Below are 245,211 nucleotides of genomic sequence, written 5' to 3'. Positions count from 1 at the left end.
CTCAATGGAAGTGTCCAACAGGCACCTAAGAAATTTTTGCTTGATTCAAATGAATTAATTTTCATGAATGTATGAAGCGATTGATTGGTTGGTTACATTCCGTTCATTTAAACTGCAGATCTGATCTCTGCCACTCCTCTGCTTTATGCCCTCAGTTACTCTCCATGGCACTTAAGGTAAGGCTCCAGATAATTTATATGGCCTGTAACACCCAGAGAGGTCTACCTGCCTCCTTCCGGGACCATTTTTTTTGCCACTTTCTCTTTTTCTCTGTAGGCTTCTGAGCATTCTGCAGATACACAAGGCTCATCCCTACTTTAGGGCCTGTGTACCTACAGCACCCTTTTAGGAATTCTCCATTCCTCCAAGCAAACCCCTCCCTCACTTTTTACTTATGTCCTACTCATCTTCCAGGTTTCAGCACAGATGTTATTTCTTCAGGAAAATGTCTCCTGACCCTCTTTTTAACCACAAAACCTAGCCCCTCTTCTATTCTCCCTCATAGCATCTTTTACTTTTCTGCATAGCACTTACCAAAATTGTAATAAAATGATAATTTGTTGATTTAAAGTCCATCTTCCAAAGCAGTCAGAAACCTCCAGGAGGGCAGACACTTATATCTCTATTGATCAGTGTTACGTATATGGTAGAAGGTCAATGCATGTATTTGAAGAGATGTAGGTGCTTCAAAGTCTTTTTATGTATGTTCTGTCTCTCGAGTTGGGACTAGATATTTCTAATTAGACTAAATGTTTTTGATTGTCTCCTCTCATAGTGCCTGTACTGGCACTTATCACAGTGAGTGCTGACCCGATGCTATTAGAGAAAGAAGGATAAAACAGAAAGGAGACCTCTGAGGTGGCTGGTTGGAACTAAGACGAAACACTTTCTCGCAGATAGATTTTTGGGCAGCAGGAGGCCGTTTCTAGGCCCCAGGCCAGCGTGTTGAGCAATGCTTGCATTTCTCTGAGAGCTCTGCCAAGAAGCAGAAAACTGATGAGGGACCTGTAAATGCTGCTCATATTCTGGGTGACTCAGAGTTTACAGTATTCTGGGGAATATAGTGTGGATCAGAGGGGCAGGACAGCCATGTGGGTGCTTGGGTAGGAAGTGTGGTGAGAAGCCACTGGAGACCACAGCAGGATGGCTTCTCTTGCTAAGTACTGCCCAGGCCCTTCAGGTAATGCTAAATTAGAGACTCTAGGGAGAGCCACTGATGCCCCTTCATTGCTTCCTAAGGCTCCCCAACCTGCTGTTAGAAGGTTGTTTCATAGTTGGCATGGCTTGTTTTACCCTTGAAAATCATGAAGCCAAAAGTCCTGTTCTTTTGCTTTCTTTTGCACTTAAAAACAATTTATTTTTGGTTTCAAAAGCAATACATGAATACATTTATCTTCTAAAACATTAAAACTATAGATCTTACTCCCTTTGAATATTATCGCCAATCTTGGTACTTTATCCCTATCTTTAGAGATAATTTCTGATGTGAGTTTGACATGTAGCTCTATAATGTATTCAAAAAATCTTTTGCCAACTTCATGTGCGATTGTCTTAGATTGGGCTGCCATAGCACAATACTATATATTACATGGCCTATAAACAATAGCACTTTAGTTCTCACAGTTCTAGAGGCTGGGAAGTCCCAGATCAAGGCACAGGCAGATCTCATATCTGGTGAAGGCCAACCTCCTAATTCAGAAATGGTCTTCTTTGTGCTATGTCCTCACAGGGTAGAAGGGGCAAGGGAGCTCTCTGGGGTCTCTTTGATAAGGGCATTAATTCTATTTTCAAGGGCTTTGCCCTCAGGACCTAATCACCTCCTGAAGCCCCACCTCCAAATGCATTGGGGATTAAGTTTCAACATATGAATTTAGAGCGGACACAGACACTACCCATAGCAGTGATGACAGGAAATAATGGCATTTGAACTTTTTATTTTGAAATAATTTTGATTTTGAAATTACTTTGAAATAGATTTACAGAAGCGTTGCAAAGATAGTACACAAAGTTTCAGTATACCCGTTACTTAGCCTCTCTTAATGTTAACAGCTTACATAACCCTGGTTCGATGATTAAAAGTAAGAAATTAACATTGGCAAAATACTATCAACTAAACTATATACTTTATTAGAGCTTCACCAGCTTTTCCACTAATGCCTTTTTGCTGTTCCAGGATCCCATCCAGGATAGCCACATTGCATTTAGTTGTCTTGTTTCCTTAGTCTTCTCTAATTTGTGATAGTTCTCTGTCTCTCCATGGTTTTCATGGACTTGACACTTCTGAAGAGTCCAGGTCAGGTATTTTGTAGAATATCCCTCAATTTGATGAGTTTTGAAGACTGGATTATGTATTTTGGGGAAGAATTTTTTAAAATAGTAATTATATATGTATATAATTATATACACTTATATATGTGTATCAATTATATATGTATATGTACATATATATCTTATGCTGCAACTTGCTGTTTTTATTCGATAATATGATTTTTGAGATATATGTGTATTAAGATATAAATCAAGGTCACTTCTTTTAAATTCTCTACACAATTCTATGATACGACTATTCTACATTTCATTTAGCCATTCCCCTATTGGTGGGCAATTAGGTTGATTCCAAATTTTCTTTATTAGCAATATTGTAGGGATTATCCTTGTATATACCTCCATATGCACCTAGAGTTATGGTCAATAACTAGAAGTGGCATTGCCGAGACATGAATTTAATAGATGTCCAGTTGCCCTCTAAAGTGGCTGTGCCAATTTACATTCTCCTGATATTATGAAGCTTGAAATTTGTTGCTAATATCAGTTTTAATTTCCATTTTCCTGGTTACTACTGACATTGGGCATCTTTTTGTGTGTTTATTTAGCAATTTTTATTTCCTTCCTGTGAACTGTCTCTTTATATTCTTTGCACATTTATCTAGTGTTTTTTTTTCCTTATTGATTTGTTAAAAGTCCTTTATATGTCCCAGATACAAATCCTCTGTTTTATATATTACGAATGTTTTCTACTAGTCTGTTATCTCTTAACTTTGTTTTCTATTTTTTTGAGTTATTCAATTTCTCTGATATTTTAAATTATTTTTTCTGATTGTTTTGAAACAAAGTTCTTGATTATAAAAGTAATATAAACGACATAGGAAATCTAGGAAATTATTTGTCTAAATAAAAAAAGAAATCACCCTGTCTTGTCACTGAAAGAAAACCACCGTAAACATACTCAGTTTTGAAATTTTTAGTCTATTTTTTGTGTGTGTACATATTTTTTGCTCAGTTGAGATCATATTGTGTCCTTCTGTGTATATGTGTGTGTGTGTGTGTATACATATATGTATACACACACACACACATATATAATTTTCTCAGTGCCATGGTCTTTAGACACAAACCCTGGACTTTTTCCAAATGCACTTGGGTGGTGGTGGTTTTGGACTAACTTCCAACTCCTATTCCTTTTTTCCACATATCCTGAAACATCTAGTTGGTGAGAGGCCCAAGGTCTGTCCTCAGCTGACCTGACCTGAAGTTGGCTCAAAAACACAAGAGAGGGTAGAAATGCTCCAGCAGAGCACATATTAAAAAATTTTGGAGGTTTTAGTTGACTGCAGGCTCAGTGCGTCAATAGTGCAGGTGCCAAGGACTTTATTGCATGAATGCATGGCAATAAGTCCTACAAAGAAGCAGCTACAGTCCTGCTTTGCTCTGAGAGTGCCTCAGTTTGGTTCAGTCTTGGTTGACATACTCAGACCAACTAGGTGCTGGGGAGTATTAGGACAAAGACCTTTAAAACCAGGGCAAAGGAGGAACAATGGAAGGAATGGGAGATCATGGCCTGGAATAAGACCTTAGGCAGAAGTCTTTAAGTATCTGAAAAGTAGAAGGTCAGGAGAGATTAGATCTGTTTGTTCTCTGAGACTCCAAGGGATAGGACTTGGGCCAGAGGGTGGAAGTTTCAGAAACACTTTTCAAACTGGTCAGAACTGCTGAGACCAAGGAATGCCTTTGCTCTGTAAATAATCTATTATTGAGGAGTTTTCTTGCAGATGCAGGTTGGTAGTGGGTGTGTGAGTGGATAGGGCAGTTGATTAATAACTAAAATTTTTTCAGTGCTATGTTCCAGGACAGTGCTGAAGACCTTCCCTCTATCATCTTTAAAGAATTTTTTTAAAAATATTAGTTTCAGGAGTACAACACAGTGATTAGACATTTATATAACTTATGATCAGCCTGGCAAGTCTCGTTTACAATATTATTGACTATATTCTCTATGGTATACTTTATATCTCCGTGATTGTTTTTATAACTGGCAATTGTACTTCTTAAACCCTTCCCCTTTTTCACCCATCCTTCCAACCCCTCTTTCATCTGGCAACCATCAAAATGTTCTCTATTTCTATGAGTTTGTTTCTGATTTCCTTGTTGGTTTATTTTGTTTAGATTCCACAGATAAGTGAAATCACATGGTATTTGTCTCTCTCTGACTTATTTCACTTAGCATAATACCTTGTAGGTCCATTCATGTTGTTGCAAATGGCAAGATTGCATTCTTTTTCATGGACGAGTAATATTCCATTATATATATGTACCACATCATCTTTCTCCATTTGTCTATTGATGAACACTTAGGTTGCTTATATGTGTTGGTTATTGTAAATAATGTTGCATATGTCTTCTTGAGTTAGTGTTCTGGGTTTCTTTGGATAAACACCCAGAAATGGAATTGCTGGGTTATATGGTAGTTCTAGTTTTAATTTTTTGAGGAACCTGCATACTGTTTCCCATAGTGGCTGCCCCAATTTATAGTCCCACTAACAGTGCATGAGGGTTTCCTCTTCTCCAGGTATCACCAGCACCTGTTGTTTGTTGATTTATTGAGGCTAGCCATTCTGACAGGTGCAAGGTGGTACCTCATTATGGTTTTAATTTGCATTTCCCGATGATTAGTGATGTTGCACCTAGCTGGTCAACCAACCTATGACAAAGGAGGTAAGAATATACAATGGGGTAAAGGCAGTCTCTTTAATAAATGGTGCTGGAAAAACTGGGGAAACAGACAGATACAAAAGAATGAAACTGGACCACTTTCTTACACCACATACAAGAATACACTCAAAATGGATTAAAGTCTTAAATGTAAGCCCTGAAATCTTAAAACTCCTAAAAGATAACATAGGCAATAAATTCTTCGATGTTGCTCTTAGTAATACTTTTTTGGGATATGCCTCCTCGGTCAAAGAAAACAAAGGAAAAACTAAACAATTGGGACTACAGCAAACTAAAGAGTTTTGCACAGCAGAGGAAATGATCAACAAAACGAAAGACAACCTACTGAATGAAAGAAGATATTCGCCAATGACACATCTGATAAGGAGTTAATAATAAAAAAAAATAAGGAACTCGTACAACTTACCAAACAAACAAAAACCCCAGATATCTGATTAAAAAGTGAGCAGAGGACCTGAACAGACATTTCTCCAAAGAGGACATACACATGGCAATAGACATGTGAAAAACGGCTCAACTTCCCTTTATTATCTTTCATTCTGTCAGTACCTTACGATGTAGGTACTAGTGTTATCTATTCCTGTATTACAGATGAGGGAACTAGGTATAGCGAGGTTTGATAATCCGCCCAATGTCAAACAATTTGTAAATGCCAAAACTGGGATTCCAACCCGTCTGACATACTCCAAAGCTGGTACTTTTGGTCGTCAACGGGATTCAAGCGTGATATAGGGGTCTGGACCTGAGGGGCCTAGAGGTCCATTCGTCTAGAGGATTCTGTCACTGGGAGAAAGGATGCCCCATTCCCACCCCCTACTCACGCCCACCCCCCCCAAAGGAATGCTTTGGAGTGTAGGTAGAGAAGCGAGGCGAGGTAGTACGGGGCCCTTCTTAGGGCCGGGGCAGAAGGCCCAGGGATGTAAACCTAAAGAACACGTAAGGGCTGTCTACGTGCGTCATTCCAGAGCTGGGCAACAACCGACATTCTGCTGTTTGAACATCCCCAGACACTTGCGAGGGACCGAGGCGCAGGCCAGCATCGTTGCTTCCCTCGGGTAGCGTGGCTAGGGAGCGTCGCGCGGCCGGGTTCTGCGGCGAAGCCAGGGGACGGAACAGCGCTCCGGTCCCTGGCCGGGCGCGAGCTGGGGGCGGGGCCTGGGCGGCGGGGACAAGGAGGGCGCGCGCGGAAGCGGCTGCGGCAGTTGCGCGCTGGGATTGCTGCCGTGCGGCGGGTCGGTGAGTGCGGCGGGACCCGCGGGCGGGAGGGGAAGGAGCGGGTGAGCGAGCAAGGGAGGGAGAAGGGTGCGCGACGGAGCGCGCGACCCGGGGCTGGGGCCGTCGCAAGCCCTCGCCGCGTCTCCGTCCCGGCCGCTGCGCCCCTCAGGCCCCTCTCCGTCCGAGCGCTCGCCTGAGTACCCGGGAACTCCACACCGCATCTCCGCACGCCCCCTGCCCCGGGTCGCCCCTGGCTCAGCGCAGCCCCTCTGCGCCGCGGCGACGCCTCCGGCCCCACGTCACGCTTGCGCCATTGTTTCCCCGCTGTCGGCTCGCTGGGACTTGCCTTAGCCTCGGAGCGCGGCCCTTCGCCTGCTCAGCCAGCCTCGCCGCGTCACCCTGCTCTTCTTTCTCACTGGTGGCAGCCTCCATCCCGCCTCAGGGAGACACCCCTTTCCTAAGTTCTGCCTGTTTTTTTCCGGCCGACGCCAGGCGTCCTCCCGTCCGCACTGGAGGCCAGCCCTTCTGCCCCTCTTCACGGGGCTTCCTACCCGCTGCGCGTTCCGGGTCGACTCCGGGGAGGTAGCGGTCGCTGTGGTAGGATGCAAGGTTGACGGCCTTTGAGCAAGAATCACCAGAAGTTCCCAACTTGATAGACCGCATGCCGGTTTTGTCGTTTGCAGCACTTCCTGGAAAGCTTACATCGAATTGCAAGCCGCAATAAAAAATATGCTTATTTCTTAATGGCTCCAAAGTCAGCTGTTCAGTGGCGGTCAGTCCCCTTACTTTTCTTGGGGACCCCTGAAGCCGGCGAGCCGAGAGTGAGATTCAGATCTGAGTCCTGAACCTTTAGTTGCAAGCACAATTTGGATGTTTGACTCCAGTAGGCGTCAAGCTTTTAAAGGCAGTAGGTAGAGCTGGTGTCAGATTTATTGTTTTCCCATGCTTTCGGCTTTAGGGCCGTCAGGTTCGAGGGTTGTACAGTAAAGTACAGTACTCTGCAATGCCGTGGCACCATCTTAGGGTTGTGTGTGTGTGCGCGCGCGCGCGCGCCTGTCCTTGTGCGGATAGGTTCATGAGGAATATATACCGTTCATTTTACCTTTTAAGGCAGCGGATGCAAACTCTGTTGTGAAAGAGTATTATAAGTGTCATTTACTATGGCAACTTAATGTTGTTGAGGTCTTTTAAATACTTAACATGACCTTCAACAGTGGTTAGAATTTATCTTAAATGAAGATATCCAGGCCTGAAGAGGTTAAGTTCAGGAAGACACGATAATTAAAATCAAAACTCCACTTGGTGGCTTGAAGGTAGCACACATAGACTACTTTTGAAATGCATTTCTATTGCAATATAAGCCAGTACATTTCAGCATAATAGGTTGCTGTATTTCATTAATTCAGAATTTAGATTTTAGAATTTAATAATCAACTAATTTGTAAAGTGAGAGGACTGAAGGAGATATTCTGCAAGGTTCCATTCTGTTTAAAGATTTGATTCCATTATATGGAAATTTGCAATCAGTTACAAGTTCCCAAAAGTTTATAATTGTAGGAAGATTTATGTAGATACTACTAATCTAGAGTGTCTGCAGATTTTACTATCTAGTGACATCAGTTGTATATGCCTAAAGAAAGCCAAGTTACATTGGAACATTATGAGGAATGTTCATTCATCTGTCTCTAGGGTATTTCTGCTGTTATATGGGAGAAGAAAACACATGAAATGTACTACTTAATTTTAATGTCTTTGTTGCTTAACTCTTATTAAACTGAATTTGATGAAATAGTTAAAACCAACTTTCTCATATTATTTGGTTATGCTCTTTTCCAGTTCTTATCTAAACATAGTTTTTATGTAGTTATACTTGCTGTGTACATATTGTTATTAATTTTGCACTTTACCCATATTTCTGGGATGTCCATGTATCTAGAGAATTCATCTTTTCATTTGTAGCAGCTCTGTAACATGCTTTTAAACCTAGTTGTCAACAAAGTACAGCATACAGGATTTCAGTAAATTTTTGTTGAATGAATGTAATATTTTGAGCTGTCTAGACAACATCTATGAACACAAATGTTAAATTCACAGGGCATATGTTCAGTGACATGTGAATAGTAAAGGCAGGCAATACTTTGAGCCAGGAGACAGCATCACATGTTTTAAGTCCCTGGATTTTGGAGTTTGGGTTTGAGACCTCACTTGTCACCTGTATCCATTCAACCTTGGAGAATTTAACCTTAGAGAGCCTCACTCAGTTTCACCATGAAAAAGGGAAGACGAACAAATTTCACAGGATTGTGTGATTAAATGTAATAATTCCATTGAAGCAATACCGAGACACATTAAATTCTCTATGTTAGCTATTACTATTTTTTGGTTCAGAGTGGAGGGATTACTGTAGGTTGGTGGGATTAGGGAAGACATAGAAAGTGATACTTGAGAATAAATAGAAGATGCAAAAGTGGATATATTGAGGGTTTAATGGTAAATGGTTTGGTAGAACAATAGTACAAGATATAGCTGGAGAGAAATTCTAATAAGCTGTAAGATAGGCTACATGGATTTCTTGCAGGTAGAACAAAATGAAGGAAGTAAGATAACTTTTTTTAAATGAGGAGTTAGTGGTTTGTTTTGTTATTTAGGTTCAGACCTGAAAAAGTTATTTGCTTTAAGGAAGTTGATACAGCAAATTATTACGGAGTGCTAAGGTTCTTGTTATGTGACATTGTAAATCTGATATAACTTTTTACTATTTGGAATTTGTTCTTTGAGTGATTATCAGAGTTTGCAGTGGCTGCTTTTTTTTCTTCTTCTTTTTTTTTAATGGAAAACAACTTTAGTAACAAACCAATAAAAATAGCAAAATTACCAGCAGAGCAGCAAAACTACCCCCTTTTTAGGTGGAATATAGAATCAGAAATATTAAATTGACTTAGTGTCAAACTATTTGTTCCTACCTTTTGTGTGTCTCTCTTGGTTGGGAAGCATTATCAAGACTGAAATGAAAAAGTCTGCTATGTCAGGGTCTGCTTGAAAAGAGAAGACTGAAATCTGGTGCCTGAAGTTTACTGGCTTAAAAAAAATATATATATATATATATATACATATATATATATAATCTCAATAAGTTCGTGGGTATTAGTATGTTTCTATTTTAAGTGTCCAGTGGAATATGTTTTAATGAGGTCTCTAATGTTTTAATTCAGATTTGTTTTAAAATATGAAATATTTCAAACATAGAAAAATGTAATGATCATATAATTATAGACCATCATATTTAGTTTGTGTGGTTCCCCCTCTTTTCTAACTGTGTGGTCTCTCTTTTCAATATATATTTTTTAAAGGGATAAAATTACAGATACAGTTGAGGCCTGTATGAATCTCTGCTCTCCTCTTCCCCACTGTTGCCCTCTCCTTAGATGCAAACACTATCATGAATTCGGTAATAATTATTCCCATAATATTTTTATACATTTACTGATAAGTATATGTCCATAAAAGTGCATATACTCTTTTTTAATGTACATGTGGTTCTGCAATTTGCTTTTTTGTTCAACATTGTTTTTTTTGACATATATCCATGTTGATGGATGGATCTTTAGGTCATTTATCTTGATTGCTCTATAGTATTCCATTATATGCATAAATCAGTTTATGGATATTTAGATGTTTCTGACTTTTTTGCTATTATTACCAGTACTGTAATAAACATTCTTGGAAGTGTTGTCTTGTTTACATGTTTGAGACAGAATTCTAAGCCTAGGGAATTCTTAGGTGTATGGTATGAGGATTTTCGACTTTATTAGATAATGCCAAATTATTTTCCAAAATACTGAATAAAAAATTCCCGTTAGCATGTTGTGAGAGTTCCCATTTTCCTATATCTTTATAAGCACTGATACTGTCAGACTTAACATTTTAAATAAAATTAAATTTCATTTTCATTTGCTTTTCCTTGATTATAAGTGAGGGTGAACTTCTTTACATCTTTTTATTATAAGGCTTCCTTTTCTGCAAATGGTTATTTATATCCTCCTTTCTCCTGATGGCTTCTTCGCTTTTCCATCATTGGTTTGTAGCTCTCTGTACTAATTCTCTCTTAGTTATGGTGTTGCAAATATCTTACTGTATGGTTTCTCTTTTAGTTGTACAGAAGTTTTACATTTTTATTTCAACTTTTTACTTGAAAGTTTTTAATTCTACAGAAAACTGCAATAATAGTTCCACGAGTACATGTATAGCTTTGACCTGAACTCACTGGTTGTTAACATTTGACATATTTACTTGATCTTTCATATGTATATATTTTTTCCGTAACCATATAGAAATAATTGCAGGCATCATGACACTTCACATCTCAGAAGATCTACTTGACTATCCTAAGAACAAGGATGTCCTTCAAAACTTTGATACAATTATTACATTTAACACAGATGCAGCATTATTAGTTAATATCCAGTATGTATTAAAACTATCTCAGTGGTCCCAATAATGACTTTATAGCTATTCTCCCAATAATGACTTTATAGCTATTATTAGTTAATATCCAGTATGTATTAAAACTATCTCAGTGGTCCCAATAATGACTTTATAGCTATATAGGGTCTGGTCACAGATCATGAACTGCACTTAGTTGCCATGTCCCTTTAGTTACTTTTTTTTTTTCCTTTAGTTACTCTCAATCCCCAACAGGTCCTTAGCTTTTTGTTAGTTTACATAAAATTGATATATTTGAAGAGTCCAGGCCAGTTTTGCAGAATGTCCCTCAGTTTGAATATGATCATTTTCTCATGTTTATATTCAGATTAAATGTTTCCGTAGGAATAAGCTTTAGATTTTAATGGTGTCAAGTTGTCCATCTTTTATGGTTTGTGTTGTCTTTTATCCAAGAAAACCTTCACTACCTTGATGTCATAAGGCTGTTCATTTCTGTTTTCTTCTAAAAGTTATATGATTTTGCTTTTTATATTTAGGTTTATAGGTGCTGTTACTGTTTTGGCTTAGTCTACCTTTAAGGTGGTGTTTAGTTAACTTTTGTCTTACATATTCTTTTTCTGTTGTTGTATTTGTCATAAAATTACTTTCTAACTTCTTAAGGACAGGACATCTTTCCGTTAGGCTTTAAATTTGAGCCAGAATATTATAGAAAATGAAAATCTGGAATTATCTGTTTCAGTCTGAATGCTTTACACCATTTTCTTTTTCTTTTTTTAAACGCCTAGAGAGCTTGGTCTTCCTAGGTAGTCTCTCATCCAAGTACTAACCAGGCCTGACCCTGTTTAGCTTCTGAGATCAGCCGGGATCAGGCATGGTCAGGGCAGCATGGCCGTAGACTCATTATTCTATAGTATTTTGTCTAAAGTAATTTGTAAAGATGAGTATTACATGTATTAGAATCCAGTTAAACATTTGTGTATCTCTAGTATATGTTTTAGAGCTGTTAAGAAACCAGCTACGAGTGTATAGGTTGAAACAGCTCAAACATTCTATATCAAAATTGTAAGAATTTTAAGACACATCTATAAGAATTTAACTGGTATCACACTGTAAATAAGACTACGATGTAATTCGAAGAGTAAACATTACCACCTTTAACAAATCAGAAATCAGTAAATACCATATTTTTAGCCTTGAGTTATTTATTTCTACAGTAGGTTTGATGAGATAATTTTATGTGGAACTACGAACCTTCAGGAAAAAAGAAACAAACCTATAGATAGTAGATTAGATTTAGGATACTAAGTTTGACATGAAAAAATTTATGAATTGTACCTCATGGGTACTCTAAAATTTTGACTCTGAAAGTAAAAAACTATTATAATGTTCCTCCAAACATAAAGTACTACAGTGTGCAGAGTCTGTAGATATTAAACACCATAGGCTCTAGCATTATAAATAATCATTTATTAAGGTCTGTGTGTCAGCCACTGATCTTAGCACCTGAATCTGTTTTGGAGTGGAAGAAACTGAAGTGATTGTATAATTTGTTCAGTCATAGAGCTCATGAATGCTCGAGCCAGGTTTTGAACCAACATATTGTGGCTCCAGAATCTGCACATTTCACCATAGTATAATTCTATGACCTTGGTCAAATTATTTAACTTCCCTATGCTGTTTGCTTCATTGTATAATGGAGATAATAGTACCTAATTTTTACTGTTGTGAGAAGTCAATTAGATAAAATATGTATAGAGTTTAGAATAAAACATTTAAAAAAGTGACCACTAAATAAATGTTAGCTATTATGTTAGCCTCATTAAGGCATTGAACTCATGCATGTCTCTGACTTTTTACCAAATATGTGGACTAAACCATAACTGAGTTTATATACAAACAGGTGGAAATACTATGATGATTACTTCTTCCTGATTTTTCTCTTTTTATTTTGTAAGAGGAAAGATAACAGCTAGAACAAAGAGCAGGAGCTCTTTGGTAAGAGAAGGAGTTCTTTTGGAAATAAAGCAGAATTTACCTGCTTTTTAAAATAATAGTTAAGAATCATTACTAAAGACTCAAAGTATTATATATTTGCTGAACATAAAAACTTTGTTACCTTTATGTTTTTGAAAGACCTTAATTATAGCAATATTTTGAAGAAATAGGTGGCTCAAGCCGAACCTTTAAAATGTTTTTTTTACATGCCCTCATTTCTCTGTGTCAACAACTCTGTTACTGAAGATCGAGTATCACCCAAAAGCAACATTAACATGCTGATACAGAACAAATGTATAGCATTCTGTGTGGTATGGCAGAGGTAATGGAATGCCAGGAATAGCAGCAGTAGAAAGTTCTGAAGAATACGACAAAGTTCAAGTCTTTTTTTTTGTATATTTTTGAAACATTAGGAGCATAGAAATTAATTTATATTTTCAAGTTACAATTTCAGACTAGAGATTGGAGCGTGTTGTTGCTTGAAGAAGAAAAACAAATTGTAAGGCAACAGGTACTACATTTCTCTCTTGACAAGACCTCTTCTCAGGTTTGTTAATTTTCCATCAGGGAACAAGGAACTCTTTGTTCTAAGGCCTGATGTTGAAATGTTAACAAAATATTACATTAATAAAGCCAAGAATCTTATGCATGTCTCAACCCCAACGGTAAGATTACACAAAGATTCATTTAGAGAGTTAAAAGGAATTTGTGCAGTATCGTTGCATTTCCAGGCTTGTACAGAATTAGCTTCTGAAAGGCAAAGAGCTCAAATGTAGAGGTTTAAGAGTTATTTCTTCCTGTATGTATCAAGACTGTTGTTCAAGGAGCTTGGTGGGGATATAGCAGCAAACAAAGTAAGTTTTACCCTCATGGAGCTTATATTTTAGAGGAAGGAACTGACAGTAAACACAACTGCCAATACATTACGTCTGGAAGTGTTAATGTGCAAAAAAATGATAAGCAGGGTAAGAGGATAGCAATGATGTATGTGGGTAGATAAGTGCGATTTTATTAGTTAGAATTTGTTAGGCCAACTTGGGACAAATGATGTAAAGAATTCCGAATAAGAATAGTGAAATGAAAAATGAACAAAAACTGTTATGAACTATTTAAAAGTATTAAAACTATTTACTTGCTTACATGTCGAAGATTAGAGTTATCAAGGCCTATGTGTCAAACCTGCCTACTTAGTATGACGGACATACAGATGTTGGATAGAGCCTTAACTTTTTTTTATAAAATAAACTAGTTTCTATAAAATAAACTAGTATATAGAATTATTAAGATCACAATAAATTTCAGGTTGGTGAGAAAATTTGAAGAAACTGTTCAAAGTCATTCTTTTTATTTATATTTCAGACCAGTGTTCAGTGTTTTTAAAATAAGAATGGTTGATTATAAAACTTATAAATTTCAAGCTTTATATTTCAAACACAACAGAAATTCCAGTGAAGTTTAGTAAAACACTGAGTGTTCATATTTACTGTTAGCATTACCTCCTCTATATCGACACACTTATTCCATTGAAAAATGAATATTTGATTTAAACCGCCATGTTTATTGCATACTTTGCCTGAAAGACCTGTGCCACGTATTGTGTTTAAGTGCTGCTGACTTATTTTCAACTTAATTACTGACATGACCTGAAACGAACATTTAAAATGGCTTTGCTAACCGGGCTGCAGATGTTAAACTAACCGAGCTCCAGATTGCTTACTAGGCTGACCCTACAGTTTCAGTTACTCTTTGCTTCCTGTTTTCAGCAGTTGCCTGGAGCTGTTGGAGCAGCTGGTTTCCCTTTCTTTGGGGGGAGGGTGACATTAACGGTGAAGGGAACTGTGTTATGTTTTGCCTATAAAGTATTTTTAAAGTGGGAGAGGATACTATTTTAAACGTTTGCCTATAAAGTATTTTTAAAGTGGGAGAGGACACTATTTTAAATGCTTGAGAGTTCATTTCAGTTGTTACTCTTCAGATATATAACCACTTTGCAGGCTGGATATTTCGTACTGAAACAAAAAATTATCTAACTATCACTACTGTTTGAAAGGAATTAAAATTTGAGCCTTTTCTTCAGTATTAGTCACTCACTACTATATCTTGCAAAAAAAGATACTCTTAACTTGACACTGTAAAGTGGTGAGAAATAAAATGTTTACCCACTTGTTGGAACTCTCTTCTCTTCTCTTCTCTTCTCTTCTCTTCTCTTCTCTTCTCTTCTCTTCTCTTCTCTTCTCTTCTCTTCTCTTCTCTTTTTTTTCTTTTCTTTCTCTCTTTCTCTCTGTCTCTGTCTCTCTCTCTCTTTCTTTTTTTGGACAGATGATGAAGAATCATCTTTATTGTCACTGTGAAATATAGTTAAGCATTAGATAGACTGACTCTGGAAAGAGTTCCAAAGTCTGTCATAGCAACACCAAGATATGTTAGATAAGATCATAGGAAAACTGTCAAATGAGGAATTGTTTGAAGATAATGATTTAAGAAAATCTCACCTGTTTATCTTCATATAACTGTATAGACTTCATGACAGATTTTAGCCCATATTAGTGATAATATGGTTATTTAATTATTTATGTTTACATTTTTAGTTGAATAAAGTTTGTGGAACCTATGCTGAAACTCTACATAAGTTGTACTTTTAAAGTAAAATATATTTTGTTTAGTTTGTGGGTGACCCACGACAATGCTTTGAATTTTTCCTGAAAATAATCTGAAGAAAGTAATAAAATAAAATTATATGGGGGAAATTTTTTCTTAGTGCAATTACTACCTCTAATTTTTTAGTGAAAAAAGGCCTGACTTTTTAAAAACAGTTTTATGGAGGTATAATACATTCAATGATCTGCACATATTTAGAGTGTACAATAAATTTTGACATATGTATACATCTTGAAACATGACCATAATCAAGATAATGAACATCACCCCCAAAAGGTTCCCTGGGCCCCTTCCCTGCTTTACTTTTCTACCTCAGGCAACCACTAATCTGCTTTATGTCACAATTAGTTTGCATTTTCTAGAATTTTACGTAAATGGAATGATATAGTATGCTTTTTTTTTTCCTGCTTTCACTCAGCATACTTTTGAGATTTAGTTATATTGTATACCAGTAGTTCATTCCTTTTTATTGCACGATAGTATTTCATTATATGGATTTACCACAGTTTATCCATTAACCTGTTCAGACATGAGTTTTCAGTTTCTGACTATTAAAAATGAAGCTGCTATGAATATTTGTGTACAAACCTTTATGTAAATATATGCTTTAATTTCTCTTGGGTAATTACTTAGAAGTAGAGAGACTGAGACTCTAGTATCTAGATATTAAGTTTAACTTTTAAAGAAATGGCAAACTTTTTCAAAGTGCTTGTACCACCATTCTTATGTACTCACCAGCAACGTCTATTCGAGTCCTACTTGTTTGATATCCTCATCAAATTTGGCAGGGTTATCTTTTCAATTTTAAGCGTTCTAATGGGCATGTAGTAGAATCTCATTGTGCTTGTAATTTGCATTTCCCTAATGATAAATGATGTTGAGCATCATTCTGTATGCTTATTTGCCATCTATATCTTTTTCGATGAAGCATCTGTTGAAACTTTGCCTATATTTTAATCATTGGATTATTTATCTTATTGTACTTTGAGAGCTCTTAATAGTGTCTTGAAGGGCAAAAGTTTTAGATTTTCATGGAATATAATTTATCAATTTTTTTTTTTTTATTATTGAGCGTGCTTTTGGTGTTGGCACTAGGGAATTTTGACTAACTCTAAGCTCATAGATATTTTCTTTTTTTCTTCTAGAAGTTTTATAGTTTTAGGTTTTACATTTACGCTTTGAATTAATTTTTGTAAATGCTGAGATGCACTTGATACTACTGGCTAGAATAGACCCTCTAGTACAGTGTTGAGTAGAAGTGGTGAGAGTATACATCTCTTTTTCCTGATCTTAGTGGGGAAAACAGTCTTTCACCTTTAGTATATGTTAGCTGTAGATTTTTGGTAGATATGTGTCATGCTAAGGAAGTTTCCTTTTTTCCTACTTTGCCCAGAGGTCTTATCAGAAAAGCATGTTGTATTTTGTTTCATACTTTTTCTATATTTATTGACATGAACATACAGATTTTCTCTTTTAGTCTGTTACTATGGTACTTACCCTGACTGATTTTAGAATGTTAAATCGTCCACTTGGTCATGATGTATTGTTCTTTTATTTAATCTATTATTCGTTTGATATTTATTTCTATGTGGTCAGTAATAATGCCCCCAGTTTCATCCAATTCTAGTTATTTGCATGTTATCTCTTTATTTCCTAGTCATTTTAACAAGAGATTTTCAGCTTTATTCATTTCAAAGAATAAACTTTTGCTTTTATTGATTCTACTTCTCTCTTTTCCACTCTAATATTCATTATTACCTATCTTCTGCTGGGTTTGAGTTTAGTTTGCTCATATTTTTTTGCCGTTCTAGTTCTTCAAGGTGTAAAGTTAGGTCATTGATTTGAGTTTCTTCTTTTTCAATGAAGGCATTTACACCTATAAATTTTCTTGTCACTGCCTTCACTGCATCCTGTAAGTTTTGTTATATTGTATTGTTTTTTTCCCCATTTCTATTTTCTAGTTTTCTTTGTAATTTCTTCTTTGACCTGTTAAGAGTGTGTTGTTTCATTTACACACATTTGTAATTTTTATAGTTTTCCTTATATTACTGATTTCTAGTTTCATTCCATTGTGGTAGAAGAAGATACTATGTATAATTTCAGTTTTTAAAAAAACATTGGAGACTTGTGGTTGAACATACTGTCCATCCTAGATAATGTTCCATGTTTACTTGAGAAGAATGTTTATTATTGAGTGGAATGGTCTGTTTGTTAGGTCTAGTTAGCTTATAGGGAAGTTCAAGCCCTCTATGTTCTTTTTCTTTTTTAAGAGGTAGAGTAATAGGATTTATTGACGTGCAGAGTTACAGCTCTCTTTCGATAAGGGATACCCGAAAGTGTATCTACTTGGGGGATGCCCCCTGAGTAGAAAAAAGCTGCTTCTTTTATAGATCTCTGCTAGCTACTCCTACTCTGACAAGATGTGGTATGATGGGGCATGCCTCTCTCTGGTTGGTTTAAAGATCTCAATATACCTTTTTCTGATTGGTTGGCACATCTCCATTCCATGCTCCAGGACGCAGGTCGAAGCCCTCTATATTCTTATTAATATTCAATCTTTGATGTTATATTCATTATTGGAGGCGAGGTATTGAAATCTCCAAAATTTGTAGAGCTATGTCAATATTTGCTTCATTCATTTTGGGGCTTTGTTATCGGGTGCGTATATGTTTGCAATTTCTATATCTTCTTGGCAAATTGACCCTTTTGTCAAAATATAATGTATTCTCTTGTTTCTTGTAACAGTTTTTGACTTGAAAGTCGATTTGTCTGATAGTAGTATAGCCACTTCAGTTCTATGTGGTTGTTATTTGCGTAGAATGTATTTTCTTATCCTTCCAATTTCAATTTTAGTTTGTGTCTTTGGATCTATAGGGAGTCTCTTAGAGATGGCATATAGTTGGAGTATATTTTTTTAATCTTTCTGTCAACCTCTGCCTTTTGATGGAAGAGTTTAAACCATTTACATTTAAAGTAATTACTTATAAGAAAGGAGTTATTTTTGCCATTTTGCTATTTGTTTTCTATGTGCCATTTTTTTGTCCCTCATTTCTAACATTAGTGTCACCTTTTGTGTTTAGTCGATGTTTTTAATGAAATATTTTGATTCCCTACTCATCTGTAAATTTTAATAATGTATTTTCATTTTGATTTAGTTCAAAATAATTTCTAATTTCTTCCTTGATTTATTATTCTTTGACCAGTTGGTTATGTAGAAGTGTGTTATTTTATTTTCAGATATTTGGTGATTTTCCAGCTATCTTTCAGTTATTTATTTATAATTTAATTTCATTGTGGTTCGTGGACATATTTTGTTAGACTTGATTTTTTAAAAAATTTGTTGAGACTTTTTTTGTGTTCCAGAATATGATTTTATTTTTTTATTATTGATTTATTTTTTTTTAGGTGAGGCAACCCTCGGTCGACCTCACGGATTGCAAGGACCTTGTCAGCTTACAATCCCTTACTTTTTATTTTTTATGCCTGCAGCACCTGGCCTTCCTAGGTGGTCCCCCATCCAAGTACTAACCAGGCCCAACCCTGCTTAGCTTCCGAGATCAGACGGGATCGGGCTTGTTCAGGGTGGCATGGCTGTAGACAGAATATGATTTATTTCAGTAAATGTTCCATTTGAAAAGATTGTGTATTCTGCAGTTGTTGGGTGGGCTGTTTTATAAATGTCAATTACATCAAGTTGGTTAAGTCTTTTTTTATCCTTAACTGATATCTTCTCTACTTGTTCTGTCAGTTTGAGAGACTATTGAAATCTCCAGCTGTAATTACACATCTGTCACTTTTTCCTTGGAGTCCTGTTTTTGCTGCATGTATTTTTAAGCTCTGTTATTAGATGTGCATAAACACTTATGATCATTATGCCCTCTGGATAAATTGACCTGTTTGTTATTAAGCAATGGGCCTTTTATCCTTGGTTATATTCTTTTATCTGAAGTATACTTTGTCTAGTACTAATATAACCATTCCAGCTTCTTTTTTGATTGAAGTGTTTAAATATTTTAAATTTAATGTGATTTTTTAAAAAATATGATTGAGTAAAATTCTATCACATGGCTCTTTTTTTCTTTTTGTCCTATATGTTCTTTGTTTCCTTTTTCTCTTTTTATCTTATTTTGGGTTGATTATATTTTCCATTTTATCTCTTTGCCTTATTAGCGATAACGCTTTTATGTTATTTTGGTGATTGCTTTAGGGTGTGTGGTATGTATCTTTATCGTATCAAAGTCTGCTTTCAGGTGATATTATATTAAATCATGTATACTAATAAGGATCTTATAACACGATACTTCTGTTTTGCCCTTACTCACTTTTGGGCTATTGTTGTTGTCATACATTTTACTTCTACGTATTTTGTAAATCTCACAGTATATGGTTATTACTTTTGTTTCAAAAAGTTATCTTTTTTAAGATTTAATAGAAGGGAAAAAATCTTTTATATTTACCTGTTCCTTTGTGTACATTGATTTCCATCTGGTATGAAGGATTGCTTGAAGGATTTCCTTTTAAATTTTAGTCTACGGGTAATGAAGTCTTTCAGCTTTTCATGTGTCTGAAAAAGCCTTTTTTTCATCTTTATTCCTGAAAGATAAAGAATTTTAGGTTGATACTTTTTTCTTTTCATATTTTAAAGATGTTTCTTCACTTTCCTCTAGCTTCGCTGCTTCAGATGAGAAATCTTTTTTTTTTTCCTTCTCTGTCTAATGTTTTTTTCTCTCTAGCTTTTTTTTTTTAAGTTGGAAATTCATGAATTTTTCTTGAGTATTTGACTACTTGCTTCTTTGGTAAGAGTTTTTCTTACCCTATCTGACTTTGAAAAAATTAAATTTATTGGGATAACATTGGTTAATAACATTATATAAATTTCAGGTGTTTATAATGTGACATCTGCACTCTCCATTTGTGTGTGTAGCTGCTTTTTGATATTTTTATCATTCTTTTTAAGGACTTTGACTTTGATGTGTCTTGTAATTTTCTTGTTTCTTGTGCTCAGGGTTTGCTGAGTTTTCTTGTATCTGTGGATTTATAGTTTTCATTAAGTTCGGAAAAATTTCACTATTTCTTTAAAAAAATTTTTCTGTCTTCTCTCTCCTTTGTGGCCTTCAATTACGTGTATATTAAGCTCCTCGAAACCATTACATAGCTCACCAATGCTCTGTTATTGTTTTTTTAGTCTTTTTTCTGTTTTAGTTTGGATAGTTTCTGTTCATTGATCTTTAATGTTTAATCTGCCATTGATCTTATCCAGGGTATTTCTCTCTTCATATTGTGGTTATCATTTCTAAATGTTTGGTCTCTTCTTATCTTTCATGTTTGTACTTATTATTTTCAATCTTCCCGTTTTTTGAACATGTGAAATTTGTTTAATTATAAATTATGTATTAAATGATGTTATTTGAATTACTTTTATTTGAATTAATTTTATTCAGTTTAACATCTTTGAGTACTAATGCTGTCATCTGTGTCACAGGTTTGTTTCTCCTCATTAAGGATATTTTCCTGTTTCCTTGAATGCTGTTACTTTTTGATTAGATGCCAGATATTATAAATTTTACTTTTTGGGTGCTGGATATTTTTGTATTCCTATGAATATTCTTGAGCTTTGGTTTTTGACATGATAAAATTACTTGGAAGCAGTTTGATCCTTTAAGGTTTTGCTTTTAACCATTGGTAGGCAGGACCTGAGCAGTGTTTAGGTAATTTTGCCCTATGACAGTCACAAAAACCTTCCCACTACTTTACTTTGTAAATGATGAGGTTTTTTTATACTGGCTAATTGGGACAGGAACTATTTCCAGCCTGCGTGACCTTCAGAGATTATTCCCTTTAAACGTTTTGGCTGGTTCTTTTTTAGGCTTCAGATGGTTTCCTCACCCACATGTGTGCTAATCAATATGCAAGTCAATATGCAAATAAGATTAGGGGGTACACCCTGTCCAGATCTCCTTAATTTTTAAAAATAAGAGGTAGAGTTTTAGGATACTGTTTGAGATTTTTAAAAATTTGAATGTTTACAGAATGAAAAGACAGCTACTGAATGGGAGAAGATATTTGCTTATACATCTGATAAGGGGTTAATATCCAAAATTTATAGAGAACTTATACAACTCAACACCAAAAAACAAACAAACAAACAAACAATCCAATTAAAAACTGGGTAGAGGATCTGAATAGGCATTTCGCTAGAGAGGACAAAGAGATGGCCAGTGGACATATGAAAGGATGTTCAGTGTCATTAATCATCAGAGAAATGCAAATTAAAACCACAATGAGATATCACCTCACACCTGTCAGAATGGGTATCTTCAGTAAATCAACAAACAAGTGTTGGCGAGGATTTGGGGAAAAGGGAATGCCCATGCACTGTTGGTGGGATTACAAATTGGTACAGCCGCTGTGAAAAATAGTTTGGAGGTTCCTCAAAAAAATTAAAAATAGAACTGCCTAATGACCCAGCAATTGCACTTCTGGGTATTCATCCAGAGAAAACCAAAACACTACTTTGAAGGGACATGTGCATCCATATGTTCAAATAATGTTGTAGCATTATTTACAACAATGTCCGGACGCAACTTGGGTGTCCATCAGTAGATGAATGGATAAAGAAGAGGTGGTACACTTATACAATGGAATATTACTCAGCGATAAAAATAATAAAGACTAACCATCTTTAACAACATGGATAGACCTAGAGGGTATTGTGCTGAGTGGAGTAAGTCAGACAGAGACAAATGTCATGTGATTTCACTTATATGTGGAATCTATAGAACAGGATAAATTAAGGAACAAAACAGAATGAAGCTCATAGAGCATTTTGACAGTTGCTGGATTGGGGTGGAGTTGGGGATGAGTGAAGAGGGGAGGGGATTAAGAGGTGCAAAATGGTAGTTATAAATTAGTCATGAGGATGTATTGTGTACCATGGGGAATATAGTAGTATTGTAATATGTATAATGTCAGATGGGTACTGGATTTGTCAGGGCAATCACTTCATAAGTTATTTAAATGTCTAATCACTGTGTTGTACACCTGAAAATAATATAATGTTGTATGTCACCTAATTGAAAAATAAAATACTTTTTAAAATTGATACATCTTTTAAAAAAATTAACTGAAAATAATGTATTTCCACAAATCTGTGGTCTCAGTTCCTTTTCTAGAATTTAGAATTAAAGTTGGGTATTTTTGACTGTTTTGCTTAGTTATTTAGAAGTGATACATGTTATCTTTATAGAATTTATATGAAATTACTTTTATAAATTTGTCTAGTTTAGAAATGTCAGTAAATTTTTCAGTAAATTTACCATGTTCAGTATATTTAAATAGATAATTATATCAGGCAATTTGCAAGCTTAGAGTATTTCTGAGTTTTTTAAAGAATAAGATATCAGCATAGAGAAACCAATATTAAGCTACTAAATTACAGTACTGATTTTCTTTTCTAGAATTCAGCATACAATTAAAATGACAACCTCTTGGAGTGATCGGTTACAGAATGCAGCAGATATGCCTGCTAACATGGATAAGCATGCCCTGAAAAAGTATCGGCGAGAAGCCTATCATCGGTAAGTGTTTTGTGTTTTAATCCTCAAAACAGTTATATGAAGTGCGTGCATATTATCTTCATTTTGCAGATGATGAAATTAACGTACAGAGAAGTTAGCATAAATTACCTAGATTAGATAGGTAGTTTATGGTTCAAACCCAGTTCAAAGTCTAGACTTTTAACCACTAGTACATTACACTGCTGCTGACTTATTTAATGTTTCTCACTGCTGCTTATTAATAAAAGTCACTAAGGACACAGTTTTCAGCTGTTAGAAAATTGTCCCTTAGTAAGACTGAAATACTTAATTGGCATTTACTACAAACTGATTATAATTTTGAACTAGATTTTTTAAATTGTGTCAACTACTGCAGGTTAGATTAATTGTGAGTAACTCTGGGTGTTAGCAGCGTTTTTTTTTATATTAAAATTTTTTATATTAAAATTTTCTCTAAATCATCTTCCCCTTAAGTGTTTAAAATGTATTTTCAATTTTTTTTCCATTTTTAATAAATTCAATTTAATGGTTGCTTCTACTTAAATCTTAAGTAGCTGAGATACTTGGAAGTAGGTACTGCATTTAAGAATCATTTGTTTTTAGAAGTTAGAAGTTTATACTTTCTGTGAATTTATAGAATAGAAAGATCTGGGCCCTACTAGAACTATTTTTGCCTCCCATTCTGAAGAGAGCCAGGAATCAGTAGAAATGCTGGTGTATTGGTTATGCTAAGAAGTTGCATGGAAACTCCAGGAAGTCTGCAACAACTCATAATTACTCATCTGTTTTTAGGCTGCGGGAAAGAGGAAGTACTTTTAAAATCTTTCTAGAAAGATGTCTAAACTTGTTTATACAGATAAGTTAAAATAATTCTGACAAAAAAATTATTTTGATTCCATTCTTCTCTGTAGAAAGCTAGGTCCGAATTAGGTAAAATTTTAGTATTTCAGGAGAATTAATATCTTGAAGGAAATAGTTACTTGATAGTGAATGTTTTTAAAGTTAATTATTATATGAATAGTTGGTTTTTAAAATAGGCTGGTGACATTTCCCTGATGGCAAGTCTCTCACTATGTAGCTTTAAAAAAATTTACTATAAAATTAATATTTATATTATAAAAAAGTAATGTAAGGGTAAATATTATAAGTATTACTTGTACTACATAATAATCTTTTGAAAACTGTTAAGAGATAATTCTATAAAAAATAGACTTTCAAAATAAAAATCTTTATATTCAAATCAATCAATTCATAATATATACATACCTTTGTCACTTTTTGTGATAACTTTCTAGCCAACCTCTGTCACATTCTTAATGGGTTACAAATAGTGAACTCCAAACCTCCCAAAATGTGCTAATTTTTGTACTCTGAGTTTAAAACATGAGTACTGCCTTTTTCAAATTCCAAATAACCTTTTATTCTGCTTTTTCTTTTTGCTTGTTATATTTATTGGGAATACTCATAACTTCTATTTTCTTGATTTGATTTGGGGAAAGGGGTTTTATGTTTTTTTAGCATCCAAAACAATTTCAAGTTTTTGTTGAAAGGGTTGAGAAACAGATTCATGCAATGGAAACCGTTCCTTTTCGCTTCATCCAGCACATATTTATATTTCACATACTCCCCTGGAGCTCAGAAATGTGACCTAAATTAAACATGTGGGCTAACAAACAAATCTCTGTCTTGGCAAGGTAGAAACCCTAATCCATCCCACTGTAGGCAGTGTACCTTTTTACCTTGTTTTATGGCCTCCACAGTTTTTGATCACTTAGTGATGTAAATCTACCAGGGAAAGAAAAATAAGACATTTTTATCCTAGTGATATGCTTTACTGAACCAAAAAACTTAATTCATATTGAGTTTTTGTACATAATTTTAATAATCAACATCTATAGGAAATGCACACAATTATATTTATCTCTTTTAAAATGTAAAAGTCTTAAGAGTCATATACAGAATATATTTATGATACATTGGTTATAGGAAAGTTTGTGAAGATGACGAAATACAAGATTATAATGTCTCTGAAATCAGTTCTAAGCAATGGAAAAAGAAGTAAACCATTGGAGCCAGAGTCAGAAGAGCTGGGTTCAGATTTTGTGAAATTGTGATCTTGGGTTGTGGAGGGAGTCCAGTTTGCCTTTCTGGGTAATGGTTTCTTCATTTGTAAAGAGTTGGGATTAAATAGGTTTCTTCTAACTTTGAAAACTCTGTACTCAAATTTCTTTTTTTTTGCTTTGAACTTAATAATTATCAATTAATAATTGCTTACTGGTGAGCTTAGCTTATGTTCCACAACTGCACGTTAGAATCTTTGATCAACTGATCCACAGGTGAAAACAGGCTGAGCATTTACTGAACCATCTCCCAGTCAGTGGCCCAGCAGGTCATAATTTCAGCACTCATAACAATTCTCTGGTGTGTGTTTATTCAAAAGAAACAAAATATTTCATAACAAATTTAACAAATTCTATTAAGTAGAAACATCAGACTATGTAGCATTTCTAGATGTTTAGGCTGCTGTTACTCCTTAAACCCTGAAAAAGTAAAAACATTTCAGGGTCATCAAGGCATGAAGACTCAAAATCAGTAAGTGGTACTAATGATTCTCTGTAATGTATGAGACATGTTGGTAGATAAGCATGGGAATTAAAGTGTAAAACAGAGTGTTTATGTGTATCTGTATAAATAAAACAACATATGCAGTTGGGAGAGATTCATGTATAGAAAGGTATTTTATACTTTCTGTTCAATTATTTGCTTAGTCTTCATTCTGTAAAATGTACATTTGGTTATGATGTAACATTTATCCATGGAAACAAGGGTTAGAATTATGCAATGAAGAGAGATCATCTAGTAAACATCACACATCCTAATTGCATTTAGTATGTCATAGCCTGAGTGCACTACTGACTCATTTGGAATGATATTTCCTGGAAGATTTTAGGCTCTACACCCTACATTCTTCATATAATTGAGTGCAATTGGAAATAATAGAAACAATAGTAAAAGCATCTTCAAAGGTTTGAATTTTTTAGATCATTTAAAACTTTTATTGTGGTAAAGTATACAAAACATGTAATTTACCATCTTAACCATTTTTAAGTGTACAGTTCAGTGGTTTTAAATATATTCATATTGTTGTGCAGCCACATCACCACCATCCATAACCATACCTCTTTCATCTTATAAAATTGGAACTCTATATCTATTAAACAGTAACTCCCCAGTCTCCCCTCTCTCCAGCCCCTGCAGCCCCTGGCAAACAACCACCGTTATACTTTCTGTCGTTATGATTTTGATTATTCTAAGTACCTCATATAAGTACAGTCATACAATATTTGTCTTTTTGTGACTGGTTTATTTCACTGAACCTTATGTCATCAAGGTTGATCTATATTGTAGCATATTACAGTACTTTCTTTTAACATAAAAAATTGGATTCTTGAACTCTTAGAGATATTCACTTTTGTTAATTAAAAAATTTAAATAGAAACCTCTTAGAAGACATTTATTTTAGTTTTCTAGTTAAGTCAAGAGTATTCTGTTTCCAGAGCTATTATTAAAGACATTTATCAGAGTTGGTAATTTATCATTGACTAAATCAGGCAGTCTGTTGTGATCTTTTATCATAAATTGTACATTGTATATGATGTCTTAGAATTCACTTTTAGAAGAAGCTAAATATTTTTAGTTAAGTAAATAAACATCTAACTTCTAGTCTTTTTCTTGCTTAATATTAGTCTTCTAAATTTCAAAATGGAAATAATGGTCATGTGTCATTACTAAGAAACTAGCCTTTAGAATGTATGACTGTTGTTGTTTTTTTACTTCCTTATTATGGTTGTCGAGTATTCTAAGCTTGATAATGATCACCACGCCAAACCCTTCATTGAAGTGTATTTTGCTGTGTGGTCAGAAGATAGGCTGAGCTGCTCAGATGTTATAGTGGCTTGAAGGAGCAGGTTATGCAGTTATCTCTTAAACAGTTCTTTGTTTAACACCTAGCTTCTAATAGTGATCAGTATAGATTAGAATTTGTATCTACTAAATCTCAGAATGGAACAATTACATTTTTCATCGTACCTCCACGTCGACTGTGCCCAGGATGCCGAAGTGAGGTAGTTTCACCCTTTTAAAGTTTTGATGATTATATATAGTACAGAAGAATTTCTGTGAGTTGGCTTTCTTAATGAAAACAGCTTATGAATTCAGCAGTGGCGTTTATCATGTACTGAAATTTGATAAGTAATTGGGCTTGTGAAGTTTTGGTTAACCAATTTTTTGCCTTATTTAAAAAGATATAATCACTTTTTATTTAAAGTTCTTTATATATATATCTGAAATTATTTCTTAAATTGAAATTTAGGCTTCTAAAGCCACACCAGTCTTTATTTAAACCTGTTGAATAATAGTTTCTTCTCAAATACAAATAAATTTGTTATATATGTATAATGAATAAGAAGGAATTTGTGTACTTATATAAAATTATTTTGTAATACCTGTAGCTTGGCGCACTAGTAGAATTAGAAATGATGATTTTTTTAAACCTCAAATTAAGGGTAGGTATCAGATTCTGTGTAGAGACTGCCAGTTTGATAAATTTTAATTTATTTCTCTCTTAACCACTTACAGATATCACATGAATGTCATTCAGCCTTTTAGTTGTGTTATCGATCAAACTATTTAACCTGTCATTTTAGCATGGATTCAAATATTGAGATGGATAAGTTGTTAAAATTTCTATAGCCATTGTATAAATTGAAAATCATATGGAAAATACAGATTCTCAGGAATGCCAAGGAGCCATGTTCTCTAAATAATGCACAGATGGGATATTTTTTGTCAGAATAAGAAGAATCAGAAAGAGTATCAGAACTGTGTTAATTTTCTTTTTTAGTATGTCATTCTAATGCTTTGATTAGTGTTTCACATTTCTAGGGAATGACAGATGAGGATTCAAGGACTAGTAAGATTTTTAGGTTATTTCACACCAAAAATTTCATCTAAGGAATACTATTCAATAGTAAAAAGGAATGAACTATTAATACAGCCAGCTTTGATATATCTCAAGAAAATTATGTCGTGTTAATAAAGCCAATTTCAAAAGTTTATATACTATATGAGTCCATGTCTGTAACATTCTCGAAATGACAAAATTATGGAGATTGAGAACAGAGTGATGGTTTCCAGGAGTTAGGGGTTGGGGTGGGTAGAGGGAGGTAGATGTAGCTATAAAACAGAAGCATAAGGATGTCTTTTGATAAAACTGTTTTATATTTTGACACTAGTGGTGATTATGTGAATCTGTGCACAAACGAGTGCATGTAAAACTGGTGAAATCTGAAACAGGTTGGCGAATTGTGTCAATGTCAGTTTTCTGGTTGTGTTACTATACTATATTTACACAAGTCATTTCCGTTTGGGAAAACTGGGGGAAGCATACAGGGAATCTGTCTATGATTTCTTACTACTACATGTGAATATTACAGTTAACAAAAATTTAAAAAAATACTCTCTGACATACTTTTTCTACGTAATATGTATTCCGTGAGTTTTAGATACAAGTACTCTTTATGTGTGGTGATATACTACTTTATAGAATATAAATTTTCTAAGCTTTATTGTTCAAAAGAAGATACTTGCTCCTAAAACATTCTCAGTTTGTTTCTCTGCCACTATTCTCTGTATGCTTCTTTCAAAAACATATGTTAAAGTAAAATAAAAAGGAAAAGTGATGGCGGTGGTGGCAGTGGCAAGGAAGAGAAAGAGTCACAGATAGCAGATCTTTGATTTAATGAAATCCTGTAATAAACTCAGGTGGAGGAAATATTATTCATAGCTAGATAGCATATTTCACCTTCAAGGATTCTGGCTATGGCTTCTTTTATTCAATGTAATGTCAGAGAGATTCATCCATGTTTTTGTGTGCGTCACTATTTTGTTCTTTATGTGGCATCCCAATGTATCAGTATACCATAGTTTATTGCTTTTCTGTTGATGGATCTTTTTCCAGTTTTTAGTTATTAAGTATAAATCTATTATAGACTGAGAAAATATTTGTAAATCACACATCTGATTAAGGACTTGTATCCAGAATATATAAAATTCAACAATATGAAAACAACCCAATGAAGAAATGGACAAGAGACTAACATGTCACTAAGAGGATATATGGATGTCATAAAAGCACTTGGTCAGCATCATTAACTATTAGGAAATACAAATTAAAACAACAATGTATATGCCTATTACAATGGCTAAAATAAAAAATACCGACAATACCAAGTGTTACCAAGGTTGTGGAACAACTGGAATTCCTTACATTGCTGGTGAAAGACAAAATGGTACAGCCACTCTCCAAAACAATTTTGTAGTTTCTTATAGAGACACTTAATATGACTCAGAAATCTTACTCATAGATATTTACTATAGAGAAATGAAAATTTATGGTTGTACATGAATAATGTATATAGTTTCTTTCTTTAAAATTGTGTCAAACTAGGAATGACCCAGATATCATTCAAAGGTGGATACATAAACAAAAGACAGTATATCTATTCAGTGAACTATAACTCAGGAAAAAAGAACAAACTATTGATACACATAGCAACTTGGATGACTCTCAGAGACCTAATGCTGAGTCAAAGAAACCAGTCTCAAAAACTTACATGCTGTGCGATTCTATTTATATGACATTCACAGAGGCAAAACTGTAGTGACACACAACAAATCAGTGGGTTCTAGGAATTGCAGAGGAGGGGAAGTGTGACTATAAAGAGAGAGTAGGAGAGAGTTTTTTGGGGTAACGGAACTATATTGATTCCTGATTGTGGTGGTATTTCATCAATCTATAAAAATCCATGATCAGTAATACCCCCAAAGTTCAATTTTCTTGTATTTTAATTTAAAAAATAAGAATAATGGTGCTGTAAACATTCTGGAACGTCTCTTTTGGTGGATATTTATTCTTTTCTCTTGGTTTCTATCTAGAAATAAAATTGCTGGGCCATAGGATAAGCATATGTTTTATTTTCAGTGGATACTACAAAGTACTTTCCCCAAGTGGTTGCTCTGATTACAGTTCTACTACGATGTATGAGAGCAATGTTACCAGCACTATAATATTAATCATTTTATTATTCTAGTGGATATATAGTGGCATCTCATTTTGAATTTGTCTTTAATTTGTATTTTTCGATGAATAATTATGTTGAACACCTCTTTATATATTAACTAGACATATAGATATCCTCTTTTGTGACTTGCCAGTTCAAGCCATTTGCCGGTTGGGTTGTCTTTTTCTTACTGATTTGTTTTTTTCATATGTTTTTTTTTTTTTAAACCCAGCTTTTATTGAGGCATAATTCACTTAAAATAGTAGTATACAATTCAGTGGTTTTTTTGTATATTGATCAAGTTGTGTAACTATCACCATTATCTGATTCCAGAACATTTTCATCACCCCAAATAGAAACCTCATACCCATTAGTAGTCACTCCCCATTCTCTTCTCTCCCCAGCTTCTGGCAACCAGTAATTTACTTTCTGCCTTTATGGAATTGCCTGTTCTGGACATTTCATATAAATGGAATCATACAGTGTGTGGTTTTCTGTGTCTGGCTTCTTTCACACAGCCTAATGTTTTCAAGATTCATCTGTGTAGTGTCATGTAGTTGTGTAAGTATCAGATGCTTTTTCTGTGTCTATTGATATGATCATGTGGCTTTTGTCTTTTTAAATATTTGTATGTTGAACCAACCTTGCACTCTTGTGACAAATCCCACTTGGTTACGGTGTATAATTCTTTTAGTGGGCTGTTGGATTTGGTTTACTAGTATTTTGTGGAGGATTTTTGCATCTTTGTTCATAAAGGATATTGTTCTATATATTTCTTTCCTTGTGATGCCTTATTTGGCTTTGCTATCAAGATGTAATACTGGCTTCATGGAATGATCTGTTCCTGCTTCTTTTTTTTTTTTTGGAAGAATTTGAGAAGAATTTGTGTTAATTCTTTGAATATTTGATAGAGTTTACCAGTGAAGCTATCAGTTCTCAGCTTTTCTCTGTTGAAAGTTTTTTGATTACTGACTTAATCTCTATTATAGGTCTGTTAGAATTTTCTATTTCTGTGAGTCAATGTTGGTGATTTGTGTGTTTTTAGGTATTTGCTCCTTTTATCTAAGTTACCTAATAGATTGGCATACAATTGTTTATGGTATTTCCTTATATATTTTTTTCTAGAATGTTGGCTGTAATGTCTGTTTTCATTCCTGATTTTAGGAATTTATCTTCTCTTTTTTTTCATTATCAGTCTAGCTAAATGTTTGTCTGTTTTGTTTAAGCCAACTTTTGGTTTCATTGATTTTTTCTCTAGTGTTTTTGTATTTTATTTATCTCTGCTCCAATCTTTATTGTTTCCTTCCTTCTGCTTGCTTTGAGTTTAATTTGCTCTTTTCTAATTTCTTAAGATGGAAATTTAGGTCACTGATTTGAGATATGTCTTCTTTTTTTTAACATATGCATTTAAAGCTATAAATTTCCTTCTGAGTCCAGCTTTTGCTGCATCCCAAATTTTCAGTATGTTGTGTTTTTGTTTTCAATTACCTCTGAGTATTTTCTCATTTCCCTTGTGATTTCTCTTTGACCCATTGGTTATTGAAGAACGTGTTATCGAATTTACACATATTTGTGAATGACCCAAATTGCCTTTTGCTGTTGCTCATTTCATCGTGATGGAGACCAGATTTTGTGTGATTGAGTCCATTTAAATTTATTGAGGTTTGGCTTATGGGCCAACATATGGTCTGTCTTTTATTATCTTCAGTATGTATTTGACAAGAACGTGTATCCTGCTTATTTTGGGTGGTGTTTTAGAAATGTCTTTACCTTTATTCACGAAGGTTATTTTCATTGGATATATATTCTTAGACATATTTTAGAAATTAGGAGTTCATACTATTACTTCCAATTCCAGTTTATCCCGAGAAGGTTCTTTTCGTGCACTCCCATTCCATATTTGTATGTCTCTTGTTCTGCAGTGAGAACCCTGGCTTCCAGCAACATCAACATATTTACTCATTTGCTCAATCTAATAATACATCTAAAATAGTTTCAGAATTGATTTACTCATACCATAACAAACTTTAAAAATTCATGATTTGTTTGTAATACTTCTCTTGCCCTACTGTGCCAATGGCTAAAGGTATGTAGGCAAATACTGTTGTTTTTAGTTGCTTGGATTATTAGTTCATTCTTGCTATTTTTATAATCAGTGTGGTTAGGGTATTTGTATGTAGTGTCATTAGGTTCATCTGTTTGTTTTTACTTAAGTGGTTTTTTCCTTTCCATTCTTACTGATTTAATTGCATTTGTTATTTAGCATAATATATAATGTTACATAATAATGCGTACTGTTTGACATTATTATTATATATTATTATATGTAATAGTAATGTGTTTTCAAAAGTCAAAACCATGCAAAAAGCATATGTGAGACTCTCATGTTCCTCCCCGAATTTATAGGTAATAAACTTTAGATTTTTCTTTGCTTATTTTGTGTGAGGTTCATTAGAGTTCTTAATTCTCTGCTCATCTTTAATCGGTTTTGTAAATTCTCAGTTATTATCTTTCACATATTGTTCCCTCTCCTTTTTTCCTGAACTCGAATAAGCATATGCTAGACTTTAGCACTGTGTCCTCAATTCTCTTATCCTTTCTTTTGCATTTTCTATCTTTTTTCTCTCCTCGTTACATTCTGGGAGGTTTTTCCTGACCTACTTCCACTTCACTACTTCTGGCCTGAATCTGTTCATCACATTTTTAATTTTGTTTTTTATAATTTTTTAGTTTTGGAGTTCCATTGTGGAATCTTGTTTCAAATATACTATGATACTTTTTATAGTTCCCAATTATATATTAAACATCTAAATCTTAATTAGTGAGCTTTGGTTTAAGAATCAAAAGACATGAAGCACACTCTGGCTCTGTTTCCAACTATTTCCTTTTCAGAGTCTTTTAAAAGAGAACTTTATTGTTACTATGTACTTTCACTAGGAAGTTCAGCCATCTCTGAATGTGACTACCATAGATCTAAGAAGTGGGGATTAATATAATCATCAGTCCCAAATTTTATGTCTTAAAAAGTTTAAAATGGTTAGGTAATACATGAGTAAATTTTTATTGTACAATTTCAGGAATACAGAAATATAGAGTTAAATGTGAGTTCTCCTTCATTTGCCTTTTGATTCCCACTCCTCTTTACATAGGGAAACATCATTGGTAGTTGGAGATCATCCTTCTTAGTCCCTTTTCTTTTTTAGTCCCTTTTCAGTACATTTAAACACACACATGCACACATACTGAAGCACATTCACACTTTAATATGAACCTTCTTTAATATCAACTTTATATCTACATTCTTTCTTTCATTCCTGATGGTGCTAGTCCAGGCTCTGGTTGTCACTATCCTGGATTGCTACAGTAACCCCCACTAGGTCTCCGCCTTCAGCCTTCTCTTCAAATGTGTTTTAAAATCATGTTATCACTCTGCTTAAAACCTTCAGTCCCATCACATCAACTGTACTATAGGATAAATTTTAAGCCCCTTAACAAAGCATTTAAGGCCCTATAAGATCGATCTTTTCCTTTCTGCTTTCATCTTGAGCAGCTCCCTTTTTTTCTCTCTCTCTCTTCTGAGCAGCTCCCTTCTTCAAACTTTAGTCTGTCAACTCTGAACTACATCTGGTTTTTTTCTCCAATACATCATAATGTCTGTCACTGTGCTTTTTGTTCATAGTTCTTCTATTAAAATGTTCTCCCACTCTCTCTTTTCCTCTCAGCCTGATTAACACCTGCTAATCTTTTTTACCATGGCATTTAAGAACTTGGGCCCGCTGTTAGCATTTTGGATCATTCCATTTAATTTCAATAGAATCACAATATTTAAATTATGTAAAACTGTTATGTTGTCATCTATGAACTAGAATAATTTCTGCCTCATGGTTATTTGACGATTAAATGAGATAATGTATAAAGTGCGAGCACAGTGTCAGTTTAAAAAGAAATGACTTTGGTATCCTGTCTTTCAATACAACTCAGCCAAGAGAAGATATACCTCTGTTGTGTATATTTCTGATATCATAATTACATGCTACCTTTAAAACTGTGAATAGGTCTCTGTTATAAGACTTCGAACTCCTTAAACTTAAGGACTGCCATGTTTATTTTAGTATTACTGGTATTATGCACATAGCGATTCAGTAAATATTACTTGATATGAACGGAGTTTGAAAGAGCTATTCATTTTCAGACAATGCAGTATCTTTTGCAGAGTAAGCTCAAATGTTTACCCTCTGTTCGAGTGAGAACTTTTGTTTTCTTTTCCTTTTGCAAGTAGTAAAGTCTTAAAATAGTAATTACATTTATTTCTGCCACACTGAGCTGTGATGTCACAAGATGAAAATCCAGGGAAGCCATGGTAAATTGGCACTCTTAGGATTAAATCATTTTTCCATATTCAGTTTATATTCTTGTATTTATAGAATTTGGTTTGAGGAAAGTCAATGAAAATCCTTCGTATTCATGTACAATTTGAGAATTGGATTTTTAAAAAGTATTTCCCAAGATCTGTATTGGTGAGGTAATGCTCTACAGTCCAGTGCTTTCCCTATACCCCACCCTCTAAGTTACAGTAGTTCTTTCAGTGCTTACATGTGACAGACAACAACCATACCAGATGTTATCTATGTTCTATAGATAAAAAAATCTCAGGCTTAGGTTAAGTAATTTATTTAAGGTTCCAAAGCCAGAAGGTGGAGAAGCTGGGATTTAAATGTAGTTGTTCAATGCTCATTCTCTTTCTATTACATCATAATCCTTTCCTAAATAAACTGAAAATAATTTTAGTTTTGGTTTATAGTTTTTCATAGTACTTTTAGTTACTTGGTGACTAAACATTTTAATCATAGAAACTTTTATGGTAAGCTATTTAGGTAATTATTCAAAAGACAATTTTTTTTAATTTCAAGTTTTAATTCAAGTAGTATTTCTTTAAGGTATATATATTTTATTTTTCATTTGAATCACCACTAGGAGGATTTATTTACCATCTTAGTGTTCTTACACTTTCACACACTTGTTTATTTCTTCTCCTGTTGCATAATCCCTATGCATTGTATTGGTCAGGAGGCAGGAATGTTGCAGATGTTTTTCTTTCAAACCTCAACTTGCTCTGAAATTTGGAAATAACCTTTAGAATGTTCTGAATTTACCCTCCATATGCCAAAAATCTATAAATTTTTCACATGAGCTGAAATTTTCAGGCAATTGAGTAACATGTTTTTCTTAAAAGCAGTTAATGATCAGAAAAAAAAGACCTCAGTGTGGAAATACTTTAGGTTCCTCCTGTAATATGATCAGCACATTACTTTTTTCTCTTGTAGTTCATTTTCTAAGGGAGGAAATAACTAACCTGATAATTAAAACATAACATTATTTATCCTGTTTATTTTTTTTCCCAGAGTAAACTGAAAATGATTTGGACTGACTAAGGCCGCTCCATTCTGTGAAACTCACATTGTTTGCGTACTGTTGGCGGGCCTCATTAGGGGGTAAATTTGTTTTTTCTGTGTGTTTGCCAGTAACGATTCCTGTCTCTTACGGGAACTTGCCATTTGGATTGTCTCCTTCCTAAACTGGCAAGTCTTAAACAGTTCAGACCATAAGTTACTTCTCCTGCTCTCCATTTTTATTCTATTATTCTTAGGTTTTCAAGTATTTAAAACCTAAGATATTGCCTGGTTAGGGTTCGGCATTGTGCCCGAATTTGTTGGGCCTCTAAGGGCCTGAGTTCTCTGTGCGTTAACAAATGAGCTACAGTTCTCAAGAGATCAGTGAAGCTTGTTTGTTGATCCTGTATTCTCATCCAGAGGAAGTAGATCTTTGAGAATGTCTAAGGAAGGGTAAGTGAGTTTATTATTTTTTTCCCCTCGTTTTTCTCAGTGAAGAGCTGTTTCCAGTCATCTGAATGAATTGGAAGATTAATAAGCAGTGCTACCAGTCTAAGAGTGGAGTTAGAAAGAGATCGAAAGAAATTCAGCTGAAAGCTTACATTGTTAGTATTTCACATGTAATCTACTGTTAAAGTTACTATTGCATTTTTGAAAGACAACATTGAGGGTGGATAATCTCAACAGGAATTTAGTGAGTTATAAACACCCTGTTTACTCTGTGGTAAACTCATTTTGTTTTTTGGTAGAAAGTATTTATGAAGATTGCAAACAAACAGTAGTATCTTACCAAAGAGTTTTAGATAGAAATGAGTATAGTTTAAAAATTCAAAGGCATTTAAAAATAATTGTACCTTTAGAAAATGGTGTGAAACATTGAATGAAAACAACCTGTGATTTTGTTTTTTTTCTGGGCAGTATAGGCAAAAAATAATTTTGAGTAGAATCCTATTCCTCTTCACTTTGCACTGTAAAATAATTCTTTTAGGTTTTTCATTTTAATATTTTCTCATGCTTCAGTCTGAATTGTAATCGATTTTCTTTTTGTGACTACTGTAAGGTGACTCGGAAGTTAATGTGTGCATACTGTTGATTATCTTAATTCTAGCCTTCAGGCAAAACTAGACCTTAGGGAGACCTTCCCTTTGATTAAATAGGACATAGATCTCTCAAAAAATTTATTAAGAAGTACAGTAAAATTTTGATTTTGTAAAAGCTCTTAATTTTTTCATTTAATTCTTTGTCCTATTAGAAATTTTAAAGTAGTTTGAGTCTTGTGCTTATAATTATTTTAATCTAATTATGTATTGATTACAAACAAAATGAAATTGGCTGACTTTACTGCTATTTTAAACCTTATTATTGAATAAAGAGAACAAACCATGGTATAATTCAGTATTATTCTTAGACCACTCATGACATCACTAGAATTTTGAGGTTTCTTTAAATATGAAAATTACGAAAGGACTGCCTCTTTAGGTTTGTATGTTTTCTTTCCTTCCAGCACTGGTTATAAATCTTCAGTTGTTAAACAATTTTTCTGATAAAGATTATCACAGTTCTGTTATATTTGTTAGTCTTGTACACATGGTTGTTTATAAAACTAGTTTGTAGATTTAAGAACTGTATTTCTAGTTGCAGTCAAAATCTTGGGAAGTAATTTTTTTCCCTGTGGTAAAGCATATATAAGAATTGGTTAGTTAGAAAGAGAGTTATATAAACCAAAGGACATTTATAAGGGCTGAGATTTTTTTTTTAGGTTTATTTCTAGGGGCCCTTAGGGCAGTTCCTCCACAGTGAGCCAAGTGCATTTGAATTTCATGGATCACATAAATGAAATCAGTTACCTTTTATTCTCTTTTGCTATCTCAAGAAATAAATGAATACATTTTGTACTTTGGGATGAAAAGAATTCTTATATTCACAATTTTTGGATGTGTGATATTTCGATACATAGTAAAGTCTCTCATTTGGTATCTATGAAATATTTCCTAATAGTGATAGGAAAGGATTATTATTAGAGTTAAATCACCAAAAATTATATTTGAGCCTTATGTAAACCTTGATTATTGTAATTAAGACAGTGCCATATTAGTGTAAGGCTAGATTTATATAATCATGAAACCTAATAGGGAGCTCATAGACCTACGCATATATAGTGAATTTACTTTCAGCAGTGAGGCCAAGATAATTCAGTGGCAAGAGGTTAGTCTTTCAAACAAATATGCAGCAACCACTAAATATTCACATAGGAAAAAAAGAACCTCAGCCTTTACCTCAAACCATATAAAAAAAATAATGCAAAATGGATTATACCTAAACATAAAAGTTAAAAATAAAGTGTAGGTGAAAATCTTTGTGGCTTTGTGAACTAGATAAAGATTTTAGATAAAATACATGAAAACATGAAAGACAGTTGATGAATTGGGCTTTATCAGAAACAAAAAATACTCTACTTTTTGAAAGGCATCGTTAAGAAAACAGACTGGGAGAAAATACTCTCAGTGTATGTATATAGCCGATAAAAGACATACCCAGAATATAAAGAATTTTTGCAACACTCCAATAAGGCAAACAACCCGATTTAAAAATGGGCAAAAGATTTCAATAGATACTTTGCACAAAAGATATAGCCAATAAGCACTTGAAAAAATGCTCTACATTATTAGTTATTAGGGAAATGCAAATTAAAACCACAGTGAAATACCACCATACTCACTAGAATGACTAAATAATTAGAATGACTAAAATTAAAAACACAGTGTGGAGCAACTGGAACTCTCATGAGTTGCTGGTGAGAATGCAAAGTAGAAGACAGTTTTAACAGTGCCTTTTAAAGCTAAACATAAACTTACCAAATGACCAAGTAATTCCATTTTTAGGTATTTTTTGACCCAAGAGAAATGAAAGCATATGTACACACAGATTTGTGTATGACTGTTCATAGCAGCATTGTTTATAATAGTCAACACTAGAAACATCCCCAAATATCCATGAACTGAATGAATAAACAAATTTTGTGGTATATCCACACACTGAAATACTACTCAAGAGTTAAAGAACTAATTATGATACATATAACAGCACAAATGAATCTCAGAAGTATTGCTCTAAGAAAAAGAAGCCAGACACAAACTACATGATGCTTGATTCCATTTATAAGAAAACTATAGTGACAAAGCACATTTCAGTGGTAGCCTGGGGCCAGAAGTTGGGGAGAGTTTTGCAAAAGGACATTAAGAAATTTTTTGAGTTCATTGTGGTAGTTATATTAGTGTATATAATTGACAAAACTCACCAAACTTTACACTTAAAATGGGTGAATTTTAAGTAAACCATAACTCAATAAATTTGGTGGGGAAATGAGACTTGAAAACCACCTCAACTTGCTTATTTAAAATTTTATAAATAAAAAGGTTATTCACATTCAAGGGAATATATTTGGAGAAATACAGGTGCTTTAGGTGAATAATATAGAAAAAAATACGCCTTCCTTTCAGTGGCATCCTTGAACTCTAGTCCTCTGGAATTGTTTGAATGCCTTTTATTACTAGAGCTGCTGTCTTCGGGGTAAGAGGCCAAAATAAATTTTATCACTTGCTTTTATTTTAAATTCTAAATTTTGACTTCTCTTTTTCATTTTAGATATAGTAAGCAATTTGTGTTTGTGCTAACAATAGCATAGGTAATGATATTTTCTTGTTTTTATTCCACAGAATTCAACTTTGATATTTTGTTGCATTTTATAAATTATCCTCTATACATTGGTCTTTTTAAAAAAAAAACTAGGGAGGAGAAGTAAAAAAGACTTTAGAGGAAAATAGGAAAAAAGGGATTGGAAAAATGTGTGTTTAATTAGACTGAGGTTTTAGAATAGTAAATTTATTTTCAGAAGTACTGATATTCTGGTTTCTCCCTTAATTTGTATGTTTTTTAAAAAATTGTTAGTTCTCTCATTTATTCCCCACTATCCTGCTCTCATTATTGCAGTTTCTTCATTTGAGAATGAAGTGAATTTTAATGTCTTTTACTGAAACATTTTTGATGATTCTCCTTAAAGTTTGCTTTGAGACTTTGGTGGAAAAGATAGTATAAGCAATACTCTTAGTGTCTTATCACTTTTAAGATACACATTTTTCACATTTAAACATCTCTGAAATTGGGCTGCATCTAGCAGTATATGTCTTAAAATTAAGTTGAGTTCTAGAGAAGATTTTATTTCTTTCAGTCACCTAGGGCAATAGTAACCAATCTAGTATTATAAATTCAGGCCACAAGCCTACATGACTGACTTGTTCAGATTCTTAATATCAAGGCTGAAATGCACATATTTCCTCGTGTTCTTCTATGTTGCAGGTTTATTTCTCCTTTATTTTTGTATTATGAGTATAGCCCTTTGTTATCTTAGCTTTATGAATCTGACTTTTCCTGAGCCTTGTCCACTCCCCCGTTGACTCCTCCCCTTGTTTCTTAGGACAATATAATATGGGTGAGTTTTACAATTAATGGCATCTTAAATTTTAATCATCTTTACTTTTGTTCTGTGTATGCCTTCATACTCACTTTTTGCTGGAACTTTTTAATATCGAGTAATTGAGTATGAATGAATATTGTAATCAATGTTTTATTTTAGAAATGGTAATATTCTTGTTCAGACTTTTAAAGCACATGGTGCTGTTCTCCTGACACAATCTGATAAACAAAATGTATTCTTCCAGAGAATATTCCTCAGAGAAAATATTAAGACAAATTAGTAAAAAAGTATTGGCTGGGATTTATGAAAACAAAAACTAATGTTACTGCATTTATAATCCAGTCCAAAATTTCTTGTTGTGTCTATATATCCATGGTATTTGAATTTTCAATTTTTAGGAATTCATTTCATAAATTAGGAAGTTCTTACCTATATTTTTTAGATCACTAAGCATACTTTTTACTGAAGGATAGGAACACAAAGGCGAGTAAGGTCTTGCCATTCAGTTTTTAAAATAACAACTTAATTGAGATATAGTTCACATACCATTCAATTCACCTTTTTAAAGTGTGCATTTCAGTGGTTTTAGTATGTTCACAGAGTTGTGCAACCAACACCACTATCTAACTTTAGAACAAAGGAAGCCCTGTACTTATTAGCAAAAACTCCCCATTCCCACCTTTCCACAGCCTCTAGCAACAACTGTTTATTAATTTCTTAGTTTAAGTTTAATTTTACTTCAGTTAGATGTGGTGTCTGATTTTTATAAGGCCCTATGCTACATGTTGGGGAGGTAATAAAACCTCGCCTCAAAGTTGATAGAACAGCAAAGAATAAGCTACCTACCTGTATATTTATGTATGTAACAAAATATATTTAGTGCCAGAATAAAGGATTTTGCATATTTAGACCTCTCAAATAGATCACAACTTTATAGAATTTTAGTTGGTGGAATCTTTTTCATTAGATAGGATAGTATTCTGAGACCCAGAGGCATCACCGTCACATAGTTCTGTGGCACAGCCAGAAGAGTTTCTTGAACAAATCACTTGAGATTGCTGGGTCTTGAAAAATAAGATGGAGATAACCGAGGGAGGACATTTCAGGTATAAAAAACAGCATAAACAAAGCCTCAGCATATCTTTAGGAAATAGCAGGTAGTTCATTTTGATTATTAGAGGAAAAGGCGCATGTTGTGGAGAAATGTGAAATAAAACTGATTTTGGAAAATGGTGAAAGGCTTTGAAGACCTTGACTATACAAAAATGTGTAATTTATTAGTTTGGTAGGTGGTGAGGAATGTCTAATTGTTATTAAGTAGGAGAGCAACATGAATGGAGCTGTGCTTTAGGACAGTGCTTCTCAAACTCTATAAATGAAAGACCAGTTTAAAAATATATTCTGGTGTTTTAAATTGATACCCTTATAAAGTGTAATAAAAATTACTAGAAAAATGAAAACATTAAAATGTAAGTCTACATTTTTTTATTAGACATTTAGCAAACAAAAGTTTTCTGTCAAATTGTTATGAGTTTTTAAAGAGTTGCAGTTTCTGTATATATCACATCATGAGTTGGAAACAACTGCTCACAGACCAACATTGGTCTGTGGACCATACTTTGAGTAGCACTACTTTAGAGCAATTAATCTGGCATTAGTGTACAGGTGGAGCAATTGGAAGATAGTTGCTGAAGAGCTAATGAGGACCTGGACAAGTTGTTAGTAATGTGAATGAAATGAAAGATCTGGATTCCAGAGACATTTAGAAATTTAAATGAAGGCATATGAGGTGATTGTGGGTGATGACCTGGATTTGAGGGAGAGGACATAATCAAAAGTTATTAACTAGATTTTACGACTCAATTGGAAAATGAGAGAGTGTCAATAACAAATAGGACTAGTTTGGGGAGGAAGATACTAAAATTAGATTTTCAACAAAAATTTACATTATAGTATTTTTCTGTTAAGTTAAACATACACAGACGCAGAGAGAGACATCATTTGGTTCATAATCTCAATTTGCACTCTCAAAAAAGCACTTGTAACTTTTTCTTTTCTTTTTTGATTGTAACAAACTTTGAGTATATAATTACACAAACCCGTAACCAAAAGATTTTATACTTGTATCCCTAGTCTCATTTATTGTTGCAGTAACTGCTGTTGGGCGCTTGGCCAGGAAATTGTGACTCGGCAGGGGGAGGAGTTAGTGATGAAGTTCACCATTGCCAAAGAAATTCTATTCCAAATGGATTCGTGTGGAGCAACAGTGATATCCAATGACAAGTTAAATTAGACACAGAGGTGTTTTCTCCAACGCTGTCTCAGAAGATACATGCTGTTGAGGGGCCTAGTTCAGACTAAAAAAGTCTTTTTGAAGTTAGGTTAAAGTCACACAAAAAATATACCAGGGACTTGAAGAAGAATTTGTTATGTGACTTCAAGAACTAGTTGACTCAGATAGTTTCACACTTTCCAAAACAGCAACCAGTGACAGATGAGGTAATGCTACTTTGAATTATGAATTAAATCTCAAAACCATTGAGTTTGCTATTTACGAAATTTCAAATTTAGTAAATTGCATGTTCAGGCTCTTTAAGTGTGTGGATATTAGATTCCTGTTCTTAAAGCACATTATGTTAATAGTCTCATTTCTTATGGCTAATATCTATTTGGATAGAATTTCTTCAAATTTTATGCCTTAACTACAGTGGAATATGATAGTAAAAGCTGTCACATTTATCTTTGTGTTGAATTCTGTGCCCGGTTTTATAGTGTTCTGTGTCTGTCTCCTAAAGATTGTTTCTCTTGTTAATGCTTAAATCTGTATATTGCAAATGACTTAGTGTCTTTGTAGGAATTTCTGGCTGATAATTGCTTTTTAAGGTTGGATCCTCAGTTCAGTCATGCTTTCTAGGGTGGCGGCTTTGTATTTTATTTAAAGCAAGCTTTGGAAAGTTAATTTCACAAATATATTCAAGCTCTTAAAGACAGAGGTGGAGTATGTTTCACTGGTTAATAATTTAGAAAAGTGACACCAAAGTAAACTGGCATTGGCAAAGAAAGATACAGTCAAGGTCCTGGAACCAAGAGAAATTTTTGGATTCCCCAAGCAGATATCTTTTTGTTTAAAATGTGTGGTGGGGCAGTAAGCTGGTCTTTTAATTGATATGGTACCTTATACTTTCTTTTGTTATAACAGTGAAGAATAGGTACTAGTTTGAGGCCAAGAGATTAGTTTTCCTTGAAGACTATATCCTAGAGACATGGTATTTCTGGCTCAGGGCTGCCTCTCTGCTGAAGTCAGTGCATACTTTGAGCATTTGGATGTTTATTATCTTTGTAAATCTTAGCATATACTACATTATTACAGTTCTCTATACTGCAGCTGTTCCATTCTGTCATGTAGCTTTCCTTATGGACTTTAGATATATTTGCACAAGAATTAGATTGAATTCCCTATTGCCGCCTCCTCCCATGTTTTGTTGCATAAGCTAGGGAAAGAACAGGAGAGACAAGAATATATATATGGGGTTTTACTTTCTGTTTAATAATATAATTGAATTAGAAGGGGAGACAGGAGTGATTGTTTTACTGTTTTAAGTTGAGGAATTGCTTCTGTAGGTGAGGGTACTTACTTTGAAAGAAAAGGTTAAGGATATTTGATAAAAGATTTTCATAGGAAAATGACTTATTTTCTAATTTTAGGCATCTGGAAAGTCTTTCCTAGAACTACCTTATGAAAGGCATCTTTTAGAATATATGTCACAGAATGGTATCTGCTTTGTTGTAGACATTCACCCAATTTGTTGATTGAATAAAGTGAGTAGTCAAAGAGGAAAGAGTGTGACTTGATGGATATTTAGCAGTGATTATTTTGACCAAAAAAAAAAAAATAGATTTTCATGTTAATGATATATGTCATTCCCGGAGTCTGGATAATACATAAGATGCATTATGATGTTTATATCCTTTAAAAATATATGATAAGGAGTCCAGGCTTTATTTCTGTTCTGGCAAAAAAAGAAACAGGTAAACTATTTTGCTGGGTCTGTTAATAATTTCTTTCTACCCTTAGTAGTGATTGAGTTGATAATTAGCCAAATCTCCTTTCTCCCATGATTTTGGTGTGCCTGAAACTAGCTTGTATGGTTCTTCTATCGGAATCAAAGCTATTTTTTTTATTATGCAGTCCCACATATCTCTCTCCTGAATTGTATCGCAAGGAAAATAATCTTCCTAGTCTCTTCCTGCCTGAATTCCCACAGAATATTTTAGGCATGTCAGCTGTTTGGGCTCTGAGCAAGGATTTGATCCAGTTGGCCCCCTAGCTTGAATTGAAAGTGTGTTTGAAAAGTGTAAGCTTCTGTCGTAACATTTAGTTTCCAGAGTTAGAAACATTATTCTGTGTTTTTTACCCCCTTTTTTTTGGCCTTCAAAAGGATTTATGTAACTGCAAAAAGATGGTAATAAAATAGGTACTGTTATCAGTAAAAGCAGGGTGAAGTTTGATGAAGCACTGGAAGGGTCATGGCGATATATTTGGGCTTGTGGCACATTTAAAAAAAGGTTTGGGTAGGTGTCGTTTATCGTCTATTTCCTCGTGTTTTTTTTTTCAGCTAGCCTACTCTTTTCTTCCCCTTTCATCCATTATTAACCCAAGGCAAAGTAAATATTGATTTTCTAAAACACCAGTTTTTTTTTTTTAGGAAAAGAAAGTATAAATATTTTATGTAATGTCTCTCTTAGGAAGTAAGAGTTTTATAGAGCTGATCTGTGCATAGCACATGAGATAAGTAATGATTTTCATATTTTTAGGGAGATAAAAGTTCTGACTTCAAGGGCCTGCTGAGTTTAAGTCCTTGAGTAAAGTAGTTTTAAGTTAATATTTGGTTATTTGTCTGCATTTAAAATTGGTGCATACATTCTGAGATAATAGGAAAAATTTTCTATTAAAATTTAAAACAGTATTATATATGTTAGTGAAGAATTAAAAAAAAAAAAAAGTCAATCAATACCTACATCAGTGGTTTCCAAACTGAGTATTCTATCAGTTAAAATATGTAACATTCTTTCCTGTAAGTACTTATTCATAAATTATCTATGCTATGGTCTTTACTTATATATGGCAGAAAACATACACAAATTATACATTTTAAAAGGATGAAATAAACAGCAGCAGAAGATCGAATATTTTTTTTGCATTCGAGTGGAATATTCTGCATCTCCGGGTGCAGTCACACCTCTTTGGAGACTGTTGACCTAGATCATTAATGAGGAAGCCCAGCCCAGGCATCTTTCTTTTTAAGTTTCCTAGGTGATTTGAAGCAGTCATTTCTCACTGTTACTAATGAAATAAAGGCAAAGAAAAGGTTCAGTAATAAGGATAAATCATTCAGTAATTTTGGCCACAAAGTTGCAGATTAGATGGAAAGAGTGTTCTTACTTTCAAAGATGATTAAAATTTACTCCAAAACACTATCAGGATGATGCTCTACCATACTCTTTATTATATGTTTTGTTTCCCCTGTCTTCATAGTGATCTTTCTGAAATTTGAATCTGATTATTTCATTTCCTCAAAATCTGGTAATTGTTCTGCCTGCAGGATAAAGACCATACCCCCTAATGTGGCATGCAGAATCTTCATGATTTTGACCTATTAACCTTTTTAGCTTCATAGCTTTTAATGCCCGTCCCCCCCGCCCCAGCTCCTCTAGAAAACCTCCTTTTGCAAAGACAAACAGAAAAGCAAACCAAAGAAAACTCCTCGGCTTCAGCCACAATAACTGTTTTATTGTTTATTATAAATCCTGTGCTTGCTTGGTTATTCTGCCTGGATTGCCTTTTCTGCTTTGTTCTTCTAGAAAACTTCTGCTGATTGTTTAAGATTCACCTCAAACATCTCTTCTGGTTTCTAAACAATTGATGCTCTCTCATGCATGATACGTTATAGCATTTATTGAATTACTGTAATTATTTGCTTGTAAGTTCCTCTCCTACTAGGCTGAATTTCTCAAAGGAGGATATTCTGTGTTAGACTAGAATTCCATGAGAGTAGGTACTCTTTTGTTGCCTGCCATATCACAGTACCTGGTATTTAGTAGGCATTCAGTAAGTATTTGTCAAATGAATCTGTTTACATTTATGTATATAGTGTCTGGCGTATGGTAGGCTGAAATGAACCTTTGTTTATTAAATGGTGAATGAGTGAATGAGTTATAAATCTTAGAACTAAACTTATTTGGGGGGTGATATTTTGAAACAGAGAAATTTTGAAATTTTGAGTAAGTAGCATTGTTAATACCAAGACACAATAAGAAAATATACATATTTTCATATAATATCCGGTTTCCCTTTAAGGTATAAGATGACTTTTAATATTGGTATTTAAATGAGAAAATTTAGAAAGATAGTAAAATAATTCTATTAAACTTAATTATTTCTTTTGTTTCAGTGTTAATTGAAATACCATTTTTTACTCTTTTCTTTAGGGTGTTTGTGAATCGAAGTTTAGCCATGGAGAAAATTAAGTGTTTCGGGTTTGATATGGATTATACACTTGCTGGTGAGTAGCACTTTTTGCTTTGGATATAATACAGTGGGTCCACAGTAGGCAATTCAATCAACAGTTGTTGATTAATCATATTATCAAGCTGTTTCTATTGAAGTTTGTGAATATGGAAATTACCAGATCTGATGATTGGGCACTTTTGCCTTTTATTCTCTTAAGATGTTCTTCAAGGATGGAATTTTCTATCTCTTAGTCTACCATAAGGTAAACTTGTATTAGTTAAAAATTTTAATGTTACTCTTACGACAAATGGAAATGTATTTTTTATCGAAAGAGTTGCACACATGTTATGTAAAGACTTTAAAAACTAGGGCAAAACTAGGGCCGTTAGCTTTGTTTTTTTATCAAATACCTTAAACACCAGCACTATGCTGTTATTCCTTTTTATCTTTTAGATATATTTGAAGTAACCAGTATATCAATAGTTGCAACATCTTTTCAGAATTTATATAGTTTTTATTAAAATATTTGCAGTCTGGTACAAATATTAATGAAAATGTCATTTAAGAAGTAGGGATGAGAGACAGAGTTGAGCATGTGTGCATCTATATGTGTGCTTGCATGTGTGTACAGCAATGATAACAAAAGAATCAAATTTTCTCTAAAATATATTGTGTTTATATATACAAAAACTTTTAAATTGTATAAATTCACTTCAGGAAATTTATATAACAGTATTAGAAAACTGACTTTCGTCTCAAACAAATCTCAATTTGATGTTCAATTTAGGCTACAAATATCAAATTACAAATTACAAATAAGTGCTTATTATATGCCTATGAATAATATAAATGTACAAAAATGAGCAGATGCAGTTTATAGGTACTTGCCACATAGATGTGGCCACGATATTTACCAAACAAGTTATGTATTAAAAACATATACTGAATTGATTTGAATTTTTGTTCCATCCATACTCTTATTTGGCTTTTTATTGCCTTAAAGGTTTTTAGCGGTTTTTTGGGGCAGCACTTTGATTCTTTTATATTTTTCTAATTAAACACAGGCACTTTTGGGAGCACTTGTCAGAAAGCAGTGTAGATCTGTTGTCCAAATTGGGAGAAAATCCTACAGTCTCTCCTCTTTCTAAAATTCTAGCTCACAGGGAAAGGAATGGTAAGGTATCTGAAAGAGATATTATCTAGGCAGAAGTAGAAGTTAATGGGGTCAAAAAGTGACAGACTTTTTCCCCTTAGTTACTAGGACAATCTTATTATACTGAAATAGTTCAATAAGTATTGAAAACCTGTAATGTGCCTGGGGATTTTGTTACTGTGGTAGCTCTCCCCACAGAATAATGAAGAAATGAGTTCTATTGAAAAAGTCACTGAATTTTAGTTTCTAAACTTTAAAAATACCTTATGATTTCTTTCTTTTCTTTTTTTTTTTTTAACCTCACTTCATATTTAAATACTTACTCTTAGTCTGGACCCTAATATACTGATTATTAACAGTTTTTAAGTGCTTATTATATGCCAAGCCCCGGTCCAAGTGTTTTATATAGGTTTTCTCATTTACTACATGGATTATCTCATTTACATCACTTATTTAATATTTACAGACATCATGAGGAAGATGCTACTATTATTGTCTTCATTTTACAGATGACACTAAGACATTAAGGACTTTGTCCAAGGACATTTAACTTCAATATAGTTGAAATAATATTCAAACCTAAGCATACATGTATATAATAAGTTTAAATTATCATTTGAATAATGGCAATTTATAGTGAGGTATAATTTCAGAGTGATAAGCTCCCATCTTAAACAGTCAAACCAGGACTTAACCACTCAAAAGGGCAAAACCCTTTAATATAGGCCCCTCGTGGGACTATACAATATTTCAACAGTTCTATGTTGGGTGAAAACATTGTTACTCTTCTTGTGGTAGTGCCTCAGCTTGGTAAAGCTCACAGGAAAACAAATTTATTGACTTTATACTCTCACCTGTTTTTCAGAATGGCATTTATTTTTATCTGTGAATAATTTGACTATTTAAAAAACAAATGAACCATACCCTTGAAGTACAACTGAGGACTTTTTATCAGAATAATGTGCCATGAAGTAATACAGACAAGACTGAAAGAAGTGTTTTATGAAAGCCTTGAGTATTTGGGATAAGTGCTCCTGGAGTAAAAGTAGTAGCCTCACAGGGTAAATTCTTGGAAAGGGTCTGTGTTCTTTCTGAAGGCTTCTCTGAGACATTGTCTTCTCTGTGCAGTGCTTGGAACATCATTTTCTCAGAGCAACTTATATGCCACTTGCAGCTTTCGTTTACTTGCCCTGTCTCCCCATTGGCCTGTGAGTTCCTCAAGGGCAAAGGCTTTCTTTTTTCCATTTGTATCCTATATGTTGCCTAAAACCTGGCATATAGTAGGTGCCCAGTAAATATTTATTGAATAAACAGTTCGAGTGTGTGTTTTAATATTAGTTTAAGAATCAATCATGGTACTTTAGTTTACCCAGTATATACTAGGGCTATTTATCCAGGCGAGATATTTTTAAATATGAACTTAATAAGCTTTATTTAGGAATAAGTTATGTACAATAAAACATGTGCATTTTAAATATATAAATGGAGTTTGAGTAAACGTATACACCTCTGTAATTACCACCACAACTCAACATGTGGAATGTTTCCATCACTCCAAAAAGTACCCTCATTGCCTCTTTGATACCAGTTCTCTCTCCGTGTCCTCTATGCCCCAAGGCTTTTTGTCACTACAGATTGATTTTGCCTTTTCCAGAATTTCATATACATAGAACATACAGTATATACTCTTTTGTCTGGCTTTTTTTTTACTCAGCATAATGTTTTTGCAATTCATTTATGTTGTGTCTGTCAGTGAGTAGTTCATTTTTTTTTTCTTCTAACATTTTAAAACTTTTTACTTTGAAATAATTTTTAGACCTATAGAAGAGCTGCAAAAATAGCAAGAGTTTACTTTCTCCCCTAATGGTAACATCTTATATAACTATAGTTGGCCATAGTACAATTATAAGAGCTAAGAAATTAACATTAGTATAATATTTATTGAACTACAGACATTTTTCAGGTTTTACCAGTTTCCCAGTAAAATTCTTCATTCCAATTTAGAATCCAATTCAGAATCCCAGTTGCATTTAATTGTCATATTTCTTTAGGCTCTTCTATGACAGTTTCTAAGACTATCCTTATCTTTCTTTGACTTTTTGAAGAGTACTAGTTAGGTATTTGTAGACTTTTTCACAATTTGGGTTTATCTGATGTTTTTCATGAATAAATTGAAGTATTATGCATATTTGGGAAGACTACCACAGATGTGATGTGCCCTTCTCAGCATGATAACAAGATAAATAATTTCGATAGGTTGGATTATTAGTAATATTAACCAGTCAACATTATGGAATTACCCTGTTTCTCTTTAAAGTTTTCCTTTTTTTGGAGAGGAATCCAAGTTGTTTGGGTATACTGCAGTTTATTTGTTGATGGACATTGGGTTGTTTGCATTTGGGAGCTGATATGAATAAAACTAATATAAACATTTGCATACAAGTCTTTTTGTGAATATTTATTTTTATTTCTTCTGGATAAATACCTAAGGGTGAAATTGCTAGACTAGACATTTACCTTATAGGAAACACAATTTTTCAAAGAAGTAATATCATTTTAAATTCTCACCAGCAAGCATGAAAATTCTAGTTGCTCCACCTCACCAACATGTGATATTATGTCCTTTGAATTTTAGCCATTTTGTGAATGTGTAGTGCTATCTCACTGTGATTTTACTTTGTATTTCCCTGATAACTAGTCATATTGAAAATCTCCTTGTGCTTATTGGCTATTTATATTGCTTTTGTGAAGTGCGTATTCAAATGCCCATTTTAAAAATTGGCTTGCCTGTTTTCAGGTGTCGAGTTTATAGGAGTTACTTATATATTCTGGTTTTGCAAATTATTTACTATTTCCTTTCCAATCTGTATGTCTTTCTATCTTATTTAAAACTATTTTTGGAACGTGGTTCCGTAGTGTGGTGGTTAGCATGTCTGCTTTACATGCAGAGGGTCCTGGGTTTGCACCCCAATGGAGCCATGGTCCATGGTCTATGGCCATGCCACCCAGAACAAGCCGAATGATTGATCTCGGAAGCTAAGCAGGGTCCGGCCTGGTTAGTTCTTGGGTGGGAGACTACCTAGGAAGACCAGGTGCTGTAGGCATAAATAATAATAATAAATAATAAAAAAAAAATAAAATTTTTTTGGCTGTAGCACTGACTAAAATTGTAGTACTATGTTGAATAGAGGTGTTGAGAATGGACCTCTTTACCATATTCTTGATCTTAGGGAGAGAATGTTCAGTTTTTTACTATTAAGTATGCTGTTGTAGGTTTTTTGTGGATGCTTTTTATCAGGTTGAGGAAGTTCCCTTTTATTCTTAGTTTTCTAGGAGTTTTATTTTTAACATGAATGGGTGCTTAATTTCATCAAATGCTTTTTCTGCCTCTGTAGGGGTGATCATATATATGTTCTTTTCTTTTTTAGTCTGTTAAAGGGTGAATTACATACTTGATAAAATTACCTAGTAAAACTGTCTGAGCCAGGAGTTATTTTTGAGGGAAGGTTTTAAATTATACATTCAACTTTTGAACATATATTTAGGACTAGTCAGAGTTTCTGTTTCTTTTTGTATTAGTCTTGGTAATTTGTATCTGTTTCATCTAAGTTTTAAATTTTTTGGCATAAAGTTGATCATAATCTTTTATTATAGCATTTGTAGTAATGTTCTCTGTTTCATTCCTGATACTGCTAATCTGTCTTTTTAAAATTTTCCTTCATCAGTCTAGCTAGAAGTTTATCAATTTTATTACCCACCTCCAAAAGAGAACCTTTTGTTTTAGCGAACAAGTGAGAATGAAGGAGATTTAAATTTAAAGGTGATTTTAAAGTAATTATTTATAAGTATAAAGTTAGAACCTACTTTCATGGTAATTGCTGGCTGTAAAAAAGTAATTACTTACAAAATAAATATAATAAAGTACTGTCTAAGCCCTTTTATCTTTTATTTGGTTTATATTTTTTTATTAGGACCAAGGCAGTAATCATTTTTATTTCTAATCTGAATTTTGTGTTATTTTGAGGTAGTCTTTTAGAGAGAGAGAACTTATTTTGAAATAAATCCAGTGATATTAGATAAAAAATTTTGTCTTTATTTGTTTCTTTAACTGATCTAAGCTCTTTTTAAAAACTAAGCTATTTTTTATGGCATCACTAATTAAAATTTTTCCTCACATGTTTATACTGTTTTATTTTCTTTGGCCCAATATATATACCTTATATGTTACTCTCATTTCCTAAGAGCATTAATACATGATAATACTAAGACAGTACTATTATTCCCAAAAGATCAGTGTGTTTGGTAGAAGCGATTTTCTCATTAAGACTATAAAATTAACAGCGTTATTATATTTAAATCATTTCTGAGCAGTCCTTAATTTGGAAGGCTTATTATAACTTCTTGCTGATAAAAGACTGTTCTAGTATTGCACTGGTCTCTAAATGGGAAGGGAATTTAAGCAGTAAAGGGTCACCTGAACTAGTTAATGAAATAATTCTGTGTGTGCATATGTATGATACTTATGTACACTTGTGCTATTTAAATATTTTCTGAAAAATCAGTTTAAAAACATTTTGTTGTGATAAAAATTACTAAATTGGGGGAGAATAAGTTAGGGAGGATAGATGAAATAAGAATTTAAAATAGTGAAAATTGTTAAAACTTTGGTGATGGGTTTAAAGTAGCTTATTTAACATTCTATTTTTGTCTATGATTAAAAAATATCCTTAATAAAATTAAATTAAAAATCAAGTAGAGGAAGATGACAAAATACCAATGAAGTAATTTTTTTAAGGCATTTAAATTTAAAGGTCTTTTAGTCTTATAATTTCCATTTGAGATAGTCTTCATTTGGCTATTTGTACTGCTTTTTCTTAACTCAAGGATTTCTTATACTACTTCTCTCAGGAAAATGAGGTGGTATTTCGCATCCAAGCATGCTTTGAGGTGGTCTCTCTGTGTTAGGAAAGAGTTTAAAAAGAAACAATACTCCAGTGTGTTATATCATGAATAAAATTCTTTGTATTCATTAAGATAAATACCTTGAAGACTATTATTTTGGGATATATTTATATAATAAAATTCCACATATATATAAATAACTTTTAGGCAGCCCTTTTTTATATATGTGAGTCTACACTTAGTTTTCAAGCTTTGATTCCCATTAAGTCATTTCTGTATTCCATTTAGGGTTTTCACTAATTTTAAATTTATGTCTCTGAATTGCAGTAATATGTGATTTGTTCCTAGAGCATTAGGAAATTTAAAAGATTGTTTAATAAAACCCAGTTCTGTCTCTTCTATTACATGGTGAGTGAAAGAACCAATTACAAGTGTTTAGGATCCCTACATTCATTGCCAATCATAAAAGCATCCAAGTGTAAACCAATATTTTTTTGTGAATAAATGTCATGTGAAAATCATGACTACAGAATAAATACACAACTTTAACATAGATAATAAATACATTGAAATCGTTAAAGATTTGCTTACTTTGGTGCAGTCGTCAATTCAAATGGAGACTGCAGCCAAGAAGTCAAGAGAAGGAAGGCTAAGACTCAGAAGGAAGGGCAGCAATGGAAAAATTAGGAAAGATCCTCAAAAGCAAAGATGTGTCATTAGAGACAAAGGTTAAGTAAATCCACATATTACTGATTATAGACATACCTCATTTTATTGCGCTTTGCTTTATTGTGCTTCAGAGATGTTGAGTTTTTTACACATTAAAGCCAAGACCCTCTGCTAGCAAAAAGATTATGACTCATTTTATTGCAGCATTTGTTTTATTGTGGTGATCTGGAACCAAACCCGCAATATCTCCAAGATATGCCTGTACTGTGTACGGATGTGAAAGTTGGTGTGAGGAAAAAAGATTGATTCATTTGAAATACGGTGTTAGAAGAGAGCTATATGGATACCCCGGACCACCAGAAAGACAAACAAGTGAGTCCTAGAGCAAATTAAGCCTGAAACATTGCTAGAGGCAAAAATGACAAAACTGAAGCTGTCCTACTTTTGGTATATCATGAGAAGGCAGGTTCTTTAGAAAAGACAGTATTGCTGAGAAGAATAGAAGACAGCAGGGAAAGAGGAATATTAAATATGAGCTGGAGCGACTCCATAAAAGAAGCTATGGGCATGAGTCTACAGGAGCTGAGCAGAACTGTTGAGGACAGGACATTGTGGACATCACTAATTCATAGGGTGACCAGGAGCTGGAGCTGACTCAACAGCATGTAACACCATATTATTAGTGGCATCAGTAAAATTACTAAAATGAATAATTTCTTTTTAATATCATGGGTTGTTTTCAACACAGATAAATAAACTTCTTTTCAAAATAGTCCTAACATAATAGCTACCATTGTTTCATTACTTTTCTGCTTATACGTTCTTTGAATGTTTGCCTTATCATGGGGCTAATGGCCACTGAGAAAAGGGCAAATGATAATGGAATCAAACTCTATAGCAGAGATTTAGGTTAAACCTTATGGATAAAAACCTGTTGGACCATGGAACTCTAATAATCTGTTACCTGGCAGATGATGAGGTGATTAGGATTCTTTCAATGATTGGGAACATTTGTTTGGTTTGACAGTAATCCGGAGGAATCATATTCAGATAATTACAGTTGTTATGGCGTAATTGTTATGACATTGTGGTACGGGGATCAAACTACATAAAGGTTCCTTTATTTCCTGTTTATTATCCACCCCCTCGATTTTCCCTTGAAATACATAGAATAACATTATTAGTATATACTCTGTTGGTTATTTAAGAATTAATTTATTTCCACCTGGATTTCTAATTCATTTAGTACCTAAATTTTATTCTTTAGGATTTGTCGAGGAGGACAGTCAAAACATATTAGTTAGATGGGAGTACTTATGTGGAAATATTAGACCTAATACCTAAATATACACTGGAGCTTGCACACTGGTTGGCCCACGGACCTTACTCAGACTATGGACCTAACTCAGACCCTGGACCATAGTTTGGCTCAAATGAAGTCAGTACTTAAAAAATGGGAGAATGGAAGTAAAAACCTAGGCTGGCTGTTATCAAATAGTTGGCAACATTTGGCTCTTTTTCCCATAGGGAAGTCAGCTACAACCAAGCAATTGCTTCCCCCTGACCCTCACATAGGTGTTAGAACGTATTACCTCAATGCAAATCTCAGAAATTTTGTCTTGTAAACTTTATAGTAGTATCCTGAGATACTAGTTATAAAATGAATTGTATGTATAAGCCTAAATACATACAATCCCCATGGATACCCAAATCCAAAGATGCTCAAGACCTTTATTTAATGGTGTAGTGTCTGCATATAACCTATATTTATGTATAGGCTACAGCAGGATATGCCCGCACATCACTTCATTCTTGTGGATTTAGTGTAGTGCTTGGTGTGTGGCAAATTCAAGTTTTGCTGTTTGGACCTTTCTGGGATTTTTGTATTTTTTTCTGAATAATTCAGTCTGTGGTTTGTTGAATCTGCATATGCAAAACCCGTAGATATGGAGGGCCAACTATACCTGGTACACAGTAGACATCAAAGGTTTCTTATGTTACTCTAACTGTTATACAGGCAATTGAGTGCAATGATCTGCTCTTATTTTGGGTGAAATATTATGTATTAGCTATTTCAGTTTTTTAAATTTGGTTAAAGAGAATTTTAAGTTATCTCAATAATCTTAAGTTTTCCTTTCAAATTGAAAATAATACTCTAAATATAGATTCCTAAAAAGTGTACAGCAGAAGTCCCCAACCCCTGGACCAGACCAATAGCAGTTATGGCTTGTTAGGAACAGGGCCACACAGCAGAAGGTGAGCAGTAGACCAGCGAGTGAAGCTTTATCTGTATTTGCAGCTACTGCCAGCCCTAGCTAGCATCACCGCCTCAGCTCCACCTCATATCATTAGGTATTAGATTGTCATAGGAGCACTGGTCCCTGGTGCCAAAAAGGTTGGGGACCTCTGGTGCACAGGATCTCAGAGGGGAAAAAAATTTAGTTAGGTAATTTTTTTTTCATTTTATTTTAAAATAGACATTCTTCTAATATTCTTAGTAATTTTTTAAACAAGTAAATCTCTGAATTACCACTTAATTTTGCTTTTGTAATGAATTGAAATTGGCAGTCTTTCAAAATCTAGTTGTTCGCTTATTTACGTATCTAGCCATTTGGGAGTTAGTTGTAGTTTATGTTACTAAAAGTATTGCATGATATCTAGCTTTTTGTATTTTAAATAAAATAAAATTGAGACTTTTTAGAAATTTTCAGTATTTTTAGGTCATTTGTGATTTCTTGGATTAGAGATAAAATTTATGATTATGTCTGTTGTTTTAGGGTTTTCTAATAGTTTTGAAAAATGGAAAAAGCCCTCTGGTATCTGTTTATATGAGAATTGGAAAGATTTTTAAATTTTCTTAATGAAATATATTCTAATCTCAGAAAACCAACATTGCCTAGCCTAAATAACTAGAAATGTGATATTGATCACATTTATAGCATAAAAGCAAGCAACTATTCTTAGGTGGTTGGGTTGGATTTTTGTTTTTCATAGTGATTGATGGTAGTGGTTTCTCTTAGTTGTGATGTTTTTAGGGCTTTTAGACATTATATTTAGTTGTTTCTGCTCTTTAGTGCTATCTCCCTTTCACACACACAAAAAATCCAGAAGTTGGAGGAGTCTAACCATGTTTTCAAAAGCCTATATATGTCTAGGGAAAAAGACTCCCTATGAAGTTAAAATAATGTATATTTTTAAAGTGTCAATATCTTCAAGGATTCTTCATGTATATTTGAGTCAGTCATTTTACTAGACTGGGTAGTTTCTTTAACTATATGAAAGAATAATATGACTCTGCTTATTGAGGGCAAATATCCACTGACCAAATCAAAATAAAATTTTCCTTCTGTTCACATTTAGACATCTGGTTAGATTTTTAGCAGTATGAGGTTGGTTTTGTCGTAGTAAAATGACAAATCTGGGTGTTGGAAGAATGGAAAAGTAGTTAGGTACAGGTAGACTTAGTTTAAATGAGTGCTTAAAAGCAAGATGAGATGGCTCTGGTTTTTTGTAATCTTTATTTAGTCTGTTTTACTGTGAGTGAATTTTAAATACTTTTTACGAGCTGCGTTCAGTTTTAGTCATATAAACCTGAAATACGCTAGAGAAAATAAACTAAGACAAAATAAATTAAATTTTGTTTTTTCTTTTGACTTAACATTTCAGGATCAGACTTGGCTAGAATTCCAGGCCCAGGGTGCCAGAAAAGTACATAATGCACAATACTTAGTTAGGCTCAATACCCTTGTTTTGTTATGGCCAATTACATGAATTTTAGCGATGATCAGGGGCTTCTAAATAAGAGGGCAGTAACTCCTATGCATACGAATTTCCAAATGGTATCTTTCTGTTTCAGCCCATCACAACAGTTTGAAAACCAGATTTTGGTTTTTGTTTTGTTGCTTTTAAAAAGATTAATCAGCAGTGCGTAGTTCCTTTCTCTCTCTCTCTTTTTTTTTTCTTGTGGTTTTTCATCAGTCTTGTTATGGCTTCTGTATAGCCTTAGTTATAGGACTTCTGTTCAGCTAAATCTTAGGTGATTTCTCAATGATGGTTGTTCTGTAGTTGTAAGTTTGATGTGGTTGTGGGAGGAGGCAAGCACAGTGTTAAGCTACACCATCTCAACCAGAAGCCCTGCTTTGTGTGTTTGTTGTTTGTTGTTACTGTTTTTAATGGGAGAGCCAGTGTAATTCCTTTAAGACGGGAGTGACACACTCTGTGTCTGCCTCGTGTGAGTTCTCATTTTGGCAGCAGCACTCTGCAAGGCTAAAACCTCTGTAGAGGTGTGCCCTTTCTTTTTTTCTAAAATCTGTAAACTACTACCACAGTGTGTGACTTGGTGGCAAAGGTAAAAAGTGCATGAGAAACCACACTTCCCTGCAGAAAGTATTTGGCTCGTTCCAAAGGCACTGATTCCTCTAACTTAGGTTCTCTCTTGTATGAACAGCATCTCCTCAAAACAGAGCCCACAGCTTTCATCCCCACAACATGCAGTTGATATTTTTTGATATTTGTTTTTTCCTTGTAGATGGAATAAAGAATGTCTTTAAATGCTCTCAGTAGCTTCACCTTTCAAAGCTTTGGTTGTTCTCTTTATAGGCTAGTTACGTAACCTGAGAACACTGTGTGCTGCTCTAATGGCTAAAGCAGTCTTCTTTTTTGGATTCTGACCCTTAAAATAACTTTTTCCTTTGTCTTCGGATATTGGGTAAATTAGGATAGGCCTGAGGACTTTCTTGAGGAAGAAATAAGAAATGCATGTGTAAGGTTAGTTACTCTGAAGCTATTAGCTGTGTTTTTGGAAGGTCAGTTGTAAGAATTGAGCTCAAAACTATGCATCATTTACTTGCCAGCTTGTGAGGGAAGTTGAAATTAGAGTCTTTGCAGCTGTGGAGAGGCATGGTGCTCTATAGTCTGAGGTAATGTGTGGTTCCCTACATATTTCAAGGCTGGCTTTGAAGGGCCTGGTTGTTTAAAAGAGGAATTTTACTTTTATTTATTTGCTTATTTTTTAAGGAATAACATTCTTTATAGCGTCAGGAAATAGTCATTTTTGCCACCAGGTCAGAACAAATTGTTATTATTCCCAAAGGGCACTTGGAACAAAAATCTAAACTTGTGCTTTCTGCAGCTGCAATTCTGCTTCTCCAGCCCTAGTTGTACTGTGTAACTCTCTAGCAGATGATTTAATGACCTGGGAGTTCATGTTACTGAAATGATTATCCGGGAAGCTTATGAGAAAATGTCAATAGCTCGTAGTTCTTACTGATTAATATAGAGCTTAGTGAAATAGATAGTGTTGTCAAAGTGGAACTTGGACTCGGTTTGCTAAATCCATTCCCACCTGTGACTAGAGCAATTTATTTTGGACTAGTTGAAAGAAAATGAAGGGGTAGTAGTGGGTTTCAACACCCAAACTTAAGTTTTGATGGTCTATATAATCTAGAAATTCATTTTTAACAGTAGTAGTGTAGTATACCCTGCCACAAAGAGCTTTGGATGAGAATCAGGGAGACCTAAATTCTGATTTCGGCTGTTTGTAGTTGCTATATAACTTCAGGACAGCAAATGAGGAAACTACATTGTACATTTGGGAAGAACCCTAAACTCATTGAGAAAAAGGAAATTTAAAGTATTTATTTCTGTAGGCGGAAAGTCACCTCAGTTGAACACTTGAGGAGTTCTGCCCTGGAGTAAACACAATGTGGCAAGTGTATAATGGTTTTTTTATTTTTCTGCTCGTCTAGGGTTCGTCCTTGCAAAATGGGGATTTGAGATTTTTCCCCCTCTGTATTTTTTTTCACTAAAAATTCTGAATTGATTTGGGTTTCAATCCAAATTATCTCATAGATATGAGTTTTAATCACTCTGTAATTACCTGATTCTCTAACTAGGGAAAATTGGTCTTTTAGGGGTTAGCCTGGATGGAGGTGATTGAGGTTTGTTTTTTTTGTCTCCTATTCTCGAGGCATATCCAACAAATTATCCTTTTGAAAAATTAATAATTGAAGACATTTTATATGGGCCAAATCATATGAGAATCAATGGATTGTCCAAATTAGTTAGCTATAATGGAATTTTGTTTCATTAACACTCTTTTTTGAAATAAGTGGGGCTCTGTAGGATAAAGAAGTAATTTTTGTTTTATGGAAATTTTGTTAAAATTTTATTTCATTTGGCATGGAAGCATTGGGTGGGGTGAGAGATGATATTTTATATTTTCAAAATAATTCAAATTGCCATCAATGGGTACCAAGCTTTCCTGCTTTTATGATAATACACCCGTTCTTCTGTTAATGTATCCGAATTTGTGTAACACTCACTTTACCACAGTATATCATCTAGATTTAGGACTTTTTATATTTGAGGCTTCAAAAAAAATTTTGGGAGGAAGCGGTGGGGATGGAGATAGACTTGAGGGGAGGAAAAAAATGTAGCCAGTTTTAAAAATGTTACTGGAGTTATCATTAGTATTAAATTATTATTAACCAAAGTGACAAAAGAAACCACAGCATTTTTGGCATCGTTCTAATGAGATGAGATTCAAGCATCTCCTTAAGGACCTTAAAAATTATAGACTTTTAAAATACGACAAGTTTTATTAAAGTACTTTGGACACTCACCTTTATTTAAAATTTTAGTTTAATTTGAAAAATAGATAAGTACATTGACATGTTACCAGTTTTAACAGTGCAAAAGAAAATATGTGAAAGTCTTAGCTGTTCATCTCCCTTCTGTGGCAGCAACCAGTATTACTGGTTTCTTTTATGTATTTTCAGAAATATTCTAAAGTAACAGTCCCCAGCCTTTTTGTCACCAGGGACTGGTGCGCCTACAAGAATCTAATGTCTGATGGTCGGAGGTGGAGCTGAGGTGGTGATGCGAGCGCTAGGGAGTGGCTGCAAACACGAATGAAGCTGTGCTCACTTACCTGCTGCTCACTTCCTGCTGTGCCAGCCAGTTCTTAACAGGCCATGGATCACTACTGTAGGTCCATGGCTGAGCTGTTGGAGACCCCTGTTCTAAAGGATTGCTTTTGGAAGGGAAAGTTGAAACGTACTCATTAAAATATTAGCATTAACTCGGATTGGCAGACTAATTGCAATGAAAAAAATCATTTTGAGCATACACTATATGTGCGAGTCATAGATAGGAGAACTATAATAATGTAATAATATTAGTTGCATTATTATGAGACTATAAGAACAACGGACTTTTTTACCTCATTTGGCATTTAGCAAGATTGCAGATCTTTTTTTATTTTTATTATTTTTAATGTGGCTTAACGCACTCCTAGAGACTGATGGAAGGATTCTTACCTAATATTTCATTTGGAAGAAATGTAAAGGAGCAACTGTTTCTTTATGCTGAACTGCAATGATGATTCTAAAAAGTTTTCATTATAGAAAATTTCAGGCATATACAGTGGGAGAAAGAAACTCCTATATTCCAAAGTCCAATTTCACCTAGAAAAGTATGTTTCTTTGGCAGATAAGAATATGTATATGTTTTATACATGCCCTTGCACATCCCAATCCTTCCATAATCGTGTCTAATAAAATGAGTCATAATACTTTAATGTCTGACTCCCAGTTCATATCCAGATTTTCTCAGACATGTCTTTTTATGGTTGATTTTTGCAGTAATAATTTTTAAAATGCAATTTTGATGACTATAATGTTGTTAGAGCTAATAAGAAAATAAGTTAATCCTGACAAATAGAATTATGCTGATTGAAGGACTGTAAAGCAACTACTAAGCCAAATAAGAATTCCCAAAATACTGTTTTTCTTACTCTTTTAAAAAAAAATTCAGTAATTTTTTATTTTTAAATTGCGATTATACAATATCATTATACATATAGTATTATATTAGTTTTGGGTTTACAACTTGGCGATTTATACAACATTTATATAACTTACAAAGTGATCACCATGATAAATCTACCACCTGTCTGACACCATACATAGTTAATTCAATATTATTAACTATATTCCTTAAACAATACTTTATATCCCCGTAACTATTTTGTAACTGCCAATTTGTATTTATCAGTCCCTTCTCCTTTTTTACCCACCTGCAACTCTCAGACTGGTTTTTTTAAAAAGCTCATTTTGAAGGATTCCTACACTAGTTGTGCACATCCATGAAGCCTTCAACATGAATAAACCTTTCTACCTAGTTTTCTGTTTACGGTTACTCATAGTTAATTTCACAGCCATATGTATTAGTATTATGCTCTCCCTTTAGATTGTGAGCACGAAAGAAAGGATAAAGTGGAAAAAATATTTGGATTAGGGTTCTTAAGAATGGAGGAACCATTCTGAAATGTCTGATAATTTATTTGTTGCTGCTGCTCCTATTTCCAGAGACTAACAGTTGAGTTCTGAGTTTACTCAGGGCAGCACAAAACATGGAGTTTGAGGGAACAGAAGAAAAACGGCAGATTTAGGAGGAGGAAGGAAATAGGAGAGTAAAAATTCGTTCATTTGCCTTTCGTTTTAATTGACTGTTCTTTTCATGAGAACTTCCTCTTTGTGCAGTGTACAAGTCTCCGGAGTACGAGTCCCTTGGCTTTGAGCTTACTGTGGAGAGATTAGTTTCTATTGGCTATCCTCAGGAGCTGCTCAGCTTTGCTTATGATTCTACATTCCCTACCAGGTAATTTTTCAATATATATATTTTTATTAAGAACCCTTTCTCTGTTCCCACAATTGATAATAACAAATTCATCTTTAATCAAAACATAAAAATAAAAAGGTGTTTCATGGTTTTTCTTTTTCTTTGGGGGAAGAATTGGTATTGATTCTTAAATTACCAAGATTTTTCATGTACACCATATATCTTTTCTGTTTTTGAATTGAGCTTAGTTTATTGTTATTGAAGAAGATCCATATATGGAAGAGAAAAGGGATTATTAAAACTGGTGGGCAATAATCAATCACCAGTGCACCTACTTTTGGTTGTTGGAAAGCAGTTATATGTTTTGCTGATACACTTAATTTGGTAACTACCTTCTTGATAGTTTGGGTTTAAGGTTAAGAAAGATGATTTTTTTTTTTTGAAATGCCATTATATATGTTCCATATGAAACATCTGATAGAGGGAAATCTAAGCCAGCTCAGTTCTCAAGGAAATTTAGACTGTTTTAAAATGGAACCAGCTGTGTTAAGAGGAATTCTAGTTTATACCTTGTCTAATTAAGCTCTTATTCCTTACAGAAAATAGTTGTGATTGTTAATCTGAACAAAGTAAATATTTTTTAGTTGCTCTGGGATTAGTTTTTAAGATTTCATTTACTCATTTTAGCCTCTGGGGTTATATTGTTTTGGGACATACTTGAGTTGCCATAAAGTTTGAATAAGATAAAGTTGGTTCATGGTGGTTGAGTAATAATACTACATAAGATTATTGCCTGTATTACTTTGCTTATCGCCTTCGTCTTCATTTTTACATAGGGGACTTGTCTTTGATACACTATATGGAAATCTTTTGAAAGTTGATGCCTATGGAAACCTTTTGGTCTGTGCACATGGATTTAACTTTATAAGGGGGTGAGTACAAAGAAACCTTTAACCTCTTTATAGTGTTTTTATAGTCATACAACATGAGGATGACATTGTCTCCCTGAATGTCATAATACTATCCTGTTCATTTATCATAACTCTTTTACATAAGGATACTTAACAATTATTTATTGGGCAGTTAGGACCCAAACTGACTTATAAACATAGTTAGCAGTTTCATTTTGTTTAAATTAAGTGCCTTCTAATTATACAGCATCCAACAAAGCTAATCTTGAAACTTGCCCCCAAAAAACTCTGGTGGCTTTGACTTATTTGAAATTCTAAGATTTTTATTTTCTCCTTTTTAATACAGTTCTCAGGTAGCTGCACAGAAGAGGTATGTATATAAAAAAGTATGCTTTGAAACATTTAAAATTACAGCAGTATAAATGACTGAGATTTTTAATAATTAATACATGATTTCTTATATTCCAATGAATAGCTTCAAATATTTGATCATGTTAAAAATTTTTAAAACAGGGTTAAAAATGAATACAGCGTGATATTTAAAACAAGTAAGGATAAGCTTTATTTTCATAATCAGAATATTTCTGCTATTCTTATTAATTTGGGCTATTCACCCTAGTAAACAACAGATTAAATTTAGTGTTGACGGACCTGTTCACTGAGCACCAGCACTGGATTGGTTGCACAGGGTCAGCAGGGACTTACGGGCAGACACCGAGTTGTTGGAGCAAGCGTACCAGAGGCAAGGCTTTCTCCCTCCAGGCAGAGATGTTGGCAGTATCCACTGTTCCTCTGTTGAATCCTTCCCACTCCCAGTGTGTGGACTCAGTGCCACCATAGCTGAGAGAGGTCATCAAACTGAATTACATAGGTCACTCAGCTCAGAGGAGTCCCACCCAAGCCACATCCAGTTGTGTCCTCAGTAAGCCCAGTGCTCTGTGCTGAGCAGCGCCAAGACTCACACTAGTGGCAGCTGACTTCAGTTTTTGGCATGGTCTCTTGAGGCAACTATAAGTTTAGCATCTGCGAATTGCTTACTGAATCTTAACAGGTGGCCCCTGAGGGGCACAGGCTAGGGCTAAACTGGGTCTGCAGCTGAACCCCTCTCAGGACTGTGTCCCTGAACATCTATCACACAAAGCACTCATAGGACCATGAGACTTAAGAGCTTTGCTTAGTACATAGACACAGAAAAGCAGCCAAATGGGAAGACAAAGAAGCAGAAACCATATGAGAGAACAGAACAGAGATCCAGAAATAATGAGGTCAAACAATCTAATCAGATGCAGAGTTCAAAACACTGGTTATAAAGATGTTCAATGAACTTTTGGGGAAGTTTAGAGGAATTCAGTGAGAACTTTAACAAAGAAATAAAAAAACATAATAGAAATGGAAATTATAAAAGGGAACCAGTCAGAAATGAAGAACACATTACCTGAGATGAGAAGTATATTAAATGGAATAAACAAAGTGAATAAAGAAGAGGATCAAATGACCTATATAGAGGATGGCAAAGCCAAGGACACTCATTCAGAATGGCAAGAAAAAAGAAGCCAAGACTACAAAAATAATTTAAGGAGCCTATGGAACACTATTAAAGGTAAAAATATCCGTGTCATAGGGCTACTAGAAGGAAAACTAGATGTTGAAGAGCAATTTGAAGAAATAATGAAGGAAACTTCCCTAACTTGGTGAAGGAAATAGACAACCCCTGGAAGCTCAAAAAGTCCTCAAAAAGATGAACCCAAAGAGGCCCACAGCAAGACATATTATAATTAAAATGTCAAAGGTTAAATATAAAGAAAGACTCTTAAAAGCAGCAAGAGAAAAGCATTTAGTTACCTGCAAGGGAGTACCCATAGACTGGCAGCCAATTTCTCAAAAACTATTCAGGATAGAAGGGGTTGGCACAAAATATTCAATATGTTGAAAGCCCAGGATCTACAACCAAGAATACTTTATCTAGCAAAGCTGACATTTCGAGTCAAAGGACAGATAAAGAGCTTCTCAGACAAAAATAAGCTAAAGGAATTTATCAGCACCAAGCCAGTATTACAGGAAAAAACATGTATCAAAAACAAAGAATGATAATAACTACATTCCTGTCAACAAGTACCTCAAATGGAAAAGAATTAAGTGCTCCAACCAAAAGATAGAGTGGCTGAATGGATAAGAAAATAAGACCCCTACATATGTTGCCAACTAGAGATTTACTTTAGGTTAAAAGACAGATACACACTAAAAGGAAGGGGATGGAAAAGATATTGCCTTGTTGGACCTAGAGGGTATTGCACTGAATGAAATAAGTCAGAGAAAGACAAATACCACATGATTTCATGTACACGTGGAATCTAAAGAACAGAAAACAACAATGGATATAAACTCATAGAATATTTTAAGGGATACTAGATGAGAGGGGGGTCGGAGGTATGGGAGAAAAGGGCAAAGGGATTAAGAAGTACAAATGGATAGTACAAAATAGACATGTAGATATAAAGTGTAGCATAAGGAAAATAGTTAATAATGTTGAAATTAATATGTAAGGGGGAAGAGAGGTACCAGGTTTAGTGGGGTGATTACTTTGTGAGTTATACAGATCTCTAATCACTGCACTGTACAGCTCAAACTATTATACTATTGTATGCCAACTGTAATTGGAAAAAAAACTCATTGAATGGTACAATGTAAACACGAGCCAAAAAAAATCACAATACCACAATTTGACAACTTCTATAATTTTGGCTTTATAGTTACATTACATTACATCTTCTCTGTCATATTACTTAATTTACCAGTGACACTGTGTGAGTGTCAGAGCAACTCTTAAAACCAGAATATGTGTTAGTCTCTTATGTATCTCATCATATATTATTCATTCTCAATGGCAAAGTCGAAAAACTGCATAATCTGCATTGAAATTGTTACAGAGACAATGTTTTTTTGGTAAATATCTTTTGCGATGAGGCACAGGCTAATTGAAACCATACTAGACTTTCCTTTAAATCTGAGGTAACAGCAAAGCCCTACTTAGAATTGAAGAATCTGATGCAAGACTCTTTAGCTGGTGTTAGGCTCAAAGATTTCCAAGAATATATAGTGAGAAAAGTGTGGCGTACACACCCTATCTTGACATATCTGGGCAGGCCTTTCTTTCACTGTTATTTCTGCCTTTCTTTCACTGTTCCTCTCATGAGGGGTTTGTCAAGATCCATAAATATCGGGAGACAGGATTTAGAACATGAAGTGATTGCAAATACTAGCAACCTAAGCTATTTTACATATGGAATATTATCACTATAATTCAGACTCCCAGTGAAAATGAACTAACATTCTATTTATTAATGTCCGAAAAGGAATTTTTGTGAAATGCAAGGAGAGGTAGTCAGAAGAAAAGGAGGGGAAGCAGTTCTGTAAATTAGTAGTACAATTAGATTTACTAACTCAATATCCACAGATCTCTCTTCCCCCAAATAAGTCAGTAAACTTTCCAAATAACTCCTTTAGGAAACACATTAGAGTTTCAAAAATTAGTCATTTTCGAGTAAATGCAGAATCATTCAAATAGCGCAGAATCATTCAAACAGCACGTAGCACTGTACGGTCTGTGGAGTCAAAAGGAAAAGCCCATGGAGAAGGAGAGACGGTGGAGATGAGGGAGAGAGGTATTGAAGTATAGTGGTGGACAAGGCTGGAAGGGAAGTTAGGTTTCCATCAGGCAGCACCTTACATGCCTTGCCAATGAGTTGTGGCCTCTTTTTTGGGCAGTGACAAAGACTCGTAAAGTTTTAGAATACAATAATATTGAGATCAAATCTGTATTCTGTAGGTCGCAGAAAGTTAGCAGTAGTCCGTACTCTGTTTTCCACCCACTCCAAGTCTAGCATTCCTTCGTAATACATTACCTCCCCCTGAATGAATCTTTATTTAAAATATATACTAGCATAATTTGACACTCAACTTAAACAAAATAATTGTTAACTTTATTTGTAAGTCATTTTGGGTTCTAATTGCTTAGTAATTAACTGTTAACTATCCTTATGTAAAGGAATTACTCTTTAATGATGGAATAGGAAAGTATATCTAAGGGGGCAATGTCATCCTGCTAAACCTGATTGAGGAAAGCATATCATTACAATTCCCTTCTGCCCTAATTTTCATTACAGAAAATCTTGGAAGGCTAGAACATGAGATATTCTACAAAGTTATTCTTTATTAGAACTCTTATTTCGGATGGGTGACAAAGACAGGGAGCAATGGGATTTTGTATTTCTAACTAGAGTTTGTGCCATTTGTGGTTAAAAAACCCAAGCAAGAATTTATCCACATTACTCTTAAGTACGGACTTTAAATTTGGGGTTCTTTATTTGGATTAGTTGATCTCTAGAAATTTACCATGACAGTTGTGCATTTTTATATTTTAGTTCTCCTTTTTGGTTTCTCTGTACTATTTTTCTTAATATTACCCCCTTCCTCTTCTTGCAATATTTCATTTCACTCACCAAGGTTCGTGTGCATCTCGAACTTTGGTTTCACTGGCTTTATTTTAAACCCTAAATGTTATCCATCAATATAATCTCAGTCATCTTTCTCTGTATCTTAAGTGGTCTCATCTACTTTAATAGTCTTCATAATTTCACCTACTACCTATGCAGAGACGATTCCAGTTATCTCTCAGGTCTGAATCTCTGTTTTAAACTCTTGACCTTTGTTTCTAATTGGCTATAAAAATCTGTTTACCCGAGCTTAAGGTATCCAAAATAAAACTCTTATATCTACTCCAGTTTTCATATTTCTGTTAATGGTACTGCCAACTCAGAGACACCTCAGTGTGAGCTTCATTATCTTTGATTTTCATGTTGCTCATCTGCCACACCCAATCAGTTGCCTGATCTTTTTTATTTTACCTTGACAACCTCTCTCGAATATATTTTTCCCTTTAATTTCCTTTGCCACCACTCTAGGACAGGCCCCTACTGGTCTTATCTGGACTGCTGCAGTCATCATTTAACAGACCTCCCAGTCGTTTATCTCTGTGTCAGTTAGCTTTTGCTGCATAATAAATTACTTTAAAACTTAGTGGCTTGAACAATGACCATTTTATGTAGCTCAAAATTCTGAGAGTCAGCTGGGCAGTTCTGGGGTTACTTAGCTGATCTGGAGTTGCCTCACATGTCTGGCAGTTGGCAGCCTGTTGGCTAGGGTGCCTCATTTCTGCATGTAGCCTTTTATCCTCCAGCGAGTTATCTCATTCTCATTCACTTCGTATTCTCAGAGTTCCAAGTGCAGCAAGTGTAGGTAAGCCCCAATGCACAAGTGTTTTCCAAGTCTCGTATCTGGGTCCCATTTACTGCTGTTCAAGACTGTATTCAAGGATGGAGTCTCTTAATCAGAGGAATTGCAGTCACATTATAAAGAGATAGGAAGAATTTGTAGCCATTTTTGTAACATCATATTTTTCCACCTTATCCTAAAACTGCAACTAATATAAAAGTTTTACAATTCAGCTCTGATGGTTTTATCCCTCTGCTTAAAAACTGTCGGTGATACTCTTTTGTGAAGTATAAGAACAATAGCATGATCTGTCTCAATTTATCTTTCGAGGTTTTTTTTTTTCCCTTGTGCTCCCCTTTCTCTACTCAAATTGGACTAGTTTCTGAATTGGTCTACTTAGCCTTTAAGGACCAGCTCATATGCCACCAATTTCATGAATCCTTCCTAGGTTTTCCTCTCTTCACTCCCACATTCAGTTCTCTCTACCCCTTAAGTTGAAATGGTCTGCCCTTCCTCAGTTTTCTCATAGCTCTTTGCACCTTTATTGTAACAGTTGTGATTTTTCATCTTGTTATAATTGTCTATGTATGTAACTCACCTCCCTTATCAGACTGAGAACTTTTAGAACAGGAACCCAAGCTTGTTCATCTTCATTTGTAATATTTGGAATCCTGCTTTGTATGTAGCTACCAAAATATTTGGATGAATTTTTGAATGATAAATATTTCTGTTATTATAGTATTAACTTCTGAGTGTCAGTTAATTAAAATTTTTTTCTTTCAGACCAGAAACTAGAGAGCAATATCCAAATAAATTTATCCAACGAGATGACACTGAAAGATTTTACATTCTGAATACACTATTCAACCTACCAGGTAGACTCATTCTATGCTTATATTTACTGATCCTTTCTCTTCTTTCCATGATTTATCTTTGCTCAAGGGAGATAATGAAATAAGTTTAAATTATCTCACTTATAGCTTATGAATATCTATTCTTCATTTTTCAGAAACCTACCTGTTGGCCTGCCTAGTAGATTTTTTTACTAATTGTCCTAGATATACCAGGTATGTACATCCTATAATTTTTTTACCAATTGATTTTTAAAAAATTAATGTACAGGGTTTTAGAGAACTGGCCATTGTAGGTCTTTTCTGCTTTTCTGAAGTGAATTTAGTGCTAGTGAGAGATGCCACATTGCCAGCCTGAGAGATGGGACAGCACCAGCAGCTCCATGCAGGCTCTCACCTCCCACACGGCCCCTCTCCTTGCCAGTGTGCTGCAGCCGTGTTTGGAAGGGACCACTTCTGATTGGCTTCTCCTGGGAATGAAGACGGCCAGCAGAGGTGCTAATTGTGACAACTGAGTGGGAGGTTTGTGTGATGATTATCTGTCCAAGCAGAATTACACTAAAACCCCCCTACTCATTTCACAGCAGCTACCTAGGAGCCATTCAGGGATGGTAATTTAGTTTCATTCCCAGGCCCAGGAAGATTTGATTAAGGAATAAATACTGTTTATCCTCCCTGAAGTAAAATTTTGCTAACGTTTTGAACAACATCCTCTCCTTTTTGGGGGGAATTCATAACCACTGGTGAAAGTTCAGCCATATGTACCAGTTTGCTAACTTCTTATTCCCTGTAGGCCTTATCCACTCAAGGCACTAAATTTGGTGGAGCACTAAGTCACTAAGCTAAATAGAAAGCGGGCAGTACCTTTGTACCTAGAGACAACGTCAGAAAAGTTGGTGCAGAGAACCTAAATTATCAATTGTAGGGTTTAAAAGTTTCTTTGATGGGAACCTGTTTCTTAAAAGTGATGAATAAAGGAACTTGACATTTTTGAAACTGGCCTTTTAGCTTCCATTCAATATATTTTTCTATCACTTTGTATTTGTTCACAATTATTGTATTCCATTGAACACTATAGTCATCTCTGGTGGTCAAAATGGATTTTCACTAGGGAGTAATTATTTTCCTAATTAGCCAGCACCTTTATCCACGTAATAATGAAACCTTTGGGTCCCTGGGCAGTGTTTGATATTCATTTTATTTACCCCACTTTGGATTCCCTGTCATGTTCTTTTCATCTTTCTGTAGCTGTGAAACAGGATTTAAAGATGGGGACCTCTTCATGTCTTACCGGAGTATGTTCCAAGATGTAAGAGATGCTGTTGACTGGGTTCATTACAAGGTACCTAAGAGCTGCTTCTTCACCTGCTCACTCTCTGGCATGTATTTTATGATCTGATACATTAACTTTCTAAGTGCAAATAGAACAGAATATTTTCTCTTAAAAAAGTGGATTTTTCCCCTAGTGATAGCTGGCTATAATACTTTTATTCTTGTCTTTAGCTGTCCTGCTTTCAGAGGTGATGCTTGGCTTCTAGATCTTATTTCAGTTTGTAATTCCCAAGCATACTGAGAAGAGATTTTAGTGTTAATATACTACCGTATCCTTTGGGGATGATTATGATCATTTTGTTTTTTTCAAATACCTCACACTTAACTAATAACACTAATATTTACATTTATTATAAATTTACTGAGTAAAATATGAAATGCCTTTTGATTTCTAGTTTAAAGTAAAAACAGTTTATTTTAAATACATTTTGAAGGCAGAGTTGCAGCAAATCACATCTGTCACTATATCTTGGCCTTCTTCACTTTACCTATTTTTCCATTTTGATAAATACTTAAGAAATTCATTTGGATTATTAGTAGACCAATTGTCTTATAAACTGTTAAAAACTGATTTTGTTCTTTTTATTTCCCTTTTTCTTCCCCTAGGGCTCCCTTAAGGAAAAGACAGTTGAAAATCTTGAGAAGTATGTAGTCAAAGATGTAAGTAATAAAGGGAAAATAGATCTGCATGAGAGCTTGCTTTACCTGTTAGAGAAATGAATAACATGCCTATTTATCACAAAATGGACAAGGGAAGATTTTTTTTGTCTTGGCATAATATATGCCAAGTATAATCACCATGAATATTCAGCTAGAGCATAGATCTTAGTCTAGTTTTTCTTGTCTGTTGATAGTCAAGAAGACCTAGTATTCCATTTGTCCTTATAGCTCTAATTATAATAAGAGCAGCTAGAGTGGTTACTGCGTGCACATCAACATGCTAAGTGTTTACATATTATCCTATTTAATCTTCCATATAACCCTGAATTAGGTATTGTTACCTCTGCTTTATAGATGAAGAAGCTGAGGAATAAAGGGATTAAATAATTTTCCCAAGTTCATAGTAAGTTCATAAACTACCATGTTAGAATGTCTAAATGTACATAGTGTAACTGTTATTTAAATAGTCTTTAACATAACAGGAAATAATAAGCTATAAATATATCTTAAAAAGTCTATGGCCATGCCACCCTGAACAAGCCCGATCCCGTCTGATCTTGGAAGCTAAACAGGGTGGGGCCTGGTTAGTACTTGGATGTGAGACCAGCTAGGAAGACCAGGTGCTGTAGGCATAAAAAATAAAAAATACAGAATTATAAGCTGATAAGGTCCTTGCACTCTGTGAAGTCAACCAAGGGTTGCCTCACCTAAAAAAAAAAAAATTAAAATATCTTAAAAGACACTAGTGGAAAACCTAATAAAATTCAGAAAAATCTGTAGTTTAGCTAATAGTTTATGCTAATGTTAATTTCTTAGTTTTGATAATTGTACTGCGGTTATGGAAGCTGTTGATGTTAAGAGAAGCTGGAAGAAGAATATACAGGAACCTTCTGTACTATTTTTATAACTTTTCTATAGGTCTGAAATTATTTCAAAATAAAAAGTAAACACACACAGCCATAAGATGAGATACTTGTTCCTTTTCTTACAGAGTAAAAGTAGCATAGTGCAACATTTTCTCAAAGTACTTTGGTACAGATTTGTTATTTTCGGTCTTTGTACCTTATTTCCCCTCCATTTCCACCCCTACCCTGTTTCAAGAAAGAATACTGAAGGGGTCAGGAGAGGTCCAGGAGAGTTTGAATAAAGGAATCTATTTACTGTGAGAGAAGAAAAAGCTGTTTTTCTTTCTGGTAACTAGGAGTTAGAATTTTCTCATGTATCTGCAGGCAGGTCTGGGCATTGCTAGGTTGCATCTTGCACACATCGTTTTATTTCTCCAAGATATTTTTAAAAAGGAAAGTATATGCAATTAAGCTGTATCTCCCCCATGTAGAGGATTTTGCTGGTGATATTTAAAATCAGCTTCTCCTGATCTGTAACACACCTAATTCACATACTTTAAGAGATCACAAGGTAAATTAAACTTTCTTGAGGCAGACTTAATGAGGAAGGTAGATATATGTTTTTAATGAGCATATAATCATTTCTATGTATAATTTTATGTGAAATCTATATATGATATACACCATATATTTACATTTGTTAAATCATGCATAATGATAATGTGGTTTTTTAAATGCAAAATTCTGAAACCAACCAACCCTTAAAGAGCATCTCTTGTTATTTCAGTGGACAAAAGTCCAGTATATCAGTGGTCCACAACTTTTATGGCACCAGTGTCCGTTGCTCCTATGAGAATCTAATGCCTGATGATCTGAGGTGGAGCTGCGCTGGCTCGCCTACCACTCACCTCCTGTAGTGCAGCCCAGTTCCTGACAATTGGGGTTGGGGACCCCTGCAGTATTGACTACCTCACAGTGTAAATGAATATATGTTTGTGCTTTAGTATTTCACTCATCATTATATTAAATTTCAGGGAAAACTGCCGTTGCTTCTGAGCCGGATGAAGGAAGTAGGGAAAGTATTTCTTGCCACCAACAGTGACTATAAATATACAGATGTAAGTGCATAATATTCATATTTGTTTATTTATACAGGGGAATTATGTTGGACTAACGAACTGTGATGATAATGAGGAAGGTAGTTTTTTAAGGGTAGTTTCTGCCATTTCATTTCGAAAGCAGAATGAAAAGAGCAAAAATACATAAGGGCTACATCAAATCGTCCTAAATATTTCCTTTGACTATTTTCCCTGATTATAGTTGGCAACTTGAACACTTTAATTTGGGGTTTATTTATAACATTTGTGCTGATTATAAAATGGCTTCTGTGCCTCTTTGGCACATCATATATATAAACTTAAACCACACCTGTTATTGTACGTGCGTACATGCCCTCCCTGCTGTTGGGCGACAGAGAGCAATAGACAGTTCAAAGATGTTTGGACTCTTAGCCATCAACATTTACTACTGCTTAACTTACTTTTTTTTTTTTTTTTGCCATGATTACAAAGCATGTAGAAAAGCCGATTGAACTCCTTAGCTTCATCTTACTTTTGCTGACAGTTACAAGTTCATAGTAGTAGCAAGAAGTTCAGTGCTTCCCATCTTCTTTATGTAAAATCTTGATTTAGAAATCTGGTGATTTAGAGTAAGCAAGCTTACAAAGCCAGTGGTTCATTGGCTTACTTGGTCTGGGAACATCAGTAAGAAGGCCAAGGTATGTTATTTCCGTGTAAGTCATTAGTTTTCTCCATGCTTCTACGTCAGATGTCTTTTACTTCCAAATATGTGTTCCAGTCTACTAGTTGAAAATTGGATACAGATATATGAATGAATCTGTACAAAACTATCTCCTAGAAAAAGCCCATGTCCCATTGAGAATGTCAGAAGTTTTTGTATGTTTGTGGTTAATGATGAAGCATTAATTTCTGTCTTCCATATAAACTTTAGAGAAAATAAGAATGTGATGAATCTTATATTGAAAAAGACATGTCTTATAAAAAGCTTGTGAAGTTTTCTCTTTTGCAGAAGTAGTATACAGATCTTATGTTGGATTTTTTTTTTTTTCCAGAAAATTATGACTTACCTGTTCGATTTCCCACATGGCCCCAAGGTACTACGTGTAAATTAATAGACCATTGCTTTAGTAATAATAAATGCATTTAATCAGCCTGAATTATTGATGGTTAGGAATTGGTCAGGAACCATCCAGAAATCTTTATTAACATTATAAGTAATGCAGGAGCTGGTAAAATTTAAAGTTGCTAGCAATTGGAAAACTTGATACAGAGAAACAAAAGAGAGATTCATGTCATATTAAGTAGGATGGGATCAGAATAAGTTTATGCCCAAGAAGTTCTATTCAGACTTGTTAAGTTTGTGTGGCATTGAAAAGAATTTTCAGGTTGAAGAAGATATCCGATTAAAAGAAACAAAATATGTATATTCTTAATACTGTCTAGATTTTACCATTGGTTATTGATTAGTTATTGATGAATTTACCATTAGTTATTTTTTTACCATTAGTTATTATGCTAAGAGAACAGTTAACCTTGTTGATACTTAGCAGAAAAGTCTATATTTCTTCAGCATAGCTGCACTTAGATTTAAGGAACATTCAATGCAATTTAATCACATACTCTTGGGATTTGGACTCTAGGTTTCTTTGAATAATTGTCAGTAAATTCCTGCTTTGAGATCACCCAAAAGCACAGAATGCAGTGCTTTTCAGCTTGACCTTAAATGATTAATGCCATGGTTCCATTTCAGGATGGACATAATATTAATGGGCATAATTTTTACATTAACGCTGTGGTTAACCTGCAATATGAGGCAAAAGCCAGTGTGTACCTAGAGCCATCATTCTGAAGACATAACCAGTAAAATTTCCTTATAGTTCCATATTAGTTTATATACTTTTGTTCTGATGCTGATCTGCCTCTTTCTTAATTTCTCTTGAGTATTGATTTGTGTCTCTCCTTAGCCCCTTGAGGCTTTTTTTAGCCCATTTCACAGTGTGAACTCACGTTCATATATTAATTTGCTGTGAAATAAGTTAATAAGTAGTAGATTAAATGATGGAAGATATAGAGATATTGGAGTCATTATTTGTATTTTCACCATGCTTGCTTCCAAAAGGATGTGGCTTATAATAAGACAGAATATGTTTTTAATAAAATAGTGGACTCTTTTGATTATATCAGTATTTCTACATTCCTTGCATCTGAGTGCCTTAGGATTAGAAGTGACATTTCAGCTCTTGCTGTTTCTCCTTCACCAGCCAGGGAGCTCCCATCGACCATGGCAGTCCTACTTTGACCTGATCTTGGTGGATGCACGGAAACCGCTCTTTTTTGGAGAAGGCACAGTGCTGCGCCAGGTGGACACTGTAAGTCAACAGGACGATTTCTCTGTTAGCACATTGCCCTTCATGTTTCTCCTCTTCCTGTTCCTACTCTCCCTAAGGAAACAGGTATTTTTAACTACGTAGACATATCTTTTTTTGAAATTATTCTAAGAGTTTTGGTTTTAATTGATATAGCCAAATAATTTAAAAGAATATAATTCAAAAGTGCCATTCATGTGGTTGCCTAGTCAGGTAGCATTTTGGGTGGAGATTTCGATAGAATGATAAAGTACTACAAAGTCCATATTCTCTTTTCCTAGAAAACTGGCAAGCTGAAAATTGGTACCTACACAGGCCCCTTACAGCATGGTATTGTCTACTCAGGAGGTGAGTTGCACACGTCCCTTTATTTAGTGTAAGTCTTTGCTCAGACCTCACTGTGAAAGCTCTGATTCCCTCCCAGCATAGTGGCACATATATATACCTTTCAGGATTCTAAAGATAGCTCCTACTGAAGGTATATTTAAGTCACCTACTAATGCAATAGGAGTCAGAAGGAGTTTGAGAAGTTGCTAGTATATCCCATTGAATCTTTGATTTTTATGAAAGGATCCATTTCCCCATCCTTTTACCTATTTTGAAGCTTTTTCTGGGTGTCCTGGAATTGCTTGGGGTGATTCTCAAGGGGTCCTCAAGGAACCTCTGTGGACACATGGTTATTTTGGTGGAGCGAGAAACAGTTGAACAAAATCAATTTCATGGACAATCTGTGATGAGAAAATGCAGTGGTACTTGTGAGGGTTATATACACTAAAGCTGTGAGACATGTAGTTTTGTTGCTCTTGGATTTGGTCAAGAGCCCTGGTCAGCAGAGTGGAACTAAAAGCCTTGTCATAGAGGCAATAAAAAGAATGATGAAAAGACAGTTGTGAGTCTTTAAGACAATGACCCACAATTGAGCTCCTTTTCTAGATATGTTCCTCATATAAGAATAAAATTAATCATATTAATGGATATGGTACTTGGGACACCGGTTTTTAATATGGAGACATTTTCGTTTTCTCATTGTTCATTCCATTGTTTCAGGTTCATCTGATACAATCTGTGATCTGTTAGGAGCCAAGGGGAAGGACATTTTGTATATTGGAGATCACATTTTTGGGGATATTTTGAAATCAAAGAAACGGCAAGGGTGGCGAACTTTCTTGGTGATTCCTGAACTCGCACAGGAGCTGCACGTCTGGACTGATAAGAGTTGTAAGGAGCCATTACTCATATTTATAAGTCACTGACATAGCTAGTGTTTATCTAAATGGCCAGCTGTGAAGAATCAGTCCTCTTTGATGAACCATTATTTTGTATGCATGAGGTCAGAAGTATTCAAAAGACAGGTCTTGCTATTTGTATACCTCCTTCCCAGATAGCCAGCTATTTCACACAACTCCAGAATTTGAGGTAATGTGAGGTTATCTTGTTCAGCATTCTACTTGAATCCCTTCAAGGTTGAGTATAAAATGTTACTCTCCCAAGTTATATTACACTAGCAACTAACCCATGAACTCCACTTTCCTCTGTAGTCCCATATTTGTCCACCCAAGCTACTAGTTCCAGTCTTTCTGCTACCAACCCATATCTGTGATTATGGGGCATTGATGGCTCTGAGTGTTAATCACCTGGTATTTTTTATTTGCTCTTCTAAGAAGTAGAGAATGAAGCCAAATTACAGTCTTTGAAATGAGCTACACTATGTATACTGAAACGTGAGCTTGGATCTAGTTATGTAAAGATGTTTGACAATTTATCCAACCAGTCCTAGCTACTAGTATCACCCAGTGTGGTGAAAGGTAATGCCTGCATGCCCTTAGGCAAGTTACTGAGACACCTTGTACTTTAATTTCCTCAAATGTGAAAATGAGGATAATAATAATACCTACCTCATAGAGCTCATGAGACTTGACTGAGGTAATGTGTGTATACAGAAGGCAAAAGTAACAGTCCTTCTCAACCAAGGCTCCTCATCCAGACCCCAGAGAAGATGATCGAATGACTCTTCAGTTCTCCCAAAAATGGCAGATAAATTTTTTATATACAGTAGATACATTTGGGGAACCCAGGTTGAGAAAAGCTGGCACACACAGAAAGCATGTAGTAGATGCTAGCTGTTGCTATTGTTTATACTTATCAGTGGGATTTTAAGGCTAGCCTTTCACCACATTTTCAACTTTCCATCTGTGAAGTTCTAGACACCTAGGTGATTTGGCTGTATTTCCTGGACTTGTAACTCTAGACAAGTCACCTAATTCTGTTACTACTTGCTTTGCTAATACGACTTAGATAGGAATATGAATTGGTACTTGGTGAGCTCAGAATCAGCATCTGGTTGGAAGGAGAGTCGTAATCAGAAGGGCAGTTAGAGGAAACAGGTGTTCGTCTACTGCCAGATTGCAGACAGGGTACATACGTAAGTTTTCCTGAAGGGGCAGAGGAAGGAAGTAATTTTATATACTCACCTATGGCTTTACTTTTCAGTCATATCTGCAACTTTTTAATATAGTTTTTAGCAATAGTTAAAAACTGGATGCTTTTTATTTAAAACATTTTCCTTTTCCTTCCAAACCTTAACTAGCACTTTTTGAAGAGCTTCAGAGCTTGGATATTTTCTTGGCTGAACTCTACAAGTAAGTTTCTTTCCTAATTCTAAAATTTCTTCCCTAAAACCTATCTGCCTCTTTGGGAGTCACCTGGGTGTAAGGGATGTCTTTTCTAGACATTTTCGCTGGATTTTTTTTGTCTCCAGGCACCTTGACAGCAGCAGCAATGAGCGCCCAGACATTAGCTCCATCCAGAGACGTATTAAGGTATTCAAGTGGGATTTGGGAGAAAACTTGGAAAATGAAGTTTAAGTGATTTTCCTCTTTCTGATTTTATACAAGGACTGGCACATAGCCAGTGCGCAATAAATATTTTTTTGACTGAGCTGACAATCACTGTTGTTCTTTTAGAAAGTAACTCATGATATGGATATGTGCTATGGGATGATGGGAAGCCTGTTTCGCAGTGGCTCCCGGCAGACCCTCTTTGCCAGTCAGGTGATGCGTTATGCTGATCTCTATGCAGCATCTTTCATCAATCTGCTGTATTACCCATTCAGCTACCTCTTCAGAGCTGCCCATGTCTTGGTGAGTTAATACAACTATAGGCTGTTTACAGTTAAGATATTCTGAAGACCAAGATCTGCAACCAGCTTTGTGGGATGGGATAAGAGTTTGGATCATTCCTTTTTAACATGCGTGAAGCCCAAGGGCAAGTTGCACAAAAAGGAGTCTTTGAGAAAGTGTGATTAACATAGAATATTACAGGGTATAACTTTACTCTGAAATCTACTCTATTAAAAGTTGTTTAGATGGTGAAGACTTTACTCTTTTATTAGCACTAATTGAGAGAAGTGTGGTTTTTATATTCCATTTTGATGCTGCTTTATAGTTCAGCACTGGTTTTCTGTGAAGTAGGAAATAACTCTTTTTTTCCCATCTTATTCAGTTTCAGACCATAGTAAACAATCCGGGCACAGTTTTGAGGGTTGGAGAGAAAAGATAGGTAGCTTTAGGTAGTTCTGGGAAGACACTTCAGTATGTAACATGGCTTGGCCTCGGGTCGAGGATAGACATTCCTGTATATGGTCACCTAAAGGGTTGGGGAAATAGCTATTTTGCCCCCTCCACTTTCTGAACCTCTGACTTTATTCTAGATGCCTCATGAGTCAACAGTGGAACACACCCACGTAGATATCAATGAGATGGAGTCCCCCCTTGCCACCCGGAACCGTACTTCAGTGGATTTCAAAGATTCTGACTACAAGCGGCACCAACTGACACGGTCGATCAGTGAGATTAAACCCCCCAACCTCTTCCCACTGGCCCCCCAGGAAATTACACACTGCCATGATGAAGATGATGATGAAGAGGAGGAGGAGGAGGAAGAATAAGGAAAACCAAAAGTCTGAGTACCCATTAAACACTTTCCGGCAGGACTCACAGGAGCAGACCATGTCCCTGTCTGGGTTCTAGGGGTGTGGGGGGAACTCCATCAAAGGTACATCTGAAAAGTTTCTGAAGACTCTAAGATATTCTAATCATAGGGAGATACTTGTTTTAGTTTTGTGTGTCTGCATTCTCTACAGATGGTTCAAAATTGTAATGAAATCTCTATTGGAAGAAAGGGTAAAGCTGGGCTGAAGTGCATGCAGATGGCTCTGTCGTGGTTTGTGACACTGTTTCCATGTCTTGTTTCATTATCAGTATTGTTGAAGTGTCTCTGGAATAAGGAGGATGATGGGAAGAGGTGATCCAAAAATGCTGTTGTTACAAATTGTGCTCTTACTCCAAATTCCATCTTTTTCAGTGCATTACATAGTATTGTATATCATTGGAGAATTATATAGTTTCAATGATCAAATATAGTCTTCTGTTACAGTCTAAGTTCCTTTTACGAACTTTTAAGTGTCCTCAGTGACTCTGGAAAAGCTGTTGTCCATCAGTGGCTTTGCAGAAGTGTTCTCTACTTGTTGTAGGGCTGATCTGGAATGGACTACAGTGATTTCATTTTGAGGCAAAAGTCTTCATCTATTCTACACTTCTGTGATTGATACCAAAAATGTTTGTTTTCCAAAAAATCTATAGAAAGAATTTAGCTGAAAGAGGACAACGGAGCAAGCCCCCCAAAGAAAAAGGAGGAACCTCCTCCTCATGTTACAGAATAACTGAGTAAAATTCATTGGTGTGGGCTATGTGAATCACGCTGCCCAATTCCAGCCTTCTCTGTCCTCTGGGGTTCATTGCTGTATATCCAAGTAGAGGATGGTAAGCAGGCTCTGTAACCAGAACCTTACTAAAGCAGAGGGCACAATCAGTGTGAATAAATTCACTTCAGAATCTCAAGTGAAATCACTTCTTGTTGTTTTGAACAAGAATGGATCATTACTATATACTTTAGGGTATTATAACTGCCTCCCAACACAGTAAATGTTATTAAAACATTTTTAACAGTGGTGTAGACTCTTTAACCTTCATATAGTTCTTCCATTCATACTGTCACTGGTCAACATGGGAGGGCAGATTAGCCGCTCTAGAATTCAATAAAGTATAATATTTCTAATACTGACTTTGACCCTTTCCTGTAGCACAGCTCTGTAACTATCGGTCTTTAGGTGGGTTTACGGTTTGGCTTAGTGACATCAACTTGACTTTATCTTTTACTTTAGTATGATTAATTAATGGCTAAATTTATAGTACTCAAATAAACCTCAAAATTCTTGTGTGGAAAGTTTTTTGGTATAGGACTATGAGGTGAGAATTTTTTTTTTTTCTTTTAAAAGTCATTTTATAGGTAGAGAACATAGAAACTTAGCCAAGGCTGTATTACCTCACCATTTTTAATATCTATAGCTTTACATGAAGTCACAGAAAGAAACATTCTTACTATTAGAAATATGTGCTACTTTTAAAGTATCAGGTTAGAAATGCTATTTCAAATAGCAATTGGAAACTGTCCTGTTTTAAATTTTAGAGAATGGGGTTGTGGTCATGACTCCAGCTATTAGTTATTCAAGACAAAGATGTTACCCAGTTTGACATGGTCTTAAATTTTCTCAAAGCCAAAGAATTTCTAAGTGAATTATTACAACTACAGAGCTAACTTATAATAGTATATTTATATACTTTTCCTTTTAGGGCAAGGACCCACATGAGCACTTTGCTTTAATTTACCACACTTTTTGTATTCTGTTGTCCACATAAGATCTTCTCATCTAGTAGTTTTTTTGTTTGTTTGTCTTTTGTTTTTGGTCAGATGTCTCTCTGGCAGAGGGTCCAAAGACTAAGAAGTAAAAAACAAATAATTGCAGTAAGTAAGAATTCCATTACTGGTCACGGCTTTCTTCAGGACCACAGAAATATGTTTAAAAGAGCTAAGGTTCCATGAGAGTTTATAAGACCCAGAAGGGAATGTTACTTCTATGTATGTTATTCCTGTATGAAGAAGAGTATGTGGAGGGAAAGTGGTCCATGGGCAGGCACTCAGCACTGCAGCTGGGCTTGTTAAACATGCATGTGAATTTCTCTGAAACGGAACTTAAAATGGATGATGCCCCCACCTTTTTAAACCTGAGGCATTTTAGACTGAGAAGACAGATATCCCAATTCTTCAGAATTCCTTTCCTGAGGTTTTGGAAACCACCTAATATTCAGGCTTTGTCAAAGTACCAGGTACCTCTTTTTGTGTGCTGGACTGAACTCGCAGTCTTAGGGCATGTACGGGCTAAAAGGGACCCTGGCGCACACAAGCCAGCAGCGGCTCAGAGGCACAGCAGCAGTTCAGAGTCCCCTCTGCAAGAGCACTCGCCCTGTACATTCGTCTCTGCAAAGACGGTCAGTAAAACTCAGGTGGTGTCTTTCAGAAAAGTTGGTTAAAACCAAGAAAGTTGTGTTCTGTTGAGACCTTAGATTTTTCTTCTACCATAAGCAGAGCTCTGCTGAGACCTAAAATATAAAGTAAGCTTTCCCAACTGCCCTTTTTAAGATGCTTTTAGAAGTGGTTCTTAATAGAACTAGAATAACTTAGAGCTACAAATCCTGTAGTCATATTAGTATTGTTTTTAAGCAGCCACTTCGAAACCACTTGCAATGGCATGTCAAATTTAAAAGTACTTTGTCCATGTTTAGATATTTCTAAATCAGATTTATTTAAGAAATATTTTGTCAACAACTTTAAAGCCCTGTAATTTTTCCATGGCTGCCAAGTGCATTTAAAAATACTTTGCTTATTCACCACAAATAGCCCGAGACAAACAACTGCATATCTAAGTCTGCATTAAGGGTAGGAGCCTTGTCCACATTCCGTGTTATGGAAACTATTCAGCCCTTCTTTGATGGTGGGAAAAATGGTAACTATGATCTAGCTACTGCTATACAGTTAATGGCCCAATTCCTCACTTGGTCTAGTAGTCTCAGTACTTAGGTTTCTCATGACATTCTTTTTTGATGACTAGAACATAGAGCTCTTAAAAGTTTTTTCCTCAAATGGAACGATTTCAAATGACACACCACTTTAGGAGCCCCTGAGAATGAAAGCTGTATCGTAGAGCTTCCTTTCAAGCAGCCTGGAAAACAAAAGAAAATTAGTGCGCTACCACTAAGAAGCAGGAGGAGATGCGCGCACACAGCAGCCGGAAGCCAAGCCAGGAGTCACGGTAACCCCCTGCGGCTGGTCCTACACCTCCACTAACAACTAAGAGAAGCAGCGTTTCACACTGTTCTCACTGCTGGGCATGTAGGAATAGCAGAAAGCAACTCATAAAAAGAATGCATTCATTTACAGAATGAACAAGGCAGCTTTTCTCTTTAACCTGGCAGTCTCAAACATTTTTCTCTGTCCTCAGACACAATGTCTTCATTCCAAGGCCACGACAATCTGACTTGTTCCAACAAAGGTATGTAATTTCAAAAGTAAAATACATACAGTAATTTAAGTCCCTCTGAAGAGCTTTAACACAAAAAGTACTCCCAACTGAACATAGAATATTTCATCTCAAGCTTGTTGACTCCAGTACTGCAAGTCTAATCTATATTTTCCAGTTTAAAAACAAAATGACCAATGACCAGTTTTTGCTTTGGTCCCTTTGTTTCTTCCTACAAAATAAGATATCTTTGCTCCATTTTATTACTAAAAAAAAGGTGGATCAGACAGATTGTTTCATGAACCAAATCAGGTACAAATATGTCCCCAAATGCTTGCTCTCTCATTGAACTCTCCACAAAGCTATGTCTAGCCAGGGCTATAGACGAGGCCCGAAGAGCCTGAGCCAAGATAAACGTCACTGCGCACACACTGGAGCCCAGGCTGCCGAGTGCATGTTCTTCCCATGAAAGATGGCAACAGTCCTCCTCCCTGCTCTCACAAGTGCCCGAGAACCCAGGAAAGGGGATTTGCCAAGCAGACCTTCCCAGCACAGAAAAATGTTTATTAAATGTCCAGCCTTTTTTGAGAGAGAGGGTTCTTACCAGAGGTCATCTTTGACTTGTGGGGGGGGGGAGTTCTGAAGCAAGTAGCTTCATATTTGGACTCACTGCTATCAAGTCACTGATGTAGCAGGATCGTGGCAGGGAAGCTGGCTCAATCTAAAAATTCCTGTCTTGTCTTGGCCTCATGTTTGAGTGCTTCACAATCACTAATACCCTAGCAGGAAAGCACCTGTGACAACTCTGGCACCTGATCCTTCCTTGTATCCTTAGGCCGTGCAGTCATCCACCAGGAGAGATGGCATGCCACCAGAATGTGACAGATGTGAGGATCTTGGAGGGAAAATGATGGAAATTATACAAAGCAAAAGAGCTTATTAGCCATTGAATATAATTTTTTGGTTTTAATAAGGTATCTCTATCGAATGACCTTTAAAAAATATCAAATATGTTTTCAGAAATCAATGCCAGGCTATGAAAAAGGTCATACAGTTTGTACCACTTACTTTCTCTGCAAGATCCTCTGATCACCATCTGCGTCCTCAGAAACGCTGAGCTGAGAAGAGGCCCTGGGGAGCACAGTTTGTTATGTGAAATAGAAACCCTAGAGCCTTTTTCACAATAAAGCTTAGAAATGAACCGACACGGGCACTCCGTGGATGCAGACAGAAAGGCAAATCTCATCTCACAGTAGGTAAAATGGCCTCTATTTTCATTGTAGAATTTCTGATTTAAACCCAGGATTTATCTAGACAAAGCGGGAGAAACTAAGCAACATGGACAGCTGGGAGTGGATGTGCAGGAGAGAGCATTCCTTCCCGGGCCCTGCTCACACTGTCTGCACTGCTCCTGAGGAAAGCAAACAGGCTCCCAGGAAGGTAGCGCTTCACTGAAATACAGATCTCCCTCTACTCTCAAGAAATGAGAGTGATGATTGGGGAAAGGTGGGCTGGTGGTCAGCCAGTGTCTGTCTCTTCAGGCAGTTCTTCATTGAAATGTCTCCATCCACACACAGGACAATACTGCAAACATGATTAAATAAGACTGTGGAAAAATAAGGGACCAGTCTTTAATGAAGCTCAATTCTCAGAGTACAGTCCTCTTTGGAATATAGAAACTAAGAGTAAAGAAGAAACAGATTCCAAAAAGATGTGGAATGGATCACAGAAGGGCCATGAACTTTGACCTGAGTGAGGAGGGGGAAGAAGGAACAGAAGCCTTGAGAAAATGCTGATGGAAGAGGATGTGGACCACATGTGATGAGAGAGAAAGGCGCCCACTGAATCCTCAAGAACTCAGAAAATGACTTACCACACTCGGGCCCAGTGTTTCTAACTCGAGGGAGAACTGCCTGTGCGTGCTGGACCCTTTCTCCTTGCTAGGCTTCTAGGAGCAGAGGCACGGAGCCATCTTTGAGAGCCAATTGAGAGGCTTGGATGAGGCCTCTGGTCTTGTCTAGGAAAAAAAGGTTTAGACATTTGCCACACTGAACTGCATGTTCTTAGTAACTGAGCAGCAAATGTCCAGGGCAGTTGAGTGGCAGCATCTTTACCTAAAATGAAGTGATGAGGGACTATAATCCTTGCAAAGGAACACCACCCTGGAATTGGCTGTATCAGGCTGTAAGTCGGAGGCACAGTTCTAGCGCCCACTTTTAACACAGACTTTGTGGTACATGTGCAGAGGAAACGCCCTGCTGTGTTGCCATGCTGACAGCCGATGCCAGCTTCTCTCCAGTAAAGCCCTGCAGCTGGGCAAGGGAGCAAGGCTGGTGTTGCACAGATGAAGGGGAAAGAGGGAACACACATCCGCTAGAAGGGTGAACAGAAAATCATTTATCTAAATAGAATAGAAATGAACAAAAACCTTTTAAAACAATCACAAAATTTACAAATAAATTGGTACAAAATAAATAGGAGATTGTAAATCTACAACATCATTTCAATTATAAAATGCATTCATTATGACAATCAGCTCATGAAACCTATACAGTCACTTGTGCTTCGGGTTTACGTACACTGCTCTGAATACTGTGTTCAGGAAACTTCACTGCTGAAAAGCACGAATGTACACTATGATACAGTGAGTAAAGGCTAAGGAGGATGAAAATGGAACACAAAGCGGGGTCTTAATTGAGGGCCAAGGCAATGTCAGCATTGGGCCTCAAAACCAAGAAAAGGCATATTAGAAGCCCAGATGGGCAGGCAGCTTCCATGGTCCAGAGAGATGGATTCTGTAATCCAAGGTGGGAATTAAGGTGCCATTACTATTGTGGGGCCAAGGCCCCTGACCTAGCTTGGGGTGGGGGGGGGTGAGAGTGAGGAAGGAGGCTCTGGTCTCAGGGCCATGCTGCACCACTACACAGAGAATAGACCCAGTCACCAGGAGACCACATCCTAAAGAGTTTCACAGAGGTACTCGAGAGACCCTGCCACAAGGTAAGACACCTGCTTCAATCCTTGTCCCAACACCGGTCATCAGGAATAGAGGTGGTCCCAATAAAAGGGGCTGGGGACACGAGGGCCAACATAACAGCAGCAACCTGTTTAAGACCAAAAAAAAAAAAAAAAAAAAAAAAATTGCTGCCTTCTCCCTCGCTTTAAGGGACAACAGGACCCTGGGCTCCATGGACGAGGGGCTCCAGAACAGATTTCCGTTTAGTCACAGACAATATACTAACATTAGAGGCATATGTACATAATAAATAATATAAAATAAACCATATACATTCGTGGACTTAAAGGACTCCAGGAACAAGAAAGTCGATAGACTGATAACACTCTACCTTCACAACAGACTTCAGACACGGGAATCAATGAATCAGAAGCTAGGCTGGGGCTCTCTGGGGAGCGGGAGTTCTGAGGCCTTACTCTTCCCTACTCCTTTCTGCTGTGGGAGCCTGAGAACAGCTGTTTTGTTTATATCTAAGGGGCCCAGGCCTCCAGCAAAAAGATCAGGCTTCCAAGCTCTACCAGGTCCATTCGGTAGTTCTCTCCAGAGGAGTCTAGCTCCAGAAGAATCACTTCCCTTGTGAATCCATGTGGGTCAGATGTGGGCAAATGACAGAAGATACCCTGCCAAGTGATGCAAGACAGTACTCTCAGTCTTCCGATCTGTTCATGTTTTAATACCCCACCTGGGTATTAAAATTTGAAAGCATGTACCAACTCAAGTCTTCCTTATAGTACATGTTGGATCTGTGTGCACAGGAACTTTACAATACAAATTCCTAGGACTTTACTCTCCTACCACTAAAACCTTCATTTCCATGTTGCTTCAAGTACAGCCTGGTATTTCCTATCAAAAGATATTTAGAACAATTCTAGTGAGATGATGTCAGTGGCTCTAGCATATAAAGAGTGAATATTTACTTGGTTGAACTGAGCCAACCCAAAAGGTCTAAGAAACAAAGAAGGTCCCTAGCCCAAGATGGTGGGAAGGAAGCTGCTCTAAGCTCTACAGTTGTTCCGAACTGCCTTCTCCTCCCTCCTGTCCTTAGGGCTGAGCAGACAGGGCAGAAGGAGGCAACCAGCAAGGAAGGATTCACTGCAGACAGAACACCTATATGATCTAGAGTAGGAAGGCTCACTGTCACAGCCTTGAGGGACAGTGACATCAACAAGATTGGCCTGGCTGTATCACTCACCCTCAAGCAGAGACAAATGAACCCCAGCTTAGAATTCTCTTAACTCCTATTCTGTCAGCTCATTTGAATACAAAAGAAATACGAAAAGATAAAGATTTGCAAATGGCCCTGAGGTATCAAAATTCACTGAGTAGTCTGATCACTGATAAACTTATACCGGAAGTTTCTGAATCCCCAAATCATTTCCATAGTGAACTTACTACAACCCTCCTAATTCTGGGTTAATTTACAACTTACCCAGATACCCTTGCTGGACAGAAGCACCACTAGCCCAGAGCCCAGAATGGAATGAAACCTGACCCAGGTCTAGAGCATGTGTCCTCAGTAGGAAAGTGAGCACTGGTGACTCAAAAGTCTCCACACCCTACATGGCCAGTTCAGCCTTGGCGTTCTCAACCCCCTAAAAAACAAAACAAAACAAAAAACCTGCCTCTGGGACCAAAGCTGAGGGAAGTTGTTCCCACAGCCCCATGCCACCAGTGGGGTTGGGTCGCATGCCAGCCCTGGTGAGTCCTCTGCCTGGGATCACTCCTGGGGAACACTGGAGGAATCCTGGTCTCCCGACCCAGGAAAGGCGAAGACAGCTACTGACCCCTGGCCGGTTTTCATAAGATGACAGGGTTGGGTTTTGTTTTTGTTTCTGACCAGCCAAGACACAGGCTCGATCAGCCATGGCATACTCAGGTCTACTCCTCGACCCGAGAGAATCTGAGGGCAGAAGTTCAAGGTCCTGTTGCTTCATTTCCTAGGGAAAATGCAATACTACTTGTATCTACCACTCTTTTCCTATACTTGAAAAAGCTGGTCCTTTAGTCATATGTTTGTGGGGATAGCACAGGTAACTATATTCACAGTAAATGTTCCATATTAGTGTGGGGTTCTGCATTCAACATTTGCATAAAAAATTCCTTGAAATAACTTTAAAAAACGGTAAGATGCCCTACTCCCTTCCACTTGGGGAAGCTAACCAAGGCAGCATGGAGACTGAAGTGAGGTGAGGAAGGAGGGAAGAACAGAGTTAAATGGGTGATACCCTTTCGAAGTCACACTCAGTGAGAACCACAGCTTAAGCTAGTTGATTAACACCCAATATACACGTACAAATCTCAAGGACCTATTTTCCTAAGAGTTTACATGATTTTGGACTTGCCCGATGAATATAAAACAAGGGAAAGAACATCTAAGGCAGGAGGAAAAAAGCCACTTTCATTTACAAAGGGAAAGCAGATGGTCCTGCAGACCATCTGGATCCCAGGAATCCAATTCCAGGTGAGACCTCTGGGAAACCAGAGTGGCCGCTTAGGAGGAAGAGGAGGTTCCACAGCAGGGGTCGCTGTGCAGAGAGGCCTTGGGTCCGACAACAAGGGCTCTGGCAGAATTCAGGACCCCAAGACGTGCATCTGCTCCACGGCCCATCCCTCCACATTTGCAAAGCCAGCGGCTACAGGAGAGGACGATCGGTGCTAAGGACTAGCCACTGTATACCAAGATCTGGACTATTCGATGACTCCCACTTACTTTATAGACAAAAATGGCATAGACTTTCTAAGCCCAAATCATCCTCCTGCTGCCTGGAGAAGCAATGAGCTGGCATTTCTCCACCAGCCCGAAGTCAGTTTCCAGTAGTAAAGTGGGGCCTGGAAGAGAAATCTGGCTGCTCGGACACTGAGTGTTCTTTGAAGGGTCTTGAGCTTTCCCCAAAGCACATGTAACTAGAGCCAAACGTTAGCCTTCATTCCTTCAGGGATCAGACAGGAATTACTTCAAATCCCCCATTTTTATAAAACAGTGAATAATCAAAAAGGTAAAGAGTAGTTTATAGAAAATAAATACTAACTTGGGACACTAAGATTTTGTCGTCTGGGAGCCCCAACCGCAAAGCCACCCCTGCCCACTCCTTTATAGAGAAGACCTTTCAAAACGCCAGCACACTGAGCAGACAAGACAATACCGAGAAGCCATCTGTTTCTCCCTGAAGTCAAGGAGGCAGCAGCTGCAATCCTCTTTCCATTGCCCGGACTTTCACTGAGCTTTAGGATTCATAAAGGAACAGTGGGGATCTGAAAAAAATCTGACATATTAACTCTGATTCCCAGGGCTCCTTCAGTAGCGAGGCACCCCAAGACGGACTGTGTGGAGAAACAAACTGACCAGGAAAGGCTGACAGGCCAAGATCCCGAAGGCCAGAGGAACCACAGCTTGGCAGGCCAGGCTCCGCCAGGCCACAGAGAAGGCCAGTGCTGCCCTGGCTGAGTGTGGCGTGGTTGTTGGAGAGAAGCCCCTCCCTCCGCAGGGCCCAGGCGCGATTTCATTACAGGGAACTCTCATTTCTGCTCACCCTACAGATAACCCGAGTTTCTGATCACCCTGGGGTTTATGCCCAGCTGGATGCATCTTAAGAAACTTAGGTTTTAACTTGAATGGATCTGTTTATAAAAAGGAGCACTCATGGTGCAAAGTCCCACAAACATCAAGCTGCACAGTGAGGGCTCCATCCTCAGGTGGCAGGTTGGGTGCCAGCAGCAGGCCACTCAGCCCCCTTAGGGGGCACCCTCGTGACCCTCTACCATGAGGTAAAAGCCAGCACTTCCCTCAGTAAGGGGCATGGCACCTTCTGAGGATGACCCTCCAGGACTAACACCCTACAGGAAATACTCGCCAAGCATGCATGTGACACGCGAGCCACTAAGCTGCTCGTCAGAAGGCAAGCCCAGCATGTCGTTGCCAGTCCCCAAGCACAGGTCCCAAACCCGCAGAGCCAGCCTGTGCAGCACGTTGCTCCCTTGAGGAGGGAGAAGAAAACTGCTTGGCCCTGGGCTTCCCTTCACTCAGTGGGGCCCAGCAGAGAAAGCGCTGTCTCCTTGGCTAGTGTAGATGTGGCACAGACTGACAATTCTGCACAAGAACTGTGGTCAGTAGGAATTCATTTCAGTGTACAAATGTTGCCAACGAGATGCACAAATGCCTTGGGCTAACACTTAAAACACAGGTGAGATAGTTATGAATTCACTCAAGTAATACCTCCTGACATTAATTTCACTACATGTGACGAATTTGGTATTAAAACAAGACAGACGCACGCGAAATGGCCACAACACACATTTGGTTTCTCAATCCCTGTTTGGGGCCAAACTGACCCTGGCTGTACAGATAGCCTCTGGCGTGGGCTGCATCTGAGGCGGGAGGCACAGAGGTCCTTGGGCGGGGGACACAGCCACGGCCGGGCCCCATGGGCCCAGGGACGGAGGGGAAGAGGGACAGCTGGCTCTCTGGAAGGAGGGGCAGGGGCTGGCAGTCCCCAAAGTCCCCTCCTTCCAGCACATGGGTCTAGAAATGCCTCCTCGGCCCGGGCACAGAGCCCAGCCGGAAGGCCCAGCTCCTTTTCTGACAATCGCACGCGTCCCGGTGGGAAGGGGAGGCGCCTGAACCCCACACCACGTGTTTACTCCAAAGCCCCGTGGAAGATTTCCGTTTGGCATCTGTGTAGCAGCATCGTGGGTTAACCAGAGCGAGACGGGGAGGTGGGGCGCGGGGGCCGGCGGAGCTGCTGGGAGCGCTGGGGTGCAGTCGCCTTGCCTCTTGCCAATGACAAACCACGGGGTTAAAATTCATCAACATTCATTTTGGTGATAAAAATTCCTTAGAGTGGGAGCAAAAATCACATTCCAAGCAAATGTTAAACCTTTCTGAGGGAAAGGGACACAGTTAAACATTAATTTAAAACAACACTGAGCTCGGAGAGGCGACGGCAGGTCCCACGCGGGCTCCACTCGCGGTGCCACGCACATGGCGGGTCTGCATTAACTCGGGTTTCTTCATTCTCCCTTCAAGTTCGACAGCGACACCCGCTGAGGCACAGAGGAAAGGTGTCCCTCCCTGGGGAGGCCAAGGAAGGCCACTGGAGGGACAAGTCCATCCTATCAGGTCTCGTCGTGGGGTCACAGCAGAGTCCAGGCAGGACGGCTTGGAACTCTGCAAAAGACACTTTTTAAAAACATGATCTCGTGAAAAAAATAAATCCCAGTAATTTCCAACTTCTTGCAAATCAAGGGAAGAGGAGGGTGAATAATAATTAAAGGTACAGCTGAAAAAAAAATAACCATGATTCTATTTGGGCGGAAGTTCATCTCCAAAATCTCGAAGGCCACACCCTAGCTGTCGACGTCCCAGCTCTAGTCTCCATTCCTGTCCTCACTCTGCTGCTTCCAGGAAGGGGACAAAGTCTTTGGTCTCAGGATGTTGCGGGATGCAGCATGGCACACAAGCTCACACTAATGGGATTCACGGTCAGACGGAGGCTGGGCAGGGCGGCCTGGCCCGGGGCCCCGGGAGCAGGAGGGCTGAGGGCGGTGGGGCGCTGCGCCCTAGATGGCGCCTTCGCTGTGCAGGCTGTGATTGGCCTTGTTGTGTGTCACACAGTTCTGTTCATTGAGCAGGTTGGCCGTCTCGTCTGGCAACCCGTCGTGCAGCTCCGTAAGAGTCAATTCGATTTTAGTGTTTTCACTGTCTGAAGACTGAGGAGTTTTGTCCATCCGGGATGCCATCAAGGCATTTTGGTATTGCTGTCTCGAGATCTGGAGCCAGAAGATGGTACAGAAAACAAACCAAGACAATGCTTATTTTTAGGTTCTCTTGCCTGAACATTGTATGACAGATTAAGTTCCCCAAAAGGACCCTAGTAGTTTCTCTAAGAGAAAGTCATCCTTGCGTATAAATTGATCTACTTTCTAAAGTTCAAGTTGACTCTGGTGAATAAGTCAGTTTTTACAGACATAAGCCATTTCCAAATTTTGTCTCAAAATGTCAGAGACTAGAAAATGGAGATGGGCTTTCTCAGCTAAAGCTGGCTCTTTCTCCAAAAGACATCTTCATTTCAGACTAAGAACAGCACCCTGTCTCCGGCACAGAAGCGGAGGGTTCTTCCCGCCCCGTCCTGGCCAGTGCTCTGAGTCTCTGACCTCAGCCCTTTTGGGGCCAGCCAGAGTCACTAGAGTCTTGAGTGCATGAACATTTGTTGAAAAAAGTTTATCCTTTTTTTTTTAATGTTCTCCAGCTCCACATTCCCTGAAAAAGCCAGATCCGATTTGGCAGCTCTTTTGATAGAGCCAAAGAGATAAACGTTTTTCGCAAGCTGAGTCTTGGGCGCAGTAGCTGGAGGCAGGGCACCCACAAATTGACAAAAGAGAGCTCAGCAGAGGGGCTAGGGAGCTGGCCTCACACTGCCAGGTCTGGCCAAGCAGCTCGCTGCTCTTACCTTGACAAACTGGAGATCAGAGAGGGCGCGCACCGAGTAGTCTGGGATGTAGACTTGAAGGAATGAAGAATTGAGCTGATTATTGCTGCTCCCCAATGTCGGTGTGATTGCGTCAATCCGGTCGCTTCGACTGAGAGAGTCTGAGTGATTCAAGCCACATGGGCGAGGAGGTGACTTGTTTTCACCTGGCGAAGGGTTAAAAAAAAACAAAAACAAAAAACCAACCACCTTTCAAGTGAGGTAGATATAACCAATGAAGGCAGCTTTCTATTTTCCAAAGAATTAAAAAAGTGTCAGCTGCTCAGCCCCGTTCAGGGGCACAAACACAGTCCTCCCCGAGCCTCCGACGGCACAGACGCTGGGGCTGCACGCCTGTCGGGGGCGCCACTGGGTGCTGCGAAACGCAGGCGCCACGGGGACGCGCCACCCAAGCACAGAAGCTGCTTGATGTGAAACATGGGCTATGAAAAGGCGGCGCTTCATTTTTTTTGTCAGAAGCAAAAGCAGAGGGCTCTTGAGAATATTCATAAATCGGTACATGTTTTAAAGGGATCCAAATAGTTCTGTTTACTCATACCTCACCTCCCAGCCTAACCTATTATCTTCATCTCTGACTCCAATAAAAGCCCCACTAGGCAACCCAAGGGTGTCTCGGGATTTCAAGAACACTTAGGAGACACCAAACCCTTAAAAGGTGAAAGTGAAAGGAGGTCCAGGTGAATCTAAGAGATGCTGTTTTTAAGCTTCTAATATACATTTTCTTTAAAATGTTAACTAGGTGACCACACTGGACAGGTCCTGAATTGCATCATGCCGCAGGATTAGAGGGGACCAGCTGGCTCCTCTTTGCAATGCATCCCTGACAGACGCTCCCACAGAGGAGCTGGCAGGCAGCTGGTCCCACCCTGCAACTGTTGGAAAGTCTATCAACATCCCCACCAAAAGCTGCCTCCCCCACTCCAAATGACAGTTTCCCTCCGCCGTATGAAGCTCTGAGTAACTTTCACTCCTGCTACCTGAATCGGCTCTTTAAAGTTCAAAGATACTTATGTTCTCCCTGAGTCTCTTCTCCAAGCTGAACACCTCACCCAGTACGTTTTACTGCCCCTCGCCTCATCCCGACCACTGTCTGAGACTGATACCCAGAACATAAGAAGCACCAAGGAACATCGAGTGACGAGTTCACGTTCTGCTAACATTTTCATGCCATAACTTTCCCCACGATTTTCATGTCGTGAAACCAATTTTCCACTGTTAGGTCAAAATTAAACTCGGAGTACCAGTTCCTCTAGTTGCTTTCACTTAGCTTCTAAGAGAACAAGGCAAATTAATAATTCATCAGATGTTTCTCTGTTTAGCAGAATGGAGCTTTGATCAGATATTCCAACTTTCCTAAGCTTCAGAATTCCTCACCTGTAAAAGGCAGATAATAGTACCCACCTTATGAGGTCTGATGAGGATCAAAATGAGGTATATAGGGCTTAGCGAGCATCTAAACCCAACAAATACGCAATAAACGAGCCTGGTTAACACTTTTATGTTATTTCCTGTTAGCTCCCTCCCAGACCTCCCCACCATCCGCCTGCCCCGGCCTCATGATCAAGCCTTTCCATGCTTGCAATTACTTCACCCAGCCTGACAGACCCAACGGTTCTTTAAACAAAGGGTCCCATTATATCCCTGGGCTAATTCAGCCCCTAATCACATCACCATTTCTATAGATACCTTCAAAATGGTGTTATAAAAATGAAACATTTAAAGGGCACTTTGCTTATTGATCAGACCCTGTGCATTGGCAGAGAGATATCTGAGGCCTGACGCAGTATTTCTGAGTCTCCTGTTAGTTTCCTTTGAAGAGAAGTACAGGCTGATTTCTCTGCTTCCAACCTAGTACCTCGACTACAGTCAGCTGCCTTTCAACCCACTGCCTGTTTGTGAGATGGGCTCTCTCCTGAGCCAGGAACCCACTCCTGGGAGTCTCAGCCACAGCCCGGAGACGTGCCCGCTGTTCTCTAAGATTCCCTCTGCAGAGTGACAGGCACTCAGCACGATTAGCCTTTCATGACCATACAATGAGATGTATGAATATTCACTCAGGAAGAATAAAGACTTAATTTAAGTAGCCACTCCATGGTTCAGGTCATGTTTTGTTGCCAAATTTATGTGCCAAAATTTTAGACAATAATTATGAAAACAACTTTCAATTTTAATTCCTCTATGCCCTTGCAGAATTGTTTTCTTTCTGCTTTTTGTCTTGGCCTATTTAATTCATCTTACCTAGGAACCCTTTCTTTTTGCTAGTAAACTAGAAAGATACAATAAAAAAAATTCCTAGCCTTCTCCCTTGAAACCACAAGGCACCTTGTGGACTACACTGGAAATCGCTGGCTTAGCTCAACCTCCATCTATTATTGTAATGCCAGCATCCCGGGAGGGCTGGACCCGCAAAATGGATTTTTCTATTACGGGATCAGATGGGGCAGGCAGAGCTAAGAAATCTTTAAGTTTTACAGGAAATGTAAAATACAAACAACATTTCCATGAGCTTCATCCAAAAGTCACTCTACTTCAGCCTCTGTGACATTCTAAGTAGGTGGCACATGCCAGCAAATAATGTGGGGAAAAAAAAAACACAAACATATATACATACGCATAAGTACATATTTATGTGCATATATATGTATGTGTGCACATACATGTGTGTATGTATGTACAGCCTGCCAGCTGGCTTGATTCTAATAGCTTTATGAGTAATATTTTACCTCAAACACCCCAAACCTTTTCAAAGCAAAGATTTGAGGGAACACTGATTTCTAAGACAGGTATTGCCTCCTTTACCAAATATTAGCATTTTAGAGTTTTGCTGAAACTGGATTATGAAATGTAAATTTCATCAATCAGCTTAAAAAGTATAAGCTGTATGGAAGAAAATAAATATAGAAAAGTTGTACCACTAAATAGGAAAACCCAGCAGTTTTAATTAAAGAAAGATTAACCCATTGCCTTTGTTTTTAGCAGCTGGACATGTTAGCCGGGCACGACCAAGCTCTCCTGCCAGGCCATAACCAGCAGCTCATTAGGGACGTGCACAGCACTCATTTCAAAGCAAAGACAAGGAGACAGGAGGAGCGGGTCCACCTGGCCCATGGAGGGTGGCCCGTTCACATGGTGCTGGAAGGAGGACAAGGGAAAGCCTCGGGCAGGTGGGGTACTTTCCTGGTTTACCAAGAAAAGTCCACAGTCCTTCAGGCTTTTGACTGCATGTCTTCTGTAGAAGCATCCTCAGGTTTTGAGGCCCCCTGGGCCTTTGCAAGCTCTACACGCCATGACTTTGCTGAGGTCAGAGAAAGAAGCCAAAGCAGCTCCCTTCTGCTGCCCTGAAAATCCAAGGCCAGCAGTGTGGGTGGGGCAGGCAGGGAACACTGAGGGTCCAGGTCGGAATCGTTCTCCCTTTCCATGTGTCATCACTGTTCACGCTCCAAGACGCGCTTCCAGCCTCCTAAACTCTCTGCATCTGTTGTGAGCATATACTTTCCTGGATAGCTCACTATTAGGTCATAGAAATGTGGAGTTTCAGAGTTTAAAAAAAAAAATTGAAAATGACCCTGACCAAATAAAGGGAGCAGACCTGGCCAGCCAGGCTGTTGCGGGGTCAAGGGAGGCAATCAGAAGAATTATGAAAAGGAAACATGCAGAATTACCTGGAGAACCTGCTGCTAACAACTCTGTTCTGCTGACAACAAAGGTACGAGACAGGGACAAAGGAACTGAAAAATGGAGAAAAATAGGGTGAGACCAAATGAAAAGGCAAGAAAAGAGATCTCTGTAATCAGGGGATAGGACTGGATACCTGTTCTACCAATTGAACTACTAACATGAGCCATTAATTCCAGAAATGTAAAAGCCTGCATGATGTTATATAAACCAAAAAGAACACACACTGCTTTCCAGGAAGAGAAATACAGGGAGGCTGAAGTCAGGAGAAATCCTATTCACATGCTTCTTTACGATCTCAGAAAGCTCTTAAGCCATTAATACCCAATTGGGTTATGGCTCAAAACGTGCTCTTCTTAAGGACTTAAATCACAACCAGCTGCACAAAAGAGGAGCTCGATTACGCAGGTGGCCCAGGAGCACGGCCCAGGGCGCCTGTGCCCAGCACGCTTCTCCTCACTCACCACGGGCCCACAGCATCCCCATCTGTGGCAAGAAGTTAGTTATTCAATTCATTTACATTCTTAATTAGTCTAATTGTCATCCTGACCGAATGCTTTGAATTGCTTTGGAATACTAAGAAATTTCAAAGTATTAGAGGAAAGCAAATAGACAGTCATACACAGATTTCCTGGGAATGGCAGACCAGTCATCTTCTTTGCTGCTCACTCGGACGGGAGCTTGTAGCTCCGTCTGATTGAAAAGTCCAGTCAACACTGCCCTGACCTGGCAGGAGTCATATTTTCTGGGCAATTTTTTTTCTTTTAATTGAGGTATAACTGACGTATAACTGGATAGGTCTTGATAAGTGATTACTGTAGGATTTCTTGTAGGCAATCAACATTAATAAATAGAAATATTATCTTGCAATCACTGTACTAATTGCATCTCTCAATGAATATACAAAATCCCAAATCCTAAATGTAAAGTCAAGTAAAATACTGAATTTTGTAATAAGATGCTATTAATGAAATCCCCTTCCTGGCATTTTCAAGCTAGGAAAAGCAGCTCCACAAGCTTTCTATGTTAAAGGCCTGCTCTTCGACAACTTTCTGAATGGGACTTAACCTTATATGAATCCACAGTTCAGTGAAAATCAAGTTAATATTTGGGCTTCAAGAACCAGTAATCGATAAAAATGTACAACTCACTCTTCCAGCTTTCTTTTCAAAGCCACCTTATAAATGTGACTCTGCTGACCTGGGGTCATTTGAGGTTGGTGGCAAACAACAGTCACGACCTCAACACCGAACTGTCACACCGACATTTATTTCCTCTTGTGCTTTAGAGATGACAAAGCGCCGGGGAAGTGTCATCACATTGTACTCCTACAATCACACGAGGCAATCTCGTTACATCCTCTTAAGAATGAGGAAGCCAAAGGCCTTTCTCAAAGCCAGGCAACCCATATACGATGGAAGTGAGGCTGTAACCTGGGTCTTCGTGGCCTGGTTAAGAATCTCTGTCTCCTCACAAGCAGTAAAAACAGAAGGTCACCTTCAAGTTTACAGCAGACACCGACTAATTAAGAGGGGTTAGACAGGCCTGTGTTCACACTGGGTGTTAGTCAGCAGTTGAGAATGGGGACACTGGCCCCGCCTTTTACTCAAAAACCTGCCCTGGGATAGTGGAAAGATGCCCCTGGGGCCGGGGGTGTTTGGAAGTGTGGGAGAATTCTTGACGTCTCCCTGGCTTTCTAGGGGTAGACGCTGTGTAGCACAGTAAATGTGGACCGACATCACAAAAACAGACTTGTCTGGAGATGTCCACTCCCCTTTTGAGACTGGTTTTCAGAAGTGACAATGTTTTTTTAGGACAGGTTATTTTTAAGTTTTGAGGTTTGTAAAAGTTCTTTCCTAGGACAGCATGTCATTTGGTATTTTGGCCGCAAGGTGGCACTCCAGCACCTCTTCACCGGGATGCCCCTGTTTCAGCCTGGGTGAGGTAGCAAGGGCACTCACACCACCAAGCAAGCAATGCCAAGAGCGGCCATTCGAGTTCCATCCCAGAGGTGAGCCAGGTGTCTGTGTCCATGTTCCTACCAGGACACTGCCTGCTAGCATCTTGTGCTCAGAGTACTTAGTCAAGAGCCCATGGCACACCAACCCTCAGCTGGCTGCCTCTACTGGGCAGCTCTCTAGATAAAAAGAGCTGACTATAGGTAATCACTAGATATTAACAATCCCATTCATCATCAGGAAAATGCAAACTTAAACACCTCCGGAACAGTTAACGTTTAAAAGACTGAACAACATCAAGTGGTGGATACAGAGCAACTGGACCCTTCATCAGTACAGGTACGAGTGTGAACTGCTACGGCCACTGTGGAAAACTACTGGGCAGTGGCCCCTAGAGCTGAAGATGCCCTCGTACCTGGTGACCCCGCAAGTCCGCCCACACGTACGGCCCCAACAGAAACGCACACGTGTTCGCCAGAAGACAGGTACAAGAGCGCACGCAGCCGAACGGTCCGCCATAGCCCCAAGAAGGGAACCACCCCAGTGTCCAACAGCAACGAAAAGAACGCACCACTGCGCCTTCTCACGACGGGACGCCACACAGCAAAAGAAATAAAGCAGAAGCACACAAGACCAGAGAGATGAATGCGACAAGGACGACACTGGGTGAAGGCAGCCAGACTCAACATGACGCATCATGTGTAATTCCACGGACGTAAAATTCAAAAACAGGCAAAACCAGCCTACGCTCAGAAGTCAAGAAAGTGGTGCCTTCTGGGTGATAATGTCTCAAAGAGCGTGCTGCTGGGGGTGCCCAGGGGTTGCAGGTGTCTGTCTCTGATCTGGGCGCTGGTTAGCACAGGCACGTTCAGTTTGTGAAAATTCACAGAGGTAAAATACTTATGATTTCTGCAGGGGTTTTTTTTTTTTTTGTATATATGATGTACTTCAATAAAAAGTTGAATAAGTAAATAGCTAGAACCCTGGCAGGGACCGAGAGGAAAGATGACAGTGGAAGGGCCCTATTTCCTAAAACACGGCTCTGGCCTAGGAGGCGAAGGAAACTCACCTGGAGAGGCTGTAAGGGCCATTACACCATAGTAAGAAAAAGCACTGGCTTCGAACTTCATACCTTCTTTCCCAGCTTCTACTTCCACTTTCCCCTGTGAAAAGAACAGCGGAGCATTTTCAGTCCAACTATACGATTTTATATGAAAAACTCTAGGCAAGAACTGCTCCTTCTTCAGATTTTGTCTAAATTCCTTTCCCAACAATCCCAAGGAAGTAAAGCCTCAGATACTCTTTCCCAGTTAGAGGGTAGGGTTAATTCATCTTAAATATGGAAACTAGATTTGGCTAGAGATGCAGAGATGACAGTAAAAGTGTGGCATTTAATGTCTGTGAATCCACTTAATATCTTCCCAGCATCCTTAGTTCATGGATTCTTCAGGAGCCCTCCCAGGAATAAAAAGGTGATGCTCTGGCTCCATGAGTGGGACCACACTGAGAAGATGCTCAGTGACGGTTACCCAAGCTGTCTTGCAGGAGCCCAAGCTGGAGCAGAGTCAGGTTCAAGGGTCAACAAGGTTTGTGGCCATGGGACAGAGAGAACCAAACTGGCTCCCAGGGGTGGAACTCTTGTCTCACTAACACGGTCCCCTAACCAACTGAGCAGACATCGCCCAGAGCAATCCCTTGTCATCCAGACTCCCGAGTCACTGCAACACCATGGTACTTTCACCTTAAGAAAGTCTCCTTCCATCAGAACAAAACCTCTCCTAAAGGTTTCCCTTTCCTTCCTTTTCTCTAACTTGTCTACAACTTCTTCACTCTTATCAGTTCCTCTGGGACAGACTGGCCATGCCTTACTCACCCCTCTAGCCTTAGAGTCCACCATAATCCCTTTGTGGGAGATGCTCAATATGCATTTTCTGGGCTATTAAAATACCCTAATAAGTGAGCTGCATGTCTAGATTTCTGAGCCAAGGGTCAGAAGGACTCTTGTTCAGATTACCTCTAATTGCCTCTTCAGTCAAAGGAAACTTTATGATGCATCCTTTACAACAGGAAACAAAAAAATAAGCTACCATTTACTAAAGAGGAACTGTGCTAACAATTCACAGTGCTTTTATTAATTCATTTAATGCTCATGATTCTATGAAGCAGACACAATCATCCTCCTCTTATAGATCAGGATTGGGGGGTGGGGCTTAGAAAGATTTTCAAACTGAAGAACAAGCTCTTAACCGAAATGCTACACTAGGCCACCCACTAAAGCAAACTCTATTATCTTGATCACTTGCTATTATTCTATACTAAATTCCCAATTACGGAAGACCTTTCTCAAATCGCTTCTTCAGAAAACTATCTGTTGTCTCTCTTCAAGGTTTGCCTTCACTCAGTGGATCTTCTAGTTTTACCAATCCCCAACCAATCCTCTTGCTGTAAGAAAGAAACTGAAAACTTCACCCATAATATCAAATCTACCTGCAAATAGGTGCTGAAAACCTGACCACGCAGAGTCCTAGAGCAGATGCTGTGAGGAGACAGTCCTTGCCCTCCAAGAGGTTATGGTCCAGCAGGTTGGGGGGAACACATGAAAACCAACCATACAAAGCAGTAAAGTTCTACGTGAGGGAACAGACAATAAGAATATAAGGAATTCGGAGGAAAAAAATTACTTCCTGTTCTTATATAAAGACAAATTTATAAAGGAAGGAAACATCTAAGAAGGAGTAGGATTTGAGCCAAGAGAAGAGAATAGTGAAGAAAGGCCTGAGGTACAGGGCTGCACAGGAAAGATGGGCGAGGTGGGTTTGGACAGCGGTTTGCTGAGATTAGACTGTGGAGCTCCTTGAATGAAGGCTAATGAGGTCAGGTTCTGGAGCTCAGGAATACGGTTTCAGGAAGATAAAGCCTACACTTACGCTAGAGTGGTAACCACAGGATTGGAAAAAGATCGCTGTGGATAAGGAATCAACAAAGTTTGGTGAAACCATCAGGGAGCAAGATGTGCAAGGGAGAGAGCAGGAGTCAGTGACCACAATGGAAGTCTGCTGAGTGACTTGAAAAACGAGGGCCCCCCGAGCAGAGATGCAAAAGGTGGGTTGATCACTGGCAGGGCCAGAAGGAGAGGACAAATTCCCTTTAAGAACAAGGCCCATTGAAGAGGCCATCAAAAAAGCAAAACTGAAGAATAAAGGTCAGGAGAAAGCTCAGAACTGGGGACAGAGATCTGAGAGTAGATAAGACAAAGTGAAAAGAAGAAAGGACCAACTGTACGCAGCCCATGACCAAGAGTAGGAGGGAAAACAGAAACCAATGTGCGACCGAAGGAAAAACAGACCAAAGTGGAAGTGGACAGCCGTGTCACCAAAGCAATGAGGAGAGGGAAGGACCTCGGGAATGAAGGGATGGTCAGACCACTGAGGAGGGAGTCACTGGCGGCCTGCAGGGGCATTTCACTGAAGAAATCAGACAGGGGAGGGGAAGGCAGAGCAGGAAGGAGAAAGCACAGGCAGCAGGTCTGCAAGGAGTGAAAGAGTCAAGTGAGGAGGGAACCCTGGGGTCAAATGAAGGCTGTTTCGGACGAGGGAATCCAGTGGGCACGTGAAAGGAGTGAGAAAACAAAGTGTGGAGGGAGAAGAGCTGGTAATTAAGAGAGCAAAAGCCAAAGGCCGGCAGCAAAGAGTGGGAAGCAGAGCAGAGGCTGACCTCAGAGGAGGCAGGGTCCCCTAAGAGGAGGGGAAGAAGAGGATGGTAGGGGCACGATACGCAGAGATGGTGAACAATAAGAACAGGAGTGCCTGGTGGTATAAATCTTCTCAACTACGCATCCATTTCGTCCATGAGCCGATCCCTGAATTTGTATTAGACAGCATAATAGTATGTATAATGCTATTTGAAAATGTCTTGTCTGTAGTTGTAAACTCAAAAGTGACTACAGGACCATCTCATAACTTCAATTTCTATGCAGAAAATCAGGAGGAAAGATCAAATGCGATAATAGAGCCTCATGATGACTTCCATCTTTATGAAGCTCCAGTTGACCTGGATCATTTGTTGTACAAGGTAGAGGGCCTCTTGTGTCCTGTGTCCCTGCAAACTGTGTCGGTTCAAAATTCTTTTGTGATCAACTCTCAGAACCAGCAGGGCAACCCAACAGTCACTCCCCAAAAAAGACGGCGACTAACAACACCTGGTCTACCTCTCAGAAAGGACAGTTCCTGGGGCAGGATTCATGATTTCCATGCTCCGAACCTCTGCCTAGTAAATTCAAAGGCAGAGATTCCCTTGCTGTACACTGAAAACACTTGGGGTTTAAAACAAAGAAACAAACAAGCAAGCAAGCAAACTGATGTCTGGCTGCCTCTCCCAGGCATTCTGGTGTAACTAGTATGGGGTGCAACCTGGCGGTAGGGTTTTAATAAAGCTCTCCGGGTGGTGCTAGCACACAGCGAAGTTTGGGGTCCTGGCTTTAAGGCTCTGTTTGTGAACAACTGTTCACCTCTGGAACCTCTGTGTACCCTGGCCTCTCTAGAAGTGCCCCTCAAGTCAAGGGGCTGTGAGTCTGCTAATTCAATAAGGACAGCTGCACAAAGAGTCGAAGTTCTAGACCTTCGCCATTTCAGCCGATCCCTCTTCTGCATGAGACGGGCGCCCGGGCAGGGAACGATCAGCTTCCTTCCTTCTGGAGTCTACCTGGTCTAGAGGCAACAAGCCATAAGGCAGATAACACTGGGTTGCCGGTTCCTAGATCTGTGCATGCCAACAACTAGTAAAATGCACCTCCATCCTCAACACTGGAGACAGAACTAAATTTTTAGTTCATAAAATATTTTTTTTAAAAAACAGCTATCTGCTGTTACTATCATGTCATAAAAGATCAGACATTTTAACTCTGAAAATATAACTTCAGGATAACAGAGAAGTCTCTGTTCTGAATACATATAACTTTATGAAGAACTCACTCTTTTTCTCATTTTGCCTTAAACTAGTGAAAAGTTTGTCAAGTATCACCAATGAGGAACCACCAACCAGATTAACTTCACTTCACTTATAATATTGCAGATGAAAGGATCCCCGGGGTTTTATCAGTTCTAATATTCTATGATTCTATAATTCTAAAACCACCCTGCCCTATGTCACTCTCTATAGGAGTGAAACTTTACTAGCAGGCAAGTCTTAGAAACATCCAGTAAATGTCTTATTCATTTGTGTGTCAATGGCTCCAAAAGTGACCATTTCAAATAACCCTACCAGCACACACATTAGGTCGCCCATGACGAAATGGCTTGCCTGGCTCAAAATCAAGCAGGCACCTTCTTAGATAATGACTTTTTCCATATAAGGAAGGCACTATATCAATTTTACTTTTTGAAACATCCACAAGTTTACTTTACTCTAGCATATCACCAAAAAAAATCGGGACAGGGCACACTCCCGGAGGGAGCGAGGGCATCGTGCTGGTGAAGAGGAAGAGGAAGAAGGCCTCACTGTTCCCAGTAAAGCTGGCTTCCCGAGCAAAGTTATCATCACAGAACCCTGTCCTTCTTTGCAGGAAGATACTACATAACTCTTCTCAAAGTTTCTAAGCATCCACAAAGTACTAAACAGTTTTGTTCTGCATCTGGTCTCAGGGTGGTAGCCTATGCTTCTGAGTTGGCACAAACCAGGTCAAGTCATCAGTGGATGTCACGGGCTCATGGAGACTGAAGATGTCCACTGAGCATCTACTTGCTCTCCTGCTTGCTCTTGAGCTTTGTTTTTTTTTTTTTTTTTTAAATGACAACCACAAAGTAGGCAGCGCGGCTTGACACCGAAAAGGAAGAAACTAAAACACCAGGGACCCAAACACCAGACTATGTTCACCAGCACTTCCAGCAGCCCCAGCAAGAGAGGCTGCATAACCTAAAGGGGTCTGTTCAGGGGACGTGGGGGGGCTCTGGCACTCAAACATTCTCCAGCAATATTTTCCAATCTAGAGCCTGCAGATGTAGTCCTGGGACTTTGCAAGTTTGTTTCATAAATGTTTAAACTTTTTAAAAGATCTCTGATGGTCAAAACTTAATTTACACATATTTTGAACCACCTGGTTGACCGTCTTCTAATCAAGTGCTGCCACCAGATGTCAGTGCCAGTATTTGCCTTAATGTTTCCACCCACGTTGCCAAGAAGTTGCTACTTGAATCACAGAGTCTTGCTATTCCATCTTGTTAGAAATGCAGCATCTCAGACTCCATCCACTCGATGCCTGCTGAATAACAGTTTGCATTTCAACAAGATCCCAAGTGATTCCTAAGCACATTAAAGTGTGAGAGGCACTGAGCCGAAGAGAAGGAAACAGGAGGACTAAGCAAATAAATAATTCAGTCACGCCCAGTGGAGGCCAGATAATAGCAAAACATACTGTACAAACATTCAAAATAGCTCAAATTGAGCAAAGGAAGGGCTGGAGGATTCAGTCATCGCTGGGCACATGGAGACCCTGGTGTACTGAATGCGAACGAGCCTGCACTAGAGCTCCCTCCCCAGGACTGGGACCAGCGGTGCTTTCCCATCAGCCAAACAATGTCATTAACACATTTAGGACATAGTATTAATTGCACATTTGTCTTGGTTTGTAGTTGTATATGACAGTTCTAAACAAAAGGAGTGTATGCCTAATTTTATATTTACACACATTGAAGTAGAATTTTAAAAAAACTCGTCAACACGGGGTGTATAAGTAATTTTTTTCTTTAAAATGGGTATTATTTGTACTTGACTCAAGATTAAGGATCCATTATTCATTAGGACACACAGATCCTGCAAAACTCACAAATCCATGAGACGGTTTGGTAGTGAAGGCTTAAGTTCCTCTCCCAAGTGAAATGTCATTCAGTATTGTCAAGGGCTGTGTAAGTTCTAAGATGCCACCTCTATAAAATAACAGATTTCATTCTGTAGAGAAAAACCCCTTTCAAATTCTGTCAGCAGTCCTAAAAAGAGTATGGATGGGGCAGCTAAATAACAAAAAATCTGAGGCATGAACTCAACACGAAAAATAAGAGGAAAAAATGTGTTCCTCTTTATCGATTATATAATTGGCAAAGAAAAAAGCTATTCCTTTTGTTTTCTTGTTATTCTTTATATTTACTAAAGTCATAATGTGATAATGTGCTGTGGAAGAGCAATCATATTTATTTGCTTATTTAGACATTTTACTCCCATTTCTTCAACAAATTCTTCATTATGAAATACCAACTATATGAATTATACGGTGATCTATTACTTTTTAATTGTTTATTAGAAAAATGGTTTATAATAGTTACGATTACTTGCACACACTGTGAGTTTTTACTTGACATATTTTTGTATATGCTTTCCATTTCTTTCATTACTATACAATGATCCCTCATACCTCAATTTGATTAGCTTAAACAAATGGACTATTTCTATTATTTTATAATACATAGATTTCCTATATAAATTTATTTGCATAGATAGCTTTATAAAAACAATGGTTTCTTTAGATGCACATATATGAGGAATTGTACGCATTCCCAAGAGGAGGCTGCCAGTTTAAGGGTATGATCAGTTTTACAGCACCTTTTCTTTTCTGTTCACTGTTCACTGTGGATCTTTACAAAGATTTTGTTTTCTAAAATCAAGAATGGATACTTAAATTTGTCAACTGCCTGGCTGGTATCTATTGATAAGAGCATAAGTCTATTTTTCTTTACTGCTTTCTTAATTAACATGGCATATTCGTATTTTGTTGTCCTTATATTAAACTAAAATAAACCTAATTCAGTCAGTCACATGAATAACTAATTCTCTGGGTATGTTGTTCTCTAACTGTTCCCTTTGTATTTAGGAATTCTCCATCGGTGTTGACAAGTGAGCTTGGCCCATGTTATCAGACTTTAGATTAAGTCTATATTAGTCTTAAAGGACACAGTTGACTATTATACCATTTGTTCTATTTGTATAATATAGAAATGGAGTTCTTTAAAGTTTCATTTATTTGTCAGATGATTCCTTTGATTCTAGCTGCTTTGGGGGGGGGATAGAAGAGAACTTCTTGGTATTTTTTTCCTCTTTTATCACATTAGTTATGCCAATAGAATATTGATTTTGTTAATCTTTTAAAAGAACCAAATCTTGATATTTTTATGGTTGTTAGGCTTTTTCATTTAAAAATTAATTTTCATGACAATCTTTATTATTTAATTTGTTGTTCTTTGGTTTGTTGCTTTGCTTTTTCGAGATAATTATAGATATCTACTTTTAAAAATTTTAGTACTCAGGAATATAATTTCTTAAAATGTGATATACTGCACATATGGTGTTTACATTATTTAATAATAGTTTTCAATGATATCCTATATGTTTTATGATATTCTGTATATTTTTTTCCTAATTCAGTTGCTATTTAGGGTTTTTAGTTTGCCACTAATGCTATTCTTAATGACATATTTATTTACTTATTTAAATAGGCAGTACATGCACATGGTAAGAAATTCAAATTCAAGGGGAGGACTAGGTCTCCCTAACACCCTGTTCCAATCCCCCAAGGCCACTCCTTGGAGGCAACCACTGTCACAAAGTCCTTGAGTTACCTTCCAGAGATAGTTCACGTGTGTGTGCGCGCGTGCACGTGTGTAGCAAAAGGAAAAATGCAGCTTTTCCTCTATACAAATGAGACCACATTCGCTTCTGCACCTTACATATAAAACTTTTTTAAGAGAATTAATCACAATTTTGAAACAGCTTAATACTTTTCAATTATGCATTTTCATTTCTAATTTTATTTCATTATGATCTATGTAGGTGGTTTTATGAAACTCTCTGAATTTACTAGCACCTACATGTGACAGTCAATGATTAATGTTTACAAAAGAGACATAAAACTGTTTAATAAGTATATTTCTCTGACTTCAATATTCTCCAAATTGCTGTTTATTAGTTATGCCATTCAAAACTCTAGCACTGTTACTTGGTATGCGTGCTCTTTTATGATGCTGGGAAAAAAAATCCACCAAATTAATGTTGCTATCCGTTTCTACATTTATATATGTATTTTGTTATTTAAGGCATGTAAAGCCGATAAAGTTTTCTTTCACTATGTATTGTGCCTTTATCACTGCCCTAATGAACTCCCCCCAAAATTCTAGTCTAAAAATCTACTTTTCAGCAGTTGAGTGAGAATCAACTGATGTTTACATAGAATAAGCAGAAAATAAAAATTTAAGAAAATGAAAATCTACTTTTTTGGATAAAACTTGAAGTTGCAGCCTTTTAATACATATGAAGTAGGGGATATGTACCTCATAACTCATCTCCCTTTAACTAAGCTTACTTAAATCACTTGCTTTGAATAAATTAGACTTTACTTCATTTAAGGCTTAAATTCAAAGTGATACATTTCTATTTATAATTATATTCCAAACATCAATTACTAAATAGTTTTCTGGTGTCTAAAGAAGAGGGAAGATCCTCAGAACTGGGGCCAGGAAGAGAAAGCAGATTCTGATTTAACGTCCTTGAAACGCGGTGAAACGTGCTCTATAACTTATATAACTGATATTTTAGAGTGGAAGGGGTACTTTGTAAATGACGAGAGCTATGTCAGATTGAGAGAGTATTTTGGTATTTCATTTTGTTATACTCTGGGAACCTCAGGTTATTGGCTAGCCTGCAAGAACATGATTTTCATCAAACTATAGTTTAAATATCTCCATAAATCCTCTTAATTCAGCACTTACACTATTTATAAAACTCCCATGATGTCATCAGTTCAACAGTTCATGAAATTTGTCACATTTATATAAATATATACATCACATAGGTATTATAATGCAGGTACATATACATAAATATCTTATCAAAAATACCTTTATATAAAGATTTACTTGTAAATGGACAGGGATTACGAAGTCCCTCTTCCATAAAATCTATTTTAGACCCATAAGCCAGGAAATGGCTTTCTTATATATCAGTGGAACACAAAGAATCACAACTTCACACATGCCAACTATATAAATCGACAATCGAAAGCCACATAGTTTCTAATATTACTACTGAAATTCACAATGTCAACTCTCAAAGTTGTCCTAAGTAACCATCTTTAATGTAATTCAAAGTTTCTCTAAGTTTAAGGAATATTCACATCTAGCTTTTGAGAAACATGAATATTTTATTCCCTCACTGCAGTAAATAAATTCCCAACAACTCCCTGAGAGTTTCGTTTGTCTACCTCTTATAAAAGAAAAAAACAATTCAGGGTTGAAGGAGACTCAGGTTAGTAGAAGAATCAGGGTACTGAATCAGAAAACCTGCCAACAAGAGTTTCCAAAATAGACTGTATGAAGGTGGCACGTAACCAGTTTTTATACAGTTTCTCACTTCTGCTTCAAGATGCCACAACATTGTCCAAACATAGAGCATGAACAAGGCACTTCCCAGTTTCTGACATCTAGACATCTGATAAGAGTTACTTTTAAGTAAAAAGAACCTTTTTAATTCACTTAGATAATTAGGATCCTGCAGGACTCGTGTAAATTTTAGAGGCTATCACTAATTACACTTTTATAATAATACTTCCAATTCATATCTGGGAAATAACCAAGAAATATGAGAATGCTTAAAGGACTTAGTACTGAAATAAACTCAGATTTCCTATAAATTCTTCAATAAAGAAGTACAAGAAGTCAATAAAACTAGCACTTCATTCATTGTAATGCTCATCTTGGTCTCTAACGCCAAGGACGGTGCTCTACTAAGTGAAACTGTGATTACAAGGGCCTCCTGTTATGTCAAGCACCAAAGCCCCTCAAAGAGGGTTCAGACTGGATCGACCTTCCCAGCTTACATAGTGGATTATGCTGTAGTGAGAAGGAATCAAGTTACCATTGCCATGAGAAGCTGTGATAATCACATCAGTTCCTCTGCAAAACAGTCTGGTTAGTAACCAGGAATAAAAACAATAATAAATGGATGATTTTGATAGTGTTGAGGGAAGAAATAGTAAAATAGCTCTAGGAAGCTGTATAAGACCAAATTCTAATGAGGGGTAGGCAGAGGGAAGAGGTGGAATGATAAAAAGAAGACCCCAAGGAACTCAAAACACTTAAACTTCAAATGCCCAGCCAAGATTTAGACATGTACAAGTAACTCCCCAAAGTCTTCAAAACATCCTAACAACTGATTTCACTATTCTTCATTGGACTCGGAGCCCCGGCAATCACTAAGTGCCCTTCAGTATTGGGAATTAAAGTAACTAATGACATTGCTTTATATTGGAATTACTTTACACATATGAAAACAGGGAGATGAAGTTCTCCCATGTATAAGGCTACCCCGGAAGTTAAGTATGTAAACCATGACACCCATTCAGAACTTCGCCACATCTCCTCAGAACTAGAAGGATGGGTACTCAATGAGATCAAACAACTATTGAATAATTCTTCTGACCTGCAAAATGAGAACGAAGTAGTCTACAGGTTTGTTTCGCTGGTAGAGGTAGTATTCTGGGGCTTTCTTGTTCTTCTCATCATACTTCAGTTCCTGGATGACATTGGGGTGCTTTAGCAGCCTTAGAAGGATCTTCTCTGACATCTGGGATGGGCTAAATGCTTCTACTTCTATAGATATAAACACAACTTGATATTACACTTCAAATGGACGGAAAAATTATACTAGTGATTAAGGTGTTTTGATAATACGAATACTTGGAATCAAAGTGGTGATACAGTATGGATTAACGAGACTTCCATTTCGTGATCCACTGGGGGCAGATTACCTGGGAGAAATTAGAAAATGCTGAATTTTCATATCTGTTTAAAATTCTTCCTTTTCAACTTGTCATTGGTTTCAGTGCTCTTAAAAATACCCTAATTTTCGGACTGATACAAATGAAAGTCAACCAGAAGCAGGCTCCTTGACTGCCAGGATGCCCTGCAACAGCCACAATCGTCTGACTGTCCAACACAGCCAAAGGAAGAAGCAAAGGTCAGGAAGCATCTAGGTGTGGGTTAGTACCAGGTGCACAACGCAGTGTCCCACATCTCATTCTCCCATTCAACTGCCCTGAGAAAGTCTGGGAACAAGGAACACGGAGAGACTCAGAGTAAAAGCAAGGCACGTGCACACCATCAACATGCACTCCAACTTGCTAATTAAAAAAAAAAAAAAGTTATATTAATCTATATTGACAAAGACATCAACTTTATTTAAAATAAAAACCAAAGTTACCGATTTAAAGGTGCTATATTAAAACTTTATGGTTTCTCAGAGGCAGAGTAGGATAACATTTAGTTTTAAATTGTGGTTCTTAAATGATGAATATTATCAGAATTAGAGAGAATAAGCAAGTTAAAGATACTGTTTATAGGTTTTTTAATTTTAAAAATTGTTATGTATGAAAATTATAAATTCTGTATTAGCTTCTGTGACTTTTTTGTAATAACAAAATAAGATAGTATGTTGTAGAAATGTTGGAAAATATAGGAAAAGAGGACAATAAAAATTAACTATAAACCAAGCACTCATAACCATTACAAGAAATCGGCGAGCATTTCTTTCCAGTACCTCGCCTAGGCATGTGTGCCTATGTATATGTGTGTGTACATATAAAAACACAACTATAATCTTCCTGTAGTTTTATATCCTGTTTTTTCTCACTTTGCATTAAATTATGAGTATTTTCCCATGTCGTAAATATTATATCGTGAGTTTTTTCATTATCTGAAAACATGATCTTAAACAGTGCATAACATTTCATCAGGTGGATGCTGTTAGCCTTCTTTTCGAAGTATTTTAAGTATACTGCACGAAGTTGAAAGGCATTGGCTGCCCATCTTGGATAAGACGTCTTCTACAGGTCACTGGGTACTTTCAGGTTTTCTCACACTTCCCCTGGCCAACAGAGCTCACCCTTGACCTAGAGAGCCATTGGGGATGTGAGAAGTGTTAGTCAGTCTCTTAAGTCCATTCAACCTTGACCTCTCTGGAGCAGTCAGTGCCGGCTGGGTTGTTGGCTTTAATAATGTGCACACTTGCCTTCTGGAATGGGCTCAAGTTAACAATTTGATTTGAAGAGGCCGTCAAGAAATCCATGTCAAAGTTTTTAGAATTTCTGATTTCTTTAAAACCATAAAAGATAAAGATTTAATTTTGAAAATTTATTTTTTTCTTCTTTGCAAATCATAGCACCTGTGTTATCACTGATATCCAACTGTTCTTCCAAGGCAAACTGAAGAGAGAATTACTCAACTGTCCAACACACAACGAGGTGGTGTTTGGTTCACACTGTCAGCCTACTCCGCCAGCTGGCTCTCCCATGGACTTAGCTGGAAGCAGACGACCTGGCCTACTGTTCACATGCAGTGTGGCACTAACATTCATCCTTACCTTTCAGACCAATTCTAAGTTACTGGTCCACCCCTGGTAAATTGTCTCAGAGAGTTCATGCCGACACTGAACATAGGAGAGGAGAGAATTTAAAAAGAAAAAAACAAAACAAAAACAAAACAAAAAAACAAAAAACAAAACACAAAAGTGGCATTACTTTTCACCCCATTTCCCAGTCTCCACCCCCAGCCCACCCCAGTCAGTGGTGGGTGAGAAACACGCTCCAGGGTTGGTAGAGATTTCAAACTGTGATAAGCTGCACTTGCCTGTTGCTAGGAAACGGTGCATGGCCAAGAGAAGCTGTGGTGATATTTTAACCTTCATCTCGCTGTCTGTCTGCTTAAAGGCAGAAAAATCTTGCTTCCTTTCTCGATGGGCCACTTTCTTTTTTGTTCTGTTATCCGCTGAGGAAAGAAAAAAAGTAAGGTAATGAAATGCATTCCAATAGATCAGGGCTCTTTTTGAATGAAAATAATATATACTGGAAAGGCTAGACTACCTCTCCACATTGCCAGCACCCTATGTACAAACACCACACGGAAAGAGGAAGAATCCTCATCAAATCAGTGCCACATAGCTTTAACACAATCAAAGTAAATAACAGGCAACCTGATGAGCAGTAACTAACTATAAATATACTTCTTGAAGATCTTTAGAGCCCGTGCAAGGACATTATGGGGCAGCCCTGGGCAAAAACCCTCTGCTCATAGAACCTGTATGACCGCACGGCAACAGAGGGTGCAGCCTGGAGTGCACACAGTCTCCCGCTACTTGATGTCACCGCAACACAGTAAACAATCGCTGTGCTACAGAAAACACAAGGGAAGCGTGTCCTGGCCTTTAAGAAGCTCGTCCCGGCCTTTAAGAAGCTCCTAGTCCGTGCCGAAAGAGAAACACACACACACAAAATCTCTTAAGAAACAAACAAAACATTTTCATAGAACAATACTTTAATAACATCTGTTAGCTTCATTTCTACCCCAGACCATGAGGTCTTCAAGGTCAAGCAAATATAAAGAAAGTGACCCAGAATAGCGGTCAGCAAACTTCCTCTGTAAAGGGCTAGATAGTAAGTATTTCAGGCTCTGCAGACCACATAGACTCTGTTGCAACTACATAATTCTGCTGTTTAGCAAAAGCAGCCATATGGGAATGAATTCACATGGTTGTGTTCCAGTAAAACTTCATCACAGAAGACATAAAATTTGAATTTCATATCATTTTCACATGTCACAAAATAATTATTCTTTTGATTTTTTCCAACGACTTAAAAATTCTTACTTTGTGGGCCATACAAAAGCAGGTGGCAGGCACTTGTGGGCTGTAGTTTGCAAAATCCTGATTTAGAAGCTGTCTAATGCAAAACCAATTTTTCAAGTATTTTTCTGGACAAAGTAATGATCAAGAAAAAAACTAGGTTAAAGACAAGGCCCCAGCTGCTTGCTCCTTTCCCAAGAATCGTGAGCCTCTGCACTACCATTTCAAGCTTAAGGCAAAACAGATCCCTTACTAGGCTTGTCCTGGGGCGAAGGGGACAGCAACTTTTAATTTTCTATCTCAAATTCTTCTGAAAATCAGACAGTATAAATCAACACAAAATTTTAAAACAATTTTCTAATGACAAAAGCAGTCATCAACTCTGTACTCTGCTCTAAATCAAGAATATATGTGAAACCACAAGTTCAACACTTAATATCAGTAAGTTATATTAGGCAACACTTCTGTATGGGATCAGACTAATCAAGGTTTGAAAGAAGTTAACTGAAGTGCAAACATAAGATCTCATAGCTATCGTAAGAAAGATAATTTAGACGAGTACTACCCCTGGGGAAACACATAAACATACGCAGACACATTTGGTATTAGTCACTGTGAGGAAGGATAAAAAGAAGGTAAACACACAAATGACAATACTCTCTATTATGAGACCTCTGACTACTCTCTCCAAGGATCAAAACGATAAAACATATGAACTGGCATTTTTAAATAAAACTATACAGATGTGAGGAAAAAAATAAGATATGTTTCAGAAGCAAGTCATTGGCGAAATATAAAATGTATTCTTTTAAGGTACATGGAAGACTTTCTTAATTTTAAAATGAGGGACACTCCCTTCCGGTGGCACTGAATAAAATCCCTTTGCTTTCTTTGAGCCAGGCAGGCTTTGTCCCGAGCGCCTCTGGCCATTTGAACAGTCCATTCCCCTTGCCAAAAAGGACAAACAGAACCCAAATGCTCTTTCTCTATCCCACCTTTGAGACCCCAAATATCTCAGGCCCTGGGCCACCTTCGGCATTATGAAACTCTTGAAAGAGTTATACTTTGCTACCAATGAAGCCGAGAAAGCTTTAAGTTCCACAGTCCAATGATCCAGTAGTGGCCTCACATAGGACAGGCTTCGGGTTCGATGCGCAGTCCAGGATCTAGCCTACCTACTCCTGGGCAAACAGGTGTGGCTATTCTGTTTCCTCTGCCCTGATCCAATCTACTCCCCACCCCCTACAGAAGGCAGAAAAGTAGAGAAAGGGAAAAACACACTTTTATTGTGTACCCCACCCTGTCCTGCCTCTTATACCCTCGCCTCACCACTGCTGCCCCAGCAAAACTGCACTTGCCAGCCTCACCTCTACCCTGGCCCACAGGGATAAGAAAATGAAACAGCTGCTTTCAATTTCACACACACACACCCTTCACTTTTTAAGTACTTGAATTATGGTCGGAAGTACAAACAGAAATTTATCTGAAAACAATTCCCCTAACTGTGTAAAATAAAAATTTAGTAAAGAATTATTTTGCCATATGTAAAATAAAGTAAAAACGAAAAAGGGTGTTTTGTTGTTCAGGGCAAGTAATGCCCAGGTCAGTTGTTAGAAGCAGCTGGCTTTTCAAAAAAAAAAAAAAACCACACACACACACTGCCGTCTGACATTACAGGGCCTGCCGTGGCTTTTTCCCCTTTGGTAAAGAGACTGAAAATACACGCATAGGTTGTACACGGACCATACATGTAGTATATAATTAGAAACAGAGGCAGAAAACAACTGGGGAGATGTCAGATAATTCACAGACAACATGGCCGAAAAGGCAAAGATCTGGGGAAATTACACTGAGGCAATGTTACTTACTGTATAAGTCTGTTTCATCGAGAATCTCAGATTTGATGATTTCTTCAATCACATCTTCTAGGGTGACAATTCCTAGAACTTCATAAAATGGATCCCCTTCTCCCTCATTGTTTACTCGCTGCACGATAGCCAGGTGAGATTTACCTTTAAAGAAAACAAAGGTTAAGAGGTTAATTTTCTGATTTTCCTGAATAAAGTCTTAGATATGATTATGGTAACAACCGTAGCAGACAAAAGATACCAGATTATCAAAGTCTGCATTTCAGCATTCAAAAATGGTACGGAAAGACCACGAACAAATGGAAAAGCTTCATGAGCCATCATTAAACCAGAAGAGTGCCACCTTCCACACACCATACTGCCCCCACATTGCCACTGGCTTCCGAATGGATTTGGTCTTCCTCTGTGACTTTTCAGCAACTACTACTTTACTTTAGGAGAGCAATTCTCAAAATGTAGTCAGTGGACCCCTAGGGATGCCCAAGACCCCACAGGAAACCTGCAAAGTCAAACTGCTTCCACTAGAATGCCAAAATCTTCCTGGCCTTTTCCCTGTGTTGGTAGTTGAACCAATGGTGCAAAGAGACCTGAGCGCAAGTCAAGGTGGTGGAGGCGAACCACTACAGACTCTCAGTAACGGGGGCGGGGGGGGGGGGGTCCATTTCTCTTAAGAAAATCCTGGATGAAACAGTAAAAGTTATTAATGTCACAAATCTTGACCCCAAGTACCCATTTTTTAATACTATATGTAACAGATGAGAAAGGACATAAAACACTTCTGTTATATTCTGAAGTATGATAGTGTCTTGAGGAACAGCATTTGTGTAATTGTTTCTAGTCACTTTTTTCACTGAACATCAATTTTATTTGAAAGGATGATTACCAGACAAACCATGGTTACTTAGACTTGGATATTTCGCACATATTTTCTTAAAAATGAACAAAACGAGCCACTGCATTAAGGAAAACGGCAGCAGCAATTTGCTGCCACGTGACATGGGGGGCAACGTTCATCCTCACCCCTCGGTTAAGGCAGTGTTCCCAGGTTTCTCCAAAGTTACTTCCAAAGAATAGAGTTAGGGAAAGGGGAAAATGGGCAAGCCACTAAGTCTAGCCAACCCTCAGGGAGGGTGAAGGGTAGGAACTAAACTCCACTTCCTGGAGTCAAATTTTCTTCATATACTTCAACTAAAACAGTATACTGCACAGACTGAATAAAGAGAATCCAGCTGCCTTCCACTTAGCTAGATAATAGAGAGATGAGCAAAGAGGTAAAACAATGACACTTTTTGCTTTTCTTATTTTGGAAAACAGTGATTTTTAATAAAAACATTATTTATGTTAACATTTTTTGAATTTATTATTGTCCTTTCAAAATGAATTAATAAGTAAATGTTTTAAATTTCTCAAGTTTAACTTCAAACATAGTAAACACTGAAAAATGAAACCCACACGGAAGAATACGTGCTCTAGAGTCGAACGGTCCTGGGTTTGAACTCCAGTATGGCCAGCTAATTAGCCTTTACTTGCCGTGTGATCATGAACAAACTATAGATCCTTTTTGAGCCTAAGTCTCCTCACCTCCAAAACGAGGCTCATAATAATTGCTGCCCACAGGAGTGTAATGAATATCAGAGATTATGTTGGTACCTAGAGCAAAGACAGTGCTTGGGATCCACCAGGTGATCAATAAATGGTAACTCCTATTAGTTTTTTAATATTCTCCCTCAACTCGAAGGCACCATCAACTTAATACATGCTTAGTCAGAAAAACCAATTCTACATTAAATGTACACTGATTAAAAGACAAACTTCAATTTCAGAAAGGTCTTTTAAGATATTAAATGCATCTCTCACATCCATATTGGTATTCCCAGTTCAAGGCATGTGAGGCATCTGAAATATATCTTTAAGCTAAGCCAAATAGATATAGTCTATAAATTTCATGATCAGTTAACATGTACGCTGGTTTTTTAAATCACAGGGTGGGTTCTTTTGTGTGTATGTGTGGGGTGGGGGGTCCTTTAAATAAAGTTTACTTAAAACTGAGTTGAGCCAGTTCACTCAGACGCAACCAGCCAATCTAAAATACTCCCTGAAGGCCAGGTCTGATCAAGTTCCCAGCACTTACTCAGAAATTGCCTTTGGTTCTGTAGGTTTGTTGGCCCTTCCCTGCTTTGGCTCAGCCTCCAGTACAGACAACAATGTCTGGAAGGCTAGAAGGTTAGATTGTTAGACAATTAGGCATCCTAACAATTTTCATCCTTAGCGTGCTCACGCTCAAAGAATGAAAATATTTTCAGCAAATGAGACTAGGAGGGAAACTTATCAGCAATAGATATAAACACCGCATCGGGTCAAGTCAATGCTAGTCTAGTCGATTCAGTCTGGTCAGTTTCTCACATCTGCTTTCCCAAGGACCCAAACATAAGCAGTTAAAAATTCTTGGTCAATGCTGTCTGTCGAAAGTTAAATTCTTTTGCTATTCCCAGCTTGTGATCATTTAAAAGGAATTTTCCAAAGCAAGGTCTAATATTAGACTCAAAATGAAGTTTCCATTCCACTGAGGCGCTATTCTCACCAAAGTAACTACCGCATAATCAGATTGTCTTGGAGCAATTCGTTTAAATGCAGATGGACATACTTGAAATACCAGCTCGATAGCACCAACAGATCTGACTGGAAAGCGCCTTACTCTAGGAGAAATCGTTCATGTGAGTTAGGCTTCTTAGACTGAAAATTAAATTTTCTTTGGGGCTCCCTTTCACACCCCCACCTCCAAAGCTGAAACTTGTGCATCTTCTCCAGAGCTGCATTCTTTCAGCTTTTGAATCCCTGGTGAGAAGTCCTGTTTTCTGAACCTTCTTGCTGGTAAGCAGCGTGAGCATGAGCACACGCGTGTGTGCACACGCACACACACACACCCCTCTTCTCTAATTATGCTTTCGGAGACTAGTAACACAACGTGCTTGTCCCCCACTTAACCATCCATTCACTGCAGGGGGTTCAGTCTTCAGCCTCATCAATGGAGCAATCGAAAGGAAAATATAAACAAGTTGTCACTAAAGAAATTTAAAAACTGAACTCAAATAGCATCCTTCTTAACCTGAGCACTGGAGGGATTAAGCTGGGATTGAAAGCAGAAAAGCAATTTTGGGGAAACTAATGAAAGACTAAAACCAAAAGGTAAAAAGATTATGAACTGATGGATTCTTAACTTCCAAAGAGAAGAATGAAAATATAGCTATCAATACAATATGCAATCGCAGGCACTAAATAACATGAAAACTTTTAAATATACATAGATTAAGCAAACTTGATAAACTGTATATAGAATAAATAAAGCAGACAAGTTGCTATCACAGCTGGGGCTTGGAGAGAACCTTTTTTGGCTAGATGTAAGAGGTCCTGTAGTAGCCCAGTCACTTTGAACTGTCCTAGGGATAGAGGAAAAAGGGATTGCTAAGAGAATCAAAGCAGATCTGCGTTCAGAGTACAGGGCTCTATGACTACATCTCCATTCAAATTCAGAATCATAAGCAAGTTCATATGAAACAACCTAGATTATTCATTTTTCTAGAACTGCTATGTGCTTGAGGCAGGGCACTTACACAGATGAAATTAGAAAACTATGTCTTCATTGTGAGATGAACTAAATAATTAAATTAATCTATATGCAGTAAGAGTGGGATCAAATTTCTGCCTCTGCCTGCTTCCACTGTTCTCCAAATCAAAGTTTATTTGCATCTTCTCCCTGGATTGGTAAACTGGCCTAGAATGGTAGCACGTTGCCAAATTTGATTCTATTAACCTTACCACATGTTAGGCTTAAATTCTGAATGACAGATACCATTTGTCTGCTGATGGATTAATCGACTGCATAGTGATCAGGCTGACAAAGGGTTCCTGTTGAAAATACGGAGACTTATTTGCTATCACACAAGTTTGAGGTCAACGAAGTGAAATGGAACAGCAAACGAACTAATTGAAATAGCTAAGGAAGAAAGCCAAGAGGGTAGATGAAGTAGAATGGAATTAGAAACAACTTGACATAACTGTAGTAATAAAAAATGACATACAGTAGTCAGAAAGACTACTGATAACGTGAGCACAAGGCAAAGAGAGTATGTGGTGTCCTAAAATGACATTTAAACAGCAGAAAAAAATGGACAGAAGATTCAATGATGAGAAACTCAAGGAGAACATTTTATATTCACCATTACTGCTGTGCTGCCCAACTCTATGGGGCACCATTAGCATAGAGTATGAGCCTTAATGGCCCCTTGAAGTTGTGCAGTGCTGTGGCCCCTCATTAACCAAGGGTAGTGGAAATGAAACACTTGACACGCCTTTGCTTTTAAAGCAGGGGTCCCCAACCCCCAGAGCTGACCAGTACTGGTCTGTGGCCTGGTAGGAACTGGGTCACACAGCAGGAGGTGAGCAGCGGGCTATCAAGCCAGCAAAGCTTTATCTGTATTTGCAGCTGCTCCCCAGTGCTAGCATCACCGCCTCAGCTCCACCTCAGATCATTAGGCATTAGATTCTCATAGGAGCACCGGTCCCTGGTGCCAAAAGGGACTGTTTTAAAGAATTCCCAGTTTATCTAACAAAAATGATAATAATTCTATAAGTAAGAATATACTGAGTTCCTAAGAGGTAGTTTTATGGAACTAGTAATAAAAGAAACTGCTCTGTAAGTCAAAATTTCAGGTCCCACATAACTAAAACAATATGGGATAGAGGATATGTTTTAATGGCCATACTTAAGATCTCCAAAGGAAACCAGTTTGCTTATTAGTAGTTAAGGAAGTCAAACACTTTAAATAGAATCAGATTTAGTCTGATTTACAAAAAGTAAACAAACTGATCAGGTGAAATAATGTATATGAACATAATTTATAATCTATAAAATACAATGCTATGTAACGTGAATGAAAAAGGAGCCCCTACTCTAAACCTGACAAGCTATGGGGTGCGGGGGCAGGAGGGTGGCTGGCCGGAGTGGTGGGGGTGGGGAGGGGAGTGATTTGGCAGGCCCGACAAGCTCGGAGACCGAAAGTGACCATACAGGATGGTCTGATTATAAATTCCTCACTGGCCAGGCCACGAAGGATAGTCACGTCGCAGGTCTATGGCTTCCTTAGCAAAGGTCAGTCTTTACCTTAAGTGAAACCTTTCCATTATTCTTATGCATTGAGGATAACACACTTTTAAAAGGCCAGAGTAATCTTTCCTAGACCCATCGGAAGCACAGCTGCAGGCACCAGAGCAGAGACCACCGAACCCCGCATTGTTCTGTTCCCTGCATACCATCTCTATGTGCTGTAAATGTTATTGATCACTGATCCTGCAATGTAGGATGTAAAAGAAACGTTTCTCCATTTGGCTTTTTATCTAATTCTAGAGATCCCACTTCGCTTTCTCCTGACTCCTTAATCTACTACCACAGATCTCAAGTAACCCTTCTTATTTTTCTCCTTTGATTCTAATGCTTAAAATAAGCTGCCAAACTGCCATTCTCTGAAGCATTTTCTCAAGTCATTGAGATTTTACTTCCAGGCATGTCCTCAAATTTTGGCTCAAATAAACTTAAAAAACTTTTCTACAGGCTGGATATTTTTTTGTTGTTGACAGCAAGTATCAATGAATTCTAGACACACAAATTCATTATTCATTCAAATATTTACTGAACGCCTACTATATAACAGGCTCATACCTCAGGGAACAAAACAAAGCACTGGCTCTCAAAGAACATTCTAGTGGAAGAAACATACACTAAGGGAAACACAATAAAATTGTCAGACTGTATAAAATGTGCTATGGAGAACGAAAAAGAGGCAGAATTACATTTAACATAGGACAATCAGGAATCCTAATTAGGTGACATGTAAGCAAAGCTGATGGGCATTAAGGAGCCAAATGAAGCCAATAAGGGGCTGGGTAAGATATTCCAAGTAGAGGAAACAGTAAGGAAAAGCAAGGAGGCCTGCATGGCAAGGAGACAGAGTAAGCATGAAGGAAAAGGGTAAAGAAGGGTTGCATGGGGAGTGGACAAGGATGTGTGCAGATCATGTAGCCATTATAAAGACTAGCTTTTACTGAGGTGGGAAGTCATGGGAAGGATCTTTAATAAGAACTTTTCGGAGCAGAAGAGTTGACTTGATCGGCATTATTTTTAAAAGGATCACTCCGGCTTCTGTGGTAGGAAAAGGCTTGGCAGCTGGTTGGGAAGAGGACGACAGTGGGCAAGGGCCGAAGCAAAGGGAGAGAGAAAGAAATCCAGCTGTTTTTCCAGTAACCCAAGTGAGAGGTGATGGTAGCTTGGACAAGGTGGTAATAGTGGAGGTGATGAGAAGTCCTGAGACTCTGGATACATATTTAGATAGAGCCGACAGGTTTTGCTGATGGTTTGACTGAATGTGGGGCAGAAGAGAATAAGAAGAGTCAAGGCCGACTTTAAGGTTTATGGCCTGAGCAATGGGAAGGACAGAGTTGTCACCGACTGTGGAGAACTGTGGAAGGTACCCGTTTGGAAGAAAGCCACTGGTTCAGTTTTGGACAGGTTAAATGTGAGACGCTGAACAGACATCCTAGTGGAAATATCAAATAGGCAGTTACGTACCTAAACCCAGATTTCAAGAGCATGAGTAAAATGTGGGCTACAGATGAAAACTGCCAGAAAGCCAAGGCAATCACCTAGGGAGTGGGTGTGGACAGAGAAGGGACCCAGGCACCTAGCCCTGGGCATGCCAATGTTTCACAGGTCAGGAAGTGGAGATATAACCAAAAAGGAAACTGAGAAGGGATGGCCAGTGGGGCAAGGAGAGAATAAAGAAGAGAATGATGTTCTGGAAGCCAAGCCAAACCCAAAAATCAAACGAAACGAAACAAAACAAAACAAACTATTTCGAGAAGCAGAGAGAAGACAAAAGTATCAAACGCAGCCAAAAGGTCATGAAAGACAAAATGCTCAAGATAAGGTTGGAGATGAAGAATCTAAGGGATTATCATTTAAGTGCCATGCTCAAGTTCCCATCCAGTGTGATGTCCACTATAGCCTTTCCTGCTTCTCACAAACGGGCCTGCTTCTGCCTGGTAGCCTTAACCAGAGAGAAGAGGTCTGTCTCGTTAGGACAGGGTTTGGCTCGTCCTCTCCAAAACACCTCCCTCTTTGAGTACTTACTTCTGGAAATGATACCATTTGATTTCCAATCACCCAGGCTTAAAATTCTGAAATCATCTTTGTTTCTTCTTTCCCTTATTTCTCCCCACCCTTCTGTCTTCCCTTTTAAAATAAAGAATGAAAACATATGTACATATATACAAATACACACACACGTACATACATAGAAACACACACACACACACACACACACACACACACACACACACACACAGTCAAGTATATCTGTGGAAGCACCACCCAGGAAAAACTACAAACAATGGCCTACAGGGGTGAATGATCAGGAGGCTGGGGAGGGAGCCAGGAACTGGAAGTAGGGAACCAGAGCATGGTAAGAGAGGTGGCTAAGGAGGTTCAGCCATTTCGGGGTTCTAAGGACAATAGAGGCCCACCTGTGGCCTCTCTGGTAAGATCTCCTCTCCCTAACCCTTTCTCTTTGTTGAGAGCAGGTTCCTAAAGCAGAGGGCCCCAGCCTTTTTGGCACCAGGGACCGATGCTCCTATGAGAATTTGATGCCTGAAGATCTGAGGTAGAGCTGAGGTAGTGATGCTAACACTGGGGAAGCGCTGCAAATACAGATGAAGCTTTGCTAGCTCCTCCTCCTGTATGGCCTAGTTCCCAACAGGCCACAGAAGGGTACCAGTCCACAGCCCAGGAGTTGGGGACCCCTGCCCTAAAGGACAGAAAGATCACACAGTGGTCCGCCAACATATTTCATAATTATTAACTGGCAATACAACCTCAGAACAAGGGAAGCAATTCTCCTATTATATTTAGCTGGATCTGAAATACTGTTTTCTGGTCTGTATTTTATGAGGCAAAATGAGGCGAGAACTACTAAGATCCTTTAAGATGTATGACCTATGTCACATACAGAATAAAGAGGACGCAGACATTTACCTAGAAGAGAAACCTAGACAGAGATGAGACTTCGCTATAGCTTTCAACTCTCTGAAATGAAAAGCAATCATTTGATTCTTATACTTCTCACCCCACAACTTGTTACCTGAACACTTGTACCTCAGTTTACCACCAGTTAATGCTCTCCTTGATTAGATCACAAACTCCTTGAAGACAGGAGCCTCCGTCTTATTCATCTTTGTATTACTCCTCATTCCGCAACCCCTACCAAGTCTAGCACAATACCTAACGCTCCAGTGTCTTCCCTGTTGCCCTACATACAGAAAGGTAAGACTTACTAAACCACACCATACTCAATCACTCAAAGTGCGCATTTCCCAGCAACAACTGAATAAGGAGAAAACTTAAAGTAGGAATCGAAGGCCATCAGAATCTGTGGCCCAACCACACCTCCCTTCCATCCTTCGGGCTCCATGGTTTTATTGTCTAGCCAATCAAACGACTTGATTTTCTCCAATTGTAACCTCCATGGTTTTGCTCATCCCCACAGGACATACAGGAAGGAGCCTCTCAGGAAAAGCATCAAGAATCACAGTGCGCCAGCCCTCCCACTCACTGCCCTAACCCAACCCGCTGGGACTGCCCTCGACAGCTACACCTGGGCTCTGGGAGTGCTGAGGGCTCTACACCCACATTACTCCTAATAGAAGATAGGTCCTTTCCCTACCCATTTCCTTCTCAATTCAACAGCTGCACAATAAAAATAAAAATAAACTCTGAATTATAAGCCCCATTACACAAACACATAAAGTCCCCACAGATTTTTTGTAATGAATATGTGGGTGAGTTCTTATACAGGCCTTACAGATCTTCTACTGACTAATATAGCGATAGTTCTAGTATTATAACCTGAGTACAACTGTTACATTTGCTTAAGGAGAAGCAATACAATGCAATTTAGGGAGCTATCACCTTACTATTTCTCTACTGTTTAAAGCCAAAATGAAAACAACAAACTTCATGGCTTTTTTTTTAAGTACTTATTTTACCTTACCATCCCCACCAGAGCTAAGTACATTTTTTCCAATTGAATTTTCCCACCATAAAATACACCAGAAAAATGTGACACAGATCTTAAAATAGTCCTATATAAACAATACATGAGTATATATAGAGAAGTACTTGCTTTATATAGCACTCACTGGTTTTAAGTGATGATAACAGTTGCTATTCTGGGAGACAAAAGCCCTCTTTTACTAAAAGGTTTACTACTTCCAAAAATTGCAATGGCCAACAGTAAGTGGCTGCCCAAAATCCCCCTAGCAAGACAGCTCCTCCGCTCCAGGCACGTGGGGGTCATCTCGGCCATCAACTCACCTCATCCCCAGCTAGGACACATCTGCCAGGAGGTTTATTGCAGTGAAATATGGTATTGTGGTTTCTAAATAATTATTTTTTAGTGAAGGTAGGGATTCATTTGATGCAGATAATATTTCTTAACAGGATCATTTTGGAGATAGAACCCTAAATTTCTTAGATTACAATAGCTTTCAGGGAAAAGCCTACAGTTCATTGGCCACTCACATTCCTAAGGTAAGGAGGTAGCTACTCACTGAGACGCTCAGCCTCTAAATGATTTTTTTTTTTTTTTTTAAGGAGATGTAAAACCGATGCCTCTCCCGAAGGCGAAGGCAACTACAGAGTCCTGGGCACAGTGCAAGAAGCCCCCAGGAGTCTGAGCACACAAGCCAGGTTTACCAGCACCCTGCCCTAAGCTGTGCCTAGAGGCAACTTCTCTACTGCCCCAGGCTTGCTTCTATCTGCTATGAATACCTGTTCTTAACATTTAAACTGAGTTTGGTCCCACCTTCCCACTCCTAACTGGAGTTTCTTATCCTTTGTTTCTACAATAGAAATACCTAAAAAAAGAGAAAAAAATTTCAAGTCACATTTTTTAAGATTATTAATGTTTAAAAGAGAATTATGTTTGTAGAGATCTTTTAAATATTATTACTTAATTCTTGTTGACAGGTTGAATTTCACTTCTCCATAAAAACATCTCATGAAATATGATCAGAACTATTATACACTGACAAAATCCAATCCGTGCGCTTCTCGGATTCATCATTGGAGATTTGAGGAAGGTACAGCTGCCTTCAAAGACATCAACATTTACATATTAGGAAAGTTCCTAAAATACTAATGGTACAGATACCTGCTTGGCACATTGCAGGCAGGCAAATATTTATTGGATGAGTGAATCCACAAACCTACCCAAATCCTATGAACATATTTCTATTACCTATATAATTTTCTGGGCTAATATGATCTTTCATTTGTTCTAAAACTGCCTCTTGCACATTTTTAGGTGTTCCCTCTGGACTTATATTTTATATCTTGTCTGGCAGTATTTTAACCATATCTTCTCTCAGTTGCTATCATCACAGAGTAAAGACTATCATGTACAATATGCCCAACATTTCATCTAAGAATTTAACCTTGATTTTTATAAAACATTTTTATATTAAAAACTATACTCAACTGTCACTTACAATTTTCCCAGGCATACTTTCTTCCAATCATCAAATATACTTTGAATATGCACTTATTCCCAGCACAGCACTAATATATATATACAGATGTCTACCTCCTTAGGAAATCATAATTTTTTAAAAAGATAAATTAGAAAATAATTGTTCGCCTTATAAAGATTCTCTGCTTTACAAAATGGATAATTTTTAAATTAGAATTCTTATTTTGAGATAACTGTACATTCACATGCAGTTATAAGAAATAACAGTAAAGATCTAGTATATTTTTACCCAAGATCCCACATACTTGTACCATTTCTCAACAGTAACATCTTACACACCTATAGCACAATATCACAACCAGGATATTGACATGTATACCATCATCATACCACACTTCGGTTACCCCGAGGATCACATATACTTCCCCTCCTGCCCCCAAAAGAGATAATTATAATAGCTTCCCTGGTGAACTAAGAGCTTACTTTTCTACTTTCAGTGGCTCCTAGCTTTAACTTTTAAGTTTAAACAAATATGAATATTAAAAAGCTCACAAAATGGCAATAGGAGAACATTCTTCAGTCAACAAAAACCCATTTTACATGCCAGTTTGAAAACTCAAGAACGGGGCCCAAGCCTGACAAGATGAGCTAACCAGGCTTCCCTGGTTGGGACACACAGCAAGTTGTTACATAACTGTGAACACTCGGACAGGACTTCTTCAGGAGAGCAGCAGAGACCCCGGCCTTGATTTAATAAATGTCTACAGAGGCACTTTTGTGGCAGTTTTACCCTTTTCCAGGCAGATCGTTTGGCTTCTCACACTGTGATGGATTTTTGATGTGTCAACTTGGACAGGTATGAGTTCCTTGTAATTAAACTAATCTAGGTGCTGCTATGAAGGGATTTTGCAGGTGCAATTAAAGCCCCTAATGAGTTAACTTTAACTAAGGGTGATAGACTGGGTGGGACAGACTTAATCAGCTACAAGGCCTTAAAAGTAGGGTGAAGGCTTTCTGAGAAAGAGGAGTTGCACCTGACAACTGCAGACTGTGCCTCTGGGGTTCCAGCCTGTGTGTGACCTTCCCTTCCCGATGGCCTGCCCTACTGACTTTGGACTTCATTACAATTACATACATAAGCCTTTTCCTTATAATAAATCCCTTAATAAATGTTGCGTTTGTGTGAGTTCATTTGTCTGTCTTCTACTGGTTCTGCTTTTGAACCATGACTGACAGACTCAGGACCCACAACACAAAGGGATTTAGAAAGCAGATACCAAAAGAAAATTAGGCTTAGACTACATTTTCACCTTCCCAAACCCAAGACAATGAATGACTATCTATGAAGACAAACTAATACATTTATGCTGTGCCAGAGAGATCCACTCAATGAACTTCCTCATAGAAATAGCCAAGTAAAGTAATTGTTTGGAACAACAACAAAAAATTTACCTAGACTAAACTGTGGTTGAATTTAAAAGAGGCCAAATCATTTACTTCAATCCATCCAAGTGGCCTATCCTATTAAAGACAGCCTTTTGGTCCCCTCGCCCAGATCTGACGTTAAAAGTCCAGGCCACAAAAAGCGGATGGCCTCACATTCCCACACCACCACCAGCTAGTTCTGTCTTTGCTCATTCTTCCGTCTTGCTGTCAGATACCTTAGCCAGAAACCCAAGCGAGGCAATTCATAGAAGATTCCAGTCATTATGTGACTTGCTTAATGGCCCATCCAAACGATTTGTGAGAAAATCTCATGAACCAACATAACAGAAACTGAAGAGTTTTTTCCATTATTCGTCTCTCCCAGAGTATTTAAAGACTTGGATTTTCCCATCTTTTGGGGAAATATTTTCTTATAAATAGTGAGGCACGCTGGGCATCTCCACTTCATCTTTTTTGGTGGTCTGTAACACTCACTGTACACTCACTGGAATGTTTTCCTAAGTGAATGATCAGCAATGGAAAACATGGCTAAGACAAAAGATGGCTTTCAGGCCGAGATGATGGGAACCATCTTTCCCAAGAGACAGGTAGTTCTTCTATAGAAATGTGGGGTTTATTTTGGAACCAATGAGTCTATTTCTGTCGTTCCTTTAGACTTGCAGACTTCCTAAGGATGGAAGACTGACTATCCTAGTGAGGTAATAGTCCAACAGATTAGCAACAGTCCAGCATATCCAATAATAGATTTTTTCATAGAGAAACACAGTTCTGCTGCTAAGGCCAAATATCAGTGTTTTAATTTTATGATTTGCTCTTCTGTTCCTTCCTCATGTCTTAGTTTTTGGATCAATTATCATTCAGAACTTTGTTTTCTGTCCAAAGCCCTTGATTTCAACTAAACTATTTTCTTGGATGATTTCTATAATGCAAGTAGACAAAATTGGTAATTATACAAAGTCAGACATAAAAACATGCTCCTATTGTGATATTCACAATGAACAAAAATTACTTAAGTCTAGACAATGTGATCAAACTACACAGCACATGTACTTTTGAGGCACACATTTTAAGGAGAGGAGTGAGGTCATCGGTTCTTTTTAAACCTGCCTAGGGGGCAACTAAGGGCTGGTTTTGTTAAAAGAAGGACTTATCTCCTTTTCTCATGCAACGCTCCTCTTTTCACAAAGCCTGTCCTGATGACCTCAAGTTGGAATGAGGAGGTGGAATTGCTAATATATTATTATACAGTTAATAATCATGTGAGATGAGTGAAAAGGACAATCAAAATTATCCAAAGTCACTGAGCCCTGGAGCTGAAGAGAAAATTAAAAGTCATACAGTTCAAATTCTTAACCAATGTATTTACCCCATCTGTGAATTTTCTGCAAACAAACTTGAAAAAAATTAAAGGGATGTAAATATTTTGAGGTTTTCCTCACTGTCCTGAGATAACAGTCCTAGCATTTTACTTTTGTTTCGTAGCCCCAGAAACCTTAAGCACTTCACTGTTGTTAAAGAGAAAAGATGCAATCGAATAAACAAACCATTCTGCATTATAAATTCTATCACGATTCCTTCTGATTCACTCACCATCTACCTTTTTCCCTCACTCCCAGTATCTCTTAGGAATGTGTAGCAAATTCTAAAATGTGTAGAAAATGAAAGAAAAAAATTTTTCTATTTCTAGGAGAAAAAAAAAAATTACCACCTAAATGCCCATCAGTAGAAGTCTGGTTAATTCTAATAAATCTATACAATGGATATGCAGCTTTTATAAAGCAAATCAAAGATCTATATACATTTTTATGAAAAGTTACCCAAAATACATTAAGAAAAAAACTGGAGTATTAAATATAGTACAATCACACTTGTATAAATTGTATGTATATAAAAAAATTCTGGAAAAAAAACAGCTAACAGTAGTATGTTGACTGAAATTTAAAATACTGTTATAAGTTTGTGTCCTACAGAGTAACTCTGATATAGTCTACTTTGTGTGATTCTTATAAAAAAAAGAAAAGAATATAGATTTATAACTGTTTACTGTATTACTGTAAATAATCCTAACAAGGGAAAATGTTTAATTTGACTAGGAATGAAGGAGAATAAAATTTCTGCCAACATTAGATGGCTCTAAGTACAACCTCAAAATCCTCTAGGCCCCTGGGCTTGCACCTTCCGCTGCCAGAGACCAGTCCCACACAGGCTTGGACTGGGTTCCTGCCTGTGCCATCACTGCAAGCAGGCTTCCAGCTCACGGGACAGTTCACTGTGCTTTTCACTTCTGCCTCGAGACTTCTCCTGAAACCCACTCTGTAGTTATGCATATGCAATCCAGAAACGAAGAAGACTTCATGCCCATGGAGGGATGCTTCCCACTTTTGCACAAGCAGGTAGTTCTGAGAGCATTTCATACGGCTCCTCAAAAGGCCTGAGGTAGGCAGAACACCTGCTGCCTGTAGTTGTATCCAAAGCACTTTCACAACCCAGAATTTTCTTTCCTTCCTTCCCATTTCACTTCCCTCGTCCCGAACACCTGCTCCCTGGACTCCTATTCCAAATAAACTTCCCTGCACCAAGCCTTTGTATCAGGCTGCCATTCAGGCTAAGATAGAATCAGATGACTGCAAAGTTTTTCTATCAACCAATCTGGCTTCAAAAAGTCATTCTCTTCTATTTCCATGATTCCAGGCATGTTAGGACACACCTGTATCTCAACACAATGCTTGTCCTGCACCTTTGCATGTCATGATGCCAGGTGAGTTAGTACACTGGGCAGGAGTATTTCTCAATGTCATTCTCACACTGGGGTGGCTAGCAATAACTATACATTGAAGTGACTGAAAACCCAAACTAAATATTTCCCCAGCTCGACTTTCCCACAAATGGAGTCCCCAAAATGCCTGGGGCCACTCCGATATCACCAGACACAAGAAGAGTGAGAGAGGGTAAGCCAAGGTAGCAAGAGAGCAATCTGGACCAACTGTAGTTAAAATATCTGGATTTTGCAAATTTTACAAAAACATAACCATGTATACACATTTGCCAAGGCCCTTCCCAAAGCCCAAGGCATACGAAGCACTTAACTTAATTAGCTTTATGGTAAATCTTTTCACTATGTACTCATTAGGTAACTGTAATAGAAGTAGACATTAACACATAGACTGAAAACTCTCCAATCTATAGACTAGTGCCATCCCCAGTCCAATCTTTCCTAAACTTCAGATACAAAAATATCCCAGTTGCCCACTTGGTCACTTGAAGAGTCACTTGTCCTACAAGCATCTCAAACTCCACATATCCAAAACTAAATCTATCATCTTCTTTACCAAACCTCATCCTCCACTTTCATCCCTCTCGCTGACTAACGGCACCACTATATATCAAATGTGAACTTGTGGGAGTCATCTTAGATTCCTCCTTTTCTAGGTGCACCCTGCTATGACAAATTAGTTACCAAACACTGTGTTAAGGGCTAAATTTAAGACTACCTCCTTAATATCTATTGAATCTCTCTCATATTCTCCATCCCCATGACCAGCTCACCTTAGTTACAAGTCCTCATTTCTCTTCTGGACTAAAATACCTTCTATTTTTCTAATTTGAACGTAATCTCTTCAAAGCCATCTCAACGATGTCATAATAATCTTTCTGAAAAGCAAATCTGAACATGTTATTTCCCTGCTTAAAATTCTTTAATGGCCTCCCATTACATTTAGGATAGTTCAGATGCTTCAGTATGGCCTACGATGCCTGTCATGACACGAGCCCTAACTCCTCTAGCTTCATCTTTCACATCTTTGCTCATTCCGTGCCATTGCACACTTTTTACCATTCCCCAATCTAGATATGCTATTTCATGGTTCCCTTTGCCAAGAACACCTTCCTGTCCCTGGCTCCTTTATCCTTATTTTTCCTCAACGATGCGATTCAAATAGCCTCTCACCCTGGAAGGCATCCTAACCTCACCCGTGCTGGCCGGGTTTGGTTGCCCTGTCTCTGTGTTTCCACAAAGCCTTCACTAGCTCCATCGAAGCATTTATTATTTTGTATTGTAATGTTTTCTCTCCTCTACTACACTGTGAAATCCTTGAAGACAAGAGCTCTCTTTCTTATCTAAGGCCTCGGAAGCTGGCACAGTGCCTGGTATATAATATTCTCAATAAATGCTGATATCTCAAATTAATAATAAGAAAATATGAAAGGGGATAAAGATTGGGAAAAAATGATATTATTTTTGCAAGCTCTTGTCACATTAAGAGATTGTTTTTCTTCCTGGGACACAATGCAATAAAAGAGGCCAATCAGTGACTGCCGGTTGACTGTAATTTTAGCAACTGTTTCCCAGAAGAGTGACCAATTTTTACCTAAGCTAAGGCCTTGTACATAAAAGACTCTCATTTCCTAATTTAATTGTACTGATTTTATTATTTTAACTCCTATTGGCACCAAATTCTAGAAAGTTACAATAGAGTCTGTCCTCGGATGAAGCCAGTTTGAAAAACAAGTAGAAATCAAACCCTGTGCTCCTTCCTGTTGAGCTTGAGAATATCTTCAAAGAATTTTTATTGTCTTAAGCATACAACATGAATTCAGTCTGAAAACTGAGGCTCAGTATTCAAATATGATGGCTTGTTAAGTAAAAAACATACAAATTTAGGTTACTGAATGAATGAGTGTTCAAAAGAACTCAACATCCATTTGCTTATTATGTAAAGATCTTCAGAAACAGACCATCCTTTTTACTGAGGGACAAATCCCTCAAAATGACAGCATGTCTTAAGTTTCTGGGAGAAGGTACCACAACTGCCTGATAAGAAAACATCGTCCTGGTTCCTGATGTAACATTCAGAAGATCTAGGTCATCCCTGGTCACACTAATCCTTCAACAAAAGTCAGCTTTTAGAGTTCAAATATACGTGATGGAGCCCTTGAGAATACGACTGTCAATGCTTTAGGTCTTACACTAAAATTAGGTCTGGGTTTGGATCTTTAGTTTTTGCTACATAGTAGCTGTGTGACCAAGGACAAGTCATTTACCTTCTCCTGGTCTTTTACTTTAATCATCTGTGAAAGAGAAATAAATCATAAGTTCACTATGAAAATTGAATGAAAAAATCCAGAATTTAACACAGTGCCTGGCACACAGTAAGTAACCAATAAAGGATAATGATTCTATTACTGATGAACTTTCTCCTGCTGCTGGAAGTTAAAAATCATCTCATATGTATATGTCTGATACCTTTCAATATCTAAAGAAATGGGATCTTGGAATCATTGGGATTATTTAGCTATAAGTAGCTTCTTTTAAAGTATAGGCTTCTATCAAAGAGCATAATTTTTATCACCTAAGCATTCTCTTCTATGTAGGCTTATTTTGTTTTCAAGTTCTTCAGTATAGCAACTCTGTAAATTACTCTTTCTCAAAACCAAAATTTTGAAGCCAGGTGGATCAAATGGGTTATGGAGATTGTCCTCCCTCCCCTCTCACCTCCAGAAGTAGTTGCTCCCGCTTACTGGATGTGGCAGTGGCGAGGGCGGCCCATGAAGGAAGCTTGTACAGCCACTGCCTTTGTCATATTTCCTCTGTGAAGAAACAGAAGACTTCAGTTCCTAGGATTGATAAAGCTCTAGAATAGAGAACTAAGGAACTACTTTGTATTTTCCTAGGAATCTCATCTCTGTGCAAAGCGCCACTGCAGCAAAACTGTTAAACATTTTTTGCATCTTTGCCAGGAAACTGGAATGATAATAAACACAGGTAGTTTGCAATATGCAATAAATTGAAGGAAGTTGGCACAGAGCAGAGAAAGACTCAAAGACTGGGGAAAGAGAAGAGGAAAAACCAATGAAAGAATAAATTATATGCAATGATCATACCAACCCTGACATTTGCAAAGATATTGTGAGGATTACTATGTTTAAGATCAGAATTCGCTTAAGGTCAGTATGGTCACCTCTGGTGCTGGTCACGGATTCATTCAACAAATATTTTTACTGAGCACTCACCATATGCTAATGTGCACTGTACTTAAACACTAGCGATTACAACAAAAACACAAATAAGACTAGTCTTTATGGTCAAGGAACTAAGAATCTTGCTTGGTAGACTCTCTCCTAAGTGACCTCCATGTAACAATGTGCTGATTTGCTGACACACTCCATTTGCCCCCTAGAACACAATGAGTGAGGCCCTCAGCACACTAAATGCTTAAGGTTAGTAGGCTACTATCTAGTACTCTGCATACTCCCATGGATCAAGTAGAATGTTTACTAAGAATTGGTTATTTTTGTTCCTAAACCTATTTATGACATCTCTACTTGATGCTGCCATTCATTAGATAACTGAAATACTACAAAAACTGATGAGAATAAAAAGAATTGTTTTTATGAAAACTGATGAATCCTCTAAAAAGAATCAGTAAAAGCAAGTTGCTTGAAAAAACAAACAAAAAAAAAACCCTAAAGAACTGATACAGAATTAGCAGTGGGCAAGCGAATTATGAAAAGTGAGAAAAAATTTAGAAGAAGTATGCGCTAGTATTGCTTTGAAATGTTTTGTGTTGTTTATTCCGCTTAAAAAGAAACCTCAAATTTAGAGAAGATTTGGAAAATTTAGAGAAGCTGTATATATCATAGTATCACATATTATTGCAGAAAACACCAACCAATGAATCTACACTCAAAGAAAATGACTTGGTCCTACTTAAGAAGAATGACCATACTATTTCCCACTACTATTTTCCAATGCCTATTGAAATAAATTGACTCAGGGAAAGAACAGTAATGGCTGCCAAAACCATTAGGCAAAAGGTTGATGGAGAAAAGGATATTCATGCAGTGCCAAAGTACAGCTCCACAGATTACATGCGTAAAGGAGAAAACATCTTTACAATCAAGACAACTGCAGTCACCACCTTGATTGTGATCAAATTAACATCATTAATAGCGGACAACCAGGCTTTATGTGCCACCTGATGTAATGCTCTCTGAAGTAATGCCATTCTCCATGAAGTATTTTTCCAAAAGTGTTTAATCGAGAGTTTGGATATAACTTCCAGCATATAGGAAATATAAGAGGAAAGTTATTTTAATGATATGAGAAAATAATCATAGAAACCCAAAAATAGGACACTACCAAAGAAATAGCCTGGTTTCTTTAAAAACTCAGTGTCATTATAAATTTTGTTTACTGTTACTATAACACCAATTTGGTTACATAAGAAAATGTCTTTTTTTAAGAGAGTTACAAAGTGGTGCAATAACACAATGTCTTAAATTTGTTTCAGGTGCTGTAGGTTTAAAAAATAAAAAATAAGGGATTGTAAACTGACAAGGTCCTTGCAATCTATGAGGTCAACCAAGGGTTGCCTCACCTAAAAATATAAATAAATAAGTTTGTTTTAAAATACTCTAGAAAATGGCAAAATGCTGATAATTGAATCAGCGATGGTTATATCATGATTCATTGCCTATTTTCTCTACTTTTGCATATATTTGGAACTTAGAGAAAAAAACAGAAAACACTCATTGCCATGAAAAAACAAAGGGATGGTTATTCTATTTTAAGAGTGACAAACTCAAATGCAATGCACAAGCCTTGACTGAATCCTTGTCAGAAAAAAAAAACAACTATAAATGACATGTTGGGAAACTGACAATTAGGAAAACCTGAATATGGACTGGGGTAGTAAATGATTTGGGGGAATTATACATTTCTTCGTGATAATGGAATTAGGATTACATAGGAGAAGTATGCTGAGCATTTCATGGTGAAGTGTCATGATGTCTGCAAATTACTTTGAAATGGCTCAGGGAAAAAAAAAGAGTTATCAAATCAAGGAGAAAGGTAAATGAACATTCGTTTTACTAGTCTTTTAACTCTTCAGCACTTTTAAACATTCTCGTAATCAAAACTTTTAAATAGTTATGTCAAATGACTGCAAATGTTTTTTCAAAATAACATATGTAAGGGATATATATATATGTAATTTTTTTAAAAATTCCATACTTCATATAACTTTGTTGTTTAATGAACCAACTAAAAGTAAGAGGGGAGAGAATCTAGACAGTGGGGCACTGGTAAATGTTTTAACAATCGGCTCTCTGGAAAAAAAACTGCCCTGGTTTGTAGCATTTGCCGATTTCCATGGTGTAAATATCCCTACTATGACTGACTCTAAGTAACATGATGCCATTGAACATAGGGTTGGGAAGACATGCCTACAATTGGTCTTTAAAGCAAGGTAGGAACCAGTTCCAACATACTACTGCATCCAGATCACAAGAGAGGGACACTTCACCTTAAAAAGAAAATTTGCAAAAAAAACAAAGTAAGGTCATCAGCTGACAAGGGGTGGGGGAGACGGATGAAGAACAGATCTGAGCACAAAAGACCAAGTATCATAGAATCTTCCTCAAAGGATTGTTATGAAGATTAAAGAAATTAAATGTAAAATATTCAGCACAATGCTTACTATACAATTATGACTGACTACTAAGCACATCCGACTATTATTATTTCCTAACCTGATCCATAATCTAATTAAAGGTCACCTCATCTTTTTAGGTCATATGGTGGTTGCCCCGAGAGGAAAACTAAACAGCCAGGTGACCTGCAGACGAATATGGAGGGAGATCACTTTACATGGCTGAGCATTTTAAATTTTGAAAAATGTGAATGTGAATCTATTACTTATTCAAAACATAAATGAAATCTTAGGATATGAGTCTCTTGAAAGAGTTCTGTTCTCTTACCGTAAGCCACTAACCTGACATGTATGCAGTTGTGAGTTAATTATTCCCTATCATTCCTAATATAAGAATTTAAAATCAACAGCTGCAAATCAAACCCAGACTAGCATGTCCAATTAATAGGGGATGCTGCAGTTTCACGAGTCTATTCATATACAGAGAAGTCAGAATCTTGGCTGCATCAGCACCCATGACAGAAAACGTATGAAATCTTCAATCACTCAGAATGTCACATTTTATTCAAAAAATACATTCGTTCAACAAATCTTTACTGAGTACATTCTATGTATTTGGGCCTAGGAACATAGATATGAGTAAAATACTCTCTCCAATCTTAAAGAGTTCTAATTTGGCCTTGAAAGTCTCCTTTACTAGAAAATTATCTCATCTTAGGCTGAAATTACTACTAATATATACACACACTAATATATATATATATATTTAACTACTTATATATACATACACACACATAGAAGCAATTCTTATTTAAAGGAACAGATATTTTTTCATAAATTTGTTGGAAAACACATGTTGTTACATGAAACCATTTGAAACTACAGAGGTATATTCTTCAGGAGGGAAAAGTCCACAGAAAAAAGAATAAGATTTAACATGATTCTTAGATGATTAGCAGTGATAAATCCAATTCTACACAGGACTCCATGCCTCCACTGGTAGGAGTCAAGAGGTAATTGCAAGACTTGGAGTAAGGCAATCCCCTTACAGGCTTCCTCCATCTTTGAGGTCAAGTGGAAACCACAGGACTCTTTGTGTTTCTGGCTAGACCACTCCCCTTTCTCTCCTTCAATACCCACAACCTCCATCATTGTTTGCCTTGGGACCATCCGGACTAATTTCATCATGCCCTCTTTGGCAGTCACCATAAGAAGCCCAGGACGCCAAAACCATCCCTTATTTTCCGACAGCCTCTAGTGGTTATCTTACACACATGCATTCAATAGCACTCATTCAGCTGCAGATTCAGAAGAACACTCTAAAGATCTCTGGCGCTCTCTTTTCTCCAATATTCTGAATTCTAGGCTGTTTACGTTGCCCATCCTTGTACTACAGCCTCCAGTGAATAATAAGCTAGGGAAATCGTAGGGCTCATCTTCTCTCAAGGATCATTTTCCTGCATTGCCCATTGTCCATTGTGTGAAAACTTGTTTCAATATACAGCAAGTCCTCGCATAACATTGTTTGGTTTAATGTTGTTTTGTTATAATGCTGATGAAATGCCACAAGGAACTTAATCTTGTTTACATCAATTAGCCTGTGGTAAAACTGGTTTCATTATATGTCACATTGTTTAAAATCACAGAAACTATCAATGATGTTAAATGAGGACTTACTATACTTTGTACAGCCTTCTACTTGTTTAAGGACGGAGGGTAAATCTGTTCCCTATTACCCTATCAGGAACACAAACGAGAAGTCTCTCTTCTAATGTTCTTATTTTCCATACTAACTTAGTCACCTTCTTCCATGTCCACTACCTTGACCTTGTCATTCACAATTACTGCAACCTCTCCCTTTACCACAATTCTAAACATTTCTCCAATCTTTCTAGCTCACTCCCATTAGTACCCCAATTTCAACAATCCGCTGGCTCACTTTCAATCCATTTTTTCTACCCTTACTTACATCTCCTTTTCTCTCCCAATCTAGTTCTAACTCATTCCACTGTCAAATATTTAAATTGGATCCTCAATTCCCTGGCCCTTCTCACCTCATCTTATTTGACTGGCTAAACCACAACCCGGGTTAAATATAACTTACTAAGAAATAGTACGTATTTTAAATTTTTATCTTGTGTATTTATTTTCCATCCCACTAGAAAGAAAGCCCACAAAGGCAAAAATGTTCATCTGCCTCGTTTTGTATTTTATTCCCAAAGCTTAAAACACATGGAAAATAGTCATTAAATATTTGTCGATTGGTTTTAAAAAATCCAATGCTTGAAAATAAGTATTCAAATGAAAATACTAAAAGTGAAATATATCATATCTATAATATCTGTTTCTTGCTATAGAATTAGTCATCATTTAAAAAAGACAAGGAAGGTTTATATTCTTTCATCCTTATTTTTTTAACCTCTGTTACCGATTTTAAAAAATGTTATACATGGTTCTGACAAGATGGCAAACCAGAGTGGGCTCCCAGCTTAATCTTGGAGAGTCCAGAGATGGGTTAATGAAACTGGCAAACTAACATAAAAGCTATGAGAAAAACCTCAGGGAACAGAAGACAGTCAGGGTTCAACTGGGAGCAGAGGCCCATGCAGGCCCAGAGCAGGTGCCATGGAGGAGGCTGTGTAGGGGAAAGGTTTCTTTAGGTGTGTCTTTTTCTTTCTCCATATTGCTCATGCTTTCTTTGCCCCCATGATCATAGCACAGTGGGCATTAACAGCGGTATTAGGGTGGTATATTCAAGTGGGCTGAGCTAGGGAACAGTTAAAAATAGGTACACGCCACTGCAAAGCACTAAATGTACCTTCCTCTACCTGCCCACCTTCACATTCAAAGTAAGGTGATGACAATTGCCAGAGAAAACTCTCAGGGGTGCAAGCTAGTGCCTATGTTTTGCTTAGAAGTCCAGGAAGCCATCAGCAGATGAGATGGCTAATACGCCATGGCAAATGAACTCATAGAGAAAGATGAACTTTCCTTAAGGGCACAACTGCTATAGAAAAAAATAAAATCAAACCATCTATATCAGCCAAATTCAAGTTAATGGATCAGTATGAAAAGAATAAAGTAGTAAATATCTTCGAAGAGATAAGACACTGTAACTGGAAACATGAGGCAAGAACAAGAAGTTTTAAAATAAGAACTAGAGTTAGCAGTATAAGAATTTTAAGAGCTGAAATAACCCAATAGCTGCACTGAGTAGCAGAAGATCAGGTTGAGAACTCTCCTAGAAGACATTAGGAAGGGATAAAAAGATGGAAAATATGAAGAAACCATAAAAGATAGAGAACTGAAGTGGAAGTCAATATAACTATGTATAGGAGGCCCAGAGGAAAGAGAGGGGGAAATAATAGGGGGAGAAAATGTTTGAAGAGATAATAACTGAGGTTTCCCATATGTAAGACCTCAGATTAAAAGGACTCATAAAAAGGAATAGGAAAGGGGGCGGATTGACAAGTAGGCACAGTATAATGAAACAAAAGAATAACAAAAAGAAAAAAATTTATAGGAAATGTAAATCATTTACAAAGGAAAAACAAGAATCAGATTGACTCTAGAATTCTAAAACGCAACTTTGGTCCTAAGAAACCAATGAGCAGTATTTTCAAAAGTATGAAGAAAAAACTTCAAACTTAAAATGTATGCCAACTTAAATTATCACTTAAACACAAGAGTAAAATAAATATATTTCAGGCATCAAGATCTCAGAAATCTTATCTCACAAAGGCCTTCCTAGGAGTATTCTAGAGAGAGGAAATACATATTCTGGAATACACTATAAAAATGGCAAGAACAAATAACTTATTAAGTTTACTCTCATCTAAACAAGGTACAAAATAAAACAAAAAAAAAGTAAATCCACAGCAATTCCAGAACTAAAATTCTTTTAAAAAAATCAAAGCACTTTTTTGGGGGGACAGGTAGGGAGGAAGGTGAGAGCATCTAAAATAGTCATCTTTTTCTGAAGTGCAATGTGAGGATACATACATTTGAAGGTTTAAACAAACAAATATAAGTATGAATATTATCAATTAAGGGTTAAGGACAACTATCAAAAGAATAAAAATAGAATGTACAACTCTCAAACTAGGGGAATATTCGGTCTGTCCAACAGGTGACAGAAAAAGAGGACAGCGAGAAATAAACAAAAATCTGAAATAAAATGGCTAACGAAATCAAAATATAGAAATATTTTATGGTTAACATTGATGAGCTCATTGACATATTCCAAATGACTTTTTCAAAAAGATGTAAAAAACATATACTTATTGTAAAGAAAAAATGAAGTAATTCGGAAAAAAAAGTCTTAACGAAGAAATTAAAAGTCACCCATAATCCTTCCTTTTGGATATTTTTCTCTGCCAAAGTGTGTGTAATACATATTCTCACACACACGCACACACACACAATCCTCCTTTTGTACTTAAATCTTGAAAAAATCTTTCCATAATAATAAAGAACCTTATGATTTTTTTAGTGGCTATATAACAGTCCCATCTATGGATATCTAATAAATATGGCTATACAGCAATGCATTTAATTCCTCTAGGTTAGAAATTTCAGTTGTTCCAAAGTTCGGCTCTTTTGCGTATCGTCTGATAATTGCTCCTGGTAAAAATGCCCTTCCCTGACTACAAGCTCCACCTCCACAGAATTCAGAGCAAGCCCAGAGTTCTATGTGGTAGACTGCCTCCCCACCCCATCACTGGCTCTCCTCTAACGGATGAATCTTATCACCAAACTATTTCCCATCTTCATAACCAAAAGACTGCTCCAGATCGCCTCTCCTCCCTTTTGCTGCTTCTCCGCACAGCAAAACCCTTGGAAGAACTGTCTCTAGTCACTATCTCTATTTCCTCATCTTCCATCTTCTCCAACATGCTCCCAATTACGCTTGTCCAATGAAATCACTCTTGTAAAGCTCTCCAAAGACCTCTCACTGGCTAAAGCCAATGATCAATTCCTAGCCCTCATCTTAAACAATCTCTTTACTTTGCTTCCACAACACTTTCTGGTTTTTCTCCATTCGTTAATGGCCCTTCCATCTCATTTCTTTTGCTGGTTCCATTCGTTCCCCTTGCCTCTAAAAGGTAGTACTCTTGATCTTCATTGTTGGATCTCTTCTCTTCTCTATTTATACATACTCATTTGAATCAAGATCTCATTTTGTCTCAAAGTTTTAAGAATCATCTACATGCTGATGATCCCTATTTATATCTCCATCCAGATCACGACCCTGAATTCCAGATTTATATATCCAGTTGCTTACTTAACATCCTCTACTAGACTATCTATTAAGTATATCAAACTTCATTTCTCTCGCTAAATCTGTTCGTCCTTTAGTGGAGGGAAGGATGAATCAACACTCATCCAGCTGCTCAAGCCAAAAACCTAGGCCTCATCTTTAACTTTTCTCTTTCTTACTTCTAATCCTCTGAAAAAAATCCAAAATTTGAACTTTTCTCATCAACCCCAACTCTACCCTCTTGGTCCAAGCCACCATTATTTCTCACCTGAATAGCAACAACAGCCTACTAACTGGTCTTTCTGTCTTACTCTTGCTCTCCATAATAAATTCTTTGCAAACAGCTAAAGTGATTTTTTAAAAAGAACACTAAAATTCTGTCACTTCCCTGATCAAACCCTTCTGAAAACTCTGCAACATACCTAGAGTAAAAACAAACCCCTTACCATGATCTGCAAGTCCTTACTGATCCCTGCCGATCTTTGTGACATCCTCTCTCATCATTCCTGGCCTGGGTTTCTCTTCTCTACACACATCTTGCTGTTCTTTTAATATGCCAAACATACTCCTAAGGGTCTTTCACTCTTTCTGTTCCCATTTGTGGATTGCTCTTCCGTAGATTTTCATGTTACTTACACCCCCATTTCAATTAGGTCTCTGCTCAAATGTCATACTCATGAGCCTTCCCTGACCATCCTACCTAAAATAGCCCTTTCCTGCCCCAGTCAATAATGTCTTCTTTCTGTGCTATATGTAACATTTATTAGTATCTGACATTATATTTCATATTTATGTACTCAGTCTGCTCCCCACTTTCAGAATGCATGAAGGTAGGGACATTATCTTAGTGACACTGTTTCCATCATGCCTAAACATTCTCTAGAACATGGGAGGCACTTAATAGGTCTTTTTAGAGTAATGTTGACTAAACAACCTGAGTCATACATGTTTATGCCATTTGTCTGTTAAAGCTAATGATCCACCTTTTCCCACCCCTCCAAAATCAAGAGTCATTAGACAAGAACAATAAAATATTTGTTTACAAAATATTTCAGATACGACAAACAGCAGAGAACTAAAACATCCATGTACCTACTACTCAGTTTAAGGAATGAAACATTATATAGTGGAACCCCATGAATACCCATTCCACCAAGGCAACTTCATTCCAGGTTTAAAGAAAATCTAAAGGAGAGAAAAGTGTTTGATTTGCCTGCTTTTATTTCCCTACCAGTTTTTTTTTTTAATGGAAAACTATTTGATAAAGTACTAAAAGTACTAGAAAAAGAGAGAGAGAGAGAGAGAGAGAGAGAGAGAGAGAACCATGTTCCAGTGAAATTAGGGTTTTGGAGGATAAAAAACAAACAAAAAAAAAAAACAAAGAAAGGGAAGCAGCAGACACAGGGAAGTGGGCACAAAGCAGCACGGACCTGGGGCATCCAGAGTGAAAGCAGGAGACTGCAGGCAAGGAAAAGGTGACGCAGCACCTGGGGGCTGATCAAACGTCTTCCCTACTGAACACATGATTACAGAGTGACCAAGAAGCCTCGCTGAGGGATCAGAACCTAATCAGGTGCACAACCAATTACATCACCAAGTTTGGACAATGCTAATGTGATCACAGTATGGCTGACAGCATATATCGAAGTAAGTAAATACTGTATATAAACCAAAGGAAAACAAGCTGATGACTCAAAACATAACAGAAATAGATGGAAAATCTTTTTGTTTAGACTACTTTAAGAATTTAATAAAGTTAGAATTAAACTGGAAGCACCATGACCCATTCAAAATAGATCTTTTAGAGTTTTGTCACCTAAAAGCACTATCAGTAATCCAACAGAACAATGTATCGTGTAACTGAATCTCTAATATGTTTAATAGACTCTAATACTATTTTGCAACAAAAGCTATTGGCTGCATGCAAAATAGCTGATTCTAGTCTAGGAAAAGAATCAAGATGGGATTGGAACACCTTGTTTTTGCCAGAAAGTCTAGAAAGGACCAGTCTGGAGAGTCAAAAGGCATTTGGCCATTAATTCTGTGAAAATTCATGACTCTTAATGGTATTCAAAAGGGGAGAAATCGTATGAGCTATAGGGTACCTGTGGTGAAGAGGGCAAGTAGAAGTTAAAATCCAGCCAGACTTAGCTAGCTGAACCTTGAGTCTTGACCTGGGGCCTTTTTGTAATTCATCTACCTAAAGGGGCAGTTTTCTCTTAATTCACATGAAAGTACTGCTTGTGCTAGAAATGGTCCTGGTGCACATGAATTTCCAATATTATTTAAAATGTTATATATCGACCCAAATTAATTTGTATGATTACTGGACAAAGTTCGATCAATGTAAATCAGAGAGTTAAGATGCAATCTGGGTAGAGTCTGTAGACTCCTGTCATGTCTAAAGTAGTTAAAGGACTACAGTCAAAAATTAGGTAAGTACGACGTACAAAAAGAGGCACAGGTATGAACAGTCCCATCACTATAGAGGCATTTAGACCAATGAAACAAGACTTGGCAGTTGTTGACCCAGTCCTATAGCTCCAACACATAACACTATAGTAGGTTTGAAATGGTAATTCTGCCCATTTTCATTGGGCAAAGAAATAATAGGAATATTTTTATATGTCATGTTTATACAGGTATAGTAATTTTTATAACCACATGCTCATTTGTGTATGCTTTTTAAAAAATGTTTAAAATTCTTAGGAGACTATCTGACTTATTTAAAGCCTTATCATAAATTTTATTTATTAAAAGTTTGAAGCACTTGAGGAAATCAGATATATTAAATTTGTAAGTATGGTTTAAAACGTTTAAAGAACTCTAATCAAGTTTATAAATGGTATTACTGTGGGAATTTCATGTCAAATTTTAAAGCATTTGAGCATCAATAAACAAATTTGTGTTTTTAATATTAACCACAAAATGATCAATAAACAAATTTGTGTTTTTAATATTAACCACAAATAACTAATATTTAGTGAATTTATATTTTAAGTTGTGTTTTAAGGTTTAAAAAAATAGGCTTTAAAAGGCACAATTTTAATAAGTAAAATCTGACCAATACATAAGTAACTCAGGGTCTCTGTCTGACACAGCGGAACCAGAGAGCCTACATTCAAATTCCAGTACTGCCATCCCACCTTAGGCAAGTTACTTGAATTTTTGTGCCTTAGGGTCTTCAACTGTAAAATGAAATAATAATAGTATCTGCATTAAAGCCCTTGTGAGGGTTGAGTTTATATACATAAAACACTTAAACAGTTTCAGAGCAAATTGTAAGTGCCCTATAAATGTTAGCTACGATTATCATCATCAACTGATATCAAGGCTACGAATGCCTTGAGGACAAGCACAATATCTTTCTTACCTGTCTCTATATTCCTAGCACTTAGCACACTGCCTGGCACCCAACGAGTACTAAATACTGCCTCAATTTAACTGATTAGTCTAAAATTTTAGCTATTAGGTTGTGGGTTGTAAGCTGCAAAACATAAATGGAACCAACATGATAAACGGTAGGAGCAAAGATAAAAGGTCCAATAAAAACTAGACCCCCTCCCCAAGTTTTATAGTCAAAAATCATTATTTCTTGGAGTGTTTTTTTACTTACTCTATGAGTTTCTCAAGGTCTAAACTATACTGCTAGAATTTCTATCAGGATTGGATAGTAACAGTTGGTCAAAATCTAGACCTTAGATCCAGAATTACAGATATTCGATAAAGAATGAGATTTTCCCTCAATAAATTTAATCTAAAGTTTACTGCAGAATTAATTACTTTAACTTTTTCCAACCGCCAAAACTCGTTTCTAAACTAAAGTACAATACAGTCTTAACCCATTCAATACAGGATGCCCTTCTTATTTTCCATTGCTCTTGGGTTTTCCAGCAGTTTGGTCTCATTTGGGTTAATTACCAGGACTCTAGATGGAAAATTTTCCTGGTAGGTTGTTCCACTGAGAGCCATTTAGAAAGCACTGCTTGCGTCAGACTCTGTTTTCTGCTTGGATAAAGGGGGCTGTTACTTCAAACCCCAATTTTTTTTGGCATTCCACTGTCACACTTCACCGAGTGCACCCTGTGCCTGCCTTCTACTAATGACCTTTCAAAGCAAAATGCTTTATCTAACTCACCAAGTTAGCAGATTTACCTTCCCTTACAGTACAGAATAAGTCCACACAGGCTATATAATTCCATCAACAGACATCACATGACTGCATAAATAGTAATAATAATCACAATTACTGTGGGCCTGTGTATGCCAGGCACTGTATTTGTATATCTCATTTAATTATCCAAGCACTCCATGAGGAAGGGATTATTAATTCCATTTTATAAATCACAAAACTGAGACTTAAAAAGGCTAACTAACATTCTCTGAGTTTCTGTCCTCCCTTCAAAAGTATTAAGATTACTCAAAACAGTTTCCTGTTACAGAGTACGGCCCTATAAACAATTGTTTTCATTTTATAAATTAAGAAATTGAAGATCAAAGATTATATATAGCTAAGAAGTTTACGGAATTAGAATTGAGGTCTGGTTCCAAACTCCATAGTGTTGATTATTTTGCTATGCTATCTATATAATTTCATAGAATTTCTTTCCACTCTGAACTAAGAAATAAAAAAATCTGCCTGACAAGACCACTTATTTTGATTTATACTTCTCTTTTTGTTTGAAGAAAGATGGAAAAGAAAAAGGAAAGGAAAGGCTATGGTGACTTTTCTCTCCAAAGGTTCTAAAACAGTTATCTACAACAACAAACCACACCAAACTGGCTAGAGTAACAGTGAAATATCACTGAGTACTGAACCTTTTCGATAACATTCTTCAGTGTTTTCAGAACTTCAATAAACTGCTTGGCTAACATGCAGGTAAATAAATTCAATCAATTTTTGCAATTCAACTCAAAAAAAACTTTTAGTAGATGTACCATCCGTCTCTTCTCTCAAAACCCAATTAGAATAGGTTATTCTATAACATGTATCATACAGGGCTCTACTCAGCTGAGTTCTGATTGATAAAATTACACTCACTTATTTTTAAAGGCTTTCATTCTATAATTCTTACTGGTAGAAAATATTTTCAAAATTCAGCCTAATTTTCAATGTTCATTCAGTTTAATGCACTTTAAATAAATGCTTTAAATACCACTTTAAATACCAGGTTATTTCTTAATAATGGTATTGCTAGCAATGTTTTGTTGTTTTGTTTTTAAATAAGCTTAGAATTTAAAATGAGAACTTCAAGAAACATTCGTGTATTTAGAAATGATCAAACTTTCACTGAGTTCAATAGTTTAATATATCCAACAACTAGAAAACCATATTAAATGTTCCTCATCTGAAACCTACAACTATATATTGTAATCTAATCTTACACAAAAAAAGTGCAAAGGTATCTTAGGTTTACAGTTTGCAAGTATTGTTGAGCCCAAATAATGTCCTAGTCATAGACATGAACATGTCTCTAATTCTGGAAAGAAATGAGATGAAGTTTACTGAGTCAATAGTATACTTAAACAATATATATTAAAAGTATATAAATAAGTCTACTACAAGTCTATTAGAGACCATTTAAAACGGACAAGAGGTTTATTTTAGTTTGATATATATTGGACCAAACTGCTTTTCACAATGAGTGTAAGACAAAGTCTATTTTTCTATACCCTCAACACTGGATTTTGTCAAGCTTTGCATTTTATTTAATGAAATGTATAAAATATGATGTCTTGATTACTAGAGAAATTTAACAATTTACATTTATTGACTACTGGTATTTCTTTTGTACACATTCTCCATTTTTCTACTGGTGTGTTTATCCTTTATTTTTTTTTAAAGGTTCTTTGTAAATTATATATTTTGTGCTATCATTTGTTTTGCAAATATTTATCTCAATCAACGATTATCTTTTAATAGTTTATGGGTTGTAGCCAAACCTGCCAATCTTTTTCTTTATGAATTCTGGATTTTGTATAATCTTAGAAAGGTCTTCTCCCATCAAGAGTATGAAAATAATGTATTCTCCTACAGCTGATCCATCTTGAATTTGTTTTGGCACGAGCAGTGGCCACTTGCTTCTTTTGAATGTCCATTTACTCCTAAATTCTAAAATTCTGAGACATGTTGATAAAAAAGTTACTGTGTGCCACATTCATTTTTTTCATCATTTTACAAAATTTAGTTTTCATATTCTACCCCCATTCATTGTCACTTGTTGTTCCAAACAGGAATACTTACATCGCAGCCACGTAATCCTCTTAACTATTTTAGTTATCCTTTCCAACTCCATCATGTTTTTCTTGCATTACTGCATCCAAAACTTAAACACTTCAGATGTAACAATATAAGGTTTTAAAACATGACCAAGATAGTGCCTCTGTTAAATTTCAGATTTCTTCTTAAGAATGCCCAGTACTCTAACCACCAAACTATACTGAATCATTATATTTAGAGCATCGTTTATAATAAACCTTAGCTTTTATTCCTGATGAAAATTAAATACTTTATCCTTGTCCACATAAACCTCATTTGTCAAGAGTTTTAGCACTCATGTAGCACATAAAAAATTTTTTAAACATTATCAATAATATCCAAGAGTTTATAACATATAAAATCTCTTATACATTGTTGGTAGAAGTATCAACTACTTGAACTTTATTGGAGGGCAATTTGGCAAAATCTACAAACTTGCAAATGCAAATATCCCTTGATTTAGCAATCCTACTTCTAGGAATTTAACCTACGGATAAATTCATACAAATGTAAAATGATGTGTAAACAAGGAAATTCTTTGTTGCACTGTTAATAGTAAAAAAAGTTTGGAAACAACTTAAGTATCCACTAATAAAAGACTGGTAAAATCAATTATGATACATTCATATAATAAATATAATGCAGCCATAAAAAAAACGGAGATGTTCTTTTACGTACCAATATGAAACTATCTCTAACATATATTTAGAAAAACAAAGCATAGAAATAGGCATATGACATATATATAACATATCATATGTAATAAAAAGGGAAAATAATAAAAACATTTTATTTGTGTATTTCTAAAAAAGACATGTAAGAATTAATAACACCAGTTGTCTCCAGGGAAAGATTACTGGTAAAAGGGGGGAAGAAATTTCACTACATGTATTTATGTACTTTAAGAATTTTATATATACTGTGAATGTATTACCTATGCAAAAGAAAAAATACCAAAACATGTACCATTACTTTTTGAATGTTCTTTTTAAACTTTTTTTACCTGAAAATCACACTTTGTAGGCTTTTTATTTCTTTCTCACTATTTATAACATATCCTTTGCTTAAAATAGCTTATTTTACGTTGCTAATGGCCACAGAACACTTTTATTAAGCAAAGATGAGATACTTATTTCCTAAGTATATGCAAATATTAGAGATCTTGCACATGCCAAGCACTGTGCTGAATGTTAAACATAAAAAGATAAACAGTCTCTGCTTAAAGCTGTGTCACTATTAATTTTTTTTCAAAATGAAAATAATTTTCCCTAACTATAATACAGGCTCACTGCTTAAAAAAAAAAAAAAAAAGGAATACATAAGAAATGAAATTCCTATTTAATCCCACTATCAAAAGGCAATGATTTAATATTTCTTGTTTATCTTTCCAAAGTTTTTATTTCATATATATCCTTTATAAAAACAAAAGTGGGATCATATAGTATTTGACAATGTATACTTTACACCTGAAGAATGTATGTGGACACTTTCCTATATTATATACAGTATTGGAATGTTTTAAATCAAAGTAATATGTACCTGATTAAATATCCTCCAACTTCTATTCCAAAATGTTCCCACGTTTTTAAAGTTTTCTTTTGTAATTATTTCCATTTCTCCAATATTTCTACCGTTATTTTTTAAATTTTTAAGATTTGAATAAGGTAATCTTTATTAGTGACGCTCACTGAGATCCCTACCTTTAATGTCTCTACTAAATGGAGACAGTCTTAAATCCCCTCTATTTGCATGTAACAACTACAAATTCAGACTGATACGCGTGTGCTGTGCTGACACACAACAAATACCTTAAGATGAATAGCCATAAACAGCGTAAACTTGCAAAAGGGTGAACAGCTATATTCACTATTTCTTGATTTATTCCTTTTAGACACTGTCTATGGACTTCAACTCACTACAGATGATTTTCGTCACCTCTCATCTCCAGTCCTCCCTTCTCCCGATATACTTTTTATTAGTTATCGCACATTCTTTATTGGTTACCTTCATAACTTTCAGTAATGTAATTATGTTTTCATTTTCTACCATTTAGAGACAATACTTGTCACTTATATGATAACCATACTGGCACTATTTTTCTATTTAGCTCTTTCCCCCTCCTTTCCTCTCTCAACATCCATAATTTAAAGCTACTCTTTTGTACAATAGTTAATGACATCATGTCTAATGTGTATACCACTTTCAATTGTACAGATATACCATAATTTACCTGATTAAATCTCTATTGGATATACATTGTTCCCAATTTTTCACTCTTAAAAGCAATGCTGCAATAAACATTCTCATATACACCTTGTAAACTTCTTCAGTTTTTTCTTTAAGATAAATTCTTAGAAGTGGAACTTCCTAGGTGAAAAGTACCGTGTTAAAGCCCAACTATCTTGCAGAAAAGATTTACCAGAATGAGGATATCTGTGCAACAACAGAAGAGCATTTAAAAGTGGATTACCTTTAAAGACTAGCTTTAAAAATTTATTAGAACAATAATCATCCCTGAACTTATATATTTTCTTTCATACTTTTCCCCCAAAACTGAATTTTATTGAAAGGTCTGGGTGTCAGTAAGTGTCACATAGCAAAATGTATTCTTAATTTACATATAATACACTTGAATAATTCCTCTATTCTATTGCATGCTGAAAACAAAAATCAGAAGAATTAAAATTTTTACATATTTGTAAAGTGGTGCTTTCAACAGTTCACATAGAAAAGCCAAACTCTTAAGTTTTTTTTTTTAAAAAGAGTAATCAGTTATATTTCTGATTTAAGCCTAAAATCAGTTTCTACAGAAAACTTCTAAATGAATCACATCCTTCTCTAAATTTCAAAACTGATCAACTAATTAAAACACACATATACACACAAACCCCTAATGAGCCCATGGACGTTTTTGAATTTAAGAATACATAGATTTTCCCATAGAATATTTTTCCCTTAAATATTGTCCCTAAAATCAAATTACTGAGCAATAATACTTCTCTAGTTAAACCTCAACTTTTAAAAGTCTACTCAAAAGTCATAAATGAACATGAAGTCTCTCTTAAGAATTATTTTTATAAGTGGTCATATTTTTAAGAACTCTTGAAATGTTTCCAGTCAAGTGTATCTGACTGCCTATAAACTGACAGGCATTTAGTTTATATATAAACTGTATTATAATGATATGTACAAATTTGAACATCTGATTTTTTTTCAAATGTTTAGGAATATGCATTTCAGAGTCCACGTTTATGAAAATATAATGTGAACATCTGAAAAGTTCTTTGAAGAATTTACTTCTTATTTCTGATTTAATAGTTCCAGTTGAAATCTAACCTACACAGTGGTGACAGCAGAGCCGGCTTCATGAATGCACCTTATGCGGTTAGTTACATGGAGCCCCATGCTTGGTTTAATGCTCTTCTGTTGCACCGAAATTCTTAATTTTTGAGCAAGATAGCTCACATTTTCATTCTGCCCTGAACCTCATGAATTATACAGTTGATTCTGGGTGACAGTGAGGCCTTCCAATAATTTGAAGCTAAGATAAATAAGGTTCCTCTCTAGAATCAAACATAAAAACTAGTTTTGAAAAAATCACCCAGTATTTTCCTAGCACAAGAAATTATAAATATGTAACTGAGAAGATCAGGAACACATAAAACTCCACTCAATAGAATTTAGGACCAATCTCAGAGAAACAGAGCAATAATGTGATTATTATTTTAGTGAAGAGAATTTTAATTACATTACATCCAGCTTTATGAACATAGCTGGCAAAGAAATCCCTCACAGAGGAATGAGAAAAAAACAAAGAGGTTAAGTTATGCATATCGAGCCATGCGATCACAGAGTGCACTTATACAAACCTAGATGGTATAGCCTACTAGGCCATGTGACATATCCTACTGCTCCTAGGCTACAAACCTATACAGCACTTGTTACTGTACAAAACAACAAGAGATTAAATCAAACGCAAGAGAACATGATGCAATCAAGAGATGTGGTAAGTACAAGATGTATGAGGCTTCAGCCAGTGTAACATGGCATACTGTTCTACAGAAGTTTTATAAGTAGAAAGAATACATTCTAAAAAGTAACTATTTAGCGTAGTTAATAGATAAACCATTAACAGTAGATCATCAAGTACTATGTACTATACATAACTATATGTGCTACACTTTTATACAAATAACAGTGCAGTAGGTTTGTTAACACCAGCATTACCGTGAGTAATGCATTGCACTACGACCTTGTGATGTCTACAAGGTCACTAAGTGAAAGGAATCTTTCAGCTTCATTATAATCTTATGGGGCCACCATCATACATGCAGTCAGTCTAACATTGACCAAAACATCATTATGTGGTACATGACTGTAAATACTTAAATAAAGTTAGATATGCCATAAAACGATTTTCAATAGATTTCAAAAAATTAAAATCTTAGAATATTTGCTTGGGTCACAGATAACTGGAAAATCCCAAATATAGTTCTAAATTAACTATAAGTAAAAGAAACCACAAAGAAATTAGAATACTTTAAGCTAAAATTAAAAATAAGACAAAAACTTGTAGAATGCAACTATACTGTGCTTTAAACAGTGTACCCCTAAAAGAGGCTGAATATTAATAATTCAAGTATCTACCTCAAGAAATTAAAGAACAGCAATTAAATTCAAAGAAACTAGAAGGAAACAAATTAGAGGGGAAAATAATAAAATAGAAAACATCCAATAAAAGATTTAATAAAACCGAAGTTGGTTCTTTTGAAGACAATGTAATTGATAAGTACTTGGCAAGACAAATCAAGAAGGAAAAAAGAGAAAACACAAATTACCAACGTTAGAAAAGGTGCCACAACTACAGGTCTTACAGATATTAAAAAGATACTTAAGCACATGTTTTGAACAATTTTAAAGTATACATTTCAGAATATTTTCAAAAATACATTTAAAATGTAATTAAAACACCAAAACTAATGAGAAATAGTACAGTTCTATATCTATGAAATATATCAAATCCATAACTAAAAACCTTCCTTCAAAGACAACCCTATGCCCAGTTTGCTTCACCAGTGAACTGTTCCAAACATTTAGAAACAATAATTATCTTACAAAAACGCTTCTGGAGAGAAAAAAAAATGGAATACTGTCCAATTTTTTTTATGAGGCAAGAATTTTATATATCATATACCAGTCATATATCATATACCAATCTCCCTCAACATAAGATGCAATTAATTCTTAAAATATCTGCCAATCAATCTGATGATATATATAAAAGGAATAATATATCCCAAATTCCGAGAATTAAAGGTTGGTTTAATATTCAAATCAATCAATGTAATTCATCATATTAACAGAATTAAAGTCACATATCATCATATCAATAAAAGGAGACATAACATTTGAAATATTTAACACCTCACCATGATTTAAGAGGAAAAAGAAACTCAGTAAATTTAGGATTAGAAGGAATCTTTAACTTGATGAAGGGTAGCTACACAAAAATCTAAAGCAAACATCTTCCTAATAATGAAATAGTGAAAGCTTTCCTCCTGAAATGAGAAATAAGACAAGGATATCCACTATCACTTTTATTCAAAATTAAACTGGAGATCCTAAGCAGTACATGTAGGCAAGAAAAAGAAATGAGTATAAGGTTTGGAAAGAAAAAAAGCTGTCATTATCTGCATATGACATGATTATATTTACAAAAAAAAAAAAATCCACAAGCATCTACATATAAAAAGGTAATTACTAATGTGCTTAATGGTGAATACACAAAAATTAACTGGACTTCTGATCAGCCACCAACAACTATTAAATAGAAATCTAAAAATAAAACTATTAACAAAGGGCAAACGTACTTAAGAATAAACTAGCAAAAGAAATCCTCTACCCAGAAAACTACCAGTGTGACTGAAAGAAATTAAAGTCCACATCAATAATGGAGGGAAATATATTATGTTCAGAAATTATAAAGATAAGAATTCTTCCTTGAAATGATCTATAGTTTCAACACAATCCCAGTCAAAATTCCAATAGGTTTTTGTGCGTGGAAACTGACATCCATTATAAAATTTAGATGAAAATGCAAAGGCCCATGAAAAGCAGAAATGATCTTAAAGGACTTGTATTAGCAGATGTTAAGTCTTATATAAAACTAATTAAGAATGTGGTACTAGCACATATAAAAAACAGATAAATGCAACAGAATAAGAATCTAGAAACAGACTTACACATACATAAAGGAACCTCATACACTGCTGATAGAAAGGTAAACAGAATTACGTTGAAAACTATTTGGCATTATTTACTAAAACTGACTCTATAAGAATATAAGTACAAACTCAGTTTTAGTAAATAAGTACATCCTATGACTGCTACTCAAACCATGGTTCACAACCACTACAAGTGACATCTTCTTGAGCTTGTTAGAAATGCCGACACTCATGCCCCATCCCAGATCTACTGAAATAGAATCTACATTTTAACAAGACCCCCAGGAGACTAATATGCACATTGCAATGTGAGAAGCACTGCTCTATGACCTAGCAATTTCACTCACTGGTATCTACCTATTGGAAATACATACAGCTATCCACCAAAAGACATGTTCAAGGAATAGCCACAGTAACACTATTAATAGCCAGATCCAGACAACTGAATAAATTGTGATATAATCACAAAATGGAATATTACTCAGCAATGAGAAGGAACACTCTACAACTCACAATAATAATGTCGTATAAAAGTAGTAGACCAACAGAATACATCTTGTATGTTTTCATTTACGTAAAATACCAAAACAGAAAAAACTATCAATGGTTAAAGTCAGAGCAGTGGTTACGACCCTTAGGGCAGCGGTCCCCAGCCTTTCTGACACCAGGGTCCAGTGCTCCTATGAGAATCTAATGTCTGCTGATCTGAGGTAGAGCTAATGAGGTGATGCTAGTGCTGGGGAGTGGCTGCAAACACAGATGAAGTTTCGCTGGCTTGCCCACTGCTCACCTCCTGCTGTGCAGCAGACAGGGGTTGATGACCCCTGCTTTAAGGGACACAGGAGCATTACTCCTTCATACTTAACTATTTCTTGACATGCATAGTTTTATATATGTATGTGGAAACCCCTCAAGCTGCATACCTGTAGTTTGTTTACTTTTCTGCATACATGTTATACTTCAGTAAAAAAGTTCATTTAAAAAGCACTGGAAGGTTAAATGGGTCAATTATATTGAATAAATTATATCTCAATAAATTTGTTATTTCTTAAAGAATGTCCTGTGAGGAAATACACAAAAAAATCCTAAAAATGGTTATCTCTGGGAGATAAGATTTATAACACTTATTTTCCTTTGCTTATTCTTCTGAGTAGTATCATTATTTTCCACTAAGGACAGTAATTTAATACATTATTTTACAAGTTTTTGTGGAAGAAGACTAGGAAATTATTCCTAGTCATAACCTCCCAAGGGATTAAAAGAAATTCTGAATGACACTGGGAACCATTCAAAAACTGAGTTAATTCTCATTATGACTGAATAAAAACATTTTAATTCTAAAAGTTTCAAAAACCTTTAATTTATGGCTTCTCTACATACAAGACAAACTAAAAATTTATTCTATGAATTACTATAACGTTTTCCAGTTTTCAAAAAGTTCCTAAAGAGAATATGAACTCAGCTAGCTAGAGAAAATGCAAACAAAATTTCAATGTCTCAAGTTGAGCTCTGTAATATTTGAGAAAAAAAAAAATTAACCAGGAATATATGTTACTTTTATATTGTTAAGCTATAGATATCTTTTCATGTCAATATTTTTAGGTCTACGTTATGCCCCCCTCCTTTTTAGAAACAGCTATGAGATATAATTCATATATCATACATTTCACCCATTTAAAGTATACACTTCAGTTGTTTTTAGTATATTCACGTGGTTGTACAGTAATCACCACTATCTAATTCCAGAACTTTTTATCACCCCAAAAAGAAAGCCATACCCATGAGCAGTCAACTTCCGTTTCTCCCAACCCCTACTCCAACCATTAGGCAAGAACTATTTTCTGTCTCCACAGATTTGCCTATTCTGGACATTTAACTATTTTTTGTAGTTTACAGAGTACGAGTTTTATAATTCTTTGGCTAAATTTATTCCTAAGTATTTTGTTCTACTGTAAATGAAATTATTTTAATTTCATCCAGATTGTTCAGTGCAAATGCATAGAAATACAAATGACTCCTCTGTACTCCTGCTATCCTGATGAACTCATTTATTAATTCTAATAGTTTTATAGTGAATTCTTTCTATATACAAAATTGTGACATTTGCAAACATAGTTTTACTTCTTCCTTTCTAATCTGGGTGCCTACCTTATCCCCTTTTTTTAAGGGCTATATATTATTTATTCCATTATATTCACATTGATGTTTTAAAGACCATCCTGCCTCGAGGCAAGGTAGTACTTTTCAATTTCCTTGAATTTGTTCCCTTTGAGTTAGCATATATACCTGGGGGATACACGTTACCTTCTGTATAACAGAATACAGATGCTATTTGCTGTAACAAAAGACTAGCCTGATAATAATACATTATAGTTAATACTTACATGGAGTTACATTTGATAGCTGAAGAAAAGAATGGAAAGTACTTATCTTTGAAAGTATTGAGTAGCTTGTCAATTATGCATGTTGATGTGGTTAGCCAGACCATTCTAATTTCCTTTGCTAATGCACTAAATAAAGCCCTAAGGGTTTCCTTGCTCTAGATGCACAAAAAAAAGTGCTATGCAAATATAAGCGTATTGAGCACCCACATTTGCATTATGAGTAAGAAACCCACCAGTGTGGCTTCTGTATAAATAAGGGGCGATTCCTGCTTTTACAAAGCAGAATTACAAGCACTCATGAAAATGTTTTTATAAGAGGCACCTAGGTAGGTGCAATTTAATGTGGCATCAAAACAGATTTTACAAACTCTCTAACTTAATCAAAGATATCTAAAAGCTGGAAAGAAAAAACCTGGATGCTGATGTAAGGCTATTTAAATATAGTATGTGTCGTGTCTGGTGCAAGCCATGTTAAACATGGTATTTTTATTCTCAGGGAGGTACTCGTTCTAAACCTTCATGAAGTCTAGAGATAACATCACTTTATTCTTTTCGTATTTTATCCCTTTAGTTGCTACACATTATGAAACACTCGAAGTCACTTTTAAAGGGGGAGGAAATGATCTGTAAAGGCATGTTAGAAATCTAACAGGACTAACAAGAAAATAAAAGTAAATGCATCCTTTTTTGCTTAATAGTGTAGCTTTCTTTATATCTGGATGAAATATATTACACTGATTTGTTTCTCATTGCAGAGAAACAATGATATCTTTAATCTATATTATTAACTATATTATTTGGGTCATTTTCTCAAACTGCCTTCTCATTTAAATTATATTTTATGAATATTTAAGAGATTTTACTTAAATATAGCTGCTCTATAGCATATAAAATTTACATTTTAGACAGCCGCTACATATATAAATATTAAAAACAGAAAGCTAGACTTCACATGTGTTTTCCCATTATATTTCATTTATTCATCAGAATTCGAAACAAACTTTTACACACACTCAAAATCTAGGTGATAAGCAGGTTGTATTCCTAAAAAATGTTTCTAAGGCAACAAAAAAGGTTCCCACAGGAATAAGTTGTGATAAGATTTTTCATAAAAAGTTATTTATTAACATTGCTGAAAAATATTTAAGTTACAGCATAGACTCAACAATAATATAGAGTCAAACTTTTGTGCACTATCCTTATAACCTAAGCATGTTATAACATAAAACATTATTTTTAATATTTGTGATGGGAAAAAGCAAAAGATGTTGAAACTTTAGGAACAACTTTTCTTCCTTACCCCTTTTAAATCTATCTATGACCATGTGGCAAGAAATTAACAAAACTGAAGAATGCCCTTAAGCTAAGCACACTGGGGTAATGATCATGTAAGATGTTTATGAGCCATGTGCCTTCTGTATTTGAGTGCCCATATTATATTTTTTTCAAATGGTATTTCAAATTCAAACATTAAAGAAATCTCAATTTTACCTTCTATTTGGGGATAAAGAAAATACCAATGAATCAACTGTATGTGTTCAGATAAACTAAATATATTCACTATCAGGAACACGTTCATTCTCCTTCCTTTGAAGAAGACAATTACTTACCTAATAATCTACATTTCCAAATGTTCAGTTAAGTTTTTAACTCAGGTGACAAAAGACTTTCATTTGTCTTTTTCTTGAAGAAATATTAGGCATTAAGGAACTTGGATATCCAGGCCAGAAACAGATAATTCCTAGTGAATGGCTGGTTAGCTCTTCCCCCTCCAGTGAGCTGTGAAGATATTGCTACTGCGGCCCTCCCGTGACTTCCCCCACCTTTCTTACCAAGTGTTCAACCTCTTTTACTTTCTTTACCTCTCTTCCCTATAACTAGCTCTCAAATCTATTTAGTGTTTGTCCTAAATGGACCATTGATCATTGTTTGTTTATACTTTAATACTTGCTTGTTTTTAGGAGTGGGCTCTAGAAGTAGAAAATAATCCTCAGGTACAGGAACTCACCTGGTACTATCAAAATTTAAATGTTTCATTACTAAGACAGAAGTTATTTTTCATATAGTTAAACTAGAAATCCAGCTCAGTGCTGTTCATCTTTTTTGTAATGGAGTGATACGGAGTCTAATTCCCTTCCCCTTGGGTCTGGGCTGACCCTCATGAATGGAGCAGAAAGGAAACAGTCTCTGCGACCAGGTCACAGGAGCTCTACCAGTTTCCTCTTGCCTTCTTGGGATGCTTGGAATATCTCTGGATACCCCATCTCCAAAGGCTCCCTGTCCAGACTGCCTCTCCGAATCCAGCCACTAATGCTATGTGAGCATTCGAGCTACACTGACAGCCATGTGCAGGCTCTCAGGTCAACAATCTAAGCTGAGCCCAGCCTTCAAATCATCCCAGTCCAGTCACCAGACACCTTAGTGAAGAAGTCTCCAGATGACTCCAGCTCCCAGCTCTCTGAGTCATCACCACCCTTTCGAGTTCTCAGCTGAGGCCAGGAACTTCAGAATACAAAAGCAAGCTGTCCCTGCTATGCCCTGTTTGAAATCCACAGAATCTGTGAGTGTGATAAATTGGATGTTTCAAACCACTAACTTTGGGGGTAGTTTGTTACACAGTAATCAATAACCATAACTGAGTTCCCATAGTTAACTGAGTTCCAGAAGAGAATTTAGAGAAAACAGAAAGGAGAAAATATATCCAAATACTATCAAAATACTGTAGTATTTAAAAAAAAAAAAAAAAAGTGTTTTCGAATTAAAGTGGCCTACCAATGGCCAATACAACAAATTTTAAAAGATCTATGTCAAGATATATAATTGCAATCTTCAAAATATTGAGTTTAAAATCAGTTCCTTACAATGGAACAAGAATGAATAAAGTCGGCCTTCTCTTCAAAACTGGATGCTGGCAGACAATAAAGCAATCCATAAAAATTCTTAGGGAAAGTTCTTTTCAACCTAAAACTCCATGCCCAACCCACTAGCCATCCATGTACAGGCTGAAAAAGAAGACTCAGAAAGTATACTTCCTTCACAGCCTTCCAGAGGATGGTCCCTACAGATATGGTCCATCAAAATCAGGAAATATGTCAAGAAAGGAAAGAAAGGATATGAGATTCAGAAAACAATCTAATCTAAGAAAGCAATACTGGGAATTTGTAGGATGATAGCTATGAAAAAGGCCAAGACAGTAATCAGTCCAGTTTGGAACAACAATAACCTCCAGGGAGGTTTCAGGGAGTAGAGAGAGTACAAAATTCAATAGGGCATATTATATAATAAAGAGTCCGAAAATAATTGGGGAAATAATGAAGGCAACATCTCAAAAGGAAAAGAGAAACAATTAGAATAAAATGGAAAGGTAACCAAGGCACAGGACTAGGATGTGAAGGGAACAATATTTATATAGTCATGATAATGTAAATGATTTTCAACTTTCAGATTCATGCACATACAAATCAAAAAAGTCTTAACTGCTATTGTATTAAAGAATGAAATATCACCAGCTTTGATGATATAAAATCCTTTACATTTTATAATAAAAAGGAAGATGTCAGAAGCTGGGACTATAAGGGGAAGATGAAAAGGGTAGGGGCAGTACCATTCTAAACAAAAACAGGAAAATCAAAAACACTAAAGTTTGGTTCTTCGAAAAAGTCAACTGACAAATCTCTAGCAAAACTAACAAAGACATAACACAAATTATAATATTAGGACTGAAAAGAGGGAATATCACTACAGACCTCAAAGGATAGTTAAGGCATTAAAAGGATAGGAGAACACGCCAAACAATTCTACACACGTAAGTCCAACATGAATGAAGTCGACCAATTCCTTACAAACTCCTATCAAAACGCAACTAAGATGAAATAAATAACCTAAAAATTTAACAAAGTTTAATTGTAAATAGAAACCTTCTGAGGAATAAAAAATCTGCAGGCCCAGATGATTTCATTGGTGAGTTCTACTAAACATTTAGAAAAGAAATAACACCAATTATATATAATCACCACAGAAAACAGAAGAGAAAGGTGCACTTCCCAACACATTTATGAGACCAGCATTAATCTGATACCAAGGTCAGACAAAAAACACTGTAAGAAAACTACAGAACAGTATCTTTATAAACCTACATGCAAAATTCAACAAAATATTAAATGTCCAGCCAAACCAGATCTATAATCCACTCTGGCCATGGAAAATGTTCACATAGTAAACTTTATACCACATGAGATTCTCAATGCATGCAAATGGTAAACCTAATTATCAGAAATCCAAATACTATGGCAGGCTCAAAGGGGAATATGCATCATCTATTCATTCAATTAACATCTCCTGAATATCAAGTCCTATAAGCCAGTTACAGAAACAAGACAAGGATCATATCCCAGAAGAACCTATCATCTAAAGAGAAGATACAGATATATAGGATCCTGTTAGTCAAAAAAATCTTTTTCATAAAGGCTGAAAGTAGATGATAAATTGATCTACCCATTATTAAGGCAGGAATCACCCATTAGCCACTATCAAAAATCCCTCCTGGAGCATATATAATTTGGTAATGCCGTTAATTATGATCCCCACTTTCCAGATCAGAAAACTGAAGTTCGGTGAGATTAATTTGATTTGCTCAAGATAGACCCCACACCTGCAAAATGACAAGGCTAATGTTCAGATCCAGAGCTGACACCAAAGGGCCTTACGTTTAACACCCTGCGTTAACTACTGTGGTAATGACATGGCAGGGACAGGCAAGAAATCACAGGCCCACTCACAAGTAGGTAAACTGCACACAGCTCAAGCGCCCAGCCCTCCCCCAGACACATACCCTCCCACTCATTAGCATTCCAAATAGAAAGGAATTGGAGCTTGCTCCTCATACAAGGCTGCCCCCACTAAGGTGGGTACTGGAGCAAAGACTTTGGCAAATATATTTATTTTGGGAGCAGGAAGAATGCCAAGGTATCTGATTCCTCCCCTCGGAAACTTAGTGTAGTTTATACCCAAAGATAATTTGTTTAAATTGTCCACAAATATGTGGTATGCTCAAAGCCTGGAATCCAGACACAATGTGTGTGGGTGGTAGATACAACAGTAATATAAATGCGATATGTAAGGAGAGAAAAGCGTAGATGTTCTCTAAAAAACAGCTCCTAGTAGCTCTACTCTACTTACTAATAATGACATGGTTCATATAGCTGAGCTAAATGTACCTTTACTCTATGAGGAAAATAAATAAAAGGTTTACTAAGTAAGTAGTATAGCCAAAACTCAGGGTTACTAGTTAAACTACTAAGAACTCTTTCAAAGTAGTCTCAAGCACTTAGAAGTATCCATTCACATGCAAATCCAGGACTCAGGGAACTACAAATTTCTTAAGGATCATACCAGGTAATATCTTATAGTTCAACTATATCTATGTATGTGTGTGTATATATATATACACGTATATATGCAATGTATATATGCAAATGGAATAAAACATTCAATAAAAATAAGCTAGTTTAGACTGGCATTCCCTCTACCCCCTCAAATATTTCAACTCAGTATGTATGGTTTTATTACCTATGAGGAAATTTAAGAAATAATCAAAATTCTAAAAGTTAAGTAAACCAAATATGAAAAAGTGGGAGATCACTGTTATGAAGAAAATTAGATGGCACAGGTCAAATCCTGAGATCATACGCCACAATTTTAAAAGTGAGGAAAGTAATCCAAAAGAAATCATAAAAAATATCCATTTTAATCAATATCTTATTTTTTCTCCCATTAATTATGTCCATCCCATTTTAGTTAGGAAAGAGTTCATGAGGGGGACAAAAAAAGAAGATACACTTCTGAAAATTAAAAATTTCCTAGAACTAAAATGGAAAATATAAAAACAGGGTCTCAATCTTGGAGATCTCATCTTACTCTCCAATAACAATGAAAGTTCTCCATTTAGCTGGGTTACAGGGTAAAAGAAACAAGATGGCAAATTTCCCCAAGATCTTTAAAGTTCCGCACTCTCAAATAACCATTCAAGGCATGGCACGTTAAAGAAGGGACAAACACACGCCCTACAAATCAAAAAGGAGGAAGGTGGCAGAAAGAGTATCGAAATTACACTGAAGATTGTTCTACAACATTACAAAAACCGACATGAAGGGACAGTGAGGTGTGTTCTAGATTCGGAATTAGACTCGTTCTGTCCCCACCTCTTTTACTGGCCTTGCGCCCTGTCTACTTAAAAGCTTCATGTTCATGAAATGTAAGCTCTCGTGACCATTATTATTAAATGATACTGTTCACACAATCACTGATTATTGTTAATGAACCAGGAAGGAGCCCTACAGTTTAACAAATGAGTGAAGAGGACATTTAAAAATCCCCAAAGTATCTTTAAGTGTTTCATTTTCTTAGCATAGTTTGTCATGACTCACTTTAAATAAGAACCCACGTGAAGCAGATATTTTTCCTTCCCTAACATACAAAATAAGCCTAAATAAAAATAAAATTTATTTGAAGTAGCCTCAAAAAAAAAAAAAAAAGAAAGGAAAAAGAAGACCACAGCTAAGTTTTTAGAAAAGACAAGAGTTCCTCTCTAAATTAGTAATTTTCTTTAAGAACTATTCAAGTTGACTGAAAAGATAACAGAAGGTTCCCTACTCGTCCTGATACTTTGCCAGGCCTTCAGCAACAGCAGTTTGCTTATCTACATAGACAGAAGTTATTAAGTGAAGGGGAGCTGTTAAAATTACTGTTTACCTAATAAAACTCAATATTCAGAATTAAAACTGGACTTTTCTAGTATACATATTTTTTTAAAAAGCCAAAAGAATATGAAAAAAGTTGAACTACACAAAATGAACAGAATATTATAAAAGCCAATGTAATTTGACAACCAGGTTACTACAGGGTATTTCTTATTCTAAATCCTATATCCAAGACCCCTAATCTGCTTACATTCTTAGGAATCCAAATCATCCCCTTTGAAAGGACTCATTCACAGGTGACTCCTGGAGCAACTAATTTGAGGAGAAAGAGTAAGCTGGTCACAAAAGTTATTAAAGCCTAACTTCCTGGAGAACCATTTCATTGAACAAAACACCATAATGGTTTCAACGCTGGACTCAATAATCTTGTCTATAATTATGAATGTAATGATTACTTTTCCTAATGCTATTTTTAGGTATAGTTGGCAACTGCTAAAAAATACGGAGAGAATTTTATGATGGAAGAGAATTTCAACTCATTCAAGCAACCTTGGTGAAGTTAGCAAACAATAATGAGCTGAATTCACTAGATGTTCTAGGTAGGCTACAGAACCTAAATATTCCCTAAAATTGTATATAAATTGTATGCATTCTTCTGGGGAAAAGGTCCATACTTTTATAGGAATCTCAGAAGGACATGTAAACAAAACTTTTTCAAGAACTGCAGAACTAGAGGACTCCTTTACAGCTGAATGAAAGCACGGACACGCGTGTGCGACATCTGGACCTGTGGCATGCACAGGTTTCCGTCCAAAAGTATTAATGTCACTGACTACAGTGAAGGTTGGGGGGTCCTGCCCCTTGTCCAACATGTTTTCAATTTTCTAAATCAATTAAGTAATCTGGTGCACACAGCAAGTTCTTAACGATAGGTCTCCAGATTTATCTACTGCTGTAGTTCAGGCCTTTACAGTGAGGCCTCAGAGAGAGAAGCCAGTGGACTGTGACCTTTGGCTCCTCTCTTGTTCTCTCTGGAGCCTCAATGTCCTCTAATGAAGAAAAATAATAATGATAATACCGGGCCCAAACATTTCATTCAACTGGGAGTGATAATGTTGACCAAAAGAAGTTGATATACACGATATACAGGGAAATCTTGATGTCAGATTCAACAATGATATAGTAACACTGTCAACACCTTGTCTCGCAAAACAAAACAAAACAAAATTTAAAAAAAAGAAGAAAATAAAACTAGCACCTCCTTATAGGAGGCTTTTTATGGAAGCATAATACAATTCAGGGCACTAGTACCTAGAAATGTTCTTCAAATATCACATCCCAGGACGTCCCATGTTTCAAGGATATGGCTATGGATTTCTTCCCTCATTTCCACCTCAATGATATCTTATCCTTGTCAGCCTTTTCCCCCCTGGAATAAAATATTCATCACACTACTTTATCCACCCTCGTCTCTGGTTCATTCAACACAAACTAGGACTGATATCCCTTACCTGCGTAAAAGGAGAAAGAAAAAGAAGATACTACTATATGCTAATAATTTAAATAATCTTACAGTTTTGCTTTTCACCTGTCACATGTACATGGCAATTATCTTTATAAACTTCTAAAGCATTATATAACTACAGTAAGGTAAATAAGCACCATCCATTCACTCATGAATCCTAACAATGAATGGCCTTCCATTGAGACTCTTCTTATCACTGAAATAAAAATTTTACATCAAACTCTTGCGAATCCAGTTTTCATCACATTACTCACATATTTAAGGACTTAAAAGGAGCTCCTTATCATTTATCTAATAATAAAATCCTGCATTTTACTATTTTCAAGACTCTCCCCCCACCCCACCACCCTCCATACCTATTTTCTCCTAGTGGTATCTTCGGCTCAGCCTTTCCCCTTCAGCCACACTTGCCTTACTCGGTCCCATCTGTGCATGGTCATGCTGAAGCCTTCTACTACCAGCCCAAGAAGAATCCTCTTTTTTCTGTATTCTAGCATGGGTTATACACTGAGATGCTGGGATTGCCTTCCTCAAGGGAAGGTCTCTCACTTGTCTTTGAATCTCTAGCATCTGGCATAGGCAGGCATTCAATGTCTGTCAAATAGTAAATAAATGTTGTCTACCTACCTCTGAGACACTGATTCATATTCATCACTCTTTTCCAGGCCTTGGACCCAGATTCATGCTGTCTCCAATTAACATATTCTATACCTCTCTCTGCTACTACTGTCACCTCCTCTGCAGCCCCTCGACAGATTCTCACGGAGCCACTATCTTGGACCTGGGAATAAGGCGATGAACTAAACAGATAAAAATCCCTGCTCTCATGGAGTGTATATTCTAATAAGGCAGAAGTGGAGTGTACTGGACATCTCATATTCAACTTCATTTGAACATCATGATAATTCACTTGTTTCAAGTCTATATTGATTCTAGTGAGTGTCTAGATTCCTATGATAGATTATCTGCAAAGATTGCTACCAACAATTCCTCCTGTCCCTGTAGGCATATGACTGTTCTTCTCGTCAAGAGGTAGAGTCCATTTTCTCCCTACCTAAACCTGAGCTGGCTCTCTGACTTGTTTTAATCAACAGAATCTGCAAAAGTGACTTCTCTGCCAGTTCTGGGTCTGGGCCCTCAGAGGTCTGACAGCTTCTACTGTCTGGGAACTAGACACCTTGTAAAGAAGTCCAAGCTATCCTGCTAAACAGAAGACAACGTGGAGAAAAAGGCCCTGAGGATGAGCGATCATATGACAAGAGAGGACACGTGGAAGAGAAGCAGGGCATGCCAGCTGACAGCAAGCACAAAGGCCTCGGACGTGCAAGTTAGGCCACCTCAGATAGTCCAGCCCTGTCTAGCCACCAGGTGAGCAAAGCCACATGAGTAAGCCCAGCAAACATCACCTGGAGCAGAGAAAGCCATCCTTGATAAATTCCTTAGTTAAGCATCATGACCAATAAAATGGTTGTTCCTTTAAACCACTAAATTTGGGGTGATTTGTTAGGCGACAATAGATACCCAAGATACTACAAGACTATGCTCTTAACCAAAGTCAGGGATGGTATCTTTTACATCTTTTTAGCCCTTCATTATGTCCATCATGGTTAGGCAAAAAATAAACATCCAGTCAATATCTGATGACTGAATATTTATAAAACTAAACAGGGGAGAGGGTTCTGGGAAGATGGCAAAACAGGCAGCACCAGAAACCTATCTCCTCACCTAGACAACAACTGCATGGCAGAATCTAACTATTTTGCAACTCTAAAGTCTGTTGAAGGCTTGCAACTTTCAGGAGAAAACCTGGATGGCAAACTGTGATTAATCTTAGTCAATTTCAGCTCCTAGCACAGGAGTTGTGACCGTCCCCCAGTCCCAGCCCCTTGGCAGGCAACTCTGCACATTTTCCTGGAACAGCTGCACACAGCTTGTGGGACCTAGGGTGAGCACAAAGGACTCTCTCCTCCAAATCTCTCTGCTCTGCCTGCTGATTGATGCTTCTGGTCACAGAGTGAAGATAAAGAGATGAGCAGCCATTGTTGTTGTACCTCCCACCATAGTTGCAAGCCCCTCTCCTTCTGGTTGAAGTGACTTCCTGGGGACTTAAAGAGTCAGAGCCCTTCCTCCTCCCACCTTCATTTTTCAATTTTTCCCCTTTTGGGAACCAGGCATTTAAAACTAGGGTATTCAAAAACAACTGCAGATATGGAGGAACTTAGAAAGTGACTGTGCATGCACAGGGAAAGGCTCGAAAAAAAACTAAGAAGACCTTAAGTTTACACCTCAGGCTGATCCTTAGCACAGAGACAGCCTATGCCAATTAAAAACAAAAATAAAACAAATAAAAAAAACTATAAAAACAAACCCTGTGGAATGGGGAAACTTGATTTCCAAAGTTACCCCATTATTAGATTCAAATGTCCAGTGTTCATCAAAAAAAAAAAAAAAAAAAATCACAAGGCACACAAAGTATGGCCCATTCAAAGGAAAAAATTAATCAACAGCCACTGTCCCTGAAAAAACCTAATGACAGATATGCTAGACAAAGTCTTTAAAACAACTGTTTAAAGATGCCCAAGGAACTAAAGAGAGATGTGGAGAAGGTCAGGAAAACAATGTGTGAACAAAATGGAAATATCAGTAAAGAGAAAATTTAAAAAGAACCCAAAAGAAACTCTGGAGCTGAAAAGTACAATAATTGAAATGAAAAATTCAATAGAGCTGACAGAAAAATACTCAGCGAACTTTAGGACAGGACAATGGAAATTGAGAAAGAAAAAAAAAAAAGATGGAAGAAAGCAAACAGAACCCAAGGAAACTGTAGGGCACAATCAAACCAACACATGCTTCATGAAGTCCCTGAAGTAGAACAGAAGGAGCTAATATTTGAAGAAATAGATGGCTGAAAACTTTCTAAATTTAATGAAATACATGAATATCAACATCCGAGAAACTCAACAAACTTGAAGTCTTCAAGAACTCAGAGAGACCCATACCAACATAAATTATAATTAACTTTCAAAAGACAATGACAGAATTTTGAAAGCAGCAAGAGAGAAGTGAATCATCACATAATGGGATCTCCACTAAGATTATCAGCAAACTTCTCATGAGAAACTTTGGAGACCATTAGATAGTTGAGTGGGTTGATACAGTCAAAGTGCTAATAGAAAAAAAAAACTATCAAACGAGAATCCTATCTGTAGCAAAACTACCCCTTCAAGAGAAAAAGAAAAATCAAGACATTCTCAGATAAACAAAAGTTGAGGGAGTTTGTGACCTGCCTTGCAAAAAATGCTCAAGGGAGTCCTGAAAGGTGAAATGAAAGGACACTAGACAGTAAATTGAAGCCATATGGAGAAATAAATATCTCAACAAAGGTAAATACATGGGCAATTATAAAAGTTAGTATTATTGTAGCAATGGTTTGTAGCTACACTTTTCTTACATGATTTAAGAGACTAATACATTTAAAGAGAAAAACAATTTTTAGTGTAAAAGCTAGTATTACTGTAAATTTGGTTTCTTACTCCGAATTATGCTTTCCATATAATTTAAGAGACAAATGCATTTAAAAGAATAGTTTATATTTTTGGGTACACAGTGTATAAAGATATAATTCTGTGATATCAACAACCAAAAAGGGTAGGGACAGAGCTGTAAACGAGCAGTTTTTATATGTAATTGAAACTGTAATAAATTCAAATTATGGCGTTATAACTTGAGGATGTTAAATGTAATCCTCGTGGTAATCACACACACAAAAAAAAGATATAAATACAAAAGGAAATGAGAAAGGAATTTTAAATTTTCACTAAAAAAAAAAAAAAAAAGGAGGTAAACACAAAAGAAGACAGTAATGCCGGAAATTAGGGCCAAAATAAGCTATAAGGCATATAGAAAACAAGTAGCACCATGACACACCTAAGTCCCTCCCTATCAGTAATTACCTTAAACGTAAATAGATTAAGCTCTCCAACCAAAAGAGAGAGATTGGCAGAATGTATAAAAACATAAGATCCAACTCTATGCTGTCTACAAGAAACTCACTTGAGATCCAAAGACGCAAAACCACTGAAAGTGAACGGATGGAAAAAAGATACTCCATACAAATAGCATCTAAAAGAGATCAGGGGTGGTATACTAATATCAGACAATACAGACTTTAAATCAAAAAAGGTTCAAGAAATAATGCTAGAGTAATCGGGGCCATCAAAAATATATTTAAATTTAAAAAGAATAAAGAGTATTATATATTAATAAAAGGTTCAAAACAGCCAGAAGATATAAGAATTATAAACATTTATACACCTAATGACCAACAAAATATATGAAGAACTGACAGAATAAAATGGTTCAACAATAACAGCTGATTTCGATACTCTACTCGTAATGACTAGAACAACCAAACAAAAGACAAATAAGAAAATAAAGGACTTAACACAATAAATCAACTAGTTCTAACAGACATATTCAGAACACTCTACCCAACAACAGAATATATATTCGTTCAAGTGCACATGGGACACTTGCCAGGACAGGCCTTGTTAGGCCACCAATTAAGTCTCAAATAGATTTTAAAAGATAGCTATACAAAATTTCTTCTCTGACCACAACAGAATGAAGCTCAAAATCAACAATAAAGCAAAAACTGGAATATTCACCAAAAAATGTGAAAATTAAACAACACGCTTTTAAACAATGGATAAAAGACACAGATCACAAGGGAAATTAGAAAATATCTAGAGACAAATGAAAAGGAAAACACAACGTACGCAGTGAAAGCTGTGCTAGGGGGAAATTAATAGCTATAAACACATTAAAAACCAAGAAAGAACTCAAGTTAACCTAATTTTACAATTCAAGGAATGAAAAAAGGAAAAAAAAAAAACTAATCCCAAAGCTAGCAGAAAGGAAACAAAAGTTAGAGCAGAAATAAATGAAATAAAGAACAGAAAAATAGAGAAAAATCAATGAAATCAAAAGTTGGTTCTTCAAAAAGATCAAAAGGCCATTCCCTCGGAAGCAAGGGACCTATATCTAGACCTGATGATGAGAAACTTGGTAGGTAAAGAAGTTTTGAGAGCACTCAATATCTTAAGAAGACTTTTAGCTGTATCAGACAAAATATTAAGATACAGAGGAGGATTACCAATTAAGTTAAACATGAGAGTGAGAAGAGGAAAACCATATTTCAGATAGAAAAAACTATTCAAATTCTTTTAAAGAAAACAGACAAAATGATCTAGAGCAATTTAGGATGCTCAAGGTTTACCCACACTTTCTACACAAAGCAGGCATTTGTCTAATTGTTGCAGAAAGATTTTCCCCTTTCATATTTCCCTTTCATGTTAGAAAATATTAGCAAAATTCAGTCTTTTTCTGTCCTTAATGGGGAATGTCATTCAAAAAATAATATTCCCACACAATTATATTCAAATTATATTCTGGGCTTGCACTGTCAAAGAAACACCTTGTTCTGAAGAGTATTTTCCTACGCCCTTACATACTTTTTTTAAACTGCTAACATTAAAAAAATTTTCCTGCAAAAAATCTTGTACACATAGAGACAGACTTCGAGCCAATGCTATAGCTTGAAAGACTGAAATTCCCTTAATGTTTATTAAAAACTATAATAGAAATTATTTTTATTAGTAGTTTTTTAATTATATTAATACATGACACCTTCTAACGTCATCTTACTCTGCAGCTTTCTTAAACTGGCCAATATAGCCTTGGCTATTCCACTAACTGTATAACCACAAAAGTTTTTAACTTCTCTGGCCTTCACTCTTTATCCATAATGTATATTCATTTATTCAATCACTTATATCTAAAAGTCCCTAAAGCCATAAAGGATTAACTACTAATCAAAGCTTTAGTCTTGGTTACACAAAGGAATGCAGCTAGGCCTAGCAAATACCCCAAAGGGGAACCACCTTCTCTGTCCTGCAAACAGGTAATGATTTTTCTCTTTTCTTCCAAATCTCTGATGAATGAACACATCACATAAGGAAATTCAATAAAAAGAACCCTAAAAAATACCTCATATTCCTGAAACTTACTCATTCATTTATATGACATTCAATGTGTACTTACTATTGTAGGCTAACCCTCTGATAGATGGCTCTGTCTTCAAAAAGGTTAAGGTCTGGTGAGATAGATCAATACAAAATAAATTATAACCAGTGTGATAAAGACTGCAGAAGAACAACAAAGTGCTAATAGAGAGACCTCAAAAATCTAACCTAATGTGAGGCGAAGAACATCTCCCTGAGAAAACATCCCTGAGAAAGTGCCATCAAAACAGACATCTAACGAATGTTAAATAACTTAGATTTTTTTCTCTGCACATTTGCACAGAAAATTTTTGTTGGTCGCTAAATAGACAACGGTTCCAAAATGGGACTTTTTAAAATATGCGGCTGGCATATTTAAAATACAAGAAAAGCACTTAGGCAATTGTTTGCTCTTTGCCACCCCCATGTGAAGATCACAACTTAGCTAGACCACTGGTCCCCCAAGGAGGAGGACAAACCTGAAGCAGAGCTAGGTCGCCCCAGTCCTCCCAGCCAAGACCATCCTATATCAACCAATAGCCAGCCAATTCCCAATCAAGGTCCACAGAGCCTCCTAGCCAACCATCTCAGATATGTGGCCAATACTTATTGTGTGCAACTGAGATTTCTCAGTTATCTGTTATGCAGCATTATTATGGCAACAAATAACTGATAAATAAGATCTAAAAAAAAAATTTACCATTCTTGCATCTTTTCTCTGAAAACTACTGAAGAATATGTTCTTTCCCAAGATAAGTAGTAAACCAAGAATGACTCTGATTTGGAATTCATAGGTGAAAGATTTAACACAAGAGACAAGATGAAGAGAATTCTTAAGTTAATTTGTGAGGGTAAGATTTGGGGCAACAGGCCAATAAGTACTGTTCTACAGTTCTAGTTAGCAGTTCTAAGAGAAATGCCTCCGAAACCACCTGAAAAACTCGCACATAAAATCTTGTGCATTTTAGAATTCTGACAAAGAGTATGGGAATAATAAACTAGTAATGTGAAGAATAAGCAAACAAAATAAGACTTATGGAAAATTCCAGAAAACAAAAAGTTGTATAAAACATGTGATCATAATACATTACTTGGCTCACAGTGAGCAACCTTTACATGTCCATAATCATGTAAACATTCAACACATTAGTTTGACATGAGAAGTCAGGAAATACTTCACTGAAGTATTCAGTGACATTTAAAGACATCTAAAAGAATATCTTTAAATTTTTGACAATTATCCTGGGAGAAAAGAGGAATAAAAGTATGTGTGTGTGCTAGAGGGAGGAAGGAAGTACAGGAAAAGAAGATCCTTATCTTCCAGAGTAAGAAACCATTAAATAAGATCTAAAACAAATAAAAGCAATTTAACTGCACATTTGAGAAATATCAAGTTTACTAACATAAGAAACAGCTACAAGAGTTGAAAGCAGTTGACTTTAAAGAGTAGGAACTGGGAGGTGACAAAGGGCTGCTATTTTTAATTATATGCCCTGTGTCTTTTGAAGCTATGCATTAATTTGATAAAAATTAATTTTTAACCTCATTCACCTTACTTCCATTCTCCCCAAGTTACTATTTTCACACCTTCGGTCTATTACAACTACTCTCTTTATGCATTCATTTATTCATTCAACTGCTGAACAGCTACTAATATATTGTTTTTGATGATAGCGATACAGCATTAATAAAAAACAATTTCTGGTGGGATGAGGGAAACTCATATATATATACATATATATACACACACACACAATATATGTACATAATATACATATTTATTTTAGATACATTGAATATAATTATAGATATTTTAGATACATTGAACATAATTATAGATACATACACCAGGTAGCAAGTGATAAGATGGAAAAAATGTAAAATAAAGGAACAGAGATGTATAGGAAGGGCTATTTACATGTGCAGGTGAAATTTAAGCAGACACTTGAATTTAATTAGGGAGCAGATCATGCAGAGGTAGCAGAAAAACAAAGGAGATATAGAAAACAGCTAGTGCAAAGGCCCTAAGATATTTGTATGTTCAACATGTTCAAAGAAGTGTAGAGAGACCAGGTTATATAGGGCCTTATATGCCATTATAAGAACTTTGGCTGAGAACTTTATTCTAAGTGAGTTGATAAACCATCCATGGGTTTTCAAACAAAGAATAATAGAAGTTAAAAGCTCACGCACTGGGGTACAATCATTTTAGAAAACTGTTTAGTAATATAAACCAAGGCTAAACCTATACATATCCCACAAACTAGGAATCCTACTCCTAGGTATATTCCCAACATAAAAGCATATATTTGCCAAAAGATATGTACTAGAGCATTCGCAGCAGCATAATTCATAAAAGCCAAAAACTGGGAACTATATGAATGTCCATCAATGGAAGAAACTGTGGCATATTAACTGAATGGAACAGTGTTAATATACAGCAATAAGAAACCAATTTCATGCTACATCATGGATGACTCTCACACACGTTGCATGAAAGAAGTGAGACTCAAATGATATATTGTACGTTCATTTATATAAAGCACAAAAACAGATAAAACTAACCTATGCTCTTAGAAGTCAAGGCAGTGGTCACTCTTGGGGAAATAGTGACTGGAGGGAACATGAGGAGCGGCTGCTAACATGTCGTTTCTTGCTCTGGGAGCTAGTCATACAGGTGTGATCGGTTTGTAAAAATTCATGCAAACTCATATATGCGCACTTTTCTGTGTATTTATAAAGGTCAGTGAAGTATCTTTTAAAAGATGAGTTGACTGCTGTGTGGAAAATAGATTCTAAGCAGGCAAAGATAAAACAGCTGGGAGACCTGTAAAGAAGCTGGTGCAATTATGCAATGTAAGGCAATGAGGACTCAGGTGGTAGCGACAGAGATGGTGTCAAGTGGCCATATTCTGGAAATATTTTGAAGCTAGGGTCAGTAGGATTTCCTAACAGATTAGACATAAGGGTGAGAGAAACAGGAGTAAAGAATAACACTAACATTTTTACCCCGACAACAGGAAAAATAGAAGTGCCTTAGTTGAAATGAAGATCACAGTAAGTGCAGATTTGTAAAACATGAGAAAAATCAGGAGTCTAGTTTTGAACACCTTATGTTTGAGATGGCTCCAAGTAGAGCCATATATATATTGAATATATGAATCTGGAGTTCAAGAAAATCTGGGCTGGAATATGAATTGGTGAGTTGTTGGCAAAAGCACAAAGTCAGGTTTTAAAACCAATGGACTGACTACCTCAGCCAATTTACCAAGGCTGACATTAACAGTGATTGAAAAGTGTTAACAGTGTATGTGCCTTTGATATGAGGTGAGGAGAATGACTTTACTCTGTGGGCTTCCAAAACCCTTAACTCCTAACAAATTGTTCTACGAAATACCTGACAAGTATTTCTTAAAACTGTCAAGATCATCAAAAACAAGGAGAATCTGGGACACAGAACTCCTGTTCGCCTGTTCTCCTCACTTCTTCCTTCTTGCCTTCACACTGCCTTTCAATTCAGTGACCTGGCTTCCCACTCTGTTGCTCCCTGTACAGCCCCGCTGTCTAACAGAGAACTTCATATGATGGTGGAAAGAAATGGTCTATACCTGGGCTATCTAACACAGGAGCCACTAGGCACATGAGGCTACTGAGCACTTGCAATGTGTCTACTATGACAGAGGAACTGAATTTTAGTGTAATTTTAAAATTTAAATAGTAATCAGTAGCCATATGTGGCTATTTAGACAGCACAGCTCTATAGTTCAGAGTCTCTCACTTGATTCTTTCTTTTCCTGACCCTACACAAGCCATGATACTTCTGACTCACCATACTTGATTATCTTGGCTCTAGAACATCTTTAAACAGTGTCTGAAGCCAGATTTCATTTAGCTTTGGTTACTATCTTTCTACATCTACACTGTATGACTGGAAAAGGACCGAGCCTCCTGATTCAAAGATCTCTTTCACTAATTTGCCTGTAACTCAGGCCTCAAAGGTCACTAAAAGAGATCGGTTTATGTGAACTTGAGAGTGTTTCTCAAATGTGAAATTTTTTACAAAAAAATTATATATATCCCAGTATTAATTATAAACCAGATATTAAAAAATCTTACAAATATAAAACATGCAAATATTCAAACTAATGATATCAACTTAGTGAGATAGGAAATGTCATCTTAAGACTGAACTGCTATTCACAATATGCATATGGTACCAACTCATATAGCACATACTCCTAACACTCCTCTACTCAAATAATTATAAAATCTTCATTTGTACAGTATATCAACCAATGGGCATGAAGATAACATTCTAGTAAGTCCTTTTCTCATGAGCACACAATTATGGCAGTATAATTTGGTACTGACCCAGGGCTCAGTGACAATGTGATCATACAGAAGATCCAAGGTATACTTATATTAATATTAAAAGATTATTGAAATAAATATTTTCAGAGAACTTCAGTTTGAGAAACAAACTATTTCTAATTGAAATACAAACATCCATAAGAGAATAACTAACATGAGCTTGTGAAAATTTAATTATGAGATGCTTTCAACCCTGCAGTAAGATGAGAAGAGCTCTTCATAAAATTATTTTCAGAGGTTAATATATTTTTAGATCTTTTTATTAGGAAGAGAATGACATAATGAACCTCCCTGTACCCAATACCCAACTCGACCAATTATTAGCTTGCAAAGGTTTAAGTATTAATAGCCTAGGCAACTTGTATGATGAGGTTACCAGCAACATCTCAGAGAATTCCCAAGACAAGGAAGTAGTGCAATGAAAGAAAAGGCTCCAATTTATTCAGTCAGCAAACATTTACCAAACTCTTACCATACACCCAACAATGAGAATTCTAAGACACGAACATAATCCCTGTCTTCCTGAGGCTTACAGTCTAGGGGTTTGAAAATAACCAATTACAAAGCATGTAATGTATGTTAAATCAGGCAAAGTACCAGATGGGCACCTAACCCAGACTTTGAAAGCTGGGGGAAGACTAAAACATGAAGGATGAGTAGGAATTCGCCAAGGGCTGCAATTCTGCATTAAGCTTTACTATACTCTCCTTTTACTAATTATAAGATTCTATCTACTGTGCTTTTCTTTTTAAATCTACTACCCCTTCAAAGATTTTGCAAATGTGAAAGAAAATTAGCACAAGCATACATGTTTTCATTTATTTGGGGACGTGGTTCCATAGCGTAGCGGTTAGCATATCTGCTTTTCACACAGAGGGTCCTGTGTTTGTGCCCCAGTGGAGCCACAGTCCATGGTCTACAGCCATGACACCCTGAACAAGCCCAATGTCTGATCTCGGAGGCTAAGCAACGTCAGGCCTAGTTAGTACTTGGATGGGAGACCATCTAGGAAGACCAGGTGCTGTAGGCATAAATATTAATGATAAATAAAATAAAATGCACTTAGTTTATTTGGGGTTCAGACTGTTTTAAGATCTTTTTCTCAACTTCTAAACCTTTTGGTCTATTCAATGATGTTATATTCACCAAATATTAGTTTCATTAATCATTCTCTTCCAAATTTTTCTCCTATTAAGAATGTCAAGGTTCCTCAGTTGAAAGGACCCAGTAGAGTTCTTTCAAGAGAAGGGAGAAGAATTTTACTTCAGGCTCAGAGTGGCCCAGAGTGCCACTAGAGGGATTTACCACAAGGACATTCTCTTCTCCCCTGTGGAGAGAACATATTTCAAACTGCTGACTTCACTATAATTACGATCCCCAAAGCTATGGCCAAATTCCCAAGGGGCCAATTATAATGCACCCAAGTTTTCTCATAATTTTATTTGGCTGTACTTCTATTACTCCATTAACTCAAAACTACTGCCTAGCATTTATTGCAAGATCACATACCAAAGAATTTTACAATCAGAACGAGTCCTTTAGAGATCAATCATTTAGTGCTGTGGTTGGCAGACTGTTCCAGAGAAGTGCTTCTTCACAGGCCCTGCTAACACAGACATTCAAACGTTACCATACTAAAGAATTCATTAATTCAGTCTGTGACCTTGGCATAAAGCTCCTCCTGCCTTCTCAGTGCATGTATATTTGCAGGTTCTTACAACTGTGTCAATGATGAGAAAAGGCTATAACTCTGGAGGGCTTTTGTGTAGTTAATTCCAGCCCGCACGATCCCTCAGGTAAACCTGCTCAAGCAGCTTCAATTACTTCAACTAATGTTCACTGTCACCATTCTGCTCAGTTTAATGTCAAGGAAGTACATCTACTAGCTCATGCTGTCTAAAGGCATTACTGTCAGCTGCAAAAATGATAAATTTGATAACAGGTTATGTTATGAGAGTTTATTAAAATTTGAATGCCACTTTAAACTTTGGATGTTTACTGCCTTTCAAATTTATAGAGGAAAAGTTAACAGCTGTCAGTGATTCAGTTTACATCCCCTCAAACATGACTGGTCAACCGATGCCTGTACACCTCTAACAGCAGGAAGTTCATTATCTTCTATTCAGAGTATTACACAGCTTTCACTGTAATTATTTCTTAAATTGAGCTATGTTGTTCTTCCTATGGCCTCTATCCATTGGCCTTCATTCTATTCCTTGGAACCACAAGGCAGAAATCCTCTTCTTTTGCAAATATTTGATTGTAGCCTCCCCCATGCTCCGAGTTCTCTCATCTCAAAACCAAATATTTTTTTAGTCTTTCTTCCACGTGGCTTCAAGTCCCTTCACCAACATGAACTACACCTCTGAACATGTTTCAGAGTTTATACTCCAGAACTGACCTGCATTCTATAGTTGTATTTACCCTACTACAGAGTAAAAGAGAACTCATCCAATTCTAGTTTTTTTTGTAATAATGTGCCTGAGATTAGACTTTTTGTTGCCACATCTCACTACTGAGTTATACTCAGCTGTCAACCAGTGCCTCAAAGTGCTACTCTCTAAGCTACATATCCCTCAATATCACCCTGTGCTTACTTATGCAATTGATTTTATGGACCAACATAGTTAAACAAAACTACTCCGTTAGCGTAGTTTTACAAAAACATGACTGAATTCCAATTTGGACATGTATACATCTTCTGTTTCTTAAATCTATTGTATTTTTTGTGTGCTTTTCTCTCTCTCCATCAAAGGAAAAGCCTGATCAAGTTACATAGTTTCAGGTTCACACATACTAACCCCCACCTCTCTTTCAACCCCACCATCTCAAGCCAAAAAGAATCATTTCAAACATCTTCATGTGGAATTCAGGCCTTCTCCAAAACCACAATCAGCAACAGGAAAAGGCAAGGAGACAATATTACCTGGTTTCTTCAATGCCTTTCTTAAAATTGCCTGCTCTTTTTCAGTAGTTATATTTCACCTCAAGTAATAATCAGTAACTGCAAGAAGGACATGGATGACAAAGAAGCTGAGCTGTGACAGATAGGTAAGACTCAAACAGGCAGAGATCTGGGGCACCAGTAGGGAGCAACTCCAGGGAAGGATTCAATAAGCAAATACACAGTAAGTAGTATATATGAAAGATACTGTTTGCTTATCCCTTCCTATCCCTTCAAAACAAACCATAGACTTGAATCCCACACCTGATGTAGCAAGTAAGAATATCTTACTTGGAAATCATAGCATAAGCACTGAAAAACTCCCCTCAGTTATTTTGATGCACCTCTAATTAGGAATCACTGAATTAAGCTTAATATATTAAAGTTTAGAAATCCTTTCTAAGCATAACCCCAAACCCAAAGGCTATAAATGCTTGGCAGATATGACTACATAAATATAAAACTTTTGTAAAGAAAAATTCTACCACAAATAATAATGTAAGAAAAATGATAAACTGTGAGAAAAGTTGTAGATTATGAGTTAATGTCTATAATATATAAAGACTTAAATTAGAAGATTTAAATGACCCAAAAAAATAAGCAAGCTACATACAGGCAATTCATAAAAGTGCAAATGGCTAATATAAGGAAAATGTTCAGTTTCACTAAAGAATAAAAACAAGCAAACAAAAAGGAATCTCTAGCAAAATACTGTCTGGATTCCTTACACACAAAAATTCTTTCAAAGGCTTTAAAAATATGTATTTAGTGAACTACAGTAATAACTGTCCTATTATAAGAGGAGCACTCTCTCGAATGGCTGACAGAACTTATAATATTAAACGAAATCACTGGTCATTAGAGAAATACAAATTAAAACCACAATAAGATATCACTATGCTCCCACTACAGTGGCTTTAAAACGGAAGACTGGCAATAACAAGGGTTGAAAATGTGTAAAAACCAGAACCCTCAAACAGTGCTGGTTTGTAAAATGGTACAACCACTTTGGAGAATTCAGTAGTTTCTTAAAAAGTTAAACGTATACTTACCGTAAGATCCAGCAATTTCTCTCCTAGGTATCTATCCAAGGGGAATGAAAACATGTCCACACAAAAGACATTTATGCAAACATAATAGCCCAAACCTGGAAGCAATACAAATGTCCATCACCTAGCAAATAAACACTGCGGTCTACTCATAGAACAGAACTACTGACACATGCAACAACATGGCTGAGCCTCAAAACATCATGCTAAGTGAAGGAAGCCAGATGTAAAAGATATGTTACATAATGTTCTGTACCCAACTCCAGTGTCTGGGTTTCCCACCCGCCCCCCACCCCGCCACCACCAAGCAATTCTGACACCAGCTGGATGTCCTACAATTCAACTTAATTCTGACATTATTCAGAGACAGCATCATATTCCACAGGGTAAAGGCTCAATCCCACAAAACTGCCCTCCCCCCACTTGGGATGTCAATCGCACCTGTGCTTCTGACCAACTAACTATAAATCAAAGGTTCCCATGACCTCTTTCTTGGGTTCCATTAATTTGTTGGACCAACTCACAGAACTAAGTAAAGCAGTTTACTCACATTATTACCGGTTTATTACAAAGGATATTAAACGATTTGAATCAACAGCCAGATGAAGAGATACACAGGGTGAGGTCCTAAACAAAGGAACCTCTGTCCCTGTGGAGTTTGGGGCCCCGCACAGGGACACAGATACGTTCTGGTTCACCAACCTGGAAGCTCTCTGACCCAGTCCTTTTGGGTTTATATAGAGGCTTCATTACCTAGGCACGATTGACTAAATCACTGGCAGTTGCTGATTAAACTTAATCTCCAATCCCTCTCCTCTCTCCAGAGCGAGGGGGATAGGGATTGAAACTACCAACTCTCTCTCCAATCACAGTCTGGTCACCTGGTAACCAGCCCCCATCTGTAAGCGCTTTCTAGAAGTCACTCATTAACATAAACTCAGGTGTGGTTGAAAGAGGTTTATTAGGAATATCAAGACAACTTTATCACTCCTATCTATCACTTAGGAAATGCCAAGGATTTTAGGAGCTATGTGCTAGAACTGCAGATGAAGATCAACTATACATTTCTTATTACACATCACAGTATCATATTATATGATTCCATCTATATAGAGACTGAAACCAGATCAGTGGTTGCCTGAGGCTGGAGGGAAAAGCAGGGATTGACTGTAATTCAGCAGGTGGGAACTTGGAAGAAAACAAATGTTCTAAAACTAGATTAGGGTAGTGGTTGCACAACTCTTAATTTACTTTAAAAACTGACTCGTACACTTACGATGGGTGGAATTTATGGTATGTAAATTATACCTCAATAAACTTTATTTATTTTTTTAACTTTTATTTTTTTTTCTCCTTCCTTCTTCTCCCCTCCTTTCAATAAATTTTTTAAAGGAGAAGGGAGACCCCAGATATCACAGTGGACCTAACAGATGGCTCACAGCTCTCTGCATGCCTCCAGGCACTTCCCTGACTCTGCCTTTGCTCTAGGTATTCCTAGAAGGCCTCGTAACTTCATCCCCCCTCCTTCCCATGATGCTTCTTACTTTAAACCTTCCCAGCACTTTGTGCTCAGCTCTTTTTATCTTAGTCTCCTTTACTCCTAACCTCCTAATTCTGTGATAAATTCCTTAAGAACTGTGTGTCATTTATCTATCTATTCTTCATATACTCTACATATAGCTGGCACTCAATGAGTATTTGTAATATTGAGTTACAAAATTTACACTGTCTAAAAACCCTCTTCTACATTAGCACGAAGAGTGGCAAAAATCTAAACTTTTAAAACTCACACCTCCTCCCAACAAACCATTATCTAAAACCCTTCCAATTTTTCAGGAAAAAAAAATCTACGTTACTCATTCCAGGTTTTCCCGACTTACTCAGGCAAATACAGAAATCACAAACCATATTTCAATATCGACAACTGAGATTGAAATCTACAAGTTCGAAAGACAGTGGAACTTAATGAGACACAAGAAAATATGGTTCCATAATACCTCAACCAAAGCCAAATTTCGACCAGCATGAAATTCCAAAAGAAAGACTATCATCTCTAAAAGCCTTCTGGTAAAATCCTCCTTAAGATGAAGAATCTTGGCTGTGATAAAGGCTACCTTTTATCTTAATAGGTCTTAGTACGAGTCACTCTTGCTTGAAACAAGAGAACACAGACAACAGAAAGACCTCGAAGCTTAGAAACTCTCTAGCAACTCTACACCTCAAATTCTAGACTTCAGTTTTTTTTGTTTCATAAATAAGTGACTTCTGAAAATGATTTGTTCTTATTTTCAGGGAAGGTAAGACAGTGCAACTTCTTTTTGAAATCACAATTTGCGTCAGATGGAATTTAACTCTCCCAAAAATGATTTGCTGAGATAGAGAACATAAAGGCCAAACACTGATAAGGATAAAAAAGGTGACTCGAAACTTTAGAAAAACAAGCTTTAAAACCATGAAATAGACGCCCTGGGGAATTAAAAGCCATCTACTGGTAATCTTCAACGAAGAAATCACTGAGGTGTTAATAAACTCAATTTTGAGTGAAACAGCAAATATTAACTATTTAAAAAACAGTCTGTAGTAATTGAGTACACACCCCTGGGACAGAGGTATACAGTTGCAGCTAGAGAAAAACTGATTTGCCATTTGTCTTTTGACTAAGACCTGCAAATAATTAGATAGCTATATTAAAACAATTGTGACTTTGCCAAGACATGGAAACAACCGAAGTGTTCTGTGACAGATGATTGGATAAAAAAAAAGATATGGTACATAAATACAATGGAATATTATTCAGCCATAAGAAAAGATAAAATACTGCCATTTGCACCAACATGAATGGATCCTGAGATTATGCTAAGTGAAATAAATCAGAGAGTAAAAGTTGAGAGCCATATGGTTTCACTCATATGTGGGATATAAAACTGAAAGCAACAAATGAAGAAGACAAACAAACAAAAAATCATTGACACAGGAAACAGTTTAGTGGTTACTAGAAGGAAAGGGGGGAGGGGAGAGGTAGAAAAGGGTAAAGGGAGTCAAACATATGGGGACAGGAGGAAACGTGACTTGGGGTGGTGAACACACAAGGCAATATACAGATGATGTATTACTGAATTGTATACTTGCAACCTATATAATTTCATTAACCAATGTTGTCCCGATAAATTTAAAAAATTAAATTAAATTTTTAAAATCTGGTATTAAACATCCGCAATTTTATTAAATAAATCTAACCATCCTAATTTAAGAATAAAAAATTCATTTCAAGAAGGAAAACTAAAAGAACACTGAGAGCATTTTTAACTTTTCATCCTTTAATGACTGATCCTCCAAACAAGCCCAGAGAGGGTGGGGAGGAACCTCATTTATTGAGAGCTGACTATGTGTCGGGTGCTTTACTCATTATACTTCATTTAATCCTCACCAGATTCCAATGAGGTGTTTCAAAGATGAGAGGTCTGAGGAACAAAAAGGCGAAGTAAAACTTATCAGGCCCAGAGCTAGTAAGTAGCAAAGCCAAAGTTTATGTTTTTATCCTACTATATCATACCACTTCTCCAGGCTGAGTAGTTTGTCCAGTTAACTAGCTCTAATTGCCAGTTAATTAATTACAAGCTACCTCACACCAATATTCTTCGGATTTCTCCATTAAGAACATCTAATTAGCCCAATTAAGTATTTCTACAAGAAACTTTTTAATATTGCTTTATTTTATGCATAAAATACATTTCATTACAGTTGATAGAATGCAAACTCCTTGACAATAGGCTCAATAAATATTTGTAGAATATTTTTTAAAAACCATTAAGCCATTATGACATTCATTACTTGCCTAAAGGACTGGAATTCAATCCTTTCCTTCACTTATTCTAAAGTAAAATAAAGTATAAACAAGGGTCTGTTTGTTCAATTTATAAAACAGAACTCGAAAAATGTGACTCTATGACCAGAAATAATAATTGCCTTCTCTGAATTTCCACACACTGTGTCTCTTTGAGCACTTATCATCTTATATGTGTATTAAAATTATTTCTGTGCATACTTTACCTTCTCTACTTTAAGCAACTTTAATATGCTCACAGCATCTAGTATAGCAGATGGTGAATGTTTAAATGAAGAAAATTACTTCTTTTTTTCTACATTTCTATCATATAGATGCTCAGAATCAATGCGGTTAATAAAAAAGAAAAAAAGAAAAAAATTTCTACAATAATAATGAGATTCTCCAGGAACAATCAGCCCTGAATCAAAGTTGACTTCTGTCATCAGGTTCTAATTAAGAACGGCAGATAAAGCAGATGGAGAACAGCTTTAATCTTCATGCTTAGTTGATCCTACTCTGGTGAAAACACAGAAAAATTGTTTGGACAAGCCAACTGAACAAACATGATATTGGATGTCTAAAGGAAAGTCATTCTTAAAGAGTCTTCTTTCCACTAGATGGCTATCTGAACTTTAACCAAGAGAGTTAGTCCAAAAGGAAGAGATCGCTTAATGTCACTGCCTTGCAGCTAGGCCAAGGAAAGGGGGTGAAGGTAATGGGGGGAAATATCAAAGACAGGGAGGTGTTTTTTTCTATTTTAAGAAGGTTTTCCCTTTTGGAACTACTTACTTAGTCCTCTTCCCATTTTACTTGCTCATATCGTTTACTAAGCAATGTAGAAGAATTTTCATAGGAATAATGAAATTGGGCCAAAGTTCTCATCAAAGAAATTTAGAATTCACTTAAACTGATTTGCCATTTGACTTCCGTTGCAAGCTACAAGAACTTCATTTTGTCCACCTAAATATGGACATTTACCTACATGAAATATTTTTTAATTGCTCCAAAATAAAGGTTAAACATTAATTATTAAATGCTACCATATAATTTTTTTTCACTTAACAAAATGTGTTGTGATCCATATAGTAAAAACCCTGGCCATCTGAAGTGAACCACTCATGGCCATTTATTTAAAATCATTATTTTATATTAATGTTTACTCACTTCTGATTATAGAATAAAAGTTCATGAAGAAATTTGGGGAAACTTAGAAAACACATTTTATTTTGTTTCTCTCTAGTCTAAAATATTTTCTGTGTAAATATGTTGATTATTAAAAATTGGTATAATACTTATATAATATTGTGATGATTTTCCCATGTTATTAATTATGCTTTTAAAACACATCATATTTTAATAGCTATATAATATTTCATCATTTGTATATATCTTATTGGACATTTACATTGTTTCCGATATTTTTCTAGTATGAATAATACTTTGATAAATGTATCTGCATACTTCTATGTCTGAGTTAGACCATGTCCTCAGGAAAGATAACTAAAAGAATAATCACAAGAATCCCAAACAAAAATGTTTACCAGAAAGGCCATGTCAATTCCCACCAGCAGTGAAAGTACCTATCTCCTCACACCGAAGCCCAACATTGAATTTTACCTTTAAAAAATTATTTATAACTAATTAGGCAAAAACATATTTTGCTGTTTTAATTTGTATTTCTTTTATTACCAAAGTGGATTTTTTCTTCACTTTTTAAAATGTAAGTGGCTTTTTTCAAGGTAGAAGTTTGTTTTTCATTAATATGATTAGACAGAGTTCTTTTAAACTTTGTAAAATTTTCTACTAGCTCTGAAAGACTTTATTCTATACCACCACAGACCTGGCTATTCTTAGATGAACTACTGCAAGGAAAGAGTAATATCTTTAAAAACAGAAGTTTCATATACTATAAGTTAATTTTTAAACTTTACTATTGCATTTTCAATTAAAATGCTAAATTAGTTACACTGCATTAAATCCAGGAGCTAAAAACAATGTAAATTTCTCTTTTTACAAAAAAAAAATTTTTCACAAATGTTACCTTTGTAAAAATGTTAATATTTCTTTTAATAATACATACTCAAAGTGAGTTACTAGAGAAATAGCCCCAGAATTACAAAAAATACAGTTAACCCTTTACTATAAATATTTTCCTTTCATATTCTCAGCTTCTTATATAATGAGAGAGAGATTTCTTGGCTCATCATGAACATTTAAATACCAGTTAAAACAGCAGAATTAAATTGCTCAATGATATATTGCCAGAGCATGGTATTGCCTATTTTAGGTTACATTTGATGGAGAAAGAACAATACGGAGGTAAGAATGGTCTGCTCCATCTGGTAGGATGTTTCCACGGAGCCATATAAAATGTTGAGTTTAAGCTAACATTACATGGAGGGAAAAGACACAACACTATAATCTCGATTATGTTAAAAATAAGTACATAAGAGATAAATAAATAAGCACTGGGGGAAAAAAAGATATGTCAAAACATCAACAGCACGGTCACGTACCACTTAAAGGGGATATGTTCTAAAAGATGCATCATTAGATGATATTGGTGATGTCATCATTGTGCAAACATCATAGACTGTACTTACACAAACCTAGATGGTATAGCTTGCTGCACACCTAGGCTATATGGTGTAGTCTATTGCTCCTCGGCTATAAACATATACAAAAAAACAGGAGATTAAATCACAGACAAGAGAAAATAATGCACTCAAGAGACATGGTAAACATGAGATGTATGGGGCTGCTGCCAGTATAACGTGGTACATGTTTTACAGCAAACTTTTTTTTTTATAAGTAGAAAGAGTACACTAAAATAACAGTAAAAAGTATAACACAATAAATATATAAACCAGCAAACAGTTGGCATATACTATGTACTGTACATAATTGTACATGGTATACTTTTATACAAATGGCAATGCAGGTTTGTTTACTCAAGCAGCACCACAAACATGTGAGTAATGTGTTGAGCTATGACATTATGACGGCTACAATGTCACTAAATGACAAGAAATTTCAGCTCCATTATAAGCTTACGGGACCACTGTTGTATAAACAGTTCCACGCTAACCAAAAACTATATTATTCGGCACAAGACTGTAGTTTTATCTCTTTGTGGTGAAAACACAGATGGAGAAAAACAAACGGCATTCATTTTAATAGTTAAATATTAGTTTTTTTATTGCAATACCATTATGCACTCACATAACAACAAAATAAGATTTCACAATACTTTAGTACTGTCCCTCCAATAACCTTTCAGTCATGATCAGCATAGTATAAACCGGTTCACAATAGTATGCACATTAAAACTGGAAAGTAGTTATGAAACTCTGAATATATAAAGCATCCATCAATGGAATGCAAGAAAAAGATCACAAGTGGTTTTTTTTTTTCTTCAAACAATGTTCACTGAGCACTTCTGTGTCAGGCACTATGCTGAGCTCTTCACCTGGATTAGTTCATTTACCCCTCTCACAATCTTAGAAACTATTATTATTATTCTCATTTTAAAAATGAGGACATGGGGCTTACAAAGAAGCTAAAGTAACTTATCCAGTGTCATACAGTTATGAGGTGAAGGAGCCAGAGTTCTAAGTCAGATGTCTGATGCCAGCATTTACGCTTTTATTGAGAATGAGACACTGGCATTTTTTCACTGATAAGGAGACTGACAGTGTAGCAACATCGAATATTCCAGACATAGATTGCAGATACAGATTGTAGCTTCCTGAGTTACAAACACACCACCATTTATTCGTCTACAATAAAGCCTGGGAATCTCTCCTGAACAGAAGTAATGTATTTGGTTTACTTTTCATATGTAGTTATATTGATAAATATGGCACTTTACTGTTATACAACAAAATGATCTCACTTAAAACTTCCAAAACCAGATGATTTCTGCTTCTGAAAGCACACACTGAATTCTGGCTATCATCTAAAAAGAGTTTCAAAAGCTCCAATCTGAAATAGCTATCACAAGTCAAAGCACAAAGTCCAAACTGTAGAAACCAAATACAAGTTGCAATAATTCAGGACAAACAATTCAGGCTCAACAGTCTACATAGGAAAAGGGAATCATTTTAAGATGAGGCCACACCAAAACCATCCAACTACAAATTCTACTTATTTTAATTAATCCCTTTGCTTTCCAGACAACATTGCTTTTTGAAACTAAGTGTATTGAAGAACCCCAAATTATTCAACATAGGAAGAAAAAAATGAAAAGCACACCTTCTAGAATATCACACAATTCAGTACTTCCAACTTTCTCTCCCAGAGCAAGTGCTATTTGGTGTTGTAGTCTAGACGGTGGTAGCTGTAAGGATACATTACAGAGAAGCAAAAAGTAATGCCAAAGTGAGTGGTCTACCAGTCTTACATACTTCAAACTGTATCAACACCAAACAGAGAAATGAGTCATAGCTTTAAAAGATGTTTTTCTTCATTAGTATTTAATTCTAATTCCATGGACAAAAGTAAAGAACTTAGACCTGTAAGAAATTCTGACCTAAAAAAAGAGAAGTCTTTATTGAGAGGAAAAGCCATATAACTCTAAGAGCAAGTTTGTTGACTTCCTAATATAAAAAGTGACTGAGTATATTAGATGCTTGATAAATGTTAATAACATCATTACTTAGTGCATAAACTTCAAATCATTCATCTGAGCACTCAAAAACTTTCACTTTTAGACTAGTTTACCTTTCCAATCCCATTCCCAACTATTCTCTCTTCCTTGCTTTTCTTTCACACTCATCTCTCAAGAGGAAATGGCCTCTCCTACCCCTATCTCTACCAGCAGAAATCCTACTCATTTTTCAAGGTCCTCCTCGAAAGCCAACTTCTTGAAGTTCCCCCCTCCAAACGGTTCTTAATGGCATTCTTTTATTGATTTCAAAGCAACAACTTGTCCCATAATTATTGGTGACGTCTTCTCTGCTAAGAGACACTGCTGCAAAACCCTGGACCTAACGGGCAAGACTTCCTCATTTTTGCAATGTCCACATAAGCCTAGCAGCTTTGTACACTGCACACAGTTGGCTCAATAAATTCTTTTTAACAGATGTAATGCGGGACATTAAAATTTGATCTATATCAGGTTCCTGTCTTATATTCATCGACTGATTTATGAATTTACAAAAACACAATTGTTAAAAAGCAAACAATTTTACATGCAGTATAGTACAAGCCTAACCCATACCGAGAAATGTGAAACAGGTACAGGCTTTTGTGGGAATTCTGGGGTATTAGTGAACTTTTATGCCCCATTTAGCACAATGTCTTTGCCCATTATATGCCTAGTTAAGAAGGAACATGTATGGGACTGGGGAACCAAACAGGCTGCCTTGGAGAAAGCAAAAAATACTGGTCAAACAGATAAAAGCTCTTAGACTCTCATAGGTGGGGCTGCCATTTTAATTAGATGTTCAGTAACACCAGAAGGCACGGGCTGGACATTATGGCAAAAAAAAAAAAGGAGTGAGAGCCCCTGATATTTGGATCCCAACTATGGAAGGGGAACAGAAATCAGATAGACTCCGATAGAACAGTACTTATTGCCAGTGTAGACAGCGCTTCTGCAGCTGGAACCTCTTAGTAAAGAGCAAGCAGCCAATTACAGTAAAGACTTCCCTTCCCACCAAGGGGAGAACAGACCACATGTCCTACCGACCAGCCTCGGCCAGGGGGCTCAGACTCCTACCATGACTAAATGGCATTTATTACGATGCTGTAAATGACAGTCTTCTGTCAAACAGTCCTCTGTCTCTACAGATGCAGCAACTATTAGGCCCTGTTGACTATACAGACCTCCAAATGCTCCTGTTTTTATCCCTGCAACCTGCAAAGGAAAAATAGGGGACATTCCGGCTGGCGCTTGGTATACTGGCAAGGTAATCCAGCTACAAGGACAGCAGCTGCCATTCAACCGTCCACTCATACTATCTGGAAACAGGAGAAAATCACAGTAGCCATGGACTAAGTTGCAAGCAGTCTGATAGGTACTCAGGTATGAGCCTTGGCCACTGACCCCTATGCACTGATAGTTGGGCCATTCTAAAAGGACCAACTCTGTGTTTGGACAATGGGAAGTGGAGGGGTGAATGATTATGAACAACCCTTTATGGTGGCAAGAGATGTGGAAAACTATTTGGGCTTACCTGAGCCTGAGGCAGATCTCACTGTATTCCATGTCCCTGCCCATAAGATATCTACACTACAGGTAATCAGGAAGCAGATGCTTTGACAAAAATATGCACTTTAGCAAATGACACAGTGGCAGTGGACACTGTAGACTAGTTACATTAGAAACGTGGACACCATAGTGCCCAGGGAGGATGGCGCACAGCCAAAAAAGAGGTGCTGGAGCTTATATTTAAGGGCTGCAACTCTGGAGTTAGCAAAGGCCCCAGTTTGAGTCTACATATTCGCCGAAGCCCCCAGGCAGTAAGGGACAGGCAAATTGACCACATCGGCCCTCTTCTCCTGAGAGAGAACTCCAAATATGCTCTGGTGTGTGTTGATACTGCCTCTGGTTTAACTCAAGTCTTCCCATGTTGGTGAGCTAACCATGCTGCTACTATAAAGGGACTTAAAAAATTAGGTATTATATATGGGTACCTCCGAAGGATGGTAACTGGGAGGAGTCACACTTCAAAGGACATGATATACAAAAATGGGCAAAAGAACATGATATTAAATGGAGGGTCCACCTCCCCTATGATCCACAAGCAGCGGGGCTGCTGGGAAAAAGAATAGTATCCTTAAGCAACAGATAAATTACTAACTGGAAAACCTTCCTTGGCCGGGTGGACAAAGGTGCTTTCCCAAGCGTTAATACATTTAAGTGACTGAGCTGTGGGGCCTATTGCCCCATATCCCAGAGTAGGAACTTAGTCTGAGGTTCCTGATATTGATTGTGAAGGTGTGGAAAACAAAGAACACAGCAATAGTCCTGGTGCTTGCCATGGACCAACAAGCTATGCTAATATGGGTACCAGGCCCTACTTTCCCCAGAACAATAATCACTTACTGGAATCTGCAATGGGATGGTTCTCAACAATGGGTCAGTTACTTCACATCCCTGGGTGGGCAGCAGTGCTTAGTCCCTGGTGAGACCCTGTCATCCTAAGGTAGTCAGGGCTCATGGATTCACACTATATGTGGACCAGAACACACAACACTGAAAGAGGGGAGAAAGTAGGGGTCCTGGTCTGGCAAATTCCTCCCCCTATTCACCACCTCATGCCAGAAAGCACCACCTTTCCTGGCCAACGTGTAAGGTCTACACAGCCTGGCCAGGTTCCCATGGCCACAGCTACATTAACACCCAAAGATCACACTACAAGTGTCGTACTCACAGAAGGAGAAGACCTCCCAATTCAAGTCTCCACTAAATATTTTATTTATCTTTCTGACCTTAGACTTCTGCTGATACCGTGGTATCCAGTTACGGGGAGCGGGTGGCGGGTACCTGCACCATCATCCAAACTAAGTGTTGTGGTTTTGTTTTGTTTTTTTAATGCCAGGTGAATCTGCTAGTAATTTCTCTTTGTTAGTACATATGAAAGCACAAGTAAACACCCTAAGTGATCCAACCCCAAGTCTTGACAACCTCTTAGCACACTGGTCAGGGTGTACGTTGGGGGAAAATTTGTTACTAATACTTGGATTGCTACTTTTGTCTTCTTCTTTTTTTCTTTTTTTCGTCTTTTTTCTTGCATGTGTCTATACTGTTGCTGTGGACTGTGCCTCCAATGTAGTCACCTGGCTACCAAACAAGCTACCTCCCCGCCAATGAAACCCTTCACTGACCACTTAAGGCACCTTGCGGAAGAGGTGGGGGTGAAGCATGAGAAGATTCTAAGAGACAGTCATGAGGGATAGAGTGTGGAGGAAAGACTATTCCAAGACGTGTCCACTGCCTGACCACTGCCGGACCTACCAGCTAGAACCTGGCCAGAACAGAGATTGCTTCCTGTAAATCTCCTCAGACTGTCTGATCAACCCCTCCGCTATGTGCCTCATGCTGGCTTCTGCTGGTTCCTGGAACAGGCAGTTGCCCCACCGGGGGCAAGCAGGTACAGCATTTTCCCCTTATCTGGGACGGTTCATGCCCCATTACTCCTATCCATCCTGCTCTGTCCTATACAACCCCTTGACACCTGTCACATGGCACAGAGGATATCCATGGTCCCTCACTGCCACCCAAGATGAGCTGGTATGTAAGTTCCCTTAATAAACTTTTGTTATAAGGATGGAGTGGTTAACCTCTTCCTATGGTCTCTCAGACCTGGGAAATTTTACACAATAGGACTATTTTCAACCAAATAGTTAGGATGGAGTGTGTTCCCTCATTAGAAGGTACTAGTGATTGAAATGACATCTAGTGAGCCTGACAAATCAATGGTCATTGTCAGGTATGAGTTTGTTGCCTAAATTTAGATTCAATCAATGCACAGGGGCTGAACATTTTAGCATGGTATCAGATGGAGGACAACTATGTTCTCCAAACTAAAGATTCTGCTCCTAGAAAGATGAAGTGCCATAAAAGAGAGAACAGCAGGTTTGAGATCAAATACCTAACCTCAAAGTCCCAGGTCTACTTCTGCTTACTGATCACATGATCTGTCACTCTTTGGGCCTCAATTTCAGTTCTAATACCCATATTTTGCCTCTCTTGGCGTATCAATAAAAAGGAGCTTAACATCCTATTTTCAGCACCTTCAGAATCAGTCCACCTCTCTCCACCCAGGCACCACCTCTTTAAGCCCAGCAGCCATTGTCTCACCAGACTTCTGCAATAGCCCCTAAATGCCGGCCTCTCCACATCCTTCCTCACCCCTCTCCAACAGATTTTCTACACAAAAGATATAATTTTTTTCAAAATGCAACTCTAATCATGTCTGACTCATAGAACCACAATACTTCAAAGGTACATTACTGTCCTTAAAGAAATGGTAAAATCCTTAGTACGGCCTGCAGTGGGTTCACTGGTATAGTCCCTGCTTACTTCTCTGGTAGCAGTTTGTGCCATGCTCTACCTGCTAACACATACAAATTCTCTATGTTCCAGCCACACTAATCTTCTTTCCGTAAGTATAAAATTTTACCTCCCACTTTATCATATCTCCCTGTAATTTTCTCTTTTCCACACCCAAATTTCCCCTCGTTGACACCTACGTAACTGTCAGATCTCAAGTAACTCAGAAGTCACTTCCTTCCCTCACCTCCCACCTGCCAATATTCTCTCACAACACCAAGAACACTTCCTCCAGAGCACATCCACGATGGCGAGATTATTTGTGTGACTACCCAATTTCATGTCTACGACTCCCACCAAACCGTCAGCTCCAAAAGGACAGTGAGTCTAAAAGAAATACAGTATATGTTTTGAAAAAGAAATAACCTTTTGAAATTTGGTAATAGGAAATTATAAGAGACTAGTATTTTTACCTGTGTTTTTTCAGTGTTTATCTACATTTCTTCTTTATAAGTACTTCCAAATAGTTTTTAAATCCTAGCAAGTATCTAAAATCTTCATGATGTGAAACACTGGAAGACTAATACATTTTTCTAAAACATAGAAACAAAGACATTCCACATCAAAGCTTTTGCCTGTCTGAACTTATTCACAGTTTTAGAACACTGAAGCATGACTAGTAAGTATAAAACTGAACTTTTATAGTTTTATTTTAAAACCCCAGAAAATGTAAAAGGATTATAGCACCTAAAAGCAGTAAGAAAACAATTGAAATGTATGCCAGAGAAGGGATTATTAAACATATGACTGGGCAATTTATGGCAATAAGGCTAGTAACTATAAACCTGTTCAGAGCAAGCCAGTATTTATAATTAAAAAAAAAAAATTCTGTTCTTTAATGGTTCACACTTCCTATCTTACCAACATTTACTATGAGCAAAAAGTTCTTGCATTTGGTGAAGAGTTATTCAAAATATAAGCAGAAGCACATTTTAAAGAAAAAAATAGATACCAATTTATTAAAAATGCAAGTGTTTAGTTCTTTCTCAGAACGTAATACTGTTTTCTCTAAGTTGGTACATTATGTTACTGTGTTACAGGATTTTCTCCTTATTTGTAAATAGCTGAAAAATAAGTATCACATTGAAGTCCCCAGCCATTTTTCAGTGGCACTTAAAGTCCTATCCCAGATGTAAATCAGAGCAGTTAAGTAATTCTTTCAGGCTACAGAAAACACTAAAATTTCATAATCGAAGCAATAATACGTCATAGGTTTTCAGTTATTAATGTACTTTCCCTGAGGCTTAACATATCTAAATTAGGAATGAAGAATTTGGGCTCAGAGGACTTGCACAAGCAATGGAGAATAGAGCATTTTTAAAAAATTGTAGGAACAACAGCTATCACAGGTGCCTTAAAAAGTTCCACGACTTCCAAGAGACTTTCTGACAATATAGATGTTCAATTAGTATCAATAAAAGTCCCTAAGTATTCCTAAAGGCAAAAGGGAAAACAGGACAGCAATCAATACGTACAAAGAACAAACTATGTGTACACTATAAATAGGGCAAAGAATCCTAAAAGCCAGACAAGTGCTCAAGTTCCCCCTAAACATGACTCTTCTGATTCTATGCCTTTCTCAATATTGTTCCCTCCAACTGAAATGCTCTGACCTGTCTCTCAGCCTTTGGCCTCCTTTAAGATTGCCCTAAAAACAAATCCATTCCCTCATTGCTAAAGCACTTCATAATATTCCCTATAGCACCAATTAACCCCTTTTTTTATAACTACAATCAGGACTTTTCACCAATGTTGCTTGCAGACCTGCATAACTATAAAATAGCTTTCCATTTTCTAGACTGCCTTACACATTATACATTAAATATTTATGGAAACTGTCCAAATTAGAGGGACTTGGAGATCTGGTCTTAACCATGTCTTTATGGTAAAGCAATCAATGACCACAGAGGTGTAATGGCTCCACTAATAGAGCAAACATTGATTGAGCACTCTAAGTAACAAGCCCAGAGATGAACTAAACAAAATTCCTGACCTCAATGAGCTCACAGTCCAACAGAGGAGAATATAATTGTAAACAACAATTACCAAAAGGAAAAAAGATCTCCATGGTGATATATAAGGTGATATGAACAGGGTACTATAACAAAAAAAGAGGGCACCTAACTCAGCCTGAAGATAGGTAGTTAGCGTCCTCCTCTGCAGAATGCAACTCAACTCATGTAATAGTCAAAAAGAGAAGGGAAGTAGGGGAAAGGCTCTGTAAAACTGGTCTTGGAAATGATTTTTTTTGGAACTGAACCAAAAGCACAGGCAACAAAAGCAAAAATAAATAAGTAGAACTACATTAAAGTAAAAAGTTTCTGCACAGCAAATACTATGATGAAAAGGCAACCTATGGAATGGAAAAAAATATTTGCAAACCATGTTTCTGATAAGCGATTAATATCTAAAATATATAATATATATTCATACGAGCCAATAGCAAAAAAATAGATAACTTGATTTTAAAAATGGACAAAGGACCTGAAAAGACATTTTTCCAAAGACATACAAATGGCCAACAGGTATATGAAAAGGCACTCAATATCATTAATCATCAGGGGAATGCAAATCAAAGCCACAATAGGCTATCGCTTCATACCTTGATTAAATTAAGTAATGCCTGTTTAATTTAGGAAATACAGGAAAGTATAAAATAAATATAAACATCATTCCACTTTTATTATTAACATTTTGGTGTTCTTCCTACCAGTTTTTACATAGTTTTCAAAACATAGTTGAGGCCATTTTGCTCTTTTCACCTAAAATGATCATTTCCCCGTGCTATTAAAAACTTCATAAATGTTCTTTAAATGGTTGTATCATATGTACCTGCCCAGATTTACTTAACCATTCCTCCATACTGGATTTTTAGGTTGTTTATAATTATTTGCTATTTTTAATATTTAGTTCCTCAAAAAATTAAAAATAGAATTACCATATGATACAGCAATTCAACTTCTGTGTATATATCCAAAAGGTCTGAAAGCAAGAACTTGAACAGATATTTGTACACCCATGTTCATGGCTGTATTATTTATTAACAGTAAAAAGGTAGAAGCAACCCATCAATGGATGAATAGATTTAAAAAAGATGTTATAGCCATACAATGGAATATTATTCACCCTTAAAAAGGACAAAAATTCTAACACATGCTACAACGTGGATGAACATTAAGGATATTACGTTAAGTGAAATAAGCCAGTCACAAAAGGCAAATACTGCACAATTCCACTCATATGAGGTACCTAGTGTAGCCAAATTCAGAGACAAAGTAGAATGGTGGTTGCCAGGGCCTGGGGGGGAGGGAGGGAATGGGAAGTTGTTCTTTAAATGGGTACAGAGCTTCGGTTTTGCAAGATGAAGAGTTCTGAAGATTGGTTTGTATAACAATGTGAATGTACTTCACACTACTGAACTGCACAATTAAAAATGGTTAAGATGATGTTTTGTTATGTGTATTTACAATTTTTAAAAATTAATAATACTTTTAAAAAATTTTATATATTTATATGAGCATCTCTATGTTTTAAGTTTTACATGCATTTCTGATTGCTTCCTGATATCAGATTTCTGACAGTGGAGCTACTAGGTGAAAGGATATGCAAAATGCATCGCGCTCTTAAGCATGCTGCCAAAGTACATTCGGGGAAGGTTTACCAGTTAACACAACCAGCAATACTGTAAAAGAGCACTTGCATCACACCACACTTTCAATCATTCAACAATTGAGTACCTACAGCGCCAGGCCCTACTGCGGCCCTGGGAATAAAGCCAGGAACAAGACAGACAAAAGTCCCTACCCTCATAGAGTGTATGTTCTGGTGAGTGAGGCAGGCCAAAAATTTAAAAAAAAAAAAAAAAAAAAAAGTGAGCAAAAGACATAGTATGAAGCAAAGGAAGAAAAAAAAAAGAAGGGAAAGCAGAGAAGTGCTGTGTGGGAGCGGCTGAAATTTTAGACAGGAAGGCCACAGACAGCCTCACTGACCTGGTGAAATCTGAGTAAAGATCTGAAGGAAGGGAAAGAGTCATAAAGCTATCTGGGCAAAGAACATTCCAGGGAGGGAGAGGGAACAGAAACTACAAAGGCTCTAAGGCAGGAATATGCCTAGAGTGCCTGCAGTGTTCCAAGAAACAGGCAGAAGGCCAAGCGTGGCTGAAGCAAAGAGTCAGAGGAAAAGTAGTTGGAGAGACGATCTGAGAGGAATCCACATCTCATGGGCCCTTGATAACTGGACATCTCTTCTTTTCTTTTTAATTTTATTATAGTAAGAATAACATGAAATCTACCCTCATAAATTTTTAAGTGTACAATGTTAACTACAGGTACGATGTTGTACAGCAGACATCTAGAACTCACTCATCTTGCTTTTATCATTTTTCTATCCTGGCTATTTTAATAGGTTAAAAAGGCAATGTATTGGTTTGCCTGGGCTGCTATAACAAAACATCGTAGCTGGATAGTATAACTGTAAACAACATACATTTATTTCTCACAGTTCTGGAGACTGGGCAGTCCAAGATCAAGGTGCTTGCTGATTCAGCTCCTGGTGAAAGCTCTGTTAATGGCTTGAAGATGGCTGCTTTCTCACTGTCATCACATAGTAGACAGAGGATGATCACTCTCTTTTTCTTCTGATAAAGCCACTAACCCCATCATGAGGGCTCCACCCTCATGGCCTTGTCTGACCCTAATTACCATTCAAAAGCCCCCTTCTCCAAATACGATCACATTGAGGGTTATGGCTCAATATATGAATTTGGTGGGGAGCACAGTTCAATCCATAGCAGATAATATCTTCTTATTTTAAACTATAGGAGGCTTTTGATAAACTGGTAAGAGTAAATTTACTTCTAAGAAAAATCAACCTGCCAGTCATATACTTGGTCAAACAGACAAAATAAGGGAAGCCATCTTGGAAGTTTTATAATAATCAAGGTAGACAAATTGATTAATTTATTCAAAATGCATTCAAGGAGCACCTAAAACATAGTAGGTACTGAACAAAGCACAAATAAAAGGGACTAAGGCCTGGAGCAGTAACAGTGGTAATGGAGAGAAAACAAAAAAAGTATAAGTGGCATTTTCAAAATACGTCAATTAAATTTGGTAATAAAATACAGGATAAAAAAGAATATAAATTAATATGTGTTGCAAGTTACTTGAGAGCAGAAAATATATCTAATTCATCTTTGCATCCCACATAGATCATTATGATGTATAATAAATGCTTATGGATTAAAGAGGAATCAAAGAAAGTTTTCTAATGATGGAACAGGATAAAATCTTGGGGAATGCTCAATTATAAATGGAAGGAAGAAATCAGGAATCTAAAATTGAAAAGGAAGGAGTCAGAGAAACAGAAAGAGAATCAAGATGATGCTGTACCAAGAGGCAAGGGCCAACCTGAAAGAAGAGGGGTTTTCGCATTAGTGAAGAGTCAAAGAAGCTAGGACAGATGACAACCCAGATGTGGATTTAGCAATAATGGAAGTCATCAGTTGTGACAGTTTGAAGCCAGATTGCAGAGGATTATAGATGAAGCCAGGGGCGAGGAAAATAAAGCATGTAACCATCCATTCCTTAAGAAATCTTGCAGTCAAAGGAGAAAGGAAAAACAGGTTATGATTCTATAAGACATAGAACTCTTCCAGAAATGCCTACGTTAGCCTTTGACCACGCAGTGAGGCTAAGTAAGTCTTAAGGAGGTATTTGCAACCTTCAACTTAGTCGAAAGCCTCAAACCACTATGTGGGTTGAATGAATACAAGACAGATTTTATCTACACCATCTATAAAGAAGCAGCAAATCTTCGCATTTGCTACTAATAGCTGGTTTGGCAAATGGTGTTAAGAGGTCACAGGGAAAGTAATACCTGTAGTTATAACTGCTGATTTGTTGGATTTTAGCTAATGTGAGCTAAAACCAGCTTAAGTCAATTATGGTTCTATTTTCTGTTTGTTTTACTCTCACTCTGAGACTATTGCAGGCTTTCCTCAAACATCCAGGGATGTTTGGCTGTCCATTCATATTTAAGAGGCTTATGCTCTATATTGGCTGGAAGTTCTATGTCAATTGATGAGCTTTCACTGTAGAGTAACCATACCAAAACTTTAAATATCGAGGAACTGAGTAAATAATAAATTTATTCATTTATATACATGGGACTACTTAAGAGCAATACGGTTTGTAATTAAAGCAAAATTCAATTTCTCTTTCTAAAATGCTTAGTTGTCTTGGAAAGTTAGATAAAAGGAGTAGAGGCAAAATCCACTGTCACTATTTTATATCATTTAAAAACGGAGTTTAGGAAAGATGCCTAAATGAAAGCTAACTTATCCTATAAATAAATACAAGGTTTCTATATACATTCAGGGGAAAAAATCACATCTTTTTATCTAAGATAATGATGTGTAACAGATGTATAATTTTATAGGAATATAATCAAACTAAAAAAAATTTGATTCTCATCAAAGTTAAAATGTTTTTTTTTTCATTTTAGCAAAATATATAAGATATTCCAGAAACTACTGAGCTTCAAGCACGGCAGGCTCCAAGGTGAATCAGCACATTGTTTTTATGATTACAGATGGATAAATGGAAAAACTGAGGCTTTGCATAACCCCATAATGATCAGATGATGCCCTCAATGTGTCTTTGCTAGCATGAGAAAACATTCTCCCTCTTAGATTACCAGTCCCTGCACGTATGTGCATAGCACGCACACGGACACACGGACACACACACACACGAGTTTCATTTTGCCTCTTCTGGTTACCTGGTACCCAAAAACCTCAAGGATTATACTGATGAAATGAACAGTGATTTTTTTCCCCCAATCTCTGTAAAAATGACTGAAATAAAACCCTTGATAAAATGGCCTGGAGAAGAAAGGTACTACAAAACCATTTAGATATTAGGCAAACACAGTCTTTTCTGTTCTCATCTCCAAACCCCAAATCTGATAAAAAGTTACTCAAAATATTAGATAGAAACAGATTAACTTTTAAACTCCAAAGCTTCAACCAACCATATTTTTGGTCTCTGACCAACGCATTTCATACAGCTTATTTCCTTTTTCCTATATCTAATCTGAGATAGAATATACTCTTTCCTATCAAATTTCCTCCAAAATGACACTGTCAATAACCAATAGTGGGTGCTTCACTCCACGTGAAAGTGGTAAGTAAAAATGCCTGAATTTTTTTAAAGTAAAATAAAAGCCACTACAATCAAATGAAACAAACATAAAATAATCCCCCTCCTCCCAAAACTCACATTTTTAAAAAGTATTTTTCTATTTTAAGAATCATGTTACCTAATAAATGAGTTCAACAAAGTTGCAGGATACAAGATCAATATACAAAAATCAATTATATTTCTGTATATTAGCAATAAGCAATCTAAAAATGAAATTAACAATTCTATTTACAATAGCATAAAAAATAAATTTATTCCTAAGTATTTTATTTAACAAAAAGATTGCAGGAAGCACGTGAGATCTTGCTCAAGTGTGGGCTCAAATAAACTCATTAAAAATTTTTAAAAGATTGTAAATACATTGAAAACTACAAAACACTGTCGAAGAAAATTAAAGACCTAGATAAATAGAAAGATGTCCCATATTCATGGATGAAAGATTTTCTATTATTAACATTGCAATACTCTCCAAACTGATTGATCTACAGATTCACTGCAATCTCTATCAAAATTCCAAGTGCTTTTTATGCAGAAATAGACAAGATGATTCATGAAAAATTCATACAGAAATGCAAGAAATCCTGACAACCAAAACTATCATGAAAAAGAACAAAGTAGGAAAATTCATACTTCCCAATTCAAAACTTACTACAAAACTACAGGAACCAAAATAGTGTGGTACTGGCATAAGGAAGACATGCAGATCATTGGAACGGATTTAAAATCCACAAATAAACCTTCGCATTTATGGCCAACTGACTTGTGATAAGGATGCTAAGATAATTCAATGGAGAAAGAATAGTCTTTTCAACAAATGATGCTGGAACAACTTGATATCATATGCGAAATATGAAGTTAGACCCCTGCCTCATACCGTTTAAAAAAATTAACTCAAAATGGATTAAAGGTCTAGATGTCAGAGCTAAAACTATGAAAATCTTAGATGAAAACTTAGGCACTTGTAACCTTGGATTAGGCAATGGTTTCTTAGATACGACAATAAAAACAAAGCCACAAAAGAAAAAAAAGATAAATTGGACTTCATCAAAATTAACAACTTTTCTGCTTCAAAGGTTACTACCAAGAAAGCAAAAAGAAAACTCACAGAATGGGAGAAAATATTTGCATATCATGTACCTTATAAGGGACTAGTACCAAGAATATATAAAGAACTCTTACAATTCAATAATAAAAAGACAAATAACCCAATTTAGAAAATGGGCAAAGGGTCAGAATACTTTTCTCCAAAGAAGATATACAAATAGTCAAAACACACATGAACAGAAACTCAACCTCATTTGTCATTAAGGAAATGCAAATCAAACAACAATGAGATACCATGTCACACTTACTAGGGTAGCTGTAATTTAAAAAATAATAATAAAAATAACAAGAGTTGGCAAGGATATGGAGAAATTGGAACCCTCATACATTGTTGGTGGGAATGTAAAAATAGTACAGCCACTTTGGAAAACAGTTTGGTAGCTTCTCAAAGACTTAATAATAGAGTTACCATACTACCCAGCAATCCTATTTCTAGGTATACACCCAAAAGAATCAAAAATATGTCCACACAAAACATGTACACCAATAATCATAGCAGCATTATTTATAATGGCCAAAAAATAGACACAGCCTAAATGTCCATCAGCTGATGAATGGACAAACAAAATGTGGTATATCCATTAAATGGAATATTATTTGCCCATAAAAAGGAATGAAATACTGACACTTGCTATAACATGGATGAACCTAGAAAATATTATGTTAAGTTAAAGAAGCCAGACACAAAAGGTCACATTATGTATAATTTCATAAACATGACGTGTCCAGAACAGGACTGTGGGGAGTGGGGAATGGAGAGTGACTGCTATTGGATACAGCATTTCTTTTTGGCGTTATGAAATGTTCTGGAAGTAGACAGAGTCATGGTTGCACAACCTTGTAAACACATTAAAAACCACCAAGTTGTACACTTTAAAAGGCTGAATTTTATGATATGTCTATTATATCTCAATTCTTAAACATTTAAAAAGAACTATGTATTTCAACAATAAAATGTTCCTAAGAAGAAATGGAATAACATGGGTTCCCTAAATATGAGCAAAGGCTGTCCTGAGATCCAGACTTATAATGTTCTCAGCAAATTTGCATTTTTTCCAGGTATGTTATTGTATAAATTTAATAAACTGATTTTTGAAGACTGGCTATGATCACCCTATCCTAACACATCAACTATTTTCACTTTTTCCAAGTTCCCTTTCCATCCATACACATGTATATTTTTACATGTATATTTTTACATATCTGTAATCCATGCAAAATAATCTGTATAAATTTTCCCATATTGCTATATGACCTTCAAAATTATGATTAAATGGTTGCAATTAGTTGACATAATTTCCTTAACTCCTTCCCCTCTATGCCCTGTCTTGAAGTGTTAGATATTTCTTTCCAATTTTTCAGCATTTATAGATAATGTTGCAATATACATGCAACATGAAAAGCCAACACAGTTCTTTTCTTCCCTTGAATTCTATCACTGAATTAAGATTTCCAGGTGGAAAAATTACTAAACCAAAGAGTAGGACATTTTTATGACTCCTGGTTGCCTTCCAAAAGTATTACAAATTTATACTATTATAAGCAACAAAAACTTGCTATATTAGACATTTCCATTTTTTATGCATTTGATGTAATCAGTGTTAAAAGATTTTATCAGAGTAATTTGAGATCTTCCTTTAGTCTTTGAATTTTGGTTATTCAAGGGCATGAACTTGCTCTATTTCTTTTAAACTTTGTTGTCCTTTTCAGTCATTTATAGTTAAGAGGAATGAAGAATTTTTTAATTCAGAATTCTTACTCTTAGGAAGGTAGAACATATAATCGATTGTTGTTTTTCTTAAAAATATAAATGCTTGTGGCCATCTTGTCAAGTAACAGAACCTAGAATTCAATCACAATAAAAGAAAAAAAAAAAACTACAGTAATTAGCCACTTTCAAGATTTCAACATCCATAACAACTATAAGCACCCATAGCCCAAGGTATCTCTCGACTAACAATCTCTACAGAAAGACCAAGAACAATGAAGAGCCTACAGAATCACCATGATAAAAATAATGGTTAACTAAGCACTACTGCCAGGTACCATTAGGAGCATTTTTGCATTCACTATCACATTAATTTGAAGTAAGTACCCTATAAATTAGAAGCTATCCCATCTTACTTTGAAAAAAACTGAGGCTTAAAGAAGGTAAATTACTTGTCTAAAATAGATCCAGGAAGGGCACATTTGTCTTAATCTTTGCGTTACCAGGTGATATCTTCCCCAAAGGACATGAATTCAAAAACAGAAACATACCCACCTAGATCTGAAAGCAAGAGGAATGTTAAGTATAAAGAAATGAGGATCTCACCATCATTACAGCAGTATTTATGGAGCGCTAATGTAAAATAGGGGGAGGATTAGCACCCCCACATCCCCATTAACCCCTAAGCCAGCCTAATAAACATATCATCTACAGAGGGTTTGTTATTAGTCCCTTAGCTCTGCCTTCCAAAGCCTGCCACCCTTATAATCCCTCTAAATAGACATTCTGGAGTTGCCAGTGTATATGATGTTGAAAGAATGCTTCTTATTGTCTCTCCTTTTCAGTGTTGCTAAGATTTGGGGTTTCTTGTTTGCATATTCTGAGAATAAGAAAATGAAAAGATGATAATAAAATAAATTACATTTGATCTTAGTCATCCACTTCCATATATTTAGTTTAATAAATGTTCTTTCTATGCCAAGCAAATTTTGCAGGAATTGAAGTTTATTACCAATGAAATATATGCATTTAGAGGAAAGAGTCCTTTAGAAAGATACTACTGTATCCATAACTGAAACATGTAATTAGAGTTCCAGAGGTTTGTTCTTGATAGTTTAAGTAGTGCAAGAGCAAATAAAACCATATAATAGTATGGAGGCTCAGTCTATTTTGTGCGTTTTCCTGGTTACTGATATTTTAAATTGTGTTTAGATTTGCTAATACTAATTTAAATTAGCCAGTCCATTATAGCAGTTTGGAATGTTTCAGAATTTAAATAACTCTGAGGCCCTTTGTGGGAAGGGGCAGGTGGTGTGAAATCCCCAAAAGAACAGGAGAAAAAGCAGAACAAGGTCCTTTCCTGTTTCATCTGGATCACACTGAGTCAGAGCTGGTATTCGATTATGGTTTCCAGACCTAAAAGGCCACACTCAGGCTTCTGGGATCCTACTATGACAAATAACCTCCAAAAATCAGACGTGATCCTCTGTAAGAATTTAGTTTACATTATTTAAAAAAAGAAAAAGAAAACTGAAAAAAGGGCACATAAATGGATGAATGGGGCACATGCTTCAAACGCTTTGATAAATATTTCAATGGAAATTTTACAAATCTGTATGTGAACAAAAATTTAAAAAGCCAAGAAGCTGCACCCAATGGTCCCAAATCTGACCTTCATTAATCTCACAGAAGAAAGAACCAAAAATAAAACATGATTCAGGGATATCTGATACAAATTAACTCAAAAGAAACGTACCTGACATTTAACTACCTGAGGCTTCAAGAAATCTAGATATTTCCTAAAATAACTTCCTAGGCTGACCTTAGCAATATAAAAACTCAAAGTAGGCTAAAATAAAACGAGCTCACACATTCGGACTTATTTCCCATACAACAAAATGCATATCGAAGACGGCACAAATTCAGGATATCAAAATACTGACATCAAAATCACAAGACAAATAAAAATTAATGGTAAACTTGAAAATTTGCTTTTTCAATGATGCAGATCCTTTCAATGATGCAGGTACCTTCAACTTGGGACCAGAAGGCCTGCTTTTTGGAGTGAAAAGAACTCCATCCAGTCCTAGAGTGAGGGACATGGGCTCCGGTCCTGTTGATGCTACTAGCTAGCCAGGTAGCCCTAAAGCAAGTCACTTAATGTTCTCCCTCAGGGTTTACTTTCCTTATTTAAGAGGCTGACTAGGCCAATGTTTCATCAACTCACCTGATCATCAGGCTTACTTCAGAGTAACTACTAACAATATGGATTCCAAGCCTCCTTCTCTTAAGAGATTCCGGAATGTTCAAGAATTCTCTGAGTGAGACCTGGGACCTTATTCTTAGTAAGTGATCGAAGTAATTCTTATTACCTGGTAAGTTTTGCAAACACTGGACGAGGTGATCCCTGAGCTGCCGCCTTCTAGCGCTGATTCATTTTAAAAACGTGCACAATTATAACAGTTTAACATGCATTACTGTATAAAATTAATAAACATACAGGATCATAGAAACAAGTATGTCCAACCCCCAACACCACTTATACCTTTAAACACCAATAAAAACATTCTCCTCAATTCTGGGCAAGTGGAACACTTTATTTGGTGAAGAAAAAAGCTTTTAATATTAATCTCGCAGCACAATAACATGGAAAGACTTTTGTTCTAGGAAGAGAGAACTGTATACCTAAAGTTTTAAGTGAAAACTATACATTGCATTCTTCTCTTGAAGAACAACATTATCTGGTGATCCTATCTGTTCCTAGCTAAGAAAAGGCTAGAAAACAGCCTGGCTAAGTCCGTAGCAGCTATAAAACAGCATGTTTTACAATATAGGAATGCAACTGTTACAAAGCTAAAAGTATACAACAAAAAATAGAAGAACAATAACTGGTTACTGATTCTTCAAATTCATCCCTAGTATAGACAACTAGGTGGCTAAGAGTCCCCAGTCTTTTGTTAGGAAGCTTTTATCAGGTCAATGGAAGCCTCTAGAATGCTTTCTGCACACAAAAGTAGCAACCTTTAATTCAGCTTTTTCTTCCTCTACACTATTTTGCTATAGATAGTTTTTCTAAAATTCTCATAATCTTCTAGTGGGATTTGCTTTTATACTCTTATTTAGATTTATAAGGAACTACAAAACTAATGAAAAAAGAGAAAGCCTGACTTCATGAAGCACAGAGGGACAGAGCTGCCTACAATGCTCATTAGCAACCAATTATCATATAGGTGGCTACAAAAAATGTAAATAAAATCAAGATTTAAACACAAAACTCTGAGTCACCCTTGCAACACAGATAAGAAACAAAGAATAAAACATTATTACACACTTTAGCTATTAGGAAAACAGTGTAGAGTAGTTCACCAAAAAAGCACATACTAGTGTTCTATAACGTTAGTATAAAACATTTTCAAAATGAATATTTATGTTTGATGTGGAAATACTGGAAATAGAATTGTTTAGATTTAGGATCTCATAGGCCAAAAAGTGATTTGTCTTAATGGCAAAAGTGGAGACCCCAACTGTTCTGTAGAATATCACAGAAGCACTAGGGTTAAAGCCAGATATATGTTTAAATACATTTCTATGTCTGTTGCCCAACAAGCTCTGAGGCTATGTTTTCACCAAACCTCACACTCAATTAAAACAGAAATGTAAAATCAGGATCCAGGGGCCAGCATAACAGAATGGTTAAGAGCACATGGCTGGCTGTCGCACAGACCTGAGTTAAAACCCCATATCAACAAATTATTGTGTACCCTAGAACAAATCATTTAACCTATGCCTCAATTTCCTCATTTGTAAAATGGAGACAATGCTTCACTCCGCTGTTATGAAATTTAAACAAGGTGTTTGTGTTTTCAGCCCTGTACCTGGAACAAAGTAAATAAGCAATAATAATAATAAGCTAACTGAAAAATTAGCATGATTATTGTCTTCCAACCTCAAGTAAAGCTAAGTTTCTTGATAGCTGGGCAAAAGTTCTGATCATTATAAAGAAGACGTTCACATATACTTAAATGTAAAGGTAGACTTTCATTTCTTACATTACAGAAACTTTCCCCATCCTTAGTAAAGAATAACTCAGACTAATGATGTGCAATCATATACAGGAAAAGCTTCAATACAGACATTCTTAATTAGGAAGGGTAATTTCCAATGAGATCTGGAGTAATGATCTAACCAGTTTGCGGGAGTTGGTATTGTTAAGAGTTAAGTAAGAAAAAGCCTTCGAACTAACTCACACGCCATTATTCAGTAGAGAAAAACAATAGGAAGTTGACTGTTCACATTATTTCATAATTGAATTAGAAAATGAAAAAAAATCAGGTGAAATATTTAACTCATACAGAAGAACTAACAAAGTCATAAGGTTAAAGTGACCAAACTCATCAAAAAAAGATCAAGAAAAGGAAGGTGAAAAATCAATTATTCTCATAGTTTAATTAACACACACCTACTCTATCCTTTTAAGATTATGGCTTAAATTTCCCATTTGCAATCCTCTTTGCCTGCTCTTCCATATATTCCAATAGCTTGAATATAGCCTGAATATACCAAATACATCATTGTTGTGAAGGACAGAAATAAAATCTTGTGCATTACTATTTTTCTAAAATTCATGGGAAATATTCAGTTCAATTATTTAAGGGGATACATTTCAAAAATACTGTGAGAGGTAATTAATTTTGTGGGAAAAAGTTCCTCATGAAAATAAATCAGTCATAGGAAAACCGTTCAAGGACAACCAAAAACAAATTTCAAAATAATGCAAATGTTGAGTTAGAAGCAGGATTAATGAGTTGTGAGGTATGCACTTAAATTCTCAAAGGAAAAAGGTACATAAGTGAATTGAACGCCTTCATCAAGGAGTGCACACTAGTGCTATCAATCCACCAGTAGATGAGCAAATATTCTGAATAATTTGAAAAAAAAAGAGAGAGAATAAATTATCTGTATCAATACTGGGAAATTTAGCAACAGAAAGAAAATAAAGTATTTCAGAGGCATTTTCAAGCATTTCAAGACATCTTTCTATATTACATATATTACTGCAAAATGAGACTGGTTAGATGCTCTAATTAACAGCTTAGCAGTGAAAGAATAATGACACAGCCAAAAGAAGCTCTGTCACCTAGAGATAATGGACATTTTCTTTTTACTGTTTAAGAACCCAGAAGAATCTCCTTCTGCTTTTAAATGCAAATTACCAATCTCTGAAGCACATTCTGCTCTATTCCTTTATCTGAAAATTACTGCAATGTGATCCTGTTCCAGAGAGGATCCTATTCAGACAGGAAAATGAAATTAGGACAACCACACAACTCTATGAGTATGTTCAGATCATTACATCCAACGAGCTGTGTACACATGGTCTTTTTCAGTGGAAAGAAAGACCACTATCAGTGATCAAAATGCTCTTTGAAGAAGGAAAACTTAGTTTTAAGGACTATCAGGTCATTAAAGGTTATGCAGACATTTTAATATATGCACATGCATGAGCATCATAGCAATTAGAAAACCCAGTATCCCTTGGTTTTCAAATAACACTAGCTATTTACTGGAAACTTTTTAAAAGCAGAATTTCAGTCATAATAGTATGAGTTGCTATTAATCTGTACATTACATGGTAAAACAAACAAACAAACAAAAACCACCATGCAAGAAAGGTGAGCACCTCAGACTCTGAACTCACTTCTCTTCCTTATTAAAACTCCGTGGAACAATGAGCGCTGACTTGGAGTCATACTGCAATTTAATGCACCAGGTGATCAAGGTTAAAAAGAACACTTTTACACCAGAAAGACTCAAGAAATAAATAAACCATAATAGAAGGATTCATCTCATTGTTAAAAGTTGAAGCTTTCTGCCAAAATTGCACTTGGTTTAAGAAATTTTATTAGTTGTCAGGTAAATATAAACAAATAGCTAAGAAAGCTAGACAAAATATAGCCTAGTAAAAGGTTAACTTACCTCTAGTCTTTCTGAGTTACACATTAATAAAAAACTTCAGCGTTTAAAAACCCCTCTTTTCTAACTAAGGCAAATCGCATCCAAATAAGTGAATTTTTTTTGGCGATATTTGGCTTATCCCACCCCTTACCATCAAAGGCAGATCTCAATTTCCCCCACAGGTCACCAGACAACCAGGCACAGAAGCTATTGAAACTGCACTTCCAATCTCTGAAACTTCATTGAATGTTTAAGGACGAGAAAAAGGATTGTGTTGGCTTTAGAAAAGTTGTTAAAATATTTCCCAAATGCCTGCGATTAGTACATGTCAACTAAATGGCATAGCATGGCATCAGCCGCCTCTCCTTTCATCTACCCTCTCAGAACCCGGCAATGAATGCAGTAGACCCCCCAAGACCAGAGACCCGGAAAAAGAATCGTGCACAGAAAATAGGAAGCCTGCTTTTTTGATATGGGAAAAAGCAAGTGATGGCAGTTTTGTGCTTTTAAAGAATCTAGAAGCGCTTACTAGTTCAACCCATCCCCAAATCCGCGACGCCTTTCAACTTTGCAATTAAAAAAGAGGAGAAATTCCAGTCAACTCGGCTTGGGGGGGAGGGGTTGGTCTGAGGGTCGAGAGCTCAAGCAGGGAGAAGGATGTAGAGAGAGAAAGAGCAAGCCAATGAAAGACCAAAATTTCCCACCTTTCTTAAATTCTTCCAGCATAGCGTCCAACTTGGTGTCATTGAAAACAAAGTGCAAGGGGTGGTTATAAAATTTAGTGATGGTTTTCAAGGGAGTACAGTCATCTGGATCCACGAAGGCCAAGTCTTTCACAAAAAGGAGGTCCACGATGTTGGAGCGCTCCCCCTCGAATACCGGTATGCGAGTGTAGCCGCTCTCCATGATCTCCGACATGGTATTGAAGTCCAGAATGGCTTCCCCAGTGATCATGAAGCAGTCCCGGAGCGGGGTCATCACGTCCTCCACAGTCTTAGTACGGAGCTCCAGCGCCCCTTGGATGATGTTCAGCTCCTCCTTAACGAGGTCGTTGTACGGGTCTGTGACCCGGAGCATCTCTAGCAGTTTTTCCCGGTTATAAACTGTGCCTATCTCCTGGCCCAGGACGCAATCCAGCAGCTTGCTGACTGGGTAAGAAGCGGGGAAGGTCATCATCATGAAAAACTTGGTGAGGAAGATGGTGTTGGCCCCCACAGCCAGGCCGTGACGAGAGCAGATGGCCTGGGGCACGATCTCCCCAAAGATGACGATGCCGATGGTGGAGACCACCACCGCCACCAGGCCTGAACCAGCGATGTCGTCGAGCAGGATGGTGAGCGTGGTGTTGACCAGCACGTTGCCCAGCAGCAGCGAGCACAGCAGGTAGTTGCCCTGCCTGCGCACAGGCTCGATGCGCTTAGCGTAATTCTTCTCCTTCTCGGTGCCGCAGTTCTGCACGATACGCAGCTCCATCGGGTCCAGGGCCATGAGCCCCAGGTTGAGGCCGCTGAACATGCCCGACAGGCACAGAAGCAGCGAAATGAAGATCACCTGCAACCAAAAGGGCAGCAGGAACTTCTTCTCCTCGCCCACGATCATCTTGGTGTCCTCGCCATCGTGGTAAATCCAGGTGGTCTCGGCCCACGGGGGCGGCGGGAGCCCGGCTACTCCGGAGCCGCCCTTGCCCCCGACGGCGCCACCCGCGGACCCCGGACCGCCGGCGCCCAGAGCTGGAGTGGACAGAGATGTGCACAGGTAATAGGACTTGCTCTTCTCCATCTTGCGCAGTGGTTTGATTTCGATCTCAATGATGCCCGAGGTACGGCGGTTGAGAATGATATGGGGCAAGATGATGATATCTGATGTACGGATGCCGCAGCGCTGGGGGCCGCTGTCCGGCTCTGGCGGCGCGGGGCCACCCAGCCCGCGCTCGCCGGGGTTGTGGCGCCGCCGCTCGTGCTCGGTGAAGGCGATGCGGGACCACGTCTCGTTGTTGATGTTCTGCCCGTACACCCGCAGCTTGACCCGAGTCCGCTCGCTCACCCGCAGCGCCCCCCCTTCCATGAACGACACGTCGTTCGTGTCCTCCAGCCGCAACCCGATGATCACCGTCTCCTCGTTCTCGCCGGCCGCTGCGCAGCCTCCCGCGCCACAGCAGCAGCTCAGCAGTAACAGCGGCAGCAGCCGCTCCGCCGCCGCCTGCAAGACCCCCCGGCCGCGGGCACTGAAGCTGCGGCGCGCCGCCATCTTCCAAGTGGGCAGTGCGGCGGCTGCCTGCCCGTCCGCCATCTTTACTTCGGGTTCACAAGCGCCACAGCCAATCATAGGGTGGCTGCTGCAGCTGCCGCTTCATCCTTCCCACTCGGCGGCACGAGTATAGGCACCGGCCCCTGGACGAGACTGCAACCGAGCGTCCGCACCCAGTGCTCAGCAGTCCGTCTCTCTGACTGACACTGACTCGGCCTGGGCCAGCTAAGGAACCTGGAGGCTCGCGGGAGGCGGGAAAGGGAGGGGAAAGCGCCAGCCGCTCCCGCGAGAGGCAGGCAGAACAGCCAATTACGAGCCGGAGCCCGCCCTCCCAGCCAGGGGGCTGGAATGGGGGCGTGGTTGCGAGCCGCACCGCAGACCAATAGCAAGGCAGGTGGGTGGAGAGATGAGAACCACGGTCCTCCTCAGCACGCCAAGTTTCCAACTGAAAGGCGCGTGACTCTTGTGTATGTGCGAGGGGAGGAGGCGTGGCCAGCCGAGGCCTCAGAGCCAGTCACAGATGAGAGCTGTACGAAAGTGGGCGGGGCCTTCTGTCCCGCTGCCATTGAAAAGGGGCCGTCCTCAAACCCGCCGTTCTCTTTGGGGCCTCGGTAGCAGATCCGGATCTTAGGTTCGCGTGCTTAGACTTTTGTCCTGTAGCGCGAGGTGGCCGGTTCTCGCTGCATCGCGTTGCAAGCTCAGCGTTCAATGTCCTTGCAGAGGGGGCTGCGCCTTCCTTTCCTAGGAGCCCAAGAAGCCAACTAGGGACAGCTTAAGATACAGTGTCCTAAAATGAAGCCGGGCACCTGCCGCGCCTCCCTCTTCTACTCGTGCGCGCCTCTCCTCCCGAGATAAGCAGCAGCTAGGTGTCCCCAACACGGCACGATTCGCTCTCCTGGAGCTTCTCGCTTGCACCTATAGGTCGCGAGTACTCTCCAGCTCACGGTCAGGTGGCGCCACCTGCCGGCCTCATGGGCACCCTGCAATCTTTCCAAAATAAGTGCGAAAAGTGGGGAGGTTAGAGTTAAGCAGTTTCCCCATCTTCCAAGTCATAGGAATCCCTCGTATTCTCACTGAAAGTATATATTCCATGGATCCCATTCCATGCTTACTGAAAGAGTAGGAGTGTCTCCAAGACACTCCCCTGGGAGACTGTGCACTTGCTGTCGTTTCCTGTGTCGAGGACTCTCCCCAGATGTCAGCCTAGCCCCTTAGTTCACCTCCTTCAAGACTGCTCAAAGGCCACCTTTTAAAATTAGTAAACATTCTCTGTACTCCGTCTATGCTTTATTTTCCTTAATTTAGTTTCTTATCCGTCTCCTTCCACTAGAACTTGAGCTTCCTGAGGGCAAGGATTCTGTCTATTTTATTTACTTCTGTATCACCAAAGCCTGGAACAATGGTAAGTATTCAAAACAATAAAACAATATTTGTAGAATATTAAAGAAATTAAAGAGTTTTTATTCTGATTATTTCAAGTAATGTCTCCAATTCTGCTTCTGGCCCTTCAGTTTCTGGTGATGCTTTCTCCCATCCCCAATTCTCATACTGCTATATTTGAAAAAATAAGCTCAGAAGTAAAAAAAAACAAAACAGATTCGCAAACTTGGCATGCATTTATGAAAAGCATTATCGAAGTTTAGAAGAGAAAAAATGTTGAGCTTTTTGGAGATAATTGACAAAGGTTAAGGATAGATATGGTCCTTTAAATCAGCTGATTGAAAGTGAAACCTTTAATTTCATAAAAAGTGTGAGTACAAGTGACCTAAGAGGGCAGATGATTAAAGGCTCACAAATGCTGAATGTACGCTTTTGAAATTAGCGTGCAGAGAAGTGGGTGAGGGAGAGCTCACCAAACCTACAGATGCTTCCTGTGTGTTTCAGAGTACGCTAGAATAGTCAGGGAAGTGTGGCATTCAGCAATTTAGAAGCAAGTTAGAAATTCAAAACGTCATAGCAAAAATGTTAGAAAGGACATTTTACAATATAGTTTAAAATAAGCCATGCTCAAATTCACCCAGGGAATTGCAGAGTGGTGTTTATTTTAGGAGGGGGTTCATATTCTTCATGTACACCCACGACACAGAGCAATTTAGATAAGTACTTTTTCCTTAGCGAGAGGGATTTTCCTTCAAGTTTGGAGGCTTTTTAGTTCAAGGAATTGCCCTCTCTTTAGAGAGAGACTGCTGCTGCGGAATCATCGTGACTTCCAGGGGATTCCAGTCTGTCTACCTGGAGGAATGGAGGGCAAGGGCAAACTTTGCTTCTAGGGATCACTTTTTAAATCTGGAATAAAAAAATTACAGCAAAAACTTGAATTCTAAACATATTTCACCTCTAAAAAGGGCTACCAAAGGCCCAAGATTGCTAAATTGTTGCTTCAGATATCTAATCTTAGGTAGGTTCTGACTCTGACTTTACGTAAGTCATTTAGGTAAAGCCAGCACCTCCTAGCAAACTCCTTCCCTGACATTCTCTCTAATTCTCTCTTCCGTAATTCTCTCTTGCCATAATCCTTCACTGGATACTAAAGGGAAAGAACGACTGTTTAATTCCCTCATGTGCAAGGGGTAAATTCCCAGGTCTGCAAGGTCAGGGGTTTGGGGAGGCACTGCATCCAGACCTGAAAGTCTTTTAGAGTTTAATTTTAAAGATTGCAGGTAAAACACCAAGTGACTCTCTATGCACTTTGTTTCTCAATATAAAGCTCTAATTTTATAAAGAAGCTTCCACCGCCCCCCAGAAAATCTTCTAGTTGTAGAAAAACATTCAAAGTTATTGCCTCAACAGTGACATGTTAATTGCACCATAGCACCAGATCTTCTAAGGAAAAACAACTGGGCAAATGCTGGAGTTACCCAAACTCAAATCTGTTCCCCCTGAAGCAATGTTGTCTTTTTGTTTAAACACAGAACTCTTTTAGGTCAATTGAGAACTTTTCACAATAGTGGGCATGAATGAATGAATGAATGAATGAATGAATGAAGTTAGCAATTCCATTTACCTTCTCTAGAGAACTTTTCTGGCTTTTTATTTTGGACTTTCCTTGTTCTCTCTTTTTCTAGATATTTGCTGGACAGTGTCACTGGAGTAGGAAGAGAAAGAAAATCATGACTTTTTGACAGAATGAAAACTTCCTCCCTTGAGAAGGGTCCGAGTTCCTCAAGGATCCAGAGCCTGGAGTCTCAGGAGGGTGTGAGGGAGCCACCAACAATGCAGGTTGCCCCTTTCCACTTCCCACTCTGACACTTCCTTTCTCCCTGGGCAGCCGACAGCACCCCACTCTTCCACCGTCCTTCTCCCAGAGAGCCTGACCCTCCTGAACCTCCCATGGGGAGCCCCAAGAAGTCTCCTGCACTCTGTGTTGTCACCCACTTCCTTCTTCTACTCTCCCCTTGATCTTCTGGGCAACTCAGAGAAAAAGGTCCTGCTGCTACAAGTCCATCGTTTCTCCTGCAACTGTGGGATTTACTAGAATCTTTTAGGATGTGCTTTCCAAGCCTCCAACTCAGCCTTGGACCAAACAAAGATGTAAGAAAGTTTCTGAGCTCGATTATCCTTACCATTATGATTAAAACACTCAGCCCAGGTTGTGATTTTAGGGAAACTTTTCGCTTGCCTGGTGTTTAATGTTGACCCATGTGACTATTGCCCATTTAAAAACTCTAAATTTAAAAACTGCATTTGGGGAGCGAGGAAGAAATGGGAGATAAGAATGACTCCCACAGGGAGATGGTAACTAGGAATGGGACTGACTGCAGGGGGAAGAACAGGTTCTGAATGTCCAATTCTGAGCCTCCCTGAAGATTCAGACCTACATGGGTCTGATACCAGAGCTTTAATTTATGATTAGGAGTCTAGTCAAAAAATGTCAGTTTCCCCATACCAGCTGAGTTCATTCCCATGGTCTTTTTTCCACATCCTCTGAAGTTGGAGCAAAAATTCTACTCCAATAATGAGTCAAACTCCCCATGTATAGACAAACAGTATGTCAGATCTCAGTGGAAAATATTCTATTTTTAGTTCCTCTGAGATACCTAATTTTTTGTTTCCTTTTAAACATCACTAAACTGAAGATTTAACTTATTTCTCCCCATTTATTAAAACCACATCTCAAATCTGCTTCCCCTTTAATTTTTAAATAAAGTTTCCATTTTACTTCTCACACCATTTCTTTTTTCTCTTATTCATTCATTCATTCACTCAGCTAATATAGAGAGGGTGCCTTTAAAAGTTTCAGGCAAAGTACTAGGTGTTGTGGCACTGTAATATTGAATCAGAGGTTACCCCCAAAAACTTACTAGTAGGGAGATTAGGAAATATGTACTAAATAACTACATAATACAGGATAGAATATCCAATGTCTTAAAAAGAAGTACGAATAAAGTGGAGGAATTGAAGAAAGCTTCATGGTCTTGACAAATAGATTTTGGATATGCAGATGTAAGATCTATTTCAAGAAGGCTGTCTTAGTCTGCTTGGACTGCCATAACAAAATATCAGACTGGGTTGCTTAAACAACAGATTTATTTTCTCACAGTTCTGGAGAGTAGAGGTCTCAGATCAAAGTCTTGCAGGGTTAATTTCTGGTGAGTGCTCTCTTCCCAGTTTGCATTCAGCCCTTTGTCCTCACACCGCCTTTTCTCTGAGCCCATGCTTGGAGAGAGAATACAAGCACTCTGGTGTCTCTTCTTAAAAAGACACTAATCCTATTGGCTCAGGACCCCATCTTTATTATCTCATTTAACCTTAGAGGCCCGTCCCCAAATATTGCCACACTGGGGGGTTAGGGCTTCAACATATGACTTTGGGGTGGGGACAGAAATATTCAGTCTATGACAAAGGGATTCTAATGGAGGAAAGAGCAGGAGGAGGAAAAGGCATTCTAATGGAGAGAAAAGTGTGAGGTGAGGTTGGAAAGGGAGCAGCATTTTTGGAACACCATGTGTTCAAATTTGGTTCTGTATTCCTTGAAGAGCAACAACAAGAATAACGTTGGAAAGTCGGTTGGGGTTGGTTCATGGTGGGTTGATTGCCAAGTTTAGGAGTTCGGATTTCATTCAGTAGGCAATGAGGAGCTATAAAAAGTTCTAAGTAGAAGAGCTGTGTACTAGGAAGATTAACTGCTAGGGGCCAGTGCAGTGATGCTGGGCCCTGCCATTTAGGAATTTATGGAACTTCTGCCACTCCATGTGGAAAAACACCTTCATGGGTCACAAAGCACTTTCTCGTATCCTTCCTCGGCTGACCTTCACAATTAGGACTATGGGATACACTACTTCTTCAGCCACTTCTAGGACAAAGAAACAGAAATAACTATCTCATGCCACAGGAGTGCCAGAAAACAGAGAGCGGACACCACACCATCTGTCCGGGAATCACACCTGAATCACAAGTGCTGCCACTGTGGTCTATACAGTAAGCATGAATCTCAGAGTGAACATAAGGTTTCCCAAGATGACCTAGAATCTTGATCATAGCTCAGATTTCCTGATATATTTTTCAAACTTTAAAAAAAAAATTTTAATACAATAAATATGTATAAAAGTGCATAAAACACAACTGTATAATAGCTCACTACACAACTTATCATCTAAAACAGAACTCATTTGAGATGAAAAATGGTTCTATTAATAATTAACCTAGTTTAAGGCTTAAACTGGGACAGTCCCAGGCAAAGATTATATTCATTTTATAATCATTTACAACGGTAAAGGAATCACCCCTAGTCGAGCAAATCCCTATGTATCCCTTTTGGATCATATGCCTCTCCTCTGCCCTAGATGTAACCATCATCCTTACTGTTATAGTAATCATTTCCCTTTTTATTTCTATATTTTTAAATTTAGGAATTCCCCTTAAGAGAGAAAGGACAAACCTTGTAATACAGTAGTACAGGGGTCAGAAGACCTAGTTCTAGTCTTGGCTCTAACACTTAGATTGTACTCCCATCGTGCAAGTCATTTAAATATCTTCAGCCTTGGTTTTCTCTTCTGTAATGTTAGAAAAAACAGCATTGCAAGGGAGTATTAAGGGACTTATTTTAAGTCATGAAATAACTTGGGGTATTTAGCTCAGTTTATGAATCCTCATCACCACGAGAAATCACCATTTTTAAATGGTTGCATGGGCTTCACGGGCTTCTGATACATAATTTAAAAGCGAAAATTAAAATACCTCCTTCACAACATTTCCCTGGTTAGAGCCCATTGAAAGGAATAATAAGGTTAATAAGAAAAAAAAAAAAATAAGGACAGTTAATAAAAGATTAACTACTAAGCCAAGAAGCCACACAAGTCCCTCTGCCCTTGCTGTGAAAACCTTTCCTCTTTAGTGACTTGACATTTTGAGGATTTGCTTTCCAGAGGATGCCCATTTAATATTCACAAAGAAAGTTATGTGATGGAAGCTTGTTAACTCTGAGAACAGAGAATAAACTGTCCAGGCCACCTCACCTGACACAATTAGGCTCTGAGTCATATGTCAAATTACCATAAGCAGCTCCAACACTCTCTGTGACCTGCTGGAACATCCCTGCAAATCTCCAGGTGACTTTTTTGGCTTCTGCTTGTAATGAATTAAATATGTAAGTCAGAGGCATAGATTAAGCCATCAACCTTCCATCATTTGAACTATAATAAAATTTTTAAAAAATAAAACTCACTTATAACTTTGATGAAACCGTGCTATCTCTAGTCCAAAAACAGGGCTACGAACTCGAAAAGTCAATAAAGTTGACTGGGCAGGGACGGTGGAGAAGGAACATGCCCTGCCTGAAAGGGCCGTGACAGCTGTGGCAGAAATGCGGCCAGCATTTCCAATCTTTTAAGAGAAGCCAGAAATTCACATTTTATGTAAAACCCGATTTATAAATGTGTGCAACTAATTCAGTTTTTAAAATTCTGTTATTGATCTGGAATCTAGACCCATAAATCTGTTTCTAAGCCTGGATGGGAACTTAGAGGAATGAGTTCAACACCCTCATTTTACAGATGGGAAAAGTGAATCCTAAAGTAAACAACTGATTTTCCTACGGGCAGGTAATGAGTTCAGCAGCAGAGCCAAATCTAGAAAGATCTGCGTCCTGCCTGACTTTCCATTCCATGAGTGAGAAAGTTAATGGCTTTAGGCCTAAGGGATTTTTTTCGTTAGTTTATTTTTTTGTGCTAAACTTTTTATTTTTTCTTTATTTATTTTTATGGTGACATTGGTTAACGAAATCCAATAAGTTTCATCTGTACACTTTAACAGTAGGCATATATATGTTTGCACTGTGTGTTCACCTCCCATAGTTAGATTTCTTTCTGTCACCACATATTTGACCCCATTTACCCCATCTACCTCCCTCTTCCCTGCTACTCTCTAGTAACCACTAGTCTATTGTCCATGACCACGAGTCTCTGTTTGTCCTGTTCATTTCTTGCTTTTAGGTTTATATCCCACATATAAATGATATATGATGTTTAACTTTTTCTGTCTGGCTTATTTCACTTAGCATGATTATCTCGAGGTCCATCTATGTTGTCGCAAATGGCTGTATTTCATCTCTTCTTATGGTTAATATTCCATTGTATATAAGCCTAGTTTTAAAAGTTAGTAGATCCAAGTGTGGCTTACAGTGCACCCAGAATGTTATCAGTTTACCATTTGTTTTTATTCTTTCTGGCTTCTGGGCAACGTATGTGAGGCATTGTGCTATTAAATGAGGCAATAGAGTAGCATGAGGGCAGGGCGTTTTTGTTCCAAATTGATTTTCCCCTCACCTGGAGCATAGCACTGCCACATGGCTCTACTAAATGAAAGGAGGGGCTAGAGTGTTCCCGTAGGGGAACAGGATGGCCGTCAGTCCAAGACAAGCAAGGCTCACTCAGCAGGAGAAGACTAAGTACAGAACTTACATTCACATAACACTCCCATTAACCTCAGTGGGAGTTGTGCTTACAGGAATTGCAGGATCAGCAGTTGAATGGAGACTGGAATGAAGCCGTAAAGCACAAGTCATAGGTTGTTATTAGGATTGTTTAATTCCAGCTTCATATTTGCAAAAGACTTCATTTTTATAATCGAGTGAGATCTCCCTCTAAAGACACTTAGGGCAGAGTCTACAAAGGAACCCTTGTTTAGATTCAAATTGTGTGTGGTTGAAGAAATTTGGCAAATCACAGAGGTTAGGATAGGTGCCAACAAAGTTTAGAAAATATGCTTAGCTATTTTTGTCCCATTGGCCCACAGGGTTCATAATATTTGATTGTTAGTGGTCTGTGCCTAGGACAGTACCTCGTACACTGAAGTATGTATTTAATTAATATTTAGTGAGAAAACAAAATAATGGATGGGTAGGTCCACAATCCTTGCCAGATTGATTTAGCCGACCTCCCAACCTAATAAGGCAGAATTAGTGACTACCTTGGCTGATTCCTTGGAGCCATCCAAGGAAAGAGTCGGAGGAACAGGTTCCGCCGCTCTTTTGGCACAGAGCTACACCCGTTTTAGCCATGCATGGCTGGAGGTGGAAATGAGGGTCCCTGTTCAGGCTACTGCAGGGCCTTTCCCAGTAAGTAATCTGAAAAGCCTCGGTAGGCTTCCATGATTTTTAAATAAATCACCCCCTGCCCAGCAAAATGGACTGAGAATACTAAATTTGATATAATGATCAATTAAGAGAAAAATCTGCTGCTTAAACTCTTAAAGTTCAGCATCTTTTGAAAAGGCTTATGACTAGGGAAGAATTAGGCCCCGTTTTTGTGTCTCCACTGTTAGGGAACATGTTAAAATGCATAAAATGATTGTGAAAGGTTAAAAGTATATAATCTAGGTTCTGGGTAAATGGGTAGTTGCCATAATTCTTTAAAACTTTTCTGTGTATTTGAAAAACTATCATAAGAAAATATTGGAGGGAAAGTTGCCCGCTGTCAAAAGAGCTATAGGCAGCCTCCTAAACCACGCTCTGACAGCAAAAGAAGCACTAGTCTTCAGCAGGTCCTGACATCACATGCTGGTAACAACCATCTAGATCTAAACTAACAATAATCGAAACAAGGTGCCATGTAGTCTTTCAAGAAATTTCACACAGTTGAGGGAACAAAGGCACAGAGATGTTAAGTGATGTTCTCAAGGCCAAAATGCTAAGTGGCAGAGTTGAGAGCAGAAAAAAAAAATACATTTGGCATCAGTTTGTAGCTCTTAATCTTCTTTCCGTATTGCCTCTCTCTCCAAGGAGAGGTATCCTCTCTTATAAGGGTTTTACATTCCTAGTTGTATATTTTGCCTATTTTAAATATTTAAATAATTATTTATGGCATTTTTTCTTTCTGGGCAAAACGTATCTACTTTAATTTTATATTGTCTAATACACATATTTTTTTAGATTCTAAGTCAAATACAATTATTACAATGTATATTTTTGTTGGAAAGTCATGTATAAAATATGTTATTAAAAAAACAACATGAATCTATATATTCTGGTCCAATCTTATCACTCAGCATCTTTTTTGGGGAACTAAGAGTTCAGAATGACAAGTGAAAGGCTAATACCTCCTTCCCCTAAATTCGGAAGAGCTTTTAAGCCAAATAATCAGAAAACCCTTTCTTTTCATCATTTCCTCTCTAGTAGGACAACCTTGAGCTCATGGATAGTGAAGTATGCTTAACCCCAGCTGTACCATTCTAACTAATGCTGCCATTAAATTAGGTTATGACTGGGTAAATATTGAACTCTACAAGAAAACACTGTTTGGAATCAAGTTCAGAGAGACAAACAAGGCTTAAAAGATATCACCCAGTCCTTCCCTTGGTCTGTAGTAGTAAGTCAGGGTCGAGCTGAACCCATTGGTAATCTGAGAATTTCTCCATTTTCAACAGCTATATTAAAAGAGAAGTCCATCTCCGTAGAATCCATCCTGATGTTTCACTAGGCCTAAACATTCTCATACCCCTAATTTAAAAAAAAAAATCTCTTGGGCCATGACAGCTCCCCCTTGTGTTTGCGCACTGAGCTCAGGGCAACTGGTTGAAATTTTCATATTAAAACTCTTCATTGCTTGAAGATTATTACTAAGAAATGAACTAGCAACTTCCCATGGCAAGGATCATCCTTCCATATCTTCCAGAAAAGTCTTTAAGTACAACTGGACTTCAATTTATTTAATCATACTTGAAACTTTCCTTATTGTTCTTAATTTCTAATGATGTAATCTGCCTTGAAATATTCCTTAATCTTCTTCTTCAACTACTTTCCTAAGGTACCTTATAAAGGAAAAGAAAACCCACCAATCTCCTAGCTCTTCTTTTAAAAATTATCAAACTCTGTTCTTGGTCTGGTTAGGATTTACTATAGTAATCATTATGTTGCTATTTATTAGGATGACTTGAAGTCAAAAGTTTGCTAATTATTCATTACTTTTCTACAATCAATTGCAATTTTTTTTTAAGTATTTGGTTTAAAAGATCAGTTAAGAGTACTCCTACCAAATTTCTTTTGGCATGATTAGCACAATTTCAGTAGGAATTTTGTTTAATGAGCGAACATGCTAAAAAGTCTAAAAGTTGCTAAGCAGGTTAGAAGGAAGATGTTTTTCCTGAGACTCTGCCAACTCTTACTTCTGAGGCCTTTCGTGCCCCAGTGGGCAAGACTACTTTGCAGTTCCATTTCTCACCACTAGGTGGCACCAAAACATTGACTTAGTTAAGAGAGAAAAACTGCTTAACTAGTCCTTAGGTGATTTGCTGTGAACCCTTAGTTAATACCTTCTAAAATTAATTAACCTCTTTTTACCAGTAATCTAGAACGTGGTGGTTTTTTGCCATTTATTCTTTCTTATGGCTGTGCCACAGGGAAGAGCAGGTTAAACGACATGTGTAACTCCTTCCTCAGCCTGCCACCCAATGTCTTCAGGCCAGCTACAGTTTTAGCGGCTTTTCTCTTTGCGTCATGGCAGCCTCTAACAACACTGGGGGAACATCTGGACTTCATATCGTCAGACTCTTCCGCAAGCTTGAATAAATCAGTGATTAGAACCTGTCAAAAGGCAAATGAAAATGAAAGGACACGTTAAAGGTGTCTTGATGAACTCCAAAACTAATATTTTGGTGTAATTTAATTGATTTACCTAGAAGGGAGATAAAATTTTACAGTTGCTTGGGGTCCTGGGAGTAGCATCAGCCATTCAGTAATAAAAGTGGCTGCCTTTCTCTGAAGATTTTAATCAAGTTATTCTTCTGGAACTGAGATATTTACATGCTGAAATTTCTTCCCTTCTCATACTCTAACCTCCAGACGCACGTGTGCGAGACAAGGTAAAGCCCAGGTACCATGGCCATCATTAGCAATTGCTGATATTAAGATGTTGAGCTCAACAACAGCCAGTAAGATCTCAGGGCGTAGTGAGTGGAGTTTTCAAAAGAAAAAGATGGCAGTCTTTACTTTTCCTCCTGTCATCTCCAAATGGAACGCCTCATACGGCAGTGCCAGCGGGGCCACTGGAAAACCAGGCACAAAGGTAAGAAATCAAGAGTGTGACCACCCACCTTAAGTAATGAAAATGAATTCATTAAACCCATATTTATCCTCTCACTATTTATTGTTGGTCTCTACAAACAGAGGCGTATACAAGACAGGCACAAACTCTACGTTTATGAATGACAGACCATGGCCCATTCCCTTTAACTGAAATAACTTACTGATGGCCTGGGCCTCTACGACCCTCAGTTTCCACCTCTCTAAAATGAAGAGATCTGCCTGGATCTGGGCTCCCTAACAGGCAGACAAGCATCCAACAGGGACTCCCCAAGCCTGAAAGAGAGCTAGTGATGCCAGCTGATGATACCAGGCCTTCACATTCATTGTATTTCTTCCTCTCAATGCACTGGAATTCCTGGTCGGAAAAGTTAGCTTCTCCTCTTCTTCACCCAGGAAAATGATTTTCTTTACTCTTCTTCCCTCTCCACATCCTTTCTACTAATAGAAGATAGAGATATTAAATCACTTCCAAATATATATTCCCAGTCCTAAAAAAGATCTCAAGACTTAAAGGAGATAAAAGGTGAGACATCAATAAGCATTCCTTTCCAGCACCAAAATCCTGTTATTCTATGACAAGTACAAATATGAAGAGGTAGTACAGCATAGTGGGCAAGAATATCAGCTCTGGAAAAATACGTGGGTTCGAATTCATCACTTTCTAGCTGTGTGACCTTAGATTAGTAAATCAATCTCTCTGTGCCTCTATTTCTTCATCTGTAAAATGAGGATAATGAGATTTATTGTGAAGACTAAACGACATGGTGCCTTAGACATAGTAACTGTTCAGTAGAGGTCCCCTGTTGCTCGTGTCATGTATTATTACCACTACCATTAATTGAAGCCAGACAACACATAGTATGAATCCTCATCATGTCATTTCAGATGGCACAGTGTTATGATAATATAGTTTTTAATAGCAAGATATACATTACTTGTCAGGATTTAAAAAGGAGGAGGAGGAAGAGGAGAGAGAAGAAAGAAGAGAAAAAGAACTCTCAAAACAGTCATTATGGAGTCGGTCCTCAAAAGAGACTTCATCTTTCATTCCTCTCTCTTGCAACGACCAATGGGAAGATGTGAGTAGGAGCACATCCCTACACACTGCCTGTCTGAACTGTACTCAAGGGTTTATCATAAAAGTCAGCCATAAAAAAATATATAAGCATCCTCTCCCAAGGGTACAAGGGCATATTTCTAGGACATACCAGCTGTTTCATCCTTTAAATCTTCCTTCAGTGTCAATTATTTCTATTTCAAAAACTTGGAACTGCTCTAAAGACATTGGCACGTCTGCAGGCTGAAAAAAAAATAAGGCAGAACAGAAAGGGGACTCTTGGGATAAACCAATTCAAATACATATAATGTTACAATCCATATCTGAGGTTTCAGGAATCCACTGGGGGTCTTAGAACATATCTCTCTTGTATAAGTGGGGGTGGGACCACCATATAGGTAAATGTATAATATTCACATGGAACAGATCTTTCTAATCATAACATCAAAACCAGAAACCATAAAGGAAATTACTATGCAAAAATTGAAACTGCCTATTCAGAGAAAAAAGCAAATCAACGATAAAAGACATACTGAGAAACATATAACAGACAATATATAATAGACAATTTCTTATAGAGCAATAAAAAGAGTAAATATCACTCTAATGGAAAATGGTTAAAGGAATCATATAGGAAGTTCACAATGGATGAAATATAACTAGTCAATAGATACACCAAAAAGTTCAATATATGCAAAATAAAACAACAAATTATTTTCTGCCTATCAGACAAGGAAAGATTTTTTAAAAGAATACCTAATATTAGTAAGAGTACAGAGGGAAAGTATTCTTACACGTTGCGAGTAGGCATCTAGACTGATACACTCTCCCTGGAGGGCAATTTGACTATCTCTGTTAAAAGATTTTAAAATAAGTATGTTTAATTTGAATAATTTTTTTCCAAGTAGTTCTTAACCTTTTTTGTATCTGGACCTCTCTGAGAATCTGATGAAAGTAATAGACCCTTTCCTGAGAAAATACACACATACACATATAATTTTAAGGGGTTCATGGATGTTCAAATGTCCATTTACAGATGTAGCAAATCAGGAATCTCTGATTTACTGTCAGAATTGAAAAAAATGAAGTTATGAAATGAATTCAAATAATTTTATAGATACGAATATGCTAGAAATAATCTATGATGACCAACTAAAAGAATAATGATCTGTTTCTTGCCTTAGCAGTCTGTGGCAAGCATGATTTTTTAAATGGTTCTCTGTTTGAGGGTCGGGAATTGAAGCCAAACAAACCTTTGATTTGAAAGCAACTTCTCTCCAATTGGTTTGATCAGAAAATCTTGGTCAGATGGTGAATTCTTCAGATTGCTGCTGTTTCCTTGTCCGCTTCGACAATTTCTCCCACCTGAAAGGTGCATGAAAAACACATTTTAAGAAATGCTACTTTAGCCTCAATACAAGAAAAATGCCCAGAACTTTTACTAACGAGTGGCATTTCAGGATAAAAGACAACACTTTCTGACGCGAAATTCACTCATGTTCAGACCTTGCTGTCAGTTTCATGCTTATTTCTGGATAGAATTAACTAGTGTCATAATCAGTTTTTCTTTGGTGGCAATGCAGGAAAGGACACTCGTTGCTGCTCAGAGGCAACTATAGAAAACCACCTTATTCATCACTGCAATGAAGGCTTTGGACTAGTGGTTTTTAAAATGTATTTCCATTAGTCTCAGCGTGCCTGGGAAGTGTGGAAAGGGCCCATGCCGTGGGAACCAGGAGTGAGCACAGGAGACTCTGAGCTATACAACCCCTGTTCTCATCAGATAAACTCTGCTTTTATCCCTTCATATACTGAGGTTATGTAAAGCAATGCCTGACGCAGAGTAAATACTGTTTTAAATAGAACTTTGCTTTAATAAATAATTCAGCTATTGAAAACATTTTTTTGAGAGCCACTAGACCAGAGCAATGGGTTCAAAAGCCCTTCCCTCTCCAATTCTGTGACTCTTTCGGATCAGGCAGTACATTACGGGGCAGTGTATTAGGGAAAAAGCATTAATGGGTTCACTGCACCAGGAAGTATTTAAGAAATTTGAAGATGTTATTTGAACAAAAAAAAAAAAGAAAGAAAGAAAGAAAGGAAGGAAACAGTAAATCCTTTCATTTGGGGGGAAAAAATAACTCAGTATCTTCTATTTACTGAGTTCCCATGTACAAATGTATGTACAAATGTTTTGTTACATTATTGCTAACCTTTATAAAAATTCTGCAAAGTAGGTATTATCCCTGCTTTTACACTGGAGCAAATTATCCCTCAAAGAATTTTGGTTACGTATTCAAGTTGACCCAAGTAATAAATAACAGAGCCAGAATTTGAACCCAGGTATCTGATTCTAAAGCCTGTACTTTTCCATTTTAAGAAAACAAAAACTACTCTACAAAGAATAGTAGAAATGTGTCACCACTAAATGTGTCACCATTAAACACAATTCCTTAAACAACTAAGATACTATTATGCAGTACTCTGATTTTTTCCCATCCTGCTTTTCTATAATCCCATTAATCTGATGTCTGAATGCTGCTTTCATAAAAAAAAAAAAAACTTTTTTCTCAGGTGTGATAATGGTATTGTGGCTACTCATGAGAATATTCTCAGGAGATGCATGCTGAAATATTTAAGGGTAAAATATCATAGTATCGGCAACTTACTTTCAATGGTTCAGCAAACACACACACACACACACACACACACACACACACACACACACACACCCCAACACCAGAAAAGTGAGAAGCAATGCAAGGTTAAGAAAAGCTACTTGGAGTGTTGGAGTGAGGGTAAAAATAGAATGCCAGAAGTCATGAAATTTTTATTTATCTTAAATGTGAAATTTACATCAAATATTAGTTCTTTTTATGTCCTGTGATTCCTCCTTTGTAAATAACTTGGCATCTTTTGTTTGGTCCTGTCTTAGAGAGTTTGAAGAGGCAAAATGTTCAGAAACAGAACGACAGTCACCTAAAAACAGAATTCTCATGGTTCATCAGATGAAGAGCTTACATATTATAAAGATGATTTTCTTCTTTGTATGCCATCAATCATCTTTCTAGGCACTTCATTCCATTTACTGAATAACTTCAAAGTGCATTATTAAATATCAAAAATTAGGAGATTGCCATTAAACAGGAGATAAACATGGAAGTTTCCTGATGACATGGTCTCCTTCAATGAGAGTCAGTAGACATTTGCTAATCACTAAATCTGAACCATTCAGGGTATAATTACAATATTCTCTGCTGTTGTTTCTTACCGATCACTCTTTCTAGTTCCTTATTCTGAATCATAATGAGACTGGCAGTGACCAAACGTGGAAGGCAGAACCTAGTTTTGGGGGCAAGGATGACAAGGTCCTTCCAGTACAAAGTATCACCTACGCACGCACCTAAGAACAGAAAAATTACAGACCAATCAATACAACTAGGTATTCAGGGAACTACTCTTCTACATAATTGATTAGGATATGGTACTAGTTAAAACATAGGTCCTAGAAATAGAGGACCTGAATGTCCCCCCAAGGTCCAGAAAGTCATGGTTAAAATTGAGTATACTAGCTAACGATCTCTGGGAACCATTCTTCAGGACAGTCACCAATGTAGCGGTCCCATTCAGCTGCAATCATAATATTCATGTGTGTATTAGGTCATATTCTAGAAAGTACTATACTATGTAAGTAAAAGGGCATAAAAGAGAAATTACAAAATAGCTTGTTAGCTCCAGATTAATATCATAATGAACGGGTATTAGAACAATAACCGCTATTAATGTTCGTAATGCATTTTACAGGGTTTTTTATTTATTACATCAACAAATTAGAAACAATTTAAGCGATCGATAATAAAGAAATGGTCAAATAAAGTATAGGTATGGTTGTATAACACAAACATTTAAAGCATATTTAAAATTTTTTAGGCTTAGGAAATATGTAAAATAAAATTAGAATACTAAGTTCTATATATAGCATGCCCCAATTTTATTACACACACAGAAAGAAAAACTAAAAAGATATATATTAAACTGTTAAAGAGGTTATTGCTGGGCTATATGATGAATTGTAATTTTGGGGGGGATTTGCCAACATTTTAACAATATCCATTTATCATCGTATAATAAAAAAAAAGAAGTTAATATAATTTATTTTACAAATAAGAACTTTTTGTCTGTGGCCATGCCACCCTGAACATGCTCGATCTTGTCTGATCTTGGAAGCTAAGCAGGGTCGGGCCTTGTTAGCACTTGGATGGGAGACCCCCTAGGAAGACCAGGTGCTGTAGGTGTAATCAATCAATTAATTAATTAATTAAAATAAGAACTTTTGATTTCAGACTCAGACTGACCACACATATGCATTTATCTCCTCTTCCGGGGACTCCATTATAATGACAATAAAGGAATAAACAACACAATAATGATGAGAACAGAAGGGGGTTAAGGGGCCGTCAGTTCTGGAACAGTTGCTCTCATTTCCACACTACAGCTTTCCAAGTATTTTTCACATCATTATCCCATCTAATCTTTACAAAAGCCTATAAGCAGATTGTAATATAATCTACATTTGACAATTTAGAAAACAGTGACTCAAAGAGATTAATTATATTGTCCAAGGTCACACCACTTTTGAGTGGCAGGGGATGGGACCTAGGCCTCCTGACCTAATCCATGTGTTCCCATGTCACAGAGCCTCATCCTGGATGTTAGCAGAATGGAGCTCTGTATGTGAACAAGTATCTGCCTTAAAATAAAATACAGCAAAACAAAAAAACACCTCCCCGTAAGACTTTGTGTGTCCTGATCTCTTCTGGCAATTCAAGGCTGGCATAGACGTCACTAAAGTATAGCTCCCCACCATGCTGACATAGCAGAATTAGTCCTAACAAGGTTAAAGATTACATTCGTCCCGATAGCAAAGAAAGGAATGAGGTGATAAAGTCAATTTTAAAAACCAATGAAAGTGCTGACCCTTTGTGAAGAAATAATCAGCTGCCTTTCTAGTTATAATCAACAGCCAAGTGCCAAGATTTTTTTTTTAGTGCCCTACCTGATAGGTAGGAAAACAGCTTTACAAGAATGTCTCTCGCCTAAATAACAACACTTGGGTTACCTAAATTTTGAGCCAATAAATCTGAACCAAATGCAGCCCCCAGGTTGTTGTATAACTAACAGAAGTAAATAGTATTCATAACTTCTTCTCCTTTAAAAATTATGTAACTTTTGGTATGCTGTTATTTACTTTTATAATAACATTTTTTTTTTCAATATTGTCCTTAAAATCTCAGGCATATGAGTGAGCAGGAATTTTAAGATTTTATTAAACTAATTTCAAGAGTATGGAGGTCTTGTTTCTACAATAATGTCTCTACCTTTTACAAAAACATATTGGTGAAGACAGTGAGCTAGTCTACAAAATGCCATACTAATTTAAGAATTATTAAATCATTTCTATATAGATATTTTATCTCTACGATGACCCTGTAAACCAAAACTCTCAGAATATTGTCTATCATGAAGACACGCATCTCACGCATATGGAGGGCGGGGAGCCCCTGCACATTTTCTTTTTAGAAGGTAGTTAATTTAAAGTTTCATCTGTCACTTCCCAAAGATCTGGAATCTTGATACATATGAAACAAATAGCCCTGAGAAACACTGTACAAGCTATAAGAGTATATTTATAGCAACCTTGAGTAGTCAGTCTAAGGTTTCTGGATATGCATTCTAGGATTATGCACAGCAGCAAACAGGAGATAAAATAAAACAAATATCTTAACATCCAATGAAAGAAATATCTTAACATGTTCAATGACAAGTACGACTCTTAGATTTATTACCTTCTGCAACCTGAAAGGAAAAAGAATCCATATCTAGGGCATTCCTGCCACTCCCCTTTGGTACCCCCCCCCCCTCCTTTTCGACTTAGTGGATAAAAGAAAAGAAGGTGAGCTCTCAGCTCACTGGGGCAAGAAGAGGACAGATTCCATGTGCTCTCACTGATGTTTAAAGATCACTTGTCTCCCGCGTCCCCTCACCTTTGGCATTTGCAACACCTCCTGAAGCACTTGTTTATCAGACGTGGTTAATGACACCATTCGGTCTAAAATAAAATGTCAAGCAAATCTGCACACTACTTGAAGATCTTCAAATTCTTTTAGTCCCTAAATACTGTTCCCACTATTTTCTCAGAGGTATACCATTCTCCCTCCTCTCTTCCCCACGCTCAACGTTTTCCTAAGATGAAGGAGATGGACAGAGTGTTTAAAATCCCAATAAATTGTTAGCAAGTTTGAGTGTGCAGAAAAAATATCAGGCATGCTTATTTGTTTCTGCCTGATGTTCACCATGCACCAAAATGACCTGAGGTCAGATGTCTACTGCACAAGGCATTTCTTGTGCCACATGTAAACAGACTAAGTTGCTCAAGGCAGTTTATTAAGACTGTCACTTGGGCATGATTTGACAACAACTTGAAGAAAAAAGAGAAACACAGATTCCTGTAATTTTCTGTGAAAATAATATGAAACATAACAAGTCAGTGTGCATTGTATGAGCAGACTCAGTGATCTTCCTGGACTTTGGGGCTCACTGGTGTATGATTAAGTTTAAAGTAAGTTTTCTCGGGCTAGTGTGTTCTGCAGCCATGGGCTACAAACAGCTCAAATTAGCTCCTTCCCTTTATTAAGTCATGCTAAGTTTAGTTTAAAATCCTAAATGAGAATCGGTTCAGCAAAATGTGGTGACATTTGTGTGTTCCATAGGAAATGGGCTATATTCATAACAGTAAGGATAAAGACCTACATAACAACATCATAACTCTCATTTTTTTTCATAACTCTCATTTTTTTTTTCCATAACTCTCATTTTTGATTCCAGTCTCTCTCAGCTTCTCTGTGTAGCCATTGGGTACCTGGAAGCCATATTTTTCCATGTGATATTCAATATCTTTTAGCCACTTCTACCTAAGGGAAGAAACATATAGATTTTAAAAAATACACTACATTTCCCCTAAAATTTTCCTTTCACCAATGGAATATACTTCCCTCAGACTATTTTCAGTAAGTATTCAAGGTTCCTCTGAGCATGTAGGATATACTGCAGCCTGGGACAACTCACTGGGGCATAATCTCCCTGCTTGAATAAGCTCTTCATTCAAGAACAAAATCTTGCAGGATAGATGGCAGAAGAAAGGAAAAGCTCACACTCCACTGGGTCATTAAGATATCCATATATCAGATCAAACCTCCTGACTCTGTTCTCCCAGAAGAGCCTGTAACTGTCAAGGTTCGCAGTTTCCAGGGCAGAAAATACTAGTGGCACAAAGGAGACCACGTTTATCAGCCTTCTTCAATTCTCCTTGAAGAGTCACAGAGGAAACCTTATCTCTAAAAGAATGCTTTTGAGAATATTTTCCTCTTTATCCTCCAACCCATTGCCTCACTTGACCTTTTGTCATGTCTATTCCGGCGACACATCCCCTCTCACCAACCGTCTGACTAAATGCATAGCAATCTCTGCCACTTGACTACCTAAGGCCAAAATCTAAGTTTTCCAGACACCCAGGGATAACCAGACCACAGCCATAATACCTGGGAAATAGAAAATACATATACACATATTGTTTTCCCTTCTGGAGACTAGAAGATGTGGAACCACTAAATCTTATAAATCCTTTTTCCCTCCCTCCTTTCCTTCCTTCCTTCCTTCCTTCCTTCCTTCCTTCCTTCCTTCCTTCCTTCCTTCCTTCTATCATTCAGTCAATTTTGATTTAAGTGTTTAATCTCCTCCACTAAACTGGAAGCTCCATTAAGGCTGGGACTCTGCTTTGTTTACCACTGTGTTGTTGGGCACTCTGCCAGGTACTAAGACAAATAAGCCACCTAATATATTTGTTGAATAAATACATTTAGGCATTAGCCGAGTACCTAATGCAGGTCCAGGACTGTGCCAGTTATTGAAGAAAAAAATGTAAGAAGATTTCTGTCCCCTAGGTGTACTTAACCTGGGTGGTAAAACATGAGCACAGAAACATTTCCCGTGATTTACTGACAAACCAAGTGGCACAGGCAGTAAGCATTGTCATGGTTTGGGGAAGCAGGTGCTCGAGGATTGGAGAAAGCTTCACGGAGTAGGTAGGACCTTAGTGAAGTGCTGGATGGACAGGATTGGGAGGTAGAAAGGAGAGGGAAGGCATCCCAGATTGACAATTGCATGCTGGGCAGGCAGAAGTCATCTTGGCAGTTCTGATAGTGGGAGGAAGGGAAAGGCCTAGCTCGAGTAGTATAGTGTATCAGAGGGAACCAAGCAAGGTTGGTTAGGAAGAGAAAGCCAAATTGCTGGCCAGTCTTGAATGTCGGGTCCAAGAAGTGTGAGTAAAGGGTTGAGGGGAGCCATTGAAAGTTCTTCAGCGAAGCAGAAGATGGTCAGTACTGTGATTACCAGTTCTGATAGACAAGGAGGGCCAGATGGATTGGAGGAGACAAGTTAATTCCCAGTAAGCAGCATTGCTATCTTTTGAGAAAGCTGTTATCTGGGGTCTTCATGCGGGAAGCGCAGAGCACTCTTCCTCAAGGCTACTTCCCCTCATGTCCATTTCTGCAGGACTTCCCGGATGTGCTTGGGGGTCCATGGGCCTGGCTGCAGTAACACAAGCATAGGCCTAGAGGTCCGCTGAGTTCTTCAGCACCTGCCCATCCAAGGTCTGACCCAGGAGCCACAGGTGGGTGAGTTGAGGAGAGAAATGCTGAAGCTGGTTTCAGCAGGCCCACCCATCCAGGCCTCCCTGGCCTTTCTCCCTGAAAAGCTCTAAGCCCAGACTCTACTCCACCCTCGCCCCAGAGGTGCTGGGGGGCAGAGGCACCGCCCAGGCTTTCTTAGGCCTAGGGCTCCCATCTGGCCCAGGCTGTATCTTTGGCCATTCTCTACTACTCTTACCGACCTGCAAGACCTTTCGGATCTGGCATTGGGTGACTGGGTGGGTGAGGGGCGGCCACTGCATAGAGTGGGGGAAAGAGAGCTGAAAGGAGAGGGTGCTGAGCACAGGCTTGGGGGCAAGGGAGCCCCGGGATAGACACGCAGTAGGCCCAGAGACTTAGAGGTGGTGGTGGAAGAGGGGTCAGGGAAAGGGGCTGGGGACCTGCGCAGAAGGCGAGCGGCGGCACACTCACTGTCTCCTGGGCCTCCCGACTTCGACACTCGGGTCCCCAAAGTTGGCTCCCGAGGCTGAGTGCGCCCAAGGCCCCACCCCAGGGCAGGCAGCCCTGAGCCCAGCGCGCTTCCAAGGCAGCATGCAGCCTCTGCCTGTCAGATGTGCGTGGCCCGTAAGGCCTGTGGAAACCTCGCAGCTCTTCCAGGCCAACGCAGCAGCGCAGTCTCTCCCCGAGCTCTGGCCCACCTGGGCCCAATGTCATCTTGGATGTCTTTAGTCTTTCCAACCAGGAAGAGGCTATTGCTATTAATTACAATTATACTTTATTGCTCACTGTGATTTTCATTTTATAAATATTCTGACTGAAATAAACACCCCCATATGTACTGATTTTTGACCATTTGGGGAATGATATCACCTTTTCTCAACCTATTTTTTAAAGTCAGGTTTATTGATATAATTTACATTCAGTAAAATTCACCTTTTTTTTTAGTGCGTGTTTCTGTAAATTCTGACCAACATATACATCGCCACAATCAAGACTTAGAATAGTCCTCTCTCCACGAAAAGTTTCTTCTTGCCCCTTTGTACTAAAAGCCCTGCCGTTGAGAAAAGACTGTCCAAACCTATAGAAAGGTTTTATAACAGTTTACTTGAGGCAAGTTTTTGAGGACATGCCCCCAAAGCAAGACTTGATGGATTGAGAAAATGCTCTGGGGCAAGGGTCCCTAACCCCTGGGCCACAGACAGGTCAGTGGCCTGTTAGAAACCTGGCCGCACGGCAGGAGGTGAGCAGCAGGGAGCAAGAGAGGCTTCATCTATCTTTGTAGCCGCCCTCCAGCGCTAGCATCGCCACCTCAGCTCCGCCTCAGATCATCAGGGATTAGATTCTCATAGGAGCACAGGTCCCTGGTGCCAAAAGGTTGGGGACCACCGCTCTGGAGAATGGCAGTTTCGAGTTCCTTTTATGCATTTAGAATCAAAAGAGAAACATACAGAAAGTACATGAAATCCATTGGTGGTAGATTAAAAAGGCAGGAGAAAGCAAAGCGGGGAAATCTCTAGAATTGGGTAAAAACCAAAATGGAGAAACATACTTTTACATGGGTGGGTGCAGGATAGTTAATATAGAGATGGTACGTGGGCAACAAGATAACAATGAGGGGTTCTGTGGTCTCATGCTCTGGTGTCTGCAGTTCTGCTGCCTCAAGGAGTCTAGAAAATTACCCTGACATTTCAAAGCTCTGTCGCTATCTTAGATGCCTAAGAACAATGGACAGGGCTCCCTTAAGGCAAAGGTTGATCTTTGCTAAGGAAGCTATAGGCCTGGAGTGAGTACCCGCTATGACCTGCCCAGTTAGGAATTTATAATCAGGCAATCCTATGTGGTTACTTTCAGTCACTGGGCTTGTCAGGCCTGCCATGTGCCCCCCACCTCTAGCTTGTTAGGTTTATCGCATAGCCCCTTTTGCATTCACACCAAAACCACCATAGATCTGTTCTCCTTCCTCTTCCAGAATGTCATAGAGATGGAATCAATACAGTATCATCCTCAGTCGATTTTGAATTGGATTTAGGAAAGCAACTTCACTCAGTTCATTCTTACCTCTAGCAATTTTTGGTCAATTCACTTGTATCTATTATCGTTGTATCTTACATAAAGTTTTATTTATTTATTTATCTTGTTCTTCCACCCTTATATTTTGTATATCTTATTTCCTTTTGTGGTTTTAACAAGCATATCTGTTCATCAGGATAGTAAGGAAATATGGGGTTCCAAGTGAAAGGATATCTAAATGGAAGATTTACTAAATTATACTCATTTTTCAATCTCATCTACCAATAACAATCTTCCTGATGTCAATTAGTTATTAAATATTAATAGGTATTTTTACTTTCTTTAACAGATTAAACTCATGAAAAAATATTCCTTATTGGAATATTTTTATGTTAGACTATTTCCAACTATAAAGTATATAAAAATGAGTGTTGGAAAGGTATCAGTTTTTTGACAATCATATAATGATGAAAACACTCCTAAATATTAGTTTTCTAAATACTCCCTCCATAAAATTCGTTTCTTTAGAAAAGCAGTCACTTTTCCACTCCTTGTTAAAATGGCATCTTTATCTTGAAGAGACAAATTAATGGGAGTTAAGGAAAGGGCTTTATCATTTTCACTTGTACTTTTGCCTTATTACATTACCTCCAATCTGTGGTAATTCACAAGAATCATCTGATAAACCTTAACCCACTTAAACCACACACAGGTAAACGTCGATAAAGCAAACCACTATCAACTTAAATTGAGTGGTTCCCAGTTTTCCCTCTGGAATCTAAAGTGCAGGGCTGATTCTGGACCAGACTGCTTATGATCATCATTCATGCTGATTGATCAGTGCCTCCGCCACAGTTTTTTGTTTTGTTTTGCTAAATGACAAGTATGCTATGTAGATCAGCATGCCACATAGTTCAAATTAGAGGTCTCATATCAAGCCGTATTTTAAATAGTAGCAAAAGCTAATTTTTTTTTTAAAGATAAAAATATACATAGAAATTTTCACATTTTATCTCCTTACCTCCAAGGATAGTCTTATGCGTACCTCCACACAATCCACCTTGGATGCTACTGGTCTGACAATACCAGGATAGTTCAGAAAGGCAGGCTTGGTTTCAGTACACAGAACCATCTTTCAAGAAGCAGAGCTTTCCAAAATGGTCAGCATCCCTAAGTAAAGGATATTCTGGAGCAGGGGCCCCCAACTTCCAGTCCCCAAACACCAGAAGCATTCAAACAGAAGCTAAATGTCTACTTGCCAGAGATGCAAAGCTAGAGCAAAGGGACTGGATTGAATTACTTATAAAATCCTTTCCTTTGTATTAAGAACTAAAAATGACAAATGAAACCCTTGTTCCTATTTATAAGGAAAGAAACAGAGCTGGACCAGTAGTCAGAAGACCTATTCAAGCTCAGTGACCTTGGGTAAGTCATTTCATCTCCCTGCTCATCTATAAAACCTGGCGCAAGAATTTAATTACCTTTGAGGTCCCATATAGCTCTAATATTCTGGAGGGTTTTGATTCTTTCTTCTTTACCAAATATTATATGTTGGTTCTTAGATTTTAAAACATACTCTTAAGAAAGAAATTTTTAAAATTTTAAATTAGAAATAGAAGTTGAAATTTTTCAAGCACCTCTTTGGTGTATATTATAGTAATATATGACTTTATTTTTTCTTATTAATATGTGTTTTGTAGCTATTATATAAATTTTGTAATTCTGGAATTTATCATTCTCCAAAATATTTCCTATTAAATTTTTCTGAGATTTTATTAGGACTTTTCCATCTATGTACATAAATAAGAATTCCCTAAATTTCCTTATGGTATCTTTTTTTTCCTTAATGAAACCCACATTAGATAGGCAAATGAACTGGGTATTTTACTATCATTTTCTGTACTTTGGGAGTATATAGAAACGTTTTCTTCTTTGACAGTTTAGAAAAGTTTTGGGAAAGCCATACAAGCAAATGACATTTTAATTGGTTATTTTTGAAAACATTTCTCATAAACGGTCTGGACATATTCTCTTTTAAATGTCAGTTCTGTAATAATAAATCTTTATAGGGAGCTAGATATTTTGATACTAGTAATCAAATTTTTAGGATCAAGTTGACAGATAACTTTTCAAATTTAATCGATTTATTTTACATATCTTCTATTCAACTATAAATTTACTAATTTGCACTTTTATAATTGACTTGACACTTTTTAATCTATAAGAACCAATTAATGGTTTCGTATATTTTCAAATTTGTGTTATTCATGCTTCATTTTATTATTCCATTTTGATTTTTTTTTCTTTCTAAATTCTAAACACAAATCCCTTAAAATTTTTTTTATTTCTACCCTTAGCCCTAATACAGAGTTTTAAAGCATGATTTTTTTCTTTTCTTCATATTATTCCTTTGGTATCATCACATAAATATTCTTGCATACATGTTGAATTTTCATTAGTTTAAAAATATTATCCTCCAACATATCCTCTATAACCCAGAAGTTAAAGAAGCATTTTTTGTTTCCATTTGTTTGATCACCATTTAAATCTATGTAACCTGTATATTTCTATGGGAAACAAACTATCAAAATATGTTTACATTTTGGCCTGTTTTCATATTTCTGGATATTTTTCTTTCATGTATTTTAGTATTATGGTCTTTAATACAACTAAATTCAGTATTACTAAGTTTTTATTATTTAATGTAAATTTTATCTTTATTTATCATTAAAATTTTGATTGTGAAATTTATTTTATCATATATACTGTAAAAATCACTGCTTCTTCGTATTTGTTTCAGCGTGATGAAAAATACTTAGACCATTCCTTTAATTTTTTTTAATCTTAAGTATTTCTTTGCTTCTTGGATACTTGGATGGTTGGACTTCTGCTTTCTAAATTGGTAACCCTGTTTTTAAAAATCTTTAGTCCTTAGTTTTTCTAAGTAGATAATCCTACCATATGATAACATTAATAATTTTGTCTTTTCACTGCTAATAGTTATACTTATTTTAAATGTCTGCCCTAGGCATGGCCACCAGCAAAATGTTAACTAGAAACACTGATAGTAACATCCTTGGATAATGCTTCGAATGTTTTACTCTTAATATGACATTTGCTGTTTACATTTAATACTTGTAATAAATGTTTCTAGAATAAAAGCATAAGTGAATTCCCTCATACCTAGTGTGTGCTTTTTTTTACCTTAAGTTAATGTGTATATGTACAATGAGGAATACATGCAATGTGATATGATTAGTCAATTTGATGATATACAATATGAATTAAAATGGACTCTTCTTTGTTTTTTCTTTTAGTGAAAACATCATTTTCTTATGTCAGCTTTCTCCCAAACCCTTAGTAAATTAAAAACTGAACTGGAACAGGATAGAAACTCAAAATAAAGACATTCAGACTTGCCTACAGACAATGGTAATGCCATTTAATGGGATGAATTCAACAAACATAGGTAAATACCTACAAACATAAGGTCTGCCCCATGGCTCCACCCCACACTGCAATCACTCACAGTAATTCAGCTGCCTTTGTATTTGGCAATAAAGTCATACACATGAATTTGCTGATTACTAGCAAAATTACAAAATGAACCCAAGGCCACTTAACCAAAAGTCACAACAACAAAGAAATTCTAGGAATGCAGGTCAAGGCAGGAGCCTGCAGCTGGCTAGATATAATTTTTAAAATTTATATATATATTTATATATATATTTTATACATATATTTGCCTAATTTTTATTTAGGAATTTGCTACAATGAATAAAATAAGTATCTCCTCTTAGTTATTAGAGAAGAAAACAAGTAGTACCTATCACCATTCTGTGACCATAAAATTAAAATATTTCCCGAATGTATGATTAAAATAACACATCTTTAAAAATAATATTAATTATTCTTACATGTTCACAATAGAAACTCTATTTCTGAATGTAACACACTACTCGGTATTTGCATAAGAGTCACATTTAGACAATATGGCTTTTGACATTAAAGTTCTATGAGAAAAACTAAGACATCTTTTAATTTTGCTTTAATATCAAACTAATAGAGCAACTTTAAAAAATAGAGCAACTTAAAAATTCAATATGCGTATGGGTTAGTCTGATTCAAGAAGTGCTTCCAAAATTCAACCATCTAGCTGCTTTTCAGGAGAAACTGTACACCATCACAAATCTTTTCTAATTTAACTTTTGGAGAAGAAAATGGAAAATCAAACCCACATTACAATGGTTTTGTTAGATATTTCCTCCTCAGCATCAGCCAAAGCCTTCTTATAAACAGCCCTATTTCAACAGATGATTCAACTGATCCTGTAGATCCGATGACTGCTCAACACTAGAAATTAGGATAGAGAGAAAAGTTTATCCGAAATGAGCAATAAAGACATCTCTTCCTGTAAATTATTTGTACTTTAATGTATAAAAACTGTTGACGCTAAATCAAAATTTACATTGGCTTATTAGTGTCTCAGGGGTTTTTAAACTACAAAGAAAAGGTTTGTATAGCCAATTAGTAGTGTAAACAATATTGCAAATTTAATCCACTTAAAAAAAAAAACAAGGCTGTTTAATGACTTTAACACATTTACTCCACTTATTATTGCCAATGAATAAAGTTTTCATTCCTTAAAGTTGGTCTCCACACCCTGTAACTTTTAGAAAGTCTTTACTAGCCACTTATTCCTTTGAAATATATTGTATTCTTTATATCCCAAACGAGCTATCCCAGAGTGTATGTCAACTTAAGGGCATCTGTCAACCAGAGCTCTGCACTGATCTCGGGCCCAGCAGTATAATTCCCCCTAGCCTGTTTCAGTTGGTCAGCCATTCCCCTACTTTTGGGATTACTTACTTCTTCTGAATAGCTTCTTGCCTATATCAGAAAAGGACAGAGGAAAATAAACATAAGAAAACTCAGTGAACTAGCAGAACTTATTTATGGCCAGATATACATAGGCAGAACAAATTTTCAGCTAGACACATTCAATATTTCTGCCTATCCTATCCTAAGTTTGTGCTTTTGAACCCCTGTTCAACATGAGTGAAGAGCTGCTAAAAGAAGATAAATTCTAAATCTAAAAAGGTAATAATACTCTATCATAGAGTGTGGGATATGGTCAAAAAACGACACGCATGCCTCAAATTCGGTTTGTGTATGCAGTGTCAAATGGTCACATACCTGATATGTACATACCCAAAGAATGAACATCTAGCTATTTAAATATCAAGAGTTAAATTTCCAAAAGAACATAAGTAAAATATCAACTATGTAAAATATAAAACAAAATGAAATAGATGAAAAGCTAATAAAATTATAATTTTATCCAAAATTTTACACTTGACTCCCCAGTGAAGGCGCAGACTCCTCAGGAGTAAGCTCAGGCCCAGTCAATAAATACTCATTAAGTGCCTTCTAGGTGCCAAGCACTGTGCTAGCATGGTCCAGGCATGGGCCCTGCCCTTATGGGGCTTACGGTGTCTTTCTCCGAGGAGCCCTCCTATTAACACAGGAAGGGTCACAAAAAGTGGTCCCTGCTCTTGATCTCACCCACCAACCCTAACTTCTGTAGTCTTAGGCGTCTTTCCCAGAAAGAACTCATCCATTCTGGACCAACCCCACCTATTCTCCCAACTCCTGCCTCCCACAAGAAAATGTGATGAAGCACCAAGGCAACAAGAAGCAGGCTGAGGATAAGGATTTTGGGGCAAGCAGTCAGTGGAGGGGGCATACTCACTGGTATTGAAGATGGGTTGTTATGATCGCCATTTTCCTTAAACTCTGCATTAAAAAAACAACGACAAAGAAATAAAACATTCTACTTCCATGGAGCCACACAAACTATGTATATAAAACCCAAATCATAAAAGAAATGGTTTCTTACATCTTCTGAGTGCAAGATGGCATCTTCCTGTAGTACCATGTTTCGAGCTGCCTGACCTAGCAGCTAGAAGACAAAAATAAAATGGTAATAATCAAAATTTCCAAACTTCCTGCAATCTTCTCTCTGTAGCTGTTATACTACTGCCCTTGCTTCTCCCCCCATTCTCCCATACAACTACAAATGCTCCAAATGTAATAGTTTGCTCATGTTGACTATCCATTTCACTGTCACTGTGGCAGTTCTGGCAGGGGCTCGACATCTGTTCCAAAGGCCACTGCCTAAGAATTTCAGTGTTCCACAACTGTTGAGCTCTCTGCATAGCTTATTAGTCAAGTGTGAAAGAAGTCTGCAAAAAACCTTTGCACAAGCCCAGAGGGAACCTCACTTCTGATTCTTTAAAGGCAGTTTTGAGATTTGGGGTAGTTCGAGAGGAGTGAGGGGACAAGGGTTAAGATAGATCTGAAAAGGAAAGAAGAAATGTAGCTGCTTAGAAATGGAGTGAGAGCCGCAGAAGTGGGGGTGGGGAGGGAAGGCCTGGGAAGAAGCAAGCTCAGAATTTAAAGTAGGAAACCACCCCGTGAAGGATGCCAGATGGGGCTGGGGAAGAGAAAAGAAAGGAGAATGTGGAAGCAGGTTGCAATGAGTTCACTAATCGCTGGGTCCTGGGACCAAGAGAGAAAAGCTGACCTGTGATTCAACTGGGTGGCCTGTGGTCAAGGAGATGTGACTCAGCACTGAGAGGCAAGAAGAGCTCAGAGGTTTCTGGCCTACTGTTGCATCCTGTTCCTGGCAGATGTTAACTCCACCCATGTAAAGGGGAGCTACTCTTATGTGTCCTACTAATCTTCCCGGCTCCCTTAGGTCAGAATCTAGTGAAAAGGGGACCCATGACTTCAAGTTAACCAGGAATACCAGCACAGCCCCAATAGTCCTTCCCCCATGGCAACTTTTTCTTATTTTCCTTTTTAAGTTTTAAAATTAATAAACCTTTACAAGCTTCTAAAGTCAAAACAATAAAATAAGACCTCCCGTCCCTGACCCTTCCCCTCCCTGTTCTCTCTCACCTACACGTAAATATTTTAAATTAGTTTTTGGTTTATCTTTCCACTGTTCCTTTTTAAAACAAGGGACAGATATGCATATTCAGTCCTCCTTACTTAAAATGTAACCTACTATATGCCCTCTTCCACATCCTATTATTTTTACTTGACAATATACACCAAGCTGGATCTACAGCACTACACACTGAAAGCAGCAGAGAACTCCACTATCCACACGTCTCATTAGAGTATTCAACCAGTCCTTCGCTGTGGACTTTGGAGTTGTTTCCAGTCTTTTGCTATTATGAGCAGTGCTACAAAAAAAGTAGTGCTACAAAAAAAGTATCTTACATACCTGGCATCTTTTTGCCAGCGTATCTTAGAGATAGACTCCTAGAATCATGATTGTGACAGCTGGACCAGAGAGTTTTAATTTTGCTACATACTGCCAAATTCCCCTGCAACAGAGTTATACCATTTTACATTTTCATTCACAATGTATGAGTACCTGTTCCCTGCTGTGGCCACTTTTAAGTAGCAAAGTCCAAACTCCTGTAGATGGGGGATGATGACTGACAAACTCAGGGCAGAAAGGAAGAGTTCTATGGGAATTGTCATTCATTCACTCATTCAGCAAATATTTATTAAGTGCTTATAATATGCCAGTAAGAGACACAGTCGCTCTCCTCACAGGGTTTACAATCTGGGATTACAAAAAAGACACAGGCACTACAATAATTTGTGGTAAGTATTGACAAGGAAGCACTGGATGCCTTAAGGGCATGAGAATGGAGGAGTGGGGGTCTCTAACCCATTTCAGAGGTAGGTGTTCAGGGAGGGCTTCCTACAAGAAGTGACTTCTAAGCTGAAGCCTAAATGATGAGGTTTAGAATTCATCTTAAATGCAATTTTACAGAAAAGTGGTATGATCAGATTTACCATTTTAGTAGTGTGGTTAGCAGAATGGACTAGAGGAGGCACTAAAGGTAGAGAGATTGGTTAGCAAAATATGGCAGTGGTCTGAGCAAGCAACGAACCACAGAACTGGTAGTAAAAAAAAAGGGGGGGGGACGCTAGGTGAAAGACATTTAGAAGACAGACTCGAGGGGACTTGTGATTGCCTGAAATGCAGGAGCTGTTGTACTGTAGAACGGCGGTCCCCAAACTTTTTGGCACCAGAGACCAGTGCTCCTATGAGAATCTAATGCCTAATGGTCTGAGGTGGAGCTGGGGCGGTGATGCCAGTGCTGGGGAGCGGCTGCAAACGCAGATGAAGCTTTGCTCACTCGCCTGCCACTCACTTCCTGCTGCACAGACCCAGTGCCTGTCCAGGGCTGGGGGTTGGGGACCCCTGCTGTAGTACCAAGGCCTTTTCTTTGATGATAGATGTATTCATTGGCATTGTGCAGCATTTTCCTACATGAACCACATCTAAGGTTTCCTGTTTGAGTCTCTTTAAAGTGGAAAGATCTTGAATATACCTATAAAACGATCTGAGTACAAGTTTTTTAGATTTCTAGGAATCTTCCCCTGGTTTTTACCATTGTCTTGCTCATAATTAACTCAGGAACAGTTTGTCTTAGTACTCCTCTTCGACCTCATCGATAGTAAACCTTTTTTTTTTTTTTTTTTTGCATTCGAATTTCATCATCTTTCTTATTATTTCGTTAATGTAGTTGCAATAGCAAGCAGAACTGCCTTACATGGGTTTGGGAAAAAACACAAAGGACCACTACTAAGCATACAATTCAACTGGAGAAGTGCAGGTGTCATGAGAGGAACGTCATCGCCACAGCATTCATTGCGCTGTGGGCGCAAGCTGCTGTTTACCCTCACTTTTGCTCCGGCCCTATTGGCCTCTATACATTCCTGTGCACATTCCCATCTCAAGGCCTTTGCATTTGCCTCTTCTTCTATTTGGAATTCTCTGCCTCCACATGTCCATATGGCTTGCTCCCTCACTTCATTCAAGTGTCTGTTCAAATGTCACCTCCTCAGAGAGCCCTTCCCTGACCACTCCGTTAAGGTAAATCCTTTCATCACTCAATTCCCAGCTGTATTTTTCTTCACAACATTTACAACCAGCCAATTTTTTTTTGGTCTATTCACTGAAATGTTAGCTTCCTAAGTATGGAGATTAATTTTGTTTACCACCTCTCCCTTGAATAGCTCCTGACACACAGCAGACAATAAACATTTGTCAAATGAATGCTGTGGAATGAGTGTTTCACACACAGAAATCAGCAATCAAACAAAATAGCTATGTGGATTCTGCTGAAGAGAGAAGCAATGCTCCGTGGGCTAAGAAGGATTGAAAACACTTGAGAAGGATTGAAAACACTCCAATAACCTCATACTCTACTAAAGGAAATGGAAAAAAAATATGTAAATATAGAAAACAGCAATATGGTATTGATAAGTGTCATGTAAGGGATCCAGTAAAAAGACAAAGTTCAGAGATAAGAGATGATACGTCAACCCTGCCCCTGAAAGTTGTATTGGTTTCAGCTTAACTCAAGCCACAGCACTTATTGAAACATATGAAAATGTGAAAAATACATGGGAGGAGGAACAGGAATGAGTAAGCCACATTGGGGCAGTCACAGCAGCTTTTTGGACACTTAATCCAACTAGTATCACATGAAAGGTGTTGTCCAAGAGTATGGTCCTCGAACCAGTCTGCCTAGGTTTGAATCCTTGCTCTACCTGTTCTTAGCTACTGTGTGACCTTGAATAAGTTAAATTCCTCTCTGTATCCTCTATGTAAGAAAACTACCTCTTTTATTAGTGATTATAAAGACTTAACAAATTAAATTACAGAAAACACAGCAGTGTCCAGCACACAGTAGGTGCTCAATAAATGTAAGTTTATTATGATGAATATGGATGCTCAGTTCATGCTGGTGGTTAACTATGGACTATGGACACCATCTATTTTTTTTTTAATTTATATATTTTTACCATGTTTCTCTCAAAAAAAGATTCACGACAATTTATACCAAACTGTGTGTGTGCGTGCGCGTGCGCGCGCACACACACACACACACACATTTTCCTAAAAGTCATGAGAAAGACAAGGAAGTACGTTTACCACTAAAACTGACATGGGAACTTCTGTGTAACCAAGGCAAAAAATGAAACACAATGAGTTGCATAATTCTTATTTGGTAAAAGGCAATATGACAATTCTTCGAAAGAGATAACTTTCCTCTAACATTGAATCCTTAAATGAGTATATCATGTGGGACCTCACACAAAGCATCTTTGGGATCACCAGACTAGTGACTTCAAACAAAAGTGTTATGGTAAATGCAAACGCTTCATACAGTTGTTTCTTGCAGCCGCTATCAATAAAAGCTAAGGAAATAACACAAAAGCTAATTCCATAAAGACAAGTCTATTGGACCCTAAACTAATGTGAATAAAACTGCTATGAACCTTCACATACACATCTAAAGACTTGTGGACATATTAGGCTTGCTACTGCAACTGCATAACCTAATAACATAAAAACTGAGTAAAAAAATTAAAGAGTTGCTACTTCTATGAAAACTAATGTGAAAATCAAAAATACTTGTTGAAGGTGAGTAGCTAAGATACACTGCTAAGTTAATTATGAGCAAGACAATGGCCTATAGGACAAAGTCATAGAAAACTAAGACTGTACTCAAATCGTTTTACAGTTGTATTCAAGATGTTATTCCATTTGAAAGAAACCAAATCTGGACATCTTAAATGACATGCTATGTGCGTGGTTGATTTATGTAACAAAATGACAGACATAGTTTCCATTTCCCTTTGATAAAAACAGGAATGTAATGGCCAGGTCAATAAGACCTGGGAATTTGGGTTGTTTCCTCTTTGGTGTTATTATGGATAAAGGTGCTATGCACATTTACAAGTCTTCGTGTGGACATAGATTTTCATTTCACTTGGGTGAATATCTATCTAGTAAAACAGACAGGTCTTTTTTGGAGAGAGAGTGTACATATATAAAGCTTTCTGTTGTGAAAAGACATCAAATAATTCCATACGTGGAACCATCCTGATAAGGGGGAAATCAGGGCAAGAAGAAAGCTAATCTAAGAAACAGAAAACCAAGAATGTGCCCAGAAAGACAAGTCAGAAAAGAATAAATTCATAGACAGATGATGCACAAAAGTAGGGAAGAAATATGGGATGTTGAGGGCAAAATCATACGAGGCCGAAAGGAACGGATCTTCACTAAAGACAATCCCGAGAAACAAATGAGAAACTGGTTAGGATCACTACTATCTCAACTGTTGTCCTGCAACAATCACCGCTTTAAAGTCGATTCCCATCATCTCGTTTCTTTTCCCTTCTACAGCGTTAGTCGTCCCAGAGACTACACAACCCAGAAGGCAACACTCCGCGAACGAGCGCTCCCCTCCGCTACCGGTTCACAGCCTACAATTCCCAAGATGCAACGCGACGCCTTCCCACGGCCCCGGTAGATGGGCTGTGCCTGATGGTTAGAGGCCCGGAGAGCGCTTCCAGCTCACCTCGGAGCTCCGGGAGCCCTTCAGCACCTGCTTAGTGAGCGCGATCACATCAGTACCGCAGGTGTTCACTTTCTCCGTGAGAAGTCCCTTCACGGACTGACCGAATCGCGCTTGCGAATCTGGCGTCCCTGTCGCCATCGCCTCAGCTAGTGAACGCCTCTTCACTGGTGATGGCGAGGCGTCGGGACCAGAAGACCGGCAAAGCGGAAGGAAGAGAGGAGGGTTTTTTTTCCTCTGCCGTGGGAAAAGGAAGGGACGCATGCGCTTACGGACGTTAATGTAGCCCAACTTTAAATTCTTTTAAAATACTCAGGTGATACCCTAAGGAAAACAGAGACCAGACAAACATTTCTGGAGGGATCGGAGGACACTTTTGGTAAAACCATGGTGTAAAATCAGATGGCCTAGACTGCAATCCCAATTCTGCGGTTTAGTTGTGTGGCTGCAAATTATTCAGCCTCTGCATCTTGTGTTCCTCATCTGTAAAATAAAAATAATAATGCTAAAGTCTCCAAAAAGTTATGTGAATGAATTAAGATCTTTCAGTGGCATTTTAACAAACATTTTATGAACGAAATTCCGAACACTGTGGGCTGAGGATAGAGAAAGAAATGAGATACAGTCCTGGTCTCCAGGCAGTTCTCAGGCTGTTGAGGCATGAAAACAGGAACTAGGAAGACCAACGCAACAGAAAAAGTGGCAAACGTCACAAACAGGCAATTTTTAAAACCAAATGGTCAATATATGTAAATTCTCAACACCACTAGTAATTTTTAATGATAAATGACCTCTTTGTTCTATTAGAGGCAAACTGATTATACTGTGGAAACAGTATCTAAAATATTTAATGTAGCTCTATTTTTTAGCTAATGCACAGGAGAAGTGAGAATGACGTATTGTAAATTTTGTTTAAAATCACCTATACCCGGTATCAATATTACTTTCTCTTCCAAGTGTTTAGATCCATTTGTCTGTTCTTTCATTTAATTCTTGTTCTTTAAGGCATAATCTATGTGTGATAGCTATACTCTTTTAAAGTGTACAGTTTTTTGAGTGTGACAGATGTATAACACCTGTGAACCACCACCACTATTAAGGTACAGAACATTTTCATCACCCCCAGAAGTTTCCAAGTGCCCCTTTGTAGTCCACCTGTGCCTCAATCCAGGCAACAACCGATCTGCTTTCCTGCACTATAGATTAATTTGTATTTCTAGAAGGTTATATAAATGGAATCACAGGAACTACTTTCCTGTGTGTGGCTTTTTTTGGTTAGCATAATGATTTTGAGAGTCATCCACATGGTTGTGTGTGTCATTAGTTTGTTTCTTTTTACTGATGGAAAACATTCCATTGCTTAGATATACTTCATTTTGTTTACCCACTTACCTGTTAATAGATATTTGGGTCCATTTGGGGAATATTATGAATAAAGCTGCTATGGACATTTATATACAATTCTTTATGTGAGCTGTTTTCATTTATCTTTGGTAATATCTAGGAATGGAATAGCTAGGTCATATGAAAGGTGTTTACCTTATCAGGAAACTGCCAAACCATTTCCCAAAGTTGTTTACTATTTCACATTTTCGACAGCGGTGTAGGAGACTCCAGCTGCTGCACACTCACAGCCATGGTAACAAGTAGCAACCTGTGGTAGACATAGTGTCCACTGATAGCTGGTTTCCATGACCCCCATATTCTGGTTTTCATGCTCTCATGTGGCCCCCTCTCTTACTTGTGAGAAGAGCCTTCTGACCAATAGTATATGCATAGGAGATGGGAGACAGATGATTATGTGTACATGATTATGTGACTACATTACCTAAGATCGTAAGGCCCGTCTTGCTGGAATCACTCCCTCGCAGGTTGTGAGGACCTTGTTGAAGGACTCCAAGTGACAAGGAACTGCAAGCACCATCTAGTCACTGAGAGCTGAGCCTCTAGCTGACAGCCAGAAAAACGATGAAGTCAAATAACCAAAAGGAAATGAATGATACCAACAACAAGGCATATGGGGAGCATA

The 245,211-nt window shown here is 37.2% G+C and overlaps 3 protein-coding genes, 2 long non-coding RNA genes, 1 other non-coding gene and 2 pseudogenes across 16 annotated transcripts; 4 read left to right on the top strand and 4 right to left on the bottom strand.

Annotated features, from left to right (window-relative positions):
• The first annotated feature begins 6,164 nt into the window (after positions 1-6,164).
• NT5C2 (5'-nucleotidase, cytosolic II) lies at positions 6,165-80,155 on the top strand. 5 transcript variants are annotated; one of them, XM_016154496.2, is made up of 19 exons: positions 6,165-6,246; positions 22,779-22,898; positions 46,352-46,425; positions 61,641-61,758; positions 62,556-62,651; positions 62,977-63,000; positions 68,685-68,776; positions 68,911-68,968; positions 70,001-70,094; positions 70,691-70,744; positions 72,624-72,707; positions 73,721-73,762; positions 74,930-75,037; positions 75,316-75,382; positions 76,082-76,252; positions 77,622-77,673; positions 77,793-77,853; positions 77,998-78,174; positions 78,744-80,155. In XM_016154496.2, exons 2-19 carry the CDS (start codon positions 22,798-22,800, stop codon positions 78,978-78,980), a joined length of 1,710 nt encoding a protein of 569 aa, XP_016009982.1. In that variant the 5' UTR covers positions 6,165-6,246; positions 22,779-22,797; the 3' UTR covers positions 78,981-80,155. The 5 variants fall into 5 exon arrangements, with proteins under 5 accessions (XP_016009982.1, XP_016009983.1, XP_016009984.1 ...); XM_016154497.2 differs by lacking the exon at positions 62,977-63,000 and having other exon boundaries at positions 78,744-78,980; XM_016154498.2 differs by lacking the exons at positions 6,165-6,246; positions 22,779-22,898 and adding an exon at positions 34,958-35,841.
• Positions 18,802-18,920, bottom strand: LOC118604479. Its single transcript, XR_004951772.1, has one exon. It is a non-coding gene; the product is annotated as a 5S ribosomal RNA (ribosomal RNA).
• On the top strand, positions 71,258-71,376 carry LOC118604397 (annotated as a pseudogene).
• A 274-nt stretch (positions 80,156-80,429) lies between the features above and the next one.
• On the bottom strand, positions 80,430-208,664 carry CNNM2 (cyclin and CBS domain divalent metal cation transport mediator 2). Of its 6 annotated transcripts, XM_016154493.2 has the most exons (8): positions 206,891-208,659; positions 114,103-114,246; positions 111,244-111,381; positions 109,040-109,209; positions 98,652-98,745; positions 95,612-95,677; positions 91,911-92,095; positions 84,831-91,230 (listed from the first exon to the last, which is right to left on the bottom strand). In XM_016154493.2, exons 1-8 carry the CDS (start codon positions 208,509-208,511, stop codon positions 91,021-91,023), a joined length of 2,628 nt encoding a protein of 875 aa, XP_016009979.1. In that variant the 5' UTR covers positions 208,512-208,659; the 3' UTR covers positions 84,831-91,020. The 6 variants fall into 6 exon arrangements, 4 of the variants coding, with proteins under 4 accessions (XP_036078917.1, XP_016009979.1, XP_016009980.1 ...); XM_016154494.2 differs by lacking the exon at positions 95,612-95,677 and having other exon boundaries at positions 206,891-208,658; XM_036223024.1 differs by lacking the exons at positions 84,831-91,230; positions 91,911-92,095; positions 95,612-95,677 and adding an exon at positions 80,430-80,869 and having other exon boundaries at positions 206,891-208,660.
• Positions 208,665-208,816: 152 nt separating this feature from the next.
• Positions 208,817-212,665, top strand: LOC107515564. The gene is made up of 3 exons (XR_001598039.2): positions 208,817-209,064; positions 209,764-209,835; positions 211,499-212,665. It is a non-coding gene; the product is annotated as an uncharacterized LOC107515564 (long non-coding RNA).
• Positions 212,666-212,942: 277 nt separating this feature from the next.
• On the bottom strand, positions 212,943-215,661 carry LOC107515565. Its single transcript, XR_001598040.2, has 2 exons — positions 214,312-215,661; positions 212,943-213,726 (listed from the first exon to the last, which is right to left on the bottom strand). It is a non-coding gene; the product is annotated as an uncharacterized LOC107515565 (long non-coding RNA).
• Positions 215,662-224,307: 8,646 nt separating this feature from the next.
• BORCS7 (BLOC-1 related complex subunit 7) lies at positions 224,308-243,446 on the bottom strand. Of its 2 annotated transcripts, XR_001598041.2 has the most exons (6): positions 243,186-243,446; positions 237,623-237,685; positions 237,476-237,519; positions 236,593-236,613; positions 235,962-236,076; positions 224,308-224,411 (listed from the first exon to the last, which is right to left on the bottom strand). XR_001598041.2 is itself a non-coding variant. In XM_016154509.2 (5 exons), exons 1-5 carry the CDS (start codon positions 243,444-243,446, stop codon positions 236,025-236,027), a joined length of 441 nt encoding a protein of 146 aa, XP_016009995.1. In that variant the 3' UTR covers positions 235,137-236,024. The 2 variants fall into 2 exon arrangements, 1 of the variants encoding a protein (XP_016009995.1); XM_016154509.2 differs by lacking the exon at positions 224,308-224,411 and having other exon boundaries at positions 235,137-236,076.
• Positions 225,185-225,303, top strand: LOC118604873 (annotated as a pseudogene).
• Positions 243,447-245,211: the final 1,765 nt, after the last annotated feature.

Source organism: Rousettus aegyptiacus, unplaced genomic scaffold, assembly GCF_014176215.1.
Source record: "Rousettus aegyptiacus isolate mRouAeg1 unplaced genomic scaffold, mRouAeg1.p scaffold_m13_p_6, whole genome shotgun sequence".
NCBI classification, from domain to species: Eukaryota; Metazoa; Chordata; class Mammalia; order Chiroptera; family Pteropodidae; genus Rousettus; species Rousettus aegyptiacus.
The sequence above is the reverse complement of the archived record's forward strand: the minus strand, read 5'-3'. Positions and strand labels throughout refer to the sequence as shown.

Excerpts from the sequence above, each read along its gene's own strand:
- NT5C2 (XM_016154496.2), top strand. The coding sequence starts at position 22,798 with ATGACAACCTCTTGGAGTGATCGGTTACAGAATGCAGCAGATATGCCT. Across the intron at positions 61,759-62,555 it reads GATTCTACATTCCCTACCAG|GGGACTTGTCTTTGATACAC; the intron begins GTAATTTTTCAA and ends ATTTTTACATAG. Across the intron at positions 68,969-70,000 it reads AATTGTCCTAGATATACCAG|CTGTGAAACAGGATTTAAAG; the intron begins GTATGTACATCC and ends ATCTTTCTGTAG.
- CNNM2 (XM_016154493.2), bottom strand. The coding sequence starts at position 208,511 with ATGATTGGCTGTGGCGCTTGTGAACCCGAAGTAAAGATGGCGGACGGG. Across the intron at positions 111,382-114,102 it reads CGATGAAACAGACTTATACA|CGGATAACAGAACAAAAAAG; the intron begins GTAAGTAACATT and ends TTCTTTCCTCAG. Across the intron at positions 92,096-95,611 it reads GTTAGCAGCAGGTTCTCCAG|GTGAAAACAAGTCACCTCCT; the intron begins GTAATTCTGCAT and ends ACCCTTCGCCAG.
- BORCS7 (XM_016154509.2), bottom strand. The coding sequence starts at position 243,446 with ATGCGTCCCTTCCTTTTCCCACGGCAGAGGAAAAAAAACCCTCCTCTC. Across the intron at positions 237,686-243,185 it reads AGGGCTCCCGGAGCTCCGAG|CTGCTAGGTCAGGCAGCTCG; the intron begins GTGAGCTGGAAG and ends TTTGTCTTCTAG. Across the intron at positions 236,077-236,592 it reads CAAGAAGCTATTCAGAAGAA|TGTTGAGCAGTCATCGGATC; the intron begins GTAAGTAATCCC and ends CCTAATTTCTAG.